General features: G+C 42.8%; 1 protein-coding gene and 2 non-coding genes across 3 annotated transcripts; 2 read left to right on the top strand and 1 right to left on the bottom strand.

Moving 5' to 3' along the window:
- The first annotated feature begins 5,975 nt into the window (after positions 1 to 5,975).
- Positions 5,976 to 185,271, top strand: SLC16A7 (solute carrier family 16 member 7). Its single transcript, XM_038740892.1, has 5 exons — positions 5,976 to 6,008; positions 93,162 to 93,407; positions 170,218 to 170,361; positions 176,467 to 177,282; positions 184,647 to 185,271. Exons 2-5 carry the CDS (start codon positions 93,191 to 93,193, stop codon positions 184,916 to 184,918), a joined length of 1,449 nt encoding a protein of 482 aa, XP_038596820.1. The 5' UTR covers positions 5,976 to 6,008; positions 93,162 to 93,190; the 3' UTR covers positions 184,919 to 185,271.
- A 47,137-nt stretch (positions 185,272 to 232,408) lies between these two features.
- On the bottom strand, positions 232,409 to 232,546 carry LOC119923490. The gene has a single exon (XR_005448871.1). It is a non-coding gene; the product is annotated as a small nucleolar RNA SNORA7 (small nucleolar RNA).
- An 8,988-nt stretch (positions 232,547 to 241,534) lies between these two features.
- Positions 241,535 to 241,672, top strand: LOC119924950. The gene has a single exon (XR_005449627.1). It is a non-coding gene; the product is annotated as a small nucleolar RNA SNORA7 (small nucleolar RNA).
- The last annotated feature ends 46,686 nt before the right edge of the window (positions 241,673 to 288,358 follow it).

Below are 288,358 nucleotides of genomic sequence, written 5' to 3' on the forward strand. Positions count from 1 at the left end.
TACCCGTTCTTCCTTCTACTTAGATTATGACTCCAAGGTGAGACAGGGACTGCGTCCTACCTGATAGGCCTGTATCTACCCCAGTGCTTAGAACAGTGTTTGTCACGTAGTAAGCACTTTAACAATTCCATTAAAAAAAATCAAAGTGCAAACTATAGTGTAACACTGCTCTGAGCCCTGGGAAATACACAGGTGAGAATTAAACATGGCGGCTTGTCCCTCAGGGGACCCACAATCTTCACGTGAAAAAGGGGAGAAGGGGAAAACAAAACACTAATGCAACTTACAGACTCACACACACACACACACACACACACACACAAATTAATACTCATGTTATATACAAACACATGTGATCAAACTTCCAATTAGCCCAGAGGTAGCAATGACTGTCAGATGACATTGTGTTTGCCCTGCGAAACCACTGCTAATAATAATAATGGCATTTATTAAGCACTTACTATGTGCATATTCACCAGGAGAGAGGAAAACAAATCACCGAGACAACCTACAGATGAAGATCAGGTTGGTGCTTTAGCAGGAATTGGCAAATTCATTCATTCATTCAATTGCATTTATTGAGCGCTTACTGTGTGCAAACCACTCTACTAAGTGCTTGGGAAGTACAAGTCGGCAACATATTAAGACGGTCCCTACCCAACAATGGGCTCACAGTCTAGAAGGGGGAGACGGACAACAAAACAAAACATGTAGACGGGTGACAAAACATGTAGACAGGTGACAAAACATGTAGACAGGTGTGCTTACTATGTGCAGAGCACGGTACTAAGGGCTTGGGAGAGTAAAATATAACAATAAACAGATGCATTCCCTGCCCATGACAATCTCACGGTCTAGAGGGAGTGGACAGACATTAAAATAAATGAATAAATAAATAAATTGCAGATATGTAGATAATGTCCCTCAGTCTCTCCTGAAAACTAACTCTCTTCTGCATGCATGATTATGCTACCTCAGTTCTCAGATGATTTGTTTCCAAGTTGGCCTACCACTTAACTCTCTCCCTGCAATGTGAGGGACCCTCTCTTCATTGAGACCAAGAAAAACAATGGCTATAACTTCCACCTTCCCTCCTGCTACCGAGCACTCCGCTCTCAGTATGATCTGCCTGCACCGCACCACAGACAGGAACTGCTCCCGAGGATCCTGGAACCCTTCCATTGTGGGCGAGCAAATCTCAGGTTCCTCATGGCTCAGAGACCACAGCCAAAACCAGAAATTAATCAAGAAATGCATCCTGGATGGGGTGGAATTATAGAAAGGCTGAAGCTGGGGAGAGTGCGGTAAGGTAAATTTGAAGGGGTAGAAAGTTTCAGGCACTGGGAGAAAGGGACACAGGAGGGAAAAATGGGGACAGTGAGAAGATTCACTTAGGAGAAGTGGAGAGACTAGGCTATGGAGAAGTGAAGAGAACAGATATGTACGAGGAGAGTGATGGAGTCCTTGATGTCAAGGATTTTGGTTTAATGAGGCCTAGTGGTGGTGTTGACTCACACTCACACTCAGGCACCCATACTTTCTCTGCAGGTCCCCTGGGCCCAGCAGTATTCATTCATTCATTCATTCATTCATTCAGTCAGTCAGTCAGTCAGTCAGTCATTCATTCAGTCATATTTATTGAGCGCTTACTGTGTGCAGAGCACTGTACTAAGCACTTGGGAAGTACAAGCTGGCAACATATAGAGACGGTCCCTATCCAACAGCGGGCTCATAGTCTAGAAGGGGGAGACAGGCAACAAAATAAAACATATTAACAAAATAAAATAAATAGAATAAATATGTACAAGCAAAATAGAGTAATAAATATGTACAAACATATATACATATATACAGGTGCTGTGGGGAGGGGAAGGAGGTAAGGTGGGGGGGATGGGGAGGGGGAGAGGAAGGAGGGGTCTCAGTGTGGGAAGGCCTCCTGGAGGAGGTGAGTTCTCGGGCTTAGAAGGGAAGAAGAGAGCTAGCTTGGCGGATTCATTCATTCATTCAATCGTATTTATTGAGCGCATATTGTGTGCAGAGCACTGTACTAAGCGCTTGGGAAGTACAAGTTGGCAGGGAGGGCATTCCAGGCCAGGGGGAGGACGTGGGCCGGGGGTCGACGGCGGGACAGGCGAGTGAGTGATCAGTGGCAGGGGTAATGGAATCAGTTGGATAGAGCACAGTCTTGGGAGTCAGACGGTCAGGGGTTCTAATCCCAACTCTGCCACTTATTTGCTGTGTGACCTTGGTCTAGTCACTTCATTTCTTTGGGCCCCAGGCACCTCATCTGTAAAATGGGGATTGAGACTGTGAGCCCCACATGGGACAGGGACGTGTCCAATCCGATTTGCTTGTATCCATCCCGGTGCATAGTAAGCACTTAACAAATACCACTATTATTATTATTATTATGGAACAGAATGTTTCTGAAATCTTATCATCAATACAAACTACTCCCTCATCTTCACTGATACAACACTGTTGAATATGCCACACGATATGGATTAGAAAAGGTTGGGGGGATTTCTTTTTCTCATTTCTTAGAGAAGCAGCGTGGCTCAGTTGGAAGAGCCCGGACTTTGGAGTCAGAGGTCATGGGTTCAAATCCCGACTCCACCACATGTCTGCTGTGTGATCTTGGGGAAGTCACTTAACTTCTCTGGGCCTCAGCTACCTCATCTGTAAAATGGGGATTAAGACTGTGAGCCCCATGTGGGACAACCTGATCACCCTGTATCCTTCCCAGTGTTTAGAACAGTGCTTTGCACATAGTAAGCGCTTAACAAATGCCGATTATTAGTATTATTATTATTACCACAAAAGTGGAGGAAAGCTAAAAGAAAAGTTTACCATTTCCATTTGTTCCTTGTGGGCAGAGAACATGTCTGCCAATTCTGTTGTATTGCATTTGGGGTAACTGAGGCACAGAGAAGTTAGATGACTTGCCCAAAATCACACAGGTGATACGTGGCGGAGCTGGGATTAGAACCCATGACCTCTGACTCTCAAGCCCGTGCTCTTTCCACTAAGCCACGCTGAAGAGTGAATTAGTAGGTGTAGATGGAAAATAGAAGGAACTCCAATACTGAACCTTGAGGGACTCCCACAGTTAAGAGGGTGGAAGGCAATCAATCAAGCAATCACTTGTATATATTGAGTCCTTATTATTTATTGAGTACTTTACTAACTGCTTGAGAGAGTACAGTACAACAAAATTAGTAGACACAATCCCTGCCCATAATGAGCGTACAGTCTAGAGGTGGAGAAAGACATTAGTATGAATAAATAAGTAATTTCTAATTATAATGGAAAAATGTGTACATATGTGCTGTGGGGTTTGGGGTGGGGAGAATACCAGGTCACCGATTGAAGTTCATAGATGATGCAGAAGGGAGAGCAAGCTGGGGCTTAATCAGGGAAGGTCTTTTGGAGAAGATGTGAAGTTAGTAATGCTTTGAAGGTAGAGAGAGTGGTGACCTGGTGTATATGGAGTGGGAGGCAGAGGAGGAAGCGGAGAAAGAAACTGGGCAACCAGAGAGCTAGGAAGAGAGCTTTCCTTGTCTTATGCTGTCAAGTCGTCTTCGACCCATAGCGACATCATGGACATATCTTTCCCAGAACGCCCCACCTCCACCTGCAATCGCTCTGGGAGTATATCCGTAGTTTTCTTGGTAAAAATATGGAAGTGGTTCACTGTTGCCTCCATCTGCACAGTAAACCTGAATCTTCTCCCTTGATTCTCTCCCATGTCGCTGCTGCCCAGCACAGGTGAGTTTTGACTTGTAGCAGATTGCCTGCCACTCGCTTAGCCACTGCCCGAGCTAGCAGTGTGGCTCAGTGGAAAGAGCCCGGGCTTTGGAGTCAGAGGTCATGGGTTCAAATCCCGGCTTGCCACTTGGCTGGGTGACTTTGGGCAAGACACTTAACTTCTCTGTGCCCCAGTTAACTCATCTGTAAAATGGGCATTAAGACTGTGAGGCCCCCCGTGGGACAACCTAATCACCTTGTAACCTCCCCAGCGCTTAGAACAGTGCTTTGCACATAGTAAACGCTTAATAAATGCCATTATTATTATTATTATTATTATTATTATTATTATTATTATTATTATTATTACTCTCCCACTTGTTTATTACAGTGCTCTGCCCACAGTAAGCTCTCCATAAATACCGTTGATTGATCGATTGCTTGATTCTCTTCTAGACTGTAAGCTTGTTGTTGCGGGGGGGAATGTGTCTTTCAACTCTGTTACATTGTACTCTCCAAAGTGGTCAATGCAGTGCTCTGTGCAGAGTAAACCCTCAGTAAATGCAATTGATTGATTGATTGATTGATGGATGAATGTCACAACAAAACCCAGAGGGATCAGGAAACAGCTAGAATACAGGGGCAAGATGGATGCCGACAACAGCAGTGGTTTCACGGCAAACACAATGTCATCTGACAGTCATTGTTACCTCTGGGCTAATTGGAAGTTTGAGCGCATGTGTTTTTATATAACATGAGTATGCACCGTGTGTGTGTGTGTGTGTGTGTGTGTGTGTGTGTGTGTGTGTTTGTGTGTGTCTGTATGTTGTATTAGTGTTTTGTTTTCATAGAGAAGCAGTGTGGCTTAGTGGAAAGAGCCTGGGCTTGAGAGTCAGAGGTCGTACGTTCTAATCCCAGCTCTGCCACTTGTCTGCTGGGTGACCTTGGGTAAATCCCTTAACTTCTCTGTGCCTCAGTTAGCTCATCTGTTAAAATGGGGATTAAGACTGTGAGCCCGACATGGGACAACCTGATTACCTTGTATTTACCTCAGTGCTTAGAACGGTGTTTGGCACATAGTAAGCACTTACCAAATACCACCACCATCATCGTCATCTCCCCCGATGGTGTGTGTGTGTGTGGGGGGTGGGTGGGTGTATACGTATATTCATATATGTGTGTTCGCCCATACACATATACATATATGTATATATGCATATTCATATATGTGCATATACACATATATACATATACACATATGCACATATTCATATATACACATACACATATATGTATATGCACATATGTGTATACATGTATATTCACATATATGCACACACATACCTATATATGTACATACACTTATATTCATATATATATATGCACACACATATATTTCTATATCTATCTATCTATCTATCTATATTTCTATATAGATTTCTATATTTCTATCTATATGTAGATAGAAATATAGATAGATATAGATATAGATATATAGATATAGATTTATATATATAGATATATAAATATATATGGGGGGTGTAGGTATGTGTTATGTAACCTAATATTAATAGTTGACACTAGTCAGTAAAAACAAGACTGCACATGTGGTGTCCGTATGTGAAAACTAAAGCTTGCTATTTCCTAAACGAATCCACAGACCCACCAAACTAAAGTGAGTGAGAGTGGAAAAGCATTTGAAGGTTAATGTGGATTGTTTGTTTTGCATTTAGGATAGGCAGGGCATAGCATCAACCCTGACTCAGTACCCAACATGCCAACTCTCTGCTCCCTTGTGGTATTTAACCTCGAACGTGTTGAGTTTACTAGCGTGAGCCAAGCCAGCCTCTAGTCACAAGGATAAGGTGATGACCTTGTTTAGCTGGAGTGTCAAGTGCTTTCGCTAAATACCAGTCCGAGGCCTCTGGCAGTATCAGTGAGAAAGCCAACATAGATGTTTAACTATCTGCAAACGTAAAAAAAAAAAAAACGGTTTAAATAAGGGAGAACATAAACAGTTCAATTAAATAAAAGCTGATAAATGTGCTCCACACTTCATGATCTGCTTATGTTGATAAAAGTTAATGGTCTCTCTGAAATTAAAACTTTCTTGGCCTTTTCTTCAACACCTCTCCGCTTTTTAGTATTGATTCCATTCTTGGACTCTTCCAGATCTTTATTGTCCTGGTGATATTTCCCTGTGGACTCCATTAGACTGAATCTTGGAGAGCAAGTGACGGTTGGCCTCGCAGACTTCAAGTGTAAGTACGTTTCCTTAATCAATCAATCGTATTTATTGAGCGCTTACTATGTGCAGAGCACTGTACTAAGCGCTTGGGAAGTACAAATTGGCAACATATAGAGACAGTCCCTACCCAACAGTGGGCTCGCAGTCTAAAAATGTGAGTGGGCTCACAGTCTTAATGTGTGGGAAAGATCTTTTCCCTAGCTTCCTCTTAGCCTAGCCTCTGTTGAATTAGTGGGCTTTAAGTAAATGTCATTGTTTGAATGGGAGGTTAAAATTTGGCTTATTCTGCGCAAGAAAGTGGTCAAGCAGAAGTTATGCTTTGTAGCTATTTCAGTAGAAACTAAAGAGAATATTTCTATTGGAGTGGTGGTATATATTCAAGAGGAGTTTTTATGTGTGTGATGCTTTTCATTCACTGGCATCTCCTTTAGGATTATAGGAAGTAATAAGCTGTAGTCATAAACTGTATCCCAATTCTGAAGTTCTCTTTTCAGCTGGGGTTAGTTTCTTAAGGGCAAGATTTGCGCTTACTAACTTTAATGTACAGCGTGGCTCAGTGGAAAGAGCATGGATTTTGGAGTCAGAGGTCATGGGTTCAAATCCCGGCTCCACCAACTGTCAGCTGAGTGACTTTGGGCAAGTCCCTTAACTTCTCCGTGCCTCAGTTCCCTCATCTGTAAAATGGGGATTAAGACTGTGAGCCCCACGTGGGACAACCTAATCACCTTGTATCTCCCCAGTGCTTAGAACAGTGCTTTGCACATAGTAAGCGCTTAACAAATACCATCATTATTATTATTTTTATTATTAATGTGTGAGTTCTCGGCTTTGTACTTTTCAAGCATTTATTACAATGCATTGTACCCAATGGTACTGAATAATAATTACAATGCATTGCATTCAGTGGTGCATGCATTACAATGCATTGCATGCATTACATTGCATTGCACTCATGTTCTTACTATGTACCAAGCACTGGTGTGTAGATATAAGATATTCAGATCCCACCTGGGGCTCACAGTTTAAGTAAGAGGGACAACAGGTTTTGAATCTTAGTTTTGCAGATGAGGAACTGAGGTGGAGAGAAGCTATTAGTGATAATAATAATATGTGTCGTATTCATTAAGTGCCTACTTGGGGGAGAAGCAGCGTGGCTCAGTGGAAAGAGCACGGGCTTGGGAGTCAGAGGTTATGGGTTCTAATCGTGGCTCTGCTACTCGTCTGCTGCGTGACCTTGGGCAAGTCACTTAACTTCTCTGAGCCTCAGTTACCTCATCTGTAAAATGGGGATTAAGACTGTGAGCCCCACGTGGGGCAACCTGATCACCTTGTATCCCCCCCAGTACTTAGAACAGTACTTCCCACAGAGTAAGCCCTTAACAAATGCCATCATTATTATTATCGTTACTATGTGCCAAGCACTGGGAGAGATACAAGGTAATCAGGTTGTCCCACATGGGGCTTACAATCTTAATCCTCATTTTGCAGATGAGGGAACTGAGGCACAGAGAATTTAAGTGACTTGCCCAAGGTCCCACAGCAATTAAGTGATAAAGCAGGGATTAGAACCCAGGTCCTTTGAGACCCAGTCCCTTGCTCTTCTCTCTAGATGACACTGCTTCTCTACTACTACTTCTATTCTTTCTCCTATTATTACTACTGCAATTATTACTACTTATCCTACTTATACACTCAGGTGTTCACTACAGTGCTCTGTATGCAATAGGTGCTCAATAAATGCTATTGATGGATTGATTGATTAAATAACATTCTCTTTTCCCTCAGGACAATTAGTGGGTTCAAAGGTAGGTGATTAGGGGAAATTGACTTCAAGGTGCAAGCAGTAGGAAGGATTCATTCATTCATTCATTCATCCATTAAGTTGTATTTATTGAGCACTTATTGTGTGCAGAGAACTGTACTAAGTACTTGGGAGAGTGCAATACACCAGTAAACACACACATTCCCTGCCCACAACAAGCTTACAGTCTAGAAGGAGAAAATATGGCAAAGGCCAAACTAGACAATGATTTAGTCCAGCTATCCCTGCCCATGTATAAGCTTTGTGGAGATAGGGAAACTCTTCTGCTGGTAGTCACTGCCTAATGATGATAATAATAATAATAATAACAATAATAATAATAATAATAATAATAATATAATACTAATGATGATGATGATGATGATGATGACATTTATTAAGCATTTACTATGTGCAAAGGACTGTTCTAAGCGCTGGAGAGGGATACAAGGAGATCAGGTTGTCCCACATGGGGCTCACAGTCTTAATCCCCATTTTACAGATGAGGTAACCGAGGCACAGAGAAGTTAAGTGACTTGCCCATAGTCACACAGCTGACAAGTGGCGGAGCTGGGATTAGAACCCACGACCTCTGACGCCCAATCCCGTGCTCTTTCCACTGAGCCACGCATGCTGCCTAACTAATAGCAATAATGATGATGATGGTATTTGTTAAGCGCTTGCTATGTGCAAAGCACTGTTCTAAGCACTGGTGTAGATATAAGGGTTTCAGGTTGTCCCACGTGGGGCTCACAGTCTTAATCCCCATTCTACAGATGAGGTAATTGAGGCACCAAGAAGTTAAACTGACAAGTGACAGCTGACCATTGGCGGAGCTGGGATTAGAACCCACAACTTCTTTTCCTCATCTCCCACTCCCTCCTGGGTCATCCTGACTTTGTCCCTTTGCTCTTCACACCCACCCCCTGCCCACCAGCCCCACAGCACCTATGTATACATCTGTAATAATAATAATAATAATGATGGCATTTGTTAAGTGCTTACTATAATAATGATAGTATTTATTGCTCCGCACACAGTAAGCGCTCAATAAATATGATTGATTGATTTATTAAGCGCTTATTATGTGCAAAGCACTGTTCTAAGCACTGGGGGGGATACAAGGTGATCAGGTTGTCCCACGTGGGGCTGACAGTCATCCTCCCCATTTTACAGGTGAGGGAAATGAGGCTCCGAGAAGTTAAGTGACTTGCCCAAGGTCACACAGCAGCCATGTGGCGGAGCTAGGATTCAAACCCAGACCTCTGACTCCAAAGCCCGCCATCGACCTCCAGCCCACGTCCTCCCCCGGGCCTGGAATGCCCTCCCTCTGCCCATCCGCCAAGCTAGCTCTCTTCCTCCCTTCAAGGCCCTACTGAGAGCTCACCTCCTCCAGGAGGCCTTCCCAGACTGAGCCCCTTCCTTCCTCTCCCCCTCGTCCCCCTCTCCGTCCCTTCCATCTTACCTCCTTCCCTTCCCCACAGCACCTGTATATATGTATATATGTTTGTACATATTTTTTACTCTATTTATTTTACTTGTACCTATCTATTCTATTTATTTTATTTTGTTAGTATGTTTGGTTTTGTTCTCTGTCACCCCCTTCTAGACTGTGAGCCCACTGTTGGGTAGGGACCATCTCTATATGTTGCCTGCTTGTACTTCCCAAGTGCTTAGTACAGTGCTCTGCACACAGTAAGCGCTCAATAAATACGATTGATTGATTGATTGATTGATTGATTGATTTCAACTGAGGCATGCTGCTCTGTAATTTTATCTATTTGTATTGAAGTCTGTCTCCCTGCCTTTAGACTCTGAGCTCCTTGTGGGTAGGGGATATCACTGTTTATTATTGTATTCTACTATCTCAAGCGCTTAGTACAGTGCTGTGCACTCAGTAAGCTATAAATGTGAATGAATGAATAAATGAAAGAATGAACAGATACATTCCCTGCCCACAACTCACGAGGAGCTTACAGTCTAGCGTTTACTATGTGTGAAGTACCTTATTAAACCTTCCTTTGTACAAGCAAATCAGATCCATTATGTCCCTGTCCCACGTGAGTGGAAAGAGCACGGGCTTTGGAGTCAGAGGTCATGGGTTCGAATTTCGGCTCCGCCACATGTCTGCTGTGTGACCTTGGGCAAGTCAGTTAACTTCTCGGAGCCTCAGTTCCCTCATCTGTAAAATGGGGATGGAGACTGTAAGTCCCACGTGGGATAACCTGATCACTTTGTATCCCCCCCAGCACTTAGAACGAAGCTTTGCACATACTAAGTGCTTAACAAATGCCATTATTGTTATTATTATTATTATTATCATTATCCATCTCTCTTCTCAGACCACTCCAGGGCAAACAGGAATCTTAGCTCCATTTTTACAGGTGAGTGAACTGAGAAGAGAAGTTAAGTAACTTGTTTAAACAGGCAAGTGTGGAGACGGGATTAGAACCCAGGTCTTCCACTACAAGACCCCTGCTCTGTTCCACAAAGGGCTCCTAAAGCTTGAAAGCTGCCTTATGTTTAATGCGAAGGTAACTACCGAGGTATGTCTGCAGTCCTTGGTGGGCTCTGTAATGTTATACCGTTTTCGTAACACTAATGAATTGTAAATGTATAGTATCAACGTTAGTATTGCAGCAGATTAAATGGCATTTTAATCTTAAATGCAGTTTCTCTCTTACCATTTGTGGAGTCTTTTCCTTTCTGTTTGGTTTGTTAATACTGGAGAAAATAATTCCACCCACTCCCCACTTATTCATTCATTCATCCATCCATTCAGTTGTATTGATTGAGTGCTTTCTGTGTGGAGAACACTGTACCATACAACAGTAATCAGACACATTCCTTGACCACAACGAACTTACAGTCTAGTAATAATAATAATAATGATAATAATAATAATGATGCTAACAATAATAATAATCATAATGGCATTTGTTATGCATTTTTCATTCATTCATTCAATCATATTTATTGAGCACTTCCTATGTGCAGAGTACTGTACTAAGTGCTTGGGAAGAACAAGTTGGCAACATATAGAGACGGTCCCTACCCAACAGCGGGCTCACAGTCTAGAAGGGGGAGACAGACAACAAAACCAAAAATACTAACAAAATAAAATAAATAGAATAAATATGTACAAGTAAAATTAATAAATACAGTAATAAATACATGCAAACATATATGCATATATACAGGTGCTGTGGGGAGGGGAAGGAGGTAAGGCGGGGGGGATGGGGAGGGGGAGGAGAGGAAGAGGAAGGATGGGGCTCAGTCTGGGAAGGCCTCCTGGAGGAGGTGAGCACTTACAATGTGATAGGTACTGTACTAAGCACTGGGGTGGATACAAGCTAATCGGGTTGGACACAGTCCCTGTCCCACGTGAGGCTCACAGTCTCAATCCCCATTTTCCAGATGAGGTAACCGAGGAACTGAGAAGTAAAGTGACTTGCCCAAGGCCACACAGCAGACAAGTGGTGGAGCCGGAATTAGAACCCATGACCTTCTGATTCCCAGTCCAGGCTCTATCCACTACACCATGATGTGTCTTTCCTGATTGAATTGTATCCACCTCAGAGCTTAGAAGGGTGCCTGGCACATAGTAAGCACTCAACAAATACCACGAGTATCATCACAATTATTATGTAACTTCTCTGTCCCTGACTTTCCTATCACTGTTGACGGCACTACCATCCTTCCCGTCTCACAAGCCCGCAACCTTGGTGTCATCCTTGACTCCGCTCTCTCGTTCACCCCTCACATCCAAGCCGTCACCAAAACCTGCCGGTCTCAGCTCCGCAACATTGCCAAGATCTGCCCTTTCCTCTCCATCCATACTGCTACCCTGCTCGTTCAAGCTCTCATCCTATCCGTTCTGGACTACTGCATCAGCCTTCTCTCTGATCTCCCATCCTCGTGTCTCTCCCCTCTTCAATCCATACTTCATGCAGCTGCCCGGATTGTCTTTGTCCAGAAGCACTCTGGGCATGTTACTCCCCTCCTCAAAAATCTCCAGTGGCTACCAATCAATCTGCGCATCAGGTGGAAACTCCTCACCCTGGGCTTCAAGGCTGTCCATCCCCTCGCCCCCTCCTACCTCACCTCCCTTCTCTCCTTCTCCAGCCCAGCCCGCACCCTCCGCTTCTCTGCTGCTAATCTCCTCACCGTGCCTCGTTCTCGCCTGTCCCGCCATCGACCCCCGGCCCACGTCATCCCCCGGGCCTGGAATGCCCTCCCTCTGCCCATCCGCCAAGCTAGCTCTCTTCCTCCCTTCAAGGCCCTGCTGAGAGCTCACCTCCTCCAGGAGGCCTTCCCAGACTGAGCCCCTTCCTTCCTCTCCCCCTCGTCCCCCTCTCCATCCCCCCCCATCTTACCTCCTTCCCTTCCCCACAGCACCTGTATATATGTGTATATGTTTATACATATTTATTACTCTATTTATTTTACATGTACATATCTATTCTATTTATTTTATTTTGTTAATATGTTTGGTTTTGTTCTCTGTCTCCCCCTTCTAGACTGTGAGCCCACTGTTGGGTAGGGACTGTCTCTATATGTTGCCAACTTGTACTTACCAAGTTTTTAGTACAGTGCTCTGCACACAGTAAGCGCTCAATAAATATGATTGATTGATTGATTGTGCCTCATTTGCCTCATCTCTAAAATGGGGATTAAGACTGCGAGCACCATGTGGGACAAGGACTGTGTACAACCTGCTTAGCTTGTATTTTCCCCAGAGCTCAGTACAGTGTCTAGCATATAGTAAGCACTTAACAAAAATAAATAAATAAACTTTGCAGACCACCAAGCACCTCTTATGTAAATCACACCCACGTTGGGGAACTTTTATTTCAAATATTTCACAGGTGAGGGATCTCAATGCTATTCAAGAGAATGGGGCGGTTTAGCCTTTATTGACTTATAGCCCTTGTAGAATTTGTTGTACGAATTGTCTTCTCTGTGAGAATCATAACTTTGTGTAATTTCTTAACTCCCACTTTACAGGAAGCAATGTATTTCTCATTAGTGCTCATTTCATATAATGCTTATTTCCTTATGAAGAGCATTAAACATCATGACATGTGAGGTTTGGCCTAGCCACTAGATTTAATGTTGCTTTAAACACCACTTGCCTATTTCTTGTGCATTGCTAATGCGTTTTGGAAGACCTTTGTAACAGAGAGAAATAATCTCTCTGCATTTTATAAATGGTAATGAAAAATCCACAGCACATTAAACTGCCCTTAATAGTTTTAGTGGCCATAGCAGCAAACATCAGTGGTACAGTCGATCATGTATTACAGTTATAACATGCAAGTTCTGAAATTTTAGTGACAATCATTAAAGTGTAATGTCACTCTTTTTGATTCACCATCACTGAACGTAATGAAATCCTGCAGGAGAGGGGAAATTATCTTTTCCAATATAAACCATCAATATACTCCATCTGAATTGAAATTATTAGTGCTTATTGCGGAGAAAATAGAGAAAAGTTCTAGACTTGGAAAGAGCCCGGGCTTGGGAGTCAGAGGATATGGGTTCTAATCCCGACCCCGCCACATGTCTGCTGTGTGACCCTGGGCAAAGTAACTTCACTTCTCTGTGCCTCAGCGACCTTATCCGTAAAATGGGGATTAAAAGTGTGAGCCTCACAGGGGACAACATGATTACCGTGTATCTACCCTAGCACTTAGAAGAGTGCTTGGCACCTAGTAAGCACCTAACAAATACCATCATTATTATTAGTAGTAGTAATATTATTAATAATAATAACGAAACTATGAACCTAAGCAGTGTGCCAATGGCCACAGTGTGCAGATCATTGTATGTAGCAACTACATACATATCTATTCTATTTATTTTCTTTTGTTAGTATGTTTGGTTTTGTTCTCTGTCTCCCCCCTTTTAGACTGTGAGCCCACTGTTGGGTAGGGACGGTCTCTATATGTTGCCAACTTGGACTTCCCAAGCGCTTAGTACAGTGCTCTGCACACAGTAAGCGCTCAATAAATACGATTGATCGAAAGGACCGCTGCATTGGATGCCAACTGGAAGCAGATCACTACATGGAGAACATGCTCTATTCAGATCGCCCTGAGGTGCAGTGGGGCCTGATGGATAAACCACTGGTCTGGGAATTAGAGGTCCTGGGTTCTAATCCTGTCTCTGCCACTTGTCTGCCATGTGACCTTAGGCAAGTCACTTCATTTTTCTGTGCTTCACATTCCTCATCTGTAAAATAGGGGGTCATTGCCTGTTGTAGCTCCTGCTTAGACTGTGAGTGCTAATGAGACAGGGACTGGCTCCAATCCGATAAACTTGTATCTGACCCAATCAATCAATCGTATTTATTGAGCGCTTACTGTGTGCAGAGCACTGACCCAGCGCCTAGAACAGTGCTTGATGCATGAGGAGCACTGAACAATAATAATAATGCTAGTAGTAACAATGCTAGTAATGATAGTAATAAGAAGGAAGCGGCGTGGCTCAGTGGAAAGAGCCTGGGCTTTGGAGTCAGAGGTCAGCGGTTCAAATCCCGGCTCCGCCACTTGTCAGCTGTGTGACTTTGGACAAGTCACTTCACTTCTCTGTGCTTCAGTTACCTCATCTGTAAAATGGGGATTAAGACTGTGAGCCCCACGTGGGACAACCTGATCACCTCGTAAACTCCCCAGCACTTAGAACAGTGCTTTGAACATAGTAAGTGCTTAATAAATGCCATGATTATTATTATTATTATTGCTAACAGCAATAATAATGATGACAATAATAATAATACAGAGCAATCTATTAAGAATCATTCATTCATTCATTGAATCATATTTTTTGAGCGCTTACTGTGTGCAGAGCATTGTACTAAGCACTTGGGAAGTACAAGTTGGCAACATTCCTGACACTAACTCTAATCCTCATATGCGCACATGCATGCATGCACACACAAACACACAAACACACACACACAATTAAAGCTACTCTAGACAGAAATCTGGTGACATAAAGCCATATTTTGGGTTCAGTTTGCATAATTTTTAATGTATTTTTTTCCTTCCAGTATCTCAAGAGACTATCTCTTAAAATAAGACCCACACAGCAAGGCATATCATCAATCCATCAGCCAGTCGTATTTATTGAACGCTTACTGTGGGCAGAGCATAGTCTTTTGCAATGGGCAGTAGATTATAAAATCCTTGAAGATGGGGAGCCTGTCTTTTTTTTTTTTCTAATGGTATTTGTTAAGTATTTACTCTGTGCCCGACACTGTCCTAAGTGCTGGGGTAGATACAAAGTAAACAAGTTGGACACAGTCCGTGTGCCACATGGGGCTCACAGTCTTAATCCCCATTTTCCAGATGAGGTAACTGAGACACAGAGAAGTGAAGTGACTTGCTCAAGGTCACAAAGCAGACAAGTGGCAGAGCTAGGATTAAAACCCTGGTCCTTCTGAGTCCCAGGGCTGTGCTCTATCCACCAGGCCATGCTGCTTCTCTACTAGGTCATGTTGCTTCTCTAGCAGCACATCTACTACTTCTAAGCCAACCACTTATAATAATAATAATGATGGCAGTCAGAGGTCATGGGTTCGAATCCCGGCTCCCCCAATTGTCAGCTGTGTGACTTTGGGCAAGTTGCTTACCTTCTCTGTGCCTCAGTTACCTCATCTGTAAAATGAGGATTAAGACTGAGCCCCCCGTGGGGCAACTTGATCACCTTGTAACCTCCCCAGTGCTTAGAACAGTGCTTTGCACATAGAAAGGGCTTAATAAATGCCATTATTATTATTATTATTATTATTATTATTAAGCACTTACTATGTGCAAAGCACTGTTCTAAGTGCTGGGGGGGGATACAAGGTGATCAGGTTGTCCCATGGGGGGCTCACAGTCTTAATCCCCATTTTACAGATGAGGTAACTGAGGCTCAGAGAAGTGAAGTGACTTGCCCAAGGTCACACAGCAGACATGTGGTGGAAGCGGGATTCGAACCCACGACCTCTTTCCACTGAGCCACGTTGCTTCACGCTGCACTTAGTACAGTGCTCTGTAAGTGTCCAGTAAATTCACTCATTCATTCAATCATATGGCAGCATGGCCGAATTGCGAATTTTGTCGTTAAGAAACCAGTGGTGTTGGGCCACGAAGCATCGGGAACAGTCTTTAAAGTGGGATCATTAGTAAAGAATCTTAAACCATCCCAGCCCGCACCCTCCGCTCCTCTGCCGCTAATCTCACCGGGCCTCGTTCTCGCCTGTCCCGCCGTCGACCCCCAGCCCATGTCCTCCCCCTGGCCTGGAATGCTCTTCCTCCCTTCAAGGCCCTACTGAGAGCTCACCTCCTCCAGGAGGCCTTCCCAGACTGAGCCCCTTCCTTCCTCTCCCCCTCGTCCCCCCTCCATCCCCCCCATCTTACCTCCTTCCCTTCCCCACAGCACCTGTATATATGTATATATGTCTGTACATATCTATTACTCTATTTATTTTACTTGTACATATCTATTCTATTTATTTTATTTTGTTAATATGTTTGGTTTTGATCTCTGCCTCCCCCTTTTAGACTGTGAGCCCACTGTTGGGTAGGGACTGTCTCTATATGTTGCCGACTTGGACTTCCCAAGCGCTTAGTACAGTGCTCTGCGCACAGTAAGCACTCAATAAATACGATTGATTGATTGATTGATTTACTGTGTGCAGAGCACTGTACTAAGCACATGGGAAGTACAAATGGGCAACATAGAGAGACAGTCCCGACCCAACAACGGGATCACAGTCTAGAATACCACAGATCGATTTAATAATAATGATGGCACTTGTTAAGTGTTTACTATGTGCAAAGCACTGTTCTAAGCGCTGGGGAGGATACAAGGTGATCAGATTGTCCCACGGGGGGCTCACAGTCTTCATCCCCATTTTACAGCTGCGGTAACTGAGGCTCAGAGAAGTTAAGTGATTTGCCCAAAGTCACACAGCTGACAACCGGCAGAGCCGGGATTTGAACCCATGATCTCTGGCTCCCATGTCTGGGCTTTTTCCATTGAGCCATGCTGTTTCTCAAATGAGTGATGGGCATCACAAAATAGAATTGCTTAAAAACCCCAGTGACCTGGAAAGAAAATTTCATAAGAGAACATTCATCTCTGTCCACTGGAGAGTTTGTGTCATTCAGTTTACCTTCATCCTTTTACTGCAAGCATTTTCTAGAAATGGAGTGACATTTCCAGATTCCTCCTAAAAGCAATATGTGAGGCTCATTTCCTCCATCTAGGAATTTAGGAATGGCTAAAACGTATTAATTATTATTTCTGCATCATTCATATATGTTGCCAACTTGTACTTCCCAAGTGCTTAGTACAGTGCTCTGCACACAGTGAGTGCTCAATAAATACAATTGATTGATTCATTCATTCATTGTCAGTCATATTTATGGAGCACTTACTGTGTGCAGAGCACTATACTAAGTGCTTGGAAGATACAATTTGGGAACAGATAGAGACTGTCCCTGCCCAACAGGCTCACGCATCAGTGGAACTAAGGCTACATAATAATAATAATAATAATAATAATAATGGCATTTATTAAGCGCTTACTATGTGCAAAACACTGTTCTAAGCACTGGAAAACTTTGGTGAATGTGGACATTGATCCCACTACCTCTCGCATGCTAAGCGAGTGCTCTACCATTTGCGCTAATTCCCCTTACATATGGGCATGAGACCAGAAAAGCAAAAACAGCTGTCGCATAGTCAATTTGGATAAATGCCTCTGAAAAAATGTTGGGAATCTTTCTGCATTTTTTTGTGGTATTTGTTAAGCGCTTACTTTGTGCTAGGCACTGTTCTAAGCACCGGGATAGAAGCAAGCTAATCATGTTGGACACAGTCCCTGTCCCACAAGGGACTCACAATCTTAATCCCCAAGAGGTAAACTGAAGCACAGAGAGGTAAAATGACATGTCCAAGGTCGCATAGCAGACAAGCCATGGAGCTAATCGGGATTAGAACCCAAGTCCTTCTGATTCCCAGGCCCTTGCTTTTTTTTTTTTTTAATGGCATTTATTAAGCGCTTACTATGTGCAAAGCACTGTTCTAAGTGCTGGGGAGGTTACAGGTAGATCATGTTGTCCCACAGGGGGCTCACAGTCTTAATCCCCATTTTACAGATGAGGGAACTGAGGTCCAGAGAAGTTAAGTGACTTTCCCAAAGTCACACAGCTGACAATTGGCAGAGCTGGGATTTGAACCCATGACCCCTGCCTCCAAAGCCCATGTTCTTTCCACTGAGCCATGCTGCTTGTCTTGTGTCCCACTGCATATTCAGCTCAATCTGCAGGCAAAGGGGGAGCAGGGAGAGGGAAGATGAAGGCCTGGCTATTTGTTGGTCCTTGCTGTTGTCCACCATCATATCCTGCCCTGGCCTGGGCCAAGTCCTCCCTATTGACCCCAGCCCGCTGCAAAATGGCAATCACATCACTGCCAAACTGGAAGGGAGTTAGTTGGACTAAAGGAGAAGGGAGCTGGGAGAATTTCAGGCCAGCTTGGACTTCACTATAGCTGAGAGTGTTTAGTGTCTCTTCCCACCTGACCTGATTCTCTTCCAATTCACAGGAGTCATTCCCTCTTCCAGCACCTGAAAGAAAGAGTCACAGGGAGCAGGATAGTCTATCAATCATTTTTATAGAGCGCTTCTTGTGTGCAGAGCACTGTACAAAGCACTTGGGAGAGAACCATATAACAGAGTTAGACACATTCCCTGCCCAAAATAAGCTCACAGTGTAGAGCGGGAGACAGATGTTAATATAAATAAATTAATTATGGATTTGTACGTAAGTGCTGTGGGGCTGGGGGTGTGGTGGAGCAAAGGGAGCAAATTAGGGTGATGCAGAAGGGAGTGGGAGAAAACAAAATGAGGGATTATTTAGGAAAGGCCTCTTGGAGGAGAAGTGCCTTCAGTGCGGCTTTGAAAGTGGAAAGAGTGATTATCTGTCGGATATGAAGAGGAAGGGTGTTCGAGGCCAGAGGTATGGCATGGGGCGAGAGGTCGGCGGCGAGACAAGATGAGATCGAGGTACAGTGAGTAGTCTGGCATTAGAGGAGCGAAGTGTGCGGGCTGCTTATTTTCAATCTGGCCGTAATCAGGTATGGAATCTGTGGAAACAATGTGGGACTCAAGCATTTCTGAGGTGGCATAGAGTTGCTGTCTAAGAGTCTTGACGAAAATAGGAGCCAGTCAGTGAGTTGAATCTCATCATTCTTTCCATTCATCCGGGATATCGTCTTCTTATGCATGTGATAGGTCTGCCCCTTTCCGAATTAGAACGTAGGTAAAGGGCCATCTCTTCTCCACTAACCTTGAGAAGGAAATAGTTTCCTTAGGTAGCAAGCGTTTCCATTGATAAGAGAATATTTTCTAATTTTCAAATTATTCTCTAGACTTTTTTTTTTTATTTTCTGGGCACGTCTATACCCGTATTTTAAAAGTTAATGTTCACCAGTGGTTACATAGTTGCTGCTTCAGAAGTGTCATAACCAGCAATGATAATTTATTGTTGCTCTCTGTTCCGAGTTTTGTAAAATCCTGTGTTGTAAAACATTGTGCAATATTAAGGAATTGTGTGTGAAATTCAGTTTGTGACAGCCTTATAAATCAGAAAAGAGGACATTTTGTTCTAAGGAGGGTGACAGCAACACACCCTCTTTTAATGGAGTCAGAGGTTCTTATACCATTTCATGGTGAGAGAAGTGGAAAGCTGTTTATTCATTCATTTACTCATTCATTCAATTGTATTTATTGAGCACTTACTGTGTGCAGAGCACTGTACTAAGCGCTTGGGAAGTACAAGTCGGCAACATATAGAGACGGTCCCTACCCAACCACGGGATCATGGTCTAGAAGGGGGAGACAGACAACAAAACAAAACATGTGGACAGGTGTCAAGTCATCAGAATAAATAGAAATAAAGCTAGATGCACATCATTAACAAAATAAATAGAAGAGTAAATATGTACAAGTAAAATAAATAGAGTAATAAATCTGTATAAACATATATACAGGTGCTGTGGGGAGGGGAAGGAGGTAGGGCCGGGGGGGTGGGGAGGAGGAGAGGAAAAAGGGGGCTCAGTCTGGGAAGGCCTCCTGAAGGAGGTGAGCTCTCAGCAGGGCTTTGAAGGGAAGAAGAGAGCTAGCTTGACAGATGTGTGAAGGGAGGGTATTTCAGAAAAATATGGAATGCTTCAACTCTTCCTTGCGAGGCTGGGCTCTCATGATTATTTCTGCTTGTTAAATATGGCTTTATAGTAGTTTTCAGTGGATCAGGTTTCCAAATCAAATATTACTTTCACCTGAAAGAATAGCTAGATAACAGCCCCAATCAGGCCATCAGTGATATTTATTGGGTGCTTATTATGTGCAGAACACCATGCTAAGCACTTGGGAGAGTACAATAAAGTAGGTGGTTGTTATCTGTGCCCTTAAGGAGCTTATAATTAAACATTCCCCATAGGGGAAGCAACAGAGTATTAAGGATATGTTCATTAGTACTGTGGGCGTGGGGTGAATATTAAAGTGTTTAAGAGTTATGGAACTGCAGAAAGGATGAAGAAGAGGGTGGAGAGATGAGGAATTAGGAAAGGCTTTCTGGAAGAGTTACGATTTAAGTAGAAGCAGCGTGGCATAGTGGATGCAGCACAGGGCAGGGAGTTGCAAGGTCATGGGTTCTAATCCTGACTCTGCCACATGTCTGCTGTGTGACTTTGGGCAAGGCACTTATCTTTGTGACTCAGTTACCTCATCTGTAAAATAGGGATTGAGACTGTGAGCCCCATGTGAGACAAGGGACTGCCACGCCAGCGCTTAGTACAGTGCCTGGTGGATTTTAAGTGTTCAACCAATACAATAATAATAATAAATAAATACAATAATAATAATAAAATAATAATAATAATTATTATTATTAAATTATTATTATTATTATTATTATTATTATTATTATTATTATTATTGGCTTTGAAAATGGGAAGGATGGTGGTCTATTGGATCTGCGTGGCTCAGTGGAAAGAGCCCGGGCTTTGGAGTCAGAGGTCATGGGTTCAAATCCCTGCTCTGCCGCTTGTCAGCTGTGTGACTCTGGGCAAGTCACTTAACTTCTCTGTGCCTCAGTTACCTCATCTGTAAAATGGGGATTAAAACTGTGAGCCCCTCGTGGGACAACGTGATCAACTTGTATCTTCCCCAGCACTTAGAACAGTGCTTTGCACATAGTAAGCACTTAATAAATGTTGTTATTATTATTATTATTATTATTATTATTATTATTATTATTATTATCTGAATGGGGAGGGAATTCTAGGCAGAAAGGAAGGCATAGTCAAGGAGGCCAACAGCGGGATAGACCAGATTGAGGGACATTGAATAAATTGGTATTGGAGGAGCTAAGTGGGGGTTGTAGTAAGAGGGAGAGAGCTGATTAAGGACTTTAAAGCTGATAATAAAACATTTCTCTTTGATGCAGAAGTGCATGGGCAACTACTGGAGATTTTGGAGTGGGGAGACGTGTACAGAAAAAATATTTTAGGTAAATGATCTAAGTAACAGAGCAAAGTGTGGACTGAAGAGATAAGAGGCTGAAAGCAGGGAAGGCAGTGAAGAGGCTGGTGCAGTAGACTCAGTACTTAGGGTGACTTAGGGCACCAATCTGGAAGGAAAAGATTAAAAAAAATTGGGATTTTGGGTGTGTTCCTTCACAGAGTTTTGATCACCATAATAGAGTGTGGGTGCCGGTGGTATTAGATAATTCATTCAGTCAGTCCGTCATTCTTATTGTACTTATTGTGTGCAAAGCCCTGTACTAAGCACTTGGGAGAGTACAATGTAACAATAAACAGACACATTCCCTGCCCACACTGAGCTTAAGGCTCCAGATAATGTCTTCCCTCCTCCAAATAAAATGACTGCTAAAAGTCAGATAGTAGCAGAAATGACAAACTCACTCTTCTCAGTGAGATTTAATACCTCCTACCTTCTTATTTCCTCTTTCCTTCTACTCATTCATTTATTCATTCATATTTATTGAGGGCTTACTGTGTGCAGAACACTGCACTAAGCACTTGGGAGAGAGAAGCAGCATGGCTTAGTGGAAAGAGCACGGGCTTGGAAGTCAGAGGACGTGGGTTTTAATCGCAGCTCCGCCACGTGTCTCCTGTGTGACCTTGGGCAAGTCATTTAACTTTTCTGGGCTTTAGTTACCTCATAGGTGAAATGGGGACTAAGACTGTGAGCCCCACGTGGGACAACCTGATCACCTTGTATCTATCCCAGTGCTTGGAATGGTGCTTGGCACATAGTAAGCGCTTAACAAATACCGTTATTATTGTTATTATTATTGTCTGCTGCGTGACCTTGGGCTAGTCACTTGACTTCTCTGTGCCTCAGTTCCCCTCCTCCGTAAAACGTGGACTGAGACGGCGAGTCCCACGGGGGCGGCGAAAGAGACCCATGTCCCACCTACAGGATTTCGGTCTAGAGGGGTCTCACACCAGAGCCGTGCCCACGGGCCCGAGAGGGAACCCGGGGGCCAAAGTGGGGCAGGGGAACGGGAAATGGGACCCGGGCCACACCCCGGGCACCACAGCCCCGCGATCGCCTTACCTCCTTCCCCTCCCCACAGCACCTGTATATATGTATATATGTTTATACATATTTATTACTCTATTTTATTTGTACATATTCTGTTTATTTTATTTTGTTAATACGTTTTGTTTTGTTCTCTGTCTCCCCCTTCTAGACTGTGAGCCTACTGTTGGGTAGGGACCGTCTCTATATGTTCCCAACTTGTACTTCCCAAGTGCTTAGTACAGTGCTCTGCACACAGTAAGCGCTCAATAAATACGATTGAATGAATGAATGAACATCCTGATTTCATTGTATATAATGCCCTCCCTCCGCACATCCGCCAAGCTAGCTCTCTTCCTCCCTTCAAAGCCCTACTGAGAGCTCACCTCCTCCAGGAGGCCTTCCCACACTGAACCCCCTCTTTCCTCTCCTCCTCCCCATCCACCCCACCCTACCTCCTTCCTCTCCCCACAACACCTGTATATTTGTTTGTACAGATTTATTACTTTATTTTACTTGCACATATTTACTATTCTATTTTGTTAATGTGCATCTAGCTTTACTTCTATTTATTCTGATGACACCTGTCCACATGTTTTGTTTTGTCGTCTGTCTCCCCCTTCTAGACTGTGAGCCCGTTGTTGGGTAGGGACCGTCTCTATATGTTGCCAACTTGTACTTTCCAAGCGCTTAGTACAGTGCTCTGCACACAGTAAGTGCTCATAAATACAATTGAATGAATGAATACCTCAGCGCTTAGAACAGTGCTTGGCTCATAGTAAGCACTTAACTATTCATTCATTCATCCAGTCGTATTTATTGAGCACTTACTGTGTGCCGAGAACTGTATTAAGTGCTTGGAAAGTACAATGCAGCAATAAAGAGAGACAGTCCAGCCCAAAATGGGCGCACAATCTAGAGGCGGGGGGAGGCAGGCATCCAAACAAGTAAACAGGCATTAATATAAATAAATAGAATTATAGATGCATACATATGTACATAAGTGCTGTGAGGCAGGTAGAGGGGGCAATAATTATTAATATTATAATACAACAATAAACCAACACATTTCCTGCCCACAACGAGCTTACATTCTAGACTGGGGGAGAGAGAGATAGACATAATTACAGATAAATAAATTACAGATATGTATTCATTCATTCATTCAATCATATTTGTTGAGCGCTTACTGTGTGCAGAGCACTGTACTAAGCGCTTGGGAAGTACACGTTTGCAACATATAGAGACGGTCCCCACCCAACAGCAGGCTCAAGTGCCATGTGCCTGGGAGAGGGGAAAAACCAAAAGAGCAAGTCAGGGCAACACAGAAGGGAGTGGGAGAAGAGGAAAGGAGGGGCTTAGTCTGGGAAGGCCCCTCAAAGGAAATGTGCCTTCATTAACGCTTTGAAATGTGGGGAGATTAATTGTCTACTCCTGACTCTCACTCTTGCAGTTAAGTAATAAGGGTAGTATTTGTGCCAAGCACTGAATTAGATACAAGATAATCAGGTTGGATGCACACCTTGTTCCACACGGGACTCACAGTCCAAGTAGGAGAACAGATATTTCATCTCCATTTTACAGATGAGGAAACCAAGCCGAAAAGAAGTTGTGACTTCCTCAAGGTCACACAACAGCTTGTACTTCCCAAGCGCTTAGTACAGTGTTCTGCACACAATAAGCGCTCAATAAATACGACTGAATGAATGAACACAACAGGCGTTCAGTAGAGCTGGGATTAGAACCTAGGTCCTCTGACACTCAGCCCCCCCCGCTTTCATTAGGCCACAAGACTTCTATTTATTTATTTATTTATTTATTTATTTATTTTACCTGTACATATCTATTCTATTTATTTTATTTTGTTAGTATGTTTGGTTTTGTTCTCTGTCTCCCCCTTTTATACTGTGAGCCCACTGTTGGGTAGGGACTGTCTCTATATGTTGCCAACTTGCTCTTCCCAAGCGCTTAGTACAGTGCTCTGCACACAGTAAGCGCTCAATAAATACGATTGATTGATTGATTCTAAAAGGGCAGAAGGGTACCCAGAGACTCAAAATCAATATCCAGTAGCAAGAACCTTCTGTGTGCAAAGCACTGTGAGAAATCCTTGGGAGAATAGACATCAATCCCTGACCTCAAAAATCCAAATCACATCACCATCCATAGCAGTTATGTACATCTCTCTCTCTCTCTTTTTTTCATTAATGTTTTTCTGCTGCTCTAGACCGTAAACTTGTTGTGGGCAGGGAACATATCTACCAACTCTGTGATATTGTACTCTTCCAAGTGCCTAGTATGGTGCTCTGCTCACAGTAAGCGCTCAATAATCTACCTCAGTGCTTAGGACAGTGCTTGACACATAGTAAGCATTTAACAAATACTCAGATTATTATCATTATCATTTCCTTGGAGACGGCAACCTTCAGAATGATCAATCAGTGGCATTTAATAATAATAATAAAATATAATAATAATAATAATAATAATAATAATAATAATAATAATAATAATAATAGTGCTTGTTATCCATGATGGTATTTGTTGGTATTTAAGATGGTTAATGATCATTATTATTATCATTATTCATATGTGTGTTTATGTACATACCTTTAAATTTCACAGTACAGATTACTTATTCATATTAATGTCTATTTCCCCCTTTAGTCCTTGAAGCTTGTTATGGGCAGGGAATGTTTCCGCTAATTCTGTTATATCATATTAATGTCTATTTCCCCCTTTAGACCTTGAAGCTTGCTATGGGCAGGGAACGTTTCCACTAATTCTGTTATACTCTTCTAAGCACTTAAGACAGTGTTCTGAACATATTAAGCAGTGTAAAAAAAGCATTGACTATTGATCGATTGGTTTCCAATCCTGACTGTACCACTTCTCTGCTGTGTGATCTCAGTCAAGTCGCTTCACTTATCTGTACATTTTAGACTGTGAGTACTACGTTGTACAGGGCCTGTGTCTACCTAATTATCTTGTATATCTACCACAGGGCTTAACGCGGTGCTTATTATTACTCACCAGTAAAATGGAGATTAAATAACTGTCTTCTTTATCCCTTAGGCTGTGAGCCCTGTTTGCAACAAGGATATTTCCTGGTCTGATTGCTTTCTCTCCATTCTAATCACGTAATCAGTCAGTAGTGTTTATTGAGTGCTCAAAGTGGGTAAGCCACTGTACCAAGTGTTTGGGAAAGCACAATACAATAGGTTAGGTAGACATGATCCCTGCACACAAGGATTTTAGAATGTCATATAGTAAGAACTTAACATATACCACAATTATTAGTAGTAATAATGTAATAGAGACACATTGTAATAACAGAACTACCCGTATATGATTTCAGTTGCTAGAGAAGCATTCATTCATCCAGTCGTATTTGTTGAGCGTTTACTGTGTGCAGAGCACTTTACTAAGCACTTGGAAAGTACAATTCAGCAACAAATAGAGACAATCCCTACCCAACAGCGGGCTCACAATCTAGGAGGATGGCAGAGTGGATAGAGTACGGGCCTGGGAACGAGAAGGTCATGGGTTCTAGTCCCTTATCCACCATTTCTCTGCTATGTGACCTTAGGCAAGTCGCTGTGCTTCTCTGGGTTTGAGTTATCTCATCTGTAAAATGGGGATCGAGACAGTGACTGTATCCAACCTGATTTGCTTGTATCCACCCCAGCGCTTAAGATAGTGCCTAGCACATAGTAAGCACTTAACAAAAACCATAATTATTATTATCGTGATGATGGAAACAGGAATTTTTGGTCTTTTGGACAGGGAGATAGTAGGGATTGTGTGAAAAGGGACTTTTTTTTTTGTTCATTCATTTTTTTTCTTAGTTTCACAACCTGAAACAAGTTAATAAAATATATGTATTACAGACTGTGCAATTAATATACCACATATCTATAGAGCCCTGTTTGTTGTTTGGTAGGGATTGTATCTGTTGCTGACTTGTACTTTCCAAGTGCTTAGTACAGCACTCTGCACACAGCAAGCGCTCAATAAATATGATTGAATGAATGAATGAATGAATGAATGAATGAATGAATGAATGAATGAATGAACTAATGGAAGGCACGATCATTGAGAAGCAGCGTGGCCCAGTGGAAAGAGCACAGGCTTGGGAGTCAGAGGTCATGGGTTCTAATCCTGGCTCCACCACTTATCAGCTCTGTGACTTTGGGAAAGTCCATTAACTTCTCTGTGCCTCAGTTACCTCATCTGTAGGGAAGCAGCTTGGCTCAGTGGAAAGAACACGGGCTTTGGATTCAGAGGTCATGGGTTCAAATCCTGGCTCCGCCAATTGTCGGCTGTGTGACTTTGGGCAAGTCACTTAACTTCTCTGGGCCTCAGTTCCCTCATCTGTAAAATGGGATTTAAGACTGTGAGCCTCCTGTGGGATAACCTGATCACCTTGTAAACTCCACAGCACTTAGAACAGTGCTTTGCACATAGTAAGCGCTTAATAAGTGCCATCATTAAAATGGGGATGAAGACTGTGAGCCCCACATGGGGCAACCTGATCACCTTGTATCCTCCCCAGTGCTTAGAACAGTGCTTTGCACCTAGTAAGCACTTAACAAATGCCATCATCATTATTATTATTATACAATCTTCTCTCTCCATTCAGTATTTTACTGAGAACCTCCCTCTTCATATCTGACAATCACTCTTCCCACCTCTAAAGCCTCATTGAAGGCACATTCATTCAGGCATATTTATTGAACACTTACTGTGTGCAGAGCACTGTACTAAGCACTTGGAAAGTACTTCCAAGAGGCCTTCCCCAACGAAGCCCTCATTTCCTCTTCGTCCATTCCCTTCTGTGCCATGCCGCGCACTCGGATTTTCACTCTTTATTTGCCCCTTTTGTACAAAGTCCTAATTTATTCATTTACATCAATATCTTTCTCCCCTGTTAGACTGTAAGCTCACTGTGGGCAGGGAAGGTGTCTACGAACTCCATTATATATATTAATGACATTTATTAAGCACTTACTTTGTGCAAAACACTGTTCTAAGTGCTGAGGAGGTTACAAGGTGATCAGGTTGTTCCCGGGGGGGCTCACAGTCTTCATCTCCATTTTACAGATGAGGTAACTGAGGCACAGAGAAGTGAAGTGACTTGCCCAAGGTCACACAGCTGACAATTGGCAGAGCCTGGATTTGAACCCATGACCTCTGACTCCAAAGCCTGGGCTCTTTCCACTGATCCACACTGCTTCTTAGAGTTCCTAGAGTTCAGTACAGTGCTCTGTGCACCCAAAGTGCTCAATAAATATGATCAATCGATTGATTACCACCCAATACTGTTGAATATTTCTGTTACGGTCTCAAGATTTGTGAAGGTGCTCTCATTTTTCGTGGTAAAGCTTTCTAATTTGAACGATTCACTTCACACTCTTTTTTCAGAAGTTAATTTCAGTTTTGAGTCAAGGACAGTGTGTTCTATTTGTAGTCGCCTATAAAGACTACTTAACAAAAATCAAGGACTGTTCTGCTCTAGAAATGCTACAGTTGCCAAAATATCCCAGGGATAGAGTAGGTGAGAGAAGCTGATATAGTCAAGAAAGCAAATCTGAAACTTTTTCAGTCTTTCATATATCTTGATTTTATTTCTAGTTCAGTCATCATAGACATAAACCATTTGAGATCTCTCCCCGTCCAGAAGACGATACATTTTAATCAGATGAAGCATCCATGCTTAGCACTGTTTGCCAAGTCACATGGTAACAAATACGCAAAAATCTCCCAGGGAACAGATACAAATGTAGCCGAAACTTGGGAATAGGACATGCAAACAATTTCATTGGATTGCCAAGAATCTGCTGCCATATGTCACAATGAGGAAGTTTTAACCTCTATCAAGACCTGTATATATGTATATATGTTTGTACATATTTATTACTCTATTTATTCCTTTATTTATTTTACTTGTACATATCTATTCTATTTATTTTATTTTGTTAGTACGGGTTTTGTTCTGTCTCCCCCTTTTAGACTGTTAGCCCACTGTTGGGTAGGGACTGTCTCTATATGTTGCCAATTTGTACTTCCTAAGTGCTTAGTACAGTGCTCTGCACACAGTAAGCGCTCAATAAATATGATTGATGATGATGATCAAGACCACCCTTGCTCTTTTTTGAGATGTTTTGTGGCCTAGTGGATAGAGTACGGGCCTGGGAATCAGACCTACCTGGGTTCTAATCCTCCTTCCACCATTTGTCTGCTGTGTAACCTTAGACAAGGCACTTAACTTCTCTGTGCTTCAGTTTCCTCATCTGTAAAACAGGGATTGAGACTGAGAGCCTTATGTGGGACACGGACTTCATCCCACTCAATTATCTTGTATCTACCCCAGCCTTTAGTACCATTCCTGGTACTAAGCGCTCCACAAACACCACAGTTATTTTTTATTATCATTATTTTAGAGAAGTCCAGTTTGTACCCCTGAAACAGAGCATCTGGGAAGGGACTGTAATACTGCAATGGAGTATCATTCTGGGGGCCGATTTAGTGAATTCACCCTTGGAAAAAAATCAATCAATCAATGATACTCAGTAAGTGCTTACTGTGTGCTCAATGCTGAGCGCTTTAGTAAGTGCTTGGGAGAATGCAATGCACTGGAGTTGATTTACATGATTCCTGCCCTCAAGGAACTTACGCACTAGTGGGGAGACATTGAAATGAATTATGGATAGGAAAAATAACAGGACAAGAATAGGGACCTAAGTCCTATGGGTGATCAAGCATTTTGGCCATTTCAATTTATTCCTGAGCTTTTTAAACTACCTGAACAATTCCTTTTTTAAATTTGGATATTTTTAGTCTAGGAACACTGTTTGTGTCTCTTGTCTACACTCCACAAAATAAATGCTGGAGGACATCACTGCTACTTAGCTTTAACAACATGACTATCATGTGATGTCCTTGTCCAAACTGGTATTCATGTCATAAAATTAATCCAACTATGAATTTTTTTTATTGTACTTTTCTAAGTACTGTAAGTCACATCTTCAGACAAGAACTGTTTGGCATTTGAACTGTTTGGCATATGTACATTCATTAACATTTCCAAACAGATTATTTTGTAAATATGTGTGTTTAGTTCAGCATGTGAATTAGGATGTGATTTTTTTTTTAATGGTATCATGCTCTTTGACCCTAGAAAGCAGCGATTTTATATATATATATATATATATTTGGTGGATTATTACTAACTAATGGTATGTAGAAAATCCCTGGATTGGTGAAAGGCTGAAAATAACAATAATGATCATATTTATTAAGCATTTAGCATGTGCCATGCACATGGGCTGATGTAAGATAATCGTGTAACAACAACAACAACAATAATAATAATAATAATAATAATAATAATAATAATAATAATAATAGCATTAACATTTGTTAAGTGCTTACTATGTGCCAAGCATTTTACTGAGGGCTGGGGAGGTTACAAGCAAATTAGGTTGGACACAGTCCCTGTCCCATGTGGGGCTTATTGTCTCAATCCCCATTTTACAGATGAGGTAACTGAGGCTCAGAGAGTGAAGTGATTTGCCTAAGGTCACAAAGCAGACAAATGGCAGAGCTGGGCTTAGAAACCATGACTTTTTGACTCAAACCCTCACTCCATCCACTACGTCATACTGCTTCTTGACACAGTCCCCTCACCACAAACACCCAAACATAGACACCCCCCCCACCTACACACATTCATTCATTCAATCGTATTTATTGAGCGCTTACTGTGTGCAGAGCACTGTACTAAGCACTTGGGAAGTAAAATTTGGCAACATATAGAGACGGTCTCTACCCAACAGTGGGCTCACAGTCTAGAAGGGGGAGACAGAGAACAAAACAAAACATATTAACAGAATAAAATAGATAGAATAAATATGTGCAAGTAAAATAAATAGAGTAATAAATATGTACAAACATATATACATATATACAGGTGCTGTGGGGAAGGGAAGGAGGTAAGATGGGGGGATGGAGAGGGGGACGAGGGGGAGAGGAAGGAAGGGGCTCAGTCTGGGAAGGCCTCCGGGAGGAGGTGAGTAGGGCCTTGAAGGGAGGAAGAGAGCTAGCTTGGCGGATGAATGTGGGGAGGGAGGGCATTCCAGGCCTGGGGGATGACGTGGGCCGGGGGTCGATGGCGGGACAGGCGAGAACGAGGCACGGTGAGGAGATTAGCGGCGGAGGAGTGGAGGGTGCGGGCTGGGCTGAGAAGGAGAGAAGGGAGGTGAGGTAGGAGGGGGCGAGGTGATGGACAGCCTTGAAGCCCAGGGTGAGGAGTTTTTGCTTGATTCGAAGGTTGACAGGCCACCACTGGAGATTTTTGAGGAGGGGAGTGACATGCCCAGAATGTTTCTGTACAAAGATAATCTGGACAGCAGAGTGAAGTATAGAGTGAAGCGGGGAGAGACAGGAGGGTGGGAGATCAGAGAGGAGGCTGATGCAGTAATCCAGTCGGGATAGGATGAGAGATTGAATCAATAAGGTAGGGGTTTGGAGGGAGAGAAAAGGTCAGGTCTTGGTGATGTTGTGAAGGTTAGACTGGCAAGTTTTGGTGGTGGATTGGATGTGTGGGGTGAATAATAGAGCGGAGTCAAGGATGTTACCAATGTTTGTGGGCTCGTGAGACTAGAAGTATGATAGTGCCATCTACAGTGACGGGAAAGTCAGGGAGAGGACAGGGTTTGGGAGGGACGATAAGGAGCTCAGTCTTGGACATGTTGAATTTTAGTTGGCGGGCAGACAGACATCCAGATGGAGGTGTCCTGAAGGCAGGAGGAGATATGAGCTTGGAGGAAGGGAGAGAAAACAGGGGTGGAGACGTAGATTTGGGTGTCAACAGCGTAGAGATGATAGTTGAAGCCTTTGGAGTGAATGAGTTCACCAAGGGAGTGAAGCCAGATTGTAGGGGGTCTAGGAGAGAGTTGGAGTTGAGGAATTCAAGGCAGTGAGTGTAGATGACTTGTTCTGGGAATTTGGAAAGGGAGGATAGGAGGGAGATAGGGCGATAACTAGAAGGGGTAGTGGGATTGAGAGGGTTTTTTTAGGATGGGGGAGATGTGGGCATGTTTGAAGGCAGAGGGGATGGAACCAGTGGAGAGTGAGCAGTTGAAAATGGAAGTTAAGGTGGGGAGGAGGGAAGGGGCAAAAGTTTTCATAAGATGAGAGGGAATGAGCTTACAGTCTAGTCTCCACCAGTTAGCAAACTCTTTGAGGGTAGGGATCATGTCTATTGTTTCCATTTTACTGTCCTAAACTCAAGAAGCAGCATGGCTTAGTGGAAAGAGCCCAGGCTTGGGTGTCAGAAAATGTGGGTTCTAATCCTGAATCTATCACTTGTCTGCTGTGTGACCTTGGGAAAGCCACTTAACATCTCCGTGCCTTAGTTACTTCATCTGTAAAATGGGGATTAAGACTGTGAGACTCAAGTGGAACAACCTGATTATTTATTTATTGTTATCATTATTATTTATTAATTTATTATTATTTATTATGTATTCAACCCAGTGCTTAGAACAGTGCTTGGCACAAAGTAAGTGCTTAACGAATATTATTATTATTGTTATTATTAACTCCTTCTTGAATGCTTTTCATTCAGTCGATGATCAAGAAATATGATTAATTGACTGATGAGGACTCAATCTCCTGAGGATGAAGGGGGCTTTAGGGTTTGGGGTTTGAAGTTTTTGATTCTCCCATGGGACTCTCAATCTTTGAATGTTTCCTTCTTGATTATGTGAAGGCAAGGTGACTCCACAGTCTCTTTAACTCTTCTAAACTTCTGTATCTGTTCTTATGGAGACATCAGACACTTGGATTGCAGGCTTCATTAGACTGCAAGCTCCTTGAGAGTGGGGATCATGTCTACCAAGGGTTTTGTAGCTCTCAAGTGTTTAATCCACTGCTCTGCACAGTGTGAGTGCTCAATAAATACCAGTGGTCATTTAGAAATGTATAACTTAGTACAGTGCTGTGCACAAAATAGTGATGATGTTCATCTTCTGAATATGATAGTATCTGTTAAGAAAGCGGAACCAGAATATGGGAATTTAGCAATCACTGTTGATAGATTATCTTGATCCTGTGGGTTAAATTCCACGGTTCAGATTCTAGTGTGGCTTAGTGGAAAGAGCACGGGCTTGGGGGTCAGAAGTTGTGGGTTCTAATCACAGCTCTGCCAAAGCTCTGTGACTTTGGGCAAGTCATTTCACTTCTCTGGGCCTGTTACCTATCTGTAAAATGGGGATTATGACTGTGAGCCCCATGTTGGACCCAACCTGCTTACCTTGTATCTTCCTCAGAACTCAGAACAGTGCTTGGCACATAGTAAGCGTTTATCAAATATCTTGTACACATTTACTATTCTATTTATTTTATTCATATGTTTTGTTTTGTTGTCTGTCTCCCCCTTCTAGACTGTGAGCCCGCTGTTGGGTAGGGACTGTCTCTATATGTTGCCAACTTGTACTTCTCAAGCGCTTAGTACAGTGCTCTGCACACAGTAAGTGCTCAATAAATACAATTGAATGAATGAATGAATAAAATACCATCATCATTATTATTATTAATAACATTGGACCTGGAGATGAGAGCTGAGGAATCATATCAGCTGTTCCATAGTCTGAGGAAAGCAGCAGAGGTTTCATCTTCCTTTATTTCTCCTATCCTAGGGCTTGCTTCTTATGGCCATTCATTGAGCCCTGCTGTGTGATTATCACTCTGTCATCCAGAAGTAAGGCTTTTTAGTGTGTTGGAAGGAGAAAACATTTTGAGATGAGTTTGATGCACTAGAGAGGAAGCATACATTTTACCTGCCAGAACAAATCTCTTCAACAAAATCTTATCCCTCTCTGACACAAAAGAAAGAGGGGCGGATTGACTTCTGAGGAATGAGGCTGAACTTGCTATTGGCTACTTGTTAATAATTGGCTTCCCCTTGCCTGGCTCACAGCAGCTGAGAGGTGACCGTCTCAGGTGTTTGCTTTCTCCACTCAGGTAACCTTTGAATCACACACCTTATTTTCATTTGCTTTCATATTTTAATTTGTTTCCCCTAGCAGGTGTTTGTGCGAGGGACAGTGAACTGTTTTATTTGACTTTCATACTTGAGTAATAAGGAAAGCATTTTTATTTTTGCAGATGTGATTGAGCGGCCCCTGCTATGGGGAGGAAATAGGCTGTACTTTTGAAGGGGGGCAGCCACTTCTTTTTTCCTGGCGTCGCTGCTTGGTTTCATTCATTCAATTGTATTTATTGAGCTTTGTATAACTGTCTGACAAGCCTTTTAAATTGTAGTTTTTTTAATTTTTTTTCAATCTGCATCACTAAATTGCTGCTAGTCTCTTAGATTGGAGAGTAAAATATTTTGACTCAGCATCACTTGAATGTTAGATTGTCTCTTCATCATTTCATGCTAGGTATGGTCAAATGGGCTTTTCTTATGCATTAAGATATTTTACGTATTTATTATCTAAACTTAAGAGTCTGTCTGGTCTAAAGTAAAAAAAAAAGTAAGCGTTCCCAAATATTTGATTCAAATGCATTTAACTCTTATTATGTCTTGTCCTAAAGTTACTCTCTGATCAAATAATCAACTAATCAGTGGTATTTTATTGAGCACTTACTATGTGCAGAGCACTATACTAAACACTTGAGCACAATCTAACGGATAGCAACTCTGTTATATTGTACTCTCCCAATTGCTAAGTATAGTGCTCTGCACATGGTAAGTGCTCAATAAATATGACTGATTAAGTTAGTATTCACATTCCCTACCCACAGTGTGGTTATAGTCTAGAGGGAGTGATAGACAGTAATGTGAATTACAGATCTGTCCATATATGCTGTGGGACTGAGAGTGGGGTGAATGTCAAGCGCTTAATAACAGATAAAACTGCTGGATTTTCTTGCATAATTGGATTGCATAAAGATATAAGCCCCACATTCTGAGTTACCTAGAACTAAAACAAGGTTAGCATTTTCTTGGCAAATATAGGCACACTGAGTGTTGCATATAAACACAAGTTAGGTGTAAAGTTCCGTCTTAGTTCAGGCTCCAAAGTTAGCTTAACCAGGCAGCTAATAAAAATAATGATAATAGTGACATTTGTTAAGCACTTACTATGTGTCAGGCACTGTTCTAAGTGCTGGGGTGGATACAAGAAAAATCCAGAAGAGTCCCTGGTGTCCTCATGAAGTGGCTGTTTATCTTACTTGGGTAGGTGTCCAGGGCTATCTTATTTGGTTTTGATCAGATTTAAGCTCTCTCCCCCTCTAGACTCTATAGACTCATTATGGACAGAGAATGTGAAGGTAATTCTGCTATATTATACTCTTCCAAGGACTTAGTACAGCGCCCTACACATAGTAAGCACTCAATAGATATTATTGATTGCTTGATTGATTGATTTAGGAAGGCTGATAGAAGTGACTAAACATCACTTCTCATTTCTCCGATTACCAAGAAAGGTGCAGGTAGGCTTCCATGAAAGCATAAGCTTAGAGTTCCCCTTCATAACTATCATTTTTTAAAGGTATCATTTTTTAAAGGCAAACTATCATTTTTTAAAGGTAAAAGCAGATCCTTGCTAAATGCAAATGGTTACTTAATTCAGTTAAAATACCTGTGGAGGATTCCAGTTCATCTAGCTTTACTTCTATTTATTCTGATGACTATTTATTCTGATGACTTATTTATCTGATTATTGTGATATTGTCCTCTCCCAAACAGTACGGGGCTCCGCACACAGTAAACGCTCAATAAATACCATTGATTGACTCGTGGCATTGTTAGTGATGTGTATCTAGCTTTATTTTTATGTATTCTGGTGACTTGACACCTGTCCACATGTTTTGTTTTGTTGTCTGTCTCCCCCCTCTAGACTGTGAGCCTGTTGTTGGGTAGGGACCATCTCTATATGTTGCCAACTTGTACTTCCCAAGGGCTTAGTACAGTGCTCTGCACACAGTCAGCGCTTAATAAATATGATTGAATGAATGAATCAGGTAATGCTCTTGGCTAAGACATTTAATAATAATAATGATTAATTAACAGATCAGATGATCATGAGAAAAATCCCCAATTTACCAGGAAGGTATGAGATTAAATCCAGTTTTTAGAGATTTTAAATGGGAAGACTCAGATCTCAGCTCTGAATTGCTTTCTGTTTTTAGGCCAAGCTATACTGATAAGTGTTTGAGTGCAGTCTTAGTGAGATATTCTTTAGACTGGTCAGAGCCTTAGGGCGATTTAACCTTATCTGTTGAATACAATACTTACATCGCCCTATTCTTTTTATCTGCTCAAGGCCATACTTACTCAACCTCTCTTCTCAAAAGGAGTTACTCAAGACTGAATGTAAAAGTCAGGCCCACTCTGTCTACCCTGTGTGCCAAATCTTGGGGTCCTGATCCTATTTCATTTTAAGCTTAATTAAAGTAGGTGAAGGTACAGTAAGGGAAAAGTTGAAATCAGGGTACATTTGGTAAACATCTGCACTCAAAACTCACGGAAACATGACAGATTACAGAACCACTCCAGTTTCACCAAGGTGTACTAGAAGCAGAGAGCTTTGTGTTTATTTCAGAGAATCATGCACGATATTAAAAGTTAATCAGAGAAGCTGAGCAAGTGATGGTGACATTTATTAGGGATAAGTCTATCAATCAATCAACCCTTTAGATTGTAGGCTTCTTTTAGGGCAGGGAACCTCTCTCTCTTTTTTGTGCTTGCCCAAGTCCTTAATATAATACCCTGCACATAGTGCTTGCTTAATCAATACACTTCATTGATTAATTTCTCCTGCCTGTAATTTATTTTCATGTCTGTCTCCCTCATGAGATTATAAACCTCTAGGAGGGACAATTCTAACACTGTTGTACTTTGTCAAGTGCGTAGTTCAGTGCTCAGCACAGAGTAAGTGTGTAATAAATGTGACTGATGGATTGAGTGACTGACAGGTAGATTCAGGATCTTAGGGACATAATAATAATAGTAATAATAATAATAATAATAATAATAATAATAATAATAATTGTTAAGCACTTACTATATGCCAAGCACTGTTCTAAGTGCTGGGGTAGATACAAGGTAATCGGGTTGTCCCATGTGGGGCTCACCGGTGTTAATCCCCATTTTACAGACGAGGTAACTGAGGCACAGAGAAGTGAAGTGACTTGCCCCAAGTCACACAGCTGCGGAGTGGCGGAGCCCTGGGACATCACCCTGAGATAGTCTGAACCCTGTTAAATCTCGTTTTCTCTCTAAAATATAGATTATAAAGCAGATATAATTGCACCTCTTTATAACCTTCAGATTATATGTTTGTAAAAATGAGTACTCACAGATCCAAAAGATGAATAACCAGTGAGTCAAAAACCAGAAAAAAAGTGAGATCAGAGTAAAGTTCTGTAATTTTGAGAATACATTTAAGCAGCCTTGCTGAATCAAGTACCAATTCAGAAAAAAAAACAAATCTCTAAAAATGGGTGAAATAACACCAGATGTGACTATGTTGATGATGTTGGCTAGCAGTTGTAACTCTAAAACAACTCATTTGACCATAGACTGTAAAGATTGTAGAGCCAGTAAAATGGCCATGCAAATTGAAACATCTCATGAAATTTAACAAATACCAGGATTTACTCATACAGCCACAAACTAGAAAGGTCAGAAACTGGATAAGGAATCTAAAGAGAAGAAATCAGTCAATCAAATCAAGCAATGAATATGATTTATTTTATACTCACTCTGTGCAGAACCCTGCAGTAAGAGCCTGAGAAAGTACAATAGAGTTAGAGGAGGCACCATCCCAGCCCTCAAGGAGCTTAAAATCCACTGGGTGGTGCAGACATTAAAATAAATTACAGGGAGGGGAACATCTGAGTATATAAATGTGTACCTACATGCCATGGGGAGAGGAGGTAGAGCAAGTTCTAAAATGTTTAGGGAATATGATCCTAAGTACTAGTTGATGCAGGAAGGAGGGAAATTAGGGTGGGGGGGATGAGAAATTAGTCAGGGAAGACCTGAGGGGAGATGTGTCTTTGGTAGGGCTTTGAAGATGGGGAGTGTAGTGGTCTGTCAGATAATAATAATGATAATAATAATAATAATAATAATATCATCATCATCATCAATCGTATTTATTGAGTGCTTACTATGTGCAGAGTACTGTACTAAGCGCTTGGGAAGTACAAATTGGCAACATATAGAGACAGTCCCTACCCAACAGTGGGCTCACAGTCTAAAAGGGGGACACAGAGAACAAAACCAAACATACTAACAAAATAAAATAAATAGAATAGATATGCACAAATAAAATAAATAAATAAATAAATAGAGTAAAAAATATGTACAAACATATATACATATATACAGGTGCTGTGGGGAAGGGAAGAATATGAGACATGGTCTGTGTCTGACCTGATTTGCTTATATCTACCCCAGTGCTTAGTATAGACCTTGGCACATAGCAAGTGCTTAATGAATAACTTAAAAATAAAATAAAAGAATTCATGGCTATCTTTTAGACATAGGGTGCAACTATTACCACCCTCCACCACCGGCTCCGATGCTCGACCGAGAGACCAATGTCATGTGTGGTTCTGGATTAAGGGAAAAGGAATGAGTCAGCCAGAAGCGCTCAATAAATACGATTGAATGTATTAATGAATGAATAATAATAATTACAATAATTGTGATATTTGTTAAGTGCTTACTATGTGCCAGGCACTATACTAAGTGCTGGGGTGGATACAAGCAAACCGGTTTGAATACAGTCCCTGTCCCACGTGGGGCTCACCGTTTCACTCCCTATTTTACAGATGAGGGAACTGAGGCACAGAGAAGTGAAGTGACTTGTCCAAGGTCACACAGCAGACAAGTTGCAGAGGGGGGAGATGTCTGTTCAGGCTCTCCCATGAGCGGTGAAGATGCATTTAATCAATAAGTGGTACTTACTGAGCGTTTACTGTGTGCCAAGCACTGTATTAGACATTTGGGAGAGAATAATAGTGGAAAGAGCACGTGCCTGGGACTCAATCAATCAATCAATCAATCAATCAATCATATTTATTGAGCGCTTACTATGTGCAGAGCACTGTACTAAGCGCTTGGGAAGTACAAATTGGCATCACATAGAGACAGTCCCTACCCAACAGTGGGCTCACAGTCTAAAAGGGGGAGACAGAGAACAGAACCAAACATACCAACAAAATAAAATAAGTAGGATAGAAATGTACAAGTAAAATAAATAAATGAATAAATAAATAGAGTAATAAATATGTACAACCATATATACATATATACAGGTGCTGTGGGGAAGGGAAGGAGGTAAGACGGGGGGATGGAGAGGGGGACGAGGGGGAGAGGAAAGAAGGGGCTCAGTCTGGGAAGGCCTCCTGGAGGAGGTGAGCTCTCAGCAGGGCCTTGAAGGGAGGAAGAGAGCTAGCTTGGCGGATGAGCAGAGGGAGGGCATTCCAGGCCCGGGGGATGACGTGGGCCGGGGGATGACGTGGGCCCACAACAACAACAATAACAACAATAATAATAATAATAACCACTATGGTATTTTTTAAGCACTTACTATGTGCCAGGCACAATACTAAGCACCGGGGAGGGTTGGGGGATACAAGAAAAGCAGGTTGGATTCAGTCCCTGTCCCACATTGGGCTCATATCCTTAATCCCCATTTTATAGATGAGGTAAACTGAGGCCTAGAGAGGTGAAGCCACAAAACAGACTAGTGATGGAGCCAGTTTTACAACTCATGAACTTGTGACTTTCAGGCCCGTGCTCTAGCTCTAGTGCTTGAACAGTGCTTGGCACATAGTAAGTGCTAAACAAATACTACTATTATTATTATTATTATTATTATTATTATTATTATTATTATTGTTATTGTTATTATGTCATGTTTCCAATGTGAAGGCTAGGGAATTCCAATCACAAGTGAAAGTCTGAACTAAAATTTGCTGACAAGAAAATTGACAATGAGACCCAGCGAATAGGTTGGATGAAGAGAAGTATGTGAGCTGGAATTTGGTAGAAGTAAGGATAAGTATGGAGGAGAGCCAATTGTCTGCCTTAAAACCAATGGTGAGGAGTTTCGGTATAATGGGGAGAGGAATGGCCAGTGTTTGGAGGATTTTAAGGAGTGGGGGAGACACATACCAAAGGATATTTTAGAAAACTGACGCCAGACTCAGCGTGAAATATGAACTGGAGAGGTAGAGTCTGGAGGCAAGCAGGTCCACGGGAGGTCAAGTACAGTATGATCAAGTCACGGTATGACATGCGTTTGGACAATCATGATGCTGCTTTAGATGGAGAGGAATGGCCAGATTCTAAAGATGTTGTGCAGAAAGAACTGACACTATGATAATAGTTGTGGTATTTTTGAGGGTATTTGTTAAGCACCTCTTATGTGTCAAGCATTGGTCCAAATTTGGGACTCACAGCCTCAATCTCCATTTTACAGATGAGGTAACTGAGGCACCAAGAAGGTAAGTGCAGCATGGCCTAGTTCAAAGAGCAGGGTTTTGGGAGTCAAAAGGTCATGGGTACTAATCCTGGCTCTTACCTGCTGTGTGACCTTGGGGTAGTCACTTCTTTGTGCCTCAGTTACCACATCTGTAAAATGGGGTTTGAGTCTGTGAGCCCCATGTGGAACAAGGGACTGTGTCCAACCTAATTTGCTTGTATCCACCTCAGCACTTAGTACAGTTAGTGCACTTAGTACACTTAGCACTTAGTACAGCACTTAGAGAAGCAGTGTGGCTCAGTGAAAAAGAGCATGGGCTTTGGAGTAAGAGGAAATGGGTTCAAATCCCGGTTCCGCCAATTGTCAGCTGTGTGATTTCGAGCAAGTCACTTAACTTCTCTATGCCTCAGTTCCCTCATCTGTAAAATGGGGATTAAGACTGTAAGCCCCCCGTGGGACAACCTGATCACCTTGTAACCTCCTTAGCGCTTAGAACAGTGCTTTGCACATAGTAAGCACTTAATAAATGCCATCATTATTATTATTATTATTATTATTATTATTATTATTATTATTACAGGGCCTGACACAGAGTAAGTGCTTATCAAATACCACCATCATTATTAATATTACTATTAAGTGACTTGTCCAAGGTCACCCAGGGGACAATTTGCAAGCTTGACAAATGGAGGGACGGTGGTGCCATCAACAGTCATGGGAAAGTTAGAAGAGTGGAATTGGGAGAGAAGAGGAGGCGTTTTGGACCTGTTGAACTTGAACTGAGGGTGGGGCATCCAAGTAGGGCTATCCTGAAGGCAGAAAGAAATGCAAAACTGCAAATAAAGAGAGAGGCCGGGGCTGGTGTGTTTGGGAGGCAACCGGGAAGTACAGGTAGATGAAACAATGGGAACCGCTTTGCCACTTGCCTGCTGTGTGACCTTGGGCAAGTTACTGCGCTTCTCTGGGCCTCAGTTACCTCATCTGGAAAATGGAGATTGAGACTGTGAGCCCCACGTGGGACAGGGACTGCGTCCAATCTGATTTGCTCATTACTCTATTTATTTATTTATTTTATTTGTACATATTTATTCTACTGATTTTATTTTGTTAATATGTTTTGTTTTGTTGTCTGTCTCCCCCTTCTAGACTGTGAGCCCACTGTTGGGGAGGGACCGTCTCTATATGTTGCCAACTTGTACTTCCCAAGGGCTTAGTGCACACAATAAGCGCTCAATAAATACGATCGAATGAATTAATGAATTTGCTTCTACCCACCTCAGCGCTTAGTATGGTCCCTGGCACATAGTAAGCATTTAACACCTATCACAATTATTACTCTTATCATCATGGGCTATATAAGGGAGCAAATTGCTGACACTCCAGTTGTTGAGAAGCAGCAAGGTGTAGTGGATGGAGGATGGGCCTAGAAGTTAGAAGGTCATGGGTTCTAATCCTGACTCCACCACGTCTGCTGTGTGACCTTGGGCAAGTCACTTCACTTCTCTGTGCCTCGGTTACCTCATCTGTAAAATGGGGATTAAAACTGTGAGTCCCACGTGGGACAACCTGATCACCTTGTAACCTCCCCAGCTCTTAGACCTTGTAACCTCCCCAATGCTTAAAACAGTGCTTTGCACATAGTAAGCACTTAACAAATACCATCATTATTATTATTATTCTTTGTACTTCGGGTACCTCATCTATAAAATGGGGATTAAAACTGCGAGTCCCATGTGGGATGGGGATTGTGTCCAACCTATTTAACGTGTATCTACCCTAATGCTTAGAACAGTGTTTGGCACTTAGTAAGCGCTTAACAAGGACCATAATTATTCGTAATTATTACTCTTATCCTGAATGCCTCCTTCACCAGTTCAAGCCTGGGCACCTGATTCCCGGATCCAGTAACTCCCCAAATATGGGGCAGGGAGGGTCGATTTAAGGAGGTGGCTCTTCTTTCGCGCATCTCAAAATGTAAACTTTCCAGGAATCGTCAGATTGCTTGCATCAACAGTGCAGATGGAGAGAAACTGGGAAATCCCTATTGGGATCGTGTTGCTCAAGGGGACGGGAAGACGAAAGAATCAAGAATTGGTGATTACTACAAAGTTTCGTCCTAGGAGACCATACAATTTGGCCTCCCTTAAAGCCCATAGGAGCTATAATTGTGTTTTCTTGCCCTGAGCACTGAAATGCTTTACAACACATGCAAGTCTGAACCAGAAAGTTAAAGCTTCGGTTACTTAACACCACAAAAATGATGCAATGGAAAGAGTTGCCACAAAATTCAGTGTTAAGTTCTCGTTTAAATGTTCTTCTAATTTTATCTTTTGCATGGTATTCATTAGCACTCTATGTACCAAAACACAGTGGGTTATTTTTGCTATATGCGGTGGTTTAGTCTTAATGCCTTTATTTTTGAGATGGAGAAAATCAGATTATAGCTTTAGGGGAAAGAACATGGAATTAGGAGACTCTGATTCTAATGATGGATCTTTCACTGATCCTTAGCGTGTGTGACCTTGGGCAAGTCATATTACCTCCCTGGGCCTTGCTCTCCCCTCGTCTTAAATTGTAAGCCCCATACATGACAGGTACCGTACCCAGTGTGACTGCTTGTAAAGTATTTTAGTGTTTTTCTTCTCCACTGGAGTGTAAGCTCCTTGTGGACAGGTATCCTGTCTACCAAGTCTGTGATACTCTCCTAAATACTTAGTATAGTGCTCTGCACATAGTAAATGCTCAGTAAATACTACTGCTTGATCTAGAGAAGCAGCGTGGCTCAGTGGAAAGAGCCCGGGCTTTGGAGTCAGAGGTTATGAGTTCAAATCCCAGCTCCGACAATTGTCAGCTGTGTGACTCTGGGTGAGTCACTTAACTTCTCTGGGCCTCAGTTCCCTCATCTGCAAAATGGGGATTAAGACTGTGAGCCCCCCCGTGGGACAACCTGATCACCTTGTAACCTCCCCAGCTCTTAGAACAGTGCTTTGCATGTAGTAGGCGCTTAATAAATGCCATCATCATCATCATCATTATTATTATTATTATTATTGGTCAGCCATACCTACCCCAAGGTTTAACAAAGCACTTTGATACATAAGAAGCGCTTAATCAACATCATATTAGTAATAATAAAAAGATCAGACAAATGAAATTAATTTCCATGGTCACACAAGATGACATGGGCATTAAACATAGGTCATCCAAAGAGTGTCTTACTAATTGCATTTATCCTCTCTGCAAAAAAGGTAATGAACTACTGAAGGAGTAATTCCTTTAAAAGTTACAGAGAATGCCTTTGGTACCGTGAAGATCACATAAGGATGTGACTTCTGACATGCAATGCCTTTATCTCTGTCAGGGGGAAGCTTTTAATTCCATGCATCGTGGTCATAATAATAGTAATGATGGTGATAACAAACTGTGGTATTTCTTCAGCGCTTACTACGTGCCAGGCACTGTACTAAGCACTGGGTGGATATAAGCAAATTGGGTTGCACACAGTCCATGTTCCACGTAGGGCTTACATTCTCATTCCCCATTTTACAGATATGGTAACTGAGGCACTGAGAAGTGAAGTGCCTTACCCAAAGTCATACAGCAGATACGTGGTGGATTTGCACCCAGGTCCTTCTGATGCCCAGATCTATGCTTGATCCACTAGGCCACGGTGTTTCTAATAATAATAATAATAATAATAATGATAATAATAATAATAATAATAATAATAATAATAGCATTTATTAAGCGCTGACTATGTGCCAAGCCACTGTTGTAAGCACTGGGGAAGTTACAAGGTGATCAGGTTGTCCCACAGGGGGCTCACAGTCTTAATCCCCATTTTACAGATGGGGTAACTGAGGCACAGAGAAGTGAAGTGACTTGCCCAAAGTCACACAGCTGACAATTGGCAGAGCTGGCATTTGAACCCATGACCTCTGACTCCAAAGCCCGTGCTCTTTCCACTGAGCCACCCTGCTTCTCGAAAGCATATACAGTACATTACAGGATATATACAGTCTATTTTATTTTGTTAGTATGTTTGGTTTAGTTCTCTGTCTCCCCCTTCTAGACTGTGAGCCCACTGTTGGGTAGGGACTGTCTCTATATGTTGCCAACTTGTACTTCCCAAGCGCTTAGTATAGTGCTCTGCACATAGTAAGCGCTCAATAAATACGATTGATGATGATGATGATAATTTGAAAATGAGGCCCTGCTAAGATTGTACCATTTGGGGTATGTGGAATTATGAAGGCAAAAATCAAGATTAAGTCATTGATATCAAGTATGTCTGATTTCCTTATTTGATAATCTAGTATTGTGGTTCTCATTTCTTTAGATGGTGTTATAGTCTTCTAGACTGTGAGCCCACTGTTGGGTAGGGACCGTCTCTATATGTTGCCAATTTGTACTTCCCAAGCGCTTAGTACAGTGCTCTGCACACAGTAAGCGCTCAATAAATACGATTGATTGATTATAGGCTATCACATTTAGGAACACTGAATATCTCATACGATATGGGAAACAGCACGGCGAAGCGGAAAGAGTGTTGGCCTGGGTATTAGAGGTTGTGGGTTCTAATTCTAGCTCTGCCACATGTCTGCTGTGTGGCCTTGGGCAAGTCACTTAACTTCTTTGTGCCTCAGTTACCTCATCTGCCAAATGGGGATCAAGATTGTGAGCCCCATGAGGGATGTGGACTGTGTCCAACCTGATTACCTTGTATCTACCCCAGCGCTTAGAGCAGTGCGTGGCACGCAGTAAGCACTTCACAAATACCACCATTTTTATATTTTTAAAAAATCTTGCAAGAAGTAAACAACAAACTAGAATAGACAGCAGGTTTTGCTATTTTGACACAAATAATCAAAGGAAGAGTAACAATACTAGTGGCAGTAAGGGTATGTTTTAAGTATTATGTATTAAGAAGCAGCGTGATGTTTTGGATAGAGCACAAATCTGGGAATCAAAAGGTCTTCGGTTCTACTCCTGGCTCTGCCACTTGTTTGCTTGTTGAACTTGGGCAAGTCATTTCACTTTTCTGAGCCTCAGTTACTTCATCTGGAAAATGGGGATTGAGACTGTGAGCAACAGGGGGACAGGGACTGTGTCCAACCTGATTTGCTTGTATCCACCCCAGCAGTGAGTAAAGTGCCTGGTACATAGTAAACGCTTAACAGATACCATGGTTGTTGTTATTATCATTATTATTATTATTATTATTATTATTATTATTATTATTATTGCTATTAAGTGCCTTTGGGCAACACACTTGTACTAATCACTTAAAAAAAAGTGCATGAGAAAAAATTAACCAATAGACCCTGCCCTTCCGGGGTTTATAATCTAACAAAACCAAGCAGCGTGGCTCAGTGGAAAGAGCACGGGCTTTGGAGTCTGAGGTCATGGGTTCTAATCCCGCCTCTGCCAATTGTCAGCTGTGTGACTTTGGGCAAGTCACTTAACTTGTCAGAGCCTCAGTTCCCTCATCTGTAAAATGGGGATTAAGACTTTGAGCCTCATGTGGGACAACCTGATCACCTTGTAACCCCCCAGCGCTTAGAACAGTGCTTTGCACATAGTAAGCGCTTAATAAATGCCATCATCATCATCATCATCATCATCATCATCAAGAAGGAGGTGGGGCTGATGACAGACATAAAATGAGATGATATCATCAGAAATTTGAAAGAACTCTAAAGAGCGTTGACCTTAAGAGTTGAAAGCAATATCCAGGGACTAGCAGAGTCATGCTTTCTAAATTAGGTTTAAAACATTTTACCTAAGTATGTCAGGAGAAAGTTAGTCTCATTTCGCTTGTTTTAACAGATTTAAGTTCTGGGTTCCCTGGTTCAAAGTGAGCACACGGTTCACGTGGGTTTGGCTCAATGGAAAGACCCTGGGCTTTGGAGTCAGAGTTCATGGGTTCAAATCCCAGCTCCGCCAATTGTCAGCTGTGTGACTTTGGGCAAGTCACTTAACTTCTCTGGGCCTCAGTTACCTCATCTGCAAAATGGGGATTAAAACTGTGAGCCTCCCGTGGGACAATTTATCACCTTGTAACCTCCCCAGTGCTTAGAACAGTGCTTTGTACATAGGAAGCACTTAATAAATGCCATTATTATTATTATTATTGTTATTATTATTATTACTGTTAAAAAGTTAAGGTCTTCTAGATATTAAATTAATACAATATTGTGATTAGCTTTGTGTAAACTAAATCCTGTTGGTTTTGTCTTTACTACATTGGTAAAATCTGCCCTTTGGTCTCCATCGAAACTGCTACTCCCCCTTCTAGACTGCGAGCCCGCTTTTGGGTAGGGACCATCTCTATATGTTGCCAACTTGTACTTCCCAAGCGCTTAGTACAGTGCTCTGCACACAGTAAGCACTCAATAAATATGATTGAATGAATGAATGAATGAATGAATGAATGAATGAATGAATACTACGCCCATCCAAACACTTGTCACATCCTGCATCAGCCTCCTCACTGACCTCCCAGCCTCCCGTCTCTCTTCACCACAGTCCTTACTTCAATCTGCCTCCTGGATCATTTTTTAATATAAAAAAGCCTAGTCCACATCTCCCCAGTCATCAAGAACCTCCACTGATTTCCCGTCCACCTCCGTATCAAATACAAGCCGTGTGGCTCAATGGAAAGAGCCCGGGCTTTGGAGTCAGAGGTCATGGGTTCAAATCCCGGCTCCACCACTTGTCAGCTGTGTGACCTTGGTCAAGTCACTTCTCTGTGTCTCAGTTATCTCATCTGTAAAATGGGGATTAAGACTGTGAGCCCCAGGTGGGACAACCTGATCACCTTGTAACTTCCCCAGCACTTAGTGCTTTGCACATGGTAAGCACTTAATAAGTGCCATTATTATTATTTACCGTCTGCTTTTAAGCACTCGATCAAATCAATCCCTTCTACCTTACCTTGCTGATTTCCTACCACTCTGCAGACTTCAGTTATCTAATGCCAACCTATTTGCTGTACCTGGGTCTTCTCCATCTCACTGCCAACCCTTCGCCCATCTCCTCCCTTTGGCCTAAAACTCTCTCCCACTTCATGTACGACTGATCACCACTCTCCCCACCTTCCAAGCCTTGCCAAAATCACATCTCCTCCAAGGGGCCTTCCTTGACTAAAATCTCTTTTCCTCTACTCCCTCTCCCTTCTGTATCACCTAAGCACTAGGATCTACTTGGTATTTACCCCTCTCTCAACCCCGCAACACTAATGTATGCATCAACAATTTATTTTAATGTCTGTCCCCACCTAGATCCTAAGGTCCTGGCGGTCAGCGAAAATGTCTACCAATAATAATAATAATAATGACATCTATTAAGTGCTTACTACATGTAAAGCACTGTTCTAAGTGCTGGGGAGCTTACAAGGTGATCAGGTTGTCCCACGTGGGGCTCACAGTCTTCATCCCCATTTTCCAGATGAGGTAACTGAGGCACAGAGAAGTGAAGTGACTTGCTCAAAGTCACACAGCTGACAAGTGGCAGAACCTGAATTTGAACCCATGACCTCTGACTCCAAAGCCCGGGCTCTTTCCACTGAGCCACGCTGCTTCCCCCAAGCACTTAATTGAAGTGCTCTGAACACAGTAGGCACTTAATAAATACTACTGATCGATTAATGAAATCAAACACATAAAATAGGATTCCTTTGAGATTTGCCCCCACCCCTAAAGAGAACGCAACAAAAACCAACCAAACAAAAAACAACCATTTAAAAAGGCAGTGCTTCATAAATATGTTCAGAGATTGGAAGATCTCAAAATGCCTTTGAAAGCATCCAAATTGGTTTGCTGTCTCATGTGGGGTTTTTTTTTGTCCAAGGGAGAATAATTTACGGCAACTTCACTCAGTTTCTGTATTGTTGCTAATAGTTTTATGGCACATTATCTGCCCACGAATGCAGAAATAGCTGGCCAAATGATATTCATATTGGACAATTATGTCTCCGCTGATAATCTGTGCAGTCAAATGAAAATGTTTATATCTTTACAATAAACTGACCTTCAGAAGAAATTGTGAAGAAATCTATACTCGAAGCTGGCTGGGTTTAGTGTATCCGGGTGTCACTTGGGAAAAACATGACTCTTGCCATTTTGTTGCCGAACTGATTAAACTTCAGTCCTGAAGCTGACAGCAAAGTCCTCGCCCAGATTGATGTTCACAGTGCCCTTCTTTCAATAGCCTTAGATCCTGATTTATTAAGCTTCAAGAAAATCTGATTTACCTGACTCCTTTTCTAAGGATTTTGTCGTGCCTTTTCACTAATTGGAAGCATATATTTATTCAGTCGCATTTATTGAGTGCTTATTGTGGGCAAACTGCACTAAGCACTTGGGAGAGTACAATTTAGCAATAAACAGGCACATTCCCCACCCACAACGAGCTTACAGTCTTCTCCACAGTTTGATAGTTAGCTTCGTGAGGGCAAGGAGTGTGTCTTCTGTTGGACTTTCTCAAGTGCTTAGTACAGTGTGCTGCACAAATAAATGCCACTGATCTCTATCTCACATTGCAAATTATTCCATATAGTGCTAAGTAGCTGGTTGATGAGCAATCAAACCCTCGAGAGTTCCAGTGAGTTCATAAAAAGTATGTTTAATAGGCTTTTCAGTATTTTCAAACATGTCTTTCCTGCTTTTTCTAAAGACCTAGAATAGTGGCATTGCTTGAATTGATACTTTGGGTTCTGTGTGTTTATTGTATTAAGCTATCCTTAAATCTTCTCAACTTCTAAAATTGTTCTAAAAGTGATCATGACGTAGTTTTCATTTTTCTTCTGCCCCAGTAGTGTACTAAGAACTGTTGGAAAAAGCCTACAGAGAATTAGGCACAGTCCCTGCCCAATGGAATACTCATATCGAGTATGATTTGGACATCAAAGGCATTCAAAATTCATGTTTTCTTGGGTGGTGATCCCAATGAGGAACTTCCAGAGACTACTAATATGTATTGGTCCAGTGAATACCTCTGGCTTAGTGGATAGAGCACAGGCCTGCGAGTCAGAAGGACCTGAGTTCTAATTCTGCCTGTTTCACATGCCTGCTGTGTGACTTTGGGCAAGTCACTTCACTTCTCTGGGCTTCAGTTCTCTCAACTGTAAAGTAGGGATTTAAGCCCCAAGTGGGACAGGGGCTGTTCTCAACCTGATTAACTTCTATCTATCCCAATTCTTAGAACAGTGCTTGAAATGATAATGATGATAATAATAATAATGATAATAGTAATAATAATAATAATAATAATAACAACAACATTAAGCACTATGTGCAAAGCACTGTTCTAAGTGCTGGGGAGGCTACAAGGTGATCAGGTTGTGCCACGGGGGGCTCACAGTCTTAACCCCCATTTTACAGATGAGGGAACTGAGGCACAGAGAAGTTAAGTGACTTGCCTAAAGTCACACAGCTGACAGTTGGTGGAGTCAGGAGTTGAACCCATGACCTCTGACTCCAAAGCCCGGGCACTTTCCACTGAGCCACCCTGATTCTGTAGAAATAGAATAAGCGGTTAACAAATACCAACATTATTAAATACCAAATTTTGGCCTTCCTTATTATGTGTTAAGTGCTGAGGGTGATACAAAGTTACAACATCAGCAGACACAGTCCCTTTTCTCCCATGGGGCTCACGGCCTATCTTAATGTCATTTTACAAAAGAGGAAATTGAGGCAATATTGGTCGAGTAGAAATCAATCAATGGTATTTACTGAGCGTTGTTGGGTGCAGAGCACTGTACTAAGTACTTCGGAGTATGCACAGCAACATAGTTGGTAGCATAATTTGTTCACGTTATTTTTTTCAGTGGGAGATAGCACAGACTCGTGGAAAGGACGCAGGGCTTGGAGTCAGGAAACCTGAGTTCAAATCATGACTCTGCCAGTTTCCTGTTGTATCACCTTGGCCAATCCACTTAACATGTCCTACCAACTCTGTTATGTTGTACTCTCCCAAGCGCTTAGTACAGTACTCTGCACACAGTATGCACTCAATAAATACAATTGGTCGATTCACTGATTATCTGTGTCTGGTTCCTCATCTGCAAAATAGGGATTAATAATACCCTATTAATAATAATTGTCAATAATAACAGTGCCAAGCACTGTTCTAAGCACTGGGGTTGATACAAGGTAAGCAGGTTGTCTCATTTGGGGCTCACAGTCGTAATCCCCATTTTACAGATGAGGTAACTGAGGCCCAGAGAAGTTAAGTGGCTTTCCCAAGGTTACACAGCACACAAGTAACGGAGCCAGGATTAGAACCCACGACTTCTGATTCCCAAGCCCGTGCTCTTTCCACTTTGCCATGCTGCTTTTCTCCTCCGTTCCCCTTAAGATGTAAGTCCCTGAGGGACAGGAACTGTGTCTCATCTAATTGCATTATAACTACCCCAGCACTGAATCTAGTTCTTGGCGCCTGATAAGTTGTTAACAGAAAAAAAAAAAATAATTATGAGTTATTGAGGCCCAGAAAGTTTCAAGCATGGCCTAGTCCTAGGAGAAGCAGCGTGGCTCAGTGGAAAGAGCACGGGTTTTGGAGTCAGAGGTCATGGGTTCAAATCCCGCCTCTGCTAATTGTCAGCTGTGTGACTTTGGGCATGTCACTTCACTTCTCTGTGCCTCAGTTACCTCATCTGTAAAATGGGGATTAAGGCTGAGCCCCCCCATGGGACAACCTGATCACCTTGTAACCTCCCCAGCGCTTAGAACAGTGCTTTGCACATAGTAAGCACTTAATAAATGCCATTATTATTATTATTATTATTATTATTATTATTATTATTGGAAAGAGCACTGGTCTAGGAGTCCAAGAACCTGGGTTCTAATCCTAGCTCTGCCACTTGCCTTGGAAAAATCACTTCACTTCTTTAATAATAACAATAATGGCATTTATTAAGTGCTTACTATGTGCAAAGCACTGTTCTAAGCACTGGGGAGGTTACAAGGTGATCAGGTTGTCCTACATGGGGCTCACAGCCTTAATCCCCATTTTACAGATGAGGTAACTGAGGCACGGAGAATCAATCAATCAACCGTATTTATTGAGCGCTTACTGTGTGCAGAGCACTGTACTAAACGCTTGGGAAGTACAAGTTGGAAACACATAGAGATGGTCCCTACCCAACAGTGGGCTCACAGTCTAGAAGTGAAGTGACTTGCCCAAAGTCACACAGCTGACAATCGGCAGAGCCGGGATTTGAACCCATGACCTCTGACTCCAAAGCCCATGCTCTTTCCACTGAGCCACGCTGTGAGTCACACAGCAGTAAGTGGCGGAGCTGGGATTTGAACCCACGACCTCAGACTCTAAAGCCCGGGCTCTTTCCACTGAGCCACACTGCTTCTTTGTGCCTCAATTTCCTGATCTGTGAAATGAAGATTCTGTTCCCCCTCCTACTTAGACTGGGAGCCCCATGTGGTTATCTTGTATTCACCTTAGTGCTTAGTTCAGTGCTTGGTATATACTAAATGGTTGATGAATATTATTCTGATTATTGTTATTATTATTAGTCAAATGACTTACCCAAGGTCTCACCCAGCAGGCCAGTGGTGGAGCTAAACTGTTAACCTAGAGCCTTTGGCTCTAGGTCCTGTGAGGCTCTGCTGCTTGCTGTTAAATATACTGACTTGAACTAAATAAAATACTTTCTGAAGAGCATAAAGCATTTAACAAATACTGTAATAATAATGGTAACAACAACAACAGCAATAATAATGATGATGATGATGATGATGATGATGATGATAATAATAATAATAATAATAATAATAATAATAATAATAATAATAATATTCCTCACAGCACTCTTAACATGCAGGAAGAAAGTGAAGCACATTGAAGGAATGAACTCCTTGCTCCTGTAGTTGCTAGCCAGAGGAGAGGAAAGTTGGGGGTCCAGGATACTGGTTTCCAGTCCTGGTGACTTTTCGTACTGGCTTTCTTATTCAATTAATCAATGAATCAATCGTATTTATTGAGCACTTACTGTGTGCAGAGCACTGTACTAAGCTCTTGGGAAGTACAAGTTGGCAACACATAGAGACAGTCCCTACCCAACAGTGGGCTCACAGTCTAGAAGGGGGAGACAGAGAACAAAACCAAACATATTAACATAATAAAATGAATAGAATAGATATGCACAAGCAAAATAAATAAATAAATTACCAAATAAATGAATGAATGAATGAATGAATGAATGAATGAATAAATAAATAAATAAATAAATAAATAAATAAATAAATAAATAAATAAATAAATAAATAAATAGAGTAGTAAATACGTACAAACATATATACATATATACAGGTACTGTGGGGAAGGGAAGGTTATTCCAGTGGTGATGCTGCAGTGTGCCACTTGACTGTGGAGACCAGTGGAGTCATTTACGTGTTTTTCCTCCTCCCTAAAATGGGAGCCCCACAGGAGGCGGAGAGTGTGTCTGACCTGACTGTCTTACATCTACGTCAGAGCTTAGTTTAGTGCTTGGAACAAAGTAAGCACTTTTTTAAAAAATGTGCGTTTGTTAAGCACTTACTATGTTCCAGGCACTGTGCTAAGCAATGGGGGTGATACACGATAATCAGGTCAGGCACAGTCCCTGTCCCACTTAGGATTTATAGTCGTAATCCCCATTTTATAACTGTGGGAATTGAGGCACAGAGAAGTGAGGTGACTTGCCCAAGATTAGACAACAGGCAAGTGGCGGAGTCAGAATTAGAACTGAATTAAAGTCAGAATTAGAATCAGAGAAGCAGCGTGGCTCAGTGGAAAGAGCCCGGGCTTTGGAGTCAGAGGTCATGGGTTCAAATTCCAGCTCCGCCACTTGCCAGCTGTGTGACTTGGGCAAGTCACTTAACTTCTCTGAGCCTCAGTTTACTCATCTGGAAAATGGGGATTAAGACTGTGAGCCCCCCATGGAACAACCTGATCACCTTGTAACCTCCCCAGTGCTTAGAACAGTGCTTTGCACATAGTAAGCGCTTAATAAATGCTATTATTATTATTATTATTTTATTATTATTATTATTATTATTATTATTATTATTATTATTATTATTATTATTATCTCAGATCCTTCTGATTCCCATGCTCATGCTCTATCTTCTAGGCCACATTGCTTCTCACTTTATAAATACTAATTAGGGAATCAATTAATCAGTGGTATATTATTGAGTACCAACTGTGTGCTGAGCACTGTAATAATAATAATAATGATGGCATTTGTTAAGCTCTTACTAAGTGCAAAGCACTGTTCTAAGTGCTGGGGGGGGATACAATGTGATCAGGTTGTCCCAGGCGGGGCTCACAGCTTTAATCCCCATTTTACAGATGAGGGAACTGAGGCACAGAGAAGTGAAGTGACTTGCCCAAAGTCACACAGCTGACAAGTGGTGGAGTGGGGATTTGAACCCATGACCTCTGACTCCAAAGCCCGGGCTCTTCCCACTGAGCCACGTTGCTTCTCTTCTCTTCACTGTACCAAGCACTTAAGAGAGTGCATTGCTTAGTGGATAAAGCTCAGTTTTGGGAGTCAGAAGGTCATGGGTTCTAATCCCACCCCTGCCACTTCATTCATTCATTCAGTCATATTTATTGAGCGCTTACTGTGTGCAGAGTGACGTACTAAGCGCTTGGAAAATACAATTTGGCAACAGATAGAGACAATCTGCTTGTCTGCTGTGTGAACTTGGGCAAGTCACTTCACTTCTCTGGGCCTCAGTTACTCAATTGCAAAATGGGGATTGAGACTGTGAGCCCCACATGGGACAGGGATGGGTCCAACTCGATTTGCTTGTATTCACCCCAGCGCTTAGTACAGTGCCTGGCACGTAGTAAATCCTTAACAAATATCATAATTAGCATTCTTATTATTATTATAATGCCTCAGAGTTGAGAGAAAGGTTCCTTACCCACAAAGAGACTTGTCTGCTTTGTGACCCTGGGAAAGTCGCTTAATTACCCTGTGCCTCAGTTACCTCATCTGTAAAATGGAGAAAAAGACTGTAAGCCCCATGTAAGAGTTGGACTATTTCCAACCTCATCAGTGTGTATCTACCCCAGTGCTCATCATCATCATCATCATTAATCGTATTTATTGAGCGCTTACTGTGTGCAGAGCACTGTACTAAGCGCTTGGAAAGTACAAATTGGCAACGTATAGAGACAGTCCCTACCCAGCAGTGGGCTCACAGTCTAAAAGGGGGAGACAGAGAACAAAACCAAACATACTAACAAAATAAAATAAATAGAATAGATATGTACAAGTAAAATAGAGTAATAAATATGTACAAACATATATACATATATACAGGTGTTGTGGGGAAGGGAAGGAGGTAAAATGAGGGGGATGGAGAGGGGGACGAGGGGGAGAGGAAGGAAGGCGCTCATTCTGGGAAGGCCTCCTGGAGGAGGTGAGCTCTCAGTAGGGCCTTCAAGGGAGGAAGAGAGCTAGCTTGGCGGATGGGCAGAGGGAGGGCATTCCAGGCCCGGGGGATGACGTGGGCCGGGGGTCGACGGCGGGACAGGAGAGAATGAGGCCCGGTGAGGAGATTAGCGGCGGAGGAGCGGAGGGTGCGGGCTGGGCTGGAGAAGGAGAGAAGGGAGGTGAGGTAGGAAGGGGCGAGGGGATGGACAGCCTTGAAGCCCAGGGTGAGGAGTTTCTGCCTGATGCGCAGATTGATTGGTAGCCACTGGAGACTTTTGAGGAGGGGAGTGATATGCCCAGAGCGTTTCTGGACAAAGGTAATCCGGGCAGCAGCATGAAGTATGGATTGAAGTGGGGAGAGACACGAGGATGGGAGATCAGAGAGAAGGCTGATGCAGTAGTCCAGACTGGATAGGATGAGAGCTTGAATGCTCACCTCTCCGGGTCGCACCTGGAGAATTTCCAGTACTCTACCAGACACGACTAAAGGAGGGAAGAGTCGAGGAGAGGCCTATCCATTCCATTTCTAACTTGGCTATTGGCTACTGAGTTGAAGGCCATCAGTGGCAAGTCAAAACTCACCTGTGGTGGACAGCAGTGACACCCGAGAGAGTTGAGGGCAGGGACTCATTTACTGCGCACAATGAGGCAATGGTAAACCACTTCCGTATTTTTCCCAAGAAAACTCTCTGGATATGCTACCAGAACGATTGAAGGTGGAAGTAGAGTGTTTTGGGAGAGAAGTGCCATTTATTTCGGTGTCTTTCTCTCCCCCCTAGACCATCTGCTTCATAAGGACAAAGTTTCCATCTACTAATTCTACTACACTCTCCCAAGCCCAGTACAGTGATCCACACACAGTAAGTGCTTAAGAAATTATGGATTGATTGATGTTTCTTCAAAGTAACTGATAACTTTTCCCATCACCTCCAACTTATATTTTACAAGGCTAGCCAACACTAACAGGAATGGTTACAAATCAACAGTGGGCATTAATTCTTAACAATTACGTTAGTTATTCATTCAATCGTATTTATTCAGTAGTATTCATTGAGCACTTCCTGTGTGCTGAGCACTGTACTAAGCGCTTGGAAAGTATAATACAGCAATAAAGAGACACAAGGAATGGTTACAAATCAACAATGGGCATTATTTCTTAACAATTACATTAGTTATTCATTCAATCGTATTTATTCAGTAGTATTCATTGAGCACTTCCTGTGTGCTGAGCACTGTACTAAGCGCTTGGAAAGTATAATACAGCAATAAAGAGAGACAAGGAATGGTTACAAATCAACAATGGTCATTAATTCTTAATTACATTAGTTATTCATTCAATTGTATTTATTCAGTAGTATTCATTGAGCACTTCCTGTGTGCTGAGCACTGTACTAAGTGCTTGGAAAGTATAATACAGCAATAAAGAGACACAAGGAATGGTTACAAATCAACAATGGGCATTAATTCTTAATAATTACATTAGTTATTCATTCAATCGTATTTATTCAGTAGTATTCATTGAGCACTTCCTGTGTGCTGAGCACTGTACTAAGTGCTTGGAAAGTATAATACAGCAATAAAGAGAGACAAGGAATGGTTACAAATCAATAATGGGCATTAATTCTTAACAATTACATTAGTTATTCATTCAATCGTATTTATTCAGTAGTATTTATTGAGCACTTCCTGTGTGCTGAGCACTGTATTAAGCGCTTGGAAAGTATAATACAGCAATAAAGAGAGACAAGGAATGGTTGCAAATCAACAATGGGCATTAATTCTTAACAATTACATTAGTTATTCATTCAATCGTATTTATTCAGTAGTATTCATTGAGCACTTCCTGTGTGCTGAGCACTGTACTAAGCGCTTGGAAAGCATAATAAAGCAATAAAAAGAGACAATCCCTGCCCACAATGGACTTACAGTTAAAGGCATTTGATTGCTTGCTTTGCTTTGTCAGCAGGAAACATGGCTTCGGTTGTAATATATTCTCTCAAGCATCTAGTACAGTGCTCTGCAGGGTGGCCTAGTGGATAGAGCAAGCTCCAGGAGACAGAATAAGTTTTTTTTTTCTTTTAATGGTATTTGTTAAGTGCTTACTATGTGCCAGGCACTGTTCATCATCATCATCATCAATCGTATTTATTGAGCGCTTACTATGTGCAGAGCACTGTACTAAGCGCTTGGGAAGTACAAATTGGCAACATATAGAGACAGTCCCTACCCAACAGTGGGCTCACTGTTCTAAGCACTGGGGTAGATACAGGATAATCAGGTTGGATATAGTCAATGTCCCACATGGGGCTCACAGTCTTAATCTGCATTTTACAGCTGAGGTAAACTGAGGCCCAGAGAAGTGACGTGACTTTCCCAAGGTCACAAAGCAGACACGTGGCGGAACAGGGATTAGAACCCAGGTCCTTCTGTTTCCCAGGCCTGTGGTCTACCCACTAGGCCACGCTGCTTCTCTATTCCCGGGATGATCTGAAAAGGGTGTGTCCATGGAGTCTCTATGGGTCGGAAATAGCTCGACGACATTTGAAGAAAAAGAAACATTCAATAAATACCATTGATTGATTGATTCTGTGCTGAGCAATCTCCTAAATACTGGTATGAACGCAAAATAAGAAGGTTCAGGTAGGATTCTTATCCTTCGAAGGGGCTCACAATCTAGACTGTAAGCTCACCCTCTAGACGGTAAACTCTATGTGGTTAGGAAACGTGTCCTTTTATTGTTTCATTGGTTTACTCTCCCAAATGCTTAGTACAGTGCTCTGCACACAATAAGAGCTCAATAAATAATAATGATGGCATTTATTAAGCACTTACTCTGTGCAAAGCACTGTTCTAAGCGCTGGGGAGGTTACAAGGTGATCAGGTTGTCCCACGTGGGGCTCACAGGCTCCATCCCCGTTTTCCAGATGAGGGAACTGAGGCACAGAGAAGTGAAGTGACTTGCCCAAAGTCACATAGCTGACAAGTGGCAGAGCTGGGATTTGAACCCACGACCTCTGACTCCAATTGAAAGAATGAAAGTTGGAGGATGCAGGCAAGTATACACAAGAATAAGACAAGAATACAGACAAGTAGACAGGTAGAGAAGCAGCGTGGTGCAGTGGAAAGACCCCGGGCTTTGGAGTCAGAGGTCATGGGTTCAAATCCTGGCTCTGCCAATTGTCAGCTGTGTGACTCTGGGCAAGTCACTTCACTTCTCTGGGCCTCAGTTACCTCATCTGTAAAATGGGGATTAAGGCTGTGAGCCCCCAATGGGACAACCTGATCACCTTGTAACCTCCCCTGCACTTAGAACAGGGCTTTGCACATAGTAAGTGCTTAATAAAAATTATTATTATTATTATTATTATTATTATTATTATTATTATTAAGTACAGAGAACAATGGAGAAGCAGCATGGTATGGAGAAGCAGCATGGCTCAGTGGAAAGAGCACGGGCTTTAGAGTCTGAGGTCATGGGTTTAAATCCCGGCTCTGCCAACTGTCAACTGTGTGACTTTGGGCAAGTCACTTAACTTCTCTGGGCCTCAATTACCTCATCTGTAAAATGGGGATTAAAACTGTGAGCCCCCCGTGGGACAACCTGATCACCTTGTAACCACCCCCCCCAGCTCTTAGAACGGTGCTTTGCACATAGTAAGTGCTTAACAAATTCCATCGTCATTATTATTATTAAGTAGGAAAGGAAAATGCAGTAGTGTTGAGTACTAAAGAAATCATTGATCTAAAAATGTACTTCAACTGAAGTAGATAGGTGTTGACAAAGATAGAAATAAAAACCATGCCAGTGGGTGGATTTGTAATTTTATTTAGACCAAGTTCTCATTGTCTCCGTATGCTTTTTTGTGCATGTCAAACATTTTCAAATTATTGAACTAGATTCTCGTGGCATTAAATAAATTTACTCAAGGGTTTGTTTGATAGGATGAAAAGCCTCCTCGATGTTTTCAGGGTGTTTGGGTATGTGAGGAAGTGCTCAAAAGTGATCAACTCCTTGGAGGTTCTTGTAACCGACTTTTATAGAATGCAAATGTGATTCAAACAACCAAACGAAAAGAAAAGAATCTTCTCATTTCTGAGAAACTAGGCTCCATTAGGTGAATATTAAGCGCACAGCCTTTCTGCTTTTATGATGAACTTTCTTTAGAATATTCTTGCAAGTGAATGAGTATTTTCCCATTCTGGCCACAGTGGGTGTTTCACATTGCAAGTGCAATTTTGATTCTTGAAAGTATGGCATACATGCCTGGGAAAAGTGTGCAAAGAAGAAACTGTGCTTTACCCTTTGGCTGATCTAAAGGTAAATGGTTCCATTGTGGATCATCACAAGTTTCAAAGCATTTTTTCTCCATTGCTTTGTTCGCTGGCTGTGAAAAGCTGTGGGTTTTGTCCTAGCTCTTTTTAAGCTATTCTATGCAACATTGAGTAATAATAATAATAATAATAATAATGGCATTTGTTAAGCACTTACTATGTACAGAGCACTGTTCTAAGCACTGGGGGGGGATACAAGGTGATCAAGTTGTCCCACGTGGGGCTCACAGTCTTCATCCCCATTTCACAGATGAGGTCACTGAGGCTCAGAGAAGTTAAGTGACTTGCCCAAGGTCACAGAGCAGACGTGGCGGAGTCGGGAAATGTAATAGGAAAATGTACCATGCTGTTTATTGATTGATTACATTTATTGAGCACTTACTATGTGCAGAGCACTGAGCCAAGTGTGTGTACAGTATAACAGATTTGGAGACGTGGCATGCTGTAGTGAATAGAGCGCAGGCCTAGGAATCAGAAGGTCATGGGTTAATGATGGCATTTATTAAGCGCTTATTATGTGCAAAACACTGTTCTAAGCGCTGAGGAGCTTACAAGGTGATCAGGTTGTCCCACGGGGGGCTCACAGTCTTAATCCCCATTTTACAGATGAGGGAACTGAGGCACAGAGAAGTCAAGTGACTTGCCCAAAGTCACACAGCTGACAATTGGCGGAGCCGGGATTTGAACTCCTAACCTCTGACTCCAAAGCCCAATCTTTTTCCACTGAGCCACGCTGCTTCCCCCATAGGTTCTAATCCCGGCTCCACCACTGGTCTGCTCTGTGACCTTGGGCAAGTCTTTTAACTTCTTTGTGCCCCAGTTATCTCATTCGTAAAATGGGGATTGAGACTGTAAGCCCCACGTTGGAGAGGGACTGTGTCCAACCCAATTTGCTTGAATCCACCCCAGCGCTTAGTACAGTGCCTGCCACATAGTAAGCATTAACAAATATCACAGCTATTATTATCATTTGGTTGACATATTGCCTGCTCACAAGTTGCTTATGTTGTAGAGGGGGAGGTAGACATTAAAATCAATTATGGATAGTAATAATAATGATAACCATAATTATGGCATTTGTAAAGCACTATTATGTGCATGGCTCAGGGAAAGAGCATGGGCTTTGGAGTCAGAGGTCATGGGTTCGAATCCCAGCTCCACCACATGTCTGCTTGGCAAGTCACAACTTCTCTGAGCCTCCGTTGCCTCATCTGGAAAATGGGGATTAAAACTGTGAGCCCCACGTGGGACAGCCTGATCACCTTGTATCCTCCCCAGCACTTAGAACAGTGCTTTGCACATACTAAGCGCTTAACAAATGCCATCATTATTATTATTATTATTATTATCATTACTATGTGCCAAGCACTGTTCTGAGCACTGGGGTAGATTCACGGTAATCAGGTTGTCCCAGTTGGGGCTCACAGTCTTAATCCCCATTTTACAGACGAGGTGACGGAGGCACAGATAAGTGAAGTGGCTTGCCCAAAGTCACACAACAGACAAGTGTTGGAGCCGGGATTAGAACCCACATCCTTAGACTCCCAAGCCTGTGCTCTTTCCACTAAGCCACGCTCCTTCTTCCAAGCACTTAGTACCGTGTTCTCCACCCAGTAAGTGCTCTATGAATAATAGAACTGACTGACTGACTGAAATTGCTGAGGGAATGGGGGTGAGCTGAGCGCCAAAATGCTTGGGCGGTACTGAGTGCAAATTTCTGTGAAGCTGGAGAGAAGGCATTGTCACCCACTGACCACACCTGAGTAGAAGAGGATTTATTTCTGTGCCCAGGATTAGCATGATTGGACAGATTCTTAGCTCATACGGCATTACAATTCATAGTTTGACAGCATTAGGAAATAACGATTTATTTCCGAGGCTCATTTTTCCTACTGAAAAAAAAAAATCATTGAAAAATATTAAACTAACTGAAAATACTGTTAAACCGGATGTGCCCAGATGTAATTCATTCATTCCATAATGAATGAACACTTCATTTAAAGTGTATTTATTGAACACTTACTGTATGAGAAGCAGCGTGGCTCAGTGGAAAGAGCACGGGCTTTGGAGTCACTTCAGGGGTTCAAATCCTGGCTCTGCCAATTGTCAGCTGTGTGACTTTGGGCAAGTCATGTAACTTCTCCGAGCCTCAGTTATCTCATCTGTAAAATGGGGATTAAGACTGTGAGCCCTATGTGGTACAACCTGATCACCTTGTAACCTCCCCAGCGCTTAGAACAGTGCTTTGCACATAATAAGTACTTTATAAATGCCATCATTATTACAGAGCACTGTACTAAGCACTTGAGAAAGTACAATATAACAATAAACAGACAAATTTAGACACATAGCACACAACAAGCTATAAAATAATTGTATCACATTTATCATTCAAACTTAAATGATAAAATGAACCTAGACATCAAGCTGTAAAGCTAAAAGATCATGTTATTGGGTTTGTTTGCTTTTTGTTTTTATTTTTTATTTTTTCAAACGGGTTGTCCACACTGTACTTTCATCCAGTTCTGAAAGAATGGTGTTTTATTGAACTGGGAAATTAAGTGAATTAGCTGCATTGTTTCCAATGGCTACATTAGAGAGTATATTATACAATATTCTGCACAATTGCCCCATATTCACCTAAGTCAAAGTGACAACTTTCCATGTCCAAACACCACAATTAACAAGAATCTTTTGACTCTAGTCAGAATCCTACAAATATTTACACAGCATCTTAAACTGCTATTATCCAGGGTTAATGGTCATTAAGCTTTCCAACTGATACATTTTTGAATATTTCTTGTCTAAGTGAAAAATCAGTCAGATCAATATTTAAGCTCTTGTGACCCTTGGAAAATTACTTCTCTGCCTGTCAGTTCCCTCATCCGTAAAATGGGGATTCAATATGTGCTCTCTCTCAAACTTAAACTGAGAGCCCCGTTTGGGATAGGGATTATTTCCAACCTGAAGATCTTATATTTGCCTTCACACTGAGTATAGTGCTAGACACAGAGTAAGCACTTAATAAATACTACAATTATCATTTATTAGATCATTCATTTTGCTACGTAATACCTGACTGAGAAACAAATGTTCATCATTTTGCATCAGATTGCAATTTGGATCCCATCACAGGTTGAAAAAGGAAAAAGTTTGATTCACATTACATTATCTGCTTGGTGTCGTGATGGTAAGCCTGATATATTACTTTGACATTTGATTTCTTTCTGCCCCAAAAGATGAAAACAAAGAGACTGATGACTAAGTGCTGGCCAGCTGAGAAACAGATTGGTTCTTTTAGGTCAGCATTCAGATCTCTTGCAGGACATGTTAAAAATCCCTGACTAGAGCGAAGTTACTTGTAGTGAATGATATTTCAGTCGTTTTCTTCCCTCAGCTCCCACTGATTCTAATTGGAGTGTTGTGCACAGAATATTTATAAACTCTCTTCCTAAAAATGCAATTCTCACCTCCACCTGGGAGTGGAAGTTGTTATAAAAGCCACCCAGGGCACTTTAAGTGTCTGTATTTTTTTTTTCCTTTGGGGAAGTGGGATTCACAATGTGCCTGCAGTTTGCCAATCTATGACTCCCAGGGCAGATGAAAATCTTCTGGGAAACCACTGCTGTGTGGATTCTTCTAAGTAAAACACCGGCTCATAGTCTACCCTTCCCACCACCGGCTCCGATAGATTCCTCCAGGATCTCACTGGTGCGCTGATCTGCCTGTTGAACGGTTGCCACGATCTGCTTGTTCCCAAGCGTTTAGTACAGTGCTCTGCACACAGTAAGCACTCAATAAATACGACTGAATGAATGCTTGGTGGGAGAATCTGCCTCTTGGGTGTCGCAATTCCCTCTGGATGTGACTGTATGGGAGGAAGGACAGTGGGTTCTATATGTAGCTTCTCCTGGCAGCATATTCTGTTTTCCTGGGCTCCTGACTTCCGAATCCCCTCCCTTTCATAGCAAAAGTGGAGATGGTGGAAAGTGAGGAAGTGGGAGAGGGCAGTCTGAATGCCATGACTGCTGTCTTTTTTTGTACGGTATTTGTTAAGCACTCACTATAATATTAAGAATATTAAGTGCTTAATGCAGTGCTCTGCACACAGTAAGCGCTCAATAAATGCGATTGATGATGATTAAGAATAATAATGGCATTTATTAAGCACTTGCTATGTGCAAAGCACTGGTCTAAATAAATGAATAATAAATAATGATGGCATTTATTAAGCGCTTACTATGTGCAAAGCACTGTTCTAAGCGCTGGGGAGGTTACAAGGTGATCAGGTTGTCCCACACGGGGCTCACAGTCTTAATCCCCATTTGACAGATGAGGGCACTGAGGCACAGAGAAGTTAAGTGACTTGCCTGAAGTCACACAGCTGACTAATGGTGGAGTTGGGATTTGAACCTATGACCACTGACTCCAAAGCCCAGGCTCTTTCCACTGAGCCACACTGCTTCTCTAAGCACTGGCGAGGTTACAAGGTGATCAGGTTGTCTTACGGGGGGCTCACAGTCATAATCCCCATTTTACAGATGCGGGAACTGAGGCCCAGAGAAGTTAAGTGACTTGCCCAAAGTCACACAGCTTATAAGTGGTGGAGCTGGGATTTGAACCCATGACCTCTGACTCCAAAGCCACTCTTTCCACTGAGCCACGCTGCTTCTATAATAATGGCGGCATTTATTAAGAACTTACTATGTGCCAAGCACTGTTCTAATCAATCAATCAATCAATCAATCAATTGTAGTTATTGAGTGCTTACTGTGTGCACAGCACTGTACTAAGCACTTGGGAAGTACTAGCTGGCAACATACAGAGATGGTCCCTACCCAACAGTGGGCTCACAGTCTAGAAGGAGCTGGGGAGGTAACAAAGTGATCAGGTTGTCCCACGGGGGACTCACAGTCTTAATCCCCATTTGTCAGATGAGGCAACTGAGGCACAGAGAAGTTAAGTGACTTGCCCAAAGTCACACAGCTGACAATTGGCAGAGCCGGGATTTGAACCCCTGACCTCTGACTCCAAAGCCCGTGCTCTTTCCACTGATCCACGCATCCAACCAACCAGTATGTGCCAAGCACTGTTCTAAGCACTGGGATAGATACAAGATAACCAGGTTGGACACAGTACCTGTCCCACATGGGGCTCACAGTCCTAATCCTTGTTTTACCGATGAGGTAACTGAGGCACAGAGAAGTGAAGTGAGTTTCCCAAGGTCACAAAGCAGACAAGGGGTGGAGCCGGGATTAGAACCCAGGTCCTTTGACGTCCATGCCCATGCTCTCCTCCTCCCTTCAAAGCCCTACTGAGAGCTCACCTCCTCCAGGAGGCCTTCCTGGACTGAGCCGCCTCCTTGCTCTCCCCCTCCTCATCCCCCCTGCCTTACCTCCTTCCCTTCCCCACAGCACCTGTATATATGTATATATGTTTGTACATATTCATTACTCTATTTATTTATTTATTTTATTTGTCCATATTTATTCTATTTAGTTAATATATTTTGTTTTGTTGTCCGTCTCCCCCTTCTAGACTGTGAGCCCGCTGTTGGGTAGGGACCGTCTCTATATGTTGCCATCTTGTACTTCCCAAGCACTTAGTACAGTGCTCTGCACACTGTAAGCGCTCAATAAATATAATTGAATGAATGAATGAATGTATGAATGCATGAATGCTCTACCCCTTAGGCCACATCACATCTCTGATGGGTGTCATTCAGAACCCATCAGAACGTAGACGGTGAGGGTGGTGGGCACTTCCACCACCTTTGTATCTGGAATTCATGGCAGGGGGCACTTCGTTTGAGATTAGAAGTCTCACTCTCTGCAGCGAATACAGAAAATCTGGGGAAGGGGATATCAATCAATCATATTTATTGAGCACTTACTGTGTGGGAAGCACTATACTAAGCCCCTGGGAGAGTAAGATACCCCAGATAGACATGTTCCCTGCCCACAGGGAGTTTACAGACTAGAGGTGGAGACAGACGTTAAAATAAACGATAGATATGTGCATAACTTATGTGAGGCTGAGGGAAGGGTGAATATTAAGTGCTTAAAGATTGCAATCCCTCTCGGGGTTGCACCAGGAGAGTTTCCAGTACACTGCCAGTCGCGACTAAGGGAGGAAAAGTCAAGCAGAGGCCTACCCATTGCATTCCTGGCTTGGCCAGTGGCTAGGGAAGTGGCTAGAGAAGCAGCTTGGCTCAGTGGAAAGAGCACAGGCTTTGGAGTCAATCAATCAATCAATCAATCAATCAATCATATTTATTGAGCGCTTACTATGTGCAGAGCATTGTACTAAGCGCTTGGGAAGTACAAATTGGCAACATATAGAGACAGTCCCTACCCTACATTGGGCTCACAGTCTAAAAGGGGGAGACAGAGAACAAAACCAAACATACTAACAAAATAAAATAAATAGAATAGATATGTACAAGTAAAATAAATAAATAAATAGAGTAATAAATATGTACAAACATATATACATATATACAGGTGCTGTGGGGAAGGGAAGGAGGTAAGATGGGGGGATGGAGAGGGGGACGAGGGGGAAAGGAAGGATGGGGCTCAGTCTGGGAAGGCCTCCTGGAGGAGGTGAGCTCTCAGCAGGGCCTTGAAGGGAGGAAGAGAGCGAGCTTGGCGGATGGGCAGAGGGAGGGCATTCCAGGCCCGGGGGATGATGTGGGCCGGGGGTCGATGGCGGGAAAGGCGAGAACGAGGTACAGTGAGGAGATTAGTCAGATTAGGAGATTAGTGAGGAGTCAGAGGTTATGGGTTCAAATCCCCACTCCGCCACTAGTCAGCTGTGTGACTTCAGGCAAGTCACTTAACTTCTGTGCCTCAGTTACCTCATCTGTAAAATGGACTGTGAGCCCCATGTGGAACAACCTGATCACCTGGTAACCTCCACAGTGCTTAGAACAGTACTTTGCACATAGCAAGCACTTAAATGTTATTATTATTATTATTATTATTATTATTATTAGGGAGTGGAAGGCAATCTGCTACATTTTTCTGGTCAAAGGCAAGTTATTTTCTTGCCCGTTTCTTTGCTCCCACATTGGTGCTGCAGGCAGTGGTATCCTCTGGCCACTTGCAACCCTGGAAACAAAGAGTGCTGAGAGGAATGTCAGAGGTGAAATGAGTGATTTCTAAAGCAGCTTTTTCCCTTTATGCAATAATTGACCAATTGAAAACAGATGGGGAAATTTGAAATCTTGATGATCCTAGAATATTTTTTTTTTCAATAATAATCCTTGAATTCAGGAAACCCTTTTATTTTCTGAAGCATTTTCACATTTATTTTTATCTTTTTGCCCTAACTGCCTTCTGGTGAATCAGGGAGTGACCTATGAGACAGACATTATTTCTCCATCCTTAATGACTCCCATGTCCATTGACCTCGCCAGTTGTTTCTAATGTTTTACTCCCTTCTCAAACCCCTTCTCCCCCAACCTCCAACATCTCTTGCCCCTACTGACTTGGATGCATACTTTTTTGAGAAAATTGAAACCACCAGATAATAATAATAATAGTAATAATAATAATAATAATAATAATAGTATTTGTTAAGTGCTTACTATGTTCTAAGTGCTGGGGGAATACAAGGTGATCAGGTTGTCCTACGTGGGGCTCACAATCTTAATCTCCATTTTCCAGATGAGGTAACTGAAGCACAGAGAAGTAAAGTGATTGCCCAAAGTCACACAGCTGACAATTGGCAAAGTCGGAATTTGAACCCATGACCCCTGACTCCAAAGCCCGGGCTCTTTCCATGGAGCCACGCTGCCTAAAATTTCCCCTGCTCCTCTCAAGTCCCTCCCTCCTCCTGCCTCTTCTTTAACTTTCCCATTTTTCCCAGCAGTAGCTAAAGAGATCTTCTGCCCCCTCTTAAAATCTCCTTCCTCCACCTGTGCATCCGAGCCCCTCCCTTTCTGCCTTACTTACGCTTGCCTCCTGTCTTCTTCCTCCTTGACTGCTCTCTTCAACTGTTCACTCTCAAATGTCTTTTTCCCCACTTTCAGATATGGCTATGTCTCCCCATCCTAAGAAACAAACAACCCTCCCTTGACCCTACAGCTCCCTCCAATTATCACCCCCTTTCCCTCCTTCCATTGGTCTCCCAACACCTTGAGTGAATGTTCTACACCTGCTGTCTCCACTTCCTCTCCTCCAGTTCACTCCTTGACCCCCTCCAATCTGGCTTCCACCCGCTTTACTCCACTGAAGCTACCCTCTCAAAAGTCACCGATGATCTCCTTCTTGCCAAATCGAATGGCCTCTATTCCATCCTAATCCTCCTCAACCTCTCAGATGCTTTCGACCTTGTCAACCACCCCCTTCTCCTGGAAACATTTCAAACCTCGACTTCCCTGACACTGACCTCTCCTGTCTCTCCTTCCATCTCTCTGGACACTCATTCTCAGTCCCTTTTGCGGGCATGGGAGTCCCTCAGGATTCAATTCTGTGTCCCTTTCTATTCTCTATCTACACCCATTTGGAAGGTTTCTCTTGCTGTCACAAAACCGGACCTACAGTTTTTCTCATCTCTGTCTCTGGTGGACAGGAAGGACGACTCTAAGGGCTTCAGCTTCTATACTTCATCTTGGAGCTGGAGATCCTTTGCTTCCCATATCCTGCTCCGAGTTGGTCCTGGATCCGTCAGGCTGGCCTGGACCAATGAAGAAAGACTATCCAAAGGATGGACAGGAGAGAGGGAGGAATTGGGGAGATGATCAGGAAGATCAGCCACCATGCCAAGGAATCCTTGCCTGGAGAGACCATGACAACAGGTTCCTGGCCTGCAGTGCTGTGTCTTCCATCTAGCCCTTTGTTGGGTAGGGACCATCCCTATATGTTGCCGACTTGTACTTCCCAAGTGCTTAGTACAGTGCTCTGTACACAGTGAGTGCTCAATAAATATGGTTGAATGAATGAATGAACATCGCTTATGTGCACATCTTCATACTCTGTTGTGTCCCCTATCTGTAATTTCCTCTGGTGTCTCTCACCTCCGGCTGGCAGGGATTGTGTTTACCAAATCTATATAATAATAATAATAATGATAATAATAATAATAATAATAATAATAATAATAATAATAATTAATGGTATTTGTTCATTCATTCAATCAATCATATTTATTGAGTGCTCACTGTGTGCAGAACACTGTACTAAGCACTTGGGAAGTACAAATCAGCAATAGGTAGAGACAATCTCTACCCAACAATGGGTTCACAGTCTAATACAACATTAATAACATTATTAATAATAATAATTATTATGGTATTTGTTAAGTGCTTACTATGTGCCAAGCACTGTTCCACACACTGGGGTAGATGCAAGGTAATCAGGTTGTCCCACGGGGGGCTCACAGTCTTAATCCCCATTTTACAAATGAGGTAACTGAGGCACAGAGAAGTGAAGTGACTTGCCTAAGGTCACACAAAAGACAAGTGGCAGAGCCGGGATTAGAACCCACGTCCTCTGACTCCCAAGCCTTGGCTCTTTCCACTAAGCCACGCTGCTTCTCTTGTATTGTCCCAAACACTTAATACAGTGCACACTACAAGTTCTCAGTAAATACCACTGATTGCATCTATATAATCATAGTGGTATCTGTTAAGCATTTACTAAGTGCCAAGCAGTGTTCTAAGCACTGGGGTAGATACCACTTAAGCAGGTTGGAAACAGTCCCTGTCCCACATGGGGCTCACACTTTTATCTTGTATTTTCAGTTGAGGCACAGAGAAGTGCCTCTTCTAGACTGTGAGCCCACTGTTGGGTAGGGACCGTTTCTATATGTTGCCAACTTGTACTTCCCAAGGACTTAGTGCAGTGCTCTGCACACAGTAAGTGCTCAATAAATACGATTGAATGAATGAAATGAAAAAGTGACATGCCTTGCCCAAGGTCACATGGTAGACAAGTGACAGCTGGGATTAGAACCCAGGTTTCTATGACTCCGAGGCCCGGGCTCTATCTATTAAGCTATGCTGCTTCTAATTCTTCTTGATTCCAACTCATCCCTGGGCTACTCCTCCAGACAGACGGGGAGAGGCCCCGGAGACCAGATGAGTATCAATTCATTCATTCAATCGTATTTATTGAGCGCTTACTGCATGCAGAGCACTATACTAAGTGCTTGGGAAGTACAAGTTGGCAACATATAGAGACAGTCCCTACCCAACAACGGGCTCACAGTCTAGAAGCTCAAGGCTCTAGAGCTGCTGAGAAAGCTTTGTTCATACTCTAGGTTTACTTGCCCCTTGCAAATAAGCACTTAGTACAATGCTGTGCACATAGTAAGCACTCAACAAATACAATGCGGCCACAGGGGCTTCGTTGGTGATGGTTGTGATGGTTGCCACGGCGGCAGTGGTGTCAGAGTTTTAGAAGGAGGATGAGGAGGGCGAGGAGGAGGGGGAGGAGGATGTTCAGCAAACAACCATGATGGCATTTGTTAAGCACTTACTATGTGTAAAGCACTGTTCTAAATGCTGGGAAGGCAACAAGGTGATCAGGTTGTCCCACAGGGGGCTCAAAGTCTTAATTCCCATTTTACAGATGCGGTAACTGAGGCCCAGAGAAGTTAAGTGACTTGCCCAAAGTCACACAGCTGACAAGTGGCGCAGCCGGGATTTGAACCCATGACCTCTGACTCCAAAGCCCGGGCTCTTTCCACTGAGCCATGCTGCTTCTCATTGAGCCATGCTGCTTCTCATAGGAAATGTTGAAAGGAAATTGATAAAAGAGAGCCAGAGAACAGCACTTAGAGCTCTGAAGACTATAATTCTATTAATATGAGCTGGGAATGCGAGTTCCTTTACATTTTTCGAAGAGTAGAAGCATGTTCAGATTTCACTAATCTGAGCGGAAGGCCTGCGTACAGGAAGGAAATCGGAGATTAATTGGTTTTGTTAAAATACACAAATTTCTCCCATTTTATACTGATATTTGTCTTAGAATCTTAATTGAAGCCTGTCAGCATTGCCTTTTCTTGTGACAGTTAAAATACAGAAGCTGACAAGTGTAGCTTGTTTGTGACAAATGCTCATATTTCCATCTTTGATGAAGTTTCCATGCTTTATGACGTCTCAGCTAGGATTTTAAGTGATTATGGACTTCAAGGAGTGTTTCTTTTCAAATCAAAAGCATTTCTACATCGAACAATGCGTAAAATGTTTTCTTTTTCCCTCCTTAAAGCATCTCTCTAAAGTAGAAGTTACCCATCTCCTTAAAAAATTGGCTTTGCCACCATTGCTCTGTCAAAGAATCATCAAACGTTCACCTTTGGGGATTAAAACATGTTCAAAAAGATGTGGACAAGTGGGCAAGGGAATTGAAGAGTCAGCACAATTTATTTAAAAAAGTATAAGCCTAGGGGTCCGGAAATCTGCGTACTAGTTCCCATTTTGACCCTGACTTGCTTCGTGACCTTGTGCAAGGCAGTTGTCCCTCTGGGCTGGAGTTTCCTTACCTGTAAACTGTGTCTAATAATTCCTGCCATTCCCCAATTCAAAGGGGTGGCGTGAATGTGTCTAATAATTCCTGCCACCCCCCAATTCAAAGGGGTGGCATGAAAATGAAATGAGATTCTTGATGTGAAAGGGCTTTGGAAAAATTAACGCGTGCTCCAAAAAGAATAATGATAATGGTGATAACCGATACCACATTAATCCAAGCGCTTATCCTGTCCCGCCTTGATTATTGTATCAGCCTCCTTCCTGACCTCCCTGCTTCCTGTCTCTTCTCACTCCGGTCCTTACTTCACTCTGCTGCCCAAATCATTTTTCTACAAAAATGTTCAGTCCACGTTTCCCCGCTCCTCAAAAACCTGCAGTGTTGCCCATCCACCTCGGTTTCAAACAGAAACCCCTTTCCATTAGCTTTAAAGCATTCATCCATTCATTCAATTGTATTTATTGAGCTCTTACTGTGTGCAGAGCACTGTACTAAGCACTTGGGAAGTACAAGTTGGCAACATATAGAGACGGTCCCTACCCAACAGCGGGCTCACAGTCTAGAAGATCACAATCCAGCATTCAATCACCTTGTCCCTGCTTGCCTTACCTCTCTGATTTCTTATTACAATCCAGCCTGCACATTTTGCTGCTCTAATGCCAAGTTACTCCCTGTACCTCGGTCACATCTATTTTACCGCTGACATCTCACCCTCAACCTGCCTCTGGCCTGAATGCCCCCCCGCTTAATATCTGACACGAAACCACTCTTCCCACCTTCAAAGCCTTATTGAGGGCACATCTCCAAGAGGTCTTCCCTGACTAAACCCACATTTCCTCTTCCCCTCCTCCCTTCTGCATCACCACTGCACTTGGATTTGATCCCTTTATTCACCCCTCCCACAGCCCTACAGCTCTTACGTATGCATCCATAATTTATTTTTATTCGTATCAATGTCTGTCTCCCCGTTTAGTCTGTAAACTCATTGTGGGCAGGAAACACGTCTGCCAACTCTATTACATCATACTTTCCCAAGTGCTTATTACAGGGCTCTGCCCACAGTGAAGTGCTTAATAAATAGGATTGATTAACTTACCGATTAATTGTTATTATCACTAGGATTAATCTGTAGGTTAGATTTGGAAGATGTGGTTTGGAAGATTCATCGATATGCTGAAGAGGAATAATGCATGTGTGTGTGTGTGTGTGTGTGTGCGCACAAAAGAGAGCGAGATAAAGTGGGAGAGGGAGAGAGAAAAAACTGAGAGGCATGGAACAGTGTGTGTTGGGGTTGGAATTTAGCTGGAGAAGTGCTGGCAGAGTTGACCCTGGTGTACGGAATAAAAATCAAATATATTTGAAAGAAGAAGAAAATGGTACAAGATAAAGTCTATTTTGGGTACTGTCATCTACCCTCCCTATTGGGATATAAATATAACATGTTAATATTTGACTTTTGTGTCCCAAAGGGGAGGAAAGAAAGCCCCCCTGGGACCACATCCCATATTCTCTACTTTGGCCTGATTTTTGTCTGTCAAAGGAAAGACATTTCCTCCCCCAAATGATCACTGTCCATTGCCTGTGCAGGAGGAGGGGCCCAACTCCACTCTGGCCAAGGCCAGGGGCCGGAAACCGGTGAGAAGCAGCCTCTGAATGCTTGCTTGTGGCTGTGACCTCCATCCCCACCCTGCTATGTATCTTGCGGGCTGCATTCATTCATTCATTCATTCATTCAATCCTATTTATTGAGCACTTACTGTGTACAGAGCACTGTACTAAGTGCTTGGGAAGTACAAGTTGGCAACATATAGAGACGGTCCCTACCCAACAGTGGGCTCACAGTCTGCTGCACCATCAGGGCTGCACTGTAACCCAGTACTCTCACTCACTCACGTTCATTCATTCACTAATTCATTCAATCCTATTTATTGAGTGCTTACTGTGTGCAGGGCACTGTGCTAAGCCCTTGGGAAGTACAAGTTGGCAACGTATTGAGACGGTCCCTACCCAACAGCGGGCTCACAGTCTAGAAGGGGGAGACAGACAACAAAACAAAACATATTAAAATAAAATAAATAGAATAGTAAATATGTACAAGTAAAATAAATAGAGTAATAAATCTGTACAAACATATATACAGGTGCTGTGGGGAGGGGAAAGAGGTAAAGCAGGGGGATGGGGGGATGGAGGGGCATCACATGAAGATACTGGGGGAGGATCAGGACTTCTATCTGCAGTGACATCAGCAAACAGCAGCAGCAGCGTCAGTAGTAGTATCTGCAATTTCTTTATTTATAGAAATGTCTGTCTCCCCCTATCTAGGCCCTAAGCTTGTTGTGGGCAGAGATGTGTCTGTTTACTGTTGTATTTTATTCTCCCAAGCACTTAGTATAGGACTCTGTGCATAGTAAGTGCTCAATAAATATGACTGAATGACTGAATGATTGAATAGTAGTAGTGGTATATTTATTGAACTCATCAGGAATGTAAAGTATCATACTGAGCAGCCCCAAATGCTTGGGATGTACAGCGGAAACACAGAATACAATCTCTGTCCAAAAGGAGAAAAGGCATGGACTAGCAGAAAGAGAATAATCCCAGGAGACTGAGGACCTGGGTTCTAATTCTGGCTCTGCCACAGAATAATAATAATAATAATAATAATAATAATAATAATAATAATAATAATAATAACAACAACAACAATAATAATAATGATGATGATTGTGGAATTTGTTAAATGCTTGCTATGTGCCATACACTGTACTAAGTACTGGGGTAGTTAGAAGATAATCAGGTTGGAACCAGTGCCTGTCACACATATAATAATGATGGCATTTCTTAAGCGCTTACTATGCGGGAAGCACTTATAGACTTAACCCCCATTTTACAGATGAGGTAACTGAGACACAGAGAACTTATATAATTTACCCAAGGTCACAGAGCACCTTCTGGAATGACGTGCAGCTTCTTTTACTAAGTAGCATAGCCTAGTGGACAGAACTCTGGGTTCTCAGAAGGTCACGGGTTCTAATGCCGGATCCACCACATGTTTGCTGTGTGGCCTTGGCAAGTCACTTCACTTCTCTGGGCCTCAGTTACCTCATCTGTAAAATGGGGTTTGAGACTGCGAGCCCCACATGGGTTAGGGACGGTCTCCAACTTGATATACTTGTATCCACCCCAGCTCTTAGTACAGTGCCTGGTACATAGTAAGCCCTTAATAAATACCTTTTTTTTTTCATTTATACTATTCATCCGAAGTGGGCAAACATGGCTATGGGGGCTGTGCTTGACCTTGACTTGATTCTCTCTGGCATATCACTATGTCCAGTAAACATAAATATATGTGATTAAGATAACCTCACCACTGGTGGCAACGTCTTTGCAACAGAGGATCTATATAAACAAGAAAGGATGTCTCAAAGATGATGTTCTTTGTGATGTATTGAGTTGGAAGATATTTCCTGGGAAATCAAATGAGTATTCAAGGACTCTTGTTGCATGCTGAAGATCGGCAGTTAGGATAGGATAGTTTGAACAGAACTGGACCTATTATAAAGTTCTGTCTCATTTCAGCAGAGATGACGAAGATGAAATGCCTTCAGCTCTATCTTGTTAGGTTTCTCACATCCCGTGATTTTCAAAACATTTGAATTATGTCTACCATTGGACGGCAAGTTGCCTGATTGAAAAGAACAAACAAACCTTCCTTTCAGTATTACACATTACAGAGAATAAACATTACTCAAAATTCTATATCAGTATCCACGTTTAAAAAAAAATTGCTTGCTTGTTGCTTGTAAAGTCTGTAAAAAGGACTCAAGTCTATTAAATTATAAATGTCTCGATGGAAGGAATGCTGTCTTCTTACATCTACTGCTTGTTTCTGATTTACTTGGTTTAGTCGCCTTCACTTGAGAAGCTGTTTTTGCTGATGTTGATAATGCTGTTTGTCTTCCAATTACTTTCAACCTGTAAGCTTCCTGAGACCAGGGATCTCATCTACTAACACTCTGCTATAATCCCAAGCCCTCTTTAATCAATCATTCAATCCTATTTATTGAGTGCCTATGGTGTGCAGAACACTGTACTAAACATTTGAGAGAGTACAGTATAAAAGAGTATACATTCCCTGCCCACATCAAGCTTACAGAGTAGTTGGGGAGAGAGACATTAGTATAAACAAATAAATTATGGATGTATACATATATGCTATGGAGCTGTAAAACTCAGTAAATACTATTGATGGATTGGTTGATTGAAGAAGGCAACAGGAATAAACTGACATAGAGTCAGGAATAAGACAGCAAATAGAAGTAGAAGATAATTCAGTTAAATGAGTAAATGAAAGTTAAATAAACAGATGAAAACCTGTTAGAGTGACATCTGGGGATTGGGTGACTGATTGATTCTGGAAGAGGTGGGTTTTTAGGAAGTCTCTGAAGGAAGAGGTGGTCATAGTGTGCAACAAGGATGACTCTGGAATGTCACGGAGACAGTAAATGAGCCCCACTTATGAAACACTGGTCTGTCACTAAGATATAAAAATTGTATTCACATGACAAAAATGCTAGTAATAGTATTCAGTGTTTAAGCATTGGGTAACAGCTTCTCAGTTCTTCTAGGGAAATTCCTTTCCTGTTTTTTTATGTTAGTGTTTAGTCAGTCAATCAATTGTGTTTATTGAGCACTTACTGTGTGCAAAGGACTGGACTAAGTGCTAGGGAAAGTGCTGTATAACAGACACATTTCCTGCCTAATATAAGCTTACACTCTAGAGGGGGAGATGGACATTAACATAAATAAATGAAATTATAGATATGGACATAAGTGTGTTGGTGCTGGGAAGTGGGGGTGAATAAGGAGAGCAAGTCAGGGCAAAGCAGAAAGGGGTGGGAGAAGATTGGACACAGTCCCTGTCCCATATGGGGCTCACAGTCTAAGTAGGAGGGAGAGCAGTAGAACTCAGGCAGTTGAGGAAACTGAGGCACAGAGACGCTAAATCACACAAAAGGCCAGAGTTGGGATTAAAATCTAGGTCTTCAGACTCAGAGGCTGGTGTTCTTTCTATTAGGCCAACCTGCTTCCTCATGTATGCCCTGTTCCTACTGTGAAACAGTTCAAAAGAGACTGAATAGTACATTTGGAAATACTTTGTTTTTTTCATGGCATTTGTCAAGTTTGCTAAGCACTGGTGTAGATAATCAACTTGGACACAGTCTATGTCCCACATGGGGCTCACAGTCGTAATCCCCATTTTAAAGGTGAGATAACTGAGGCACAGAGAAGTGAAGTGACTTGCCCAGGGTCACACCGCAAACAAATAGTGGAGCTGGAATGAGAGCCCAGGTCCTTCTGACTCACAAGATTTACAAAGCATTTGGTTCACTAAATATACCCTAATCCAAGAATATTCATTCTCCCTCACCCATTCTATGCCCAAGTAAGGGTTGGGGAAATTGAATACAAAGAAGTTTAGAAAACTTCTAAAAAAGTTAGAAAAATTCATTTCAAAGGACTCTGAATCAATTAATCAATCAATCAGTGGTATTTATTGAGTACTTACTATGTGCAGAGCACTGTACTAAGCCCTTGGGAAAGTACAATACCGTAGATATGGTAGACATAATTCAGTCTACAGGGAAGAAAAATTCAAATAGATTAGGGATAAGAGAAGTAGTGAAGTATAAGACGATTTACATAAGTACTGTGCATCTGGGATGATTATCGAAGTGTCCTACACACAGTAAGCATTCAGTAAATATGATTGATTGCTTGGTTGACTGATTGAGAGCATGGGCTGGGGAATCAGAGGACATGCATTCTAACCCTGGCTCTGCCACTTGTCTGCTGTGTGACCTTGGGCAAGTCACTTCACTTCTCTGTGCCTCAGTTACCTCATCTGTAAAATGGTGACTAAAACTGTGAGCCCCACATGGGACAGCCTGATTACCTTGTATCTATCCCAGGGCTTAGAACAGTGCTTGGCACATAGCAAGCACTTAACAAATACCATTATTAAGCACTTCATACAGTGCTCTGCACACAGTAAGCATGCAATAAATATAATTGAATGGTTACACAATCAAGTTCATAGTAGACATAAAAGGAAGGGTGGATTAGGGAAATAAAGGGCTCAGTCTGGGATAAGCCTCTTGGAGGAGATGTGATTTTGGGAGGGTTTTGAAGATGGGGAGAATGATGGACTATCAGATATGAATGGGGAGGGAATTCCATCCCTGAGGAAGAAAGTCGGAAAGGGTGAGTGTCAGGATGAAATTAATAATAATAATTATGTTATTGGTTCACTGCTTACTACGTGCCAGGTACTGTACTAAGAGCTGGGGTGGATACAAGGCAAATGGGGTTGATCGCAGTCCCTGCCCCAAGTGGGGCTCACAGTCTCAATTCTCATTTCACAGATGAGGAAACCGAGGCCCAGAGAAGTGAAGTAACTTTCCCAAGGTCATACAGCAGACAAGTGGCGGAGTGGGGATTAGAACCCATGACATTCTGACCCCCCAGGCCCTTGCTCTGGGATAGATGAGATAGAGTTATGGAGAAAATGTTGGTGTCAGAGGAGCAGAGTCTATAGGTTGGGTTGCAGTATCAGAGCAGCAAGGATAATAATAATAATAACAATAATAATAATGGCATTTATTAAGTGCTTACTATGTACAAAGCACTGTTCTAATTGCTAGGGAGGTTACAAGGTGATCAGTTTGTCCCACATGAGGCTCACAGTCTTCATCCCCATTTTCCAGATGAGGTAACTGAGGCACGAGAAGTTAAGCAACTTACCCTAAGTCACACTGTGGACAATTGGCAGAGCTGGGATTTGAACCCATGACCTCTGACTCCCAAGTCCGTGGTATTTCCACTGAGCCACGCTGCTTCTCTGGAAGGATAGAACTGCTTCTCTGGAAGGATAGGGAAAAAAGCTTTGTGTGCTTTAAAGCCAATGGTAAGGAGTTTCTGTTTGTTGAGAAGTGGGGAGATATGGGGACTAATTATATTTAGTCCATATCTCCCCACTTGAGAAGTGGAGAGATATAGACCAAATGTTTTTTTCAGAAAAATCACCTGGGCAGCAGAGCCAAGTATGGACTGGAGAGGGGAGAGAAAGACTGCAGAGGAGCACGAGAAAGGCAAAAGAGACTAATGTTGAAAGAATTCAATTTACTCCTAAATTGCTATAAATGTCTTGTTTGACATTATCACATATCTTTTCTGTGGTTCGATTTTCCTATCGGCAAAATGGAAGTAATCCCAGCTCCCCCACTTGTCAGCTGCCTGACTTTGGGCAAGTCACTTAACTTCTCTGCGCCTCAGTTCCCCCATCTGTAAAATGGGGATGAAGACTGTGAGCCTCCCGTGGGACAACCTGATCGCCTTGTAACCTCCCCAGCGCTTAGAACAGTGCTTTGCACATAGTAAGTGCTTAATAAATGCTATCATTATTATAACACTATATGCTCACTGGGCTACCTCCAATCTGAGAACCTGCACTGAAGGGTCTCAACAAGAATTTTTGAGGACTTATAAAATGGTTAGATGAGAACCCAGTTCGATAGAGTAGAGGATTTAAAAGAAAGATTTCATAAATTATTAGCAATAAAACTCCATTTAGTTTGGTCTTAGTTTCAGAACCTTTACATTAATAATAATGATAATAATAATGATATTTGTTAACCGCTTACTATGTGCCAAGCACTGTTCGAAGTGATGGGGTAGATTCAGTCTTAGTCCCCATTTTACAGATGAGGTAACTGAGGCCCAGAGAAGTGAAGTGACTTGCCCAAGATCACACTGCAGAAGTGATGGGGTAGATTCAGTCTTAGTCCCCATTTTACAGATGAGGTAACTGAGGCCCAGAGGAGTGAAGTGACTTGCCCAAGATCACACTGCGGACAAATAGCGGAACCAGGATTAGAACTCATGACGTCCTGAGTCCTAGGCCTGTGCTTTTGACACTAAGCCACGCTGCTTCTCTATTGTGGTACTAGGAGACACTTATCACTGTTTTTAACTCTGGGGTTATTCTCCTACAGAAATAAGCACTTAGTACAGTGCTCTGCACACAGTAAGCACTCAATAAATACAATTGAATGACTGAATGAATAAATGACACATGGATAGTCTAGAGGTCTACCAATGTATTTTTGGCAATATGCAAATTTGTTTCCCCCAAAGTGTCAGACTATTTTCAAGCAAATTAGAGTCATACATATTACAAATTTGTTGAGAGAAGGCGTCGTGGATAATATCTCTGTTTTACTATTAAAATTAATAAGATGGTCAAAAAATATCATTGATTGAGAGTTGGGTAGTGTTTATAGTTTAGATCTAAGCCTTTTAAACCAGATCTTCAATCTATTACTGCTTTCTTAAGGGAATATTTTTGAGGGGTTCTGTCTTCAGCCCTCATCCAGATGAATGCCCACAAAGTCATTTGCTATGTTTCTAATGAAATAAATACGAATCAGCCTTGCTTCCCTTTATTCACCACAAACCCCCCTCAAAACTAATATTATTTTCCATTGTGTTCATAGAAAAATTGCTACCCCAGTAGAAAAAGCTCAATAATTAATGCGGACGACATGAACGCTTTTCAGAATTTTTTTTGATAAGCTGTTGTATGATGGTTTATTTTAGTACTTGGGAACTTTAAAGTATTGATGAAACATTTGGGTCAAGCATTTTAAACAGACTGAGCATGACTGACTGAAATCTGCCGTGTATGCTAGGAAGATGCACTATTCGTCCATAGTTAATGCCCTTCAGTTGACCTTGTTTCTATGGATTTTTACTGTTTGAATTTTGTAGCGTGCAGTAGGAATAACCTTTTGGCCCCCAAATCCATCCCTATGGATAGCATTGTAAAGATCATTCCCTCACTGGCAAAAAATCACACTCCCAAATCCATTCTCTGTAAGGTAATTAAGTATCACTGTTTAGTCCCTGTGTACATGGATTTAAAATTTATGCTGAATTTTCCATAGGAGCTCTGTTGTTTGACCCCTGATGCTAATTTTATTCTCGCTCTGCATTGTGTGTCTACATAGGGCATGTCAACCCCATTCATATGGATGAGCTGCTTAAGGATTATACACTTGTTACCATTTCACGCATTAAAAACCGGCAGAACTGGATCCTATGTTGAGTGGCCCCTGACAGTTCTCATGAATACCAGACGGGACAGGGAGGTGCATATAATAATTATTCTATTTGTTAAGCACTTACTATGTGCCAACCACTGTTCTAAGCGCTCAGGGTGGGTGGAAGGGGTTACAAGGTAATCTGGTTATCCCACATGGGGCTCACAGTCTTAATCCCTGAGGTAACTGAGGCACAGAGAAGTGAAATGACTTGCTCAAGGTTAAACAGCAGACAAGTGGTGGTGCCAGGATTAGAACCCACATCCTCAGACTCCCAGGCTGTGCTTTTTCCACTAGGCCACGCCGCTTCTCTGTATATGTTGTCACATGCTTGACCTGGGCATACCAGATATTGTATTGTTGCCGTATATACTCCCCCCACATTCAAAGCCTTATCGAAGGCACGTTCATTCATTCAGTCATATTTTTGAGGGTTACTGTGCGCAAAGAACTGTAAGAGCAGCAGCGTGGCTCAGTAGAAAGAGCCCGGGCTTGGGAGTTGGAGGTCATGGGTTCAAATCCCGGCCCTGACTTTTGTCAGCTGTATGACTTTGGACAAGTCACTTAGCTTCTATGTGCCTCAGTTCCCTCATCTGTAAAATGGGGATTAAGACTGTGAGCCCCATGTGGGACAACCAGATTACCTGGTATCCCCCCTCCCCCCCCCCCGCACTTAGAACAGTGCTTGGCACATAGTAAGCACTTAACAAATACCATCATTATTATTTATTATTACTAAGCGCTTGGGAGAGTACAACAATGAACAGACACATTCCCTGCCCACAAGGCCTTCCTTGACTGAGTCCTCCTTACCTCTTCTACATCTATATGCTGCCAACTTGTACTTCCCAAGCGCTTAGTACAGTGCTCTGCACACAGTAAGCGCTCAGTAAATACGATTGAATGAATGAATGAATGAATCTGCATTAATGATGTGCATCTAGCTTTAATTCTATTTGTTCTGACAACTTGACACCTGTCCACATGTTTTATTTTGTTGTCTGTCTCCCCCTTCTAGACTGTGAGCCCTTGTTGGGTAGGGACCATCTCTATATGTTGCCAACTTGTACTTCCCAAGCGCTTAGTACAGTGCTCTGCACAGAGTAAGCGCTCAATAAATATGATTGAATGAATGAATGAATGAGCGTGGCTTGCTCCTTTTATTCATCCCCCACTTCCAGCCCCAAAGTACTTATGTGCGTATCTATAATTATTCATATTAATGTCTGTCTCCCCCCTAGACTGTAAGCTCACTGTGGTCAGGGAATGTGTCTATTTATTGTTACATTGTACCCTCCCAAGCTCTTAACACAGTGCTCTGCACACAGTAAGCACTCAATAATTACAATTGACTGACTAACTGATATCCTATTGGATTCAACTGATCAATCAGTGAATGATATTTATTTACTCTGTATTTTGTGTGTAGAGCACTGTACTCGAGTGCTTGGGATAGCACACCAGAGTTGGTAGACCAGATCCCTGCCCTGAGGAGGTTATAGTTTAGAGGAGGAGACAGTTGTTAAAATAAATGATATATATATATATAGATATAGATATAGATATATAGATATATAGATATATAGATATAGCTCGGTGCATAAGTGCTGTGGGGCTGAGGTAGGGTGGATATCAACCGCTTAAAGGTCATAGGCAGAAGGAACAGGGAGTTGAAGAAATGAAAGCTTCATCAGCGAAGGCCTCTTGAAAGAGATGTGATTGTGACTTGTACTTCCCAAGTGCTTTGTACAGTGCTCTGCACACAGTAAGCGCTCAATAAATTCATTCATTCAATCATCCAATCGTATTTATTGAGCACTTGCTGTGTACAGAGCACTGTACTAAGCGCCTGGGAAGTACAAGTCGGCAACATATAGAAACAGTCCTTACCCAACAATGGGCTCACACTCTAGAAGGGGGAGACAGACAACAGAGCAAAACATGTAAACAGGTGTCAAAATCATCAGAACAAATAGAATTAAAGCTATATGCACATCATTAACAAAACAAATAGCAAATATGTACAAGAATATGTACAATAAATATGACTGAATGAATGAATTTTAGGGTGACTTTGAAGTTGGGGAGAGTGAAGTGAGGAGTTCCAGGACAGAGGGAGGATGAGGATGAGGTTCATGAATAAAATACATGAACCTTTACAATCCAGTGGGAGAGTTTACAATCTCTACCCAATTCTATGTTAAGAAACTCACATCAATATTCTTCCTCAGAGCATTCCTTCTAAAAGGTTGATCTGCTGTCAGAGTCATTGCACATGAATTAAATATCACAAATTCTTTTCCAGGTCTTATTACCTAATGGCCTTTATGCAATCTCATTGTTATTGGATAGGGGGTAATTCCGTATTTTAAGCTTAATTTTGGCAAAAGATGATCCAGTTGACTTTGACTCCAATGGTATCCCAGCTGGCTTTGTCTGCCTTAAGTATCTTGTCCAATAGTGAATTCTTTTTTGGGGTTTTTTCGTACTTTTTTGCCCATTGCAGTATTTATATCCACTTATCAAATGAAAATGTATTTGCTTTTCAATACCAATTGTGTCATTTTCCTTTAGCAAACATCGATTTCTTTCCCCACAGTCCTAATAGACTTGAAAATCAAAGTGACTTTATTTGCTTCCTTGTCTGTCTACCCTCTTCATTGATCTTATCAGCATAATAGGAGAATAGGTCTTTTTAAAACGCCCTTTACTACTCAGAAGCCCAAACCCTAACTGTAGCCAAAGTAAACTTCTAGACTGTGAGCCCTTTGTTGGGTAGGGACCGTCTGTATATGTTGCCAACTTGTAGTTCCCAAGCGCTTAGTACAGTGCTCTGTACACAGGAAGTGCTCAATAAATACAACTGAATGAATAAGCTACAAGAAGTTGACTACAATGTTAACTACAGTAAGCTTTGCGATGTTAACTACACTAAGCTTACTACAGTTAACTTTCACAGGCTTCATAATAATAATAATTCATTTCATTCATTTAATCGTATTTATTGAGCGCTTACTGTGTGCAGAACACTGTACTAAGTGCTTGGGAAGTACAAGTTGGCAACATATAGAGATGGTCCCTACCCAACAGTGGGCTCACAGTCTAGAAGGGGGAGACAGAGAACAAAACAAAACATATAAGGATGTAAATACAGGTGATTTACAGGCAACATATAAAAACAGTCCCTACCTAACAGTGGGCTCACAGTCTAGAAGGGGGAGACAGACAACAAAATGGAACGTACTAACAAAATAAAGTAAATAGAATAAATATGTACAAATAAAATGAGTAATAAATGCGTACAAACATATGTACATATATAAAGGTGCTGTTGGGAAGGGAAGGAGGAAGGCGGGGGGGATGGGGACATGATCCCCATACGTGGCAGACTGATGCTTTCCCCATAATAATAATAATAATAATGATAATAATAATGGCATTTATTAAGCACTTACTATGTGCAAAGCACTGTTCTAAGCGCTGGGGAGGTTACAAGGTGATCAGGTTGTCCCACGGGCAGCTCACAGTCTTCACCCCCATTTTACAAATGAGGGAACTGAGGCACAGTGAAGTGAAGTGACTTGCCCAAAGTCACACACCTGACAAGTGGCGGAGCCGGGGTTTGAACCCATGACCTCTGACTCCAAAGCCTAGGCTCTTTCCACTGAGCCACGCTGCTTCTCTTCTTCAAAGCTCTTCTTCAAAGCCTTCATAGAATCACATCTCCACCAAGAGGCCTTCCCTGACTACCCTCTCATTTCACTACCCGTTCAGCCTCCCTTCTGTATTGCTATACATTTGGGTCTGTACCCCTTAAACACTTTGATATTCACCACCACCCCCCACTCAGTGTGGCTCAGTGGCAAGAGCACAGGCTTGGGAGTCAGAGGTCATGGGTTCTAATCCTGGCTCCATCACTTGTCAGCTGTGTGACTATGGGCAAGTCACAACTTCTCTGGGCTCAGTTCCCTCAACTGTAAAATGGGGATTAAGATTGTGAGCCCCACATGGGACAACCTGATCACCTTGTATCCTCCCCAGCGCTTAGAACAGTGCTTCGCACATAGTAAGCACTTAACAAATGCCATTATTATTATTATTATTATTATTATTATTATTATTATTATTATTAGTTAGGTGAGGGTTGTGGGGTGACATACATTACAATTGATTATAGGTAGGGGAAGCTGCAGGGTAAAAGGATATAGCCAGAAGGCTAGTGTGAAAACCCAGTGCTTAAAACAGTGTTTTGCACATAGTAAGTGCTTAACAAATGTCATTATTATTATTAGGGTCCTGGGGTGGTAGTAGTAGTAGTAGTAGTAGTAGTAGTAGTAGTAGTAGTAGTAGTAGTAGTAGTAGTAGTAGTAATAATAATAATAATAATAATAATAATAATAATAATAATAACAATAATAATAATGGCATTTATTAAGCACTTACTACTTGCGAAGTATTGTTCTAATCTCTGGAGAGGTTGCAAGGTGATCAGTTTGTCCCACGGGGGGCTCACAGTCTTAATCCCCATTTTACAGATAAGGCCACTGAGGCACAGAGAAGTTAAGTAGGACTCTACAGCCGCCCTGTAGTAGTGGACAGAGCCCAGGCCTGGGTGTCAGAAGCTCATAGGTTCTAATCCCAGCTCCACCTCTTGTCTGCCGTGTGACCTTGGGCAAGTCACTTCACTTGTCTGTGCCTCAGTTCCTTCGTCTGTAAAATGGGGATTGAGACTGTAAGCCCCACATGCTTGTTTATGCTTCTGACGACCATTTGCATGTCTGGATGTCAGTCTCTCCCCTTCTAGACTGTGAGCAGGGATTGGGGGCAGGGATTGTCACTCTTTGTTGCTGAATTGTACTTTCCAAGTGCTCAGTACAGTGCTCTGCACACGGTAAGCACTCAATAAATACAATTGAATGAATGAATGAATGAATGACAACCTGATCACCTTGTATCTACCCAGTGCTGAGAACAATACTTGGCACACAGTAAGCATTTAACAAATACCAGCATTATTACTATTATTATTGCAGCCATCATCCTATCAATCAATCAATCAATCAATCAATCAATCCACGGTATTTATGGAGCACTTACTGTGTGCAGAACTCTAGTAACTCTGTGTGGGAAAGTAAAGTGCAACCGAGTTGGTAGAAATTAATCCCTCCCATAAGGAGTTTACAGTCTAGAGTAGAAGATGGATATTAAAATACATTACAAAGTACAATAGTATAAAAATAAATTTTGTGGGGTTGCAAGGTAAGTGAATATCAAGTGCCTAAAGCGTACAGATTCGAGTGCGCAAGTAACCCATGGGGTTGGGGGGCTTGAGGGGAATGGAGGGTAAGGGATGTCCTGATCCCAGTGCTCTGCATACAGTAAGCGCTCAATAAATACAATTGAATGAATGAATGAATGAATCCCCACTTTCCAGATGAGGGAACTGAAGCACAGAGAGGAGAAGCAATTTGCCCAAGGTCATACAGCAGACATGTGGCAGAAACAGGATTAGAACCCAGGTCCTCTGACTCCCAGTGCTTGACACATAGTAAGCGCTTAACAAATGCCATTATTATTATTATTACTATTATTATCATCATTATTATATGACGTCTTAATCAGGGAAGACTTTTTCAAGAAGTTATGACTGTAGACAGATTTTGAACACGGAGATAGTGGTGGATTGTCAGATATGAAGGGAGAGAGAGGCCCAAGCCAAAGGGGAGTGTTTAGGCAATGATTGGTTGTCAGAGAAATGAGATTGATGTACAGAATTATATCACACTCTCCCAAGTGCTTCGTGCAGTGCTCTATGCACAGTAAGTGCTCCCTAAATATGTTTGATTGATTGATTGATTGCAGAGTAGATTTATTCATTCATTCATTTCATTCAATTGTATTTATTGAGCGCTTACTGTGTGCAGAGCACTGTATTAAGTGCTTGGGAAGTACAAGGTGGCAACATATAGATTGACATTAGAGGAGTAAAGTGTGAGCAGCGTTAGAGTCGCGTGGCCCTGGGGATTAGAGCACGGACCTAGGGGTCGGAAGGAAGTGGTTTCTCATCCCAGCTATGTCATTGTCTGCCTTGTGACCTTGGGCAAGTCACTTCACTTCTCTATGCCTCGCTTGGAAGAGTAAAATACAACAATAAATGGACAATTTCCCTGCCATCAATGAGCTTCAGTCTTGAGGGCTTAACAAATACCAAATTATTATTATTATTTTTAAGTGTGTAGGTAGTAGTTGTTTAGGTAAGGTAAGAGAGGGAGATTTGATTGAGGGCCTTAAAGGAGATGGCAATCCATCCATCAGTGGTATTTATTGAACACTGACTATGTGCAGGGCACTGTACTAATCGCTTGGGAGAGTACAATACAACCGAATCAGCAGGCACATTCCCTGCCCATCACAAGCACACAGTAAGGCTCTCAATAAATACGATTGAATGAATGAATACGGTCCAGAGACTACAATGAGTAAGGAGTTTCTGTTCCATGTTGTGGTTGATGGACAACTATTGGAGGCTTTTGAGAAGTCGAAAGATTTGGACCGAAGTTTTTGTTAGGAAAATGATCCCGACAACAGGGAGGAGTGTGGACCGGAGAGAGTGGAGACGGGAGGCAGGGAGATCAGTGAAGGGATGGAGGAAGTAGTCAAGTAGCATGGTGTAGCAAATAGAGCACAGGCCTGAGAGTCAAAAGGTCATGGGCTTCAAATCCCGGCTTCCCCACTTGTCTGCTGTGTGACCCTGGACAAGTCACTTCACTTCTCTGTGCCTCAGTTCCTTCATCTATAAAATGGGGATTGAGATTGTGAGCCCCATGTAGGCAGCGATTATGTTCAACCCGATTTGCTTGTATCTATTCCAGAGTTTAGTACAGTGCCTGTCACATAGTAAGCACTTAACACATACCACAATTATTATCATTATTATTATTACTGTTATAAGGGTCTGTATCAGTGGTATACCAGTTTGGATGAAGAGGAAGGGGTGGATTTTAGAAATGTTGAGGTGTAGAACTGACAGGATTTGGTGATAGACTAAATATAGTAATAATAATTATGATGGAAATATGCAGGTGGAATGAGAGAGACGAGGCAGAGGAAAACCAGGGCGAGGCAGGGAGGATGGCGGTGATGTCCACAGACAGGAAAGTCAGCGGGAGAACAGAATTTGGGTGGGAAGATAAGGAGTTCTGTTTAGGTCATATTAAGTTCAAAAAGCATTGTGGCCTAGTGGAAAAAGCACATCTTGGGAGTCAGAAGGACCTGGGTTCTAATTCCACTTCCTCCACTTGTCAGCTGTGACCTTGGGCAAGTCACTCAACTTCTCTGTGCCTCAGTCACCTCATCTGTAAAATGTGGATTAAGACTGTGAGCCCCAAGTGGGACATGGGCTGTGTCAAACCTTGTATCTACCCTCAGAACTTATTACAGAGCCTGGCACATAGTAAGCGCTTAACAAATACTGTGGAAAGGAAAGAAAAGAAGTGTTGGGGAGACTTCCAAGGAGAGGCGTCCTAAAGGCAGAAGAAAATGTGAGGACCAGAGAGGTAGATTTGGGAATTATCCGTGTAGGAGTGGTAATTGAAGTCATGGGAATGAGTGAGTGAGTTTTCCAAGGGAATGGGTGTAGGTGGGGAATAGAAGGAGACCCAAAAATGAACTTTGAGGGACTCCTACTGTTAGAGGGTGGGAGGTAGAGGAGAAGCCTGCAAAAGAAACCAGGAATAAGCATCCAGAGAGATAGGAGGACAACCAAGAGAGGACTGCATCTGTGAAGCCAAGGTTAAATAGGGTTTCCAGGAGAAAGGGGTGGTCCACAATGTTGAAGACGTGGAGAGGTCAAGATAGCCTACATTTTAGAGGAAAGAGACCGAGGCAGAGATAGCTGGTCAGAGGAAAGGAGACAAGGCCAAATGGCCTCTTTCTCCTGCTCTTCCCATCCCTTGCCTCATATTTGACAACTGCAGCAATCACTGCTACCATTATTGTCACTGCTGTAACTGCTGAGCCCCCTCCTTCCTCTCCCCCTTCTCCCCCCTCCACCCCCCTGCCTTACCTCCATCCCTTCCCCACAGCACCTGTATATATGTATATATGTTTGTACGTATTTATTACTCTATTTATTTATCTATTTTCCTTGTACATATCTATTCTATTTTATTTTGTTACTATGTTTGGTTTTGTCACATCTTCTGTTATAACTAACCCACTTATTCCTTATCCCACCGCCTTTTCTTTGCTCCCCTCTCTTCTCTAATTTCCAGTCGCCAGACTTCCTTCCCCACTACAAAGAGGAATAACATCAGCCCAGACTTCATCAAAGCAGAAAACTTCAAAGAGGGAAATATTTGCCCCTGTTGCTCTATAGGGTGCTTTCAAAAATATCACAAGTATCCTGGAGATATTTATGTGAAAGGTGACACAGGAACATAAAATACTCTGATAATTGTTGTAGCCGCTACATTTGGCTATACTGAAAATTTTCTGAAGGCATTTTGCGAAAAGGTTAATTTGAATTGACGTATCCCAAATGCTTATGCTAAAAGCAATTCTCTCAAAGAAATTATATTTCCACTGATAAATCTCCTTAAATGAAATGGGAAAGAAAAAGAAAAAAAAATTACTGTAAAACGAAGCTAATTCCAGCGTACAGACATTTAGTGACTTGTGATATTAGGAAGTACAGAAAATGGAAATCCAAAACTGCGACTGAATCTATTTAGACTATTTTTCCTCATATATGTATAAAACATATTTCTTAAAGAAGAATCATCTTGTCTATTTTGTAGAAATACTCTGGAGTATTCAATCTTTTCCTCCTTCCTAAGAGTGATTTCTCTGTTCATGCTGGGTTAGCAGAATGAGTTGAACCAGGAGGTATATCCGACAAGATAGTTTTCCCTTTAGGTAGAAGGTGTTTTATCTGCTTTGTAAATTTTATAGCTTTCATCATTCTAGTGGCTAACAAGATATTTGAAAATATCTTAAGGTTTACCTGATTTTTAAAAAACTTGAAAAAAAAACCCTAAACAGGTAGATCCTGAAATTAGCTCTGATCTTAAAAATCAGGTTATCTTCTCTTTATAGTGATGTTAGGATATCATTATTTGTATATATTTATTCTATTTATTTTATTTTGTTAATATGTTTGGTTTTGTTTTCTATCTCCCCCTTCTAGACTGTGAGCCCACTGTTGGGTAGGGACCGTCTCTATATTTTGCCAACTTCTACTTCCCAAGCGCTTAGTACAGTGCTCTGCACACAGTAAGCGCTCAATAAATATGATTGATTGATTGATATCAGGACTCTGGAAAAGTTGCCGATGGAGATGCAATTTGCATAACTTTGTAATTTGCATAAATGGAAAATTTGAATAAATTTTCAATTTACATAAATTGCAATTTGCAATTTGCATCCCAGCTCTGCCACTTGTCAGCTGTGTGACTTTGGGCAAGTCACTTCCCTCTCTGTGCCTCAGTTACCTCTTCTGTAAAACGGGGATTAAGATTGTGAGCCACACATGGGACAACTTGATCACCTTGTATCCTTCCCAGCGCTTAGAACAGTGCTTTGCATATAGTAAGCACTTAACAAATGACATCATTATTACTATTATAAGAGGTGTTAGGTTAGGTTAAGAATTTGCTTGGGTGTCCTGAGGTCAGTTTTAACAGTCCTGAGCCGAAAAGGTTGAACTGTGACCCAACAGGGCCCCGCTTCCATCTGAGTCATGACACAATCTCTACTGACCTGAGGCCGGCCCCTCAGAAATTCAGTGCAGACATCGGGATGGATGACCAGTCGCGGGCCTTTTAGGGAAAGTGAAAAGGAACATCAAACTTGGATTTATTTTTTGTCATTTTTTCTCTGAATACAATCACAAGAAGGCGGGCGAACGCAGCTTTCCCGCTTCCCCACTCTAAATTCCACTTTACTGCATGGGGGGGCCTCGACCCCTGGAACCCAGCGTGACCTAGTATTCATTCATTCATTCAATCGTATTTATTGAGTGCTTACTGTGTGCAGAGCACTGTACTAAGCACTTGGGAAGTATAAGTTGGCAACATGTAGAGATGGTCCCTACCTAACAGCGGGCTCACAGTTTAGTCGATAGAGCACCAGCCTAGAAGTCATTAGGATGTGGGTTTTAATTCCACTTCTGCCACTTCCCTGTATGACCCTGGGCAAGCCGCTTCACTTCTCTGACTCTCAGTGCCCTCATCTGGAAAATGGGGATCGAGGCTGTGAGCCCCATGTGGATGGGGACCGTGTCCAACCCGATTTGCTTGTATTCATCCCAGCGATTAGTACAGTGCCTGGCACATAGTGAGCTCTTAAAGTATTTGCTACAATTATTATTAAGTAAGCTACAATTAGTAGCTACAATTATTATTATTATTATTATTGTTATTATTATTATTATTAGAACATGGCACAGTGAGAGAGGAGATAGGTCTCTCAATGTGGGCAGGGAAGGTGTCTGTTCATTTTTGTATTGTATTCTCCCAAGCTCTTACTACAGTGCTCTGCACACAGAGAGCGCTCAATAAATATGATTGAGTGGATGAGTGAATAAATGGATGGAGGAAAGAATGAAGGGTGGCATGAGCCCTTAGGGTCCAGGATCTGGTGTGGAGCCGCAAGTGCCCTCCTGCTTTCTCTGTTCCCACTGCCGCTGCGGTGGAAAACCCATACACGCATAATCCCCTTCACCTGCACAGCCTCTGCCTCCTCTCTATCCCCAGTCCAGTGGTGGAAAACACACATTTGTCCCCCAATCTCCCTCTCCTCTCTGTCCCCTGGTTCAGCAGTGGAAACCACATGTGCATCCCCTTTCATCCACACAGCCTCCTCCTCCTCTCTGATCCGTGGTCCAGGGGGGAAAACAACATGTGCATCCCCCTTGATCCACACAATCTCCCTCTCCTCTCTGTCCCTTGGTCCAACAGTGGAAACCACACAGGCATTTGTTTTTTGTTGTCTGTCTCCCCCTCCTTCTAGACTGTGAGCCCACTGTTGGGTAGGGACCGTCTCTATATGTTGCCAACTTGTACTTCCCAAGCCCTTAGTACAGTGCTCTGCACACAGTAAGCACTCAATAAATACGATTGATTGATTGATTTCATCCACACAGCCTCCACCTCCTCTCTGTCCAATGGTCCAGCAATGGAGACCCTGCATGAGTCCCCATTAATAATAATAATAATAATGATGATGGCATTTGTTAAGCACTTACTCCATGTGAAGCACTGTTGTAAGTGCTGGGGGATAGAAAAGCAGTGTGGCTCAGTGGAAATAGCACAGACTTTGTAGTCAGAGGTCATGGGTTCAAATCCCGGCTCTGCCACTTGTCAGCTGTGTGACTTTGGGCAAGTCACTTAACTTCTCTGTGCCTCAGTTACCTCATCTGTAAAATGGGGATTAAGACTGGGAGCCCCACATGGGACAACCTGATCACCTTGTAACCTCCCCAGTGCTTAGAACAGTGCTTTGCATGTAGTAAGCACTTAATAAATGCTATTATTATTATTATTATTATTATTATTATTATTATTATTATTATTATTATTATTATTATTCAAGGTGATCAGGTTGTCCCACGTGGGGCTCACAATCTTAATCTCCATTTTACAGATGAGGTAACTGAGGCACAGAGAAGTTAAGTGACTTGCCCAAAGTCACACAGCTTACAATACTAATGATGGTATTTATTAAGTGCTTACTATGTGCAAAGCACTGTACTAAGTGGCAGAGTCTGGATTAGAACCCATTGCCTCTGGCTCTCAAGCCTGTGCTTTTTCCACTGAGCCACACTGCCTCTCTTCTACTTTTTCTCTGTCCATGGTTCAGCAAGGGAGACCATGTGTGCTCATATTCATTCATTCAATCATATTTATTGAGTGCTTACTGTGTGAGAGCACTGTACTAAGCGCTTGGGAAGTACAAGTAGGAAACATATAGAGACGGTTCCTACCCAACAGCGGGCTCACAGTCTAGAAGGGGGCCACTGCATGAGCAGAAATTAATCTTGAATCCACTGACAAGGCCCCATATGTCTGACCTGATCTCTCTTGAACGCGAGGACACGCAGATGTAAATGTTCATATATTCCATATATTCCTTCACCCACACATGCTTCAGTTTTGGAGGGAAAGTCTCGTGAGTCCTTTCCTCCCACAGAGCTTCATGGAATGCCCTACGTTCCCCGGCCTTGTCCCTTGTTCAGAAGATTGGGCAACTTGATAATTCTGACTACAAGACGATTGATCCGTAGGCATTAAAAATTGCTCGTTTCTCTTAAAATGTACTTGCCTATCCTGGAACTCACTGGGGCCCACTGTTGGGTAGGGACTGTCTCTATATGTTGCCAACTTGTACTTCCCAAGTGCTTAGTACAGTGCTCTGCACACAGTAAGTGCGCAATAAATATGACTGATTGATTGATTGATTGATCCTCAACTGCCGCTTTAAGCCTGATTTCTCTGTTGGCATCCAGCTAACAGACTCGGTGGTCTAGAGGACAGATTGTGTCTGGGAGTCAGGAGACCTGGGTTCTAGTTTCTGTTCTTTCACTGACTTGACGGGTGAGCGTAGGACAAGCTCAGAGAATCGGCATGGCTCGGTGGAAAGAGCCCGGGCTTTTGGAGTCAGAGGTCATGGGTTCTAATCCCAGCTCCGCCATTTGTCAGCTGTGTGACTTTGGGCAAGTTGCTTAACTTCTCTGGGCCTCAGTGACCTCATCTATAAAGTGGAGATTCAGATTGTGAGCCCCCCGTGGGACACCTTGATCACCTTGTATCTCCCCAGCACTTAAAACAGTGCTTTGCACATAGTAAGTGCTTAACAATTATTATTATTATTATTATTATTATTATTATTATTATTATTATTATTATTATTATTATCATCATCATCATCATTACTTAATGCCTCTGGGCCTCAGTTTTCTTATCTATAAATTGGAACTGAGACACTTCATTCATTCATTAATTCATTCAGTTGTATTTATTGAGTGCTTACTGTGTGCAAAGCACTGTATAGGAGATTACGTTATAACAGTAGACACAATCCCTGCTCACAACAAGCTTCTCCCTCCCTCTTAGACTGTAGTCGAGGCAATGTGTCTTCTCAAATCATAAGTATCAAAATCAGTGCTTTGCACATAGAAAGCGCTTAATAAATATAATCAGCATTACTTACCCCAAACGATCAAATAGTCTCCGTTTATGAAAGGAGATAAAAAGTTTGGTTCAGAAACATATTTCATAATGGGTCATTAATGGCTATTCAACCTAGAGTGTGCTTCACGTTGACACTGGATGTTCTTCAAAATGCCTGTTTGTATAAATCCAAAGTCTACCGGAGTGTGGCTTCTTCCGCATGTTTGACAGACAACATCTTGATTTCATCATCATCATCAATCGTATTTATTGAGCACTTACTATGTGCAGAGCACTGTACTAAGCGCTTGGGAAGTACAAATTGGCAACATTTGATTTGAGGTGGATATTCTATCTATCTATCTATCTATCTATCTATCTATCTATCTATCTATCTATTTATTCATTTATTTATTTATTTATTTATTTACTTATTTATTCTACAAAGAGGTGAAACAGCGTAAATCTCTTAAATTGAGACAATCAAAAATCCCTGAAGTGCAAGTAGAGGGTAAAATTTCCTGCACCCGATTCATGATCTCCGGAGGCTGCACGTGATCATACCACAGGAGAGGCAAATATGGTGTTATAATCATTCCCTAATGCATTCCCTAATGGAAAATGCATTCGCTATCACTTCTCTCTTTGTGTCTGTTTTGCAGGGAACACAAGAGCCAGAGAAAGATCCAGAATGCCGCCCGTAGCAGGCGGACCCCCTCAGTACACCCCTCCTGACGGTGGCTGGGGATGGGTCGTGGTCTTCGGAGCTTTTATATCCATCGGATTTTCCTACGCTTTCCCTAAAGCCATCACCGTGTTCTTCAAAGAAATCCAGGAGATATTCCACACTTCCTACAGCGAGATAGCATGGATATCTTCCATAATGCTCGCTGTTATGTACGCGGGAGGTAAGGTTCTTGGAAACAAATGGCATTCTCGTTCAAGTAATATGATAAGTGCCACACTAAATCACTTGAAATTGAGTCATTTTGCCTGCTTATATCGAATGCCTATTTGGCAAATCAGTGAGCTAGAAATGTTTCATTTTGAGTATTACAAACCCACTGTGCCGGTAGAACTAAATGTTTAATTAATCCTGCAACTGCAACGTCTTTGAGTTTATGACACTTCGTCTAACAGATAGGACCGGGCCCGTTCAGTGTCTGTGGAGAAAGGAGGGGAGCCAGTGCAGCCTCCTGAAAACAGCTGCCTGCCGTCCCGAATGAAGCCAATTCATTTCCACCTGAAACCCTGGGATCCAGTATGCAAACTGAGCGTGTCAATCATTCATTGTTAATTAATGGTGTAGAGGATAAAGCCTGGACTGGGAGTAAGAAGGTCATGGGTTTTAATCCTGGCTCCACCACTTGTCTGCTGTGTGACCTTGTTAAGTTCTCTGTGCCTCAGTTACCTCATCTGTAAAAAATAAGGATTAAGAGCGTGAGCCTCATATTCACTCATTCATTCATTCAATCGTATTTATTGAGCGCTTACTGTGTGCAGAGCACTGTACTAAGCGCTTGGGAAGTAAAGGTTGGCAACATATAGAGACGGTTCCTACCCAACAGCGGGCTCACAGTCTAGAAGGGGGAGACAGACAACAAGACAAAGCAGATTAACAAAATAAAATAAATAGAATAAATATGTACAAATAAAATAAATAAATAAATATCTTTAGCAAAATAGAATAAATATGTACAAATTAAATAAATAAATATCCCTGTTCTGCCAGTTGCTCACCGTGTGACAATTTCTCTGGGCCTCAAGTAGCTCATCTGTAAAATGGAGATTAACTCCACCGCCCTTCCCTCTGAGCCCCATTTGGGACAGGAACTGTGTCCAACCCGACAGGCATGAATAGCCACCCAATTTTAGAACAGTGCTCGACACGTAGAAATCACTAAAATAATCATTAAAGATAGCACAAAACAAAAAACCAGGAACCACACAACAGAAAATGTAAAACTGTAATTTTTTTTGGAGGTAGGAATCAGTAATAATAATAATAATAATAATAATAATAGCATTTATTAAGTGCTTACTATGTGCAAAGCACTGTTCTAAGCACCGGAGAGGTTACAAAGTGATCAGGTGGTCCCGGGGGGGCTCACAGTCTTAATCCCCATTTTACAGATGAGTTCACTGAGGCTCAGAGAAGTGAAGTGACTTGCCCAAAGTCACACAGCTGACAGGCGGCGGGGCCGGCATTTGAACCCATGACCCCTGACTCCAAAGCCCAGGCTCTTTCCACTGAGCCATGCTGCTTCTCTAGTAAAGCTAGGAGATTCAATAAGGAAGATACTTCTCGCCCCAGAACCTCTTTCTCCGTCTGTTTTCCAAACTTGTCATGGAATTCCCTGAGGGATCAGTGCGGTGACCTCTCACCTCCCCATTACAGTTTGTACTGAGAAAGTTTCTGAAACGGAAAAGGATGTCCCCTTCAAAAATGAAACACGGTTTCCCTGGAAGAAACGGAAGAAATGTTTTCCTGGAAGAAGACAGTCCCTGTCATATGGGACAGGGACTGTGTCCAACCCAATTAACTTGCATCTACCCCAGGGCTCGGCACATAGTAAACGCATAGCAAGTACCATAATTATTATTAATTATTATTATTATTATTGCTGAGCATCTGCTGAATACAAAGCACTGTAATAAGGCAAAGGAGAGCACAGTAGAAGCTAGATGAAGTTTTGTCTCTCAAAGAGAGTATAATCTAATGGAATCTGCCTGAGGTTCATTCATTTTTTCAATCGTATTTATTTATTTATTCATTCATTCATTCCATTGTATTTATTAATTAATTAATTCAGTCAATCGTATTTATCGAGCGCTTACTGTGTGCAGAGCACTGCCCTAAGCGCTTGGAAAGTACAAGTTGGGTTCACCAGGCAAACCTTCTCCCATTAACGGTAGGAGAGTCTGAACTGGCCATGGGAAACAATCATTAAATTTGGTTTAATGTTTTAGTAAAACAAAGGATCACTTGAAAGAGTGCTGACCTTCCCAGTTTATTTAATGGAATTCGTTAATCAATCAATCAATCAATCAATTAATCGTATTTATTGAGCGCTTACTGTGTGCAGAGCACTTTACTAAGCGCTTGGGAAGTACAAGTACACATACTTTGTGCCAAACACTGTACTAAGCTCTGGGATAGATACAAAGATAGCCAGGTCAGACGTAGTCCCTGTCCTACGTGGGGCTTACAGTCTAAGTAGAAGGGAGAATAGGTATAAAACCCCCATTTTACAGGAGAGGAAACTGAGGCACTGTCACCCTTCGTCCGGGGATGGGTTCGTTCGGTAATCGGTGCGGCGAGAGGAAGAGAGAGAGAAGCCAGGGATGGAAAGCCTGAGTTTTATTTAAAATTTATTCTGCCTGAGAGTTAAGCCAGAGGGAGAAATAATTCAGAGCTTTCCTTCTGTTCACCCGCTGTCAAGTTTTAGGGCTACAGTGGGGACAAAGAGGTTCTAGGATATGGGATTTGACAAAGGGAAAATCGCTGGACTTTGGAGCGATGCTGCTGCAACCTGGCTGTTCTTCGAGTGTCCACAAATGACCTCCAGGCCTAAGATCAATGAGGTAGAGAAGTCCCCCTAACAGCATTCCCATTAGATGGTCAGTCAATCATTCAAGCAATCAATGGTATTTATTGGCCCCTTACTCTGTGAAGAACACCATACTGAGTGCTTGGGAGAGTAAAATACTGAAAGTATACATGCTCCATGCCCTCAAGGAGCTTACTGTCTGCTCCTCTGTGATCCCAGTCTACCCTCTTTCATGATGCTCCTTGCGGGCAGGGAACATGTCAACCAATTCTGTTATATTGTGCTCTCCCAAGCACGCAGTACAGTGTTCTGCACACAGTAAGCACTCCTGAAATCTGCCTGATTGATCGACAGGCCCTTTGGAGTTGTTTTTCACATTCGGTGGAAGCTATTCTATTCTTAGTATTGTCCATCCCCCTCCTCATAGATGCCGAAGAGTCTTTTTGAGGTCGCTATCAGTTCACCTGGTATGAACTTTGTATCCTTGGATTTGGGGGTCATCCCTCTTATCCAACTTCTTTCTTCTGAGGGCTGTTGTTTGTAGTCACTATCTGTATAGTTCCCGTGTTCTTAACCTCCTGTTTAATTAATTGATTATTAATAATAGCATTTATTAAGCACTTCCTATGTGCAAAGCACTGTTCTAAGCGCTGGGGTAGATACAAGGTAATCAAGTTGTCCCACGGGGGGCTCACAGACTTAACCCCCATTTTTCAGATGAGGGAACTGAGGCCCAGAGAAGTTAAGTGACTTGCCCAAAGTCACACAGCTGACAAGTTGCAGAGCCAGGATTTGAACCCATGACCTCTGACTCTAAAGCTCGGGCTCTTTCCACTGAGCCACACTGCTCCTCAGGCCGATTAGGCCTGAGGAGGAGAAATGCACAGGATGTGGAGCAGCACTTGAACGTCTCCGCTTCACTGGTTTCTCCCTCTCTCTGTGTACCATTTTATTATAGAGTAATCACCAGGAATAATAATAATAATAATAATAATAATAATAATAATTACTCCTGCAGTGTGGCCTCATGGAAAACATGGTTGGGAAAGCAGAGGACCTGTTCTGCCATTTTGCTTGCTGTGTGTCCTTGGGCAAATCAAAGTAGCGTGGTTTAGTGGGCTTGGGAGTCAGAGGTCATGGGTTCTAATCCCAGCTCTTCCATTTGTCAGTTGTGTGCAAGTCACTTAACTTCTCTGTGTCTCAGTTACCTCATCTGTAAAATAGGGATTAAGACTATAAGCCGTATGTGGGACAACCTGATCACCTTATATCTAACCCAGCACTTAGAACAGTGCTTTGCACATAATAAGCACTTAACAAATACCATCATTATTAACTTCTCATCTGTTCTCTGTTTTTTGTTCTCTGTCTCCCCCTTTTAGACTGTGAGCCCACTGTTGGGTAGGGACTGTCTCTATATGTTGCCAATTTGTACTTCCCAAGCGCTTAATACAGTGCTCTGCACATAGTAAGCGCTCAATAAATACAATTGATGATGATGATGATGATGATCTGTAAAATGGGTACTAAGTAAGTACTTGTTCTCTCCCCCTATCAAGACTGTGAGCCCAATGAGAGACATGGAGTAGATCCAATCTGATTTTCTCCCTCTTCCTCCCATGTCACCCAGGCACTTGGATCTGTCCCCTTGAAGCACATAAAAATAATAATAATACTAATAATAATATTTGTTAAGTGCTTACTTGTGACAGGTGCTGTTCTAAGATAGAAGGTAGGTACAAGACAACCAGGGTGGACACAGTCCCTACCCCACAGGGGGCTCACACTCTCAGTTCCCTCCTTCTCTGTGTTTCAGTTCCCTCATCTGTAAAATGGAGAATAAAACACAGAGAAGTGAAGTGACTTGCTCAAGGTCACACAGCAGACAAGTGGCGGAGCCGGAATTAGAACCCAGGTCCTTCTGACTCTCTGAACCCTGCTCTCTCTACTAGGCCACATTGATATTCACCTCACCCTCAGCCCTGCAGCACTTATGTAAATGTCCATAATGTATTTATTTACATTCATACCTGCCTCCCCCTCCCGACTTTAAGGTCCTGGTGGGCAGGGAACATATCTACCAAATCTGTTGTATTGCCCTCTCATTCATTCAATCGTATTTATTTAGTGCTTACTGTGTGCAGAGCCCTGTGCTAAGCGCTTGGAAAGTACAATTTGGCAGCAGATAGAGACAATCCTTACCTAACCACAGGCTCACAGTCTAGAAGAATGATGGTATTTGTTAAGTGCTTACTATGTGCCAAGCACTGTTCTAAGCACTGGGGGGGGATACAAGGTAATCAGGTTGTCCCGCATGGGGCTCGCGGTCTTAATCCCTATTTTACAGATGAGGTAACTAAGGCACAGAGACGTTAAGTGACTTGCCCAAAGTCACACAGCTAAGTGGCAGAGCCGAGCTCAGAGCTCTGACTAATTAGAAGTAATTAGATCTCCGACTCCCAAGCCCATGTTCTTTCCACTGAGCTATGCTGCTTCTCCCAAGTACTTTACACAACGCTCTGCACACGGCAAGTGCTCAATAAATACTGTCGACTGACGGATCGCTCAATAAATACCGTCGACTGATGGATTTGGAGCGCTAGCATTTCATGTTTATCAGTCTGTGATCAGTACAACGCTCTGCACATGGCAAGAGCTCAATAAATACCATCGACTGACAGATTTGGAGTGCTAGCATTTCATGTTTATCAGTCTGTGATCAGGCGGGATGATAACGGGGGTGGTGCTGAGGCATATCATTTTTCTGTGGAGGATAATGCGTCTTTATCACAAGGAGATGCAGCGTTCTGCTCATCACCATGCTAAGTGAGTTAACCTGCAGAACATCGAAGCTCTGACACGCTCATTAGGGCTGAGCGTTCAGCCCATTAATCACTACGGAAGGGTCATCGGGTAAGATGGAGTGTGTGAGCAGCCCTGGCCTACGTTGGTCTTCCGGAGCCTCTCGCGGTAATTAGCTGGCATCTGGCTCTCAGGAGCAAGGTATTAACTTACCTTTCCAGGCCTGCGTGAAAACGATCCTAATAAAAGGCATCTAGTAAGGATTGAAGCGTATGTAAATTATGTTTATCCTTCACTTCATACTCCCAATCAGTGGCCTTAAATTATGGTCGGCCATCTGGCAATCCGTGCGGCCTCCCGCAGTTCTAGTTAATTCTAGCAAATAGGTCAAGTACACCGATCGCTCCATTAATAAAGCACTAAGGAGAGGTGGCAAATTGCATCAGGATGATTGAATCTTCCGGATCCTGTCTGGATTACTATATTTCTTCCGTAAAACCTGAGCACGTAATATATCGCCCGTTCATAGGTACTGGAGGTGCTTCACTTTTTGGAAAGCGGTCTCTGTGAAATCAGTGGGAATAGAGATTCCCAGGGGGCAAGCCTGAGTTTCACTTGTCCTTTTGTTGGCGATCTCTGTTCTGACATAGAAGAATCATTCTTTCCAGAGGAGAGAGGTAGTTTAGTCTCCATGGTAACCCATTCTTTCTTCTCTCTTGAACGACGACTGCCAGTTGTGATGAATTAAGGGTTATGGGTTAGTGATGGTCGCCAACTCACTGAACCTTGAGCCTGCGTTCCCCAAAGTTGCTTTGCTGGAACCCCAGAAATAGCATGTTGCGAGGACATAAGTTTAACCATCAAAGTGCATGTTGGGGTCTTAGTTGTTCCCAGGCTAGCTCATTAGCCCTCAAAAATATTTTACATTTTCTTTTAGCCCTCCTGAAGGATGGATGAACAAATAACTCTGTTTCTCCTAACTAAATACCAGCCTGTTCATCGTTTGTATAACTGAGCTAGCCTATAATTTTGTAAACTACAGAATTAACTTCATTTCTGTCACCAAGAAGCTGTCAATTCTAAAAAAATATTTTAGCTCCTCTCTGTGCACTTCACAGAGAGTATCGAAGAAGAGCGAGTAAAAGAAAAGAGTGGGAACAACTAAGACCCCAACTTTTAGCCCTCCTGAAGGATGGATGAACGAATAACTCAGTTTCTCCTAACTAAATACCAGCCTGTCCATTGTTTGTATAATTGTGAAGGTATCTGACCCTGCCAGTTGGGATTCTTACTACAAATAATTGGTAGAATTTACATTGACACATTATCTGGATTAGAAAAAAAAATCAAACTTTTATTAAGGAAAAGGGTTACATTGGGAGGTGCTCTTCTCGTACAAATATAAGGGCATTACTAATGATTTAATTGCTATCTTAGTTTAAAAGCCAAGTCGGAATCAAAGATCATGAGAGTGATGAAGAAAAATTATGCTCCATTATTGTACTCTGCCCCACTCATTCCAGGTCTCTGATGGGATCTAATAAATGTGGTACTTGTTAAACACTATGTGCCTAGAACTGTGCTAAGCCATGGGGTGATCAATCAATCAATAGATCAATCAGTCATATTTGTTGAGTTCTTATAGTGTGCAGAGCACCTCAGTAAGTGCTTGGGAGAATAAAAAATGGCAGATTTGGTGGTTACATTCCCGGCCCACAACGAGATTACAAACTAGAGGGGGAGACAGACATTAATGAAAATAAATACAAAATGGATATGTACATAAGGGCTGTGGGGCTCAGGGAGGGGGTGAATAAAGCAGCGTGGCCTGGTGGATAGATTGCGGACAAAGGAGATGGAAGGATCTGAGTTCTAATCCTGGCCACTTGTCTGCTCTGTGACCTTGGGCAAGTCACTTAATTTCTCTGTGCCTCAGCTACCTCCTCCGTAAAAATGGGGATTAAGATTGTGAGCCTGATATGGGACAGGGAGTGTGACCAACCTGACTAATTTGTATCAACCCCAGTGCTTAATACAGTGTCTGGCACATAGCAAGCACTTAACAAATGCCATTAAAAAAAGAGCATGTTCAAAAGCTAGGGTGATGCTAAAGAGGGTGGGAGAAGAGGAAATGAGGGCTTAGTTAGGATAGGCCTCTTAATAATGGCATTTATTAAGCACTTACTATGTGCAAAGCATTGTTCTAAGTGCTGGGGAGGTTACAAGGTGATCAGGGGGGCTCACAGTTTTCATCCCTATTTTACAGATGAGGTGACTGAGGGCCAGAGAAGTGAAGTGACTTGCCCAAAGTCACACAGCTGACAATTGGCGGAGCTGGGATTTGGACCCATGACTTCTGACTCCAAAGCCCGGGCTCTTTCCACTGAGCCACGCTGCTCCTATTGAAGGAGAAGTGTCTTAAATAAACCTTGGTTGTGGTTAATGGGTTGGTGGCGAGATAGATGAGATGGAAGTACAGTGAATAGGTTGGCGTTACAGGAGCAAAGTGTGTGGGCTCGATTGGAGTAGGAGAGCAGCGAGGTAAGGAAGCAGGGGGCAAGGTGATTGAGTGCAGAGGTGGATTCATTCATTCAATCGTATTTATTGAGTGCTTACTGTGTGCAGAGCACTGTACTAAGCGCTTGGAAGTACAAGTTGGCAACATATAGAGACGGTCCCTACCCAACAGTGGGCTCACAGTCTAGAAGGGGGAGACAGAGAACAAAACAAAACATATTAACAAAATAAAATAAATAGAATAAATACGTACAAATAAATAAATACAGTAATGAATACATACAAACACATATACGTATATACATTTGAACCCATGACCGATGGGCAACCACCAAAATTTCTTGAGGAGTGGGGAAACATGGGCTGAGCGTGTTTGTAGAAAAATGATCTGGGCAGCAGGGCGAAGTATGGACCTGAGTGGCGACAGACAGGAATCAGGGAGATCAACAACTCCAACTTGTTGCCAACTTGTACTTCCCAAGCGCTTAGTACAGTGCTCTGCACACAGTAAGCGCTCAATAAATACGATTGAATGAATGAATGAATGAATCAACAAGGAAGCTGATAGAGTAATCAAGGCAGAATAAAATAATTGCTTGGATTAACGTGGTTGCAGTTTGAATGACGAGCGTAAGCTGGATTTTAGTAATGTTCTGGAGGTGCAGATTGAGTTGTAGTAGGAGATCAGCAACTTTTAATAATACTAATAATGTTGGTATTTGTTAAGTGCTTACTATGTGCCAAGCGCTGTTCTAAGCCCTGGGGTAGATACAAGGTAACCAGGTCGTCCCATGTGGGGCTCACAGACTTCACCCCCATTTTACAGGTGAGGGAACTGAGGCCCAGAGAAGTTAAGGAGAAGCAGCGTGGCTCAGTGGAAAGAGCCCGGGCTTTGGAATCAGAGGTCACGGGTTCAAATCCCGGCTCCGCCATCTGAAAGCTGTGTGACTTCGGGCAAGTCACTTCTCTGTGCCTCAGTGACCTCATCTGTAAAATGGGGATTAAAACTGTGAGCCCCCCGTGGGACAACCTGATCACCATGTAATCTCCTCAACACTTAGAACAGTGCTTTGCACATAGTAAGCCCTTAACAGATACCATTATTATTATCATTATTAAGTGACTTGCCTAAAGTCACACAGCTGATAAGCATTGGAGTTGGGATTCGAACTCATTGCCTCTGACTCCCAAGTCTGTCGCTTTACCACCAAGCCATGCTGCTTCCCACGAACTTTTGTGATGAGGCAGAGAGCTGATGGAGCACCTCTTAGATGATGGTAAAAAGTTTCCGTTTGATGAAAGGTGAATAAGCATCCATTACAGATTTTTCAGGAGTGGCGAGATGTGGACTGAATTTTTTTGTTCAGAAAGATGTGAGCACTCCATCATGAAGGGATCCCTGGGTTGAGATGAACTTTTCAGGTCAGCCTAATCTATCAAATAGTTGCCAGAGCCCAGATCCATCCATTCATTTATCCAATCATCTTTATTTATCATCTTTACTGATGGTGTCAGCTACTTTTGATAGTTGTGAAATCCAATACCAATAGCCCCTGGTTGCTTTGAGTTTTGTGCGTGAAAGAAACCGCACTCATCTGTATCTGAGGGGTTCATTCAATCATATTTCCCAAGCGCTTACTGTGTGCAAAGCACTGTACTAAGTGCAAAGCACTGTTGCTTTCTGCACTTTTCCTGAATGTAACATGCAACAAGAAATACATCTACTGAGTCACACTGTGTTTTCAATCTCCATTGATGTTTTCTGGAGGCCAAGATTAGCTGCACTCTTCCCGTCCTAAAGTTTAGCTGATGGGAAAGTTAGGGAGAGGACAGGGTTTGGGAGGGAAGATAAGGAGCTCTGTCTTGGAAATGTTGAGTTTTAGGTAGCGGAAGGACATCCAAGTAAAGATGTACTGAAGGCAGGAGGAGATGTGAGCCTCGGGGGAGGGACAGAGAACAGTCACTTAACTTCTCTGGGCCTCAGTTCCCTCCTCTGTAAAATAGGGATTAAGACTGTGAGCCCCAAGTGGGACAACCTGATCACCTTGTATCCTCCCCAGTACTTAGAGCAGTGCATTGCACATAGTAAGTGCTTAACAAATGCTATTATTATTATTATTATTATTATTATTATTATTATTATTATTATTATTATTATTATCATATAGATTTGGGGGTCATCTACGTAGAGATGATAGCTGAAGCCATGGGAGCAATTGAGTTCAACAAGGGAGTGAATTACTGTTACTATAGAGAAGCAGTGTGGCTCAGTGGAAAAGAATGTGGGCTTTGGAGTCATGGGTCATGGGTCCAAATCCCGGCTCCGCCAATTGTCAGCTGTGTGACTTTGGGCAAGTCACTTAACTTCTCTGGGCCTCAGTTACCTCATCTGTAAAATGGAAATTAAGACTGAGAGCCCCCCATGGGTCAACCGATCACCTTGTAACCTCCCCAGAGCTTAGAACAGTGCTTTGCACGGAGTAAGCGCTTAATAAATGCATTATTATTATTATTATTATTATTATTATTATTACTACTACTACTACTACTACTACTACTACTACTACTACTACTACTACTACTACTACTATAGCTTACTATGCTATTACTATACTGTCACTATTACTATACTATTACTAGTATTTATTAAGTACTTACCGGTGCAAGCACTTAGCTAATGGGGTAGATACCGGATGATTAGATTAGACATAGTCATATTCCGTCCCCTGTATGCATCTGTGAATTGTGTCTAAACTAGATGTCACTCATTTTTTTTCTTGTACCAGCTGAAATTAATAATTAAAGCACAAATTCCTCATAATAGCAAGTCCAATTGAGAGCTGGCTATTTCAAGTGTGTCCTTGTCACATTGAGTCACGAGGGAAGGCTTCTAGGGAGAAAAGACCCAGCTGAATAGAGAGGTCTGTCATCCAGGATTCCAATGAAGCACTTCAGATAAGGAGAGAAAGGGCCATTGTTTGTAAAATCACAAGAGAAGACTTTGATTGAATTCTGTGTTAAGGGAGGGGAAGTATTACTACTCAGAGCATTTGTGTGGGTTCTTTTGAAAAATCCCGTTCTCTGCACATGTAAGCCAGTAAGCACAAATCTCCTCATTTTACTTACCAAAGTTTATGTAGAAAGGCAAAGGGCCAATTTCTAGATAAGTGAGGAGAGTCCTTCTAGATATGTTTTTTTTGGAGGGGGGGGTGCCTTTAATATGTGCCAGGCACTGTATTAAGCACTGGGATATGCTTCTACATGGGACATACACCTTTATCACCGTTTTATAGTTGGGCCAGTTGAGGCACAGTGAAGTTGAGTGATTTACCTAAGGTAATAATAATGGCATTTATTAAGCGCTTACTATGTGCAAAGCACTGTTCTAAGCGCTGGGGAGGTTACAAGGTGATCAGGTTGTCCCACGGGGGGCTCACAGTCTTAATCCCCATTTTACAGATGAGGGAACTGAGGCACAGAGAAGTTAAGTGACTTGCCCAAAGTCACACAGCTGGCAAGTGGCAGGGCCGGGATTTGAACCCATGACCTCTGACTCCAAATCCCGTGCTCTTTCCACTGAGCCACGCTGCTTCGCTGTAACACGGCAGACAAGTGGCAGAGGCAGGATTCGAACCCAGATTCTTGTGACTCTCACGCCCGAGCTCTCACAACTATCATCAATCGTATTTATTGAGTGCTTACTATGTGCAGAGCACTGTACTAAGCACTTGGGAAGTACAAATTGGCAACATATAGAGACAGTCCCTACCCAACAGTGGGCTCACAGTCTAAAAGGGGGAGACAGAGAACAAAACCAAACATACTAACAAAATAAAATAAATAGAATAGATATGTACAAGTAAAATAAATAAATAAATAAATAAATAAATAGAGTAATAAATATGTACAAACATATATATATATATATATATACAGTGTGGAATTGGAGGATTTAATCAGAGGGAAAAAATGTCTATGCTAAGTTCAAAATGTTTGTGATTTTTATCTCAGTGGGTGGAAGTTTGAGGGACATTGCCGTGAAGCTAACTAGCTGTAGAATTAACAGTCATTGTGAAATCTATGTAATACAAATAGCCCCTGGTTACTTTGACTTTTGGGCATGAAAGAAGCCACATTTATCTGTATTTCTTGATGCTGTAGATTCTGGTGTGCAAGACTGAATGAGAATGGATCTGAAGACTTAGAAACTTTTCCCAAACTTCACCCCTTCCCCCGTCCCTTGTTGTCAGGGACAAACCTTTTTTATTTTTTTTTCCCTACCAGAATACGTAAAGTGTTGAATTTTAATAACCTCATTTAGATTGCCCTTGAACATGCCAAAGTCATCGTCAACTTTCTAAATGCCTCTTGGGCAGGAGGAAATATTTCACATTTAGTTTAAAATAGATGTAAAACATCTATGTCGACTTAATTTGGGTGCTTGCAGATAGAGGAAAAGAAGTCGTGATGGGATGACCTGGCAATACAGAATTATGAGCCTTGCTTATGAGCCCTGTGTTACATAACAAAAGAAATTTAAGTCCATCTGAGAAATAATTCCACTATGAAACTTTAAATGGAATATGAAGTGGCAAAAAGCATGTAAGAAAACTGTTGAAAGAAAAAGATGTAGACCTCTCAAAGTTAACTCTTCTAGAAATTCAAATTGAGACCAAACCAGCGACTTTAGGCTATGTATCAGCATTTTCAAAATTACTTCCTCAATCAAGCGGTCATATTTATTAAGCACTTACTGTGTGAAGGGCACTGTACTAAGTGCTTGGGAGAGTACTATATAGCAGACACATTCTCTGCCCACAGTGAGCTTACAGTCTAGAGACTATTGATGCTATCGATGCCTGTCTACTTGTTTTCATTCATTCATTCATTCAATGGTATTTACTGAGCGCTTACTGTGTGCAGAGCACTGTACTAAGCGCTTAGGAAGTACAAGTCGGTAACGTATAGAGACGCTCCCTACCCAACAATGGGCTCACAGTCTTAAAGGGAGAGACAGCCAACAAAACAAAACACGTAGACAGTTGCCTCCCCGCTTCTAGACTGTGAGCCAGTTGTTGGATAGGAATCATCTCTATTTGTTGCTGAATTGTACTTTCCAAGTGCTTAGTACAGTAAACACTCAATAAATACGATTAAATGGATGAATGAGATGAGCTTACACTCTAGGGACCAGCTTCCTCACTCCGGGAACCCCAGGACTGTAAACATTTAAAAATATATGTGCTTTGTTTCTCCCGTTGAAACACAGCATTTCAGAAGGGTGTTTTCAACTTATGACCTTGGCAAGCCTCAGCTCTTGCTCTCTCGTTGATCGTTTTCACTTAGACTAATGAATGAGATGGCATCAAATGAGTCCTTAGGACTCAATAATAAATATTCAACACTAGGTGCCCATTTGATCAAATGAGTCCTTAGGATTCAATAATAAATATTCAGCACTAGGTGCTCGTTTGATCAAATTGTGGGAAGACAAATGGAATAGCAGGAATAGCCAGTTCCCTGTTTTTCGGAGTTTAATTTTATTCTGTAACTCCGCGCTCTCTCCTGGGAGTTCAGCGGCAGTAAGACACTGCAGCAGAAAGAGAACTAATTTCTAGTTTTGAATTACCCTGATTATACTTTTTGCTATCTACCCGAGGAAACATTCTGATGCCAAAGACCCTTAAAAAATTAAAATAAGTTAGCCTCGGGTTGATTTTCGAATCTAAATTACAATTCTCATATCATCTTTCATAGGGGTAACATTATATTTTGTGGTGTTATTACTCAGTAATTGCTTCTGTTTATGACTATGAGTAATATTATTTAGATCTTTGTTTTCTTTTTGTTTTTCTTTGGTTCCAGTGTGTTCTGTACCAAGAAGCATTAATCATGACATTTCCTTTATTCAAAAATTAGGACTCCTTATATGTCTTCCAAATATTTCTATGGAACGGTATCGGAAAAATAATAAAGAATAGCATTCTCTGTAAAAAAGATTTCAAAACTGTGGTAACTCTTTAACAGTTTTATATTGCAGTGAGCAACATTTAAATTTGGAGAAAGAAATTAAGTTCCTTGTGAACATAGGATATGTCTGACGGTACTTATCCAAGTGCTTCGGTCAGTACATATCCTCTTACCTTTCTTCCTCTGAACTGTATTTTTTAATTTTTTTTAGTGTCTGTCTCCCCTCTAGACTGAAAGCTCCTTGACAGCAGGGGATCACATTTTCTAATTCTATCCACTTTCCCAAGTGGTTAGTACAGTGCTCTACACAAACTAGCTACTCAGTAAATATTATTTCTTGCTTGATTGTTCCTAGTAAATTCTCAGTAAATGCAGTTGCTCTTATTTTGATCTTCTCTCAATTAATCAACATTAAGTATAATAATAATAATAATGGCAGTTGTTAAGCACTTACTATGTGCAAAGCACTGTTCTAAGCGCTGGGGGGATACAATGTGATCAAATTGTCCCATGTGGGGCTCACAGTCTTAATCCCCTTTTTACAGATGAGGTAACTGAGGCTCAGAGAAGTTAAGTGACTTGCCCAAGGTCACACAGCAGACTTGTGGTTGAGCTGGGATTCGAACCCATGACCTCTGACTCCAAAGCTGCTTCTGCGTGGCCGAGTGGAAAGAGCATGGACTAGCCAGTCAGGGCCTCTGATTCTAGGCCCGTGCTCTTCCCACTTGGCCTCCTTCTGCGGAAATTTCAAAAAAAAGCTTCCATGCTTCAAGCTTTTTCCCAATCAACACCTTTGTCAAAGGTTGCTAACTCTAAGGGCGTGTTTAGTGTGACTGAGTGTGCGTGTGTGAACTCTGAATTCTCTGTGACCACTTGGCCTCCTTCTGCGGAAATTTCAAAAAAAAGCTTCCATGCTTCAAGCTTTTTCCCAATCAACACCTTTGTCAAAGGTTGCTAACTCTAAGGGCGTGTTTAGTATGACTGAGTGTGCGTGTGTGAACTCTGAATTCTCTGTGACGCCTTTTCTTCCGCAGATTCCACTGCCGTGCCCTGACCACTCTCCCCTCACCCCCCGTCCCCAACTCACTGACAGATTATCCCATCAGAGGTGCCTGGTTGGATTACCCAGGACAGCTACGCACACCCATGCCCCGAAATAACCCACTTTCACAGCCTGCCACAGTTCTTTTCTTTTTCTTTCTTCCAAATGTGAGGTGAGCGACTGCTTGCTGGTGGGTATTTCTAAAAAAAAACACTGACAAGTAAGACTCCCATCCGCGCGTCTGACGGTGTACGTTTCCGAGAAAACAGGAATTCTGTTGAAATATTGGTCAGTCTGGAGACTGTGCAGTGGAAAAAGCATCGCAAAATATGAGTTAAAGGCGTACTTGCCGCATTCCCCAACAAAAGAAAACATCCTTGCGAAAAATTCTGGGAATTTTCTTCCTGCCAGTTGCTATTAAAATGTTCTGAAACAACAGTCCCTTGTTCTAGCTGGTGTTTCATTATTTCTATCTCACGCCCTATTTTACTCAGCAATTTTTCCCTTTTATTTCACAATTGTTTTCTTGAACTTCAGTTCAACAGTTCCCATTTTCTTCCCTTTTTTTTTTTTTTTCCTGATTGTGTTCATTTTGGAACCCAAAACTGGCTCTTAATCCACAGAAAAACTTTGTTGGGAAAGTTTTCTGCCAGTACTGCAGAAGCCTAGACTTATTGCATCACTTATGTAAAATTCCAGATTCACTTTCCAAGAAATACAGCATAAAAAGGACTCCAGGGTCTTCAATATGCAAAACAATGACACTTCAGCTTTCACCAGAATATGTCTCTTTTCCCGGATCTTTCTTTCTAGTCCTGAGGATTAAATGACCAGTGAAATATAGAGTATGGTAATGCACTAAAGCAGTGTTATGTTTCAAGAGTTCTCCCTGCTAAAGATAGATCCACTGTCCTATTATCATATCTGTGTTATCAGTTTTCAGGTGTTCATATATTTAAGAAAATAGTGTTTGCCAACCAAATGCTATTTGGAGCAGCGTGGACTAGTGGAAAGACTATGATCCTGGGAGCCAAAGGACCTGGGTTCTAATCCCAACACCTTCACTAGTCTGCCATGTCACCTTGGACAAGTCACTTCACTTCTCTGTGCCTCAGTTACCTCATCAGAAAATGGGGATTAAGACTAAGCCCCATGTGGGACATGGACTGTGTCCAATCTGATTAGTTTGTATCCACCCCAGCACTTAATGCAGTACCTGATCCCTTTTTCTTCTGCTCCTCTTCTTGCTCCCCATCGCCCCTACTCCCTCCCTTTGTTCTACCCTAGAGCCTGGACTTCGGAGTCAGAGGTCATGGGTTCAAATCCCAGCTCCGCTGCTTGTCAGCTGTGTGACTTTGGGGAAGTCACTTCACTTCTCTGTGCCTCAGTTCCCTCATCTGTAAAATAGGGATTAAGACTGTGAGCCCCCCGTGGGACAACCTGATTACCTTGTAACCTCCCCAACACTTAGAGCACTGCTTTGCACATAGTAAGCGCTTAATAATTGCCATTATAATTATTATTATCTATCATTCCCATATTTATATTGATGCTATTGATGCCTGTTTACTTGTTTTGATGTCTGTCTACCCCCTTCTAGACTGTGAGCCCATTATGGGCAGGGATTTTTTCTATTTGTTGCTGAATTATACTTTCCAAGCGCTTAATACAGTGCTCTGCACACAGTAAGCACTCAATAAATATGATTAAATGAATGACTGGCCCATAGAAATCGCTTAAAAAAACTACAGGAAAAATTGAGCACCTTAAACCCAGTTTCTTACTTGAAGCTAACCTCCATTGTGTCCTTTGGTTATAAAGAAAAAAGTGTTCTGATTAAAGGTGGCGGTTTGACTCAGGACTTCACAGTAGCCAATCACATCCTGTCTACTTTGAGAATCAATCACTCAACCATTGATATTTATTGAGCGCTTACTATGTGCAAATCACTGGACTAAGCGCTTGGGAGAGTACATCAGAAGTAGCGGAGTAGAATTGGGACTTTCCCCTGGAAGTTTCTATGATCTGCACACAGTAAGTGCTCCATAAATAATGATTGACCCACTGCGAGATGTATGCACTTCGTATCCAGTAATATGGCCAAATTGGAATGGCTTAAATGGGGATTAAAAAATGAATATTTTTTATCAGGCAGAAACCGCTAATTAATAGATATTAGAAGAATTATTTTAAACACATCGGTTAAACTGAGGAAAATGCAGAGTTATCTTTAAGAGGTTGTATGTGGTATTGGAAAATGTACAATGTTTAATAAATGCATAACAGTAGTGGCAGGAAGATGAGACTGTTGTTCCCGAATCAGGCCAATGCCCATCCAGTTCAATATTCAGTCCTGAGCATTGTAGAAACATTTAATAGTGGCACTGGATGTCTTCCTTTCTCTCGGTTAGTACCATCTAGGTTTTCCATCTCCAGCCATAAGATCCTCTCTAGGAGTTCATTACGGACTGCCTCATCCATTAAATCTAGATCCTACTGATGTTTTTGGCATGCACAGTGTTGTTAATGAATTCCGTATGTTTACCATCTGCTGCGTAAAGTGTTTCCCTTTATTGGTTTTGAACCTACAACCTTCAAGCTTTAATGGCTGTTTCCTCGTCCTGGTGCTGTGGGATTTTGTGATGGAGAATTCTGGGTTTGTCCTCTCCATCCCCTTCACGATTTCGTAAACATGAATTGCGCCCCTCCCAGCCTTGGTTTTTACAGATTGCCTGTCATAATATTTTCAATCTCTCTATCCTTCTCCAACTCCCTACCTCATCATCTTAGATGTTCTTCTCTCATCCTTCATTGCATCTTTCCTAAATTGCGGTGACCCAGTGAAGGATGCCTGTCTTTAAAATATGCCTGTAGGCCCGGTATTGGCTATTTTGCTTTGATGTATGTCGGCTAAATGAACAATGATTCAGTTTTCATTCTTCACCACTGTTCTTTCCTTCAAAACCTTACTGAAATGGCATCTTCCCTACAAGACCTACCTCTGATTAAGGTAGGTCTGATTAAGGTATCCCTTCTCCCTTCTGTGTTGACTAAGCTTGTAGAGGGCAGGGAATGTGTCTGTTTAATGTTATATCGTACCCTCCCAAGCACTTAGTACAGTGCTCTGCGCTCAGTAATCGCTCAATAAATACGACTGAATGAATATGTGCTGCCTTTGTACCCTTTAAGTCCTTGATAGACATGACACCCTCTCAGCCCCACAGCTGGTATTTTGGGGCTCCCAGTCTTAATACCATTTTACAGTGGTAGTAACTGAGGCACAGAGAAATGAAGTGACTTACCCAAGGTCACAAAGGAGACAAGTGGCAGGGCTGGGATTAGAACCAAGGTCCTTCTGGCTTCCAAGCCCACCCTCCTTGCAGGCAGGGAACGTGTCTACCAACTCGGATGAATTGTGCTCTCCCAAGCATCAATTGCAAGGCTCTCTATTACAGTGAGACCTCCAAAAATGCATTTGATTGAATGATTGACTGACGTTAGCAAAAGTTAAAAGCCAGTGAACCTGGAACCTAGTCCAGAAAAGCACTATGAAGATGGAAGAAAGAGAAATCATTCATTTATTCAGTCGTATTTATTGAGTGCTTACTGTGTGCAGAGCACTGTATTAAGTACTTGGGAAGTACAAGTTGGCAACATATAGAGACGGTCCCTACCTAATAATAATAATAATAATAATAATAATAATAATAATAATAATATTTACTAAGCACTTACTATGTGCAAAGCACTGTTTTAAGTGCTGGGGAGGTTACAAGGCGATCAGGTTGTCCCACGTGGGGCTCACAGTCCGAGAGAAGGAATTTTAGCATAAACCAGAAACTAACGTTGTTGCAACGTAAACCTTTCAAGCAGCCGAAAGTACAGAATCGTTCTGCTTGTGATTCTCATCTTGCTTTCTCTAATCTTCTCATTTCTTCTAGACTGTGAGCCCGCTGTTGGGTAGTGCCGTCTCTATATGTTGCCAACTTCCCATGTTGCTTGTACTTCCCAAGCGCGTAGTACAGTGCTCTGCACACAGTAAGTGCTCAATAAATATGATTGAATAAATGAATGAATCCCCATTTTACAGATGAGGTAAATGAGGCCCAGAGAAGTGAAGTGGTTTGCCCAAAGTCACACAGCTGACAACTGGCGGAGCCGGGATTTGAACCTGTGACCTCTGACTCCAAAGCCCGGGCTCTTTCCACTGAGCCACACTGCTTCTAAATAATGGACTCACAGTCTAGAAGGGGGAGACAGACAACAAAACAAAACATGTAGACAGGTGTCAAAAGCGCCAGAACAAATAGAATTAAATCAAAGATGACAATATCGACGGTGCAATAATCCCTTCTCTGTGGGTGAGTATGACTGGAAAATCCTAAAACAACCACCCCTCCTCTGCTGTGTGTGCATATAAGATCATCCTTTCCTGTTCAGGATAGTAGTGTTACTTAGTGGGAAATGGACAGGCGTGGGATTCAGAGGTTCTGGGTTTGAATCCCAGATCTGCGTCTTTCCTGCAGTGTGACCTGGGGCATGTCATTTAACTTCTCAGTGCCTCAGTTTCCTCACTTGTAAAAGGGGAGTTAAATAACTGTTTTCTTCTTGGACTGTGAGCCTCGTGTGGGATAAGGACTGTGTCTGAATTGATTGTCTTGCATCTACAATAGTGCCTAGAAAAGTACTTGGCACAAAGCCTGGGACTCAGAAGGTCTTGGGTTCTAATCTCAGCTCCACCAGGTGTCTGCTCTGTTACCTTGGACAAGTCACTTTACTTTTCTTTGCCTTAGTTACCTCGTTTGTAAAGTGGGGATTGAGATTGTGAGCCCAACATGAGACAGGGACTGTTTACAGTCTGGTTTGCTTGTATCCACCCCAGCACTTAGTACAGTGCCAGGCACATAGCAAGTGCTTAGAGAAGCAGTGTGGTTCAGTGTGGAAAGAGCCTGGGCTCTGGAGTCAGAGGTCATGGGTTCAAATCCCAGCTACGCCAATTGTCAGCTGTGTGAGTTTGGGCAAGTCACTTAACTTTTCTGTGCCTCAGTTACCTCAGCTGTAAAATGGGGACTAAGATTGTGAGCCCCCCCGGGACAACCTGATCACCTGGTAACCTCCCCAGCGCTTAGAACAGTGCTTTGCACATAGTAATCATTTAATAAATGCCATTTTTAAGAAAAACCAAATACCATAATTGTTATTATTACTATGTTATTATTATAATAAACCCTAATAATTACCTGAATTATAATTATTTGCACAAGAAACTTACAATGTAGTAGGGGAAACAGACAAAAATAATAAAGTACAGACAGGGAAAGCAACAGAGTATGAGAACATGTAGAAAAGTGCTCTAAGGTGGAGGTGGGATAATAATAATAATACTGATAATGATCAATCAATCAATCAATCGTATTTATTGAGCGCTTACTGTGTGCAGAGCACTGTACTAAGCGCTTGGGAAGTACAAGTTGGCAACATATAGAGACAGTCCCTACCCAACAGTGGGCTCGCAGTCTAAAAGGGGGAGACGATAATGGTAATAATAATAATGATAATAATGATAGCATTTATTAAGCGCTTACTATGTGCAAAGCGCTGTTGTAAGCGCTGGGGAGGTTACAAAGTGATCAGGTTGTCCCATGGGGGGCTCACAGTCTTAATCCCCAAATTACAGACAACTTAGGTCCAGAGAAGTAAAGTCACACAGCCGAAAATTGGCGGAGCCGGGATTTGAACCCACGACCCGTGACCTCTGACTCCAAATCAATCAATCATATTTATTGAGCGCTTACTGTGTGCAGAGCACGGTACTAAGCCTGGGCTCTTTCCACTGAGCCACGCTGATTCTCCATCAAGGCATTAATCATCCTTGCCATTATCCTTGACTTCTCTCCTTTATTCAACCCACATACTCAGTGCATCGCTAAATCCTGTCAGCCCCAACTCCATGACGTCACTAAAATCTGCCCTTTCCTCTCCATCCAAACTACTACCATGTTAGTGTGAGCACTCATCCTATCCTGCCTGGACTACTGCATCAACCTCCATGCTGACCTCCCAGCCTCCTATCTCTCTCCTATCTCCTGTCTCTCCCAGCTTTGTCTGATGCTTCTCTGCATCAAACAAAAACTCCTCACCATTGGCTGCAAAGCACTCAATCAATCAATCAATCAATAAATCAATCAATCGTATTTATTGAGCACTTACTGTGTGCAGAGCTCTGTACTAAGCGCTTGGGAAGTACAAGTTGGCAACATATAGAGACAGTCCCTACCCAACAGTGGGCTCACAGTCTAGAAGGGGGAGACGGAGAACAGAACCAAACATATTAACAAAATAAAATAAATAGAATAGATATGTACAAGTAAAATAAATAAATAAATAAATAGAGTAATAAATATGTATAAACATATATATATATACATATATATATACAGGTGCTGTGGGGAAGGGAAGGAGGTAAGACGGGGGGATGGAAAGGAGGACGATGGGGAGAGGAAGGTGGGGGCTCAGACTGGGAAGGCCTCCTGGAGGAGGTGAGCTCTCAGTAGGGCCTTGAAGGGAGGAAGAGAGCTAGCTTGGCGGATGGGCAGAGGGAGGGCATTCCAGGCCCGGGGGATGACGTGGGCCGGGGGTCGACGGCGGGACGGGCGAGAACGAGGGACAGTGAGGAGATTAGCGGCGGAGGAGCGGAGGGTGCGGGCTGGCCCACGCAAGGAAGAGAATAGCCGAGCACAGGGTCATGGAGAAACTGGCGATCATTCAGTCTTGTCACGCGGTACAAGTGGAAACAGTCCAGGCAAATGACATGACGGTACATACACTGGAAAACCAGCACGGGACTCCTGTGCTGGGCAGCAGCGGCATGAGTGAGAGTCGAGGACAGAGATTCAGGTTTACTATTTCAACAATAGGTTTGGCAGCCTCTGCTCTGTCAGTAGCCTGCACATATTTCTAAGAGCATTTGCCTTGTTAGATGCTTGCATATCCTCTGATTTATTTTCTCGCATATCCCGGCGGGGACAGTGGCCACGTCGGCTCCGGGTTTGGGGCTCCTCCGGCCGGTGGCGGTGGCGGCCGGAGTCACTCAGTCACCTTGCCCCCTCCTTCCTCACCTCACTATTTTCCTACAACAACCCAGCCCACACACTTTGTTCCTCTAAGCCAACCTTCTCACTGTGCTTTGATCTCATCTATCTCACCACTGACCCCTCGCCCACGTCCTGCCTCTGGCCTGGAATGCCCTCCCTCTTCAAATCCAACAGACTATTAGTTTCCCCCACAGCAAAGCCTTATTGAAGGCCCATCTCCTCCAGGAGGTCTTCTCTGACTAAGCCCCCCTTTCCGCTTCTCCCACTCCCTTCTGCATCGCCCTGACTTGCTCCCTTTATTCTTCCCCCCTCCCAGCCCCACAGCACTTATGTCTATATCTGCCATTTATTTATATATATTGTCTGTCTTCCCTTCTATTCATTCATTCATTCATTCATATCTGTCATTTATTTATATTACCATCTGTATCCTCCCCACTCTCACCAGACTACAATAATAATAATAATAATAATAATAATAATAATAATAATAGCATTTGTTAAGCACTTACTATGTGCCAAGAACTGTTCTAAGCACTGGGGGAGATATAAGATAATCATGTTGTCCCACATGGGGCTCACAGTCTTACTGTGGGCAGGGAATGTGTCTGTTTATTGTTGTATTGTACACTCCCAAGCACTTAGTACAGTGCTCTGCACTTGGTAAGCCCTCCATAAATATGATTGAATGAATGAATGAATATGAGGAAACTGAGGCACAGAGAAGTTATGTGAGTTGCCCATGGTCACACAGCAATCAGGTGGTAGAGCTAGGATTAGAACCCAGGTCCTCTTTGTCATGCTGGTAATGCAGGAAGGAGGGTGAAAAGGTTTGGAGATGAAAGGTCAATCAGTAGCTGGGTTTTTAGATATGGAGTAGATATGTTAAATGCTCACTATGTGCCAGGCTCTGTCCTAATCACATGGGGTGGATACAGACCTCCTTAGGGAAGCAGCATGGCTCAGTGGGAAGAGCCCGGGCTTTGGAGTCAGAGGTCAAGAGTTCAAATCCGGCTCCGCCAATTGTCAGCTGTGTGACTTTGGGCAAGTCACTTCACTTCTCTGGGCCTCAGTTACCACATCTGGAAAATGGGGATTAAGACTGGGAGCCCCCCGTGGGACAACCTGACCATCCTACAACCTCCCCAGCGCTTAGAACTGTACTTTGCACATAGTAAGCGCTTAATAAATGCCATCATTATTAAACCCCATGAGAGCTCACCTATTCCAGGAGGCCTTCCCTAACTGAGCCTCTTTTTTCCTCTCCTCCTCCCCATCCCCCCGCCCTACCTCCTTCCCCTCCCCACAGCACCTGTATATATATTTGTACGATTTATTACTATTTATTTTACTTGTACATATTTACTATTCTATTTATTTTGTCAATCATGTGCATATAGCCTTAATTCTATTTGCTTTGACGATTTTGAAACCTGTCTACATGTTTTGTTTTGTTGTCTGTCTCCCCCTTCTAGACTGTGAGCCCGTTGTTGGGCAGGGACTCTCTCTATATGTTGTCGACTTGTACTTTCCAAGCGCTTAGTACAGTGCTGTACACATAGTAAGCTCTCAATAAATATGATTGAATGAATGCATGAATGATTTAAATATTGGAACAGTGGTGGTCTGCCAGATAAAAAGGGGGAAGGAGTTCTGAATCAGAGGGATGTAATAATGATAATAGTGATGGTATTTGTTAAGCGTTTACTTTGTGTCAAGCACTGGGGTAGATGCAGGGTAATCAGGTTGTCCCACAAGGACTCACAGTCTTAATCCCCATTTTACAGATGAGGTAACTGAGGCACAGAGACGTTAAGTGGCTAGCTCAAAGTCTTGGCAGAGGCAAGATTAGAACCCACAACCTCACACTCCCAAGCCCTTGCTCTTTCCACTAAGCCACGCTGCTTGATGTGTGGGCAACGTGTCGATGGTTTTCCAAACCAGTAAAATCTAACCTTTTGGAACGGTCACTGTTGACTCGGGGAGGACAGATATTTTTACCAGCCGAAATTCCCACAGCTGTCTCTTGAAGTGCCAGGGCCTAGGGCGGTCGGGGTGTGCCTGCCTTCTTGCCAACACAAGATATTGGCCAGAAAGCTGGGCTTTTCAGAGGCACTCAGGAGTTAGAGATCAAATGGTTGCTCTTTAAATAGACTGAGAGAGAGATGTGTTGGACCCAGCTGCCGGCGGGATATTAGAAATGCCCCATCACTGCCCAAGAAAATGTGATAATCCTGAAGGGACGAGGGCCGGGGCAACCAGTCACATGGCTTCAGAGTGGCTCATAAAGGTTGTCTGAAAGTCCAAGTGATTTCTTATACCAAAAGTAAAGCAGTAAGGCCTAGTGGCGAAAGCAAATTCTGGTGGGAGTCAGGAGAGCTATATTCGTCTAGACTGTGAGCCCACTGTTGGGTAGGGACTGCCTCTATATGTAATAATAATAATAATAATGTTGGTATTTGTTAAACACTTACTATGTGCAAAGGACTGTTCTAAGCGCTGGGGGGAATACAAGGAGATGAGGTTGTCCCATGTAGGGCTCACAGTCTTAATCCCCATTTTACACCTGAGGTCACTGAGGCCCAGAGAAGTGAAGTGGCTTGCCCAAGGTCACACAGCAGACATGTGGGGGAGGTGGGATTCGAACCCATGACCTTTGACTCCCAAGCCCGCGCTCGTTCCACTGAGCCACGCTGCTTCTCTTAAGCAACTTGTAGCCAACTTGTACTTCCCAAGCGCTTAGTACAGTGCTCTGCACACACTAAGCACTCAATAAATACGATTGAATGAATGAATGAATGAATAATCCCCATTTGTCAGTCAGTCAATAGTATCGAGTGCTTACTGTGTGCAGAGCACTGTACTTCCCAAGCGCTTAGTACAGTGCTCTGCACATAGTAAGCGCTCAATAAATACGATTGATGATGATGATGTACTAAACGCTTGGGAGAGTACAATATAACAATAAATAAGACACACTCCCTGTCCACAGTGAGCTTACACTAGAGGGTAAGACAGACATTACTCTAAATAAATCAAGGCAAATTAATAAAGGTAATAATAAAGGCAAGAACCACTACTTGCCTGTGGTGTGACCTCGAGTAAATGAATTAATTTCTGGGTCGGAGTTTCCTCACCTGCCATTTATGGGATTGAATCCTGGTTCTCCTAATAATAACGACTGCGGCAGTTATTTAAAATGTGCTAAGTACTGTACTAAGTAGAGAGAGATACAAGATAATCCGGTTAGATACATTTCTGTCTAAGATGGAGAGAAAACAGGTATCCAATCCCCATCGTATAGAGGAGGAGACTGAGGCACAGAGAAGTCAAGCGACTTGCACCAGGTCACACAGCTGGAAAGCGGCAGAGCTGGGTTGAGAACCCAGGTCCTCTAACTCCTAAGCCCGTGTTCTCTCCACTAGACCATGTTGTTTCCCTCCACTTGGACAGGAGCCCCATATGGAATATAGACTGTGTCTGTTCTGATTATTCTTCTACCCCGGGGCTTCAAATGATGCCTGGTACATAGTAAGTATCGACCAAAACTGCCATTATTATTATTATTATTATTATTATTATTATTATTATTATTATTATTATTATTATCCTCATTATCATTATCACTATCAAATCCACTTTCCCCAAACTGGAACATTAGGCTGTTCAACCTAGCAGTCGATCAAATCAATCGTATTTGTTGAGTGCTTATTCTGTGCAGAGCTCAGCTCTTGGGAGAGTACAGTACAATAGAACTACCTCCATGTCCTCCCCCTGGCCTGGAATACCCTCCCTCCTCACATCTGCCAAACTAGCACACTTCCCCCTTCCAAGCCCTACTGAAGGCTCACCTCCTCCAAGAGGCCTTCCCAGACTAAGCCCCCCTTTTCTCAGCTCCCCCCCATCACTCTATTTATTTATTCTATTTATTTTGTTTTGTTATGTTTGGTTTTGTCTCCCCCTTTTAGACTGTGAGCCCACTGTTGGGTAGGGACTGTCTCCATATGTTGTCAATTTGTACTTCCCAAGCGCTTAGTACAGTACTCTGCACACAGTAAGCACTCAATAAATACGATTGATTGATTGATTGATCACTCTGCTTCACCGCACTTGTGTATATATGTACGTAGCTATAATTCTATTTATTTATATCGATGCCTGTTTACTTGCTTTGATGTCTGTCTCCCCCCTTCCAGACTGTAAACCCGGTGTGGGCAAGGATTCTCTCTATTACTGAATTGGGCTTTCCAAGTGCTTAGTACAGTGCTGTGCACACAGTAAGTGCTCAATAAATACAACTGAATGAATGAATGAATAGAAGCCCAGTGAGTCGGTTGGCGTTAGAGGAGCAAAATGGGTGGGATGTAGTGGAAGACGAAAGGTGAGGATAGGTAATGTGGAGAGAGCAGATTGGTGTTATTTCCTCTTTAACAGTCCAAATGTCAAGTTTTAATGAAAATTTCCAGCACATCAGTGGAATTTTGGGTGTCTTAAAATTATCCAAGGAATTAACTTTGAGATTACAAAACTGATAGGTTTGAGTATCTTAATTTTTTTTCCTGTTTCAGGCTTAAAGTCATATTTCTGGGTCACCAGTCATGTGTGAGAATTTGTGTATGGGTTCGTACTGTCCTATATAACAACTAAATCACAGAGAAAACTAGTTTAGGCAGGATCCCAAAATAATAGTGCAATTGTCCTGCACAGCTTTTGAATAGATTTTGATCACTGATATTTCCTAAAATATCCAAGTGGGGAAGAGCATTGGTACAAACAGTGCACTCCTGCTAAGGTTTCTAAGTAGTCATTTTGATTTCAGGCCTGGTTAAACCCTCTCAGAGAAACATAGATTCAATACTAAAGGAAAATGACCTTTGCTTCTAGTAAACCTAAAGGATATTCTCATCACAAGTGTGCCTATCCCATATTTGCTGAAGTTGGTCTGTTTCATCGGATCATTTTAATATGTTCTGGCTGAAGAATATCAATATAACTCCTCAGCTGAAAGGTGGTTCCAGTAATACATGACGTCTAGGCAACATTTGCAATACAAATGATGAGAAGCCTGTGGCTTAATAGCCACTAATTTATTTTGAATTTATGATGCATTGCAGCCATTAGAAGTAAGCTGTTTTAGATCAGTTCATGGGGAATAAGGGTTCTCTCTGCACTGAGCTATTGCATTTCTGGGTGTCATAACCAAAAATATGCCTTTTCTAAAGCCGAAAAACCAGGAACCTGCAATAAAGTGCTTTATTTATTATTTTTATTATATTATATTTATATTATATTGTATTATTATAAATATAATTATAAATGTAATTATTATATATTATATTTTATATTTATTTTATATTTATTATATATTTTAAAACTGAGTCATTTGTTTATGGATTCTACCAGTTCTCCTATTCACTATTTCCCTGTGGTCTACAGGACTCTGTTGGGAATTTCAAATAGAACAAACTCCAAAACACTGCAATGTCTCCTATGCACAATTTTAATTACCTACTTAACATATTTGAGTCATTCGTTTTTTTTAAACCCTTATGTACTCAGGAAACTGAGTAAAGAATAGACTGTAAGATTATTATGGGCAGGGAACAAGTCTGCTAATTCTGCTGCATTGTACTCTCTCAAGTGCTTAGTACAGTTCTCTGCACATAGTAAGCGCTCAATCGATACCATTGATTGATTGAAACCACTCATTCATATTTATTGAGTGCTTAATGTGTGCAGGGCACTATCCCAAGTGCTTAGGAGAGAAGCAGCGTGGCTCAGTGGAAAGAGCAGGGGCTTTGGAGTCAGAGGTCATGGGTTCAAATCCTGGCTGCGCCAACTGTCAGCTGTTTGACTTTGGGCAGTCACTTCACTTCTCTGTGCCTCAGTTACCTCATCTGTAAAATGGGGATTAAAACTGTGAGCCCCCCGTGGGACAACTTGATCACCCTGTAACCCACCAGCGCTCAGCACAGTGCTTTGCACATAGTAAGCGCTTAACAAATACTATCATTATTACTTAAAACAGTGCCAGTGCTTAGAACAGTGCCAGTGCTTAGAGCAGTGCTTTGCACATACTAAGCACTCAACAAATATCATCATTATTACAAAACAACAACAAACAGAAACTTTTCCTGCCCACAACGAGCTTAAAGTCATTCATTCATTGTCATATTTATTGAGTGCTTACTGTGTGCAGAGCACTGTACTAAGCACTTGGAAAGTTCAATTCAACAACAATCTAGACCGGTGGTGGAGTCGGTATCAGGATAATAATAATAATAATGGTGGCATTGTTTAAGTGCTTACTAGGTACCAGGCATTGTTCTAAGCGCTGGGGTAGATGCAGGATAATCAGGTTGTCCCACGTGGGGCTTACATTCTTAATCCCCATTTTACAGATGAGGTAACTGAGGCCCAGAGAAGTAGGGTGACTTGCCCAAAGCAGTCACACAGCCGGAGCTGGGATTAGAACCCATGACCTCTGGCCCGGGCTCTTTCCACTGAGCCATGCTGCTTCTCTAACCAGAACCCAGATCCTCCTGAATCCCAGGCCTGTGGTCTGTCCACTGCACCACCCCCCCCCCCCGCCCCCAGCACCTGTATATATGTATATATGTTTGTACGTATTTATCACTCTATTTATTTATTTATTTTATTTGTACATATCTATTCTATTTATTTTATTAATATATTTTGTTTTGTTCTCTGTCTCATCATCATCATCATCAATCGTATTTATTGAGCGCTTACCATGTGCAGAGCACTGTACTAAGCGCTTGGGAAGTACAAATTGGCAACATATAGAGACAGTCCCTACCCAACAGTGGGCTCACAGTCTAAAAGGGGGAGACAGAGACCAAACATACTAACAAAATAAAATAAATAGAATAGACATGTACAAATAAATTAAATAAATAAATAGAGTGACACAATAAATAAATAAATAAACACATAAATAAATAAATAAATAAATAAATAAATAAATAAATAAATAACTAAAGTCTCCCCCTTCTAGACTGTGAGCCCACTGTTGGGTAGGGACCATCTCTATATGTTGCCAACTTGTACTTCCCAAGCGCTTAGTAGAGTGCTCTGCACACAGTAAGTGCTCAATAAATATGATTGAATGAATGAATGAATGAATGAATGAATTTGAGCAAGGGCCCAGGACTTGGGGGACCTGGGTTATTCATTCATTTATTCATTCATTCAATCAATCAATCGTATTTATTGAGCCGTTCTGTGAGCAAAGCACTGTACTAAGCACTTGGGACAGTAGAATATAACAACCGACACATTCCTGCCCACAGTGAGCTCACAGTCTAGAGGGGAAAACGTAACCCTGACTGAGTTATAATCCCAGCTCCTATACCTGCCTATTGTGTGACCTTGGGAAAGTCACTTAACTTCTCTGTGCCTCAGTTACCTCATCTTTAAAATGGGGTGTAAGACTGTGAGCCCTGTATGGGACAAGGGCTGTGTTTAACATGATTATCTTATGTCTACACCAGCGCTTAGTACAGTGCCTAGAACATAGTAAGTGCTTAACAAATACCCTAATAAAGTAAGTGACTTGGGGAAACCGAAAAAACTGAAAATTTTAAAAAACTGAGACATAAACTTTGACCTGGTAAAATCCAGATATCAGTTGAATGATAGAAGGAACGCAAAGAGCTAAGTAGACATCCTTGACTTCAGATTTTGCTAACATCTCATGGTTAAGAGAAGCTACACAACGTCATGAATGATAATATCCTCTCAGTGCCCAAGAGATAAGTTGTTGGTAGCAATAAGATGACCTCAAGTTAGCGACAACTATGAAGGGGAAATATTAATGAGGAGCTGGATAGAAAACTGAAAAACCGATGAATGTGCTTAAGAAGCAACTCTGCAAGATACATTCTTTTGGCTTGAATTATATACAATGGTTTACTTTATGACCTCTAGACTTTTGGTATTCACCCCACCCTCAACCCCACTGCACTTATGTACATCTGTATGAATTACTCGTGACAAATTATTTATATTGATGGCAGTTTCACCCTCTAGACTGTAAACTCATTGTGGGCAGAAAACAACCCCTCTATTATATTGTATTCTCCTAAGTGCTTAATATTATTTATTCATTTAATCATATTTATTGAGTGCTTAGTGTGTTCAGAGCACTGTACTACTACTACTACTACTACTACTACTACTACTACTACTACTACTAATGGCATTTATTAAGCACTTACCATGTGCAATGCACTGTTCTAAGCAGTGGGGAGGTTATGAGCTGATCAGGTTGTCCCACGGGGGGCTCACAGTCTTCACCCCCATTTTACAGTTGAGGTCACTGAGGCCCAGAGAAGTGAAGTGACTTGCCCAAAGTCACACAGCTGACAGTTGGCAGAGCTGGGATTTGAACCCATGACCTCTGACTCCAAAGCCCGGGCTCTTTCCACTGAGTCACGAGCACTTGGGAAGTACAATTCAGCAATAGAGACAATCCCTGCCCACAACAGGCTCACAGTCCAGAAGGGGGGAGACAGACATCAAAACAAGTTAACAGGCATCAATAGCATCATTATAAATAAATGGAATTGTATATATGTATTGTATAGAGAGAGAGAGAGAGAGAGAGAATTGTATATTGTATTCAATATTGTATACTGAATTGTGTATAAATATATATACTATATGCACATCATTAAAAAAGTAAATATAATTATAAATGTATACATATATACACAAGTGTTGTGGGCGGGGAGGGGAATAGAGCCAAGGGAGCGAGTTGGGGCAATAAGGAGGGGAGGGGGAGCAGAGGAAAAGGGGGCACTTAGTCTGGGATATAATGCTCTGTCTTGAGTAAGCACTCAATAAATACCATTGATTGATTTTCCCCAGTCCAGTTGCCTCAGTGTTCAATTCCTTGCTTTATTTTAATATGATAATAATAATAGTGAATATTTATGGTAGTTATTAAGCACTTACTATGTCCCCAGCATGTTCTAAGCACTGTGGTAGATACAAGTTAATCAGGTTGGCCATAGTTCCTGCCCCTCATAGGGCTCAAAGTCTTAATCCCCATTTTAAAGATGAGGTAACTGAAGCACAGAGAAGTGAAGTGACCTGTCCAAGGTCACACAGCAGACATGTGTCCCCCTCATCCCCCTCTCCATCCCCCCGCATCTTACCTCCTTCCCTTCCCCACAGCACCTGTATATATGTTTATATGTTTGTACATATTTTTTTTACTCTATTTATTTATTTATTTTATTTGTACAGATCTATTCTATTTATTTTATTTTGTTAGTATGTTTGGTTTTGTTCTCTGTCTCCCCCTTTTAGACTGTGAGCCCACTGTTGGGTAGGGACTGTCTCTATATGTTGCCAATTTGTACTTCCCAAGTGCTTAGTACAGTGCTCTGCACATAGTAAGCGCTCAATAAATATGATTGATGATGATGATGAAGTGGCAAAGCTGCAATTAGAGCCCATGACCTTGTGGCTCCTAGGCTTGTTCTCTCTATCCACTAAGCCATGGTACTTCTTTTGTCTTGGGGGGCTTCTGACCTGAGAGGCAATTTTGGAAGGCAAATGTGAATAGAGAAAAATAACAGAAGGGAATCAACAACAGAGAGCTTGGCAGTGGAGAAAGAGAAGTTGAAGTGAAGGGGAAGAAAGGGGGAAAAAAGTCTGAAAGATGTAGGCAAAGAAAAAGCATGGTAAATCTAAAGTATATATTTAATTAAATATCTTGAGGCCTTACTATGTGCCAGGCACTGTACTAAGCCCTAGATGCAAGCTCATCAGGTTGGATACAGTCTGTGTCCCAAATGGGGCTCACAGTATTAATTCCCACTTTACAGATGAAGTAACTGAGGGACAGAGAAGTTAAATGACTTGCCCAAGGTCACACAGCGGACAACTGATGGAGCCAGAATTAGAACCCATGACCATCTGACTCGCAGTCCTGTGCTCTTTCCATTAGACAATGCTGCTTCCACAGCTTAGATCCTAGAATACCCCCTTGTAAAAATAAATGGAGAAAGAATACACAATCCATCAACTGATCAATCAGTCTTTTTTATTGAGCACTTTTATTGAGTATAGTGCATAGCACTATACTAAGCAATTAGGAGAGTATAATATAATATAACAGTGTTGGTAGACATACCCTATCCACAACAAGTTTATAATCTAGAGTGGGGGACCGACTTTAGAATAAATAAAAAATTATGAATTTGTACATAAATCCTCTGGGGTTAAAGGAGGGGGAGGAATAAAATATGTAAATTCTTTCAATCATTCAGTTGTATTTATTGAGCGCTTACTGTGTACAGAGCACTGTACTAAGCACTTAGGAAGTGCAAGTTGGCAACATATAGAGATGGTCCGTACCCAATCCAAGGACAAGGGTAGTGCAGAAGGGAGTGGAAGAAGAGGAAATGAGGGCTTATTCAGGGAATTAAACCCAGACTAAGCCCCACTTTTCCTCTGCTCCTTCTCCCCTCCCCATCGCCCTGACTCCCTCCCTCTGCTCTACCGCCTTCCAAGCCATACAGCACTTTTGTGTCTTCCCTCCCAAGCCCTACCCTCTTCCTGACTTTCCCATCACTGTTGATGGCACTACCATCCTTCCTGTCTCACAAGCCTGCAAACTTGGTGTCATCCTCACAGAGATCTCTGCTCTCTGGACCCCACCCATCTTTCGGAGCGCCTCACACCCCACCTCGCCGCCCTCTCCTCTCTACCCAGTCTTGATGATCAGATTACTGCTCTCAACTCTACCCTTTCTACTCAGCTAGACTCACTCGCTCCCCTTTCCCTTCGCCGCTCTCGCACCACTAACCCACAGCCCTGGATCACTGCCACTGTCCACCTCCTTCGCTCTTATGCTCGAGCTGCCGAACGCTGCTGGCGAAAGTCTAAACACCATGCCAACCTCGTTCACTTCAAGTTCATCCTTTCCTGCCTTAACTCAGCCCTCTCTTCCACCAGACAAAACTATTTCTCCTCCCTTATTGACACCCATGCCCATCACCCTTGCCGGCTCTTCCGTACATTCAACTCCCTTCTCAGGCCCCCGGTTCCTCCCCCTCCTCCTTCCCTCACCCCCAACGATCTGGCCTCCTACTTCATTTACAAAATTAAATCCATCAGGTCCGACCTCCCCAAAGTCACTTCCCCCCCTTCTCCAACCCCCCGGCTCTCAACACTCTCTGCTACTCTCCCATCCTTCCCAGCAGTATCCTCAGAGGAGCTCTCCTCCCTCCTCTCAAGTGTTACTCCGGCCACCTGTGCTTCTGACCCCATTCCCTCTCATCTCATGAAATCTCTCGCTCCATCCCTTCTCCCCTCCTTAACTTCCATCTTCAACCGCTCACTCTCCACTGGTTCCTTCCCCTCTGCCTTCAAACATGCCCATGTCTCTCCCATCCTAAAAAAACCCTCTCTTGACCCCACCTCGCCTTCTAGTTATTGCCCCATATCCCTCCTACCATTCCTTTCCAAACTCCTTGAACGAGTTGTCTACACGCGCTGCCTAGAATTCCTCAACAACAACTCTCTCCTCGACCCCCTCCAGTCTGGTTTCCGTCCCCTTCATTCCACGGAAACTGCGCTCTCAAAGGTCACCAATGACCTCCTGCTTGCCAAATCCAACGGCTCATACTCTGTCCTAATCCTCCTCGACCTCTCAGCAGCCTTTGACACTGTGGACCACCCCCTTCTCCTCAACACACTATCTGACCTTGGCTTCACAGACTCCGTCCTCTCCTGGTTCTCCTCTTATCTCTCCGGTCATTCTTTCTCAGTCTCTTTTGCAGGCTCCTCCTCCCCCTCCCATCCTCTTACTGTGGGGGTTCCCCAAGGTTCAGTGCTTGGTCCCCTTCTGTTCTCAAACTACACGCACTCCCTTGGTGACCTCATTCGCTCCCACGGCTTCAACTATCATCTCTACGCTGATGACACCCAGATCTACATCTCTGCCCCTGCTCTCTCCCCCTCCCTCCAGGCTCGCATCTCCTCTTGCCTTCAGGACATCTCCATCTGGATGTCTGCCCGCCACCTAAAGCTCAACATGTCGAAGACTGAACTCCTTGTCTTCCCTCCCAAACCTTGCCCTCTCCCTGACTTTCCCATCACTGTTGATGGCACTACCATCCTTCCCGTCTCACAAGCCCGCAACCTTGGTGTCACCTCGACTCTGCTCTCTCGTTCAACCCTCACATCCAAGCTGTCACCAAAACCTGCCGGTCTCAGCTCCGCAACATTGCCAAGATCTGCCCTTTCCTCTCCATCCAAACTGCTACCCTGCTCATTCAAGCTCTCATCCTGTCCCGTCTGGACTACTGCACCAGCCTTCTCTCTGATCTCCCATCCTCGTGTCTCTCTCCACTTCAATCCATACTTCATGCTGCTGCCCGGATTATCTTTGTCCTGAAACGCTCTGGGCATATCACTCCCCTCCTCAAAAATCTCCAGTGGCTACCAATCCATCTGTGCATCAGGCAGAAACTCCTCTCCCTGGGCTTCAAGGCTGTCCATCCCCTCGCCCCCTCCTACCTCACCTCCCTTCTCTCCTTCTCCAGCCCAGCCCGCACCCTCCGCTCCTCCGCCGCTGATCTCCTCACCGTACCTCGCTCTCGCCTGTCCCGCCATCGACCCCCGGCCCACGTCATCCCCCTGGCCTGGAATGCCCTCCCTCTGCCCATCCGCCAAGCTAGCTCTCTTCCTCCCTTCAAGGCCCTGCTGAGAGCTCACCTCCTCCAGGAAGCCTTCCCAGACTGAACCCCTTCCTTCCTCTCCCCCTTGTCTTCCTCTCCATCCCCCCATCTTACCTCCTTCCCTTCCCCACAGCACCTGTATATATATTTGTACATATTTATTACTCATTTATTTATTTATTTATTTATTTTACTTGTACATATCTATCCTATTTATTTTATTTTGTTAGTATGTTTGGTTTTGTTCTCTGTCTCCCCCTTTTAGACTGTGAGCCCACTGTTGGGTAGGGACTGTCTCTATATGTTGCCAATTTGTACTTCCCAAGCGCTTAGTACAGTGCTCTGCACATAGTAAGCGCTCAATAAATACGATTGATTGATTGATTGATTGATCCTCGACTCGCTCTCTCGTTCACCCCTCACATCCTTGCTTAAAGTATAGGATAGAAGTGGCTACTAAGAACTTGTGAGCACTGGCGTCCCTTGCAGGGATACAAATTGTGCCCCTAAAGAAGTAACCTTTTTCTGATAACCTGAGCTTAATATGTAAGTGACTCTCCTGGGAGGGAAAAGATGGATGGTTTCTTCCAGAAAACAGTATTAGAGATAGGAAAAAAAGGGCGGAAAAAATCTGTCAGTTTGACTCATTATCTTGTTGCAATGGTAGAGAGGTTGGCAGAGATGAAAAAGAGGGCTTGGAAATGTCAGCAGATGAAAGATGGAAAATGGAAAACGCAGACTGTAATACGCAGCGGAAGGGAATTGTTCAGCACTGTGGAGCTGGGATTGTCTAGAGTCACCTGTCTTTCTGGTCAATTAAGAGTAGTATGTCTGTCTTAGAGTAGGTTTCCCTCACTTTACAAAGGGTCTGGGCTACCTGGGGATCCCTCATCCCAGTGGATACAGGAGGAGAGTTGGAACGGATAACAACAATAATAATAATAACAATAATAATAATAATAATAACGACATTTATTAAGCACTTACTATGTGCAAAGCACTGTTCTAAGCACTGGGGAGGTTGCAAGGTGATCAGGTTGTCCCACGGGGGGCTCACAGTCTTGGGTAGGGACTGTCTCTATATGTTGCCAACTTGTACTTCCCAAGCACTTAGTACTGTGCTTTGCACACAGTAAGTGCTCAATAAATACGATTGATTGATTGATCCCCATTTTACAGATGAGGGAACTGAGGCACAGGGAAGTGAAATGGCTTGCCCAAAGTCACACAGCTGACAATTGGCGGAGCCGGGATTTGAACCCATGACCTCTGACTCCAAAGCCCATGTTCTTTCTACTGAGCCACGCTGCTTCTCTAATAATAATAATAATAATAATAATAATAATAATAATAGCATTTGTTAAGCGCTTACTATGTGCTAAGCACTGTTCTAAGCGTTGGGGGGGATACAAGGTGATCAGGTTGTCCCACGTGGGGCTTACAGTCATGATCCCATTTTACAGAAGAGGGAACTGAGGCTCCGAGAAGTGAACGGAACAGTACGGTAGCAGAGGGAGAGAGACAAACGCCCAGCAATAAAGAATCGGAGGATGGCATTTCTTCCACTGAGCAGCTCAGTGGAAAGAGCCCGGGCTTTGGAGTCAGAGGTCATGGGTACAAATCCCGGCTCCACCAATTGTCAGCTGTGTGACTTTGGGCAAGTCACTTCAGTTCTCTGTGCCTCAGTTCCCTCATCTGTAAAATGGGGATTAAGACTGTGAGCCCCATGTGGGACAAACTGATCACCTTGTATCCCTCCAGTGCTTAGAACAGTACTTTGCACATAATAAACACTTAACAAATACCATTATTATTATTAGTAGTAGTAGCAGTAGTAGTATTCCCTCCAGATCTTCCCTTCCAATCCACACAAAAATACACATTCACACCAACACTCTGCTCTTCTGCCTAGATAATAATAATGATAATGGTACTCATTAAGGGCTTACCATGTACGAAGCCCTGTTGTAGGTGCTGGGTTAGATACAAATTAATCAGATTGGACACAGTCCCTGTCCCACATGGGGATCACAGTCTTCATCCCTATTTTCAATCAATCAATCAATCGTATTTATTGAGCGCTTACTGTGTGCAGAGCACTGTACTAAGCACTTGGGAAGTACAAGTTGGCAACATACAGAGACAGTCCCTACCCAACAGTGGGCTCACAGTCTAACAGATGAGGTAACCGAGGCAAGAGAAGTTAAGTGACTTTCCCGAGGTCACACAGCAGACATGTGGCAGAACCAGGATTAGAACCCAGGGCCTCCTGACTCTTAGGCCCATGGTCTATCCACTAAGCTGTGCTTCCTTAGCCTCAATACTCAGACTTCTACCTCGCCTCCACCCAGTTTACACCACTCGCTTTCTTTTTTTAATTGAATTTGTAAAACACTCTGTGTCAAGCACTGTTCTGAGCTCGGGGATGGGTATAAATTCATTGGCAGGACATGGTCAGAGTCGCATATGGGGCTCACATTTAAGTAAGAGGGAGAACATGTTTTGAATCTCCATTTTAGATTTGGGGAAACTGAGGCACATTGAAGTTAACTCATTGGCCCAAGTTCACACAGCAGGCAAGTGGCAGAGCTGAAATTAGAACCTAGATCCTTTGTCTCCCTGTCCCCTTTTTCATCTATGAGGCCTTGCTTCTTCACCTTGTAACGATGATGATGATGACAATGATAATAACTGTGTTATTTGTTAAGCACCTACTATATGCCAAGGACTGTATTAATCCCTTGGGTAGTTTCAAGATAATCAATCAGTTCCCACGTGGGAGCTGTCTAAGTAGGATGGAGAACAATCAATCAGTCAATCAATCAATCGTATTTATTGAGCGCTTACTATGTGCAGAGCACTGTACTAAGCGCTTGGGAAGTACAAATTGGCATCACATAGAGACAGTCCCTACCCAACAGTGGGCTCACAGTCTAAAAGGGGGAGACAGAGAACAGAACCAAACATACCAACAAAATAAAATAAGTAGGATAGAAATGTACAAGTAAAATAAATAAATAAATAAATAAATAGAGTAATAAATATGTACAACCATATATACATATATACAGGTATTGAGTGCCCATTTTGCAGATGAGGGAACAGAAGCACAGAGAAGTGATGTGACTTTCTCAAGGTCACACAGCAGGCAAGTGGCTGCAGCGTAGAGCAGCGAAGCTCAATCAATCAATCAGTCGTATTTATTGAGCGCTTACTGTGTGCAGAGCACTGTACTAAGCGCTTAGCTTAGCTTAGTACGAAGCTCAATGGAGAGAGCACGGGCTTTGGAGTCAGAGGTCATGGGTTCAAATCCCGGCTCCGCCACTTGTCAGCTTGTCAGCTGTCACACTTGTCAGCTGTGTGACTTTGGGCAAGTCACTTCACTTCTCTGTGCCTCAGTTACCTCATCTGTAAAACGGGGATTAAGACTGTGAGCCCCCCCGTGGGACAACCTGATCACCTTGTAACTGCCCCAGTGCTTAGAACAGTGCTTTGCACATAGTAAGCGCTTAATAAATGCCATCGTTAAGTGGGATTAGAACCTAGGAAATCAATCAGCCAGCATCAGTGGTATTCACTGATCACTTGCTGAGTGCAGAGCAGTGTACTAAGAACATGGCACTGTACTTTTCTGACGCCCAGGCCTGAGCTCTTTCCACTAGGCCTCACTCTTCCCTAGGTATATATGTATATATGTATATGTATACATATATGTGTATATGTATATATATGTAGATATACCTGTATATATGTATATATGTTTGTGCATATTTATTACTCCATTTATTTATTTATTTATTTATTTATTTTACTTGTACATATCTATTCTATTTATTTTATTTTGTTAGTATGTTTGGTTTTGTTCTCTGTCTCCCCCTTTTAGACTGTGAGCCCACTGTTGGGTAGGGACTGTCTCTATATGTTGCCAATTTGTACTTCCCCAGCGCTTAGTACAGTGCTCTGCACACAGTAAGCGCTCAATAAATACGATTGATGATGATGATTGAGATCAGTGTCATATGAGCGGGCTGCTGAAGATCATGAACCCCACTTCTGAGGGCCAGTGTCCTACTCTCTTACTCTTCATAATAGTGGTATGCCTTACGCACTGCACTAAGCACTGGGTAGATTTCAGGTGATTAGGTGAGACACAGTCCCTAGTGGGCTCATAGCCTAATTGGGAAGGGGAACAGGTATTAAATCCCCATTTTACAGATGAAGAAACTGAGGCATAGAGCAGCTAAATGACTTGCCCAGGTCACACAGCTGGAGGTGGGATTCGAATTGAGATCCTCCGATGCCCTGGAAAGTGTGCTCTTTCCATTAGACGACAGTTCTCTCCTCTCTATTACCTCATCTCTCTCTTTCCCTTCAGTCCACTCCCTCAGATCACATCAACTAATAAATTAATAGTAATAATAATAATAATGGCATTTGTAAAGTGCTTACTATGTGCAAAGCACTGTTCTAAGCACTGGGGAGGATACAAGGTGATCAGGTTGTCCCACGTGGGGCTCACAGTCTTAATCCCCATTTTACGGATGAGGTAACTGCGGCACAGAGAAGTTAAGTGACCTGCCCAAAGTCACACAGCTGACAATTAGTGGAGCTGGGATTTGAACCCATGACCTCTGACTCCCAAGCCCGTGCTCTTTCCACTGAGCCACGCTGCTTCTCTTCTCTCCTCCTCACCCCCCGTACTCTTCCTCTAAATTGCAGCTCAAAGACCTCCTCTTCTAGGAAACTTTCCCTAATAACTCTGCAAATTCAGTTACCAGGAAAATAGCCAAACCATCTCTCCTCCTCAGGGGCCACTCCTGAAATTATGTCTATTAGCATGTATTTACAGTGACTGAAAATGTCATTTGTCTCCTTTACTAGACTATAAGCTCCTTAAAAGTAGTGCCTATTTCTTTTTTTTTGTTTGCCCTCATGCACAGTAGATCTGTTCTACCTTTCATGGTCACTGAAAAATGATCATTTGCCTTTTGTAAATAAACCACATTTTACATGGTCTGCAGATGGTTCTGTGGAATACTCCAAGCTCCAGTCACTGAAGCTTCCTACATTGGGAAGACCTTGGGAGAACCTTTCTAAAGGCCCAACTTGACTAACCTCTGGTCAAAATGGACAATGAAAGCTCTCCCAAACACTAGCGAAGCACTGCTTTCCTTCCCTCCTGTGACACTTCCTCCTCCTCTCACCCGCCACCCCATTTGCAGCAGGATTACCAAAAGTTTCTGTTGTGCCTACAATAATAGTGATTTTCCCGGTTGAATGAAAGCTTTCCACATATTCCACAATTCGAGAAATGGTAACTTAAGGCACAATTGAAACAATTAACTTTGGTTTTCCCTCAAGAACTCTTTACTCTTAAATAAGATCAGCCACTGAAACAATCACCTGGAGGAAACTTGGGTGTTTACAAGTGCACGGCTAGATTTTCCCTTTTAAATGATCATTTATGCAAAATGACATCTCACCTCTATTACAGTCACTTTTTGTCCTGTGCTCTGGACGGATGCCCTACTAGAAAGGAAACAGCTGGAGCTGGGTTCATTCTTTTTAAAGGAGTGAGGGTCAGAGGTGCTATTTTCATTCACTCTTGTCCAATATTATGAAATTGGCTCCAGCCTTTCAAAACAGCAAAGCTATATGTTTTCATGTGAAATTATTCCACCTTGCTTTTTCCCCTAGTGTTTTGGTTTTCCAAAAAAAACAATCAATGCTTCCTCTATTCCACTCAGCTCAACTGCTCCTCAGAAAACACAACCCCATCTTGCTACAGCTGCCAAACTCAAAAGTCACATCATCTTCCCCTTTTACCTCCACAAACACCCGTCAGGTGTTTGTATCAGTCTCTCTCTCTGAAACATCCAGTATATCGTGTGTACGTGTATGTATGTGTGTGTGTATGCGTGTATATATATATATATATATATATATATATATATATATATGTATAGATATATGAGAGAGAGAGAAGATAAAGGAAAGATAGAGAGAGGGAAAGATGTGCTTCATATTACAAAATGCTGCTACTGCCGCTAGTGACTCCATTTATGAATGGAAATGTTGCTAAAAGACAGTACATTTAATATAGTGCTTGGCACATAGCAAAGAACTTAAATGCTACAACTGTTATGTGTACTACCATGGAACAGGAGATGTTTTCTATTCCATTCCCCACTATGAGCCATTTATCTTTAAGTAAGACTGCTCAGATAGGAGGCTGATGGGACAGCATTGATGATAATGAGCAGCTTGGCCTAGTTGATAGCTCTTGGGCCAGGGAATCAGAAGGACCTGAGTTCTAATTCCAGCTCTGCCACTTATTCGTTGGCTAACGTTGTGCAAGCCACTTAACTTCTCTCTGCCTCAGGTACTTCATCTGTAAAATGGGGGTGAAGATTGGTAGCCCCATGTGGGACAACCTGATTACCGTGTATCTACCCCAGTGCTTAGAACAGTACTTGGCACATAATCAGCACTTAACAAATGCCACAATCATTATTCTTACTATTCTTCTTCTTCTTCTTCTTCTTCTTCTTCTTCTTCTTCTTCTTCTTCTTCTTCTTCTTCTTCTTCTTCTTCTTCTTCTTCTTCTTCTTCTTCTTCTTCTTTTCTTCTTCTTCTTCTCCTTCTTCTCCTTCTTCTCCTTCTTCTCCTTCTCCTCCTCCTCCTCCTCCTCCTCCTCTTCTTCTTCTTCTTCTTCTTCTTCTTCTTCTTCTTCTTCTTCTTCTTCTTCTTCTTCTTCTTCTTCTTCTTCTTCTTCTTCTTCTTCTTTTCTTCTTTTCTTCTTTCTTCTTCTTCTTCTTCTTCTCCTTCTCCTTCTCCTTCTCCTTCTCCTTCTCCTTCTTCTTCTTCTTCTTCTTCTTCTTCTTCTTCTTCTTCTTCTTCTTCTTCTTCTTCTTCTTCTTCTTCTCCTCCTTCTCCTTCTTCTCCTCCTTCTTCTTCTTCTTCTTCTTCTTCTTCTTCTTCTTCTTCTTCTTCTTCTTATTATTATTATTATTATCATCATCTAAGCATTTGGATCTGTACTCTTTGGGCACTTCCTATTCAGCCACCCTCAGACCCACAGCATTAATAGAGGGAGTTTCGGTCAGGAGCAAGGGTGTGAGCAAAGGGGTAAAGCCAGAAAAGCACACTGAAAAGCCTGTCTTTAGGAGAATGAAGAATCTGAGCTGGAATGCAGTTTGGGAAGAGTGAATAAAAGGGGCAGAGCTAATGGAACACCTTGAAGCCAATGGTCGTGAATTTCTGCTTGATGTCGAGCAGAAATTATCCATTAAAGGTTTTTGAGTAGGGAGATGGGTTTCTGAGTAGGGAGATATGTACAGAATTGTATTTTAGGAAAGTGATCCAGGCAGCAAAATGAAGAATGACCTGTAGAGGGGAGAGGCTCCATCAGTGGTTCTTACTGAGTGCTTACTGTATGCAGAACACTGTATTAAGTGCTTATTATTAGCAGTAGCGGTAGTAATAATAATAATTGTGTGTATTAAATGTTTACTGTGTGCCAAGCTTTGTTCTAGACAAGATGATTAGGTAAGATGCAGTCCCTTTACCACGTGGGGTTCACAGGCTAAGTAAAAGGAAGACATTTAATCCCCAATTTACAAATGAGGAAACTGAGGCACTGAGAAGTTAAGTGACTCGCCCATGGTCACACGTGCTCCACCTCCAGACTGTAAGATGGCTGTGTCAGTTCATTGTTATGCCCTCCCTAACGCTTAGTACTGTGCTTTGCACACAGCACTCAATAAATGTGATTGAATGAATGAGTGAATGAAGGACATATCTGTAATTTATTTATTTTGAATAATGTCTGTCTTACCCTCTGGACTGTAAGCTCCTTATGGGTCGGGAACATATCTACCAACTCTGTTGTTCTGTACTCTCACAGACGTTAAGTCCAGTGCTCTGCACATAGTTAAGCGCTTGATAATACCATTGATCTATTATTGATTGATTGATTGAATTTTTGCAATCCTCCACTACCTCAGAGAGTTGTCTACTTCAATGATTGTTCACTCCAAATCTGTAGATAAGGAGAATCCTTTTTACCCACACATCCACAAAAAAAAAGTCTGTTGTGCAGTGGGTTAATTTGGCTTATTGGGTGATTGTTACGCTCGTCGGTGCGAGTAATTGTTATGAGCCATGAACCCATGCCATTATTGTTATTTGGAGGATGTTTGGAAGGTGTCCGGGTTTTATGCTTCTGTTTTTACGCCCCAGGATTACGGGCCACTAGCCTTGGAATGATGCTAGTGAGATATAAAAATACAATTGTAACTGTAAATAGGGACAGAAGGGCTAAAAGCAACAGGAAAAATGGACACGGTCCTTGAAAAATAAATTAGTGGTGGCCACCAGCTAGTAAAAAGTTTCAGAAAAATTGTAAAGCCAATTTTTCTTATGGTATTTAAACACTAAGCGTCAAACCCTATCTTGGTGCTGGGGTAGATACAAACTAATCAGGCCAGATATGGCCTGTGCCACATGGAGCTCACAATCAAGAAGCAGGGAGAACAGGTATTGAAGCCCCATTTTACAGGTGAGGAAACTGAGGCACAGAGAAATGAAGTAGCTTGCCCAAGGTCACCCAGCAGGCAAATGGCGGAGCTGGGATAGCAGCCCAGGCCCTCTGGCTCCTGGGCCCATTTGTCCATTAGACCACATTGCTTCCAAAGTCAATTTACAGAACTAGGTAATCGAAAACAGGTTTTTATAGTATTCTCTAAGCTCTTACTATATGCTAAGCACTGTTCTAAGCACCGGGGTAGATACAAAGTGATCAGGTTGGACACAGTCCATATCCTACATGGGGCTTACAGTCTTAATCCCTATTTTACAAAGGGGGTAACTGAGACGCTAAGTTAAGTGACTCGCCCAAGGTCACACAGCAGACAGGTTTCAGATCCAGGATTAGAACCCAGGTCCTTCAGGCCCCCAGACCCATGCTGTATCTACTAGGCCGTGCTTCTTCTATTTTTTTTCTTTCTTCTTCCTGCAACTGTGAATTACCATCACGTTAAATTATGTATTTAACTAGCAGATATATTGCAGAATTGGAGATATTTTAAAATTGCCTCTAAGACTGATCTAATTCAATTAAAGCTTACTAAATAAAGCCAACGTGAAAGAATCAGGGCTGCCAATGTTATGGATTTTTTTTTGAATATGTGAATGCAGTTTTGCATTATGCAAATTTGGCGTGTAATGAAAACCTAAAGGAAAATTGAAAGTTATTAGTGTCCAGCCATCAGAAAAGTTATACATTGTAAATGCTAATGTAACATTATATTCCTTTAAATTTACCTAAATAAAGAAGTCATAGAGCCCTGAATTCTCTGAGAAGAAAGGGCACGATTTTAGGCCAATTCAATCTATATCTGGCAAGAAATATTTTTGGAGAAAAGAAAAACATCAAGAAAAGTAGTACAGAGAGCAAGGGGCAAAATCATTTGGGAATTTAAAATAAATACTTTATTTGGGCCAGGATAGACTCTATTTACCTGAACATGATCATTACAGTTAAACCCACGTGGAAGGCCTCTTGATATTCCTGAGCTTTTAAGCCTTTAAAGTTATTTGGCTCAAAATATTTTTGCTTTCCAAAGAAAAGTCAATGACATAATCTACCAAGATGATCCTCCGCTTTAATGTACTGTCCTTCTCCTCCCTCTCTTCACTGCCCTGCGATCCTTCCTCCCCCTCCAGCCTAGAGGGAAATATCAGAAAAATGGCTTTCTTCCCTCCTCTTTTTTCCTTGAATGCTCATTTTGAAACTTAAAACATAGTGGGCTACCTTGATTTAGTGCCCTGCTGAGCGCTCACCTCCTCCAGGAGGCCTTCCCAGACTGAGCCCCTTCCTTCCTCTCCCCCTCGTCCCCCCCTCCATCCCCCTCATCTTACCTCCTTCCCTTCCCCACAGCACCTGTATATATGTATATATGTTTGTACATGTTTATTACTCTATTTATTTTACTTGTACATAGCTATTCTATTTATTTTATTTTGTTAGTATAGTTTTGTTCTCTGTCTCCCCCTTTTAGACTGTGAGCCCACTGTTGGGTAGGCACTGTCTCTATATGTTGCCAACTTGTACTTCCCAAGCACTTAGTACAGTGCTCTGCACACAGTAAGCGCTCAATAAATATGATTGAATGAGTGAATGAACGCCGGGGTGGCTCCCAAGGAGATCGGGTTGGACGCAGGCCTTGTTCCGCAGCGGGCTCTTACCATGTGTACTACTCTATCTATCTATCTATCTATCTATCTATCTATCTAGCTAGCTAGCTAGCTATCTAGCTATCTAGCTATCTATTTATTTATTTATCTTATATTACTCTTTATTTACTTATTTTATTTGTACATGTTTATTCTATTTATTTTATTTTGTTAATATGTTTTGTTTTCTTGTCTGTCTCCCCCTTCTAGACTGTGAACCCACGGTTGGATAGGGATGGTCTCTATATGTTGCCCATTTGTACTTCCCAAGCGCTTAGTACAGTGCTCTGCACACAGTAAGCGCTCAATAAATACGATTGAATGAATGAATGAATGAAGCAGGTTTACATTTTTACTCCTTTATCCTGAACCGAATGCCACAGTGTGTTCAGTAGAGCCCAGTCTGTTTGAATTGGATCAGAGCGTTTAGCAAAAACGAGCTGGAGAACGACAATGTTAAAACATTCGGTTACAGTTAATCAATCAGTCAATCAATCGTATTTATTGAGCACTTACTATGTGCAGAGCACTGTACTAAGCGCTTGGGAAGTACAAATTGGCAACACATAGAGACAGTCCCTACCCAAAAGTGGGCTCACAGTCTAAAAGGGGGAGACAGAGAACAGAACCAAACATACCAACAAAATAAAATAAATAGGATAGAAATGTACAAGTAAAATAAATAAATAAATAAATAAATAAATAAATAGAGTAATAAATATGTACAACCATATATACATATATACAGGTGCTGTGGGGAAGGGAAGGAGGTAAGATGGGGGGATGGAGAGGGGGACGAGGGGGAGAGGAAGGAAGGGGCTCAGTCTGGGAAGGCCTCCTGGAGGAGGTGAGCTCTCAATAGGGCCTTGAAGGGAGGAAGAGAGCTAGCTTGGCGGAGGGGCAGAGGGAGGGCATTCCAGGCCCGGGGGATGACGTGGGCCGGGGGTCGACGGCGGGACAGGCGAGAGCGAGGTACGGTGAGGAGATTAGCGGCAGAGGAGCGGAGGGTGCGGGCTGGGTTGGGGAAGGACAGAAGGGAGGTGAGGTAGGAGGGGGCGAGGAGATGGAGAGCTTTGAAGCCCAGGGTGAGGAGTTTCTGCCTGATGCGCAGATTGATTGGTAGCCACTGGAGATTTTTGAGGAGGGGAGTAATATGTTCAGAGCGTTTCTGGACAAAGATAATCCGGGCAGCAGCATGAAGTATGGATTGAAGTGGAGAGAGACACGAGGATGGGAGATCAGAGAGAAGGCTGGTGCAGTAGTCCAGATGGGATAGGATGAGAGCTTGAATGAGCAGGGTAGCAGTTTGGATGGAGAGGAAAGGGCGGATCTTGGCAGTGTTGCGGAGCTGAAACCGGCAGGTTTTGGTGATGGCTTGGATGTGAGGGGTGAATGAGAGAGCGGAGTCGAGGATGACACCAAGGTTGCGGGCTTGTGAGACGGGAACAGTTGGTGGTTTTTGTTTTTCCAGGCCAGCTGGGTAAACTGGCAAGAATTACATATAAGTGCCTTATTTACATCTGAGTCGCTGTACTTTTTTTCTTTAAGAAAAAAAGGTGAAACTACTTGAGGATGGATTAAGCGACTCTGACCCAATCTTGCACACATTTCAGGGTTTTAGCCCCTAACATCTATTCACTCCTCAAATTAAATGCTGTAGGTTTAAACTGGGACAGAAAAGAAGCAGTGTTGCCTAGCAGATAGAGCACGGGCTTGGGAGTCAGAAGCAGCTGGGTCTTAATCCCGGCTCTGCCACTCGTCTGCAGTGACCTCATCTGTAAAATGGGCACAAAGACGGTGAGCGCAATGTGTCCAATCTAATTAACTTGTAACTACCCCACTCTTCAGTACAGTGCCTAGCACAGAGTACGTGATTAACCAATACCATTAAAAAAAAAAATGAGAAGGAACGTAGCTGAGTGGAAAGAGCCCGGGCTTGGGAGTCAGAGGACGCGGGTTCTAATCCCGGCTACACCACTTGTCAGCTGTATGACCCTGGGCAAGTCGCCTCACTTCTCTGGGCCTCAGTTACCTCTTCTGTAAAATGGGAATTAAGAATGTGAGCCCCACGTGGGACAACCTGATTACCTTGTGTGGCTCAGTGGAAAGAGCCCGGGCTTGGGAGCCAGAGGACGTGGGTTCTAATCCCGGCTCCGCCACTTGTCAGCTGCATGACCCTGGGCAAGTCGCTTCACGTCTCTGGGCCTGTTACCTCGTCTGTAAAATGGGAATTAAGAATGTGAGCCCCACGTGGGACAACCTGATTAGCTTGTGTGGCTCAGTGGAACGAGCCCGGGCTTGGGAGCCAGAGGTCATGGGTTCTAATCCTGTCTCTGCCACTTGTCAGTTGTGTGACCTTGGGCAAGTCACTGAACTTCTCAGGGCCTCAGTTACCTCATCTGTAAAATGGGGATTAAGACTGTGAGCCCCTCGTAGGACAACCTGATCACCTTGTATCCCACACAGTGCTTAGAACAGTGCTTTTAGTAAATGCTTAACAAATACCATTATTATTATTATTATTATTATTATTATTATTATTATTATTATTATTACCCCAGCACTTAGACCAGTGCTTGACACATAGTAAACACTTAACAAATACCATTAAAAGAAAATGATAATGCAAAACGAAATGCCAATCCCCTTGTACCTACCCTAGCACTTAGTACAGTGCCTGGCACATAATAAGTGCTTAACAAATACCCCAGTTATTATCATTATTGTATAACTTAATAATTGTAGCACATATGTACAAATATGTACATTTATTATTTAAAATTCATGCATTCATTCAATCGTATTTATTGAGCGCTTACTGTGTGCAGAGCACTGTACTAAGCGCTTGGGAAGTACAAGTCGGCAACATACAGAGACGGTCCCCACCCAACAACGGGCTCACAGTCTAGATGTACTCTACCCAGCGCTCAGTACAGTTTTCTGCACACAGTAAGTGTCCGGTTAATATCATTGATGATGATAGATATCTCTGATTCACTCCTAGCCTTTCCGTTGGCACTCTTTGCTAGAAAAATGAATATATTAGCGTGGCCCAGTGGAAAGAGCACTGGCCTGGAACTCAAAGAGTCTGGGTTTTAATCCAGGTTCTGCTCTGTGATTTTGAACAAATATTTGACTTTTTTGCCTCTAAGTTTTCTCATCTGTAAAATAGGAGTGAAATATCTGTTCTCCCTTCCCCTTACACTTTGAACCCCAGGGGGTCAGAGACTATGTCCATCCTATCACATATCTACCTCAGTGGTTAGTTCAGTGCTGGACATTAATCATTCAATCAATTAATCAATCATATTTATTGAGCGCTTACTGTGTGCAGAGCACCGTACTAAGCGCTTGGGAAGTACAAGTTGGCAACATATAGAGACAGTCCCTACCCAACAGTGGGCTCACAGTCTAAAAGGGGGAGACAGAGAACAAAACCAAACATACTAACAAAATAAAATAAATAGAATAGATATGTACAAGAAAAATAAATAAATAAATAGAGTAATAAATATGTACAAACATATATACATATATACAGGTGCTGTGGGGAAGGGAAGGAGGTAAGGTGGGGGTGATAGAGAGGGGGACGAGGGGGAGAGGAAGGAAGGGGCTCAGGAAGTGCTTAACGAATGCTGTTCTATTATGGCTGAAGTTGATTTTTGAAATTCCAATTCCTCCTTGTTTCCTTTTTGCCTTCATAGAGGCTATCACCTTCTATTCTGAGTTAGTAACCTACAGCAAGAAGTATACACTAGAGTGAATACACTAGAGTCAAGCATTTACTACAGTGCTCTGCGCACAGTAAGTGCTCAATAAAAATGATTGAATGAATGAATCAATCAACCCATCTGTATATAATAATAACAATAGCATTTGTTAAGGGCGTACTATGTGCCAAGCACTTTCTAAGCACTGGGGTGGATGAAGGGTCATCAGGTTGTCCCATATGGGGCTCACAGTCTTAATCCCCATTTTTCAGATGAGGTAAGTGAGGCACAGAGAGGTTAAGTGGCTTGCCCGAGGTCACACAGCAGACAAGTGGCAGAGCCGGGATTAGAACTCACATCCTCTGACCCCCAAGTCTGTGCTCTTTCCACTAAGCCACACTGCTTCACTGTAATTAATTTATATATAGTAATGTCTGTCTTCGCCTCTGGACTGTAAGCTCATTGTGGGCAGGGAATTTGTCTGTTTATTGTCATGTTGTACCCTCCCAAGCGCTTAGTACAGTGCTCTGCTCACAGTAAGCGCTCTGTAAATATGATTGAATTGAATGATTGAATGAATCAATTATACATAATGAGTGCTTACTGTGTGCAGAACACTGTACTAAGCACTTGGGAGAGTCATGCAAATTGTCTGCCTCGGTAGGTGGATCACCTGTATATATGTATATATGTTTGTATGTATTTATTACTCTTTATTTATTTATTTTACTTGTACATATTTATTCTACTTATTTTATTTTGTTAATATGTTTTTTATATGTTTTTTATCTATTTATTTATTTTACTTGTACATACCTATTCTATTTATTTTATTTTGTTAGTATGTTTGGTTTTGTTCTCTGTCTCCCCCTTTTAGACTGTGAGACCACTGTTGGGTAGGGACTCTATATGTTGCCAATTTGTACTTTCCAAGTGCTTAGTACAGTGCTCTGCACATAGTAAGCACTCAATAAATGCGATTGATGATGATGATGCTTTATTTTGTTCCCTGTCTCCCCCTTCTAGGCTGTGAGCCCACTGTTGGGTAGGGACCGTCTCTACATGTTGCCAACTTGTACTTACCAAGCGCTTAGTACAGTGCTCTGCACACAGTAAGCGCTCAGTAAATACGATTGAATGACTGAATGAATGAATCATATATCTGTTTGGAATAGATCACCCAGGAAGGGAAGAGCAGAAGGGTTACTTCTCCTCTGCCCACTTTTCCAGCCCCCGGCCCAGCGGGATTGCCTTCGAGGGTGCCTCAGTTGTTCGAATTGACTTTCCCGATGCCCGAGAAGTCATGGAGAGGTGGCCAAATCCTCACTGACTAAGCCCTCAACTCCCTTCTAGGGCCATCTCTGCCCTTGGGCCAATTCTCCCTCAACACTTCCACCCCTTCCCTCCCACATCTCCATCTCTACGGCCTAGTGATAACAGCATGGGCTTTGGAGTCAGAGGCCCTGGGTTCTAATCCTGGTTAATAATGGCATTTAGTAAGCGCTTACTATGTGCAAAGCACTGTTCTAAGCGCTGGGAAGGTTACAGGGTGATCAGGTTGTCCCACATGTTTCTGCCCCTTGTCTGCTCTGGGATCTTGTGGCAAGTCACTTCAATTCTCTGTGCCTCAGTCACCTCATCTGTAGGAGAAGCAGCGTGGCTCAGTGGAAAGAGTACAGGCTTTGGAGTCAGAGGTCATGGGTTCAAATCCCGGCTCCGTCAGCTGTGTGACTTTGGGCAAGTCACTTCACTTCTCTGTGCCTCAGTTACCTCATCTGTAAAATGGGGATTAAGACTGTGACCCCCCCGTAGGACAACCTGATCACCTTGTAACCTCCCCAGCGCTTAGAACAGTACTTTGCACATAGTAAGCACTTAATAAATATCATTATTATTATTATTATTATTATTATTATTAAAATGGGGATTAATAATAATAATAATAATAATGGTATTTGTTAAGCACTTACTATGTGCCAAGCACTGTTCTAAGTGCCAGGGTAATAATGTTGGTATTTAAGCACTTACTATGTGCCAAGCACTGTTCTAAACACTGAGGTAGCTACAAGCTATTCAAGTTGTCCCACATAGGGCTTACAATCTTCATCCCCATTTTCCAGATGAGGTAACTGAGGCACAGAGAAGTGAAGTGACTTGCCCAAAGTCACTCAGCTGACAAGTGGCAGAGCTGGGATTAGAACCCATGACCTCTGACTCCAAAGCCCAGGCTCTTTCCACTGAGCAACGCTGCTTCTCTACGATTAAGACTGTGAGCCCCATGTAGGACAACCTGATTACCTTGTATCTACCCCAGTGCTTAGAACAGTGTTTGGCACATAGTCAAAGCTTAACAAATGCTATTATTATTATTATTACTATTATTATTATTATTATTATTATTATTATTATTATTATCTGTAATTTATTTTAAGGTCAGATTTGCTCTCTAGTGTGTGAGCTTTTTGTGGGCAGGGATCATGTCTACCAGCTTTATCATATTGTATTCTTCCCAGTACTTAGAACAACGTTCTGCTCACAGTTAGTGCTAAATAAATACCGTTGATTGATTAGCATAAGTTTCTCACCTTCCTTGCCTGTTTGAATCCCCCTTCCTTGACCCAAGCCAAGGGAGCTGGGCTGTGAAAACAGCCAATTCACCTCTGCTCCAGGAAACTCTTTTGTCCCACCTTCCGTGGCAAGTCTAGATTTCTAGACCTTCTCGACTGTGAGCCCACTGTTGGGTAGGGACCGTCTCTATATGTTGCCAACTTGTACTTCCCAAGCGCTTAGTACAGTGCTCTGCACACAGTAAGTGCTCCATAAATACGATTGAATGAATGAATGAATGAATGAAAGTCAATACTAGTTAAGAGCAGCAGCACTGACTTCAGATAAAGCCCTAATAATGATATTTATTGAGTGCCCGCAAGATACAGTTCACTGGATTAAGCACTTGGGAAAGTAACTGCACAGGCCCCTGCCCATAAGGAGTTTATACTGTACCAGGAGAGACAGAAATAAGAATATATACTTAGGGTAATCAAAATATATCGCTGACTATACCGCCAAAACAACATATTTAGAAATGCTGAGGATGGGTAGAAATAAATCCATAATTGCTAGAGGTGACTGGTGGATTTGTGTAGTTTGGGATGGTGGGGAAGCTAGTTAGAGGAAGCAGGATTTTAGGAGCGCTTTGAACACGGAGAGGGCTCTGGTCTAACGGATTGGCAGAAGGAGGAACTTCCATTTATCATCATCATCAATCGTATTTATTGAGCGCTTACTGTGTGCAGAGCACTGTACTAAGCGCTTGGGAAGTACAAATTATGACCTTAAACATCGGCCTGGGCCTGAGGAGAACAGGAGTCAGACTATAACGGGAGTGAATGGTTAGGTGTAGGGATTTTGTGAGAGGCCTTGAAGCCCAAAATCTAGATTTTTCAATGTAGTCATTTCCACACTTTATCATATTGTATTCTCCCCAGTACTTAGAACAACGTTCTGCTCACGGTTAGAGCTAAATAAATACCATTGATTGATTAGCATAAGTTTCTCACCTTCTTCGCAGTCAGGATTTCCATGTTCTCTTCATTCCTCAATATGCATGTTCTCTCTCCATCTCTCTCTCTCTCCCCCTGTGTCTCTCTCTGTCTCTCTCTGCTTCCCTGTCCATCTCTCTCTGTCTCTCAGAGGGAATGTGCAAAGTGAGAGTTAAGAAAGTGAGATGTGGATCCAACAGAAATATCAGTGGAACCTGAAGTCAAACGGCAGTAGATCGGACCTCCACTCTCCAAGAGCTTACGATCTAGCAGGGAGACACACGATAAAATAGATTGCAGATATGAGGAGTTAATAGAGTGTATAATATAGGTAAGGCGGCATCTTGGCCCATTGGAAAGACCACAGGATTGGGAGTCAGCAGAACCTGGCCTCTAGTTTGGGCTCCAACATTTGACAGTTGTGTGACCTTGGACAAGTAACTTGGCATTTCTCTACCTCATTCATTCAGTCATTCATTCAATCGTATGTATTGATCGCTTACTGTGTGCAAAGCACTATACTAAGCACTTGGAAAGTACAATTCAGCAACAGTTAGAAACAATCCCAACCCAATGGGCTCACAGTTTAGAAGAGGGGAGAGAGGCAACACCACAAAACAAAGCAAGTGAACAGGCATCAATAGCATCTACCTCCCCTCTAGATTGTAAGCTCATGGTGGGCAGGGAATGTGTCCGCTTATTGTTGTATTTTACTCTCCCAAGAGCCTAGTACAGTACTCTACACCCAGTAAGTGCTCAATAAATACAATTAAATGAATGAATGAATCGTTTTTATCATCTATAAAAATGACTTCTTCCCTCTTAGATGGTGAGCCCCATTTAGTTTAGGGACTGGATCCGATCTTATTACTGATACTTGTTTTGATTCCTGCCACCACCTTTCTAGACTGTGAGCCTGTTGTGGGCAGGGATTGTCTCTACTTGTTGCTGGATTGTACTTCCCAAGTGCTCTGCACATGGTAAGCACTCAATAATACGATTGATTGAATGAATTAATTAATATTGTTGTATTGTACTCTCCCAAGTGCTTAGTACAGTGCTCTGCACACAGTAAGCAGTCAATTAATATGATCGAATGAATGAATGAATACAGTATAACAGAGTTGGTAGACATGATCCCTGCCCACAATGAGCTTACAGTCTAGAGGGGTAAGAGTCCTCTCTCAAGTGCTTGGTTCAGTGCTTTCTACAGTGCTTAATAAATAATACAGATTTATTCAAATGCCAGGATGGGGAGATATAAGCAGAGGAATATTTTGTATTTCAAGATAATGTTACTGAGGTGTGAGTCTCTGTCGGTTGCGTGTGGACGTGGGTGGAACAAAAATTGGTGCTTCGTTCCTCATGGTGTAGATGTAAACATTAACAATACCAAATGTTTTGTTTATACTATTTATTAGGTTTTGATGAAGAGAAGCAGCATGTCCTAGTGGAAGGAGCACAGATCTGGGTTCTAATTCTGGCTCTGCCACTTATCTGCCGTGTGACCCTGGGCAGTCATCTAACTGCTCTGTGCCTCTGTTACCTCATTGGTGAAATGGAGATTAAGACAGTGAGTCCTATGGGGGACATGGATTATGTCTGACATGATTAGCTTGCATCTTCCCCAGCACTTAGAATAGCCCTTGACATATAGTAAGAGCCTAAAAAACAACACTAAAAAAACCCAAAAGCTTAAATAAAAGTCCAGAGATAGATGCAAGATAATCAAATTCATTCATTCATTCACTCAATTGCATTTATTGAGCACTTACTGTGTGCATAGCACTGTACTAAGCGCTTGGGAAGTACAAGTCGGCAACACATAGAGACGGACCCTACCCAATAACAGGCTCACAGTCTAGAAGGGGGAGACAGACGACAAAACAAAACATGTGGACAGGTGTCAAGTTATCAGAATAAATAGAAATGAAGCTAGATGCACATCATTAACGAAATAAATAGAATAGTAAATATGTACAAGTAAAATAAATAGAGTAACACATCCGTATAAATATATATACAGGTGCTGTGGGGAGGGGAAGGAGGTAGGGCGGGGGGGATGGGGAGGAGGAGAGGAAAAAGGAGGCTCAGTGTGGGAAGGCCTCCTGGAGGAGGTGAGCTCTCAGTAGGGCTTTGAAGGGAGGAAGAGAGCTAGCTTGGCGGATCAATCAATCAATCGTATTTATTGAGCGCTTACTGTGTGCAGAGCACCGTACTAAGCGCTCGGGAAGTACAAGTTGGCAACACATAGAGACAGTCCCTACACAACAGCGGGCTCACAGTCTAGAAGGGGGAGACAGAGAACAAAACCAAACATACTAACAAAATAAAATAAATAGAATAGATAGGTACAAGTAAAATAAATAAATAATGGCGGATGTGCGAAGTAAGCGCTTAATAAATACCATCATTATTATTATTATTATGTGAGGAGGGAGGGCATTCCAGGCCAGGGGGAGGACGTGGGCCCGGGGGTCGACGGTGGGACAGGCGAGAATGAGGTCCATTGAGGAGGTTAGCGGCGGCAGAGGAGCGGAGGGTGCGGGCTGGGCTGGAGAAGGAGAGAAGGGAGGTGAGGTAGGAGGGGGCGAGGTGATGGACAGCCTTGAAGCCGAGAATGAGGAGTTTTTGCTTGATGCGTAGGTTGACTGGCAGCCCGCAGGACTTGTTCTGAATGAGCTCACACTCTAAAAAACGGAAGCCCTTAGTACAGTGCTCTGCATACGGTAAGCGCTCAATAAATACGATTGAATGAATGGGACACAACAGCCCAGTGGCAGAGCTAAGTTTAGAACCAACGTCTCCTGACTTCTAGTTTCTTTTTTTTTCCTTTAAGCCTGGCTCACTCACTTACTTGCTCGCTAATACTCTCATAGGTAGAGGATTAAAGTATGTAAATACTGGTTAATAGCATCATCTAATTTGTACTCCAAATTCTTCAGCCGGTGTTCATAAGGTCAAAACCTCCTCGCAATGTTTATTGAGTAAAAGTTGGACAGTCAAGTAAACTCTGATCATTATCATTCCTAGTGAGATCATTTTGTGGGTACCAAAGTTGAAACTTAACACGGGACTCCGGGGAGTGATATGGAATCTTTCTGGGATTTCGGATTACTTAATACTGCGTCAACTTCCCTTTGAGAAGAATAGTTTTCAGAGGTCAAGAAGCAGATAGTGAGGCAAGATCAGGTTTTGTCAAAAATATATATTTTTACTTTTGCAGCAATCCCAGTTATGATGTTGCGGAATTGCACCAAGTTTTGCTTGTGATTAATGTCTAGATGGAGAGTGAAAGGAACAAACACTGAGATTATTTAATGATGGGAAAGTTATTCTTTTAAGATATGAAAGAATATTGAGCTGATTGGGAGTGTTGTTTTGAGGGGGAATATTCCAGGGAGACATAGCAAGTCAGTGACTTCAAGCAACAACACAATTATTATTATTATTTTATTATCGATGATAATAAAAATAAGAATATTTGTTGAGTGCTTATTGTAATCAGTCCCTGTCCCACTTGGGGCTCACAGAACCAAGCATGGAGCAAATTCAGTCAGCTAAAATTTTAAGAAATCAGGTTATATGTTGTCCCAAAACTTGCAGTGCAAAACACTGCACACAGTAAGCGCTCAATAAATACGATTGATTGATTGATTGATTGCAGTGATAAGATAGTATTAATTATGTTACCTACCTAATCTGCATATTTGTTTATCTGTCTGTTAAATGGACTTGTTCAATCAGACAGTAAACCTTTAGGGTCCTTTACCTTTAATGTAGTCCAATTTTGAATTTTAGAGATAATTTATTAGGCCTGTCTTTTCTGAATGCGTAATTTAATTGTGACAGGGAATTAATTACCATTGTCCAGGTAAAATATCTGAGACCTGTTCAACTCCCTTAAAGGCCACAGAATCTATCAATCAAAGACATTCATTGAGTGCTTACTGTGTGCGGAGCACTGTACTAAATACTCATTCATTCATTCAATTCAATTGTATTTATTGAGCGCTTACTGTGTGCAGAGCACTGTACTAAGCGAAGTACAAGTTGGCAACATATACAGATGGTCCCTACCCAACAACGGGCTCATCAGTCTAGCAGAAGCAGGGGAAGCAGCATGGCTCAGTGGAAAGAGCACGGGCTTTGGAGTCAGAGGTCATGGGTTCGAATCCCAGCTCTGCCACGTGTCTGCTGTGTGACCTTGGGCAAGTCACTTAACTTCTCTGAGCCTCATCTATAAAACGGGGATTAAGATTGTGAGCCCCACGTGGGACAACCTGATCACCTTGTATCCCCCCCAGCGCTTAGAACAGTGCTTTGCACATAGTAAGTGCTTAACAAATGCCATTATTATTATTATTGTTATTATTATTAGAAGGAGAGTGTAACACAACAAAGTTGGTAGACACACTCCCTGCCCACAAGTTATAATAATAATAATGATTACGGTATTTGTTAAGTGCTTAACTATGTGCCAGGCACTGTATTCAGTGCTGGGGAGGATATAGGCAGATTGGGTTGGACACTGTCCCCGTCCCACATGGGGCTCACAGTCTCAATCCCCATTTTACAGATGAGGTAACTGAGGCCCAGACAAGAAGTGACTTGCCCAAGGTCGCACAGCAGGCAAATGGCAGAGCCAGCATTAGAACCCATGACCTGCTGAGTCCCAGGCCTGTTCTCTATCCACTATGCCATGCTGCTGCTGCTCTAAGTTATACTTAGAGGTTGGAGACAGACACTAAAATGAATTACAGATATGTACTTAAGTAATAATAATAATAATAATAATAATGGCATTTGTTAAGCGCTTACTATGTGCCAAGCACTGTTCTAAACACTGGGGGGGGATACAAGGTAATCAGGTTGTTCCACATGGGGCTCACAGTCTCAATCCCCATTTTACAAATGAGAAAACTGAGGCCCAGAGGAGTTAAGTGGCTTGCCCAAAGTCACACAGCTGACAAGTGGCGGAGCCAGGATTAGAACCCATGACCAACCCATGACTAACCAAGCGCTTAGTACAGTGCTCTGCACACAGTAAGCGCTCAATAAATACGATTGATTGATTGACCTCTGGCTCCCAAGTACTGTGGGGCTCAGGGTCGGGTGACTACCACACTGAGAAGCAGCGTGGCTCAGTGGAAAGAGCCAGGGCTTGGGAGTCAGAGGTCATGGGTTCGAATCCCGGCTCTGCTACATGTCTGCTGTGTGGCTTTGGGCAAGACACTTAACTTCTCTGAGCCTCAGTTACCTCATCTGTAAAATGGGGATTAAGACTGTGAGCACCATGTGGGACAATCTGAGCACCTTGTACCCCCCCAGTGCTTAGAACAGTGCTTTGCACATAGTAAGCGCTTAACAAATGCCATTATTATTATTACTATTATTATTATTAATAATAATAATATTATTATTAGCAAGTGCTTAAAGGGTACAGATCCAAATGCATAGGTGAAAAAGAAGGGAAGGAGAGGGAGGTGATATGATTTGAATAAGGCTGTGAAGGTGGGGAGAGGGGTGGTTTGTCCTATTATCTGAGGGGCGAGGGAGTTCCTGGCCAGCGGAAGAAAATGGGGACAAGGTCGGAGATGAGATAGTCAATATTCATTCATTCATTCAATCGTATTTATTGAGCACTTACTGTGTGCAGAGCACTGTAGTAAGCGCTTGGGAAGTACAAGTTGGCAACACATAGAGACGGTGTTGGTGTTAGAGGAGTGATGTGTGCCGGCTGGGTGGTAGTAGGAAAGCAATGAGGTACAAATAGGAGGGGGTGAGGTGATAGAGTACTTTAAAGACTTTGGGCAAGCCACTTCACTTCTCTGTGCCTCAGTTACCTCATCTGTCAAATGGGAATTATGATGGTGAGCCCCACGTGGGACAATCTGATCACCTTGTATCCCCCCCCAGCGCTTAAAACAGTGCTTTGCACATAGTAAGCGCTTAACAAATACTATCATTATTGTTATTTAAAGCTGATGGCAAGGAGTTCTTTTCGATGCGGAGGTAGATGGGGAATCACTGGAGGTTCTTGCAGCGTGGCTCAGTGGAAAGAGCCCGGGCTTTGGAGTCAGAGGTCGTGGGTTCGAATCCCGGCTCCGCCAATTGTCAGCTGTGTGACTTTGGGCAAGTCACTTCACTTCTCTGGGCCTCAGTTCCCTCATCTGTAAAATGGGGATGAAGACTGTGAGCCCCTCATGGGACAACCGGATTACCTTGTATCTACCCCAGCGCTTAGAACACTGCTTTGCACATAGTAAGCGCTTAACAAATACCAACATTATTATTATTATTATATATGAAGAAACAGCGTGGCTCAGTGGAAAGAGCCCAGGCTTTGGAATCAGAGGTCATGTGTTCAAATCCCAGCTCCGCCAATTGTCAACCGTGTGACTTTGGGCAAGTCACTTAACTTCTCTGTGCCTCAGTTACGTCATCTGTAAAATGGGGATTGAAACTGTGAGCCCCCCCGGGACAACCTGATCACCTTGTAACCTCCCCAGCGCTTAGAACAGTGTTTTGCACAGAGCAAGTGCTGAACAAATACCATTATTATTACATATAAGACTCTTTGGAATAAGAACACAATACTCTTGGGAGAAGCAGCGTGGCTCAGTGGAAAGAGCCCAGGTTTGGGAGTCAGTTAGGTCTTGGGTTCAAGTCTCGGCCCTGCCACTTCATTCATTCATTCATTCAATCATATTTATTGAGCGCTTACTGTGTGCAGAGCACTGTACTAAGCACTTGGGAAGTACAAGTTGGCAACATATAGAGACGGTCCCTACCCAACAACGGGCTCACAGTCAAGAAACTGTGTGACTTTGGGCAAGTCACTTAACTTCACTGTGCATCAGTTACCTCATCTGTAAAATGGTGATTAGGATGGTGAGCTCCACCTGGGACAACCTGATCACCTTGTCTCCTCCTCAGCTCTTAGAACAGTGCTTTGCACATAGTAAGTGCTTAACAAATGCCGTCATTATCATTATTATTACTCATAAATTCTAAATAAGCAAGATTTACTCCTTCTTTTCTCAGAAGCAACCAGAAATGATTCTCCTCACTTTACAATTGTGATTGGACTGTGAGCCCACTGTTGGGTAGGGACCGTCTCTATGTGTTGCCAACTTGTACTTCCCAAGCGCTTAGTACAGTGCTCCGCACACAGTAAGTGCTCAATAAATACGATTAAATGGATGAATGAATGAATGAACTGGTACGTTTGCTGTTTTAGTTGTCCTTGTAGGTGATTCAACCGCTTTCACATTCCGGAGAGAAAGTGTACCAATCTTACATCATGTGCTGATTCTATTTCTGGTAATCTATGTCACAGAGGAAAATGGAGCACTATAATCAACTATGTACTCTGTTAAGTCTGAACCTATTTATAAAAGTCTCTTTCATAAGTCGTTTGACTTTGTTTTGCTAGAGAGTGGAAAGGTAGATAGATGAAAGATAGCTAACTAAACAGATAGATGGTGTACTGGATAGAGCATAGGCCTGGGATTTGACGGTCGTGGGTTCTAATCCCGATTCTGCCACTTTGCTTTGTGACCTTGGGCAAATCACTTCACTTATCTGTGGCCAATCACTTCATTTATCTGTGCCTCAGTTACCTCATCCGTAAAATGAGAATCAAGACTGCGAGCCTCACGTGGAAAATAATAATAATAATGGCATTTATTAAGCGCTTACTATGTGCAAAGCACTGTTCTAAGCTCTGGGAAGGTTACAAGATGATCAGGTTGTCCCACGGGGGGCTCACAGTCTTAATTCCCATTTTACAGATGAGGTAAAACTGAGGCACAGAGAAGTGAAGTGACTTGCCCAAAGTCACACAGCTGACAATTGGTGGAGCCGGAATTTGAACCCACAACCTCTGACTCCAAAGCCTGTGCTCTTTCCGCTGAGCCATGCTGTGTCCAACCTGATTTACCTGTATCCACCCCAGCACTTAGTACAGTACCTGGCACACAGTAAGCACCTAACAAATATCATGATTATCATTATTATTATTAGCTAGAGAAGCAGCATGGCAGAGAAGCAGCGTGGCTCAATGGAAAGAGCATGGGCTTTGTAGTCAGAGGTCATGGGTTCAAATCCCGGCTCCGCCAATTGTCAGCTGTGTGACTTTGGGCAAGTCACTTCACTTCTCTGGGCCTCAGTTACCTTATCTGTAAAATGAGGACGAAGACTGTGAGCCCCCCAAGGGATAACCTGATCACCTTGCAACCTCCCCAGCTCTTAGAACAGTGCTTTGCACATAGTAAGCGCTTAATAAATGCTATCATTATTATTATATTGATAGAGAATAGATAAATATTGATAGAGATAGAGATCAATAGATATAAAGATACCTCTAAATAACACTTCTTTTCTTTTTTTTAATAAAACCACTAGTAAAAAGGAAATTCATGAGGGCTCCATTGCCCAAACTATGCTAAGTAATTTGTTCTACAGAACTTGAGATCGTTGGTGACTCATGTTCACGTACACTTCAAGCCAAGTTGCTACATTAACTTGATCATGCGAAGTTGTTTACTTGATGTCGCTTGATTTTGATGGGATCAAATAAACGGGACAAATAGCATTAAAATTCACTAGGTTTGAAGTCACTAAAGGAATTGAGAGAGATCTGATTGAGAAGCAGCATGGCTCAATGGAAAGAGCCCAGGATTTGGAGTCAGAGATCCTGGGTTCTAATCCTGACTCCGCCACTTGTCAGCTGTGTGACCTTGGGCAAGTCACTTAACTTCTCTGAGCCTCAGTTCCCTCCTCAAAAATCTCCAGTGGCTACCAATCAATCTGCGCATCAGGCAGAAACTCCTCACCCTGGGCTTCAAGGCTGTCCATCCCCTCGCCCCCTCCTACCTCACCTCCCTTCTCTCCTTCTCCAGCCCAGCCCGCACCCTCCGCTCCTCTGCCGCCAATCTCCTCACCGTTAGGCCTCGTTCTCGCCTGTCCCGCCATCGACCCCCGGCCCACGTCCTCCCCCGGGCCTGGAATGCCCTCCCTCTGCCCATCCGCCAAGCTCGTTCTCTTCCTCCCTTCAAGGCCCTACTGAGAGCTCACCTCCTCCAGGAGGCCTTCCCAGACTGAGCCCCTTCCTTCCTCTCCCCCTCGTCCCCCTCTCCATCCCCCCCATCTTACCTCCTTCCCTTCCCCACAGCACCTGTATATATGTATATATGCTTGTACATATTACTCTATTTATTTATTTATTTATTTATTTTACTTGTACATATCTATCCTATTTATTTTATTTTGTTAGTATGTTTGGTTTTGTTCTCTGTCTCCCCCTTTTAGACTGTGAGCCCACTGTTGGGTAGAGACTGTCTCTATATGTTGCCAATTTGTACTTCCCAAGCGCTTAGTACAGTGCTCTGCACATAGTAAGCGCTCAATAAATACAATTGATGATTGACGATGATGATCTGTAAAATGGGGATTAAAACTGTGAGCCTCACATGGGACAACCTGATCACCTTGTATTCCCCCCAGCGCTTAGAACAGTGTTTCGCACATAGTAAGTGCTTAACAAATGCCATCATTATTATTATTATTAAAATATTTCTGTGCTAGTGATATTTAAAGGTCATCTCTGTCTGGACCCCTTGTTATCCTGCTCTTAATATTCTGCTGAATTTGCTTGTTCTTTAACTTAAATAACATCTCTCTGACTAGACTGTATCATTTGACTTCAGTATTGCATTCCTCCGGATTTGCTCTATTTTCTTATTGACTTTGACCACAGAGGTGAGTTGTGGAGCTTTCTTTGTTCCTAAGAAATTGCTCTGTGTATCTGGAATGGCTATCGCCTTAAAGGTATATCTTCAAACATCCTCTAGCCTCCAAAATTGACATCGCAGAGAGAGTGTACCATTAAATTAGAATTTGCGGCAACCTAAAGTGACTCAAGGTTTTACTCTGTTTTTAATTTTATACACTGGAAAAAAAAAGTTCTGTGTTCACCTTGGATATAAATTCAGAGATTTGAAGTGATGCCAATTAACTGGGAAAATAATTTAGAGAATTCATTTGTAGAATTTGAGGTTTTCTCAGAGCACCTCTGGTTCTGAACTTTTCAAATTTCTACCGATAATGCTATAGATTTTGGTAAAACATTTCTCCAAGGAGAGCATGAATCTTTAATTTGATGGTTTGTGTAGATATTTCCCTTCTAGGTGTAATTTGCTGCCGTGATATCATATACATGCATGCATGTGTATGGTATATGTTAAATGCTTATTATGTGCCTGGCATTATACTAAGCGCTGGGGTGGATACAAGCAAATTAGGTTGGACACAGTCCCTGTCCCACATGGGGTTTACAGTCCCAATTCCCATTTTACAGATGAGGTAACAGAAGCACAGAGAAGTCAAGTGGCTTGCCCAAGGTCACACACCAGACAAATGTTGGAGTAAGGTTTCGAACCCAGGTCCTTCTGATTCCCGAGCCCATGCTCTATCCACTACATAACACTACTTCTCACATATGTATCTATATATAAAATATGTTTGGCCTTTTTATGTGGATAAAACATCTATTTGTGTAGCTGAATGACATACTAGATATTTCTGCTGCTAATGTGCTGATTTACCCTGTTGAGTGTGAGCCCGCTGTTGGGCAGGGACCGTCTCTATATGTTGCCAGCTTGTACTTCCCAAGCACTTAGTACAGTGCTCTGCACACAGTAAGCGCTCAATAAATACGATTGAATTAATGAGTGAATGAAGTAACTGTGCTCTCATCCACCACCTCTGGGATAATAATTCAGGCCTGGGAGATCAACGTGCAGGACGACCTCTCACCCCAAACTCCTCTGGCCACCTCAGCTCTCATTTTTTTATAGTATTTGATAAGCACCTACTATGTGCCAGGCACTGTACTAAGTGCTCGGGTGAATATAAGATAATAATAATAATAATAATAATTATGATAGCATTTATTAAGCACTTACTATGTGCAAATCACTGTTCTAAGTGCCGGGGAGGTTACAAGGTGATCAGGTTGCCCCACGGGGGGGGGGGCTCACAGTCAATCCCCATTTTACAGATGAGGTAACTGAGGCTCAGAGAAGTTAAGTGACTTGCCCAAAGTCACACAGCTGACAGTTGGCAGAGCTGGGATTTGAACCCATGACCTCTGACTCCGAAGCCCGGGCTGTTTCCAGTGAGCCACGCTGCTTCTCACAAGATGATCAGAGTGGACACAATTCATGAGAAGCAGTGTGGTGGAGTGGAAAGAGCACGGGTTTTGGAGTCAGAGGACATGGGTTCTAATCCCAACTCTGCCACTTATCTGCCGTATGACCTTGGGCAAGCCACTTAACTTCTCTGTGCCTCAGTTACCTCACCTGTACAATGGGGACCGAGACTGTGAGCCCCATGTGGGGCAACCTGATTACCTTATATTTTATCCCAGCACTGAGAACAGTGTACTACGTGCTGGGGTGAATACAAGATAATAGTAAAAATAATTATGATAGCATTTATTAAGCTTAGAACCTGTATATATGTATATATGTTTGTACGTATTTATTACTCTATTTTATTTGTACATATTTATTCTATTTATTTTATTTTGTTGATGTGTTTTGTTTTGTTGTCTGTCTCCCCCTTCTAGACTGTGAGCCTGCTGTTGGGTAGGGAGCGCCTCTCTATGTTGCCAACTTGTACTTTCCAAGTGCTTAGTACAGTGCTCTGCACATAGTAAGCGCTCAATAAATACGATTGAATGAATGAATGAACAGTGCTTGGCACAAAATAGGCACTTAAAAATGCCATCATTATTATTCTTCTAGACTGTGAGCCTATTGTTGGATAGGGATTGTCTCTTGCTGAATTGTACTTTCCAAGTGCTTAGTACAGTACTGTGCACACAGTAAGCGCTCAAGCAGCATGGCTTATTGGAAAGAGCCCGGGCTTTGGAGTCAGAGGTCATGGGTTCAAATCCCGGCTCTGCCAACTGTCAGCTGCGTGACTTGGGGAAGTCACTTAACTTCTCTGGGCCTCAGTTCCCTCATCTGTAAAATGGAGATTAAAACTGTGAGCCCCCCGTGGGACAACCTGATCACATTGTAACCTCTCCGGTGCTTAGAACAGTGCTTTGCACAAAGTACGTGCTTAACAAATACCATCATTATTATTATTATTATAATAAATGTGATTTAGTGAATGAATAAGTGGCAGAGCCAGGATTAGAACCCAGGTCCTTCTCACTCCCAGGCCACTGCTCGAGCCCCTAGGCCATGCTGCTTCTTAGTAGGCTAAGCTGTTTGTCGAGTGTTTCATTTGAGATTTGCAGATGATGTTGGAAGCAGATAGGTGGCCGCTTCTCCCATGGCATCTGACTTGCTGGACTGAAAGTAACATGAGCAATTTCTGATTTGGATGATATGGCCCCCAATTTTGGATTCTTGTAGTAGTGAGGCTGTATTCTTGGCATTTTCCATTAGCTGGGGTGGATGTGATAAGTGGCCTGACTGGAAAATACCTAGTTCCTGCTGGCAAAAATCTCAAAGAAAGACGTCACGTGGTTTTGGGTGACCTTGATGAAAACTCTCTGAATTTGTGAGAGGAGAGGTAGTGGAAACTAGTTTTAAAGACGTCATACTCTCCTTCCCCTTTCAACATTATTGGCTTGGGTCTTTGTTCTGCAGAAGGATCTCCTTGTGTACACTGTAAATGTAGGCTCTGCATTTTAGGGCTTTGCCTGTTTAAGCCAGATTGCTGTACCTTACATCATTTTCCAAAATAAATCAGGTCAAATTCTCCTGAGTTTAAAAGGATCTTTATCGATCCTTTTCTGTACAGAGAACTCTACTAAGTGCCTGGGAGAATATAATAGGGTAGGTAGACATGATCCCTGCCCTCAAGGAGCTTATAATTTAGTCAAGGGAGACTGTGAGCCCCTTCTAGACTGTGAGCCCACTGTTGGGTAGGGACCATCTCTATATGTTGCCAACTTGTACTTCCCAAGCGCTTAGTCCAGTGCTCCGCACACAGTAAGCGCTCAATAAATACGATTGAATGAATGAATGAATGACACTGAAGTACATTCTGGGTAGGGGAAAGCAGCAGAATTTAAATATCTATGTATATATTTATGCATAATTTTGATTAAAGTATTCACTGCCAAAATAGAATACCATCCATCCAAATTCTGACCCATTGATTTAAACTGATTTAGCACATTTTCGTGATATTTCTTAACCTGGGTCAGCATGCTAAGAGACAGCTAAAGCACTGAAGCTCCCCTTAGCCTCCTAGTGCAATATTTGTCAACACCATAAAGGAGTTGACAAGCCATGGAGGTGCTTTTTAATGAGAATCATAAGTATAAAGGTACAATTTTAATAAAACCTAATCATCAGCCCTAACACATTAATTTGTAAGACCCCAAATGTGTATCCTGTCCCTTTACCGAGCTGTTAACTGCAAATACCAATATACCTTCTGCTTTGAGATATTCTGACAATAGACTATCCTTGTTTGGACATTTCCCCATTTCATAATGTAAGTGGCACGGTCATTATCTCCAGAGCCAGTTCCAGGTTCTCCGTTGGCTGAACTATCATCAATCATCATCATCAATGGTATTTACTGAGCTCATAATATGTGCTGCAGAGCACTGTACTAAGCGGTTGGGAGCGTACAGTACAACAGTGCTGGCGAGGCTCTGCCACTTGTCTGCCGTGTGACCCTGGGCAAGTCACTTAACTTTTCTGTTCCTCAGTTATCTCATCCGTAAAATGGGGATTAAAAGTGTGAGCCCCACGTGGGACCCTGTATCTACCCCCGCGCTTAGTACAGTGCTTTGCTGAATAAATGAGTGAACACTCTCTCTTTTGACCACGAATAAGTTGACACCATTGTAGAAGTTGGACTATGTATCATCCACGTTGATCGTCCCTTCTCCATTTTCGTATTTTAGTGGTCCTGGTTCTGTCTCAACTTGACATTGCTTTCAGTGCCTCCAAGCTCTCCCTTCTTTCTCCGGCTGCCCTCCCAACAAACTTCTTAATGATGATGATGATGATGATAATTGTCATTTTTGTTACTACGTGCCAGGCTCTGTACTAAGCTCTGGAGTGGAACAAGCAAATGGGGTTGGACACAGTCCCTGTCCCACGTGGGGCTCACAGGCGCAATCCCCATTTTCTAGATGAAGTTTCTGAGGTGGTGAGAAGGGAAGCGAGTTGCCCAGAGGAACACACGGACAAGTTGAAAGAGCCAAAATTAGAACCTACCTTCTCTTGAGTCCCAGGCCCGTGCTCTATCCTAAACAGAATCAATCAATCAATCAATCGTATTTATTGAGCACTTACTGTGTGCAGAGCACTGTACTAAGCGCTTGGGAAGTACAAGTTGGCAACATATAGAGACGGTCCCTACCCAACAGTGGGCTCACAGTCTAGAAGAGGGAGACAGAGAACAAAACCAAACATATTAACAAAATAAAATAGATAGAATAGATAGGTACAAGTAAAATACATAAATAGAGTAATAAATTTGGACAAACATCTATACATATATACAGGTGCTGTGGGGAAGGGAAGGAGGTAAGATGAGGGGGATGGAGAGGGGGATGAGGAGAATGAGTGAATGGAGTGAATGAATGAATGAAGGGAGTGAATGAATGAATAAAGTGAATGAATGAATGAAGGGAGTTAGTGAATGAATGAAGGGAATAAATGAATGAATGAAGGGAGTGAATGAATGAATGAAGGGAGTGAGTGAGTGAATGAAGGGAGTGAGTGAATGAATGAAGGGAGTGAATGAATGAAGGTAATGAATGAATGAATGAATGGATGGAGTGAATGAATGACTTTGCGTGCGTCCGTCCGCTGGCCGTCCAGCAGGCTCCAGGCCTGGCTGTGCCGGGTCGCCCCTTGCCCCCCGGGAAGCAGTGTGGCATAGTGGCAACAGCACAGGCTTGGGATTCAGAGGACGTTTGTTCTAATCCCGGCTCCACCACTTGTCTGCTGTGTGACCTTGGGCAAGTCACTTCACTTCTGTGTACCTCAGTTACCTCATCTGTAAAACGGGACTAAAACTTTGAGCCCCAAGGGGGTCAACTGATTACTCTGTATCTACCCCAGCTCTTAGAACAGTACTGGGCACATGTAAACACTAGTGAGCCCACTATTGGGTAGGGACTGTCTCTATATGTTGCCAAATTGTCCTTCCCAAGCGCTTAGTACAGTGCTCTGCACACAGTAAGCACTCAATAAATACGACTGATGATGATGATTCATTCATTCAATCATATTTATTGAGCGCTTACTGTGTACAGAGCACTGTACTAAGCGCTTGGGAAGTACAAGTTGGCAACATATAGAGACAGTCCCTACCCATCAACGGGCTCACAGTCTAGAAGGGGGAGACAGACAACAAAACAAAACATGTGGACGGGTGTCAAATCATCAGAATAAAAAGAAGTTAAACTAGTTGCACAATGCCACCATTATTATTAACACCATGCTGCTTCTCTCAGACTGTCCTTGCAAAGCCTCCTAGCTAGCTTGTTAAGTTTTCTTTGGATTGTCTTTCACCTGTGTCCTTAGCATTTCCAGGATCCCTTCTCTGGCCCTTCATTTTTTTCTTGGCACAGTGTTTGCTTTGACTTATTCGCTGACCAGGATATTTGTATGAGGACTATATCCTAATCTTTGTCCACTTCCCTGGCAAGGTTAAAGCTGACATGTAATGCACGTAATTTCTCTGCAAATGCTTCCACATTAACTTGAACTTCTGTTTTAGCTTTTGTGGTTTTTGTCCTCGGTTTCTTGACCAGTGACATTTTCTAACCTCAGATGCCATCACCAGTGGTTTTAATAATAATAATAATAATAATAATAATAATAATAATAATAATAATAATAATAATAATGGCATTTATTAAGCACTTACTACATGCAAAGCACTGTTCTAAGCGCTGGGGAGGTTACAAGGTGATCAGGTTGTCCCATGGAGGGCTCACAGTAGTGTGGCTCAGTGGAAAGAGCAGGGACTTTGGAGTCAGAGGTCAGGGGTTCAAATCCCGGCTCCGCCAGTTGTCAGCTGTGTGACCTTGGGCAAGTCACTTCACTTCTCTGGGCCTCAGTTACCTCATCTGTAAAATGGGGATTAAAACTGTGATTCCCCCCGTGGGACAACCTGATCACCTTGTAACCTCCCCAGTGCTTAGAACAGTGCTTTGCACATAGTAAGCGCTTAATAAATGCCATTATTATTAGTATTATCCCCATTTTCCAGATGAGGTAACTGAGGCACAGAGAAGTGAAGTGACTTGCCCAAAGTCACACAGCTGACAATTGGCAGAGCCAGGATTTGAACCCATGACCTCTGACTCCAAAGCCCGGGCTCTTTCCACTGAACCACACTACTTCTCTACCCATGTGCTTCTTTCCATACTTTACCTAGTATGGAGAGATTGAAAGATATTTTTCGGGTTTATCGGTATATAATTGACCTTATTCTTTCCAGGTGAGTTCCACTGAGGATTTTTTTAGAGTCCCTCTGTTTGTTTGTTTGAAATACTGTATTTGAGGGGTACAAATCCCAGCAAAAGAAACCCCTTAAATCTTTCATGCAATTCACTGAGCTTTTGAAAGTTGTGAAAGAAGCATTTTTGGTCACTTTTTCTCTCCTAAAATAATGTTAAAATACCCTGGGAGCATGGCATATTCTAAACTCTTTCAAAACACATTTTCCACATCTTCATACGATATTTCAGCTGACTATTTTGTTGAGTTTTTTTCTAATGTCAGTGTGCTCTGCTCATGGCTCAGGCCCTGTTCTCCCATCTATATGATAGGAGGACAGGCGGTTAACCCCTACTTAGCAGATGAGGAAACTGAGGCACAGAAAAGTTCACTGTAGTTGGTAGATGTTAATGGAGGAGGTGGGTTTCCTAGAGGAGGTGGGTTTTCAGGAGGAATTTGAAGAAGGGTAGAGCTGTGGTCTGGTGTTAATTCTGTGAATTGTGAGTAGGGGGAAGGATGAGAGCAAGGTGTCAGAGGCCACAGGGCAGTCCAGAGGAACCAGGAGTGAAAAAGAGCATGAGGTGGGAATTTATGGTGAGATTCATTGTGGGAATTGATGGTGAGATTCATTCAATCATATTTATTGAGCACTTACTGTGTGCAGATCACTGTACTAAGTGCTTGGGAAGAAAGGAATGAAGAGAGAAGGTTCATTAGCAGTGGTTAGATGCAGACAGAAAGAGGAATCAATTGGAGAGTTTGAAGAAAGATACAGCAGATAATAGTCACCTCAAGACTGCAAATGTGCTAGGTCAGAGATGGAAGCTCTAACAGGCAAAAGACAGAATAAAATGAAGCATCTTCAACTTGTATTCAAGAAGTAATGACAGGATAAAACAGGTGTGTAGTAGTCCAACACCACAGATACGACAAAGTCAATGAATGTTGTTTTAATAATAATGATAATAATAATAATGGCATTTATTAAGTGCTTACTATGTGCAAAGCACTGTTCTATGTGCTGGGGAGGTTACAAGGTGATCAGGTTGTCCCGGGCTCACAGTTTTAATCCCCATTTTGCAGATGAGGGAACTGAGGCCCAGAGAAGTGAAGTGACTTGTCCAAAGTCACACAGATGACAATTGGCAGTGCTGGGATTTGAATCCATGACCTCTGACTCCAAGAGCCCGTGCTCTTTCCACTGAGCCACGCTGTTTCTCTGCTTCTTTTATAATGATTGGAAGTAAAAATACTGGATTCAGAATTTTTCCTGGGCTGAAATGACGCTCATGAGAATAAGGACTATGAAATTTAACTCAATTCTATAAATGATATAACCTTGAGAAAACTCTCCCATTTTTCAAGAAGTTTAGCCCAAGTGAATTATATGGGAAATGTGTGACTATGAGATGAAATTATAATTCATGTCAGTTGAAAGCATTGACAGACAATACCAAAATAAATTAAACTGCCTGAAGTGGAAAAAGTCCAATTTGGCTCTTGTTCTTCATTTAATTAACAATTTCGCAGATTGTGAGGTTATTGCAGGGTAGAGAATATTCTATATCATGTTTTCAGATGTTGAAACATCTCCAGGAAATACTAGTGTTTATAATCCTACAGAAATGTAACCAACTGTACATTTTATATGTTTACCCAGAATGTTATCGTTGGGTTAGTTCTTATTTCAAAGGGAAATTATTAATTGAAAATCATTTTTGCACTTATTTATTATGCATAAGTAATAATTAAGGGAAAAAGAGGTGTCCAGGAACCTAATTTTACATTAAAAACTTTATAGGGTTGTAAAGTTCAAGGAGAGACTGAACCACTCACAGAATTTATTCAAGAGTTGTAAGCTTTTGTTCCACTACCATAAAAACAGATAGGTTAGGGTTCCAGGCCTATTTGTAGCCTTAAATTAAACATTTCTGCTCTTTCGATAGTGTTTGATACTGCAACAAGTGGTGTTGGCTTTCAAGAATATCAACCCATTGTTGCACACTTGTACTTCCCAAGTGCTTAGTATAGTGCTCTGCACACAGTAAGCGCTCAATAAATACGATTGAATGAATGAATGAATGAACCCATGATCCTCCAAAAGAACTTCATCTGCTTTGTATAAAAACATTTTGGGAGCAGGAAGCATTTTTATGTTTGTTTCTCTTATGAAAGAATATCAACCCATTGTTGCAAACTTGTACTTCCCAAGTGCTTAGTATAGTGCTCTGCACACAGTAAGCGCTCAATAAATGCGATTGACTGAATGAATGAATGAACCCATGATCCTCCAAAAGAACTTCATCTGCTTTGTATAAAAAACATTTTGGCAGCAGGAAGCATTTTTCTGTTTGTTTCTCTTATGAGAGTGTAAGCTCCTTGTGAGTAATCAATAAATCAATCAATGGTATTTTTTCAGTGCTTATTATGGGCAGAGCACTGTACTAAGTGCTTGGGAAAGTGCAATACAACAGAGTCAGTGTGTCAGGAGACAGAAATACAGGTATGGAGACCGAATGGGGTAGGATGTCCCTAGAATACTGGAGGGGGTCAAAAGAATGGAGGGCTCTGTGGGGGGCTCGTTGTAGGGGAAAGAGAGCGGGAGAGGAGTTTGTGGTCAGAGAGAGGAATTTCAGAATTGGTGAGTGTAGAGATTGATCAGTTATCAGAGATTATAAGATCAAGTGTGTGCTCAGGTTATTGAGCGTGTGAGGTGGGGTGGAGTAAAGGAGTGAGAGGAGGTGGACTGTGGAAGAATCATCGGGGACCTCTATATGAGTATTGAACATATTTAATTCTATTTGTTCTGATGACTGGACACCTGTCCACATGTTTTGTTTTGTTGTCTGTCTCCCGCTTCTGTCTGTGAGCCCGTTGTTGGGTAGGGACTGTCTCTATATGTTGCCAACTTGTACTTCCCAAGCGCTTAGTACAGTGCTCTGCACACAGTAAGCGCTCAATAAATACGATTGAATGAATGAATGAATCCAAGTGGGCCGCCGGGACGGGCTTCAAAGCCCTACTGAGAGCTCACCTCCTCCAGGAGGCCTTCCCACACTGAGCCCCCTCCTTCCTCTCCCCCTCTTCCCCCTTCCCATCCCCTCCGCCTTACCTCCTTCCCCTCCGCACAGCACCCATATATATGTATATATGTTTGTACATATTTATTACTCTATTTATTTTACTTGTACATATGTATTCTATTTGTTTTATTTGGTTTATATGCTTTGTTTTGTTGTCTGTCTCCCCCTTCTAGACTGTGAGCCCGCTGTTGGATAGGGACCGTCTCTATATGTTGCCAACTTGTACTTCCCAAGCGCTTAGTACAGTGCTGTGCACACAGTAAGCGCTCAATAAATACGGCTGAATGAATGAATGCAGTTGGAAAGTACTAAATAAATTTAAATATTGTAAGCCCCTTAGTTCATGTCTACTAATTCTGTCACATTCACCCAAGTACTCTGTATTCTATTTATGTCCAATGAATACTATTAATTGATAGACTAAAGGTGCAGTTTAGCATGGTATCAGATTCATCTGTACTTTAAAGAGCTAAATTAAGAAGTTAGATAAATTCATTTTCATTGGTATGAGTAGCTAGTATTTTATTAGAATTGTTTTTTTAAAAAAACACACAAAGTCAATGCACATTTTTATTGTCCTTCAGTCTGCCACATGTCTGCTGTGTGACCTTGGGCAAGTCACTTAACTTCTCGGAGCCTCAGTTCCCTCATCTGTAAAATGGGGATGAAGGCTGTGAGCCCCATGCGGGACAACCTGATCGCATTGTATCCCCCCAGCACTTAGAACAGTGCTTTGCACATAGTAAGCGCTTAACAAATGCCATTATTATTTTATTATTATTAAAAGCTGAGAAATTTATGGATCATGAAAAAAATGATCATTTAGAAGATAGAGAAGATAGTGAGAGTCTCATTCTGCAATGGAAGATATGAAAACGTGGAATGTCAGATACTAAGAACTTGTTAACAAAATAACCCCCCAAATATCAAAATTAGCCAAAACTTAGCATAGAGGCAGCATGGCCTAGTGGCAGGAGCAAGGGCTTGGGAGTTTGAGGACATGGGTTCTAATCCCAGCCCCGTCATTTATCTGCTGTGTGATCTTGGGCAAGTCACTTCACTTCTCTGGGCCTATATTACCTCACCTGTAAAATGGGGATTAAAAGCGTGAGCCCCACCTGGGACGACCTGATTACCCTGTATCTGCCCCAGTGCTTAGAACAGTGCTTGGCAGATAGTAAGTGCTGAACAAATACAATAATAATAATAATGATAATAATAATTAAGAAATGCATTGCTATTTCCTGGTTTTGAGAGAATTTTTAGATGCATGCTTTCATATCAGTTAGTCAGAAGCCATGTTGCTCAGTGGAAAGAACCCAAGCTTTGGAGTCAGAGGTCATGGGTTCAAATTTGTTGCCAACTTGTACTTCGCAAGCGCTTAGTACAGTGCTCTGCACACAGTAAGCGCTCAATAAATACAATTGAATGAATGAATGAAATGCCAGCTCCAACGCTTGTCAGCTATGTGACTTTGGGCAAATCACTTCACTACTCAGTAAATAATAATAATAATAATAATAATAATAATAATAATAATAATGATGGCATTTATTAAGTGCTTACACAGTGCAAAGCACTGTTCTAAGCGCTGGGGAGGTTACAAAGTGATCACGTTGTCCCACGGGGGGGGCTCACAGTCTTAATCCCCATTTGACAGATTAGATAACTGAGGCACAGAGAAGTTAAGTGACTTGCCCAGAGTCCCACAGCTGACAATTGGCAGAGCTGGGATTTGAACCCTTGACCTATGACTCCAAAGGCCGGGTTCTTTCCACTGAGCTAAGCTGCTTCTCTGTGCCTCAGTTCCCTCATCTGTAAAATGGGGATGAAGACTGTGAGCACCCCCATGGGACAACCTGATCACCTTGTAACCTCCCCAGTGCTTAGAACAGTGCTGTGCACATAGCAGCGCTTAATAAATGCCATTATTTTTCTGATTATTATTATTATATTCTTATCGTTGGGGCCTGAGTCCCAAGACTCGGTATCTTGAATGATACTTTGGATTAAAGATAGAAAGCTGAGTTTTAAAATTGTGTTCACAAAATGGCCAGAGCCATATTTGTAGATCTACTATTTCAACCCATCATTCACTCATTCATTCATTTAATCATATTTATTGAGCACTTACCGTGTCCAGAGCACTGTACTAAGCGCTTGCACTGTATTAAGCTATCATGCACACTTTGCTCCTATAATACCAGCAAACTCACTACAATACTCACTGTCAACCCTTTGCCCAGGTCTTCCTTCTGGCCTGGTGCTCCCTCCCGCTTTATATCCACCTCTCCACAGACTTTAATGGGAAAAAATCATATCTCCGGCAAGAGGACTTCCAAACTAAGCCCTTCCCTGTCTATGTCCTCCTGAGTTCAGGTCTATTCCCCTAAAGTCCTTTGACTCTCCCCAGCACCACAGGTCACACAGCCGATAAGCGACATAGTGGGATTCGAACCCAGATCCTTCTGACTCATTCATTCATTCAATCGCATATTCAATCGTATTTATTGAGCGCTTACTGTGTGCGAAGCACTGAACTAAGCACTTGGGAAGTACAAGTTGGCAACAACTTGACTATGTTGTGTTGACTGTATGTTTCTTAAAAAAATTCTAACAAAATACTAGCTACTCATACTAATCAATCAATCAATCAATCAATCGTATTTATTGAGCGCTTACTATGTGCAGAGCACTGTACTAAGCGCTTGGGAAGTACAAATTGGCATCACATAGAGACAGTCCCTACCCAACAGTGGGCTCACAGTCTAAAAGGGGGGAGACAGAGAACAGAACCAAACATACCAACAAAATAAAATAAGTAGGATAGAAATGTACAAGTAAAATAAATAAATAAATAAATAAATAGAGTAATAAATATGTACAACCATATATACATATATACAGGTGCTGTGGGGAAGGGAAGGAGGTAAGACGGGGGGATGGAGAGGGGGACGAGGGGAGAGGAAAGAAGGGGCTCAGTCTGGGAAGGCCTCCTGGAGGAGGTGAGCTCTCAGCAGGGCCTTGAAGGGAGGAAGAGAGCTAGCTTGGCGGATGGGCAGAGGGAGGGCATTCCAGGCCCGGGGGATGACGTGGGCCGGGGGTCGATGGCGGGACAGGCGAGGTACAGTGAGGAGATTAGTGGTGGAGGAGCGGAGGGTGCGGGCTGGGCAGTAGAAGGAGAGAAGGGAGGTGAGGTAGGAGGGGGCGAGGTGATGGACAGCCTTGAAGCCCAGGGTGAGGAGTTTCTGCTTGATGCGCAGATTGATCGGTAGCCATTGGAGGTTTTTGAGGAGGGGAGTAATATGTCCAGAGCGTTTCTGGACAAAGATAATCCGGGCAGCAGCATGAAGTATGGATTGAAGTGGAGAGAGACACGAGGATGGGAGATCAGAGAGATGAATTTACCTAACTTCTTAACTTCTAATTCTCAGTCATGCTGTAACCACAAAACCACATCCATCGTGGCTCAGTGGAAAGAGCCCGGGCTTTGGAGTCAGTGATCATGGGTTCAAATCCCTGCTCTGCCAATTGTCAAGCTGTGTGACTTTGGGCAAGTCACTTCACTTCTCTGCGCCTCAGTTACCTCATCTGTAAAATGGGGATTGACTGTGAGCCCCCTGTGGGACAACGTGATCACCTTGTAACCTTCCCAGTGCTTAGAACAGTGCTTTGCACATAGTAAGCACTTAATAAATGCCGTCATTGTTATTATTATTATTATTATTGCTACTCTTTCAAGCACTCAGTTTAGTGCTCTTCACACAGGAAGTATTCATTCATTCAATCGTATTTATTGAGCGCTTACTGTGTGCAGAGCACTGTACTAAGCGCTTGGGAAGTCCAAGTTGGCAACCTATAGAGACGGTCCCTACCCAACAGTGGGCTCACAGTCTAGAAACAGTATATACCATTGATTAATTGATTGAATTATCATATTGTACTCTCCCGATCACTTAGAACAATGTTCTGCACGTTCTAGCTGCTCAATAAATTTCATTGAGTAATCAATTGATTAATCTGCTGCTTAGCACACTGCTTAGCCCTTAGTGAACTTTTGATAAATAGTATCATCGTTACAATTTGATCATTTCCATACTTTCTTCTCAGCACTACATTTCATTTTTCCTTGCTATGTTTGCTTGATCTTCCGGGCATGAAACCGGTTTAATTTAATTTTGTTTTCTGTTTGGAGCAAAGGTTCATACTGTGTTTGGGAGATGATCGACTCATAAATTCTTAGTTATCACTATCCCAACTCTTGAAAAGGATGCCATGAGGTCTTTTTAAGGCCCATTAAAGGTTATGACCTAAGTTTTATACCGTATTCAAAAGGTAATATCAATAATTTTGGTTGCTTTTATGGTACCCTTGGTACAAAAGGTCTCTAAAATTTTGTATAAACCTGTGCCTAGAAATCTTTTTCAAAAGAATACATGGTCAGTTGTTTTTTTGTTTGACTTTTTTCTGTTTGTTTTTTCCAGTCATAGATAGCAGCAGTTCAGTGAGATTGGTACATTGCCAAAATTATTTGGAAAACATCAAACGGGAATTGATCCAGATATTTTGACTTGAATCCTTTCCTTTTGTCTTTGTAACCCGGGATTCCAAAGTTCCAAACTGACATTCTCTCATTACTCAATCAGAAAGAAAATTTATCGATTTATGCCTACCCCCTTCTACAACATTTTAACATTTTCAGGAGCTCATCTATCAAAATATTCATCTAACCAGATTTGCGAGAAATGATGTCAAGATGATCGGACTGTTTTTTTAAGCAATCACTACATGCTTCACTGAGTTGTGGTGGTTCCTGAATCCAATAGTTTGTGAGGCGTTTAGAAATCTTTAGCGAAACGTCTTGTGCACCAAGAGAAGTCTTATTGTTGTTTGGACATGGGACTCTTTCTAAAGTACTCAATGAGAATCTTTTTATTTATCTTTTTTGTGCCTCAGGTCCTATAAGCAGCATTTTGGTGAACAAATTTGGCAGCCGTCCAGTGATGATTGCAGGAGGTATATTGTGCTCCATGGGAATGATCGCCTCCTCGTTCTGCAATAGCGTCATTGAACTGTACATATGTGTGGGAGTTATCGGCGGTAAGTGTGTTCCCAAGCATTCAGAATCAAATAGATGACCATGGAGCCACTAAACAGCATTTGTCTCTTTAGCCTAAGGAGGGCTTTTTTTCCTGGTCTTGAAGCAGAAAATAAAAATCTTCACATTAAGGAAGGTCACAGTGACCAATTATAATTCCCTCTCTGACTTTCCTTCTACCAGCCCGAAGCCCAGGTGAAGTAGAGATAGAATAGGCTAAGGGCTTAGTACAGAGCTCTGCTTACAGTAAGCACTCAATAAATGTGATTTATTCATTTTTCCTATCCTCCTCCTCCTCCCCTCCCCATCGCCCGTCCCCTCCCCACAGCACTTGTGTATATTTGTACATATTTAGTACTCCATTTATTTTATTAATGATGTGTATGTAGCTATAATTTATTTATTCTGATCAATCAATCGTATTTATTGAGTGCTTACTGTGTGCAGAGCACTATACTAAGCACTTAAGCGCTTCTGATGTTATTGACACCTGTTTACTTGTTTTGTTTTGTTGTCTGTCTCCCCTTTGTAGACTGTGAGCCCACTGTTGGGTAGGGACTGTCTCTATATGTTGCCGATTTGTACTTCCCAAGCGCTTAGTACAGTGCTCTGCGCACAGTAAGCACTCAATAAATATGATTGAATGAATGAATGAATGATTGAATGAGTGATTGATTGATGATGATATTTGTTAAATACTTACTATATTCCAAGCACTGTTCTAAGCCCTGGGGTAGATTCATTCATTCAGTTGTATTTATTGAGTGCTTACTGTGTGCAGAGCACAGTACTAAGCGCTTGGGAAGTACAAGTCGGCAACATATAGAGAAGGTCCCAACCCAACAACGGGCTCACATTCTAGAAGGGGGAGACAGACAACAAAACAAAACATGTGGACAGGTGTCAAGTCATCAGAATAAATAGAAATAAAGCTAGATGCACATCATTAACAAAATGAATAGAATAGTAAATATATACAAGTAAAATAAATAGAGTAATAAATCTGTACAAACATATATACAGGTTCTGTGGCTTCAGTTCCCTCATCTGTAAAATGGGGATGAAGATTGTGAGCCCCATGTGGGACAGGGACTGTGTCCAACCTTGTGTCTACCCCAGCGTTTAGAACAGTGCGTGACACATAGTAAGCGCTTAACAGATACTATTATCGATTCATTAATTATTTAACCACTGACCAGCTCCCAGGAATGGGGCTGTGATGCTGAGCCCTCAGGAGACAGAGTACAAAGCTTAATTGTCAGAGCAGAGATCCTGTCTCCGGCCTCAAAAGAGGACACAGAGAGGCACTTAAAGAGGAAGGATACAAGGTATCCTTCGTGGAGCTCATAGTCTTAATCCTCATTTTACAGATGAGGTAACAGAGGCACAGAGAAGTTAAGTGGCTTGCCTAGGGTCACACAGCAGACAATTGGAGGTGCCAGGATTAGAACCCACATCATCTGTATATATGCTTGTACATATTTATCACTCTATTTATTGATTTATTTTACTTGTACATATCTATTCTATTTATTTTATTTTGTTAGTGTGTTTGGTTTTGTTCTCTGTCTCCCCCTTAAGACTGTGAGCCCACTGTTGGGTAGGGACTGTCTCTCTATGTTTCCAGCTTGTACTTCCCAAGTGCTTAGTACAGTGCTCTGCACACAGTAAGCGCTCAATAAATATGATTGATTGATTGATCTGACTCCCAAGCCCGTGCTCTTCCCACTAAGCCACGTTGCTTCTCCATTGGACTTACTGATTGATTGATTGATTGGGCTTACCAAGGACGTTGGATGACAGTTGATCGCTTTGTCCTTATCCTGACGGTGCCCACCAGACTGTAAACTCCTTGTGGGTGGGGATCATATCTTCTAATTCTTTTGTACTCTTCTAAGTACTCAGTAGTACTCGTTTGCCCTCAGTAGTAATTATTGAGCACCTACCAAAGGATTGATTGATGCCTTGCATGGATGCACTTCTAAAGTCAGTCAGTTGTATTTATTGAGCACTTATTGTGTTCAGAGAGAAGCAGCGTGGCTTAGTGGAAAGAGCCCGGGCTCGGGAGGTAGAGATCATATGCTCTGATCCCGGCTCTGCCACTTGTCAGCTGTGTGACTTTGGGCAAATCACTTAACTTCTCTGTGCCTCAGTTACCTCATCTGGAAAATGGGGATTCAGACTGTGAGCCCCACGTGGGACAACCTTATTATCTTGTATTTACACCAGTGCTAAGAACAGTGCTTGGCACATAGTAAGTTCTTAACAAATACCATCATCATTATTATTATTACTGAGCATTTGGAAGAGCGCAGTACAACAGTATAACAGATACCAAGTGCGAACCCATTCTTCCTCCGGCCTCGGCCATGATGTCCTCGTAGGTTCCTGACCAGTGGAAATAACCATGCTTGAACAAGTGAAAGGATGTTTTAGGGAGCAGTGTCCCCTGCTCCATAGACAGCATGGCAGAACCAGATTACATTTCCACCAACACTCTCTTTCATTCACTCAATCGTATTTATTGAGCACTTACTGTGAGCAGAGCACTGTACTACGCACATGGAGAGTACAATTCAGATCATCCCACCTACTGTCCCCGAGCTTCCCCAGCCTAGAATTATTCACTAGTCAATGTTTGCTTCCTTAGAGATTCTCTGACGTTACTTGCACTGCTATTTAGTAATAGTAGTAGTAGTAGTAATAGGACTTATTAAGTAGTTACTCGGTGCAAAGCACTGCACTAAGCACTGGGAAAGAATACACAGATGGTAATTAAACATGGTCTCTTTCCCTCAGGTGGACTCACAATCTAAAAAGTGAAAATGGGGAGAAGGGAAATTTTATTTATATTTACTAGGTTTATTCATAGCTATAACATCATACCGTTCTTACTGAGTGTAAATCAGTACATTGATGGTATTGATGCCTAATTGTTTTGTTTTGTTGTCTGTTTCCCCCCTTCTAGATTGTGAGCCCATTGTTGGGTAGGGTTAGTCTCTATCTGTTGCTGAATTGTACTTTCCAAGCACTTAGTACAGTGCTCTGCACACAGTAAGTGCTCAACAAATACAATTGATTGACTGAATGAATGAATGAAAAATCCTTCCATTATCCATTCATTTCACGTCCCTATTCATGTATACTTCACATTTATGACAACGAGCGGTTCACAGACAAGATGTACCCAAAGCAGATGTGTTCTGGGTAGATTTGTTTAGCGTTCCCAATAAAATTACCCCTGTCTAAAATCTCAATGACAATACTAAATAACACGGGCTTTGAAATTGCAGGGTGAACATTATAACTGTTGTCCAAATGATTCCAGTTTTTAAAAGCATCGAGAGAGCAAATTTGTAGCTAGTACAAAAACAAAAATGTCATGTAATTGTTTAATCACAGCGTTTCCTCACATTTAATGTCTCTGTTGACTTCAAGCCACCTGAGGTGTTGAATTTGGAAAGTGCGTTTTTTTTAGCTTTTCCCGTAGTCCAAAAAAATGGGAGTTTATTTACGGACCAAGTGCGAAGAAATGATTTCATCCTACAGGACTGTGCAGACTAGTGAATGCTCTTGAGCCTGTAGAAGGGAGTGGCGCACATAGAAGTACTTGATAAATATAGTGGAGGCACCTGATAGATAGGGATTAAGGTCAGAGGGAAGTAAGATTAAAGCTTAAAACCTGAAATGACCCTCGCATAGGAGATAAACAAAACCAAGAGAAAAGATGAGTTCGCCTGTTTGAACATGCCAAGCCAAGAACAAGGGCAGTTTCTTTAGCCTTAGGAAGAGGTCTAAATAAGTTTCTTTCCTTAGTGTGGATTCTTGCAGTCTACACACATACCGCCTGGCCTAAAAGTGATTCCATCTTCCAGAGTTGCAGAATTGCTGGGAATTTCTGACTCAGTCAGTACAGGAAACCAAAAACCAGACTGTCCTTTCCGTATGGGAAAACCCCTCCAATTACGTGGGTGTAATTGTTCATTTACTCTTATTGTTCCAGTCCATTTGCCTAAGTTTAGGAAGACCCCAGAGGTATTGGAATAGAAAAGAATATTTGGACAGACATGATTCTCATGGCTTTATGTAGAATTAATCAATCAATCAAGCATATTTATTGAGCGCTTACTGTGTGCAGAGTACTGTACTAAGCGCTTGGGAAGTACAAGTTGGCAACATATAGAGACGGTCCCTACCCAACAGTGGGTTCACAGTCTAGAAGAATTAAGCAGAGAAGCAGTATGGTCTAGTAGAAGGAGCACAGGCCTGGGATTCAGAGGATCTGGTTTCTAATCCTGCCTCTGCCACTTTTTTTTTTAATGAATGGTATTTGTTCATTCATTTGTGAACGAACGCTGCGAAGCAGCATGGCTGTGCGAAGCAGCGTGGCTCAGTGGAAAGAGCAAGGGCTTTGGAGTCAGGTCATGGGTTCGAATCCCGGCTCTGCCACATGTCTGCTGTGTGATCTTGGGCAAGTCACTTAACTTCTCTGAGCCTCAGTTACCTCATCTGTAAAACTGGGGATGATTACTGTGAGACCCACGTCGGACAACCTGATCAGCTTGTATCCCCCCGGAGCTTAGAACAGTGCTTTGCACATAGTAAGCGCTTAACAAATGCTATTATTATTATTATTATTATTATTATTATTATTATTATTTATTCATCCAGTCCTATTTATTTAGAGTTTGCTATGTGCAAAGCACTGTACTAAGCACTTGGGAGAGGACAATGTAACAATAAACAGGCACATTCCTTAAGCACTTACTCTGTGACAGGCACTGTGCTAAGCACTGGCATAGATAGATACAAGACAGTTAGGTGGGACACAGTCCATGCCCCATATGGCCCTCACAGTCACTACCCATTTTGCAGATGAGGTAACTGAGGAACAGAGAGGTTAAGTCATTTGCCTGAGGTCACACAGCAGACAAGTGGCAGAGCCAGGATTAGAACTCAGGTCCACTTGTCTGCATGTAAACTTGGGCAAGTCATTTAACTTCTCTGTGCCTCAGCAACCTTATCTTTTAATAATAATAATAATGGTATTCGTAAAATGCTAACTATGTGCCAAGCCCTGTTTTAAGCAGTGGGGTAAATGCAAGGTAATCAGGTTGTCCCACATGGGGCTCACAGACTTAATCCCCATTTTATAGATGAGGTAACTGAGCTCTGCACACAGTAAGCGCTCAATAAATACGATTGATGATGAACTGAGGTACAGTGAAGTGAAGTGACTTGTCCAAAGTCACACAGATGAGAAGTGGTGGAGCCAGGATTTTAGAACCCACGACCTCTGACTCCCAAGCCTGGGCTCTTTCCACTAAACCACACTGCTTCTGGGGATTAAAAATGGGGATTAAAATGGTGTGGGACAGGGACTGTGTCCAACCTGCTTAGCTAAGCACTCTAGTAAACACTGGGGAAGATAGAAGATGAAAGAAAGAATTTAACAATAAAAAAAATTCAAATATTAAGAGCCAACCTAGAGATCGGAGACCCTACGCAAAATTAAAGAGTGTCAATTGTGCAGCTGTTGGCATAGAAGATATTATTGATTGATTACTGGAGTGATAGTGATAGAGAAGCAGTGTGGCTCAGTGGAAAGAGCCCGGGCTTTGGAGTCAGGTCATGGGTTCAAATCCCGGCTCTGCCACCTGTCAGCTGTGTGACTTTGGGCAAGTCAATTCACTTCTGGACCTCAGTTCCCTCATCTGTAAAATGGGGATTAAGACTGTGAGCCCCTCATGGGACAACCTGATCACCTTGTAACCTCCCCAGCGCTTAGAACAGTGCTTTGCATGTAGTAAGGGCTTAATAAATGCCATCATCATTATTATTATAGCATTTCCAGTGACTCATTCCGTTTTCTACAACGTTCTCATTTTTGTAACCATGTTTAAAAAACGCATCGCAGAATTGAAAGATGACCCAGATTTACCAATGTCTGCTGTGACGTCGAGGAGCCCAAGAGCAAATTATAGAATTTCTTGTCTATCCCATTTGTCTTTAGACAGATAATTGCAAGTCACTTTGATTGTTTCAGGGTTACTGTCTGTGTTTGTCACATTTCTCAGCTTTGATGCTTTCCTTTTGCCATCTTCTAGGTTTGGGCTTGGCCTTCAACCTACAACCCGCCTTGACCATGATTGGCAAGTATTTCTATAAGAACCGCCCCATCGCGAATGGACTAGCTATGGCGGGGAGTCCCGTGTTCTTAAGCACGTTGGCGCCGCTCAATCAGTTTCTGTTTAATCATTACGGCTGGAAAGGGAGCTTCTTGATTTTGGGGGCAATCCTTCTGAACTGCTGTGTGGCAGGGTCCCTCATGAGGCCGATTGGACCCAAACCAGCTCCCGCGGCTCTGAAGAAAGACTTGGAGAATGGAGCTGGGAGTGCCAGTCTGCACAAGAACAACAAGACTTCCGTCTGCCAAACGATCAACAGATATTTAGATCTCTCTCTTTTCAAGCACAGGGGATTCCTCATCTATCTGTCGGGAAATGTCATTATGTTTGTGGGCTTTTTTGCCCCAATTGTGTTTCTGCCTTCGTACGCCAAGAACAAGGGCATTGACGAGTACTCGGCAGCTTTTTTGCTTTCCATCCTGGCCTTTGTGGATATGTTCGCCCGGCCTTCTATGGGGCTGCTAGCGAACTCCAGACTGATCCGACCCCGGATCCAATATTTCTTCAGTTTTGCCGTCCTGTACAATGGAGTTTGTCACCTTCTGTGCCCTTTGGCGGAAGGCTACACCGGTCTGGTGGTCTATTCCGTATTTTTTGGCTTTGCCTTTGGGATGGTCAGCAGCGTTCTCTTCGAAACGCTCATGGACCTTGTGGGAGCACCTCGATTTTCCAGTGCGGTGGGTCTGGTGACCATTGTAGAGTGCTGTCCTGTTCTCATCGGCCCTCCGTTAGCAGGTGAGTGTACTTCAATCACCATTCCCTCGGTCGTGAAATCGTTCAAGCCTCTCTTTCTCTCCCTCCCTGTCTCTCTCTAGAGGCGTGAATTCATTCTGTTGCAGATCACTTGAAACAAAAACCTTTGGGGCTGGGAAATATATATTCCCCAAGCTGTCACCGGCCTTTGTGTCTTTGTCACTGTTGTAACGATCGATTGATAAATCATCATCATCATCATCATCAATCATATTTATTGAGCGCTTACTATGTGAGGAGCACTGTACTAAGCGCTTGGGAAGTACAAATTGGCAACATATAGAGGCAGTCCCTACCCAACAGTGGGCTCACAGTCTAAAAGGGGGATAAATCCATCAGTGGCATTTATTGAGCACTTAGTATGTGCAGAGTACTCTAAGTGCTTGAGGGAGTGACAATACAACAGAGTTTGTAGACACGTTCCCCATCCATAATGAGCTTACAGTCTAGAGAATGAGTTTACAGTCTAGAGGAGCTTGTACATAGTAAAAGAGCTAAAATCTGTAATAATAATGATGGCATTTATTAAGCGCTTACTATGTGCAAAGCACTGTTCTAAGGGCTGGGGAGTTTACAAAGTGATCAGTTTGTCCCATGTGGGGCTCACAGTCTTAATCCCCATTTTACAGATGAGGGAACTGAGGCACAGTTAAGTGATTTGCCCAAAGTCACACAGATGAGTGGTGGAGCTGGGATTTGAACCCATGATCTCTGACTCCAAAGCCCACGCACTTTCCACTGAGCCACGCTGCTCACCTGTAGCTTTCCATCCAGCATGGCCTTGTGGATAAAGCATGTGCCTGAGACCCAGAGGACCTGGGTTCTAATCCTGGATCCTCTACCTGTCACTTCTTTGTGCCTCAGTTTCCTCATCTGCAAAATGGGAATTCAATGCCTTTTTCTCCCTCATACTTGACTGTGAATCCCATCTCGGACAGGGACTATATCCATGTTATAGAGTCTTCACTTGGAGTGCATTTTGGTAACCAGGAATGACTTGGTTTTTCATAGTAATAACTTCAATATTTATTAAGTACTTCCTGCGTGCCAAGTCACTGGGAAATAAACTAGAGAGTGAGATCAGGCATGGTCCCTGTCCCTTGACTGTGAGCCCACTGTTGGGTAGGGACCGTCTCTATATGTTGCCAACTTGTACTTCCCAAGTGCTTAGTACAGTGATCTGCACATAGTAAGCGCTCAATAAATACGATTGAATGAATGAATGTGGAGATCAAATTCTAAGAGGTAGGGAGAGCCAAAATATTCTGCTGGTTTTACAAATGAGATCATTGAGGCCCAGAGAGATGAAGTGACTTGCCCAAGGTCGCAGGGCACCCCAGACTTACCTCTGTCAACCAGGCCACACTGGTATGGTTTTATTGTGTAAATGCGTTTGTACGGTTCATAAATCTTTGACAAATGGAAGTAAAAATTATCAGTACTGACCTTTATAAAGCACTTAAAATTTGGAAATGGACATTGACAAGGTTCTTGTCCCATTAGGACAAGACTGAGCCCCTTCCTTCTTCTCCCCCTCGTCCCCCTCTCCATCCCCCCCTTCTTACCTCCTTCTCTTCCCCACAGCACCTGTATATATGTATATATGTTTGTACATATTTATTACTCTATTTATTTATTTATTTTACTTGTACATATCTATTCTATTTATTTTATTTTGTTAGTGTGTTTGGTTTTGTTTTCTGTCTCCCCCTTTTAGACTGTGAGCCCACAGTTGGGTAGGGACTGTCTCTATATGTTGCCAACCAATTTGTAGTTCCCAAACGCTTAGTACAGTGCTCTGCACATAGTAAGTGCTCAATAAATACGATTGATGATGATGATGATTAGGGTCACCATCTAAGAGACGGGACAGCAGACAGAGAAATAATGACAACCTGGACTGGAAAATTCAGGAATGAGCTGTAAAAATGGCCGATGGTTCCTCAGTGGTTCAGTCGCCTCCCTGCTCCAGTCCAGGCCGTGCTACCAAACTGATTCCATCTCCTGCCACTTTTAATAATGATAATAATAATAATAATAATAATAATAATAATAATAATAATGGCACTTATTAAGGACCTACTATGTGCCAAGCACTGTTCTAAGCACTGGGAAGGTTACAAGGTGATCAGCTTGTCCCATGGGGGGCTCACATTAATCCCCATTTTACAGATGAGGGAACTGAGGCCCAGAGAAGTTAAGTGATTTGCCCAAAGTCACACAGCTGACAATTGGTAAAGCCGGGATTTGAACCCATGACCTGACTCCAAAGCCCGGGCTCTTTCCACTGAGCCACACTGCTTCTCTTTTAATGTTTCTGGCGATGTCTCTCCAGAGATGGCAGGTGGAAATGACTGCAACCCTGAGCTTGAGATCCCTCTCTGCAGACTGCAAACTCCCAAAAGTTGGGTGGTGGATGTTCTGCCCATTCTCCAGGTTTTCCAGGGTGAAAGTACTCTCCCCCAGTAACAAACAAGTCTGTGAATTCTCTAAATCCAGAGGCCCTGTTGACCAGAGCAAATGCAGTATATAGCTGGTCACTGGACATGCTATAAATTACAACCTAGCTTTTCTGAGACCCAAAGCGCTTAGTACAGTGCTCTGCACACAGTAAGCACTCAATAAATACGATTGAATAAATGAATATGATTTTAAATAATCTAAATTCCAGAATCCACAGATTGCTTAATCTAAAGGATAGGAGATGTCTAATCTTCCGCAGAAATGCATCGAGGGCAGTGAGGTTTTACACTCTGTAGAAGTAGATTATTTAAACTGAGTGTTTTAATTTCATTTTTATTAAAATAGCTAGTTTCCCCACAGCCGAATATCTTTGAGCCTTACCCTATTTTTTCCAGGCCTTGTACCCGTGAGACTATTCTGATCTTCATGGTTAAATTAATATTTCTAATTATAAAGAAATGTAATATTTTCTCTCAGGACTCACCGAAGTAGTAGCTGGTTTTAGGATTTTAGGTGTGAATTTTCATAAAATAAAAGTATGTGCAGATGAATATACAGTTTCAACAGAGTTTTAAGTATTCCAAGAAGAGGTTACTTTTCACATTTTGTTACTAGATGATAGCTGATTAAAATTCTTCTTAAATATTATAGAAAGGTTACACTACTAATGTCTGTCTCCCCTTCTAGACTGTAAACTAATTATGGACAGGGAACATGTATGCTAATTCTGTTTGGGTGTCAGAGGTCATGGATTCAAATCCCAGCTCCCCCAATTGTCAGCTGTGTGTCTTTGGGCAAGTCACTTAACTTCTCTGTGCCTCAGTTACCTCACCTGTAAAATGGGAATTAAGACTGTGAGCCCCACATGGGGAAACCTGATCACCTTGTGCCCTCCTCAGCACTTAGAACAGTGCTTTGCTGATAGTAAGCACCTAAAAATGCCATTATTATTATTATTATTATTATTACTACTCCCACAAGTGCTTAGTTCAGTTCTCTGCACATAGTAAGCACTTAACAAATGCCATTATTATTATTATTATTATTATTATTATTATTACTCCCACAAGTGCTGAGTTCAGTGTTCTGCACATAGTAAGCGCTTAACAAATGCATTACTATTATTATTATTATTATTATTACTCCCACAAGTGCTTATTCAGGGTTCTGCACATAGTAAGCAATCAATAAAAGTGATTGACTGATTTTTTTAATTTTATTATACATAAGTTAATCAATTCAAATAGCGTCTTTCGGATTTTAGAGGCTGTTTATCTGGACCACACATTTCCGATACCGGTTCTTGGTAAACCACTGCCACTGGTAAAACAGGACTTTTATGAATTTATGGCCAATTGAATACCTTCTCTGTTTCCATTTTTTTTCAACTTACTAACTACAGTATAGGCTGTGTGCATCTGTCTCCCCCTTCTAGACTGTGAGCCCGTTGTTGGGTAGGGATCGTCTCTATATGTTGCTGACTTGTACTTCCCAAGCGCTTAGCACTGTGCTCTGCACACAGTAAGCGCTCAATAAATACGATTGAATGAATGAATGAATGAACAGAATATTGGTGTTATTTGCATAAAATATATTTGTCCTTGAATAGCTGATTCAGTTTTCCCACTTTCTGAAAAATAATTATGTTTTGATATGACCATCTGACTTCTTTGATGATGACAGTGTGGCCCAATTAGTGTATTTATCCTGGTTATGGTAAGCTACTTACTTGCCTAGTAGTGTCGGCAATCAGTAAAATCAAGGTCTCAGTCAATCAATCAATGGTTATTTATTGGGCGCTTACTGTATGTAGCACAGCATGCTAAACCTTGGGAGAGTATAACACAGTAGAGTAGATAGGCAAGATCTACACAAGGGATTTTCAGTCTTACCAATTTTGTAAAGTTTCAACAGAATCCAAGACCCGTCTCCTCCAAGAGGCCTTCCCTGATTACGTCCCCCTTTCCTCTTCTCCCACTCCCTTCTGCCTCATCCTGACTTGCTCCCTTTATTCATCCCCACTCCCAGCCCCAAAGCACTTATGTACATATAATAATAATAATAATAATAATAATAATAATAATAATGGCATTTGTTAAGCACTTACTATGTGCAAAGCACTGTTCTAAGTGCTGGGGAGGATACAAGGTGATCAGGTTGTCCCACTTGGGGCTCACAGTCTTAATCCCCATTTTACAGATGAGGTAACTGAGGCCCAGAGAAGTTAAGTGACTTGCCCAAAGTCACACAGCTGACAATTGGCGGAGGCAGGATTTGAACCCATGACCACTGACTCCAAAGCCCGGGCTCTTTCCAATGAGATACGTGTCATTTATTTATTTATGTTAATGTCTATCTCCTCCTCTAGACTGTAAGCTCGTGTGGGCAAGGAATGTGTCTGTTGTATTGTGTCATAGTCTCCCAAATGCTTACTACAGTGCCTTGCACACAGTAAGCACTCAATAAATATGACTGATTGATTGATAAACTATTCAATTGTATTTTACATTGCTTTTATGCAGTTAATATGAAGGCAATTTCAAAGGTGGCTGTGCTTAATGAAATATGATCCTCTCAACTGGCATATTATACCTTCGATTAAATTTATTTCACAACCTATATTCTTTTAAAACATGGTAGAATATGATAAATGTCAACTGTATGAAAATTAACTTGACATTCTGTTGTTATGCCAGTACACTGAATTTGACGTTTGGGGTTTTGGCAAAGTTTGGGATACAGCATGGCCTAAGGAAAGAGCAGTCAATGAATCAATATTAGTAATCGAGTGCTTACTGTGTGCAGAACACTGTACTGAGTGCTTGGGAGTGTATGATACAGTGCTTGGTACATAGTTAGTGCTTAACAAATACCATCATCATTATTAATACAACACACGCCTGGGGAGTTAGAAGAACTGTGTTCTAATTCTGGCTCCGTCACACAACTGCTTGATGGAGAAGCAGCGTGGCTCAGTGGAAAGAGCACAGGCTTTGGAGTCAGAGGTCATGGATTTGAATCCCTGCTCTACCAATTGTCAGCTGTGTGACTTTGGGCAATCACTTAACCTCTCTGGCCCTCAGTTCCCTCATCTGTCAAATGGGGATTAAGACTGTGAGCCCCCCGTGGGACAACCCGATCACCTTGTAACTTCCCAGGCGCTTAGAACAGTGCTTTGCACAGAGTAAGCACTTAATAAATGCTATTATTATTATTATTAAGTCACTTAACATTGTGCTTCAGTTACCTCAACTATTAAATAGATATTATAACTCACTGTGGACAGGGAACACGTCTATGAACTCTGCTACAGTGTGCTCTCCCAAGCGCTTAGTACAGTGCTCTGCACGCACTAAGAACTCAAAAATACCACTGATTGCTTGACAGATTCTTCCTCCCACTTAGAAAAGCAGCGTGGTGTAGTGGTAAGCGTACCAGTCTGGGAGTTAGAAGGACCTGAGTTCTAATCTCGCCTCCACCACGTTTGCTATGTTACCTTGGGCAAGTCGCTTCACTTCTCTGGGTCTCATTTACCTCATCTGCAAAATGGGGTTGAAGACTGGGTGCCCCATGTGAGACAAAGACTGTGTCCAACCTGCTTAGCTTGGATCGACCCCAGCGCTTAGAACAGTGCTTGGATATACTAAGCTTTTAACAAGTCTTGTCTCGTCTTATGCCGTCGAGTCATTTCTGACCCATAGTGACGCCACGGATACGTCTCTCCCAGAATGCTCCGCTCTCCATCTGTAATAATTCTGGTAGTGTATCCAGAGAATTTTTTGGGGAAAAATATGGAAGTGGTTTACCACCTTCCGCGTAGTCAACTCGAGTCTCCATCCTTGACTCTCTCCCATGCCTCTGCTGCCCAGCACGGGTGACTATTGACTTGTAGCAGATGGCCTTCCACTCGCTAGCCACTGCCCAAGCTAGGAATCAATCAATCAATCAATCATATTTATTGAGCGCTTACTATGTGCAGAGCACTGTACTAAGCGCTTGGGAAGTACAAATTGGCAACGTATAGAGACAGTCCCTACCCAACATTGGGCTCACAGTCTAAAGGAATGGAATGGGTAGGCCTCTGCTTGACTCTCCTTCCCATAACTGAGACTGGTAGAGTCCTGGAAACTCTCCAGGTGCAACCCTGAGAGGGGTTTAACAAATATCATCATCATAATAATAATTCATTACTTAAATTAAATAAGTAATTATTACTTAAACTATGATCCCTCTGAAGCCCAGGACCTGACTATTTAGTACAGTGCTTGGTAGATAGAAAGTGCTTAACAAGTACCACAGTTATCATTATCATCACCATCATCATCATCAGATAAAATATTCTGTGAAGTGCATTTTATATTGTTAATGTTTTAGTACTGTGGCCAATTGTGCACTGAAAGAGACTCTATGACTCACTGCTTTGCCACCTTCTGTGGACAAATTGATACAGTACCTCAGGCCATCACATCCTTTCACTCCAGATTTTACTGTTCTGCTTCCCGGCCTTATCCAGGAAGGTGATCTTTGCAAAAAAAAAAAAAAAAAAGTGATAGTTTAAGCCTAAGGGGACAGAATCACTGAAGCACAAGGTGAAGCAGAATTGAATAGACACACACCAGGACAACTGGGAAGGATATGTCATTTCATCTGGTCCTCAGGATTATGATTCCTGAGTTGTCATTTTAGAAAAATGAGAAAAAATGTGAACAGTGATGTCTCAGAGACAGAAATATGTGTACTGAATGGTGGTTTTATTTTTAATACTTCATTTGGGTGGAGATGGCCTATGCCTGCCTTAAAACCAAAGAGAAAAAAAAATTCAATATCTGGAGGAGTTTTATCGGTGAAATTCCAGACCATTAAGAAATTCCTTTGTCTTCCAGGTAAACTGCTGGATGAAACTGGAGAATATAAATATATGTATTTTTCCTGTGGAGTGATTCTGACAATTGCCAGTATATGGCTGTTTATCGGGAATGCTATAAACTACAAGATGTTGGCAAAGGAAAAGAAGTTGGAAGAAGAAAAGCAGAAAGCACTAAACCACGCTGATTCCAAGGAAGCAGAACCACTGACCAACAATGAAAATGAGGACGTAACCGTTCGAGCGACGAAAATCCTGGACGATCCCTCAGAAAGAGAGACTAATATTTAAAGTCCACCGTGACTCTCAGAGAGTGTTTCTGACTTTCATTAGAAGTATTTCTTAAAGATATAGGGCAGATTTTGTAGTTGTAATGATCAATCTCAATTATGGATGACAATAGGATTTTGTTCCACGACAAGATTCCAATCAGTCGTTACCTTCAGCTTATTTCTTTTGGTTGGTGAGATTTTTAGGTTAAAGGACAATGAGCCCATGAATATAAGCCTACTTTCATCTGACTCTGGATCTTGTGAGTAGAATGGTGATTTGTCTTCCAGTGACAGGTGATGTTGGACTCAACTATAAGCGCTTAGTACAGTGCTCTGCACACAGTAAGCGCTCAATAAATACGATTGAATGAATGAACTGTAGCGATGAACTCTTAAAACTACATTATCTGCTCGTGTTATCTTAACCCTCAGGATGCTACTAATGGCACGGACCTCTCCACACAATTATTTTACGTTTGTTTTTTTTCTGCTGGGTTTTAATAGTGAAGTCAATTCAAGGATAAAGGTCTTCAAAAAACCAGAGTATTGGGAAAAGAGAACAACCTAAGTATAAAACCACCATTAATGCATTACTGTTTTTATAAAGTATGATTTACCTGCATTGAAAAATAGATGTATTAGTTTTGCATAAGCCTTTGTAATTTGAATGCTAAAGGTCAGGAGATGGATGATAATCCATTTGCTCTCTAAAGGCAATTAACAGTGGGGTAAATTATAGTGTTTATGTGTTTATACATAAAGCATACATCCAAAGAGAGAAAGTGGGGAATTAAAATAATTACTTATTAACAGTAAAGAGGCTCCATAGATTAGATTAATTCTAACCGACGGGATAGCGCATGTTTTAAAATTTCAGTTAAATTATACTAGTGAGAAAAGTGGCCATTCAGGATCCTCTATCAGTCTTTCAGGACTGCAGTCAGAAAAATAAGCCAAGTCAAAGACCAAATAACGAGGAAATTAGTGATGAGCAGTGGCCTTTTGACCTCTAGTTTAATCAAGTCTTGGGATGCAGTGGCAGAGGATAATTCTCGCAAAAGATCTTGACTTGGATTAATAACTCTCTTTAGGTCTTGCGGAGTGTCAGGTAAACACCAGGTTCCATTAGCAGACATCCATGTCAATAGATTTACGGAGAGGAGAAGGCCTGGGAGTTACCCAGTGAGGCTAATCTACATTGCACTAATTCCTTAGCAGCCATTTCAAGATGGGCAATGGGGCAGTGTGAGTTATAAGGAGCTGCCCTGTCTGTCTTAAGCAGTTTTCCCAATCATCCAAGATAAAGCCTCCTTGTGAACTCTGCGAACGACAGAATTCTGGTGTCGCCATCTCACAGTTACAAAATAATCCTAAGTGGGCAGACTGAGCCCATTTAATGTTGCACTGAATTTGAGCAAATGGATCTCCATTGGCCTGAATTCACACAGCCTAAAGCCTGGTGAGGTGAAGCCTTCAGGGCTTCTCCCTGCCCTTTAAGACCCGGGTACGGACATTCCACTTTAGGCCCGTGCGGATGTCTCGTGGAAAGGTAGACGATGCTTATTTTGTAACATCAAAATGCTACTTTGCAAGGCCCCTAAAATTAAGTGAAATTTTGAAAGATAGAAAAAATAGAATAAGAAGAACTATGACCGCATCTGATAATTTCAAGTTTAACTTGGGTCAGTTATTTAAACAGTTTACTGTTGGTAATTGAGATTATGGTAGTTTAAAGATGGCAGATAGAATTGCCTTTTTTGGTTTTATTGCAGTTAAGGATGATCTCATTCACGTAAGCTACATGAAATAAGCTGCGTAGTTTCAAAATAGAGAAGATTAGGGGCCTAATTCATTAAAAAATGTATGCACTATTTATGCAAAGTACTTGCACGTCTGATTCAGGATGATGTGTGAAACTACCGTTTACTTTCTCCTTTCTTTTGTAACTAAGAGATCTGAACATATCAAAAAGGCTAAGTAGAACAAGAAGTGCCAATATCATAGGTAAAGCAAATCAGGGAAAATTTGGCAGGTAAATGGGTGTATTTAACTGAGTTGTCTCCAGTCAGATGGTTAGTTTAGCTATTTCCTTATTTTTAGTATCTTGTATGTTCCATCCTGATTCATCATAACATATACTGGATCACAAATTATGTCTCTCCTCCTCAGATTAAGCATCTTTTCAGGAAAAGGAAATCCCTCCCATTTTTATTATCTCAGATATATTGTTGGATACGTGTAGATCCCAAGTTCTTTGCAAATACATGGAAGTTTAGTGTGGATGATTTACTGAGCAGGAGCTCTTCCAAACAGGGTTGGAGCCGTGAAAGAGGGGCAAGAAATCCAGAGTGCAGTTCTCTCCTCCAGTAAGAAGGGACAGGAAACTCCTGTTGATAGTTTTCTGGCATCATGGTGTTGGGTGATAAAGATAATAATACTAATTGTGGTATTTGTACAAGCATTTGCTAGGCCAAACACAGTACTAAGCCCTGAGTTAGTTACAAGAGAATTCAGAAACTGACCCTGTGCCAAATGCAGCTTGCAGGAGGAGGGGAGAAAAAGAATTGATTCTGCATTTTACAGATGAGGAAACTGAGGCTCAGAGAGCTTCAGTGACCTTCCCAAAGTCACCCAGCAGCTAAATGTCTGTTCCAGGATTAGAACCCATGATCACTGGCTCCCAGGCGCGTGACCTTTCTACTAGGCCATGCTGCTCACTCAGATTTTTTGCCATTTTTTGCTTTGCAGCTCCTTAAATTGATTTTTGTAAATCCTTCTTATTAAAAAAAAGAGAAGAGAAACCCAGCGTGTCTGACAGGCCTGCGAAGAAGTACAGAGAGAGTCTGAACAATATTTCTGTAGCTCAGGACAAAGAAATATCGAGAAGGGGCTGAAGTTGAACATTTCTGGAAAATGATCTGCAACCCGTGGCTTAAACCAATGGTAGGAGTGGATGCATCGGCTAGTGTGAACCAAAGCTACACCTCTTGGCTCTGTGATGTTTGATTTGAATTTCAAGAGGAGACAATCTTTTTTTTCGGGATTTACCGTGTATGAAGAAGTTGATCAGAAATAGTTCAGTCGTAATATGCAGCAGGAATGGAGATTCAGAAAATGCAGTCAGGAAACCTGAAAAGTCATAGGTTGTGACCTATGTTAACAATGTTAAAGTTGTGAATATGATACTACTACGACTACTACTACCAATTTTGTTATTTGTTAAGCACTTACTCTGTGCCAGCACAGTACTATGTTCTGTTGTAGATACAAGCTAAAATCAGCCACAGACCCCGTCCCAAGTACAACTCACATTCTAAGAGGGGGAACAGGCACTGACTCCTCATTTTTGGGTGAGGAAAGTGAGAGGTTGAGTGACTAGCCCGAGGTCACACAGCATTGCCCACCTCCAGGACTGCCAACAGCACTGTACTTCCCTGCATGGAAAGTTCTGAACTGAAATAGGGAGCAGATGCAAACAACATCATGGGACTCTTCCTCTCTATCTAGGTCATGCACACTTTATACCCCAGCCACAAGGCTGATAGACTGTGAGCCCATTGCTGGGTGGGGACTTTATATGTTGCCGAATTGTACTTTCCAAGCGCTTATTACAGTGTTCTGCACACAGTAAACACTCATAAATATGATTAACTGACTGAATGAATATACGGTGGAACGCTGGATTCCAGATGCCCCTAATCTCAGATGCCTGAAAGTGGCATATTATTTTTCTGCATCAGTCTGCTGGTATAATCAATCAATCAATCAATCAATCATATTTATTGAGCGCTTAGTGTGTGCAGAGCACTGTACTAAGCACTTGGGAAGTACAAGTTGGCAACATATAGAGACAGTCCCTACCCAAAAGTGGGCTCACAGTCTAAAAGGGGGAGACAGAGAACAAAACCAAACATACTAACAAAATAAAATAAATAGAATAGATATGTACAAGTAAAATAAATAAATAAATAGAGTAATAAATATGTACAAACAGTAATAAATATGTACAATGTTAATACAGCCCTAGCCCTTTCCCCCTCACCCTGTCATCTCTACTAGGAGGAAATACAAGATTAGCAAAGAGGTGGCAGAAGGACTCAATTGTTTAAGCATATACTGTAATATGAAGCAGCGTGGCTCAGTGTATGGGCTTTGGAGTCAGAGATCATGGGTTCAAATCCCAGCTCCACCAAATGTCAGCTGTGTGACCTTGGGCAAGTCACTTAACTTCTCTGGGCCTCAGTTACCTCATCTGTAAAATGGGGATTAAGATTGTGAGCCCCACGTGGGACAACCTGATCACCTTGTAACCTCCCCGGCGCTTAGAACAGTGCTTTGCATGTAGTAAGCTCTTAATAAATGCTATCATCATTATTAGTACTATTATTGTGAAGGTAAATGTTGCAGAGTTCAAGGAAGATCCAAGGAGTCATACCTATAAATTGGGATCTGTTAAGATAGAATTCTTGAAAGTCACAAAATAAATGGACCTGTTGGAATCCTGATTTGAAAACCAAAAGCTGTTAGGCAGAAACTAGTGTCTATGGGTGCAGTGTAAGAGGAATCACAAAACGTATGTAATAGAAAGATGGGCGTCAGATGGACATTACAAAATGCATACTTGAACCAAGTTGTAAAATGCAGTTGAGAGCTGGCACTGCAATATGCCTAGTTTAATCCTTTCCCTCATATCAGTTCATCTTTATTTGTAGTTAGAAAGTTTTCCTTTTTACACTTCATTCATTCATTCAATCGTATTTATTGAGCGCTAACTGTGTGCATAGCACTGTACTAATAGCTTGGGAAGTACAAGTTGGCAACATATAGAGGTGGTCCCTACCCAACAGCGGGCTCACAGTCTAGAAGGGGGAGACAGACAACAAAACAAAACATATTAACAAAATAAAATAAATAGAATTGTAAAATAGTAAATATGTACAAGATAAAATAAATTGAATAGTAAATATGTACAATAATGCATAATACAATAATACACCCACTCCACACTTACACTTGAGTCATGGACTTTGCAAGTCTCTATCTAAGAATCTGAATCTGCATTGGAATACTTGGTTGATCCAAAGAAGTAAGCGTCTGATCTACTTCTTAAATGATCAGCTGAAATAGGTGTTTCGTTTTTCAGACTACAGGATTACCTTTTTCTTTAAGGTCCAATTCGCTTATCTTCTGCGTGTGCCCTCAGCTGTTCCTACAAATATAATTGTTTCACAATAACAAAATGATATCCAAAATCAGCATGTGACAGTTTCAAATTCATAAACTCTTTGCTGTCCAGTTTTTGCTTATAAATCAGAGTATTTCTAACATTATTTGAGTTAATTAGACCCATGCCCAAACAGCCTAATTCTCCAAATCCCTAAGTTTCTTTCATTGAGCGCTTACTGTGTGCAGAGCACTGTACTAAGTGCTTGGGCAGTACAAGATACTTTGGAAGATCATTACCTTTCAGAAGACTGCATGAGGAATCATTGAAAATACAGCAACTAAACTCAAATCACCTGGAAAATCATACTGTCCGATTGCCCAAGTTTACTAAAACAACTTCAAAAAGCTGAGCTTAGATTTTCCACCATGTCCACTATGAATTTTAGACAATTATCTTTCGATCAGGTAGTTCCTGGTTCATGCAACCTGCAGGGTTTATTTGACTTTAGCTCCCTTTATTTAGACTCTGTATCACTTCTCAGACTTTGAGCAGTGAGCATACAATGTAAGCAGCAACGTACTGGACTGCGGTAATGGTCAGTATCAGTTGCTGTCTCTCCTAAAGGCCCTGATTAAAGTCTAGGGTGGAAATAAAGGCACTGAGAGAATTTGGAGAATTTCATAAGGCAAGATCCAAGGCAACAGGTAAAGATTTTGCCGGGAAATTTTGTCCACCATTTCAGGGTACCAATTTAATGTGTGCTGTTGATACCATTGAACAAACATCTCAATCCAGCAGCTTCCCAGGGCCATCCTTGTCAGTTTGCATGTGATGCGGGTGAACTCATACATACGGCTGGGGAGGTGAAAAGATAAATCTTCCCTTCTTCTGATATCCCTGCTGATCTCAGGAGGAAAACGAATAAAGCATCCTTTTTTAAAGGGTGTTTGGGGCATCTAGAGGAAATAATAGATTGTGTATCCCATCTTGTTCATTTTTGCTGAACCCCTTGATCCTTGTGTATTTTTCTTAGCATGAACTGTTAGGCCTATTTGGCTTTTGGGGGTCATATCTTGGGGCACATATTGATAAGTGCTTTCTTTTGGTTTGGTTCCCTGAGTAAGCTTGCACTTCTTTCAGTCTTCATAGTGGTTGCGGGTTCTGGTGATAATGTTCTCCTCAAATCCAGCCAGCGGTATTTCCATTTGAGTGTCAATTCTATTTGTATTGTGACTCACTCATTTCTGTTGCTGAGCAAAGCTTTTATCGCTAGTGAAGACTGTTTTTTCACTTATTGCACATAGGCTAAAGCCAAGATCCCTGAAAAATGATTACCTAGTTGTCCAACTGGTACATGTTGTACAGTAACTTTTCTTAGACTGTGAGCTCCTTGGGAGCCAGAAACCCTGCCTAATGCCCAACTGTGTATTCTTTCCCAATGCTTAGTGTAGTGCTTTATACCCAGTAAGTGCTTAATAAATACTATTACTACTACTGTAGCCAGACAATTTTTCTACTCTAGCACGCTATAGGGAAACATTTTTATTATCGGTTGCTGCTTTAAGAAAATGAAACCAAAACACTTGCGCACGGTCATTTAAGTGGCTAATGCCTTTTGAAAGCATTTGCTTCTCGCTGCAGACATTTTATACTGATTTGATATATTTTTATATGTCTCCATTCTAAGATAGCTTTTCCCCATTGGGTGCATTTTGGGTGAAAATGGGGCTTCCAATCTTTCCACTTGTGCATGGCCTGCATTTCAAATGGACTGAACTTTGTTTTTTCCATTGTCTCCTTTTCCATCCCTGTAGAAACAGGGAAAATTGGGGATTCGGTAGGAAAAGGGTAAGTCAACCAAAGTGTTGCTTCCATAATTTTGTGATGATCAGGGAGTAATAAAATAGATTCTGGAAGTTGAGGGGGAGTTGCTGTTTCATGGTGGTGAGTTGTATCCTGATTTGTTGAGTCCTTGGTGACACTAAAGAGGAAAGTTACCTCCCCTGGATGAATACTTTACTTCTCAGAGTGTATTACACTCACACAATTCTTCACCAAGAATTGCAACCTTGAGACCTTAATTTCAAATCCATTCTTACTCTATTATGCTCTGTCTCCTTCCCCAGACCCCACAAAAAGTTGGTGCTGGGAGCAGTTGAAAAATTAAGGGCTCTTTTGGCGCCATGTTAATTGGATGGAAAAGAGCAGAAACAGTATCGCCAGCTTGCAGCATTTGGAAACAGAAGCCCTGAGTACATCATCATGTGCATTAATGTAAACATAAACCAAAAATTCTGTTTTTCGTAATTTGCAGTTAGGGTGGATTTCATTCAAAAGCAAACTCAAGAAAATAGGTGTGTACTAATTAAAGAATGTCTATCTACACTATCATATGCAGAAGCGGTATCCTCTTAGCCTTTAAACCACTTGCACTTAAGTATATGTTTTAGAAATACCAAAAGCCATTTAATGGGTACTCTCCTATTACCACATTACATGTGAAATGCTGTACCTATGAAATGCAATTGATCTGCTCCAATAAAATGACTTTTTTACTTGTGCGCTATTCAACTTATTTCAGGACAATGCTGGTCATCTTCCTTTATTTAATACTTATGAGCTGAGCAGGACTTGATAAGATTTTTCTGTGCCAAGAATTTCTTGATATTTTAGAAAAAAAGACTCTAAGAGATACAGCACTAATTCCTATCATGTGAAGAGCTAAGAATAGCACTGAGAACACATCTGCAGCTGCAAACCCCTTGGTAGATTGATGAATCTCTTACAAGGTGCAGAATCCTCAGCAGTTAGGAGCAAAGCAGGAGTTCTGTGAAGGGGAAGCCACTGTGGAATGTCAGCTGTTCCTGGTATTTTTGTTTATTCTTCTTGTTCAGTGCTTACTATGTGCCAGGTTGTTTCTTTAAACTTGCATCCATCTTTCCCTATAAAGAATCTTCTTTTCAGACCTCTCCTGTCCATTTCTTCCTCCCTTCCGTTTCCCCTTCCAACCAGAAGACAGACCAGATGAGTGATGGGGGTGAGATGTTGTTTGGTTTTGAATGCTCTTTATTCATCTTAACACATCTGTGGCAAATTGATGTCTGTCAGTGTTACTGGTTTCAATAAGATGATCTTTCAATGGAGATGACATGCGTGTGTTATCCGATCAGTCCTAATAGGTAAAAAAAAACCCAAAGGTGGCACTAAATTTAAGCATCCTGTGTGTCTGTGAAGTCAAGACTGTACAGAACACAGTCTTCCACAGCTTCTGTTTCAATCAGTCCAGTATGTCTGGTTTTTGTTTTATTTTCCCCTCCTCTGTGTAGCTTGTTTCAGTGCCACATGATGGACTAAATGTCATTTCAGATTTTGCCTTATCTGATTTTGAGCACCTTAATTGGGTCATTCACTCATTCGCTCCTATTTATTGAGTGCTGACTGTGTGCAGAACACTGTACACAGAGCTCGGGAGAGTGCAATATAACAATAAACAGACACATTCCCTGCCCACAACAGGCTTATTGTCTACAGGGGGACATAGGCATTAATATACAGAACGTTGACCAAGAGGCAAAGAGAAGAGATACCAGAGGGTTGGTGGTTGCTCAGGGGAATATTCCTCTTTTATCTATCATTTCACTGTGGTCATTTTACTATATGGCTAAATGAAGATTATTTTTCGGTGAGAAGCTTTTGCCAAATGGATTTCCATGACTAGGAGTTTAAACCAAGTAACGGCGGTTAAAAGGAGTATCAAATTCTTAGATGCGGAAACTGAAGCTTCCACCCTTCTACACTGTTTATTAATTTCGGGAAATATCTTTGGCACAATGCAGGCAAGAGCTTAGTGATTCCATGTGGATACTGCTTCTTAGCCTTTGGTCACTCCTAAGCAGTAGATTGTTCAAGAACAGCAGATGCAGAAGTGTTCATTTTGACACTGGAATGCAATGGATATTTTTGCACGTTTTCCTTGTATTTAATGTCTCCTAAATCATGGCTGCACTTTCCAAACAAATGACCTTAATAGACTCTAATCCCTCTGACTGTCGATTGTTATGTGCAAAAAATAAAGTTAATGTTTCATTTTCAGTCTTCCTACAGCTGAATATATTTTGATTCCTTGTTTGTGTATCTGGAATTTTTTTTAATTGTTTATAGATTTTTTTTTGATATGTACATAGTAGGTTCTGCATGTGGTAAAGAAAATGCCTGAAATAAATTAGCTCAAAATTGAAAGAATCTACAGTTTTTGGTACAACAGCATATTTTATTATTTAACTAAACATAGTACTAGTTTGTTTATAATAATTACAGCACTACAATAAGTCATTGATCTTGTCATGCCTATTCTGTCCAGTGTGGCCTAAACTGAATAAATATCTTAATTCTAGTTATATTTCTTGAGCAACATTATGAAGTACTGTTTACTAAGCTGCACATTTTTTCCATTTACAATGTTATAAAGCTGTAACTGAGATTTTTAGAAAACATACATTAGTGTAGGCATTCAGGTTTACTGTATATAAATGTTTAAGGCAAATGGACTGCTCGATTCATACTTTTCTGAATGTAGCTTTGAATATGCTTTCAGGGATGCAGAAAACAGTATCTGTTGCATTCTCTAATGCAAGCAGAATGTATGTGGGGAAGGGTGAAAAGCAAATTTTCAATGTAGTATGGGGAAACATCTTAAGCAATTCTAAAACTTTTCAGTCCATTCTGTGCTTTAAAAATCCCTATGCAGCATCCTGGGGCTCAAATTGCTATGCAAATGTTTAAATATGCAGCATCAGTGCTTGATAATACTTGCAAAAGTATTATTGTATTTTTGTGTGCCCTCCTGCAATGTATAATTTAAATTTACTGACAAGTATTTTTGACAATCATTAGACTAACTAAAGGTGCTACTTATTTTCCAAAATGTTGACCTTGAGAGTAAATGCCTCTATCTGCTGACATTCATCTTTTTATCATAATAAATATATCACCTTATTAGCATTAGGTATTTTTAATACTGTACAAACCTGTGTGCACTCAACTTGCATTTCGCTGAATATTTATTTCTTGTAGTTTATTGATTCATATTCCAGGTCTGGATTTCTGTCTAAGATGGTTGGTTTATCAATATATATTTATATAACCACTAGAAAGAATCTATATTAGGTTATTACAATAAAATGAATACAAAGAATGAAGTTCCTCTGTTGTGTTTATGAAATGAAATTAGTGCTCTCATTTATGAAAGACCCTTGGAAGCAATGTTATGCTGCTCAGGAAACAACAACCTACTGAGAGCTCACCTCCTCCAGGAGGCCTTCCCAGACTGAGCCCCCTCCTTCCTCTCCCCCTTCTCTCCCTCCCCATCCTCCCGCCTTACCTCCTTCCCCTCCCCACAGCACCTGTATATATGTTTGTACGTATTTATTACTCTATTTTATTTGTACATATTTATTCTATTTATTTTGTTTTGTTAATATGTTCTGTTTTGTCCTCTGCCTCCCCCTTCTCGACTGTGAGCCCACTGTTGTGTCGGGACCAACTATATATTGCCAACTTGTACTTCCCAAGCGCTTAGTACAGTGCTCTGCACACAGTAAGCGCTCAATAAATACAATTGAATGAATGAATGAATGAACAACCTTTTTTATGGTGTTTGCTACGCACTTGCTATGTGCAAGGAACTGTACTAAGCACCAGTGCTTAGAACAGTGCTTTGCACATAGTAAGCGCTTAACAAATGCTATCATTATTATTATATAAGCTCCCCTGTCAAGATCGCACCTGAAGAGTTTCCAGTTCTCTACCAGTCTTCAGTCCCTTCAAGGCCCTACTGAGAGCTCACCTCCTCCAGGAAGCCTTCCCAGACTGAGCCCCCTCCTTCCTCTCCCCCTCGCCCCCCTCTCCATCCCCCGCATCTTACCTCCTTCCCTTCCCCACAGCACCTGTATATATGTATATATGTTTGTACATATTTATTACTCTATTTTACTTGTACATATCTATTCTATTGATTTTATTTTGTTAGTGTGCTTGGTTTTGTTCTCTGTCTCCCCCTTTTAGACTGTGAGCCCACTGTTGGGTAGGGACTGTCTCTACAGGTTGCCAACTTGTACTTCCCAAGCGCTTAGTACAGTGCTCTGCACACAGTAAGTGCTCAATAAATACGATTGATTATGGGAGGGAGAGTCAAGCTGAAGCATAGCCATGGCATTCCTAGCTTAGGCAGTGGCTAGTGAGTGGAAGGCCATCTCCTCCAAGTTGAGACTCCTTGGTGCTGGGCAGCAGCAGCATGGGAGAAAGCCGCGGGCAGAGACTCGAGTTTACCGCGTGGAAGGAGGCAATGGTAAACCACGTCCGGATTTTTACTCAGAAAACTCTACCGATATGCTACCAGAACGATTGCAGATGGAGGGGGGGGCGTTCTGGGAGAGATAAGATGAGATGAGAAGCAGCATGGCTCAGTGGAAAGAGTCCAGGCTTTGGAATCAGAGGTCAGGGGTTCAAATCCTGGCTCCACCAACCGTCAGCTGTGTGACTTTAGGCAAGTCACTTAGCTCCACTGGGCTTCTGTTACCTCATCTGTAAAATGGAGATTAAGACTGCGAGCCCCACCTGATCACCTTGTAACCTCCCCAGCGCTTAGAACAGTGCTTTTCACATAGTAAGTGCTTAATAAATGTCATTATTATTATTATTATTATGTGTCAAGGGCATCGCTATGGATCGGAGACAACTCAATGGCGTGAGACAAGATATAATCTAATCAGGGTGGGTAAAGTCTGCGTCCTACATGAGACAGTCTCAGTCCTCATTTTACAGATAAGGTAACTGAGGCCCGGAGAAGTTAAGCGACTTGGCCAAGGCCACTCAGCAGACCGATAGCTGAACCGGGATTAGAACCCAGGTTCATCTGGCTCCCAAGCCTGTGCTCTATCCACTAGGCCTGGCTGCTTCTTGCAGAAAAGCCAAATAAAATGAACCTTTGAGCAGTTTGTGCCCAAAGAGCTATACAATTTATGACAGCATCTGGCTGTTTCCAAACAATAGCCATTGATACCAGTGATGGTGCGGGAGGGAGAGGGGATAAGAGAAGAAAGTAAATGCCTTGTGGGGTGGGATCACATCGACCAACTCTGTTGTACTGAACTTTCCCAAGGACTTAGTCCAGTGCTCTGCACACTTTAAGTGCTCAATAAATTTAATTGATTGATTGAGGGAGTAGGGAAGAAAGGGAAGAGCAGGGAATCCTTTGCCTACTCACTGTTCCTTGCTTCATGTCTCCAGATTCCAACCTCACACTCACTCTCTTTGTCTTACCTTTAACAACCTCCCCGCAGATCGCAGTCTTTCCAAACCCTACTTTTTTTAGAATTTGTTAAGTGCTTACTATGTATCAAGGACTGTTCTAAGCACTGGGGTAGATAACAAGTTGAACAGGTGGGATATAGTCCCTGACTCACATGAGGCTCACAGTCTAAGTAGGAGGGAGAACAGGTATTTAATCCCCGTCTTAAGGATGGGTAAACTGAGGCCCAGAGAAGTAAAATGACTTGGTTAAGGTCGCACAGCAGGCAAATGGCAGAGTCAGAATTAGAACCCAGGTTCTCTGACTCCCATGACATTTCCTTTCCACTGGGCTTGCTCCCTCTCAGCTTCACATCCTGCAGGAGGATTTCCTGGATGAATATTTCTTCTCTACACATTGTTTCCTCCCAATTCCCACCTCAGGACCTACACACTAGTGTACTCACAACCCCTCATGGCATTACTGAATATATAGAATGACATAATCTACTATTTAAATCCTGATTCCCAGCATGGCCTAGTGGTGAGAGCACAGGCTTGGGAGTCAGAGGTCTTGGTTCTAATTCCGGCTCCTCCACTTATCAGCTGTGCGACTTCGGGCAAGTCACTTAACTTCTCTGTGCCTCAGTTACCTCATCTGTAAAATGGGGATGAAGACTGTGAGGCCCACGTGGGATAACGTGAGGTCTCCATCACCTTGCCCCCTCCTACCTCACCTCCCTTCTCTCCTTCTCCAGCCCAGCCCGCACCCTCCGCTCCTCTGCCGCTAATCTCCTCACTGTGCCTCGTTCTTGCCCGTCCCACCGTCGACCCTTGGCCTGGAATGCCCTCCTTCCGCCCATCCGCCAAGCTAGCTCTCTTCCTCCCTTCAAAGCCCTACTGAGAGCTCACCTCCTCCAGGAAGCCTTCCCACACTGAGCCCCCTCCTTCCTCTCCCCCATTCCATCCCCCCACCCTATCTCCTTCCCCTCCCGACAGCACCTGTCTATATGTTCGTACAGATTTATTACTCTGTTTTACTTGTGCATATTTGCGATTCTATTTTATTTTGTTAATATGTTTTGTTTTGTTGTCTGTCTCCCCCTCTAGACTGTGAGCCCGTTGTTGGGTAGGGACCGTCTCTATATGTTGCTAGCTTGTACTTCCCAAGCACTTAGTACAGTGCTTTACACGCAGTAAGCGCTCAATAAATACGATTGAATGAATGAATGACAACCTGATTACCTTGAAACAGCATGGCTCAGTGGAAAGAGCCCGGGCTTGGGAGTCAGAGGTCTTGAGTTCTAATGCCGACTTGGCTACATGTCTGCTGTGTGACCTTGGTCAAGTCAGTTAACTTCTCTGAGCCTCAGTTACCTCATCTGTAAAATGGGGATTAAGACTGTGAGCCCCACGAGGGACAACCTGATCACCTTGTATCCTCCCCAGTGCTTAGAACAATGCTTTGCACATAGTAAGTGCTTAGCAAATGCCATCATTATTATTATTACTCCAGCACTTAGAACAGTGGTTGGCACATAGCGCTTAACAAATACCATAATTATTAATTATTGTTATTATATACCTATCTTGCTATTCTCTTCTTTGTCATAGCTGTAAATGATCAATCAATCAATCGTATTTATTGAGCGCTTACTGTGTGCAGAGCACTGTACTAAGCGCTTGGGAAGTACAAGTTGGCAACATATAGAGACAGTCCCTACCCAACAGCGGGCTCACAGTCTAGAAGGGGGAGACAGAGAACAAAACCAAACATACTAACAAAACAAAATAAATAGAATAGATAAATACAAGTAAAATAAATAAATAGAGTAATAAATATGTACAAACATATATACATATATACAGGTGCTGTGGGGAAGGGAAGGAGGTAAGGTGGGGGGATGGAAAGGGGGAGGAGGGGGAGAGGAAGGAGGGAGCTCAGTCTGGGAAGGCCTCCTGGAGGAGGTGAGCTCTCAGTAGGGCCTTGAAGGGAGAAAGAGAGCTAGCTTGGCGGATGGGCAGAGGGAGGGCATTCCAGGCCCGGGGGATGACGTGGGCCGGGGGTCGATGGCGGGACAGGCGAGAACGAGGCACCGTGAGGAGATTAGCGGCAGAGGAGCGGAGGGTGCGGGTTGGGCTGGAGAAGGAGAGAAGGGAGGTGAGGTAGGAGGGGGCGAGGTGATGGACAGCCTTGAAGCCCAGGGTGAGGAGTTTCTGCCTTACGCGCAGATTGATTGGTAGCCACTGGAGATTTTTGAGGAGGGGAGTAACATGCCCAGAGCGTTTCTGGACAAAGACAATCCGGTCAGGGCGTGAAGTAAGGATTGAAGTGGGGAGAGACACGAGGATGGGAGATCGGAGAGGAGGCTGATGCAGTAATCCAGATGGGATTACTTGAAGGAGATGTGATTTAGTAGGCTTTGAAGGTGGGCAGAGTGGTAGTCTGTTGCATAGGAAGGGTAAGGGAGTTTCAGGTGATGGGGGGGGCGTGGGGGGAAGGGAAGCAGCGTGGCTCAGTAGAAAGAGCCCGGGCTTTGGAGTCAGAGGTCATGGGTTCAAATCCTGGCTCCACCACTTGTCAGCTGTGTGACCTTGGGCAAGTCACTTCACTTCTCTGGGCCTCAGTTACCTCATCTGTAAAATGGGGATTAAGCCTGTGAGCCCCCCGTGGGACAACCTGATCACCTTGTAACCTCCCCAGCGCTTAGAACAGTGCTTTGCACATAGTAAGTGCTTAATAAGTGCCATCATTATTATTTTTATTAATAAATGTCATTATTATTATGTGGGTGGCAGTGAGATAGATGATATCGAGGCACAGTGAGTAGGTTGGTGTTGGAAGAGTGAAGCATGCAGGCTGGGTTGCAGGACGTAAGTGAGAAAGAGGAGAAAGTGAGTTGACTGAGTGCTTTAAAACTGATGGGGGGGTTTCTGTTTGAGGCGGAGGTGGATGGGCAACAATTGGAGGTTTTGAGGAGTGGGGAAATCTGAATTAAACTTTTTTTAGAAAAATGATTTGGGCAGCAGAGTGACGTAAGTACTGGGTTAGGGAGAGACAGGAGGCAGGGAGGTCAGTGAGGAGGCTGTACCAGTAGTCAAGGTAGGATAGGTTAAGTGTTTGGATCAGTATCATCGCAATTGGATGGAGAGAAAAGGGTGAATATGATGTTGTGAAGGTAGAGCAGAAAGGACTTGTCGACAGATTGAATGTGTGGGTTGAATAATAATGATGGTATTTGTTAAGTGCTTACTATGTGCCAAGCACTCTTGTAGGCACTGAGGTAGATACAAGGTAATCAGGTTGTCCCATGTGGGGCTCAGTATTAATCCCCATTTTACAGATGAGGTAACTGAGGCACAAAGAAGTTAAGTGTTTGCCCAAGGTCATGCAGCAGACAAGTAGCAGAGCTGGAATTAGAACTCACCTCCCCTGACTCCAAGCCCATGCTCTTTCCGCTAAGCCACGTTGCTTGAGAGAGATGAGGATAATGAGAAGGTTAAGGATTTGCGAGACAGGGATGATAGTGATGTTATTTACAGTTATGGGAAAGACAAGGGGAGGACAGGGTTTGGGCAGGAAGATGAGGTGTTGTATTTTAGAGATGTTAAATTTGAGGGGTCAGCATAACATCCAAGTAAAGATGTCTTGAAGGCAGCAGAAAATTTGAGATGTGAGGGGACAGGGCTGGAGAGGTGTATATTTGGGAATCATCTGTGAAAAAATTGTAGTGGAAGCCGTGGGAGCAAATGAATTATCCACCGGTGTGGGTGAAGATGGAAAATGGAAGGGGATCCAGAACTGAGCCTTGAGAAGCTCCCAATGTTAGAGGGTGTGTGGCAGAGTCACCTGTGAAGGAGACTGAGAAGGAGATGACAGAAGAGCTAGGGGAGGACAGTGTCAGTGAACCTGAGGTTGGATGATGTTTCAGAAGAGGGTAGTTGGCAATTTGAAAAGTAGCTGAGGGATGGAGGTAGGATTAGGATGGAATAGAGGATGTTGGATTCTCCAAGATGGAGGTCATTGGTGACCTTCTGAGGGCAATTTCAGTGTCATGGAGGGGGCATAACTCAGATTGGATAGGGTCAAGAAGAGAACTGGAGGAGAGGAAGTGGGGGCAGTGGGTGTAGAGAACCTGCTTGAGGAATATGGAGAGAAATGGTAAGAGGGAAAAGGGATGATAACTTGAGGGCGTCGAGGGGTCAAGGGAGGGTTCTTAGGAGAGGGGATATATTGGCCTGATTTAAAATTGTGGGTAAAAAGTCATTAAAAAGTGAACAGTTGAACATGGTGGTCAGGGAGGGAAGAAGGGAGGGGGCAAATGTTTACATAATGGGCAAAGAGGTAGCATCAGAGGCACCGGTGGACAATGTTTCATTTGAGAAGAGTTGGGAGATCTCTTGAGGTACTGCTGGGAAAGATCAGGGAGTTGAAGACAGGACAGGAGGAGGCAGTGACTGGAGAGGAAGGGGAGATTTTAGGGAGCTCATAACTTCATGCTTTCCATGTTATCAATAATGTAAGTGACCCGGTCATTAGGGGTACGAGACGGTCCCCTGACTGCTCAACTGCCTTGGACTGTGTTGATCATACCCTTTTGGAAATATTAACCAACTCTGGCTTCTCTGGCACTGTCCTCTCCTGGTTAACCTCCTATCTCTCTGACTGCTCAACCCCAGTCTCTTTCACAGGCTCCTTCTGTGCCTCCCATCCCCTAAAGGGCTCACTCTGGGAACCTTGTGTCCTTCATCTACATCAACTCCTTTAGAGAACTAATTCACTTCCATGGCTTCAACTACCATTTCTATGGGGATGATTCCCCCATCTACATCGCCAGCCCTGTTCTCCCTCTCAGCAGTCTCGCATTTTCTCCTGCCTTCAGGACCTGGTGTGCGGCCGACACCTTCCTGCTTTCAGGACCTGGTGTGCGGCCGACACCTCAAACTTACCATGTCTAGAACAGAACTTCTTAGCTTCCCACATGATCCCTGTCCTCCCCATGACCTCCCTGTCACTGTAAACAGCACCACCATTCCTCTGTCTCAAGAGCCCATAACCATGTTATCCTCAACTCAATCAACCCACTTATTCAATCTGTCACCAAATCATTTTGGTTCAACATTCAGAAAATCGCTAAAATTCACCCTTACCTCTCCATCCAAACTGCTATCATGTTAATACAAGAATTTGTCCCATCTGGCCTTGATTACTACAACAGCCTCCTTGCTGACCAACCTGCTTCCTATCCCTCCCTACTCCAGTCCAAATTTAGCTCTGCGGCTGGATCATTTTTTTACAAAACCATTCAGTCCATTTTGCCCCACTCTCAAGAACCTCCTGTGGTTACCCAACCACCTCTGCGTCAAACAAAAGAACCTTAGCATAGACTCTGAAACACTCAATCACCTTGCTCCCTCCTACCTTACCTCGCTGGTTTTCTTATCCAACGCAGCTCACACACTTTGCTCCTCAAATGCAACCTACTCACTGTACCTCATCTCATCTTTCTCACCACTGATGTCTTGCCCCCGTCCAGCCTCTGGCCTGGAACATCCTCCCTTTTCATATCTGACAGACGATCGCTCTCCCCTACTTCAAAGCTTTATGAAAACCACATTTCCTCCGAAAGGTTTTCTTTGATTAAGCCTTCATTTTCTCTTCACCTTCTCCTTTCAACATTGCCCTTACACTTGGATTTGTACTCTTTATTCCTTCCTCCCTCAGCATAACCGTAATTTATTTATTCATATTAACATCTGTATCCCCCTCTAGACTGTATACTCACTGTGGGCAGAGAACATGTTTCCCGACTCTGTTATATTGTGCTCTCCCAAGCAATTAGTGCAGTGCTCTGTGCACTGTAAGCACCAATAATAATAATAATGATGGCATTTATTAGGTGCTTACTATGTGCAAAGCACTTTTCTAAGCACTGGGGAGGTTACTAGGTGATCAGGTTGTCCCAGAGGGGGCTCACAGTCTTAATTCCCATTTTACAGATGAGGTAACTGGGGCCCAGAGAAGTTAAGTGACTTGCCCAAAGTCACACAGCTGACAACTGGTGGAGCCAAGATTTGAACCCATGACCTCTGACTCCAAAGCCCGTCCTCTTTCCCCTGAGCCACGGATTGGGAGGGGACAGAGGCAGGGGTTTGAGGAACTTGTTAAATGTCTGAAACAGCTAACACAGACAGTGGGCATGCGTGTCAGTAAGGATGGGAAAATATTGTTGCCAGGCAGAGGAGAGGGCAGAGTTAAAGCAGGGAAAGAAGAATTTTCGATGGATAAGATACACCTGATATCCGGTTTTTCACCAACAGCTCTCTGCATCTTGAGCATAGGAGGAAATCAATCAATCAATCATAGTTATTGAGCACTTACTGGGTGCAGAGCACTGTACTAAGCGCTTGGGAAGTACAAGTTGGCGACATATAGAGATGGTCCCTACCCAACAGTGGGCTCACAGTCTAGAAGGGGACTGGAAAAAGAATTGTATTTGTTAAGCACTTACTATGTGCCAAGCACTGTTCTAATAGTAATAATAATGGCATTTGTTAAGTGCTTACTATGTGCAAAGCACTGTTCTAAGCGCTGGGGAGGATACAAGGTGATGAGGTTGTCCCACATGGAGCTCACAGTCTTCATCCCCATTTTATAGATGAGGTAACTGAGGCACAGAGAAGTTAAGTGACTTGCCCAAAGTCACACAGCTGATAAGTGGCAGAGCTGGGATTGGAGCCCACATCCTCTGCTTCCCAAGCCCGTGCTCTTTCCTCTAAGCCACGCTGTGAGCAGAGGAAGTGGACTGTGGGGGTGATTTAGGGTGGTGGGTTAGTGATACGAGATTGGCAGAGAGACAGGGGAGCAAGGGAGTTGAGTTTAGTGGAGAGAAAGTTGTTGAGGGTGTCAATTTGGGCATCAATCAGTGGTATTTATTGAGTGTTTACTATATGCAGAGCACTGTACTGAATGCTTGGAAGTGTACAATACAACAGAATTAGCTGACACATTCAAGAAATATTAGTTTGGGTATGGAGAGGAAATGGAGCATGATGACTTGAGAAAATTGGGCAGGCTTAAAAGGTTGGAGGTCTCTGTTGGGGACCAGGATAGATCTCCTAAGAATATAGCTCTGCCATAGGAGGATCAATCAATCAATCAATCAATCAATTGTATTTATGGAGCACTTACTGTGTGCAGAGCACTGTACTAAGCGCTTGGGAAGTACAAGTTGGCAACATATAGAGACGGTCCCTACCCAACAGTGGGCTCACAGTCTAGAAGGATCCAATAAGTACTACTGGTTGCCAAATTTTGCACACACATACAGCGACACAGTGTTAAATGTGTACATGCACTGCCCACACAGAACTCTCATTAACATACAATCAGCATCTAATGAGCATACTTGGTGATATGGATACAGACACTCACACAACTATTCTCTTTGAATGAAAGAATGAGTGACAGTCAGGTGAAGTTGCAAATTCCAAACAAAAATAGAATGCAATCCTAAGTTTCGAAATAAATGACTATGACCTCTTTATTGCCATTGAAATCTAGCCCATCTTCTCATTATTATTTTAATTCAAATGAATTATTCAGTATTTTTTGTTCTACTCATGAACTTAATCACCATGTGCAAACCCAGTTAGTGATTTAAACTACATTTTTGAATGAGACCAGGAGAAATAACTAGAATGATCAATCCACCTGAAACCAGTCATGATATAGGGCTAGTGCAGTGACATCTATTCACAGTAAAATATAAATGAAAGGAACAGTCATTAAACTCAACTGTTAATCTCACTTAACATCCAATATATCTTGATTTTATCCTAACTCAAATGAAAAAGAATGTGTAGCTCAGTTTTAATCAGGAAATGGAGCATGCTTTGTAAATTAAATTATGTACTCTCCTAAAGAAAATAAGGTGTGTTGGGGGTGGGGGGATATGTTTAGAAAGAGAGAATGAGAGAGACACAGAGAGAAAGAGAGAGACAGCGATCCAAACTACATATTGAAAACTAAGAGAGACTAATCCTTGAGTTTTATTTCCTCTGTTGTTGCCCCCTGCCTCTGCCCTCCCACTCTCGTTCTACTGAGAAGCAGCGTGGCTCAGTGGAAAGAGCCCGGGCTTCGGAGTCAGAGGTCATGGGTTCAAATTCCGGCTCTGCCAATTGTCAGCTGTGTGACTTTGGGCAAGTCACTTAACTTCTCTGTGCCTCAGTTCCCTCATCTGTAAAATGGGAATTAAGACTGTGAGCCCCCCCGGGACAACCTAATCACCTTATAACCTCCCCAGTTCTTAGAACAGTGCTTTGCACATAGAAAATGCTTAACAAATACCATTATTATTATTATTATCTATTCACAGTAAAATATAAATGAAAGGAACAGTCATTAAACTCAACTGTTAATCTCACTTAACATCCAATATATCTTGATTTTATCCTAACCCAAATGAAAAAGAATGTGTATCTCAGTTTTAATCAGGAAATGGAGCATGCTTTGTAAATTAAATTATATACTCTTCTAAAGAAAATAAGGTGTGTGAGGGTGGGGGGATATGTTTAGAAAGAGAGAATGAGAGAGACACTGAGAGAGACAGAGAGAGAGAGAAAGAGACAGCGATCCAAACTACATATTGAAAACTAAGGGAGAGAGAGACACACACACACAGAGAAACAGCAATCCAAAATACATATTGAAAATGAAGGGAGGCTACTCCTTGAGTTTTATTTCCTCTGTTGTTGCCCCCTGCCTCTGCCCTCCCACTCTCGTTCTACTGAGAAGCAGCATGGCTCAGTGGAAAGAGCACGGGATTTGGAGTCAGAGGTCATGGGTTCAAATCCTGGCTCTGACAATTGTCAGCTGTGTGACTTTGGGCAAGTCACTTCACTTCTTTGTGCCTCAGTTACCTCATCTGTAAAATGGGGATTAAGACTGTGAGCCCCCTCATGGGACAACCTGATCACCTTGTAACCTCCCCAGCGCTTAGAACAGTGCTTTGCACATAGTAAGCACTTAATAAATGCCATCATTATTATTACTGACCTGGTATTTTCTTTATGGTATTTTTATGGTATTTATTAGCACTTACTATGTGCCAAGCAATGAGGTAGATTCAAGTTAAGCAGGTTGGACACAGTCCCTGCCCCTCATGATGCTCCTAATCTAAGTAGGAGTAGGATTTACTCCTCATTTTTCAGATGAGGAAACTGAGGCCCCAGAAGAGTTAAGTGATTTACCAAGTTCACACAGCAGGCAAGTGGCAGGGACAGGATTAGAACCCAGGTCCTTTGAACCCCAGGCCCATGCCCTTTACATTTAGCTTCCAATCCCTTGCTCCAGAAATTGAAGCCACTGGTCTCTGGGTTTTCCCACCCCTTCCCTCTGAGCTCATTACATGTCCCTCTATGTTTGTCCCAGTTGCTCTCCTCCTCACCCCCATTCCTACTTTCATATCTGTAAACCATCCCTTCCACCCCTGACTTCCCCTTTCCTTGCCTCCTTATTCTCCTCCACTGCTTTCCTTCACATCTCTTCCCATTATATCTTTCCTTAGAAAGGCCTGGTGCCAAGGACAAAGGAGCGTGGAATAATAATTGTGGTATTTGGAAAGTGCTTCCTATGTTCCAAGGACTGTACTAAGTGGTGGGGTGGATACAACGAAATCGGGTTGGACGCGGTCTCTGTCCCACGTGGAGCTCACAGTCTCGATCCCCATTTTACAGATGAGGTAACTGAGGCACAGAGAAGGTATATAACTTGCCCAAGGTCACAGGGCAGACAATAATAATAATGATGATAACGATAGTATTTATTAAGCGCTTACTATGTGCAAAGCACTGTTCTAAGCACTGGAGGGCTACAAGGTGATCAGGTTGTCCCACATGGGGCTCACAGACTTAATCCCCATTTTACAGATGAGGTAACGGAGGAACAGAGAAGTGAAATGACTTGCCCAAAGTCACACAGCTGACAATTGGCAGAGCGGGGATTAGAACCCAGATCCTTCTGATTCCCGGGCCTGTGTTCTCCCCATTAGGCCATGCTGGAGTCAGCTAGGAGTCAGGAGACCCAGGTTCCAAACCCTAAATTTGTTGCAGGCCGGGAATGTTTCTACCAACTCTGTTGTATTGTACACTCCCAAGCTCTTACTAAGTTGTTCTGCACATAACAAGCTCTCAATAAATAAATGCTATTGATCAGTTGATTGATTCTAGACCAAGCTATTTCACCTGTCAGCTGTGTGACCTTGGGCAAATCACTAATGGTCTTTGCAACTCTGTTTTTTCATCTGTAGAGAAGCAGCGTGGCTCAGTGGAAAAGAGCCCGGGCTTGGGAGTCAGAGGTCATGGGTTCAAATCCCGGCTCTGCCAATTGTCAGCTGTGTGACTTTGGGCAAGTCACTTCACTTCTCTGGGCTTCAGTTCCCTCATCTGTAAAGTGGGGATTAAGGCTGTGAGCTCCCCGTGGGACACCCTGATCACATTGTAACCTCCCTAGCGCTTAGAACAGTACTTTGCACATAGTAAGCGCTTAATAAATGCCATCATTATTGTTATTATCTGTAAAATGGGGAATCACTACCTTGGCTTCCCTTTCCCTTAAACTGGGCATCCCGCTGAGAATAGGTTCTGATCTGGGTGTATTCATTCACTCATTCAATCATATTTATTGAGCGCTTACTGTGTGCAGAGCACTGTACTAAGTGCTTGGGAAGTACAAGTTGGCAACGTATCATCATCATCAATCGTATTTATTGAGCGCTTACTGTGTGCAGAGCACTGTACTAAGCTCTTGGGAAGTACAAATTGGCAACATATAGAGACAGTCCCTACCCAACAGTCGGCTCACAGTCTAAAAGGGGGAGACAGAGAACAAAACCAAACATACTAACAAAATAAAATAAATAGAATAGATATGTACAAGTAAAATAAATAGATAAATAAATAGAGTAATAAATATGTACAAACATATATACATATATACAGGTGTTGTGGGGAAGAGAAGGAGGTAAGATGGGGGGATGGAGAGGGGGACGAGGGGGAGAGGAAGGAAGGGGCTCAGTATGGGAAGGCCTCCTGGAGGAGGTGAGCTCTCAGTAGGGCCTTGAAGGGAGGAAGAGAGCTAGCTTGGCGGATGGGCAGAGGGAGGGCATTCCAGGCCCGGGGGATGACGTGGGCCGGGGGTCGATGGTGGGACAGGAGAGAGCGAGACACGGTGAGGAGATTAGCGGCAGAGGAGCGGAGGGTGCGGGCTGGGCTGGAGAAGGAGAGAAGGGAGGTGAGGTGGGAGGGGGCGAGGGGATGGACAGCCTTGAAGCCCAGGATGAGGAGTTTCTGCCTGATGCGCAGATTGATTGGTAGCCACTGGAGATTTTTGAGGAGGGGAGTAATATGCCCAGAGCGTTTCTGGACAAAGACAATCCGGGCAGCAGCATGAAGTATGGATTGAAGTGGGGAGAGACATGAGGATGGGAGATCAGAGAGAAGGCTGATGCGGTAGTCCAGATGGGATAGGATGACAGCTTGAACGAGCAGGGTAGCGGTATGGATGGAGAGGAAAGGGCGGATCTTGGCAATGTTGCGGAGCTGAGACCGGCAGGTTTTGGTGACGGCTTGGATGTGAGGGGTGAATGAGAGAGCGGAGTCGAGGATGACACCATATAGAGACGGTCCCTAACCAACAGTGGGCTCACAGTCTAGAAGGGGGAGACAGACAACAAAACCAAACATATTAACAAAATAAAATAAATAGAATAAATGTGTACAAATAAAATAAATAAATAGAGTAATAAATACGTACAAACATATATACATATATACAGGTGCTGTGGGGAAGGGAAGGAGGTAAGGTGGGGGGATGGGGAGGGAGGAGGGGGAGAGGAAGGAAGGGGCTCAGTCTGGGAAGGCCTCCTGGAGGAGGTGAGCTCTCAGTAGGGCCTTGAAGGGAGGAAGAGAGCAAGCTTGGCGGATGGGCAGAGGGAGGGCATTCCAGGCCCGGGGGATGACGTGGGCCGGGGGTCGACGGCGGGACGGGTGAGAACTAGGCATGGTGAGGAGATTAGTGCCAGAGGAGTGGAAGGTGCGGGGTGGGCTGCAGAAGGAGAGAAGGGAGGTGAGGTAGGAGGGAGCGAGGTGATGGACAGCCTTGAAGCCGAGGGTGAGGAGTTTCTGCCTGATGTGTAGGTTGATTGGTAGCCACTGGAGATTTTTGAGGAATTCATTTACCCTAGGCTTAGCACAGTGCGTGGCACCCAGTATGGGCTTCATAAATACCATCATTATCAAAGATCAGTTTGTGAAGCAAGTAAGGCTCCAGGAGAATGGTAGGGGCAGGGAAATATTGAATGGTGGAGAATGGGGACTTGCCAGCTGTAATATCAGGCAATGGTATTTAGTAATAATGATAATTGTGGTATTTGTTAAGTGCTTACTGTGTGCCAGACACTGTACTAAGCGCTGGGGTGGATACAAATTGGGTTGGACATTGGACACACTCCCTGTCCCACATGGCGCTCACAATCTCAATCCCCATTTTACAGATGAGTGAACTGAGGCCCGAGAAGTGAAGTGATTTGCCCAAGGTCACACAGAAGACAAAGGGCGGGGCCAGGATCAGAACCCATGACCTATTAACTCCCAGGTCCGTGTTCTAAACATTATTCCATGCTGCTTCTCTGTATTGTGTTTATTCTGTCCTTATTGGGCACTTACTGTGTGCAGGCATTGTACTTAGCACTTGGGAGAGTACAATATAACAGAGTTGCTAGGTAATAATAATAATAATGATGATGGCATTTATTAAGCGCTTACTATGTGCAAAGCACTGTTCTAAGTGCTGAGCACTGTTAGGTACAAGAGCCTCTCCTTCCTCTCTGCCAAGTAAAGAGCAAATTCACTTTTTTATAGTACTTGTTAAGTGCTACTGGAGTAGATACCTGATAGGCAAACATTGTCACTGTATAACATGGGGCTCACAGTCCAAATTGGAGGAAGATGGATCTAAAGATGGGGTAAATTGAGTCACCGAGAAGTGAAGTGACTTGCTTGAAGTCACATAGGCAAGCGCAGGAGCCAAGATTAGAACCCAGGCCCTTTCCACTAGTTCACGCCACTTTTCATGTTTGCTGCTGAGTCACCTAGACTCCACTGGCCACACTCCCACGCTTTCCTGGAGCCCTTCCCTGAGTCATTGCCACAGCAAAATCTCAATGTTTCAACAGTGCCTTTCCAGCAAGCCACACCAGAAGCTTTGTGCCATAAAACTGGATGCAGGCAAACCCAGAATCCCACCCAAAAAATGTTACGTGGGCATCCATGGCATTTTATTCCAGTGTGAATTTTTGTCAGGGAGGTAGGGTAGTCTATAAACTACGCTTGTCTTGTTTTGTTTTACACTGTTGACTCGTCCCTGACCCATAGAGATGCCATGCACACATCTCTCCCAGGAAGCCCCACCTCTATCTGACTCATTCTGGTAGTGTATCTTGGTAAAAATATTTTCTTGGTAAAAATATGGAAGTGGTTTACCATTTCCTTCTGCACAGTAAACCTGAGTCTCTGCCTTCTACCCTCTCCCACGCTGTTGCTGCCTAGCTCAGGCGAGTTTTGACTTATAGCGGATTGCTTTCCACTGCCAAGCTAGGAATGGAATGGGTATGCCTCTGCTTGACCCTCCCTTAGCCAAGACCGTTAAGGTACTGGAAACTCCCCAGTGCAATCCTGGGAGGGGGTTAAACTAGCCTGCCTCCCCTTTAATGGAGTAGCTTATTAAAGAGGAAGCTACTCTCTTGCTTCCCTTTAATAAAAAAGATTGTGCTGAAAAGCCATAGAAGGACCTAGGTTCTAGTTCCAGATCTGCCCCAGCCTGCTGTGTAACCTTGGACGAATCACTTCACCTCTCTACACCTTAGTTCCCTCCTCAGTAAAATGAATATTGCAGTATCTGTCTTTACATACCTCACAGGAATGTTGTGTGGAAAAATAACAACCTAGGTAATGTGAAAGTGCATTGGAAAATGAAAGTGCTAAATCAAATTCAAGATTTTTTTTAAGATTGCAAGCCCAGCATTTTAAGAAACCCCAGTTGATTTAGAATTTACTTTGGACTCCTCTGATGTTTGTCCATCCACCTCCTAAAAAACACCTCACCATTGGCAATAAGGCACTGTTGGCAGTGAGTTCTTTCTGCCAGACTATCCTCAATCCTCTCTAATCACACCTTCTCCAAATGACCTTTCCTTATTAAGCCCTAATTCCCCCATTCACACCCTTCTTCTATGCTGCCAATGCACTTAAATCAATCAATCAATCATATTTATTGAGTGCTTAGTGTGCAAAGTACTCTACTAAGCACTTATTATTATTATTATTATTTTCATTGAGTGCCGTCGAATCGTTTCATAGCGACTCCACGGATACGCTTTCTCCAGAATGTCCTGTCCTCTGCCATAATCTGCAACCTTTCTAACGGGTCTTCCATTTTGGTTGTTATGATCTCTACCCATCTAGCTGCCGGTCTGCTTCTTCCATGTTTTCCCTGGACTTTTCATAGCATTAGTGTCTTCTCCAGAGAATTAGTCCTCGTGATTGTGTCCAAAATACGCTAATCTAAATCAAGTCATTTGGCCTTCCAAAGACCACTTTGGTTTAATTTGCTCCAAAATCCATTTGTTTGTATTTTGGACAGTCCATGGTATTCACAAAAGTCTTCTCCAACACCATACTGCAAAAGAATCGATGTTCTTTCTATCCTGTTTTTTTCACTGTCCAGCTTTTGGAGCCATACATTGTCACTGGAAACACCATAGAGATGACAATTTGTACTTTTGTGGCAATTGTTACATCAGTACATTTCATGACTTTTTCCAGGCTCTTCATAGCAAGTCGTCCTAACATTAACCTTCGGCCTATTTCATTCATTCATTCATTCAATCGTATTTATTGAGTGCTTACTGTGCGCAGAGCACTGTTCTAAGTGCTTGGTAAGTACAAGTTGGCAACATTATAGAGACGGTCCCTACTAAACAGTGAGCTCACAGTCTACTTTGGCTACAGTCTATTTCTATTTTTTGGCTACTAGTTCCTTTATTATTGATTATCGATCCCAGGGGAGACCTTTCCATTATGGGTAACCCTAGCGAGAGTATCTCTCAATGGCAAAGCTCTAAGCTTCATTGGCGTATGCAAACTCTCCTGCCACAGTAAGATGTTAGTTCATAGGAGAGACCTAAACACTCGGAAGAATCCTCAGTATCCTCAGAGGAGCTCTCCTCCCTCCTCTCAAGTGCTACTCCGGCCACCTGTGCTTCTGACCCCATTCCCTTTCATCTCATGAAATCTCTCGCTCCATCCCTTCTCCCCTCCTTAACTTCCACCTTCAACCGCTCACTGTCCACTGGTTCCTTCCCCTCTGCCTTCAAACATGCCCATGTCTCTCCCATCCTACAAAAACCCTCTCTTGACCCCACCTCACCTTCTAGTTATCGTCCCATATTCCTCCTACCATTCCTTTCCAAACTCCTTGAATGAGTTGTCTACACACACTGAATAGAATTTCTCAACAACAACTCTCTCCTCGACCCCCTCCAGTCTGGCTTCCATCCCCTACATTCCACGGAAACTGCCCTCTCAGAGGTCACCAATGACCTCCTGCTTGCCAAATCCAATGGCTCATACTCTGTCCTAATCCTCCTCGACCTCTCGGCTGCCTTCGACACTGTGGACCACCCCCTTCTCCTCAACACGCTATCTGACCTTGGCTTCACAGACTCCGTCCTCTCCTGGTTCTCCTCTTATCTCTCCGGTCTTTCTTTCTCAGTCTCTTTTGCAGGCTCCTCCTCCACCTCCCATCCTCTTACTGTGGGGGTTCCCCAAGGTTCAGTGCTTGGTCCCCTTCTATTCTCGATCTACACGCACTCCCTTGGTGATCTCATTCACTCCCACGGCTTCAACTATCATCTCTACGCTGATGACACCCAGATCTCCATCTCTGCCCCTGCTCTCTCCCCCTCTCTCCAGGCTCGCATCTCCTCCTGCCTTCAGGACATCTCCATCTGGATGTCTGCCCACCACCTAAAGCTCAACATGTCGAAGACTGAACTCCTTGTCTTCCCTCCCAAACCTTGCCCTCTCCCTGACTTTCCCATCTCTGTTGACAGCAATACCATCCTTCCTGTCTCACAAGCCCGCAAACTTGGTGTCATCCTCGACTCTGCTCTCTCGTTCACCCCTCACTTCCAAGCCGTCACCAAAACTTGCCAGTCTCAGCTCCGCAACATTGCCAGTATCTGCCCTTTCCTCTCCATCCATACCACTACCCTGCTCATTCAAGCTCTCATCCTATCCCATCTGGACTGCTGCATCAGCCTTCTCTCTGATCTCCCATCCTTGTGTCTCTCCCCACTTCAATCCATACTTCATGCTGCTGCCCAGATTATTTTTGTCCAGAAACGCTCTGGGCATATTACTCCCCTCCTCAAAAATCTCCAGTGGCTACCAAACAATCTGCTCATCAGGCAGAAACTCCTCACCCTGGGCTTCAAGGCTGTCCATCCATCCCCTCGCCCCCTCCTACCTCACCTCCCTTCTCTCCTTCTCCAGCCCAGCCCGCACCCTCCGCTCCTCTGCTGCTAATCTCCTCACCGTACCTCAGTCTCCCCTGTCCCGCCATTGACCCCCGGCCCACATCATCCCCCGGGCCTGGAATGCCCTCCCTCTGCCCATCCACCAAGCTAGCTCTCTTCCTCCCTTCAAGGCCCTACTGAGAGCTCACCTCCTCCAGGAGGCCTTCCCAGACTGAGCCCCTTCCTTCCTCTCCCCCTCGTCCGCCCCTCCATCCCCATCTTACCTCCTTCCCTTCCCCACAGCACCTGTATATATGTATATATGTTTGTACATATTTATTACTCTATTTATCTATTTATTTTACTTGTACATATCTATTTTATTTATTTTATTTTGTTAGTATGTTTGGTTTTGTTCTCTGTCTCCCCCTTTTAGACTGTGAGCCCACTGTTGGGTAGGGACTGTCTCTATATGTTGCCAACTTGTACTTCCCAAGCGCTTAGTACAGTGCTCTGCACACAGTAAGCGCTCAATAAATACGATTGATGATGATGATAATGAGGAATACATTATGACAAAGTTAACTCCCTAAGCACTTTGATACTCACTTCACCCAGAGCAGATCTGTACAGAAGGCTTATACTCTATAGCTTCCTCTTTCTGTAATTTATTTTTCTTTCTTTCTTCCCTGGTTGATTGTAAATTCCTTTAGGTCAAGGAATACCTCCTTTATTGCACTCTCCCAAGCACTTAATTTGGTGTTCTGAATAGAGTAAGTACTCAATAAATATAATTTATTGATTGATTAATAGATCATCTTTAATTAAAGGCTACCTAAATAGCAGACTTAATTTGCCATTTTGAATGTTCATTATGCATGCACCCATTCTAGAGTACAAGCAAGGAGGGAACCAAGATAAATGGACATAAAAGTAAATGGCCTAGCAACAACAATGCAAAAAAACTGTGGGATCGGTGGGATCGGTAGAATCGTTCACCTGATTTTGCTTGATGCCTTAATTGACTCAATTGATCACTACCCTAAGATTAAATTTATGATAATCAGCAGACTTAATTTTTAAATTAATGTTATATTAAATGTGTGGCATTTTAATGAAAAAATCATATAAAATATAGCTATACTCTATGTGTAATTAAAATGCTTAACTTTTGCATAATCTTTGGCTCTCTGTGCATAACTATCTGCATTACCATTTTTTATAGGGCAGTTTTCCATATTTCCCTCTTATCAAAATATCATGCCTTTCCGAATATTATTGGAGCACCTTTTAAATTAAAATTTAAAAGTTAATTTTAGGATTGGGGATATCAATTTTTTATTTTAAAAAATCTAATAAGTGCTAGCACATTTAAATTGAAAATAATTTGTAATCACTGATTAACTGCATCCAGGGAGTGTATTCAGAGCTTAATTTTATAAGGTCAGTGTTTGTGAGACATTAATGGAAAATTATGTTTCTATATTGAAAGATGGAAAATATTACTTTGCTTTATAGTATGTATTAAGTAGCCTACAAGTAGGAACATGGTTTTCAAAATTCCTTTTTGTTTGTATTCCTCTAGACTGTAAGCTCATTGTGGGTAGGGTAAGCTTTCCCAAATGCTTAGTATAGTGCTCAGCACACAGTAAGCACTCAATCAACTTGGACTTCCCAAGTGCTTAGTACAGTGCTCTGCACACAGTAAGCACTCAATAAATACGACTGAATGAATGAATGAATACAATTGACTGACTGATTGGATGTGAGCTCATTATAGATTTTAAGCTGATTTTGTTCAGGAACATGCCTACCAACTCTGATGAATTGTACTCTTCCAAACACTTAGCCCAGTGTTCTACACACGGTAAGTGCTTAATAAATACCATTGATTAATTAATTCTAAATCTTCTTTTCACTAGATCTCCTCAAAGTGAAGCGATAATCTAAGCAATTCAGAATAACAATTAAAGTTAATTTTTTTGACCTCGTATTAGTAGGAGGTTGTCCAAAGAAAACGAAATAAATAAATATCAGCAAGCCAGAAGCTCATCTGTGGAATTCATGGGATCACTCTATGCCACTGACCCGGTTTGCATGGGGCAAAATAAGAACATGGATGAATTAAATTGAAAAATGCACATTTTTTTCTTATTAAGGGTACTATCATTACTTGAACTGAATGAAAGAGAAATTTGCTGCGAGTGCCATTTGTTACCGTTTAGACAGGAATGACTAAAAAGAATCAGACTGGGGACATGAAAGTATGGGTTTCTTTCTGAAAGGCTGGCTAAAATACCTTCCTGATTGACACGTGCCTCTTGAGGGTGCTGGCCCTTTAGCTCCTGTTTCCTTTTGCTTTTTTTCCTGTGGTGTTTGTTAAGCACTTACTATGTGTCAAGCACTTCCCCTAGTCACTGGCCTTTTCACATTCAAAGGCCCAAAGACAATTTTAGACTGTGAGCCCATTGTTGGGTAGGGACGGTCTCTATATGTTGCCAACTTGTACTTCCCAAGCGCTTAATACAGTGCTCTGCACACAGTAAGTGCTCAATAAATACGATTGAATGAATTGAATGAATGAATTTAACCATCTCCTCTGGATATCACCAGATTAAATTGGTATTGCTGTGTCCTTCACCTCACTGACCCCACCATGACCTTCCATCCCCTCCCCACTTCTTGTCAGTCCATTCCAGTCCTCTCCTCCTACCTCACCTCCCCCCTCCCCGCTCTGCCACCCAACTTTTCCCCTCCCCTTGGGCTGCCCCCACCCACCCTCCTCGCCCCATCCCCGTCCTCCTGTCCCAGTCCCCCAGCTCCCATCAACTTACTCCCATCCAAATCCTCTCCATTCCTCACTCTGTCCCCTCCTCCACTACCCCCTCCACAGCTTCGGCCAAGTGTGGGCTGTGGAATCCCTCCTCCATCATGGGGAATCTTCCCTTCATTCCTTGACCTATTCCTGTCACAGACATCTCCTCCTCCACACCATCACTGAAACCTGGCTCTCCCCAGATACTCTGATCTCCCCAGCTGCTCTCTCCAGAGGGGGCCTCTTCCTCTACTACCCCCGAATCACTGGAAAAGGAGAAGGTGTTGGCTTCCTTCTCTCGTTCCAATGCCACTTTTGCACAATTCCACCTCCCCCATCCCTTTCTTCCCCTTCTTTCCCATATCATCCACCTCTACCACTCACTCCAGATTCTAGTAACTGTCATCTACCTCCCCCTGGGTCCCACCTCCAATTTCTTTAACCATTTTGATCCCTTTCTCACATTCCTTCTGTTTCCATGCCCACACTGATCCTTGGGGACATCAAGATCTACATAGATGTTCCCGATGACCCTTCTGCTGTCCGTCTTCTATCACTCCTCAACTCCAGTGACCTCCTTCTGCACTCCACCTCGCCCACACATCAACTTGGACATGCACTCGATCTCATCATCTCAAATCACTGCACAATCTCTAACCTCACCAACTCTGAAATCCCTGTCTGACCACAATCTTCTCATTCGCCTCCTCTCCCACACTCCTCCTCCCCGTATATCTGTACTGTTCCCCTACAGAGACCTCCGATCTCTGGACCCAGTCCAATTTTCTCAACTCATCATGCCCACTTAGCCTTCATACCCCAACTGCCCTCCACTGATGACCGAATTCACATTCTCGACACCACCCTCTCTACTGAACTCAACCCACCCGCTCCCCTATCTCTTTGTTGATCTCATACTACTAACCCACAGCCCTAGATCACCTTCAAAGTCCACAGTCCACTGCTGGTGGTAATCTAAATATCAGGATGACTTTGTCCACTTTGCCTTTGCATGCCTTAACTCTTGCCCTCTCTGCCCAGCAAACCTATTTCTCCACCCTTATTGACACCCAAGCCCATCTTCTCACCAGTTGTTCCAGACACTTAACTCCCTCCTCAGGTCCCCTGTCTCCCTCATCCCTTGCCCCCAGTAATATGGCCACCTACTTTATTAATAAAATTGACACCATCAGGTGTGAGCTCCTTAAAATTGCCCCTGCCTGTCCTCAATTCCTCCTCCTTTTGGCCTCCTCTTCAACGCTCCCATCTGTCCCAGCAGTATCTCCAGAGGAGACCTGCCTCCTCTCAAAATAATAATGTGGTGGGAAAGACAAACAATAAAATAAATTACAGCAGCTGCTTTTCTGCTCCCAGCAGTTTTAATGCTGACAGGAGCTTTTTTTGTCAGGTTTCTAGTGCAAAATGGAGATTCGAGACTTGGGAGTCCCATGTGGGACAGAGACTGTGCCCACCCATTATCTTGTACATACCCCAGCTCTTAGAACAGGGCCTGGCATATAGTAAAGGCTTAACAAATACCACAATTATTATTATTATCATTATCATTATTACTAATAACAATAATATTAAGGACTCAGAACAGGGCCTGGCACATAGTAAAGGCTTAACAAATACACAATTGTTATTATTATCATTATTATTATTACTAATAACAATGATATTAAGGACTCTTAGAACAGGGCCTGGCATATAGTAAAGGCTTAACAAATACCACAATTGTTATTACTATCATTATTATTATTACTAGTAACAATTATGTTAAGGATTTGAGTCAGCAGGAATTGCCCATGGACTGAGCCTGCCCAGAGAAAACCCTGGCCTCTGTGCTTTCAGAAATGACTTTTATAAAGATTTACAATCATTATAAAAGCTACAATTGATTTCTAACAGCCATGTGAATCTTCCTTAATTCTGGTTTTCCTAAAATTTTGCTACCTCAGTATCCATTAAGGAAGAGAAAACTTGTACGGTACAGAACAGGCATAGCTCAGGGGCTCTTTTGTTTAGTGAAGAAATCCTGGGGAGGAATGTATGCTTTGTTTCATAGCTCAATGTATTACTTACCACCCTTCTGATGTATGGCTGGGCCTCAGGTCTTGCATGGCAAAGCAAGGTTTTGAGCAGTGGGGTTGAGCAGAAATAGAACAAAATCAATCTTAACCTCAGGTGACCAAAATCCAAGTCATTGTAGAGGGATTGGCTAGGGCCTCGGGGACAGAGAGAGAAGAATGGAAGCAGAGTGATGAGGAAAGGGGAGAGAAAAAGCAGAGGTGTGGAAGGGTTGTATTCAATCAGTTAATCATACTTACTGAGCACTTACCATGTGCAGCAAACTGCACTAGGTACTTGTGAGACTACAATATAACAGAGTTGGTAGAAACATTCCCTGCCCACGGTGAGTTTGCAGATAATAATATAAATAAATTACAGATATGTACATCGGTGCTGTGGGGCTGAGGGAAGAATGAATAAAGGGTGCAAGAGTGACACAGAAGGGAGTGGAAGAAGAAGAGATGAGGGCTTAGTTGGGGAAGGCCCCTTGAGGAGATGTGCTTTCAATGAGGCTTTGAGGGTGGGGAGATATGGAGAGGGAAGGCATCCCGGTCCAGAGGCAGGATGTGGACGAGAGTTCGGTGGCGAGATAGACGAGATTGAGATACAATTAGTATACAGTGGGGTACAGTTATATGGGACTCTCCAAAGTGCTTAATTTGGTCCTCTGCACATAGTAAGAACTCAGTAAATACCAATGAAGTTGATGATGAGGAGAAAAAGGAAGCAGGGAAAAGTGAAAAGGGGAACAAGACAGATATAGATAGGGAAGAAGAGAGGCTATTCATCTTCAGCTTCCATCACCTCTTTCACCACTTTATCGTGTTCCCAGGACCACCCAGCCAGCCCTGGCTATGCCGTCTGCTCAGACGGGCTGGTAGAGCCAGGACAGCTGCCAGGATAGCTTCTCTTTCCCCAGCAGTGGTGACCAGTGTGGATCGATTCACCATCCATAGCTGTTTCTGCCCAGAAGGCAACAGTTGTATAGATGGAGGAAAGTGGTTCCGGTTAAACTGATAGTTTCTTCTAGATTGTGAGACCATTGTTGGGTAGGGACCATCTCTATATGTTCCCAACTGGTACTTCCCAAGCACTTAGTACAGTGCTCTGCACACAGGAAGTGCTCAATAAATGCGATTGAATGAATGAATGAATGGATAACTGTTTCTTCTGACACCACATCGTGCTGATTCAGACAAACATATCTGGTCAGAACATTCGCTAATTCTACCATCACGATCTAGCCAAAACTCCTTGTGAAAGAATTAGTTCTGGCAAAAATGAGTTTATATATACACTGAAATGCAACTTTAAAGCACAGGGTAACACATCTGGGGTTCATTCATTCAATCGTATTTATTGAGTGCTTACTATGTGCAGAGCACTGTACTAAGTGTGCTTAGAACAGTGCTTTGCACATAGTAAGTGATTAACAAATGCCATTAAAAAAAAAAAGTACAAGTTGGCAACATATAGAGACGGTCCCTACCCAACAGTGAGCTCACAGTCTAGAAGGTGGAGACAGAGAACAAAACAAAACTTATTAACAAAATAAAATAAATAGAATAAATATGTACAAATAAAATAGAGTAATAAATAAATAAATAGAGTAATATTAAGGCCGTGTTCTTCTTACTAAGCCAAGCTGCTACTCTAATACTAATAACTATTAGGGGGCCCAGACTGAGCCCCCTCCTTCCTCTCCCCCTAACCCCCCTCTCCATCCCCCCGCCTTACCTCCTTCCCTTCCCCACAGCACCTGTATATATGTACATATGTTTGTACGTATTTATTACTTTATTTTTTTATTTATTTTACTTGTACAAATTTATTCTATTTATTTTATTCTGTTAATATGTTTTGTTTTGTTCTCTGTCTCCCCCTTCTAGACTGTGAGCCCACTGTTGGGTAGGGACTGTCTCTATATGTGCCAACTTGTACTTCTCAAGTGCTTAGTATAGTGCTGTGCACACAGTAAGCACTCAATAAATACGATTGAATGAATGAATGAATAACTACGTATAATGATAATGATAATAGCATTTGTTAAGCATTTATTTTGTGTCAACCACTGTTCTAAGCACTGGAGTAGATACAAGCTAATCAGGTTGGACATAGTCCCTATCCCAGATAGGGCTCACAGTCTTAATCCCCATTTTGCAGCTGAAATAACTGAGGCCCATAGAAATGAATTTACTTGCCCACAGTCACACAGCAGGCAAGGGGCAGAGCCAGGATTCGAACTCAGGTCCTTCTTTCTCCCAGGCCTGTGCTCTAACCACAAGGTGATACTGCTTCTCCAGGAGAGTATGACATCTGAGGGTGGGTCATCTGAGGGTTCCCTCTAGGTGGTCCTGTCCCAGGTCCAAGGTTTAGGTTAATATCATCCCAGACCTGTAGAGAAGAAAAAGTATAACCAGGGCAAGTCTCCTTTCGGAGAGATGATTTCAGATGGCTTTCGAAGATGAGGCGAGTTATGGCTCTGACAGACTTGAAGGAAGAAGGAGTTCCATGAAGAAGGAAGAACTGGAGCTGGGTTTGGAGGTGGGAGAGTGGTGCAGTGAGGAGGAGAACTTAGAAGGATTGGAGAGTGTGAATTGGGGTAATAATAATAATAATCATGGTATTTGTAAAGCGCTTACTATGTACCAAGCACTGTTCTAAGTGCTGGGGGTAGATAAGAGAAGCAGCGTGGCTCAGTGGAAAGAGCCCGGGCTTTGGAGTCAGAGGTCATGGGTTCGAATCCCGGCTCCACCACGTCTGCTGTGTGACCTTGGGCAAGTCACTTAAATTCTCTGAGCCTCAGTTACCTCATCTGGAAAATGGGGATTTTGACTGTGAGCCCCACGTGGGACAACCTGATCACCTTGTATCCCCCCAGCGCTTAGAACAGTGCTTTGCACATAGTAAGCGCTTAACAAATGCCATTATTATTATTATTATTATTATATGAGTTAATCAGCTGGGACACAGTCCCTGTCCCACATGGGGCTCACACTCTTCTCCTCATTTTACAGATGAAGTAGCTGAGGCACAGAAAAGTTAAGTGAATTCCCTTCAAAGCCCGACAGAGAGCTCACCTCCTCCAGGAGGCCTTCCCAGACTGAGCCCCCTCCTTCCTCTTCCCCTCCCCATCCCCCCACCCTACCTCCTTCCCCTCCCCACAGCACCTGTGTATATGTTTGTACAGATTTATTACTCCATTTATTTTACTTGTACATAGTTCCTATTCTATTTATTTTGTTAATGATGTGCATCAAGCTTTACTTCTATTTATTCTGATGACTTGACACCTGTCCACATGTTTTGTTTTGTTGTCTGTCTCCCCCTTCTAGACTGTGAGCCCGTTGTTGGGTAGGGCCCGTCTCTATATGTTGCCGACTTGTACTTCCCAAGCGCGTAGTACAGCGCTCTGCACATAGGAAGCGCTTAATAAATATGATTGAATGAATGAATGAATTGCCCGAGGTCACACAGCAGACATGTGGTAGAGCCGGCATTAGAACCCAGGTCCTTCTCGAGTTGGACACAGTTCCTGTCCCATGTAGGGACAGTCTCAATCCCCATTTTACAGATGAGGTGACTGAGGCCCGGAGAATTGAAGTGACTTCCCCAAGGTCTCACAGCAGACAAGAAGCAGCGTGGCTCAGTGGCAAGAGCCTGGGATTTGGAGTCAGAGGTCATGGGTTCAAATCCTGGCTCCACCACTTATCAGCTGTGTGACTTCGCGCAAGTCACTTAACTTCTCTGGGCCTCAGTTACCTCATCTGGAAAATGGGGATGAAGACTGTGAGCCTCCCGTGGGACTACCTGATCACCTTGTTAACTTCCCCAGTGCTTAGAACAGTGTTTTGCACATAGTAAGCACTTAATAAATGCTATCATTATTATTATTATTATTATTATTATTACAAGTGGCAGAGCTGGGATTAGAACCTATGACCTTCTGACTGCCAAGCCCGGGCTCTATCCACTATGCCATGCTGGGCATGGAATGATTGTACAACTAATTTTCTTTACTCGGTATTCCTCCACTGCACAAGGTGTGCTTGAGTCTCTGCGTTGTAAACTCCTTGGGGGCAGGGATCACATCTACAAATTCTGTTGTACTGTATTTTCCCAAGTGATGATGATGATGATGATGATGGTATTATGTGCTTACTATGTGCCAAGCACTGTTCTAAGCGCTGGGGGAGATACAAGGTAATCAGGTTGTCCCACATGGGGCTCATAGTCTTAATCCCCATTTTCCAGATGAGGGAACTGAGGCCCAGAGAAGTGAAGTGACTTGCCAAAATCACCCAGCTGACAAGCGGCAGAGCTGGGATTAGAACTCATGACCTCTGATCTCCAAGCCTGGGCTCTTTCCACTAAGCCATGCGGCTTCTCAAGTGCACTGCTCCCAAGTGCTTAGTGTAGTGTTCTGCACATGGTAAAAGCTCAATAAAGTCCAGTCCATTGATTGATTGACAGGCAGAAGGCAAGAGGCTCACAGTGCCATACCGTGCACACCCTTGTTGGAAATAATAGTAATAATAATGATGGCATTTGCAAGTAGCGTGGCTCAGTGGAAAGAGCCCGGGCTTTGGAGTCAGAGGTCTTGGGTTCGAATCCCGGCTCCGCCACATGTCTGCTGTGTGACCTTGGGCAAGTCACTTAACTTCTCTGAGCCTCAGTTATCTCATCTGTAAAATGGGGATTAAGACTGTGAGCCCCATGTGGGACAACTTGATCACCTTGCATCCCCCCCAGCGCTTAGAACAGTGCTCTGCACATAGTAAGCGCTTAACAAATGCCATCATTATTATTATTATTATTTGTTAAGCACTTACTATGTGCAAAGCACTGTTCTAAGCACTGAGGGAGATACACGGTGATCAGGTTGTCCCACATGGGGCTCACAGTCTTAATCCCCATTTTACAGATGAGGGAATTGAGGCACAGAGAAGTGAAGTGCCCAAAGTTACACAGCTGACAATTGGCAGAGCCGGGATTTGAACCCATGTCATCTGACTCCGAAGCCCAGGCTCTTTCCACTAAACCACTCTGCTTCTCTGAGGGAAGTGAGAAGTGAGAAGTGGGTAGTGCTGAGATAAGCAGGGAGAATTGTTTTCCTGGAAGCTCATTGTCGGCAGGGAACATGTCTTCCAACTCTGCTATAGTGTATGCTCCCAAGCACTTAGTACAGTGCTCTGGCCCAGATTGATTGATGAATTGATCTGGTTGGAATAACTGGCCCATGATTTCAGCATCAGTTATAGTCTCAAATAAGGACTTGTTCAGGTATGAGTTGATGAATTAATCCTTAGAAGAAGTCTCCAGCTTTGTCACATTTCTTGCGAGTACATTATTCATAATAATCATGATATGTGTTAAGCGTTTACTGTGTGTTAAGCACTGTTTTAAGCACTGGGGTAGATATAAGGTATCAGTTTGTCCCACGTGGGGCTCACAGTCTTAATCCCCATTTTCCAGATGAGGTAACTGAGGCACAGAGAAGTTAAGTGTCTTGCCAAGACAGGTGGTAGAGCTGGGATTAGAACTCACGTCCTCTGACTTCCGAGCTCATGCTCTTTCCACTAAGACAAGTTACCTCATATGACGCGCGCTTCATTCATTCATTCATTTGTATTTATTGTGCGCTTACTGTGTGCAGAGCACTGTACTAAGTGCTTGGGGAGTACAAATTGGCAGCATATAGAGACAGTCCCTACCCAACCATGGGCTCACAGTCTAGAAGGGGGAGACAGACAACAAAACAAAACATGTGGACAGGTGTCAAGTCGTCGCTTAGTTAGACACTCCTACAGTTGCCATAGAGGAAGGAATACAATTACAAATCACTGCTGTAAAATATAGGAATGGGTATACACACTGCACCTACTGAGCATCGAAGCTAGTGTCACCCCACAGAAAGGAGAATGTTTAGAGAACTACAGGAGATGGATTGACCTGGCATTCCTCATTTTGGATTGATATTCATTCATTCATTCATTTAATCGTATTTATTGAGCGCTTACTGTGTGCAGAGCACTGCACTAAGCACTTGGGAAGTACAAGTATGTCACTTGGTGATTTCCTGATTCAACAAAGTCATACTTATTAGCCCTTCATCTTCCCAGAAAATAAATGCTCAATGAAACGTATGGCATTTTTTACTTCCCAAAGCTGAAACACATTTTTTTTTCTAAATAAAGTGATATGAGATTTGTTCATTGAGAAATAACGCCGTAAGGACTAAAAGAACTAAAAACATCTTCCAAATTCAAAAACTTGATTCTCTGTCGTTCTCCCACTGGGACCAATTCTTTACTTCCTCCTTAGAGAAAGTCAGGAAGACTGTGTAGAGGGGGAAATGACACTAATTTGAATCCAAATGATTTGGAAGCTGGTTAGTCTCCCAAATCGATATCGATTTAACATAATCCAGAGGGGGTAAACGTGCATGATCCATACTTCCTGATGAAAAACTCTGTTTGTCTGTCAAGAGGGTCAAATAAATGACTTGAAGAACTAGATTTGAATTATTGGCCTGGTCTAGATTAAACTCACAATGAATCATATGAACGTAATGCCATATAGTATTGATTACCTCACATTAAGGTATGTTTGCATAAAACATTATTGTGATTATCATCTGTCACTTCTCTCGGGTGTGAAATCATTGAAATGGTATTCTTGATAAATACTCTGCTCGCTAGCAATGCCAGCCACTTCTGAGAGGGGCAGGGACTCCTCTTGGTCACCAGGGTATCACTTAGGATACTAAAGCGGAGATTTTTAGACTGTGAGCCCACTGTTGGGTAGGGACTGTCTCTATATGTTGCCAATTTGTACTTCCCAAGCTCTTAGTACAGTGCTCTGCACATAGTAAGCACTCAATAAATATGATTGATGATGATGATGATGATTTAATAAATGGAATCCTAATGACTTGAAGAAGTTCAGGCAGCTCTCAAAAGTGCCTGGCATTCCCAGTTAGAAGTCCTTACAGTGATCCGGGAATGGTATCCCAAGACAGTTGAGTCTAGGGAAAACCAATCAATAATCAATCTATCAAATCCCCTTAAATGCAGGACAGAGGGGGAGTGCACAGAATCACACTGCACCTTTCAGCAGAGAAGCAGCGTGGCTCACTGGAAAGAGCACGGGCTTTGGAGTCAGAGGTCGTGGGTTCAAATCTCAGCTCCACCACTTGTCAGCTGTGTGACTTTGGGCAAGTCACTTCACTTCTCTGTGCCTCAGTTACCTCATCTGTAAAATGGGGATTAAGACCGTGAGCCCCTCCGTGGGACAACCTGATCACCTTGTAACCTTCCCAGCGCTTAGAACAGTGCTTTGCACATGGTAAGCACTTAATAAATGCTATCATTATTATTATTATTATTCAAATCCCGGCTCCAACAATTGTCAGCTGTGTGAATTTGGGCAAGTCACTTAATTTCTCTGTGCCTCAGTTGCCTCATCTGTAAAATGGGGATTAAGACTGTGAGCCCCCCGTGGGACAACCTGATCAACTTGTAAACTCCCCAGCACATAGAACAGTGCTATGCACACAGTAAGGCTTAATAAATGCCATTATTATTATTATTAGAAGCACCATGGTCTAGAGGAAGGAATACAAGTCTGGAAGTTAGAGGACCTGGCTTCAATTCCCAGCTCTGCTGTGTGAACTTGGGCAAGTCATTAAAGTTCCTTGGGCCTTAGTTACCTCATCTTTAAAATGAGGGAAGTCTTCCTCCCTCCAGCTTAGACTGTGAGCTCCATGTGGGACAGACTGTATCCAACCTGATAAACTTGCATCTATCCCAGCACTTAGAACAGTGCCTGACAAATAGCTTGTCCCTCTAGACTATAAGCTCCTCCCTCTAGACAGTAAGCTCGATATGAGCATGGACTGTGTCCATAATTATTGTATTGTACTCTCCCAAGTACTTAGTACAGTGCTCTGCACACAGTAAGCACTCAATAAATGCAATTGAATGAATGAACATGAGTGAGGGGTCAGCAGTGCGATAGATGAGATTGAGGTAGAGTGAGTAGGATGGTGTTAGAGGCTTAAAGGGAGCCAGCAGTGGAAAATCAGCGAGATAATTTACTGTCATTGCTCAGAGCAAAGGAAAAAAAAATGTAGCACTCTATTTCAGCCTTCTATAGGTTAAAAAACCAACCATTCTACAAAAATTAGATAACCTATAACCCATACATGTATAGTATTTATATGTGTAATAATAATGGCATTTGCTAAGTGCTTACTAAGTGTTCTAAGCACTGGGGGGGATACAAGGTGATCAGATTGTCCCATGTGGGGCTCACGGTCTTCATCCCCATTTTCCAGAAGAGGTAACTGATGCCCAGAGAAGTGAAGTGACTTGCCCAAAGTCACCCAGCTGACAAGTGACAGAGCTGGAATTTGAACCCATGGCCTCTGACTGCCAAGCCCGGGCTCTTACCACTGAGCCATGAGGCCTCCTTGGTGTCATCCTCGACTCCGCTCTCTCATTCACCCCACACATGCAATCCGTCACCAAAGCCTGCAGGTCTCACCTCCTCAACATCGCCAAGATCCACCCTTTCCTCTCCATCCAAACTGCTACCTTGCTAGTTCAATCTCTCATCCTAGCCCGGCTGCATTACCGCAGCAGCCTCCTCTCTGATCTCCCAACCTCCTGTCTCTCCCCACTTCAGCCTTCTAGACTGTGAGCCCACTGTTGGGTAGGGACCGTCTCTATATGTTGCCAACTTGTACTTCCCAAGTGCTTAGTACAGTGCTTTGCACACAGTAAGTGCTCAATAAATACGATTGATTGATTCAGCCTGTACTTAATAATAATAATGGGATTTATTAAGCGCTTACTATGTGCAAAGCACTGTTCTAAGCATTGGGGGAGGTTACAAGGTGATCAGGTTGTCCCCTGGGGGAGCTCACAGTCTTCATCCCCCTTTTACAGATGAGGTCACTGAGGCATTCATTCGTTCATTCATTCAATCGTATTTATTGAGCGCTTACTGTGTGCAGAGCACTGTACTAAGCGTTTGGGAAGTACAAGTCGGCAAAACATAGAAACGGTCCCTACCAAACAGTGGGCTCACAGTCTAGAAGGGAGAGACAGACAACAAAACCAAACATATTAACAAAATAAAATAAATAGAATAAATACGTACAAATAAAATAAATAAATACAGTAATTAATACATACAAACATATATACATGTACATATGGTACAGAGAAGTGAAGTGACTTGCCCAAAATCACACAGCTGACAATTGGCAGAGGCAGGATTTGAACCCATGACCTCTGACTCCACAGCCTGTGCTCATTCCACTGAGCCACACTGCTTCTCACTCTTCACTCTTCACTCTACTTCACTCTGCTGCCCGGATCATTTTTGTGCAGAAACACTCTGGGCATGTTACTCCACTCCTCAAAAATCTCCAGTGGTGGCCTGTCAACCTCCAAATCAAACAAAAACTCCTCACCCTGGGCTTCAAGGCTGTCCATCACCTCGCCGCCTCCTACCTCACCTCCCTTCTCTCCTTCTCCAGCCCAGCCCGCACCCTCCGCTCCTCTGCCACCACTAACCTCCTCACGGTGCCTCTTTCTCCCCTGTCCCGCCATCGACCCCCGGCCCACGCCCTCCCCCTGGCCTGGAATGCCCTCCCTCCGCACATCCGCCAAGCTAGCTCTCTTCCTCCCTCCAAAGCCCTACTGAGAGCTCACCTCCTCCAGGAGGCCTTCCCACACTGAGCCCCCTTTTTCCTCTCCTCCTCCCCATCCCCCCGCCCTACCTCCTTCCCCTCCCTGCAGCACTTGTATATATGTTTGTACAGATTTACTACTGTATTTATTTTACTTGTACCTATTTACTATTCTATTTATTTCATTAATGATTCACATTTAGCTTTAATTCTATTTGTTCTGACGACTTTGACACCTGTCTACATGTTTTGTTTTGTTGTCTGTCTCCCCCTTCTAGACTGTGAGCCCGTTGTTGGGCAGGGACCATCTCTATATGTTGCCAACTTGTACTTCCCAAGTACTTAGTACAGTGCTCTGCACACAGTAAGCGCTCAATAAATACAATCGAATGAATGAATGAATGAATGAATGAATGTGTATGTATAGTCTATAAGACTAGAATATTTGTCGAGTTACGTCTTCTCTCAGGATTGTTAGACATGGTGTGTATTCATTCATTCAGTCTTATTTATTGAGCGTTTACTGTGTGCCAAGCACTGTACTAAGTGTTTGGGAAGTACAAGTTAGCAACATATAGAGACGGTCCCTATGACGGTTGGAGGCACAAGAACATCAATAGCAGTGCAAATGCTACAGAGACATTATCTTTTTCTAAAATATTTTAATGATTTACGGAACCTGTAATTTTAGAGACAAAGGATGGGGCTTTCTTAGTAATGACAGCGCACATGTCTGCAGGTCAGGAGGCTTAGGTTCTAATCCCAGCTCTATCACTAAACTGGTAGACTGGTAGATCTTTTAGACTGTGAGCCCACTGTTGGGTAGGGACCGTCTCTATATGTTGCCAACTTGTACTTCCCAAGCGCTTAGTACAGTGCTCTGCACACAGTAAGCGCTCAATAAATACGATTGATTGATTGATTGATTGATTGGTGATCTTGGAAAGTCACTCAAATTCTCTCGGTTCTCAGTTCTCTCATTTGTAAAATGGGACTAAGAAGAGAAGCAGCGTGGGTTAGTGGAAAGAGCCCAGGCTTGGGAGTCAGAGGACGTGAGTTCTAATCCTGGCTCTGCCACTTGTCTGCTGTGTGACCTTGGGCTAGCCAATTAACTTTTCTGTGCCTCAGTTACCTCATCTGTAAAATGGGGATGAAGACTGTGAGCCCCATGTGCGGCAACATGATTACCTTGTATCTCAAGACAATTGAGTCTAGGGAAGTCCAATCAATAATCAATCTATCAACTCCCCTTAATTGCAGGACAGAGGGGGGGGTGCACAGAATCACACTGCACCTTTCAGCAGAGAAGCAGCGTGGCTCACTGGAAAGAGCCCGGGCTTTGGAGTCAGAGGTCATGGGTTCAAATCTCAGCTCCACCAATTGTCAGCTGTGTGACCTTGGGCAAGTCACTTCACTTCTCTGTGCCTCAGTTACCTCATCTATAAGATGGGGATTAAGACTGTGAGCCCCCCCATGGGACAACGTGATCCCACAGTGCTTAGAACTGTGTTTGGCATATAATAAGTGCTTAACAAATACCATAATAATAATAATAGTAATTCCTGTCTTCCCTTCCTCCTTGAACCCTCTGTGGGGCAGGGACTGACTGTAATCTCATTATGTTGAATCATAATGAGAGCATATGGATTTTGTGTTTAAAAACAATTTGTGTTTGTGTCTTAAATTCCTCCCTCTGGTCCTATCAACCACGAGAATGACAGATCAGCTAACTTTTAATCTGGAGAGTGCATGGGTATACTAAATGAAATTTAAAAGAGTTCTGCACCTGGTAAGCACTCAACAAATACCATCGATTGATTAAAGATAATGTAACTTCTCACATGATATTTCATCACATTTTTAGTCAAGAACTTTTTGAATCGTGTTGCACAAATCAGGGTAAAAGAAGATAGTTTTCTACTATCCTAACTTCAAGAACATGGGTCCTGTGGGCTGACACTCTGCCCTAATCAGAGTCATATCAGAGAAGCAGCATGGCTCAGTGGAAAGAGCCCGGGCTTTGGAGTCAGAGGTCATGGATTCAAATCCTGGATCTGCCAATTGTCAGCTGTGTGACTTTGGGCAAGTCACTTAACTTCTCTGTTCCTCAGTTACCTCATCTGTAAAATGAGGATGAAGACTGTGAGCCCCCCGTGGAGTGACGGAGGCAAAGAGAGGTTGAGTGACTTGCCCAGGGTCACATAGCGGACAGGTGGCGGAGCGGGATTGGAACCCATGTCCTCTGAATCCTAACCTGTGTTCTTGCCACTAGGCCATGCTGCTTCTCTTAAATCTCTTGCATCTCTTGTCTTGCATCTGGCTCTCAAGACCTGACTAAGTCCTCCTTTCCTCTTCTCCCATTCCCTTCTGCATCACCTGACTTGTTCCCTTTATTCTTCCCCCCACTCAGCCCCACATCACTTATGTACAGAGCTGTCATTTTATTTATTTATATTGATGTCTGTTTTCTCCCTCTAGACTCTAAGCTCGTTGTGGGCAGGGAATGTGTCTGTTAGTTATTGTATTGTACTTTTCTAAGCACCTAGTACATTGCTCTGCACTCAGTAAGCGTTCCGTAAAATCCCGTCCTGATGAATATCAGCCTCCTTGCTGACCTCCCTGCCTCCTGTTTCTCCCAGTCCATACTTCTCTCTGCTGCCTGGATTCTTTTTCTACAAAAACATACAGTCCCTGTTTCCCCACTCTTCAAGAACTTCTGGTAGTTGCACATCTATAGCTATAATCCTATATGTTCTGACGATTTTGACACCCATCTACATGTTTTGTTTTGTTGTCTGTCTCCCCCTTCTAGACTGTGAGCTCGATGTTGGGTAAGGACTGCCTCTCTGTGTTGCCGACTTGTACTTCCCAAGCGCTTAGTACAGTGCTCTGCACACAGTAAGTGCTCAATAAATACGAATGAATGAATGAATTACCTTGTAACCTCCCCAGAGCTTAGAACAGTGCTTTGCACATAGTCAGTGCTTAACAAATGCCATTATTATTATTGTTATCATTATTATTATATGTGAGAAATCTACTGTACCATTCAGTTCAGAGATGTTTCATCTTAGCAATAGGAGTAAAAGGAACTCTTGAGCCTCTAAGACCCCAGAGCTGCACAATAAAGGACAAAACTGAGATGGATAACCATCCTGGTATGATCAGCCACAATCAATCAATCGTATTTATTGAGCGCTTACTATGTGCAGAGCACTGTACTAAGCCCTTGGGAAGTACAAATTGGCATCACATAGAGACAGTCCCTACCCAACAGTGGGCTCACAGCCACAACTCCTGCCATAGGCAATTTCTGCCTTAAGCTAAGGATTCAGATCTCTGGAAAATAACACGTTTTTTCCCTAAATACAACATAACAAGAAAAGAAGCAGTCCTTCATTGTGGCTGTCAATACCGAAAATGAGTTTGTGCTGTAAAACTCCAAGTTTAGAAGCTAGTCATGTGTGACCTGAGGTGATACCTATTTGTCTTATACGCTAATGCAAGAGTTAGAAAGTTTCTGATCGTACATGTAAATGCGTAAACATTTTGTACACACACACATTTTGTACATGTGAACATTTTCAAATTCATGTGTACATTTTACCTACATAAAGCAGAAAAAATATATAAAAGTGGATATGCAGTTAGTCCCCTTAGCTGCTGTTGTCTTACGCTGTCGAGTCGAGCCCGACCCATCGCAACGCCATGGACACGTCTCTCCCAGAACGTCCCACCTCCATCTGCAATCGTCCTGGTGGTGTATTCACAGAGTTTTCTTGGTAAAAATCCAGAAGTGGATTTACCATTGCCTCCTTCTGTGCCGTAAACTTGAGTCTCTCCCCTCGACTCTCTCCCATGCTGCCGCTGCCCAGCATGAGTGAGTTTTGACTTGTAGCAGATTGCCTTTCACTCGCTAGCCACTGCCCAAGCTAGGAATGGAATGGATATGCTTCTGCTTCACTCTCCCTCCTGTAGTCATGACTGGGAGAGTACTGGAATCTCTCCAGCTGCGACCCTGAGAGGGATGTTATTCACTTATTCATGCATGTGTAGAAGTAATTATGTCATTAAAAAGATGTAATTATAATCACATTTTAAATTGCACTGTGGTGATGTCGGCTAATAAATATTTGTAATCCATTTAATAGTTTTTAATACTAGCAATAATAATGATCACGAACAAATGATTTAGGAAGCACTTCCTAATGTTCTGTTATGAACTAATACAAGCCTGTTAGACCGTAAGCCCCTTGGCATAATAATAATAATGATGGCATTTGTTAGGCACGTACTATGTGTAAAGCACTGTTCTAAGTGCTGGGGGGCGGGGATACAAGGTGATCAGGTTGTCCCACGTGGGGCTCACAATCTTAATCCCCTTTTTGCAGGTGAGGTAACTGAGGCACAGAGAAGTTAAGTGACTTGCCCAAAGTCACACAGCTGACAAGTTGCAGAGACTGTGTCTACTGTACTCTCTCAGGTAGTTAGTACAGTGCTCTATATGTGGCTGATGCTCACTAAATAATATTCATCGTTAGACTGCACATATGCAACATTATAAAGCTGGGAAATTTACCTGTATTATAAAATGAGGCCTGTTGAGGATAAAAAGGGGCACTTAATTAATTAATTAAGGCATTTGTTAAGTGTATGTGTCAGCACAGCTCTAAGTGCTGAGATATAAAGAAGTTTAACAGATTGGAAATAGTCCCTGTTCCACATGGCCCTCACAATCTAGATAGGTATTGAATCGTTGTGCAGAAATGCTCTGGGCATGTTACTCCCCTCCTCAAAAATCTCCAGTGGTTGCCTGTAAACCTACACATCAAGTAAAAGCTCCTCACTCTCGGCTTCATGGCTCTCTATCGCCTCGCCCCCTCCTACCTCCCCTCCCTTCTCTCCTTCTACAGCCCAGCCCGCACTTTCCACTCCTCTGCCACTAACCTCCTCACTGTACCTTGTTCTTGCCTGTCCCACCATCAATCCCCGGCCCACGTCCTCCCCCTGGCCTGGAATGCCCTCCCTCCACACACCCACCAAGCTAGCTCTCTTCCTCCCTTCAAAACCCTACTGAGAGCTCACCTCCTCCAAGAGGCCTTCCCAGACTGAGCCCCCTTTTCCTCCTCCTCTTCCCCCCAACCCTACCTCCTTCCCCTCCCCGCAGCCCCTGTATATATGTTTGTACAGATTTATTACTCTATTTATTTTACTTGTACATATTTACTATTCTATTTATTTTGTTAATGATGTGCATTTCTAGACTGTGAGCTCACTGTTGGGTAGGGGCTGTCTCTATATGTTGCCAACTTGTACTTCTCAAGCGCTTAGTACAGTGCTCTGCACACAGTAAGCGCTCAATAAATATGATTGAATGAATGAAATTAGCTTTAATTCTATTTGTTCTGACGATTTTGACACGTGTCTACTTGTTTTGTTTTGTTGTTTGTCTCCCCCTTCTCGACTGTGAGCCCGCTGTTGGGTAGGGACCGTCTCTATATGTTGCCGACCTGTACTTCCCAAGAGCTTAGTACAGTGCTCTGCACACAGTAAGCACTCAATAAATACAATTGAATGAATGAATGAATGAATCCTCATTTTACACATGAGGAAACTGAGCTACAGAAAAATCAAGTGACTTGCCCAAGGTCATGAAGCATGTAAGTGGAAAACTGGGGTTCGAACCCAGTTCCTCTGAGTTCCAGGCCTGTCCTCTTTCCAGTAAGCCATTGTCAGAATCAGTGCAATTTAATTTGAGAGCAGGGTTCTGTCATCTGAATTAGGATGAGATTCAAGTTAATGACCACCTAATCGATACCAGGAGTGATTTTGGATACAGTCAACACTGAAGGTGGGCAGATGATGGCAGCCAATTTTTGATGGTAAAAGGCAACCTTGAAGCGAGAAAACATTGGTCGGAGAATCTGAGGAACTGCTCCCCACCCTCACTAATTCCCGGACTGCTGTGCTAAATAGCTCCCTGGGATCTTGGGTAGGGACCATCTCTATATTTTGCCAACTTGTACCTCTCAAGCGCTTAGTACAGTGCTCTGCACACGGTAAGTGTTCAATAAATACGATTGAATGAATGAATGAATGAATGAATGATCTGTTTTCTGGGCAGCACTGGAGAGGATCTGGCTTGGAGTGAGGTGGAAAATGAGCAAAGGCAAAGCAAAAGTTAGTAATCTGTTATTCTCTTCAGATTGGAAGGAAAAAATCTCGGTGAGCCTATGTACATATCCATAATTAATTCATTTATTTTAATATCTGGCTGCTCTCTAGACCGTGAGATCCTTGTGGGCAGGGAACCTGTCTACCAAATCTATTATATTCATTCATTCATTCATTCAATCACGTTTATTTAGCACTTACTTTGTTCAGGGCAGTGTACTAAGCATTTGGAAAGTACAATTTGGCAACAAATGGAGACAATCCCTACCCAATGGGCTCACAGTCTAGAAGGGGGGAGACAGACAACAAAACAAAACAAAGCAAGTTGACGGGCATCAAGTGCATCAATGTAAATAAATAGAATTATAGATATATACATCATTAATAAAAGAAATAAAATAATAAATATGTACATATATACCCAAGTGCTGTGGGGCGGGAGGGGAGTAGAGCAGAGGGAGAGAGTAAGGGTGATGGGGAGGTAAGGAGGAGCAGAGGGAAAGGAGGGATTAGACTGGGAAGGCCTCCTGGAGGAGGTGAGCTTTCAGTAGGGCTGTGAAGGGAGGAAGAGAGCTAGTTGGGCAGATGTGAGGAGGAAGGGCATCCCAGGCCAGAGATAGGACGTGGGCCAGGGGTCGATGGCGGGACAGGAGAGACGAGGCCCAGTGAGGAGGTTAGTGGCAGAGGAGCGGAGGGTGTGGGCTGGTCTGGTGAAGGAGAGAAGGGGGGTGAGGTAGGAGGAGGCGAGGTGATGGACAGCCTTGAAGCCAAGAGTGAGGAGTTTTTGCTTGATTCGAAGGTTGATAGACAACCATTGTACTCTCTCAAGAGTTGAGATCGGTGCTCTGAACTCAGTAAATACCACTGATTGATAGACTAACTGGGATCGGAGAGCAATTGAGCCCTCTCTCCCGTGTGAACTTCTTTTTATTGTATCTCTTGAAAAAAGATCAGACAATTATGCAAGCATGTTATCGCTAAACTCAACTACCCGAGAAACTCTTGTAACCAAAATAGAATCCAAACCCAACTATGTTTTTTTAGTTTGAAGTTGCATCATAATTTGGACACAGAGAAAAGGGTTTTGATTTTGGAAAGGAGTCCATCTGTCGTTTCAGAACAAAGTTGTTCATTATTAGATGTTCTGATTTCTGGAAGGTAGGCAATAAACTGAAATTGAAAAGCGGCGTCAGGGATGTGTTGGATTAGCATTGCAAAGGAATGAATACTTTTCCAAATTCACACACTACTACTGCTCTTTGGGGTTGAATGTACATAGAGGTCAACACCTACAAACCATTTTAATAATAGACTCCGTGCCAAGACACCTTGTCACCCATGAAGAATGATTGTAAAAGTAATACAAGGTGAACTATGTTATTATGGCTAAAAATATTTTATTATAGTTTCAAACAGAACAATTGGGTCTACTTAATTAATAATCACTAGGCTCTGCTTGCCAACATATTTTTGGTGCCGCAACATAGAAACCTATTAAAAAGTATGATCCCTGGGGCGTAGAATAGTGTAATAAGAACCACAACTTTAAACTTTGTGAAGAAACAAATTAGATCATTCTCAGAACTGTTTGGCCCTCAGAGTCTGACCCAAGTCTTTCCTCATGAGGAAAGCTGTCCTCTTTCATTTTTTTTCTAGCAGATGGCTTGTTAATTTGAAGTCCCCAAAGTGATAGGTGTTTTATTATAGGCAACCTGCTTGGCTAGGAAAAGGAAAGCCTACAGCCTTTCCATACCTCAACTGATGAAGTTAATGAGTTTATAATAAGTTTCTGAAACTAGTTCCATCTTTTTTTTTTCCTGCACTAGATTCAGATAGAGAAAACCTGCTCTTCTAGTCGCAGGAATATTTATTTATTTATTTATTCATTTATTTTTTTGGCTCAACTTCAGTCCAAGCAAGTTGCGAGACAGAAAAATCGATTTTTTTTGTTTTGTTTTTTGTTTCTTTGTTTTTTTTTTTCTGTTCATGCAGTTGTTGCTGTGAACAAATGAACAGGAACACAGGACATTATGTAAGGTTTAAAGAAAGACTTATTCTTCTATAATCATCTTCACTTCATTTAAATTGCATGCCCTAAGTACAATTGAATCCAAAATAGGTGGATTTTGCTTCTGAAATGAACAAAGTTCAGGAGTAAAATGAACTGAAAAAAGATAAGGAATTCAAAAGTGAGGTAAATATCGATTACAAAATGCTATAGAATTAAGCATCATATGATGTGCAGCTCAGAAATTACCATGTCCAAGTACTTTTAATTATGTTTATTTCAGTTCTTGAAAATACACTTGGTTTAAACAACGTTTTCTTTGTTTTGAATTGAATTAGAATCTCTATCATATGAAGAATCTCTATGTCCTGTTCAAGTTTGTGTTTATTGTCCGATTTAAGATCCTGGACTAATAGTAGAAATAGAAAAAAATTGTATTTCAAAAATAACTCTCAGCCTGTTATGTTCTTGAAATAATGCCATCTAAGTATATCTCTTGTTTCTGTGAAAGTAGGCTACATATGTAAGAAGATTATTTTTTCTCATGCCATTTCCAGTAATTTCTGTTTACAGAGAAACTGAAGAACCCTGCATCTCAACTTTCTTTCCATTTAGGCTCCTCTGGTGACCCAGTTGAAACTAGACAGTAGGAGGATAAAAAGAATAATGTCACAGATTGTGATTAGTAAAATTTATTACCTCAATTCATTTTAATCTTAAAACAAGAGTCTGTCTGAGTGATAACTTCTATTTACCCCAATGCTTATCTTGGGGCATTGTAAATGCTTACCAATTACCGCAGTTATTAATATTACCATCATTGGAGTTTATGCCATAAACCTTTGGTCATAATTAGTTATATAGCTTCATCTTGAAACCTCATGACCAACTAGCTAATAATAATGTGTAGTATCGACACTGTGGACCATCCCCTTCTACTCAACATGCTAGCCAACCTTGGCTTCACAGACTCCATCCTCTCCTGGTTCTCCTCTTATCTCTCTGGCTGTTCATTCTCAGTCTCCTTCACGGGCTCCTCCTCCCCCTCCCATCCCCTTATTGTAGGGGTTCCTCAAGGGTCAGTTCTTGGTTCCTTTCTGTTCTCTGTCTTTACTCACTCCCTTGGTGAACTCATTCGGTCCCACAGCTTCAACTATCATGTCTATGCTGATGACACCCAAATCTACATCACCACCTCTGTTCTCTCTCCCTCCCTCCAGGCTTGTATCTCCTCCTGCCCTCAGGACATCTCCAGCTAGATGTCTGCCCGCCATCTAAAACTCACCATGTTGAAGACTGAGCTCCTTATCTTCCCTCTCAAACTCTGTCCTCTCCCTGACTTCCCTGTCACTGGGCAGCACTGCCATCCTTCCCTTCTCACGAGCCCGCAACCTTGGTGTCATCCTTGACTCTGTTCTCTCATTCACCCCACACATCCAATCCATCACCAAAACCTACCAGTCTCACCTGCACAAGATCGCCAAGATTCCCCCTTACCTCTGCAACCAAATCGCTACTTTGCTGATTCAATCTCTCATCCTATCCCGACTGATTTACTGCATCAGCCTCCTTTCTGACCTCCCATCCTCCTGTCTCTCCCCACTTCAGTCTACGCTTCACTCTGCTGCCCAGATTATCTTTGTTCAGAAATGCTCTGGGCGTGTCACTCCCCTCCTCAAAAATCTCCAGTGGTTGCCTATCAATCTTCAAATTAAGCAAAAACTCCTCACTCTTGGCTTCAAAGCTCTTCATCACCTCACCCCCTCCTACCTCACCTCCCTTCTTTCCTTCTACAGCCCAGCCCACACCCTCCACTCCTCTGCTGCTAACCTCCTCACTGGGCCTCATTTTCGCCTGTTCCTCCATCAACCCCTGGCCCATGTCCTCCCCCTGGCCTGGAATGCCCTCCCTCCACACATCCACCAAACTAGCTCCCTTCCTCCCTTCAAAGTCCTACTGAGAGCTCACTTCCTCCAGAAGGACTTCCCAGACTAAGCCCCCCATTTTCCTCTTCTCCTCCTCCTCCTCCTCCTCCTGCCCTCCCCATCACCACCCTCCCTCCCTCTGCCCTACCCCCTTCCCCTCCCCACAGCATTTGTATATATTTGTATACATTTACTACTCAATTTATTTTATTAATGATGTGTATATAGCTATAATTCTATTTATTCTGATGGTATTGACACCTGTTTAGTTGTTTTGTTCTGTTGTCTGTCTCCCCCTTCTAGCCTGTGAGCCCATTGTTGGGTAGGGACAGCCTCTGTATATTGCCGATTTTTACTTCCCACTGTGCTTAGTACAGTGCTCTGCACACAGCAAGCGCTCAATAAGTATGATGGAATGAATAGATGCTCTTTTAATAAAGAGGTAACATGGAATTCTTTTAAACAGTGGGCCTCGTTAATATCATACTCATTATTTGTTTGTTTTATGGTATTAAGCACTATGTGCCAGGCACTGTTCCAAGCGCTGGTGGAGATTAAAACTAATCAATTCAGACAGAGTCCCTGTCCCTCACGGGACTCACAATCTTGATCCCCATTTTACAGATGGGGTAACTGAGACATAGAGAAGTACATGAACTGCTCAAGGTTGCATAACAGACAAGATGCCGAATGGAGATTAGAACACATGTCCTTCTGACTTCCAAGCCTGTGATCTATCCACTAGACGATACTCCTTATAGGCATGCCTTCATATAATGAGATTTCAAGAAATAATTTTGGGGGACGCTGTGTTAAAGTGGATGCTTTATGTACAGAGCGGTTTTATTCTGCATTCAATTCCGCATTGCTTTTCTTGGACTAAAATGGCATTTGGTAGATAAATTTTTCATTGCCAAAGAGCTGTTTTATAGAAATAAATATTTTTGGAAACAGTTTATAGAAACTAATGTAACAGCCTGCACCAGGGAAGCCACGCATACAACCCAAAGTCAAACCTGGCAAGTTGGAGTTACACGCTATCAGAATTCCATCACTCTATCAGACTGCCTAATCAAAATTAGGCAAAGAAGGCAGTAGACAATTGAATCAAGAAGCACAGTAAATCCCTTGGGAGACTGTCAAACTGAGTGTGATGACAGACAAGACAGAATTAGAGGTCAACAAAGCTGTAGTGCTGTTCAACCTTGTTTGAGAGACTCAGGAACAACCGAAGCAGCACGGTCTTGAGGACAGAGCATGGCCTCTGAGTCAGAAGGATCTGGGTTCTAATCCAGCCCCGCCACTTGTCAGCCGTATGATCTAGTGCAGTCACTTAACTTCTCTGTGGCTCAGTTACCTCATCTGTAAAATGTGAATTAAGACTGTGAGCTCCATGTGGGACAGGGATTGTGTCTGGCTCATGGCAAGTGCTTAACAAATGCCATAAAATATAAAGATACCAACATCAAAAAATCAAACTTCTTAAGCAGTTTAACAGCTTTACTTATAGGCCATCAAAGGGTTAGGATAAAAAACTAGGAAGTTTTAGAATAATATTCATCTTCAAGCACAAGCTATGCTTACATCAGAAGGGAACGTGAGGAGATTATGTATGACTGCATGATGCCCAAACTGTTGCTGAAAGTGGCATACCAAAAGCAAGGTGGGCAGAGGGAACATTTCAAGGACGGGGATATCTCACAAGTTAACTATAACATCTTCCTCAAAAATGTAACTTGATCATGAATGATTTTATTATTGGTCGTGTTTTCCCACAAATCTACATCTACTCAGGTAGGTTCCAGTCCAAATCCAGCCTTGACTTGATCATCTACAGGTAAGTAGACTATTATAATATAAACTGAAACATTCAACTTTCAACTCTGAGAGCAGCATGGCCTAGTGGAAAGATGACACTCTTGGGAATCAGAGGATATGAGTTCTGCTCCCACATCCAACACTTATCTGTGGTGTCATGTTGGGCCGTCACTTAAATTCTCAATGCCTCAGTTCCCTCATCTTTAAAATGAGAACTAAGACTATGATCCCATGTAAGTCATAGACTGTGTCCATGCTGATTAACTTTTACTTACTCTAATGCTTAGTACAGTCCCTGGCAAATAGTAAAGGCTTAACAAATGCCATTTAAAAAAATGATTTGTGAAGGAACAGACTACAGTTTGGTACAGTTTGGACCTCTGAGTCTGACCCTAGTCTTCCCTTGTGAGGAATGCTGTCCTCTTTCATTTTTTCCAGAAAACGGCTGGTTAATTTGACAATACTAACTCTACCGGTATGTTACTCTACCGGTTTGTCAAAATTTGACCCTAAAACTCTTCCCATTGGATTTAGGCCTTCTCTGCACTAAACCTAGTGACCTTCTTGACAAATTTGACAGCCTTAACTCCTTCTTATTCCTCCTTTACCTCTTGGGTGCCTTCAAAATTGTGGGTGACCCCCTGCTCCTTGAAACATTATCCAAGCTTTCCTTCAATGACACTGCCTTTTCCTCTCCTCCTATTTCTCTAACTACTCCTTTTCTATCTCTTTGGTGGTCTCCCCTTCTACCACCCACCCTCTAACTGTGGGAGTCGCTCAAAGCTCAGTTCTGGGTCCCTTTGGTTCTCTATCTACAATCACTCCCTTGGAGAACTCATTTGCTCTCGGCTCTTCAATTACGATCATTTGCAGGCTCCTAGTCTGCCTCCCACATGCCTAACTGTGGGAGTACCTCAAGGCTCAGTTTTGGGTCCTTTTCTACATTCACTCCCCTGACCACTCATTCATTGCCGACATGCATTTACATGGCTTTAACTACAATTGCTAGGCAAATGATTACCAAATTTTCATCTCCAACCGTGATTGCTCTCCTCTGCAGACTCACATTTCTATTCACTTATCCTATCCTGTCCCTCTTAGGGTCACACCTTGAGAGTTTCCAGTGCTCTACCAGTCTCTGCTATGGGAGGGAGAGTCAAGCAGAGACCTACCCATTCCATTCCTAGCTTGGCCAGTGGCTAGTGAGTGGAAGGCAATCTGCTACAAGTCAAAATCACCTGTACTGGGCAGCAGCGGCAGAAAAGGGAGTCGAGGGTGAAGACTCAAGTTTACTGCGTGGAAAGAGGCAACAGTAAACAACTTCCATATTTTTACCATGAAAACTCTATGGATCCACTACCTGAACAATTGCAGATGGAGAGCGGGGTGTTCTGGGAGAGATGTGTCCGTGGAGTAACTATGGGTCGGAAACGACTCGGTGGCATAAGACAAGACAAGATCCTATCACGCCTTGATTACTCTATCAGCCTCCTCACTGATTTCCCTGCCACCTGTCTCTCCCCACTCCAGTCCATACTTCACTCTCCTGTCGGATAATTTTTCTACAAAACATTCAGGTTATGTTTCTTCACTCCTGAAGAAACTCCAGTTTTACCCTATCCACCTCTGTATCAAATAGAAACTCATCACCATTATCTTAAAGCACATAATCACCTGGTCACCTCCTATCTTACCCTACTACTCTACAACTATAACATTTCTCCTCTCACGTTAACCTTTTCAATGTACCTCGATCGCGTCTATCTCACTGCCGACCTCTCACCCATGTCCTGACTCTGGCCTGGAACGTCCTCCCTCCTCATATCTGACAATTACTCTCCCTCTCTTCAAAGCTTTATTGAAGGCACATCTCCTCCAAGACGCCTTCCCCGACTAAGTCCCCTTTCCGCTTCTCCCTCTACCTTATGCATCACCCTAACTTGCTCCCTTCACTTAACTTCTCTGTGCCTCAGTTACCTCATCTGTAAATTGGGGATTAAGATTGTGAGCCCCACATGGAACAGCCTGATCACCTCCCCAGTGTTTAGAACAGTGTTTTGCACATAGGAAGCGCTTAACAAATACCAAAATTATTATTATGATTATTATGATTATTATTAATCTCCCCTCCCAGCCCCACAGCAATTATGAACATATAATTACTTTATATATTCGCATTAATGTCAGTCTCCTCCTCTAGACTGTAAGCTTGTTGTGGACAGGTAATGTGTTTGTTATAGTGTTATATTGTACTCTCCCAAGAGCTTAGTACAGTGATCTGGACTCAGAAAGCACTCAGTAAGTATGATTGACTGACGGATGCTTGCCTTTAGGAGCATGTGGATAGAGCACAGGCCTTGGAGTCAGAAGGTCATGGGTTCTAATCCTGGCTTCACCGCTTGTCTGCTGTATCACCTTGGGCAAGTCACTTCATTTCTGTAGCCCTCTGTTCCCTCATCTGTAAAATGGGGCTTAAGACTGAGCCACATGTGGGGCAGGGACTGTCCAACCCGGTCGGTCCGTCTCCACAGTAGCACATAGTACAGTGCCTGGCACAGAGTAGGTGCTTAATAAGTTCTATTATTATTACGACAATTACCTACAACTCAAATTTAACATGTCCAAAACAGAACTCCTTATCTTCCCAACCAAACCCTGATGTCCTCCTCATTTCCCACCACTGTAAACAACACCACCACCCTCCTTGTCTCACAAGCCCATAACCTTGGCCATATCCTCAACTCATCTCTCTCATTTAACCCACATATTGAATCTGTCACCAAATCCTGTCAGTGCAATCTTCACAGCATCGCTTAAATCTGCCCGTTCCTCTCCATCCAAACTGCTGCCATGAGAAGCAGCGTGACTCAGTGGAAAGAGCCCAGGCTTTGGAGTCAGAGGTCATGGGTTCAAATCCCAGCTCCGCCACTTGTCACCTGTGTGATTTTGGGCAAGTCACTTAACTTCTCTGGGCCTCAGTTTCCTCATCTGTAAAATGGAGATTAATGTGAGCCCCCCGTGGGACAACCTGATCACCTTGTAACCTCCCCAGTGCTTAGAACAGTGCTTGGCACATAGTAAGTGCTTAATAAATGCCATCATCATTATTATTATTATTAATCCAAGCACTTATCCTATCCCTCCTTGATTACTGCATCAGCCTCCTTCCCTCCTGTCTCTCCCCACTTCAGTCCATACTTCACTCTGCTGCCTGAATCATTTTCCTACATTCAGTACATGTTTCCTCCTCCTTGCCCACCTCTAGTTGCCCATCTCTAGTTGCCTATCTGTCCCCCCTCTAGACTATAAGTTCACTGTAAGCAGGGAATTGTGTCTCTTATTTTGTTATTTTGTACTCTATCAAGCACTTAGTACAGTGCTCTGAACACAGTAAGTGCTCAATACATAGGATTGACTGACTGACTGATTGACTAACCCACACTCTAATGGCTGCAGCTGTGGGGCCCCTAGTTAAGGGACCTCCATTCTTCCAGAAACCCCTGAGTCACCCTGCTCTCCAGAAGACTGCCATGTTTTCTCCCTTTTCCCTTTCTCTGTTCATCATTCATTCATTCAATCACATTTATTGAGCGCTTACTGTGTGCATAGCACTGTACTAAGCACTTGGGAAGTACAAGTTGGCAACATATAGAGATGGTCCCTACCCAACAGCGGGCTCACAGTCTAGAAGACTGTCCCTTGTTCCCCAGCAAACACAGCTCAGATGCCTCTCTCTGTCCTCTGAGAAGCAGCGTGGCTCAGTGGAACGAGCCCGGGCTCGGGAGTCAGAAGTCATGGGTTCTAATCCCAGCTCTGCCACTTGTCTGCTGTGTGACCTTGGGTAAGTCACTTCACTTCTCTGTGCCTCAGTTACCTCATCTGTAAAATGGGGATGAAGACTGCTAGCCCCCCGTGGGACAGCCTGATCACCTTGTAACCTCCCCAGTGCTTAGAACAGTGCTTTGCATGAAGCAGCGTGGCTCAGTGGAAAGAGCACGGGCTTTGGAGTCAGAGGTCATGGGTTCAAATTCTGACTCCATCACATGTCTGCTGTGTGACCTTGGGCAAGTCACTTAACTTCTCTGAGCCTCAGTTACCTCATCTGTAAAATGGGGATTAAAAAATTGTGAGCCCTACATGGGGTAACTTGATCACCTTGTATCTCCCCAGCGCTTAGAACATTGCTCTGCACATAGTAAGCGCTTAACAAATGCCATCATTATTATTAGAGAAGCAGTGTGGCCCAGTGGAAAGAGCCCGGGCTTTGGAGTCAGAGGTCATGGGTTCAAATCCTGGCTCTGCCAATTGTCAGCTGTGTGACTTTGGGCAAGTCACTTAACTTCTCTGTGCCTCAGTTCCCTCATCTGTAAAATGGGGATTAAAACTGTGAGCCCCCATGGGACAACCTGATCACCTTATAACCCCCCAGCACTTAGAACAGTGCTTTCCACATAGTCAGTGCTTAATAAATGCCATTATTATTATTATTATTATTATCCACCCCAGCAATTAGTACAGTGCCTTGCACACAATAAGCAATTAACAAATACCACAATTATCATTATTATTATTAGTGGAAAGAGCACGGGTTTGGGAGTCAGAGGTCGTGGGTTCTACTCCCGGCTCTACCACTTGTCAAATGTGTGACTTTGGACAAGTCACTTTATTTCTCTGGGCCTCAGTTATCTCATCTGGAAAATGGGGATTAAGACTATGAGCCCCACCTGGGCCAACCTGATACTCTGTATCTACCCCAGTGCTTAGAACAGTGCTTGGCACATAGTAAGTGTTTAACAAACACTATTATTATTATTATTATTATTATTCAGCCCCAGAGACTCTCACAGCTCCCAGAGATGAAGCTCCATGAGGGGAGTGAGAAGAGGGGCCTGTCCTGGGATTTTCAGCCCATTGCACCAGAGACAGACATTTTTGGGAGGCCAAAAGAGCCTGAATTTAGCCACTGGAGCCGGAACAGGGAATGACTGAGCGAGAAATGTCCCAGACTGAGCATGGTGGGGGTAGTCAAAGTTTAGAGGCCACAGACAGCTGAGAGAGGGGAACATTTGGGGAGAAATGTGTCATTTCCATCTCCTTCGGGACTGGTTCATTAAAACCAAAACTGGTGGGTATAAGGGTGGGGCTGGAGTGAAACATGCAATGGAGCTCAGGGTTTGGAGAGGGAAGAAACCTGCTCCAAACAGGGAAGAGTGAGACTAGATCAGCGTGGCTCAGTAGAAAGAGCATGGGCTGGGAATTAGAGGTCATGGGCTCAAATCCCAGCCCTGCCAATTGTCAGCTGTGTGACTTTGGGTATGTTACTTAACTTCTCTGTGCCTCAGTTCCCTCATCTATACAATGGGGATTAAGAGCTGGAGCCCCCTGTGGGGCAACCTGATCACCTTGTAACCTCCACAGCACTTAGAACAGTGCTTTTTGTACTTAGTAAGTGCTTAATAAACGCCATTATTATTATTATTATTATCAATCAATCAATCAATCGTATTTATTGAACACTTACTGTGTGCAGAGCACTGTACTAAGCGCTTGGGAAGTACAAGTTGGCAACATATAGAGACAGTCCCTTATCAGCTAAAGTGTGATTGATTTACCGGCAGTGAGTGGACAAAATCTTAGTGGGAGGGGAGTTCTTATGAATCCCAAGACAATTAGTCTCATGAGCCTGTCTCTAAGAGCCTTGTCCTGCCTGGCCTCATCTGGTACCCACCTCTGTGAGTCCGTCTCTGACGATTACTCTCCCACCATGGAGCTGAGCCTTGTCAGGAGCTCAGTCTGTGAATCCATCACTCCCAATTCTTTCAGGCACTCGGTGATGAGTGAAAAGAGAAACCAAGCCACCACTGTATTCAGAGGCGAGTTTTATTCAATTTTTAGTCTCAGTGAAGGGGTAAACACGTATGCATGTGGACATACACACACACACACACCTGTGCTGGCCTGTTGTTTCCGGGCGGAAACATGCACATAATCACCCTGTCTGCCCCAAGTTCCTACTGATGGTCCCACACTGGAGGAGTTCAAGGATTCCAGCCGACCACGGCACATTGTCCTGAGTCAAATATTAATAACAGTAATGATGCGTTTGTTAAGTGCTTACTATGTGCCAAGCACTACTTCTAGACTGTGAGCCCATTGTTGGGTAGGGGCCATCTCTATATGTTGCCAACTTGTACTTCCCAAGCGCTTAGTACGGTGCTCTGCACACAGTAAGCACTCAATAAATATTGAATAAATGAATGAATGAATTCTAAGCGGTGGGCGGGGGGGATACAAGGCAATCAGGTTGTCCCACGGGGGGCTCACAGTCTTAACCCCATTTTACAGATGAGGGAACTGAAGCACAGAGAAGTGAAGTGACTTGCCCGAAGTCACACAGCTGACAAGTGGTGGGGCCGGGATTAGAAGAAGCAGCATGGCTTGGTGGAAAGAGCCCGGGCTTTGGAGTCAGAGATCATGGGTTCAAATCCCCGCTCCACCAACTGTCAGCTGTGTGACTTTGGGCATGTTCCTTAACTTCTCTGGGCCTCAGTTCCCTCATCTGTAAAATGGGGATGAAGACTGTGAGCCCCCCATGGGACAACCTCATCACCTTTTAACCTCTCCAGCATGGAGAACAGTGCTTTGCACATAGTAAGCGCTTAATAAAAGCTATCATTATTATTAGAACCTATGACCTCTGGCTCTCCGGCCAGAGAGAGTCTCTTTTCACTGATTCTTGTGGCTCAACTGGTTAGCTGAGCTGGTTCTTAGCTGTAACACAGGCATCGCGGCCTGGGTCAGAGGTGGTCTTTTTCCACCCCCAGAGGGTCGGGTTCTTTTTCCCTTTTATCCACTCATGACAGTTATTTCAGGGAGTGGCAGTGGGTTCTGATTTGCTGCTCCAATTGCCTGCTGCCTCAAGCCCATTACTGGGTAAAGCCAGAGAAAGTGGCTACCATTTCCCTGGGCTCACTCCACGGACTGTTTCTGCAAATTAGCCTTTGTGGTGCACAGCTCCGGCAGTCTCTCTACTGCTCGATAACAAGACAATTCAGTTCCTCCTCAGATTCCTCCTTTGTTTGCTTTATGGCATTTGTTAAGCGCTTACTATGTGCCAAGCACTGTTCTAAGCGCTGGGGGGGCGGCAGATACAAGGTGATCAGGTTGTGCCACGTGGGGTCCACAGTCTTAATCCCCATTTTGCAGATGAGGTAACTGAGGCTCAGAGAAGTTAAGTGACTTGCCCAAGGTCACACAGCAGTCAAGTGGTGGAGCCGGGATTAGAACTCATGACCTCTGACTCCCAAGCTCGGGCTCTTTCCACTGAGCCACGCTGCTTCTCCCTTGTTGCTGTTGTTCATGGCGTGAAAGAACAGTCTCTTATAAATGGCTTCTGGCTCACAAAATGGATTCACTCTTTCTCACCACAATTAGCATTGGACATAACTCAGGGATGTTCTCACTGTGGGGTGGACAAAACCCAGGGTACACCTGTACACTACAACAAGTCCCAGGAAGTCCTGCCCCTCATAATAATAATAATAATAGCATTTATTAAGCACTTACTATGTGCAAAGCACTGTTCTAAGAACTGGGGAGGTTACAAGGTGATCAGAGTGTCCCACAAGGGGCTCACAGTCTTAATCCCCATTTTTACAGATGAGGGAACTGAGGCCCAGAGAAGTGAAGTGACTTCCCCAAAGTCACACAGCTGACAATTGGCAGAGCCGGGATTTGAACCCATAACCTCTGGCTCCAAAGCCCGGGCTCTTTCCACTGAGCCAGACTGCCCTCATCTCACACATCCCCCCATCACCCCCTCCACCCTACTTCCCCTCCCCACAGCATTTGTGTATATTTGTACATATTTATTACTCTATTTTATTAATGATATGTATATAGCTACAATTCTATTTATTCTGATGGTATTGACACCTGTCTACTTGTTTTGTTGGGTTGTCTATCTCCCCCTTCTAGCCTGTGAGCCACTGTTGGGTAGGTACTGTCTCTGTGTGTTGCCGATTTGTACCACTTAGGTACAGTGTGCTCCACACAGTAAGCGCTCAATAAATCCAATTGAATGAATGAATGAATGAATCTGGTGGGGACAGTGGGAGTCAAATATTTCTAGGAAGTCTGTTATGGTGCTCTGTTTGAGCAGAAGAATGGTGAAAATGAGGTGACAAGGAACTTCAAACAACAAACTAGGCAGTGCTACAAAAGATCCTTTATGTGCACACAACACATTCCACACTGGGAGCCCAGCATTAGCCTTTCTGGTGGCCACACACCCACACGTGAGCTATCACAACTATCCTATCCATCAGTTGGTGGTATTTGTTGAGCACTTATTGTGCTGAGCACTGCATTAAGTGCTTGGGAAAGCGCAGTTCAATAGCAACGGTGCCTATGTACATAAATGTAATTTATTTATATTAATGTGTGTCTCCCCCTCTCGACTGTAAGCTCACTGTGGGCAGGGATTGTGTCTGTTTACTGCTTTATCATACTATCCCAAGAGCTTAGTACAGAGCTCTGCACACAGTAAGCACTCAATAAATATGATTGAATGAATGAACATGACTTTTGCTCTCAAGGAGCTTTGGATTTACTGGAAATGTTCATTCCATGATGGTTTGGCACATTTTGCTCTAAACATGTTAATCAGGCAAACTCCTTGATGATGATAATAATAATAATAATAATAATAATAATAATAATGGCATTTATTAAGCACTTACTATGTGCAAAGCACTGTTCTAAGTGCTGGGGAAGTTACAAGGTGATCAGATTGTCCCACAGAGGGCTCACAATCTTAATCCCCATTTTACAGATGAGGTAACTGAGGCCCAGAGAAGTTAAGTGACTTGCCCAAAGTCACCCAGCTGACAATTGGCAGAGCCAGGATTTGAACCCATGACCTCTGACTTCAAAGCCCGGGCTCTTTCCACTGAGCCACGCTGCTTCTCTATGATGATGATGATGGCATTTATTAATTGCTTTCTATGTGCAAAGCACTGTTCTAAGTGCTGGGATCCCAGAGTTTAGATCTTCAAGCGCTGGGATCTTCAAGAGGAGCCCATAAAGCGTTACTTTATAAAGAGTCTCAGTGTGTCTCTTCATAATGTAAATTACAAAGTCGCTGGATTTTCTGAGCAGAAGGTGGTGGCGGGGAAGAGGGAAGCGGGACTTTCCATTAAATTCAGGAACAAGGAACTCAGGCTCACAGCTGGGGCGCCTGTGTTTCCCCCTGCTGTCCTGGCACGTTTTTCCGGGCTCCTGAGTGGCAGTTGCAGTGGGGGAAGCAGGAAAATGTGTTTTCCTGTGCTGTCCCAGCTCATTTTCCCAGGCTGATCCCCATGGCAGGGAGGAGAACAGGCATTACCATCACCTTGCTGCTACTGCTGTGCTCGGGATTGTGGGAGGGGAGGAAGCTGGGCTGGGCTTTTTTGGCAGGATGCAGAAAGCTTGGGAGGGTCCACGCTTCCATGGTTCAATCTCTCCACGAGGCAGGCGAAGGAGATGAAATGAGAAGTCTCATGTTGGTTTTCTTTTTATTAGAAAAAACACAGAAAATAAATCCCCCAGGGTGAGCAGTGGTTCAAAGGAGGGGGAGATTGCCCCAGCCCAGGAAGTGCTGAAGCCACTGCCCAGACCAGTAGGACTGCATGTAGGGGATGGGCACCAGGCCAGCCTCAATTTTTTTTTTTAATGGCATTTGTTGAGAGTTTAATATGTGCCAGGCACTGTACTAAGCTCTGGGGTAGATACAAGGTTGTCGGGTTGAGAAGCAACGTGGCTTAGTGGAAAAGCCCGGGCTTTGGAGTCAGAGGTCATGGGTTCAATTCCCGGCTCTGCCAATTGTCAGCTGTGTGACTTTGGGCAAGTCACTTCACTTCTCTGTGCCTCAGTCACCTCATCTGGAAAATGGGGATGAAGACTTGGAGTCCCACATGGGACAAACTGATAAACCTTGTATCTCCCCCAGCACTTAGAACAGTTAGCCCCCTCCTTCCTCTTCCCCTCCTCCCCCTCCCCATCCCCCCGCCTTACCTCCTTCCCCTCCCCACAGCACCTGCATATATGTTTTTACAGACTTATTACTCTATTTATTTTACTTGTACATATTTATGATTCTATTTATTTTATTTTGTTAATATGTTTTGTTTTGTTGTCTTGGGAAGTACAAGTTGGCAACATATAGAGACAGTCCCTACCCAACAGTGGGCTCACAGTCTAAAAGGGGGAGACAGAGAACAAAACCAAACATACTAACAAAATAAAATAAATAGAATAGATATGTACAAGTAAAATAAATAAATAAACAGAGTAATAAATATGTACAAACATATATACATATATACAGGTGCTGTGGGGAAGAGAAGGAGGTAAGATGAGGGGATGGAGAGGGGGGCGAGGGGGAGAGGAAGGAAGGGGCTCAGTCTGGGAAGGCCTCCTCCTTATTGAGTGCTTACTGTGTGCAGAGCACTGTACTAAGTGCTTGGAAAGTACAATTAAGCAACAGAAAGGGACAATCCCTGCCCACATCGGGCTTACAGTGTAGAAGGGGGATAGACAGGCATCAGAACAATTAATTGGGACATCAATATACATAAAATAAATACGATTGAATGAATCCTCATTTTACAGATGGGGGAGCTGAGACACAGAGAAGTGAAGTGACCTGTCCAAGGTCACACAGTAGACATGTAGAGTAGCTGGGTTTACGAGTCATGCTGAGTCCCAGGCCCATGGTCTATCTACTAGGCCGTGCTGTTTCTCAATTGAGTCATATGGCTAGTGGGGATGGTGGTGCCATATTTGGCTAGAATTCTACCCCTTCATCTAGGAACTGGTAGAATTAATAGGCCACCCAGAGAAATTTGTAATCCAGTGGAACACTTTTTATGCAAATCATTAAACAATTGCTGCCTCAAAATGTCCCATGAAAATAGAGATACATCTTTTCTGCTCTCTGGACATACGGCGAATCACTGTTTATTCATTCAATCCTATTTATTGAGTGCTTACTGTGTGCAGAACACTGTCCTAAGTGCTTGGAAAGTACAATTCAGCAACAAAGACGGATAATCCCTGCCCACATCGAGCTTACAGTGTAGAAGGGGGATAGACAGGCATCAAAACAATTAATTGGAACATCAATATACATAGAATTCATTCATTCAATCGTATTTATTGAGCGCTTACTGTGTGCAGAGCATTGTTCTAAGCGCTTGGGAAGTACAAGTTGGCAACATATAGAGACGGTCCCTACCCAACAGTGGGCTCACAGTCTAGAATTATAGCTGTATACACATGTTTATACACAAGAGTTGAAGAGTGCTGCTACCATTCTCTTGGCAGTGAGCTTTCATCATTATGTAGTGTTCCCCCACAGACAGAGGAGAGACAACTGGATGTGATGCTTGTACACTGTAAAAGAATAAAGTGGAAAACTTCAATCTACTCCTTTTCTGTCTCTTTCACAGGATGCTCCTCTGCCTGTCACAGCCTCAGTGTGGGAGTCCCTCAAGATTCAATTCTCAGTCCCTCATCTATTCTCCATCTCCTCTACTCTCTGGATGTATGGTGAATCACTGTTTATTCATTCAATCCTATTTATTGAGTGCCTACTGTGTGCAGAGCATTGTACTAAGAGCTTGGAAAGCTCAATGATTCCCTCTCCATTGACAACTCCCAAATCCACTTGCCTACTGTGTGACCTTAGGGAAGTCAATTAATACCTCTGTGTCTCTGTTCAGTGGGTACTGACACTTGTTAGCTTGTGACCTTGGACAAGTCAGCTTCTCTGGGCCTCAGTTCCCTCATCTGTAAAATGGGGACTAAGACTGTGAGCCCCACATGGGACACAGCCCCCCGCCTTACCTCCTTCCCTTCCCCACAGCACCTGTATATATGTATATATGTTTGTATGTATTTATTACTCTATTTATTTTACTTGTACATATCTATTCTATTTATTTTATTTTGTTAATATGTTTTGTTTTGTTCTGTCTCCCCCTTCTAGACTGTGAGCCCACTGTTGGGTAGGGACCGTCTCTACATGTTGCCAACTTGTACTTCCCAAGCGCTTAGTACAGTGCTCTGCACACAGTAAGCACTCAATAAATATGATTGATTGATTGATTGACAACCTTGAGCACGTTTGCATTCCCCCCCAGCGCTTAGAGCAGTGCTTGGCACATAGTAAGCGCTTAACAAATACCACCATTATTATTATTATTATTACTATCCCTTAGACTTACACTTTGAGCCTTATGTGGGACATTGCATCTGATCTGATTATCACATATCTACTCCAGCTCATAGTACAGTCCTCGCATATAGTAAGAACTCAGATGTCACAGTTATTAGCATTTTTATCACCATTAATTAGCAATATTAGTGTTGGGTTGCAGAAGCCCTCTCCTCTAAGTTTGGCTAACTACTGCTCTCCTGTTACCTGGATCTAGTTTGTCCACTATGGTTGAATGAGTCTCTCACTTCCAATATACAATACATTGGCAGCTAAAAAGAAATTTTTTATAGAAGTGGTTGCAGATATTGAATGAGTGGGAACACCAGAAAATAAATATAAGATATGAGGAGTCTCGACTTCATACACAACTATGTTCAGGTGAGAAGAATAAGAGTCAGTGAAGTCCCCTTTTCTTCAGCTCCCCCTCCCTTCCGCATCACCTCGACTCGCTTCCTTTGCCCTTCCGTTCCTCGCCCCACAGCACTTATGTATATATGTATATCTATAATTCCATTTATTTTTATTCCTCCCTGTTTACTTGTTTTGATGTGTATATATATATCTATAATTCTATTTATTATGATCATCCTTTCTGATCTCCCAACCTCCCATCTCTCCCCACTTCAGTCTATACTTCACTCAGCTGCCCAGATTATCTTTCCACAGAAACGCTCTGGGCACGTCACCCTCCTCCTCAAAAATCTTCAGTGTTTGCCTGTCAACCTCCATCGCAAACAAAAACTCCTCACTATTGGCTTCAAAACTCTCCATCACCTCGCCCCCTTCTACCTCACCTCCCTTCTCTCCTTCTCCAGCCCAGCCCACACACTGCGCTCCTCTGCCACTAACCTCCTCACTGTACCTCGTTCTCACCTGTCCCGTCGTCGACCCCTGGCCCACGTCCTCCCCCTGGCCTGGAATGCCCTCCCTCTGCACATCTTCTAGATTGTGAGCCCGCTGTTGGGTAGGGACTGTCTCTATATGTTGCCAACTTGTACTTCCCAAGCGCTTAGTACAGTGCTCTGCACATAGTAAGCGCTCAATAAATACGATTGTATGAATGAATGAACATCCGCCAAGCTAGCTCTCTTCCCCCTTCAAAGCCCTACTGAGAGCTCACCTCCTCCAAGAGGCCTTCGCAGACTGAGCCCCCTTTTTCCTCTGCTCCTCCTCCCCTACCCATCACTCCTACTCTTTTCCTCTGCTCTACCCCCTTCGCCGCCCCACAGCAGTGGTACATACATATTATTCAATTTATTTTGTTAATGATATGTGTATATCTATAATTCTATTTACCTATTTTGATGCTATTCATTCATTCAATCGTATTTATTGAGCGCTTACTGCTATTGATGTCTATCTACTTGTTTTGTTTTGTTTTCCATCTCCCCCTTCTAGACTGTGAGCCTGTTGTTTGGTAGGCATTGTCTCCATCTGTTGCCAAATTGTACTTTCCAAGCACTTAGTACAGCGCTCTGCACACAGTAAACACTCAATACGTACGATTGAATGAAAGGGAGTTTTCCCCAGAAGTTCTCCCTCTCTTTTCCTAAGCCCAAGGAAGGACTGGGGGACCAATAGAAAAGGAACCAACTAAGAGAGCGTGGGCTTATCTCCTTCCCAGCTGTTCTGCGGCCAAATCCTGGATCGCGATTCAAAAGGGAGCCTGGGTATGAATCACTGCCAAGCAGTCACTCTCTGGTCCACTCATGATGCTAAGCACCACTCATTAGTCGGTGGATATCACTTTAAATTCTTTCCAGTCACTCCAGTCACCCAGCTAAGTGGCGATTTTTGCCATCTGTACATTACCCCTTGCCAATCTCTGCTGAGTAAAATTGGCTAACTGAATCACAGTAGAGTTGGATCAATTTCCCTTCAGCCAGGGAGAAGGGAGGGAGGGACACAAAGAAAGCTAGCCCACCCTTCTTACCCAAGTAACCCATACTGTCTATTAAGAAATGGAGAATCCTGATGAATAATGTTTGGTAAGACTTGAAAAAACACCGGTGGGAATCCAGCAGAGCAGTTTTGCAGAATACTTTTGTCCAGATCTAATTTTGTTGTCTTCAGAAGCAAATGAGAATAATGTTTTATCCGTACCAAAACATTTATTTATTTTTTTTAAATTGGATGAAAATTTCACATTATCATTTTAAAAGAAATGGAGACTTTAATGAGAAATTTTGATCCCTACACTCAAGAACATTGGACTGGAATTCTTTCAAAGGGGATTTCCACACCAACCATCAGCACTCAAACTGATGTTCTTATATTCCTTCATTAAATTTTAGTCACATCAAGGGGACAAGGTGATTATGGCATGTGTTCATTACTCTGTGAAAAAAGAGCCAGTATTATCGATGGGATTTCCGTTTACTAATTAATCGCATCACGTTTGTGTAGCTTCAGATCTGTCACTATTCTTTCTCTTTCAGACATTACCACAAATCCCATAGCCAAATTTATTGTTGAAAATATTCATATTATGCATCCCTTCTGAATGCTAGCTTTCTTATCCATATGAAATCTTATCTCTGGCCATTTACAATAGGAACTCCTACAAATTATCTGCCAACCTCAGGCATAGAAAAAAACAAAACTTGTGTCTGATTCCTTAATCGGTTGGGGTAAAATTTTTACCTCAAAAATAATCTCCAATGGGAAATTATTGATTTTTCATCGGCTCTGAAGCCGCTGGTTGACTTATGGCCCGAGCACCTTGGTGGAATAAGAATGGTGAATTGAAATCTATCAACCTCATCCATATTCATTTTTCATTTCCACTTTCCCTCTAGACTTTAAGCTTCTTCTTATTATTATTAATAATAATAATCATATTTCTTTATTGAGCACTTGTGCAAAGAACTGTACTAAGTGCTTGGGAGAGTACAATATAACGTCAAACACATTGCTTGCCCACAGTAAGTTCACAGTCTAGCGGGGGAGACAGACATTGATATAAATAAATAAATACATTACAGATACATACAGAGATATACATATGTGGCCTGGGAAAAGGAGAGAGGATAAATGAAGGAGCAAATATGAGTGGCGCAGAAGGGAGTGGGAGAAGAGGAGAGGAGCGTTCAGTCGAGGAAAGCTTCCTGGAGGAGGTGTGTCTTCCAAAGGCTTTGAAGTGTGGGGACGAGCATTTATCTGTCTATATTATTTATTTATTTTACTTGTACATATCTATTCTATTTATTTTATTTTGTTAATATGTTTGGTTTTGTTCTCTGTCTCCCCCTACAAGACTGTGAGCCCACTGTTGGGTAGGGACTGTCTCTACATGTTGCCAACTTGTACTTCCCAAGCGCTTAGTACAGTGCTCTGCACACAGTAAGCACTCAATAAATACGATTGATTGATTGATTGATCTGTCTGATAAGAGGAGGGAGGGCATTCCAGGCAAGAGGTAGGATGTGGATGGTGAGAAAGATGAGACTGAGATACAGTGAGCAGGTTAGCACAAGGGGTGGGAAGTGTGTGGGCTGGCGTGGGAAAGGTGGTTAAGTGCTTTAGAGTCAATGGTGAGGAGCTTTTGTTTGATGCAGAGGTGGATGGGCAAACACTGCAGGTTCTTGAGGAGTGAGGAAACACAGTCTGAATGTTTCTGAAGAAAAATTACTTGGCGGCAGAATGGAGTATGGAATGGAAAGACATAGGAGGCTGGGAGGACAGTAAGGAGGCTGATCCAATAATTAAGGCAGGCTAAGCTAAGTGGTTGGATTAATGTGGTTGCAGTTTGGATGGAGAGGAAGGGGAGGATTTTGGCCACGTTGTGAAAGTAGAACTGACAGGATTTAGTGATGGTGAGCTCATTATGGGAAGGGAACGTGTATTCTAATTCTGTTGCATTGATCTCTACCAAGTGCTTTATACAGTGCTCTGCACATGGTGTGCAATAAATATGATTGATTGATTGATTAATTTTAATTTGATTAAACTCCAGTGAATAGCAGCCATTCCTATAAGTAAACAAGAATGTTTTTGGGAAAAGGGCAGTGTATACTTGCCTATTGTGTCGTGCTGAGAACATCACTTAATTTCTCTGTGCTTCACCATTTTCACCTGTAAAAATAGGGGGAAAATAACTGTTCTCCCTCGGGCTTAGAATGTGAGACCCTTGTGGGACTGGGACCGTGTCCCAGCTTCATTCATTCATTCATTCAATCGTATTCATTGAGCGCTATGTGCAGAGCACTGTACTAACCGCTTGGGAAGTACAAGTTGGCAACATATAGAGACGGTCCCTACCCAACAGCGGGCTCACAGTCTAGAAGGGGGAGACAGAGAACAAAACTTCTTACATTGTTTTTACTCCAACCCTTGGGACAGTGCTGAGCATATAGTAACACCTAATATATACCACAATCATTACTATAGAGACTTAGAAGTCACATTTGTTGGTATGACGTACCTGTCAGTAGTTGTGATGGAATGCCTAGATTCCATCCCCAGGGTCCTAGAGCCCTTGAGAGAGGATAGGGACTCCCCGGAGCTCTGTATTTGTGCACCCTGATATTGCCCCACCTGGCTCTTCTCTGGAAAGTCTATACTTCACGTTGCTGCCTGGATCATCTCTGTGCAGAAATGCTCGGGGCGTGTTGCTCCCCTCCTCAAAAGTCTCTAGTGTCTGCCAGTCAACCTACGCATCAAGCCGAAACTCCTCACTCTCGGCTTCAAGGCTGTCCATCACTTCACCCCCTCCTACCTCACCTCCCTTCTCTCCTTCTCCAGCCCAGCCCACACCCTCCGCTCCTCTGCAGCTAATCTCCTCACCGTGCCTCGTTCTCACCTGTCCCGCCATCGACCCCTGGCCCACGTCCTCCCCCTGACCTGGAATGCCCTCCCTCTGCCCATCTGCCAAGCTAGCTCTCTTCCTCCCTTCAAAGTCTTACTGAGAGCTCACTTCCTCCAAGAGGCCTTCCCAGACTGAGCCCCCTTTCTCCTCTCCTCCTTCCTTCCCCCTCCCCACCGCACCTGTATATATGTTTGTACAGATTTATTACTCTATTTTACTTGTACATATTTACTATTCTATTTATTTTGTTAATGATGTGCATCTAGCTTTATTTGTTCTGACGATTTGACACCTGTCCATATGTTTTGTTTTGTTGTCTGTCTCCCTTTTCTAGACTGTGAGCCCATTGTTGGGTAGGGACCGTCTCTTTATGTTGCCAACTTGTACTTCCCAAGCGCTTAGTACAGTGCTCTGCACACTGTAAGCGCTCAATAAATACGATTGAATGAATGAATGAGTGAATGGCTCTGCCACATGTCTGCTGTGTGACCCTGGGCAAATCACTTCTCTTCTCTGCACCTCAGTTCCCTCATCTGTAAAATGGGGATTGAGATTGTGAGCCCCACATGGAGCAGGGACTGTGCCTAACCTGATTGGCTTGTATCTACCCCAGGACTTACCTCATTCTTGCCTGTCTCGCCGTCGACCCCCAGACCACGTCCTCCCCCTGGCCTGGAATGCCTTCCCCCTGCACACCCACCAAGCTAGCTCTCTTCCTCCCTTCAAAGCCCTACTGAGAGCTCACCTCCTCCAGGAGGCCTTCCCACACTGAGCCCCCTCCTTCCTCTCCCCCTCCCCATCCCCCCGCCCTACCTCCTTCCCCTCCCCACGGCACCTGTATGTATGTTTGTACAGATTTATTACTCTATTTATTTTACTTGTACATATTTACTATTCTATTTATTTTATTTTGTTAATATGTTTTGTTTTGTTGTCTGCTTCCCCCTTCTAGACTGTGAGCCCACTGTTGGGTAGGGACCGTCTCTATATGTTGCCAACTTGTAATAATAATAATAATAATAATGGCATTTATTAAGTGCTTACTATATGCAAAGCACTGTTCTAAGCGCTGGGGAGGTTACAAGTTAATCAGGTTGACCCACGTGGGGCTCACAGTCTTCATCCCCATTTTACAGATGAGGTAACTGAGGCACAGAGAAGTTAAGTGACTTGCCCAAAGTCACACAGTTGACAAGTGGCAGAGCTGGGATTTGAACCCATGACCTCTGCCTCCAAAGCCCGGGCTCTTTCCACTGAGCCACACTGCCCTCCCAAGTGCTTAGTACAGTGCTCTGCACACAGTGAGCGCTCAATAAATACAATTGAATGAATGAATGAATACAGTGCCTGGCACATAGTAAGCACTTAACAAATACCACAATTATTATTATTATTATTATTATTATTAGTAGTAGTAGTAGTAGTAGTAGTAGTAGTAGTAGTAGTAGTAGTAGTAGTTTGCTACCCCATTTCATTACTTATTCCCACAGAAGGCTCAGGAAGTGTCTGGATTTCAAATAACCAATTGCGCACCTTAAACGTTGGCTGCTGAGGTATGGAGGAATACTGAATGATCCCTTTAGACCCCAGGCTATATTAATAATAGTAATAATAAAAATAATGGCAATTATTAAGCACTTATTATGTGCAAAGCACTGTTCTAAGCACTGGGGAGGTTACAAGATGATCAGGTTGTCCCACGGGGGGCTCACAGTCTTAAACCCCATTTTCCAGATGAGGTAACTGAGGCATAGAGAAGTTAAGTGACTTTCCCAAAGTCACACAGCTGACAATTGGCGGAGGTGGGATTTGAACCCCTGACCTCTGACTCCAAAGTCCGGGCTCTTTCCACTGGAACCATGCTGCTTCTCTATATTATCATCATCATCATCATCATCAATCATATTTATTGAGCGCTTACTGTGTGCACAGCACTGTACTAAGTGCTTGGGAAGTACAAGTTGGCAACATATAGAGATGGTCCCTACCCAATAGTGGGCTCACAGTCTAAAAGGGGGAGACAGAGAACAAAACCAAACATACTAACAAAATAAAATAAATAGAATAGATATGTACAAGTAAAATAAATAAATAAATAAAGTAATAAATATGTACAAACATATATACATACATACAGGTGCTGTGGGGAAGGGAATGAGGTAAGATGGGGGCGATGGAGAGGGGGACGAGGGGGAGAGGAAGGAAGGGGCTCAGTCTGGGAAGGCCTCCTATTAGTAGTAGTAGCATTATTAATCAATCAATAATATTCATTGAGTGCTTATTAGGGGTCGAGCACTGTACTAAGTACACAGGAGAGTACAATGCTGTTGAGTTGGTGCTCTATCCATTCGGCCTAGCTGCTTCTCAGAGCGACATGGATCTCAGAATCTCAGTGGATCCTCCTGTATCTTTATCTGTCTAAGGAGGTTGCAGCCGTGATACTGTCTTCTCTTGTCATGAGTCCTCAGTCCCATTCCAGGCGGACCATTTCTGAGAATGAAAGGGCCAGTCCATTTTCAGTGACCATTGATTACCTGACTGCTCTATGGAAGTCTTTCAATTATGCTGTCACCTTAGGAGCCCGCCTCCAATTCACTAGACTCTGTCTTAAGAGCGAGTTGGGACTTTAAACATGGTATTAAACAGATATTGAGTTTCAGGCATTGTGACTATTAACACCCTCAGGTGGATTTCAAAAAATAACCTGGAAGTGAACGGACCATCTCCATTTTTGCTAAAGCCTCGAGCCAAGCCATTCACAGAAGTAAAAATATCCTAGCCTTCATCATCAATCGTATTTATTGAGTGCTTACTGTGTGCAGAGCACTGTACTAAGCGCTTAGCACTAGCCTTCTCTGGTAGGAGGGTGGTAAGGAGTCATTTGATGAAAGCCAACTTTGACACCTGTCTACTTGCTTTGTTTTGTCATCCGTCTCCCCCTTCTAGACTGTAAGCCTGTTGTTGGGTAGGGACCGTCTCTATATGTTGCCGACTTGTACTTCCCAAGCACTTACTACAGTGCTCTACACACAGTAAGGGCTCAATAAATATGAATGAATGAATGAATGAATGAATGAAACTTATTAGGGCTGTAATTGTGTTGGCACGTCTTTTTCCTCTGAAAGCAATAGGAGAGAATGAGATGTTTAGTGGCTTCACGGATAAGAAATCAAAAGAGGTGGCACATTTTGGACTTGCTAAAGCTAATGTCATTCTCTGAAAATTGCTTTTCCCTGAACAGTTCCATTTGATTTGATTTTTGTTTCACTCGGACCGTTGGAGTCGACAACACTTACAAATTTCTGAAGGTCTTCTTTTGACCCTATCTGCTTTTAGTAAAGGCCAGGCTTACGTCACCTGTCAACTAATGAATAAGCGATCAACCATCATTGAACTCTGAAGGTAAAAGGTTATTTCTTTCTTCCTAATGAACTCTATTTAAGCAAGATGATCATTATCTCTCCTTTGGGAAGAAATGTTTTATTCTGAATACTTAGGTAGATTTTTCTCCTCTTTACCAAAATGATACCTGCCTGAGAAACATCATTCATTCTGGATGAGAGAGAATGATTTGTCCCTTGAAGATCTGGGTATCAAAACTTCATACATCTTGTCTTTCATTGCTGCTAGCAAGATCACAGTGGCCTTGGAAGGAATTATTTAGGTCTAGTGAATGTGAATTTTACTCCCTAAATTCCTCGAAATTTGAAAAAAAAATGACTGAACATCATTTCATGACATTTTCCAGGAATGTCTGGGGTGAGTGCAGATCCTCAAGGGGGGCATATATGTTTAGGTATTAATTAATGAAGCTTTATCTTTTAAAGGCTCCTTAGCCTGAAAGGGCTGTAAAGGACTTGAAGGGAAAATAATGAATGCCATATATTTGGCGATTTTGTTCTTCTTTTTGATGTTGAATGTTCAATAAGGCTTTGAAGGTGGGGAATGTAACATCATTGTCATTGTAGTGTTTATTGCACAATGCTTCTGATTCACTGAGAAACTCCTCCAGTTTAAAAGACAACAAGCATTTTTAGAAGGCTCTGAGACAGCAGTTCTGAAATCATCATATACAGATAGCTGTGCTCTAGACACATAAACACACAAGAGAAATCACGAAAATAAATGTGCATCAATCAGTGAGTCAAATTTATTGAGCTCGTACTGTGTGCAGAGCACTGTACTAAGTGCTTGCAAGAGTACAATAAGACAGAGTTGGTAGACATGTTCTCAGCTCAAACTTTGCAGATTTCACTCAGTGTTACAGGCTAATCAGAGCTCCGAAGAAAATGGAAGTAATTTTCCAGCCCACACCTGCAAAAACCTCTGCACAATCTAATATTTTCATCATCAACATACAATTTAGAGGTATTTATTCATGTATATATATATTAATGTCTGTCTCCCCCTCTAGAATGTGAGTTTGTTTTGGGCAGGAAATTGTCTGTTATATTGTATTCTTGATAATAGTAATAATAATAATGGAATTTGTTAAGCACTTACTATGTGTCAAGCACTGTTCTAAATGTTGGGATATTTACAAGGTAATCAGATTGTCCCACGTGGGGCTTACAGTCTTAATCCCAATTTTACAGATGAGGGAACTGAGGCACAGAGAAGTGAAGTGGCTTGCCCAAGGGCACACAGCAGACAAGTGGTAGAGCTGGGATTAGAGCCCACCTCCTCTGACCCCCAAGCCTGTGTGATTTCCACTAAGCCAAGCTACTCTTCCAAAATCTTAGAACAGTGCTTTGCACACAGTAAGGGCTCAATAAATACAATTGAATGAACGAATGAAGGTATGACCAAATTCTGATACCTAGGCAGTATGTTGCCCAAGGATGCACAAATTGAAAAAAAATAGAAACAAAGAATCAAAAAGTCTACCATGGCTTTCAGCAGACTATAAAATAAAATGTGGCAATGATAGAAGCAGTGGAAAGAGCCCGGGCTTCGGAGTCAGGGGTCATGGGTTCTAATCCTGCTCTGCCCCTTATCAGCTATGTGACTTTGGGCAAGTCACTTCACTTCTTTGTACTTCAGTTACCTCATCTGTAAAATGGGAATGAAGACTGTGAGCCCCACATGGGACAACCTGATTACCTCGTATTTACCCCAGCACTTAGAACAGTGCTTGGCACATAGTAAGCGCTTAACAAATACCGTTATTATTATAGTCCATATCTAAACAATGGCCTTTAAGGCTGTGTTGTAGTGAACCTTCTCTATAATCAATCAATCAATTATATTTATTGAGTGATTACTGTGCGCAGGTCACTGTACTGTACTGTACAGTGAAGAACACTGTACTGCAGTGTACTGTACTGCAGAGAAGCAGCATGACTCAGTGGAAAGAGCATGGGCTTTGGAGTCAGAGGTCGTGGGTTCAAATCTCAGCTCTGCCAATTGTCAGCTGTGTGACTTTGGGCAAGTCAATTTCTCTGTGCCTCAGTTCCCTCATCTGTAAAATGGGGATTAAGACTGTAAGCCCCCCGTGGGACAACCTGATCATCTTGTAACCTCCCCAGCGCTTAGAACAGTACTTTGCACATAGTAAGCATTTAACAAATGCCATTATTATTATTATTATTATTATCTTCTCCAAGAGGCCTTCCCTAAGCCCTCCTTTCCTCTTCTTCCACTCCCTTCTGCGTCACCCTGACTTGCTCCCTTTATTCATCTCCCCTCCCAGCTCCACAGCACTTATGTACATCTCTGTAATTTAATTTTTTTATTTATATTAATGTCTGTCTACCCCTCTAGACCGTAAGCTCACTGTGGGGAAGGAATGTGCTATTTTATTGTTATATTGTACTCTCCAAGTGCTTAGCACAGTGCTCTGCACCCAGTAAGGGCTCAATAAATATGACTGATTAATTGACGGCTGTATTTTTTGGACGATCACTGCAACAGTTATTCTAGAAGGCAGTGTTTGGGAAAGGAGTTGAAGTCTTTGAGTGAAGCAATCACAAATATTAAGATACCAAGAGTCAGGCTTGAAAACCAAAGTCTTGTCTTATGCCATTGAGTCGTTTCAGACCCATAGCGACCACGGATACATCTCTCCCAGAAGGTCCCGCTCTCCATCCGCAATCATTCCGGTAGTGGATCCATAGAGTTTTCTTGGGAAAAATCTGGAAGTGGTTTCCCATTGCCTCCTTCCGTGCGGTGAACTTGAGTCTCCGCCCTCGACTCTCTTCCCTGACGCTGCTGCCCAGCACGGGTGAGTTTTGACTTTTAGAAGATTGTTTTCCACTCGCTAGCCACTGGCCAGGCCAGGAATGGAATGGGTAGGCCTCGGTTTGACTCTCTCCCTCCCTTAGCCGAGACTGGTAGAGGACTGGAAACTCTCCAGGTGCGACTGTGAGGGGGGGAAAACCAAAGTAGGCTATAATAATAATAATAAATAATTTTATTTATTTATTTTATTTCTCTTTATTTATTTAGTCTCTTTATTTTATTTTGTCAGTATGTTTGGTTCTGTTCTCTGTCTCCCCCTTTTAGACTGTGAGCCCAATGTTGGGTAGGGACTGTCTCTATATGTTGCCAATTTGTACTTCCCAAGAGCTTAGTACAGTGCTCTGCACGTAGTAAGCGCTCAATAAATACGATTGATGATGATGATGATAATAATTAATAATTATTATTGTGGTAGTTTTTAAACACTATGTGTCAAGTTCTGTAATAATAATAATAATAATAATAATAATGATAGCATTTATTAAGCGCTTACTATGTGCAAAGCACTGTTCTAAGCGCTGGGGAGGTTACAAGGTGATCAGGTTGTCCCACGGGGGCCCCACAGTCTTAATCCTCATTTTACAGATGAGGTAACTGAGGCGCAGAGAAGTGAAGTGACTAGCCCAAAGTCACACAGCTGACAGGTGGCCGAGCTGGGATTCGAACCCATGACCTCTGACTCCAAAGCCCGGGCTCTTTCCACTGAGCCACGCTATACATAGCACTCGGGTAGTTACAAGATAATCAAGTTGAATGCGATTCCTGTATGAGGGTGTAGGATTTACGTACCATTTTACAAATGAGGAGCATGAGACTAGATTGTGAGCCCGTTGTTGGCAGGGATTGTCTCTACTGGTTGCTGAACTGTACTTTCCAAGTGATTAGTTCAGTTCTCTGCACACAGTAAGCGCTCAATAAATACGATTGAATGAATGAGTGAGAAGTGAAGTGATTTGCCCAAAATAGAACTGCATTCATTCATTCAGTTGTATTTATTGAGCACTTCCTGTGTGCAGAGCACTGTACTAAACGCTTGGGAAGTACTAGTTGGTAACATATAGAGACGGTCCCTACCCAACAGTGGGCTCACAGTCTAGAAACTGCAGGCAAACAGTGGAGCTGGGATTAGAACCCAGGTCCTTTGACTTCCAGCCCCTTGGTCTTTCCATTAGGCCATGCTGCTTCCATGCTTCTATCCATGGGATAGATGAATTATCATCTATCCATGGGATAGATGAGAAGCAGCATGGCTCAGTGGAAAGAGCCCGGGCTTTGGAGTCAGAGGTCATGGGTTCAAATCCTGGCTCCGCCAATTGTCAGCTGTTTGACTTTGGGCAAGTCACTTCACTTCTCTGTGCCTCAGCTCATCTGTAAAATGGGGATTAAGACTGTCAGCCCCCCCATGGGACAAGCTGATCACCTTGTTACCACCCCAGTGCTTAAAACAGTGCTTCACACATAGTAAGCACTTAATAAATGCCATTATTATTATTATTATTATTATTATTATTATACAAAATAACAGAGCTAGTAGACATGTTCCCTGCCCACAATGAGCTTACTGTATAGTGGGGAAGATAAACATTAGTATAAATAAATAAATAAATTATGGATATGTACATAAGTGCTGTGGGGCTGAAAGAGGGGTGAATAAGGGGTGCAAATCCAGGTACAAGGGTGACACACAATGGAGTGGGAGAAGAAGAAATGAGAGCCTAGTGAGGGAAGGCCTCTTGGAGGAGATGTGCCTTCAATAAGGTTTTGAAGGTGAGGAGAGTGATCGTGTGTAGGATACGAAGAGGGAGGGCATTCCAGGCCAGAGGCAGGATGTGGGTGAGAGGAAACAATACTTGTCTGTTTTAACAAAGAATTGTGCTCCAAATGACAGATTCCCCTGATAAATGATCTTCTAAAGCCCTCTTGGCTCACTTAGTTATTCTCTGTGTCAGGCCACCCTACTCTATTCACAGGTTTACTTTGTTCCTAAACTACACCTCTGCTCTTGTGTGCACAATCAATCAATCAATCAATCGTATTTATTGAGCACTTACTGTGTGCAGAGCACTGTACTAAGCACTTGGGAAGTACAAGTTGGCAACATATAGAGACAGTCCCTACCCAGCAGTGGGCTCACAGTCTAGAAGACTGTGTACAGACCCCTGATAGCTGTTAGAAGAAATGAGAAAATCATCATCAATCATCAATTGTATTTATTGAGCGCTTACTATGTGCAGAGCACTGTACTAAGCGCTTGGGAAATACAAATTGGCAACACATAGAGGCAGTCCCTACCCAACAGTGGGCTCACATATAAAAGGGATATGTACATATAAAAGGGATATGTACAAGTAAAATAAATAAATAAATAAATAAATAAATAGAGTAACAAATATGTACAAACATATATACATATATACAGGTAGACATGGATGTGGGGAGGGAGGGCATTCCAGGCCAGGGGGAGGATCTGAAAAACAATTCCATTAATGTCTTTTAAAATCTTTACTGTTATATGTAATGTATTTATAATTTTGGAAACCTCTCAGAATTTACATCTAAGAATGTTTATAGCAGATCCTAAAGTACATGTGAATATTATAACGAGGTGACTATCTTTACAAATCTGAATTTTTTTTGTGTGTGTCTCTTTACTGATGCAAATTAAGATAGAATATGCCAAATACCGAGAAAATATTAACAGCTGAATTTGTCCTTTGAGTGTGAATTTGACGAACTGTTGAGATTGTGTGGGTGAGAAAAATAACTTACTCTAAAGTTTATCGAATTTTGTTTCTAAACAAATTACACTGTTCGGACCTTCAAACCCAACAAAATAGACTTTAGCTTTAAAAAAAATCTCAGAATATCTTAATATGTTATTCTTTAACTTCAAATAATAAAAAAGGTTTAAACAAGGTCATTTTCAGGGTGGTCTATAAAATCAGCTTGAAAATGCCAGGACAACACCCCTCCTGTCTGTCTTGTAGTTATCCTTGTCTACCCAGCGTGGCTTAGTGGATAGAGTACAAGCTTGGTAATCAGAAGGACTCGGGTCCTAATCCTTGCTCTGCCACTTGTCTGCTGTGTGACCATGGGAAACTCGCTTAACTTCTCTGGGCCTCATTTACCTCATCAGTAAAATGGGGATTAAGACTGTGAGCCCCTTGTGACACTGGAATTATGTCCTAGCTGATTACCTTCTCTGTACCTCAGCATTTAGAATTGTGCTTGGCACATAGTAAGTGCTTAATAAGTAATACTAATACTAATAATGACGGCATTTGTTAAGTGCTTTTTACATGCAAAGCACTGTTCTAAGCATTGGGGAGGTTTCAAGGTGATCAGGTTGTCCCACGGGGGGCTCACAGTTTTAACTCCCATTTTACAAATGAGGTAACTGAGGCCCAGAGAAGTTAAGTGACTTGCCCAAAGCCACACAGCTGACAGTTGGCAGAGCCGGGATTTGAACCCATGACCTCTGACGCCAAAGCCATGCAGCTTCTCCTGTTGCATCTATTGTATCTATTCAAGTGTATCTTTTGAGCTCTTACTGTGTGCAAAGCACTATACTAAGTGCTTGGGGGAGTAAAATGTAACACCAAGCAGACACATTCCTGTCCACAGTGAGCTCACAGTCCAGAGGGGGAGACAGATATTGATACAAAGAAATAAATAGATAAATTACAGATATATACATATATGCTGTGGTGATGGGAGGGAGGACGAATGAAAGAGCAAGTAAGAGCAGCAGGAGTGGGAGAAGAGAAGAGGAGGGCTTAATCAGGGAAGGCTTTTTGGAGGAGTTGTGCCTTCAGTAAGGTTTTGAAGTGGGGGAGAGCAATTATCCATCTTACTCTATTTATTTATTTATTTTACTTGTACATATCTATTCTATTTATTTTATTTTGTTAGTATGTTTGGTTTTGTTCTCTGTCTCCCCCTTTTAGACTGTGAGCCCACTGTTGGGTAGGGACTGTCTCTATATGTTGCCAACTTGTACTTCCCAATTGCTTAGTACAGTGCTCTGCACACAGTAAGCGCTCAATAAATATGATTGATGATGATGATACGAGGAGGGTGGGTATTCCAGGCCAGAGGTAGGACGTGGGTGAGAGGTCAGTGGCGAGATAAAAGAGATGGAGGTACAGTGAGAAGGTTAGCACCAGAGGAATAAAGTATTTAGGCTGGGTGGTTGCCGGAGAGAAGCAAGGTGAGGTAGGAGAGGGCAAGTGCTTTAAAGCCAATGGTAAGGAGTTTTGTTTGATGTGGAAGTGGGTGGGAAAACACTTGGAGTTTCTTGAGGAGTGGGGAAACATGGCCTGAACATTTTTGAAGGAAAATGACCCGGGCAGCAGAATGGAGTATTGACCGGAGTGGGGAGAGACAGGAGGCAGGGAGGTCAGCAAGGAGGCTGATACAATAATCAAGGTGGGATACTATAAGTGGTTGCATTAATGTGATAGCAGTTTGGGTGGAAAGGAAGGGAAGGATTTTGGCCATGTCATGAAGGTAGAACTGACAGGATCATCATCAATCGTATTTATTGAGCGCTTACTATGTGCAGAGCACTGAAGGTTTGAATATGTGGGTGGAACAAAAGAGAGGAGTCAAGATAATAATAATAATAATACAAATGATGGTATTTGTTAAGTGCTTAGTATGTGCGAAGCACTGTTCTTAGCGCTGGGGGATACAAGGTGATCCGGTTGTCCCATGTGGGGCTCACAGTCTTAATCCCCATTTTCCAGATGAGGGAACTGAGGCACAGAGAAGTTAAGCAGCTTGCCCCAGGTCACACAGCTGACAAGTGGCAGAGCTGGGATTTGAACCCATGACCTCTGACTCCCAAGCCCGCGCTCTTTCCACTGAGCCATGCTGCTTCTCTAATGCCAAGGTTACAGGCTTGTGAGACAGGAAGGATGATGGTTCCATCGACAGTGATGCGAAAGTGAGCGGGAGGACAGGGTTTGGGTGGGAAGATAAGAGGTTCAGTTTTAACCATATTAAGTTTGAGGTGACAAGAGGACATTCATTCATTCATTCAATCGTATTTATTGAGCGCTTACTGTGTGCAGAGCACTGTACTAAGCACTTGGGAAGTACAAGTGGGCAACATATAGAGACGGTCCCTACCCAACAGTGGGCTCACAATCTAGAAGGAGGACATCTAAGTAGAGATGTCCTGAAGGCAAAAAATATTGCCTTGAAGACCATAATGATGATGATTATTATTATTAAGTGCATTATCTACAAGCATTTCAGATTGCTTACACCAGCAATACAATATTAGGGCTTCTGTATTAAACATTCTTCGAATCAGCGAAACGACGGAATTTATTGAACGTCTACTGTGTGCAGAGCACTAAACTAAGCAAGTACGAGTTTATATCAACCATTCCTTTTTTTACCCCAGGTTTGGTGTGGGTTCCTCTTTTCTGATACATAGTCACTTGGCTTTTCACTTCCTCAAATAGAAAGGTTGTGTCAGGAGGAGACTGGAAGGAATTGAACTGTGCTACCAATGTCACTACAGGTCAGATCTGGCCTGCACACATTTAAAAGGCCGACAGCGGGGGTGAAAGAGCACAGGCCTCAGAGTCAGAAGACCTGAGTTCTAATCTAATTCATGCTTCAGTTTCCTCAACTGTAAATGGGGATTAAACGTCTGTTCTCCTTCCTTCTTAAGCTATGAGCCCCATTTAGTACAAGGATGGAAAATGACTTCATTTCTAGACTGTGAGCCCGCTGTTGGGTAGGGACCGTCTCTATATGTTACCAACTTGTACTTCCCAAGTGCTTAGTACAGTGCTCTGCACACAATAAGTGCTCAATAAATATGATTGAATGAATGAATTATCTTGTATCTACCCCGGTGCTTAATACAGTGATTGGCACAGAGTATGTGATGAACAAATACCATCATCATTATTATTATTATTATCATTATTAGCCTAACAATATCCAAATAATAATAATAATAATTGTGGTATTGTGGTATTGTGGTATTTGCAACTTTACTTTGTTACTTTGTTACTTTATAATAATAATTGTGGTATTGTGGTATTTGTTACTTTACTTTGTTACTTTGTTACTTTATAATAATAATTGTGGTATTGTGGTATTGTCTCTATATGTTGCCAACTTGTACTTCCCAAGAGCTTAGTACACTGCTCTGCACACAGTAAGCGCTCAGTTAATACGATTGAATGAATGAATGGTGGTATTTGTTACTTTACTTTGTTACTTTACTAAGCGCTGGGGTGGAAACAAGTAAACCTGGTCGCAAATCTGGTGAGTCGCCACGTGGGGCTCACAGTCTCAATCCCCATTTTTCAGATGTGGTAACTGAGGCACGGAGAAGTGAAATGACTTCTCCAAGGTCACACAGCAGACAAGTGGCAGAGCTGGGATGAGAACCCTCAACTTTCGCGACACCGAGGCCCGTGCTCTAACCACTGCACCACGCTGATTCTATCCTCTGCAAACTCTAGACTGTAGGCTTCTTGTGGACAGGGAACATGTCTAACAGCTCTGTAATATTGTACTCTCCCGAGCTCTTAAAACAGTGCACTGCACACATATGATTGACTGAGTGACTTGACTCTCCATTGTTTCCAGGGAGTTGCAGTTTCCACCCTCCTGGGTAGAAAAGAGAAGGATCTTTTTCCATTCAGCAAGAAGTGTTAAAAGATTAAACGAGTGGACTGAGGTGGGTTACCCTACAGTGCGTTAGTGGGAATTGTATTTTATTTTTATAGGTAAGGAAGGCTGAGTCATAAAGCCATTATAGAGAATAACGGCAACAAAGTTACCAGCATCTCCTGCTGGCAAGAACCCTCAGGGGAAAATCTGAAAACCCTGGTTTCCATAGCGAAAAACGCACCTTCTCATGTCAATTAGGCCTGCTCTGAATTATTGCCTGTAGCACGGATAATTTATATGAAAACATGCTAATGCGGTTACCAGCTATTAGAGAGAGACACTGGAATGTTCTATGAGTCCCAGCAGCAATCAATCAATCAATCAATCAATCGTATTTATTGAGCGCTTACTATGTGCAGAGCACTGTACTAAGCGCTTGGGAAGTACAAATTGGCATCACATAGAGACAGTCCCTACCCAACAGTGGGCTCACAGTCTAAAAGGGGGAGACAGAGAACAGAACCAAACATACCAACAAAATAAAATAGGTAGGATAGAAATGTACAAGTAAAATAAATAAATAAATAAATAGAGTAATAAATATGTACAACCATATATACATATATACAGGTGCTGTGGGGAAGGGAAGGAGGTAAGACGGGGGGATGGAGAGGGGGACGAGGGGGGAGAGGAAAGAAGGGGCTCAGTCTGGGAAGGCCTCCTGGAGGAGGTGAGCTCTCAGCAGGGCCTTGAAGGGAGGAAGAGAGCTAGCTTGGCGGATGGGCAGAGGGAGGGCATTCCAGGCCCGGGGGATGACGTGGGCCGGGGGTCGATGGCGGGACAGGCGAGAGCGAGGTACAGTGAGGAGATTAGTGGTGGAGGAGCGGAGGGTGCGGGCTGGGCAGTAGAAGGAGAGAAGGGAGGTGAGGTAGGAGGGGGCGAGGTGATGGACAGCCTTGAAGCCCAGGGTGAGGAGTTTCTGCCTGATGCGCAGATTGATCGGTAGCCATTGGAGGTTTTTGAGGAGGGGCGTAATATGTCCAGAGCGTTTCTGGATAAAGATAATCCGGGCAGCAGCATGAAGTATGGATTGAAGTGGAGAGAGACACGAGGATGGGAGATCAGAGAGAAGGCTAGTGCAGTAGTCCAGACGGGATAGGATGAGAGCTTGAATTAGCAGGGTAGCAGTTTGGATGGAGAGTAAAGGGCGGATCTTGGCAATGTTGCGGAGCTGAGACCGGCAGGTTTTGGTGACGGCTTGGATGTGAGGGATGTGAGCAGCACTCTCCAGTAGGAGAGGTACTTCAAATGCTCAATAAATATCACTGATTGATTGTTTGATTGACTGACCGAATGATTCATAGTGCCAACGGTTCTGGACGTTTCTTCTAAAGCTTCAGATCAGCCCTAAGATCCCCTGAGGTTTCTTGCCATGTGTCTAGAAAGAGAAGATGTATTTCTAGAGAAAGGGACAGTTTACAAAAGAAATGATTCCAACATATAGATAACCCATTGCACATCCATTAAAGTGTGTGGGATTCGATGGGGCATTGCCCCACATCTAAGGGATGATGCATGGACCATGAATGCACAGAGCAAGCACTTTTGCAAGCAGATAAATCCATTTTTGATTTAAATCTAAATGGGGCATTGAGCATCCATTTGACGTTAGTGAGGATTACATGGCAAAGACCAGATTAACACTTTTGCAGCAGCCCACAGCTTCTCTTCTCATCGAGAAGAGCCCCTTCTTTCCTCTCCCCCTCGTCCCCCTCTCCATCCCCCCGTCTTACCTCCTTCCCTTCCCCACAGCACCTGTATATATGTATATACGGTTGTACATATTTATTACTCTATTTATTTATTTATTTATTTTACTTGTACATTTCTATCCTACTTATTTTATTTTGTTGGTATGTTTGGTTCTGTTCTCTGTCTCCCCCTTTTAGACTGTGAGCCCACTGTTGGGTAGGGACTGTCTCTATGTGATGCCAATTTGTACTTCCCAAGCGCTTAGTACAGTGCTCTGCACATAGTAAGCGCTCAATAAATACGATTGATTGATTGATTGATTGATCGAGGACTTTGCTGGTGGCAATTCCTCGTGATTGACCTTCGGCAGTTGAGACTTTTCCACTCCCAGCCTCCAATCCCTGCTCTCATTAGGGCATCTCCCCTGCCCTCAGAAATAGGAAGGTGGTCAGCAGGAGCGGGATTGGGAGGGGGAAATGCAAATCCACAAACAGCCTGGAGCGGGGCTTTCAATCAAAGGCATGTCCAGGACAAGGAATGCATAGACAGAAGGATTTGACCTCACAAACTCAACACAGATTTTCACCTTTATCATTCTGAATTGTAACACAAAGTCCCAATACCAAATTGTTCTATCTCACTGGCCAGCTGAGTCAGACAGAATTAACACTTCATTCATTCATTCATTCATTCATTCATTCATTCATTCATTCGTATTTATTGAGCGCTTACTGTGTGCAGAGCACTGTACTAAGTGCTTGGGTAGTACAAGTTGGCAACATGTAGAGACGGTCCCTACCCAACATCGGGCTCACAGTATTGTAGTGAGTCACTGGATCATAGACTCATAAGGTCATACTTTCCTTCCTCCATGATTCATTCTGGTCCCCTCTGCTCTCCCAACCCTCATTCTTCTTCCTCAAATCCCTCCTAAAAAGTCACCTCCTCCTGGAGAACTCCATGGATAACCCCAACCCCCCTCCCCCCACATCCTACTTAGAAGCAGCGTGGCTCAGTGGAGAGAGCATGGGCTTTGGAGTCTGTGCCAAGTTTGTTGCCAACTTGTACTTCCCAAGCGCTTAGTACAGTGCTCTGCACACAGTAAGTGCTCAATAAATAAAATTGAATGAATGAATGAGTCAGAGGTCATGGGTTCAAATCCCGGCTCCTCCAACTGTCAGCTGTGTGACTTTGGGCAAGTCAATTAACTTCTCTGTGCCTCAGTTACCTCATCTGTAAAATGGGGATTAAGACTGTGAGCCCCACTGTGGGACAACCTGATCACCTTGTAACCTCCCCAGTGCTTAGAACAATGTTTTGCACAATAGTAAGTGCTTAACAAATGCCATCATTACTATTATTACTCCAGCGCTTAGAACAGTGCTTGGCACATAGCGCTTAACAAATACTATAATTATTAATTATTGTTATTATATCCCTATCTTGCTTTTCTCTTCTTTGTCATAGCTGTTAATGATGTTGTATTGATATCTCCCACTAGGGTCTAAGTTCCATGAGGACAGAAATTATGTCTTACAGCCCTATCAAACCATCAGTGGCATTTATTGAGCACTTACTATGTGCAAAACAAGGTACTAAGTGCTTGGGAGAGAACAATACAACAGAATAAATATGATTGAATTAATAGGTAGACATGTTCTCTGCTCTCCAGGAGCTTACAGTCTAGAGCGGTAGAAAGATATTTCAACAAATTATGGATATGTACATACATATATATATATGAGAAGTAGCGTGGCTCAGTGGAAAGAGCATGGGCTTTGGAATCAGAAGTCATGGGTTCAAATCCCGACTCCTCCAATTGCCAGCTGTGTGAATTTGGGCAAGTCACTTCTCTGTGCCTCAGTTACCTCATCTGTAAAATGTGGATTAAGACTGTGAGCCCCCCCGTGGGACAACCTGATCACCTTGTAACCTCCCCAGCACTTAGAACAGTGCTTTGCACATAGTAAGCATTTAATAAATGCCATTATTATTATTATTACTTATGGCAAATATTAACTATCTAATCACATGCATGTGTGTCTGTTTATTTGCCTTGTTTTATGCTGTCAAGTCGTTTCTGACCCATAGCAACTCCATGGACACATCTCTCCGAGAGATGTGCCACCTCCATCTGCAATCATACTGATAATTTATCTAAAGAGTTATCTTGGTAAAAATATGGAAGTGGTTTACCATTGCCTTCTTCCACACAGTAAACTTGAGTCTCCACTCTTGACTCTCTCCCATGTCACTGCTGCCCAGTACAGGGGAGTTTTGACTTGTAGCAGATTGCTTTCCACTCACTAGCCACTGGCCAAGTTAAAACTGGAAACTGTAGGCCTCTGCTCTCTCCCATAGCGCTTAGTACAGTGCTCTGCACACAGTAAGCGCTCAATAAATACAACTGAATGAATGAATGAATGAATGAATGAATAGCCAAGACTAGTAGAATACTGGAAACTCTCCCGGTATGATCCTCAGAGTGGATCTGTTTATTTAGTTGTTAGGTATTTCAATGCTTCTTTGCTTTTATAATGTATATCCTTTATCTTATCAGAGCATATTTCTGATATTATAAACATATCTTATATCTTATCTTATATCATATAAGCTTATCTTATAAGCATATCTCTGATAGTTATGTGTGTGTGTGTTTGTTTCCTGCAGAAGAACTATAAAGTACTCAGTGTCAGAGAGTGCTATTTTGTGGTATATGTTAAATGCTTACTATGTGTCAAGCACTGTTTGAAGTAATAATGATAATAATGTTGGCACTTGTTAAGCGCTTACTGTGTGCAAAGCACTGTTCTAAGAGCTGGGGGGGGATACAAGGTGATCATGTTGTCCCACATGGGGCTCACAGTCCTAATCCCCATTTTACAGATGAGGTAACTGAGGCTCAGAGAAGTTAAGTGACTTGCCCAAGATCACACAGCAGACATGTGGCAGAGCCGGGATTCGAACCCATGACCTCTGACTCCCAAGCCCTGGCTCTTTCCACTAAGCCACTTTGCTTCTGCAAGTACTGGAGTAGGTACAGATCAATTAGCTTGGACCCAATTCCTATCCTTCAAATAATTCACAGTCTAAATAGGAAGAAGAACAGGTATTATGTCCCCATTTTACAGCTGAAGAAACTAAGATACAGAGAAGTCAAGTGTCTTGTCCAAGGTCACACAGCAAGCAAGTGGCGGAACCTGGACTAGGACCCAGGTTCTCTGACTCCGAGGCTTGTGTTCTTTCCACTAGGCTACTCTGCTTCTTGCTTCTATTGCGTGTTTTCTAAAAGTGCAGGGAGCTCTGGAAGCAGTAGGAGTTCAGTCAGGGCTCAGAAGTGTTAAATAGATTTACAGATACATTCCAGAATTCCTGAAGCAATATCCAAATAATAATAATGATGATGATTGTTGTTATACAATACTTTGAGCAGCTTGCCGGGATTATACTCCACATTCCCTCACATGCTGAACTAGGACTTTCTCCTTAAAATTCCTCTCATGATGACATATCACTGGACTGACACCCTTTCTACTTAAAAATGGGGATGGGGGTGGCATCTTTGAGATCTGAAGCAGTGAGTCCTAGAGGAAGACAACTGATTTTCTAACTTTGGATCCTAATCATTTCATAACGTCAGCGTGGCTCAGTGGAAAGAGCCCAGGCTTTGGAGTCAGAGGTCATGGGTTCAAATCCCGACTTCCCCAATTGTCAGCTGTGTGACTTTGGGCAAGTCACTTAATCAATCATTCAATCAGTCATATTTATTGAGCACTTACTGTGTGCAGAGCACTGTACTAAGCACTTGGGAAGTACAAGTTGGCAACATATAGAGTCAGTCCCTACCCACTTCTCAGTGCTTCAATTCCCTCATCTGTAAAATGGGGATTAAGACTGTGAGTCCCCCGTGGGACAACCTGATCATCTTGTATCCCCCAGCACTTAGAACAGTGCTTTGCACATAGTAAATGTTTAATAAATGCCACTATTATTATTATTATTATAATGTCAGTGGGATAATAATAACAACAATACTAACAAATAACAGCATTTGTTAAGTGCTTACTATGTGCCATCTTTATCTCGCATGGAGCTCAAAGTCTAAGGGAGAGGAACAGACATTTATTCCTGATTTTACAGATAAGAAAACTGAGGACCAGTGATGTTAAGTGACTTGCTCCACATCACACAGCAGATAAGTGGAGGAGCTGGGATTAGAACCCAGATCTTCTGACTTACCAGGTCTTTGATCTTTCCATTAGGCCACATTGCTTCTCCATGAAAGAAGTATGTGGGGGGGGATTAGACAAAAGCAGAGTTGCCAAACAGCTTTTCTGAGTACAAAATACTCTCATCTTACTGAATGCATCGCACTAAGCTCAGACTAAACTTCTGCTACTCTCCTAAATAGCAATGTTCATATTAAATCAACGGGTGAACTAAATGTATTAATCTTGGTGCTCTAATAGAGGACATTCCTCAGATCTATGAAAACTGAATTTTCTGGAGACACACAGATGGGATTTGGGAGTTTTTCTGTAATCAGAACCGGTTACATACGAAGGGATTTGGAGAGAATTCCTTCAGTTGACGTCCAAGAAGCAGCTATTCACATTATTTCACTTCAGAGCCAAGTCCCAAAATACGCACAGCCTTGTTTACGGTGTAGGTAAGCCCCTGAAAAACACACCTTTAACTTGTGCCATGATTCATTTTATCCAAATGATGTGGGGATTTAGGAATAAATCCATTCTTTGAATAGAAATGAACATAAAAAAGCCTGTTTGTTTTATTTGGCTCAATACCTCAGTGAGCTCTTCTGTGTTCCAGGCTTCCTCTGAAGTCCTGAAAGTGATGGACTGGGATATTTTTATAGGGTCATAGAGTAGGATGAAAATCAGTCCCTGTGGCGTAGCTTGCTAAACTCCACTTCTGGGCTCTTTCTCCTAGTCTTCAGTGAAAAACTAGGTATGGGAGAATAAACCCCATTCAATTCTGGAGGTTTTCAGGGACAGGCTTGTCTCTATTATCTGTGGACACTGGTCATGGAGGTCAGTGGTGATTACACATGGGTAATTGAAAGCAAAAGAGGATCTAACATTGATACATCTATTTGTAAAATTGCATGGACTCTTCCAGGTATAAAGAAGAGGCAGATTGGCACTTCCAAAATGAATTTTACCAAGACTGCCGTATTGCTCTTCATTCATCTTTTTCAAAGAGATGTTCCAGTACTTTATAATCTATATTTTTTGGCCCCAGTATTTCCCCCAAAGTGTACGTGTTTATTTGATTCCTTTAAATGGGAATGTATTCTGATCTGAATAATAACGATGACATTTATTAAGCATTTACTATGTACAAAGCACTGTTCTAAGTGCTGGGGAGGTTACAAGGTGATCAGGTTGTCCCACAGGGGGCTTACAGTCTTAATCCCCATTTTACAGATGAAGTAACTGAAGCACAGAGAAGTTAAGTGACTTGTCCAAAGTCACACAGCTGACAATTGGTGGAGCTGGGATTTGAACTCATGACCTCTGACTCCAAAGCCTGTGCTCTTTCCACTGAACCATGCTGTGCTTACTATGTGCCAAGCACAGTTCTAAACTCTGGGGCAGATACAAGATAATCAGATTGGACATAGTCCCTGTCCCACATGGGGCTCACAATCTTAATCCCCATTTTACAGCTGAGGAAACTGAGATACAGAGAAGTTAAGTGACCTGCCCAAGGTCACAAAACAGACAAGTGGCAGAGCCAGGATTAGAACCCATATCCTCTGACTCTCAAGGTCATGAGCCCACTGTTGGGAAGGGACCGTCTCTATATGTTGCCAACTTGTACTTCCTAAGCACTTAGTACAGGGCTCTGCACACAGTAAGCGCTCAATAAATACGATTGAATGAATGAATGTTCTTGCGGGGCTTTTGCTGCAAGTTGAGAAGGGGGAAAATGAGGGGTCTCCAAAGAAATACTCTGGATTCAGAAGGACTTCTTTGGAGTGCTCCTTCAGACATCATCACACCGTGTGACATATAAAGCAAACTGCATATTGCAGTGATGTCATAAAGAACATTCTGCAGCTTATAATGCTGGCACATAAGCCTGTGTGACTCTAGGTGTCCAGTAATCAATGAATGGAATTTGCTGAGAAATTACTGTGTGCATTCATTCATACATTCATTCATTCAATCATATTTATTGAGCACTCACTGTGTGCAGAGCACTGGACTAAGCACTTGGGAAGTACAAATCGGCAACATACAGAGACGGTCCCTACCCAACAACGAGCTCACAGTCTAGAAGGGGGAGACAGACAACAAAACAAGTGGACCAGTGTCAATGCCATTAGAATGAACAGAGTTATAGCTATATATACATCATTAATAAAATAGAGTAATAAATATGTACAAACATATATGGGTGCTGTGGGGAGGGGAAGGAGGTAGGGTGGGGGGATGGGGAGGAGGAGAGGAAAAAGGGGGCTCAATCTGGGAAGGCCTCCTGGAGGAGGTGAGCTCAGTAGGGCTTTGAAGGGAGGAAGAGAGCTAGCTTGGCGGATGTGTGGAGGGAGGGCATCCAGGCCAGGGGGAGGACGTGGGCCGGGGGTCGACGGTGGGACAGGCGAGAACGAGGCCCAGTGAGGAGGTTAGCAGCAGAGGAGCGGAGGGTGCGGGGTGGGCTGTTGAAGGAGAGAAGGGACATGAGGTAGGAGGGGGCGAGGTGATGGAGAGCCTTGAAGCCAAGAATGAGGAGTTTTTGCTTGATTCGAAGGTTGATAGGCAACCACTGGAGATTTTTGAGGAAGTGGGTGACATGCCCAGAGCGTTTCTGTGCAAAGATAATCTGGGCAGCATTGTGAAGTATAGATTAAAGTGGGGAGAGACAGGAGGATGGGAGATCAAAAAGGAGGCTGATGCAGTAATCCAGTCAGGACAGGATGAGAGATTGAGCCAGCAAGGTAACAGTTGGGATAGAGAGGAAAGGGCAGATCTTGGATGTTGTGGAGGTGAGACCACCAGGTTTTGGTGATGGATTGGATGTGTGGGGTGATTGAGAGAGCGGAGTCAAAGGGATGATGGCATTTATTAAGCGTTTACTATGTGCAAAGCACTGTTCTAAGCGCTGGGGAGGTTACAAGGTGATCAGGTTGTCCCACGTGGGGCTCACAGGCTTCATCCCCATTTTACAGATGAGGTAACTGAGGCACAGAGTAGTTAAGTGACTTGCCCAAAGTCACACAGCTGACAAGTGGTGGAGCTGGGATATGAACCCATGACCCCTGACTCTAAAGCCCAGGCTCTTTCCACTGAGCCACGCTGCTTCTCTAAGGTGACACCAAAGTTGTGGGCTTGTGAGACTGGAAGGATGGTACTGTTGTCTACACTGATGGGAAAGTCAGGGAGAGGATAGGGTTTGGGAGGGAAGATAAGGAGCTCAGTCTTGGATAAGGAACAGTGCAGAGCACTGTACCAAGCCCTTGGGAGAACACTATAGAGTTGGAAGACAGGATCCCTGCTGTAACTGTGGATTCTGTTAAGCAATATGTAAATGCCAATTACTATTCTAAGTACTGAGAGAGAGACACTACAATCAGATCAGATACAGGACCTTTTCCACATGAAGTGTGAGGTCTAAGAGGAAGGGAGAAGTGGAATTAAATCCCCATTTGGCAGATGAGAAAAATGAGGCCAGAGAAGTTATTTGCCCAAAGTCACACAGCAGACAAATATTCATTCATTCATTCATTCAGTGTGTTTATTGAGTGCTTACTGTGTGCAGAGTACTGTACTATGCGCTGGGGTAAGTACAATACAACAATAGCAGACATAGTCCCTGACCACAGTGAGCTTACAGTCTAGAGGATGGCAGATAGCCATTAATATAAATAAATAAATTACAGATCTATACATAAATGTTGTGGTGCATGGGGGGCGGGGATGAACAAAGGAAGAAAATGAGGGCAACACATAAGGGAGAGGGAGAAGAGGAAAGAGGGGCTTATTCAGGGAAGGCCTCTCAGAGGAGATATGCCCTTAATAAGGCTTCGAAGCAGGGGAGAGTAATTGTCTGTTGGATTTGAGGAGGGAGGGCATTCCAGGTCAGAGGCAGGACATGGGCCAGGGGTTGGCGGTGAAATAGAGGATATTGAGACACCGTGAGAAGGCTAGCATTAGTGGAGTGGAGCGTGTGGGATGGGTTGTAGAAGGAGAGTAGCCAGGTGAGGTAAGTGGGGGCAAGGTGGTGGACTGATTTAAAGCCAGTGATGAGGCGTTTTTGTTTGAAACAGGTGAGGATGAGCAACCACTGGAGTTTCTCAAGTAGTGGAAGTGAGATTAGAACTCGGGTCTCCCAACTTCCACTCCTGTGCTCTTTCCACTGGGCCATGCTGCTTCTCAAAGATCCACTAAATCCATGGATCCATGGAGGTTGATCATGTAGCTGGGTGTACAAGAATTAGGGCCAGGACAAGCCTACTATCTGTTTCCCTATGTGAGATGAGATTGAGAAGGGGGAATGGGATGATAAAAATCAGGACTTTTGGAAGGCCAGTCCATTCCACTCCATACACTGTCCCTTTCTTGGACCAAACACTCTAGAACCAATGTTGCATGGATTCAACCCAAAGAGGGGGTAATTTAAGGAGCAGAACCACGTGGTTAGAGAAGCAGCGTGGCTCAGTGGAAAACAGCACCGGCTTTGGAGTCAGCGGTCATGGGTTCAAACCCCGGCTCCCCCAATTGTCAGCTGTGTGACTTTGGGCAAGTCATTTAACTTCTCTGTGCCTCAGTTACCTCATCTGTAAAATGGGGATTAAAACTGTGAGCCCCCCGTGGGACAACCTGATCACCTTGTAACCTCCCCAGCACTTAGAACAGTGCTTTGCACATAGTAAGTGCTTAACAAATATCATCATTGTTATTATTATTATAACCACAGTGTTGCCTAGTGGAAAGAGCACAGACTTGGGAATCAGAAGACCTGGGTTCCAATTCCGGCTCCGTTATTTAACTGCTGTGTATTCTTGGGCAATCAATCAATCAATCAATCAATCATATTTATTGAGCACTTACTGCGTGCAGAGCACTGTACTAAGCACTTGGGAAGTACAAGTTGGCAACATATAGAGACAGTCTCTACCCAACAGTGGGCTCACAGTCTAGAAGGGGGAGACAGAGAACAAAACCAAACATACTAAGAAAATAAAATAAATAGAATAGATATGTACAAGTAAAATAAATAAATAAATAGAGTAATAAATATGTACTAACATATATACATATGGGCAAGCCATTTCACTTCTCCCTCTAGACCGCCTTGTGGGCTGGGAACATGTGGGCTAATTCTATTGTTCTGTACTCTCCCTAGAGCTTAGTACAGTGTTCTGCACACAGTAACTGGTCAATAAATATAACTGAGTGAATGGAATGAATGAATCCATATCACTGATTGATTGATTGAACTGTGGGTAGCTCTGCTTTTCAGATCATCTGGGTCTGAAAAACTAACTTGCTTGGGATCTCTAAACTGTTCGCAAGGACCAGCCCCGTGAAGAATGGTATCGTCTGGGTCTCGCTCCAGGACCAAAGAAACTCAGTTTATTCTACTTCAAAATCAATCTTGGAAACCCAAGAGGGTATTATACCTTTGAAAGCAGACTGTATGTGAGCATTTTGGGCAGCTGTATACTAGAAAGAAGCAAATTAAGAATATTTGAATTGGCATGGGCATTTGTTAGAAAATCGTCAGATTGATTGAATAGTCTAGGCATGTATCAAGTGCACAGAAAAAAACAAGTAAAAAATTTATGCCGATTGAACTTGATTCCACCTTGGCTTAGTGGAAAGGACATGGGCCTGGGAATCAGAAGGATCTGGGCCTGTTGTTGGGTAGGGACTGTCTCTATATGTTGCTGATTTGTACTTACCAAGTGCTTAGTACAGTGCTCAGTAAGTACTCAATAAATACGATTGAATGAATGAATGAATGAATCCCTCTCTCCTCCACGTCTCTACTGTGTGTCCTTAGAAAGTCTTTTAGACCGTGAGCCCACTGTTGGGTAGGGACTGTCTCTATATGTTGCCAACTTGTACTTCCCAAATGCTTAGTACAGTGCTTTGCACACAGTAAGTGCTCAATAAATACAATTGATTGATTGATTGATTGGAAAGTCCCTTCACTTCTCTGTGCCTCAGTTATCTCATCTGTAAAATGGGGATTAAGACTGTGAGCCCTCTGTAGGACATGAACTGTGTCCAACCTGATTAGCTTGTACCTATCCTGGTGCTTAGTATAGTGTCTGGCAGTGTTTAACTAGACTGTAAGCTTGTTCATTCATTCACTCACTCAGTCCTGTTTATTGAGTGCTTACTGTGTGCAGAGCATTGTAATAATAATAATAATGATGATGATAGTGTTTGTTAAGCGCTTACTATGTGCAAAGCACTGTTTTAAGCACTGAGGGTGGGGGATACAAGGTGATCACGTTGTCCCACGTGGGGCTCACAGTCTTAATCCCCATTTTACAGATGAGGTAACTGAGGCACAGAGAAGTGAAGTGACTTACCCGAGGTCACACAGCTGACAAGTGGCAGAGCCGGGATTCAAACCCATGATCTCTGACTCCCAAGCCTGGGCTCTTTCCACTGAGCCACACTGCTTGGGAAGTACAAGCTTTGGGAAAGACAAGTTGTTATGAGCAGGGAATGTGTCCGCTAATTTAGTTGTATTGTACTCTCCCAAGTGCTTACTACAGTGCTCTGCATATAGTAAGATCTCACTAAATACGATTGATTGATTGATTTACAAATGTTATAAAAAAGAGGACTCTTCCTCTATACCTCCAAATAACATACCCCCTTTATCTTTGATATGTGTTGATCTTCAATCTGGAATAGTCTAGCACTCCGTTACTGTTTGGTTTGAAATATCAGCAGCATTTTACATTCAGGGAGGACTATTCAAAATGATTTACTAAACAGCTATAGTTAACTGAAATTAGTCGACACGGCCGACATTATGCCCTCGGAAAGGGCTCAAGGACCCTGGGTCGATGAACATAAGCCTTCTCTCCAGCAAATGGGTTCATTTGCGGTTAAATGCTGCTAATCCAGTCGGTGACCTACAACCTCGGCTGTGCTGATCTCTTGAGTAAATATAAATTTGTCCCACTTCAAGGACTTACAGCTTCCTGTTTTCTAGGCCAGCTGCTATTTATGATTTGGTTTATGACTTCCCAGGAAGCATACTGGATTTACTTAAACTGCTCTATGCTGTTTGTGCTAACAACCATCTTGCTTTCCACCACCTGCTAATTGTCTTCACACAATCGATCAATCAATCATATGTATTCATTCATTCAATCGTATTTATTGAGTACTTACTGTGTGCATTGCACTGTACTAAGCGCTTGGGAAGTACAAATCGGCAACATATAGAGACGGTCCCTACCCAACAACAGGCTCACAGTCTAGAAGGGGGAGACAGACAACAAAACAAAACATGCAGACACGTGTCAAAATCGTCAGAACAAATAGAATTATAGCTATGTATTGAGCACTTAATGTGTGTAGAGCACTGTACTAAGCATTTGGGAGAGTAAACTATAGAGTTGGTAGATACAGTGAGGAATAATAATGGTCTTTGTTAAGCGCTTACTATGAGCAAAGCACTGTTCTCAGCAGTGGGGAGGATACAAGATGATCAGATTGTCCCATGTGGGGCTCACAGTCTTAACTCCCATTTTACAGATGAGTGAACGGAGGCCCAGAGAAGTTAAGTGACTTGCCCAAAGTCACACAGCTGACAATTGGCGGAGCCAGGATTTGAACCCATGACCTCCGACTCCCAAGCCCGGGCTCTTTCCATTGAGCCACGCTAGAGGGGGAGACAAACATTTAGATAAATAAATAAATTACAGATAGATACATAAATGCTGAGGGGCTGGGTGTGGGGGGATAAAGGGAGCAAATCAGAGTGAAGGGAGTGGGAGAAGATGAAATGGAGGCTTAATTGGGGAAGGCCTCTTGGAGGAGATGTGCTTTCAATAAGGCTTTGAGAGGGAGGGAGAGCCATTGTTTGCACAGCATCAGGTTGTGTGTTCGGGTGCCTCTTCCCACCTTAAGTGACAGCCTTTTTCCAACTGGCTGCAAATCCAATCTGTTGTAATTCATTCCACTCTCGTGATACCCTAAGTGTAGCTTCCTCTCAGGGATTAAAGCTCTAATCCCTAAGGATGCTCTTTGTTAGGAGACCTCTTTGTGGGTATCTTGATCCTCCTATTTGATGTTAAGTAGGGCACAAAAGCAACATTGATCTCATTTTTCAGTAACTGAATGTGCTGGCCTTAACATGCCCAGCTCTCCTATCTGAATAGAAGGCTAGGCGGTATTAGAGGCTTAAAGTAGAATTGCTCTCAGGCCTGGAACTTAATGCTTCTTTTCTTCCAGCCTTGGCAGGTCATCCTACCAAAAGATCATTGATTTTTCTTAATATGGCTTTTTATCTCTTTGTCCAGCGGTCCTGAGAAGGTAAAGCCCAGACTGCTCTGAGGAAAATAGCGAAATGAGGACAGCTGGCAGCGGTCCTGTCTGCTTGGTAGTTTGCTCCATGACCTCTAAGTTTAAGGCTTTTTGCGGGAGAAAGGGATATCCCTGATATGGTGCTTCCCCAGTGTGGTGAGAGTAGATAACCGGCTACGAGCTTTTCAGAACAACCAAGCAACGACCACGCTACTAGTAGTACTATTTATTAAGCGCTTACTATGAGCAAAGTACTGTGTGAAGCTCTGGGAAAGAAATCCATGGATGAGGTACAGACACTGTCCCCAGCCTCTTAAGAAGCTCACGATCTAAGAAGGAGGTGGGGAGTTTAATAACAATAGCATTTATTGAGTGCTTACTATGTGCAAAGCACTGTTCTAAGCTCTGGGGAGGTTACAAGGTGATCAGGTTGTCCCACGGGGGGCTCACGGTCTTAATCCCCATTTTACAGATGAGGTAACTGAGGCCCAGAGAAGTTAAGTGATTTGCCCAAAGTCACACAGCTGGCTGTTGGCGGAGCCGGGAGTTTGGCAACAGACACGTAAGAAAAGGCTACCAGAGCTACCAGAACAGAAGTAGCCTGGCCTAGTGGATAGAACAGTGCTTTGCACATAGTAAGCGCTTAACAAATACCATTATTATTATTATTGTTGTTATTATTATTATTATTATTATTATTATTATTATAGAACACAAGTTTGGGAGTCAGAATAACCTGGGTTCTAATCCGGGCTCTGCTCCATGTCTCTTGGGTGATGGTGGGTAAGTCACTACTCTGTGCCTCAGTTACCTTATCTGTAAAATGGTGATAAAGACTGTGATCCCCATGTGGGACAGGGACTATGTGTAAAATGATTAGCTTGGATCTAACCCAGTGCTTAGTACAGTGCCTGGAACATAATAAGAGCCTAACAAGTACCCTTAAAAAAATCAGCCTGGTAATCAGAGGACTTGGGTTTTAATCCATTCTCTGCCACTTCATTCATTCATTCAATCGTATTTATTGAGCACTTACTGTGTGCAGAGCACTGTACTAAGCGCTTGGGAAGTACAAGTTGGCAACATATAGAGATGGTCCCTACCCAACATGTTTGCTGTGTGACCTTAGGCAAATCATTTGTCTTCTCTGTGCCTCCATTGCCTCACCTGCAAAATTGGGATTCGATTTCTGTTCTCCCTCCTCCTACTTAAACTGTTAGCCTCGTGCGGGACCTGATTATTCTGAATCGAATCCAGTGCTTAGAACGGTAAGCACTTAATAAATACCACAGCTATTATTATTATCATTAAGACATACCAAGCTGACAATAGACATAATATTAATAATAATGATGATTGTATTTAAGCATTTCTTATGTGCCAGCATTATTCTAAGTGTTGGGGTAGATACAAGGTTATCAGGTTGGATACAGTCCCTGTCTCATGAGGGACTCCCAGTCTTAATCCCCATTTTACAGATGAGGTAACTGAGGCACAGAGAAGTTGTGACTCGCCCAAGATCATACGGCAGACAAGTGGCAGAGCCAGAATTAGAACTCAGATCCTTCTGAATCCCAGGCCCGTGCTCTATCCACAAACATGAAAGGAGCAGGAGGGCTTCATGCTCCTCACACTTTACATCGGTGGTCACAGAAGTCAGAGCCTTGGGTGTGGAGGAACCTGCCAATTTGTACTTCCCAAGCGCTTTGTACAGTGTTCTGCACACAGTAAGCGCTCAATAAATACGATTGATTGATTGATTGATTGATTGATTGGGGAAACCATCTCCAAGTTCTACATTTAGGGTAGGCCTTACACTCCCCACTGGTCAACTCTCTCTCCGGCTGCAGCAGAAGCTGATGGGAGGCCTAGTATCGGCTCCAGCATCTGCCATTTGGATTATATTTTCTGTTGCAACTATTGATTCATTCAGTCGTATTTATTGAATGCTTACTGTGTGCAGAGCACTGTACTAAGCATTTGGGAAGTACAAGTTGGCAACATATAGAGATGGTCCCTACCCAACAACGGGCTTACAGTGTAGAAGGTGATGAAAGATGATGAAAATAGTTTCTGCTTTTGATTTTTCCTTTACCATTAAACTGTAAACCACAAAAATGTCCCTCACTTCCTTTATCTTGCCCGGCAGCAAGTCTTTGATCACCATTCACCATTGAGAAGCAGCATGGCTCAGTGGAAGCCCACTGTTGGGTAGGGACTGTCTCTATATGTTGCCAACTTGTACTTCCCAAGCGCTTAGTACAGTGCTCTGCACACAGTAAACGCTCAATAAATACGATTGATGATGATGATGGAAAGAGCACGGGCTTGGGAGTCAGAGGTCATGGGTTTGAATCCCGACTCCGCCACATGTCCGCTGTGTGACCTTGGGCAAGTCACTTAACTTCTTTAAGCCTCAGTTCCCTCATCTGTAAAATGGGGATGAAGACTGTGAACCCCGCGTGGGTCAACCTGATCATCTTGTATCCCCCCAGCGCTTAGAACAGTGCTTTGCACATAGTAAGCGCTTAACAAATGCCATTATTATTATTATTATTATTATTATTATTATTATTATTATTCAGAGCTCCCAGAGTGAGAGGCTTGGGTGGCCTCCCTCAGTGGAGGCTCCATATCATTCTGGCTTTTAACTGTTGGGATTTGCTGTGCCTGTGTTTCTCTCATGCTGTCCCCTGTCATCATCCTCAACATCTTCATCATCATCATCATGAGGCTCAGAGGCCTTGCCTGTATCACTGGTACTTACTGAGCACTTGCAGTCTACTAAGCACTTGGGAGAGTACAGTACAACAGAGTCAGTATAGACAAGTTCCCTGCCCACAAGGAGCTGAAGGTCCTCAGTCAACACCGCCTTAGCCAGTGGCTTCATGAGAGATAGGATAGAAATGATTTGTACTTCCCAAGTGCTTAGTACAGTGCTCAGCACACAGTAAGCGCTCAATAGACACGATTGAATGAATGAATGAGTTGGAGTTATCATGCTCTAACTGATTTCCTGGGTGATGGTGAACTTGATAATTAAAGGTGGCTTCCCCGTCTTCATATTTAATTTTGGTCTAATTGCTTTTATTTTGGGAAGTGGAGGTGACGCACTGTGTGAAAAAGAGCTAGGGTCATGAATCCAAAAATAGTTTGAAATACTGGATTGCATTAAAGATTCATAAAAATAACATACAGAAAAGGTGCTTGTTCTGATTGTTTCTGATTATTTAAAGACTATAAAAGAGAGTTCCGACTCGATTATCATAGCACAAGAAAAAATTCTATTAACCTAGGGCTTGTGACTTACCATAAATTATTCCACTCCTTCTCATGAGTATCTTATCCAGTCAACAATGGCCAGAAAGAAAACACCTTGATATAGTGAAAGTATTTATTTAATAATTGTGGTATTTGTAAATACTACATGCCAAGCTATGCTAAGCACTGGGGTAGATATAATGTATGCTGACAAGATACAGTCCCTATCCTACAAGGATTTCACAGGGAGGGAGAACAGAAATCTTCAGCTCATTGTGAGCAGGGAATGTGTCTACCAACTCTGTTATGTTGTACACTCCCAAGCACTAAGTATAATGCCTTGCACACAGTAATAATAGTAATAATAATAATGATGATATTTGTTAAGTGCTTACTATGCGCAGAGCAATGTGCTAATAGCCGGGGGGGATAC

The sequence above is a fragment of the Tachyglossus aculeatus genome, chromosome 2 (genome assembly GCF_015852505.1).
Source record: "Tachyglossus aculeatus isolate mTacAcu1 chromosome 2, mTacAcu1.pri, whole genome shotgun sequence".
In the NCBI taxonomy this organism is placed as follows: Eukaryota; Metazoa; Chordata; class Mammalia; order Monotremata; family Tachyglossidae; genus Tachyglossus; species Tachyglossus aculeatus.

Coding starts and splice junctions, on each gene's coding strand:
- SLC16A7 (XM_038740892.1), top strand. CDS start 93,191: ATGCCGCCCGTAGCAGGCGGACCCCCTCAGTACACCCCTCCTGACGGT. Junction 93,408..170,217: donor CGCTGTTATGTACGCGGGAG/GTAAGGTTCTTG, acceptor TTTGTGCCTCAG/GTCCTATAAGCAGCATTTTG. Junction 170,362..176,466: donor ATGTGTGGGAGTTATCGGCG/GTAAGTGTGTTC, acceptor GCCATCTTCTAG/GTTTGGGCTTGGCCTTCAAC.